Below are 276,126 nucleotides of genomic sequence, written 5' to 3'. Positions count from 1 at the left end.
CTCATCGTGCCCTGTCTCCTGACATGGGTGTATTTACTTTTTTGGGGCTAAGCCAGTAGAGAGAGCTTAAATTGGATGAAATTATCCTGCTTGAGAAGAAATGGGCAAGCAGTAATTGCAACAACTTGACTGCCAAGAGGCTGCAGACTGCAGCCAAAACTAAATTCCTTATAAAGGTGTAGAATCTCTGTTCATCGGGGGGATGGGGAAGGTGGCAGGCTAGGCTGCAGCCTGAGCCCCACTGCTCCAGCGCTGGAGTAGGGTGACAGAGTCCCGTCCTTACAGGCCATCTGCTCCTCCACATCTCTGTGACCTTTCTGGCATGAGAATAGTGGTTTTGACCATATTACCAGCAAAAAGGGACAAATGTGAGACCCACAGGGATGCTAACTCAACACAACCTTGCTCCTACATGATCTTTCCTATGTGTCCAACCAAGAAGCAGTGCTATCAGTGGAGATGAATGTCAGTGCAATGCATCGTTACAGAGCTAACAGCTGCGACTGGTGTGGAGCAGGGTGAGAAGTGGTATTTGCGGCAAAACTAGGGACCAGTTGGGATTTGACTCCTGGCAGCTGTTTTGTACCAGCGAGAGTGGCGGTGGCTGGGGGTGGCCATGCCCTGGCATCTGAGCCGGGCTGGGCTGTCCATCCGCAGAGCAGCCCTGCAGCCCCCCAGCACGGTGATGCTGCTGGGGCCATTGCAAAGCAAATCCCTGCCTGGAGCTGGCGGGTGATGCTCCACGGCTGCCTGCTTGGGGCTGCTGTCGGGGCTCTGGCCATGGGGCTCCGTGCCCCAGCCTGGCTCGTGGCCAGCGGGGTCCTTGCAGCAGCAGCAGCAGGGTGGGTGTCGAGGGGCTTTGCACTCCGGCTGGTCCCCGGGGGCAGCCAAATGGAATCTGAAAGTCGCAGCCCCGTGGCTGGCGCTTCCCTTTTCTGCGGTTTCCTTGCCTTCTCCAGCTCAGCAAATCTGGGCGATCCTGACATAATTTCCCCGGTATGATGCGCTCATTTTCTTTCCTTGAAACCCTGCCCCTGCCCAGCGGCCAGGGATAAAAGGAGGGCATGGCCAGAGGGGCCGAGCATCGTGCAGAGAAGAGCCTCGCAGCCCCCCAGCTCCAGCCCCGCTCGTGGCTCCCTCAGTCCCCGCAGCACCATGAAGGTCCCCGCAGCCGCCCTGGTCGCCCTCCTCCTCGTGGCCACCTGCTCCCCGTCCCAGGCGCATCTCGGTGAGTCCGGCGTGGCCGCGTCTCCCCGGGGCTGGGCCAGCCATTGCTCGGGGACCCCCGTGGGACTCAGGCATGGGGCCAGGGGTCTCCGGGGGTGCCACCGCCAGGGAATATGACACAAGGGGGGAGATGGGAGATGGCAAATCCTTGGGGAGCCCCAAGTGCTGGCAGGGCCAGAGCCTGTACTGCAGCCCAGGGTCTCACCATGGTGTCCGTCTGTCCCTCTGCCCTCACAGATGGTGTCCCCACCGCCTGCTGCTTCAGCTACCAGCATCGCCCGGTCCCGCGGAGCCTCATCGCCTCTGCCTACATCACCAGCAGCAGCTGCACCCAGCCGGGGGTGATGTGAGTACCCACTGCTGCCGAGGGGGGGACGGGACGTGGTTGGAGACACCCAGCTTGCTGCTGGCAGGACCCAGTGCCAGCACCCTGCTGCTCCGGGCAAACACCCCAACACAGGTTTTCTCCTGACAGCCTGGTCACCAAGAAGAAGAAGGAGCTGTGTGTGGACCCCCAGGCACCCTGGGTGCAGGCGCACTTGAGTCACTTCCAGGCGCAGAAGAACTGACACTTCCCGACTGCCACCTGCCGTGCCCCTGATGCTGCCCCTGGCACGCAAAAGTGTGTGAACTGCACCCTTCTTCAACAGGAAAATTTATTCTATTTAACTTATTTAAGTTAAACTAAGTATTTTTTGCTAAGAAAAGGGAAAATACAAAAATAATTTAAATTATATCCATATAATAATTTTAAAAAGTGTATAATTTCAGCTATATCCTTATGTCTGTTAATGAAGAATCAGGAGTTCTGATGCTGAAATAAAGTATTTGTGCTATCAGCCCCTTTGGGTGTCTCTGAAGTCTCTGCTGGAGCCATGACATGGGAGGAGGGACCCATGGGGGCTCCCTTGCCCTCCCCACACCCTGGATTCACTGCTCTCCTCTGGATGGGGTGGCCTCGGCCCCACGGCAGCTCCCATGGCGCTTTGACCCCCCCAGCCCAGGTTAAGCTCCAGTGCCACCCAGCACATCCCCACGGAGTGACACCAGCATCTCACCTGGGGCTGCCAGTGCCAGCTCTTATTTGGGAATAAGTGGGGCTGGAGCTGGGGGGCTGCGAGGCTCTTCTCTGCACGATGCTCGGCCCCTCTGGCCATGCCCTCCTTTTGTCCCTGGCCGCTGGGTGGGTGCAGGGTCTCAAGGAAAGAAAATGAGTGCATCATACCAGGGAAATTATGTCCGGATCGCCCAGATTTGCTGAGCTGGAGAAGGCAAGGAAACCGCAGAAAAGGGAAGCGCCGGCCATGGGGCTGCAACTTTCAGATTCCATTTGGCTGCCCCTGTGGGGACCAGCCGGAGTGCGAAGCCCCTGTGCTCCTGGAAGCCTCCCTGAAAGCATCTGCAGTGTCAACTTCTTGTCTTTAAGGGAATTATTGACACAAGTGACAAGTCTGGTGTGGTCCAGTTTCCTTTGTTTGCCATCTTCGTTGCCACTGCAGTGAGTGGACAGGCTCTAGGGGCTGCGGGAAGATTTTCCCCTTGGGACAAGGTGATTCCTGGAAACCTGGAGCCCCCTGGCACAAGCAGGGTCATCCCCATGGGTGCCCATCTCTGGGGGCCTGGCAGGGGCTGAAGGCCAGTGCTAAACCTCCTGGCACCTCTCCTTCTGCAGCCACCCCTCTTTAACCTATTGATCCATCCGGGGAAAAAACAACCCAAGGCCCCAAACCGCACACCCCCCCCCAACCCAACCCGTCTCCCACTGCTCGCCTGTGCCTGCCTTTATCCCCGCCTCAATCCTCATCCCACCAGGCAGGCAGCTGCCCAGGGCATCCTTAAACCCTACACCCGGGCAGGGGCTGCTTCATCCTGGTGGGGAGCTGGGGGGCATTGGCCTTGGCCCTTTGGGTTCCCCTGCCCTCCCAGGAGCTCCCGCACAATTCCTGGGTCCCCAGGGGGATGCTGAGCCCTGCTGGGACCCCTGTTTTCTCCCGCAGGATTTACATCATCTCACTCCAGCGGCAGGTCAGAACAAGGTGTTTTATTAAACCCGTCGCGTACAGTACGTGCGATAGTGTGGAGGGGGCGATGGCAGGGAAGAGGATGGAGCCAGCTCCATAAATTAATGAGATGTGAATACAGGGATAATTGCAGGATGTGAATAAACACAGCTCGTGGGGAAGGCAGCTTCAGGAGGTACTGCCTGATGACTCCTGCTGCAGGAAGTTCTGGAACCAGGTCTCTTCTGGGTCCACACAGACATTCCTCCGCTCCACCACCTCAACACTGAGGGAGAGAGAGGGGCTGCGTTAGCTGGGGGGTGCAGGATACGGCCATGCCCTGGGGTTCCCCCAGTAGCCTGGGGAAGCCTGCTGCATCCAGCCTCCGGCATTCCCTGAAGGTGCTGATTTTTAGCAATCTCAGAAACCTTGCCTTCCTCCCCATTTTTCTGGCTGGCAGCTGAAACGGGGGACTTTGGAGCTATTTTGGATAAAGCAGTGAGGAGAGAGGTACGTGTGATGAGCCAGAGTAGGGCTCCCCTATCCATGCTGCTTGTTGGGAGTGGCTTGTTTTGGGGGATCCCCAAAGGCAGGACAACTGGGAGGGAAGGTGGGTGAGTGCCAAGGGTGGAAAGAGGGGTGCCAGGGAGGAAGGCTGGGTTGGGGCTGGGGGTACTCACCGCATAGCCCTGCGGGGGCAGTGGGAAGGTGTCTTCTTGTAGTCTTTGATGAAGGCGGCAGGGATTTCCTTTTTGACGAACATGTCCCTGTAGCAGCACTTGCCATAGGAGCTGCGGACTGGGGAGGTGAGAGGGGTTGGTGCTCTCCCTTGGTGGTAGGTGTTCCCCTGGGGAGTCTCCTGCTCCCTTCTGCTACAACCCGCCCCCCCCCTCCCCCCGTCATCCCCTGTGGTGCTGCTTTGCCCCAGGGCAGGAGCCCCCAGTTACCTTGTCTGCGGGGGGTTATTACTGAGCTCCCCAGCTGGGGTGATGAACCATCCCCAAGCCTATTTTGGGTTATTTTAACAAGAACAGGGCAGCCCTGTGCTTGGGCAGCTTGTGCTGCCCCTCAGCCCCCCAAACCCCTGGCAGAAACAGGAGCCGAAGCTCTCACATCCCTCCCCAAACCCCTGCCAGGGAGGGAGCTGGGGACGCCAAGTGGGCAGCTGTAGGGAGAGGCTCGGCACTGGTACTTACAGGAGATGCCCTGGCTCCCAGTCCAGAGCGTCGCCAGCAGCAGGGTGAGCACAGCCAAGGAGAAGACCTTCATGTCCATCCCCTGGTTTGGTCAGCTGCAGCACCGGGCAGCTCTCACTGAGTCAGGGCCACTGAGAACTACCTGCCTCTTATGCCTGCACCTCGGTGTGATATACCCCCCAGCCAAGCTTTCCATGACAGCACTGGACTCTCCCTGGGGAAAGAACCGCCCAGAGATATTGATAAAGGGCAACCAGTGAATGGAAATTCCTTCTCCTGGCTCCTCCAGCCCCTGTGGTACCTGAGGGCTGCTGGAAAGTGTGGTGAGCACCCACCAGCTCTGCACCACTGGTGATGTGTCAGGGCCAGCAGTCTATATTGGGTTTGGTTGTTGCTGCCAGCAAACCACACAGGATGATGCTTGCGCCAGCAGAAGCCCCCGCTGAGTTTATTTTCTCCACCTGTTGTCAGCTGGGCTGCAATGCCTCTCTTGCAATTTTGCACCAAAGCGAGTGGCTCAGCGGCGGCCAGGCTCACCCCAGTCCACCCTGAGACCCATTGCTGCTGCCCATCGCAGTGACTGTGCCCATCACAGTGCCTGTCAGAGTGGCAGTGCCTGTCACATCTCCTTGTGGCATCCCGGGAGCGTGGGCTGACAGTAGGACCTGACCAGGCATCCCTCGGGGGAAGCTCTGCTAGACTTTGCACCAGGGGGTCTTTGCTCATTAGCATGGCTGATGAGGCGGATGGGAAGCCCTCTCCCGGTGTGCTGTGCCCACCTCTTGCCTCTCTCATTCGTAGCTTCCCCACATCCCGCATGGACATGGTTTGGCCCCACACTCCCCTGGACTGCTTCATGGAGACATCCTTGGGGCTTTGGCTCTTCCCAGCCCCTTACTGACCCCAGCCCTTACAGAAGTGGTTTAACACATGGGCAGGAAAGCTGCCAGCAGCATCTGCCCGCTCCCCAGACACTTGCACAGCCGCATATTTGCACATGTGAGACCATGTTTAATTCTGTTCAGTGCGTTATACAAAACATAACCCGTGGTGCTGCTCCCCCTTAACCCCTCTGCTGCCGCTGGGCCGGCGAGCGCAGCCTCCCCGCCAGGCTGCTGCTGCCTGCGAGGGGCACGGGCAGCTGCCGGCACGCTGGGCTGGGAGCGTGGGGGCTGGCAGCGGGTCGGGACCCCAGCACCCCATAGGGTTGGCACATCCCCTCTTGGTGGGATGCCAGGGATGGCAAAGGCCCTTTGCCTTTGGGGAGATGGTGATGGTGACAGCGTGATGGGGAGGAGGTCCTCAATGAGCTGCTGTATCCAAAGGTGGTGTCCCTGCAGCCACCTCTGCAAAGGAGTTGCCTTTGCCGTGTCCTGCCTCCTGTGGAGGGGACTCTCTGTGCTGCCTCTGGCAGCCCTGCTAACTGGGGATGGAGAAGGAGCTGACTTGGAGGCTCTGCTGGTACCTCTTCACCCAAGGCCTGCTCGCCTGGGCACAGATCTCCTTCCCGTTCCTCACCCTGAAGCTGGGGTAGAGAAGAGATGGGGTTATCAGGGTAGTGGCATGGGTACCCGAGCGTTGAGTTTCCGAGGGGCTCGGAGGCACAGAGGATGAGGGTTGGACCCACCAAAGCAAGGCACAGGGTCTAGAGGGGCTGGGTTTAGGGTACTCACATCACAGCCTGGTGTGGGCACTCGGGGCTGGTGGGGTAGCAGGCAACGATGTTGTCCCTCTTGATCCTTCTCATCTGGAAGTTGAAGCAGCATTTCTCTGGCACAGCCGGGGCTCCTGGGGGGACAGCGCAAACTCCGCTTAGCCTGGAGATCCCCACCTCCCATCTCAGCCCTCCCACTGTGGGCACGGGGGCTCTATGAGGGGAGACCCCCTGCACACCATGCATGAAGCAAACCCATCTTGGTGGCCCTGGGGGCCGTCCCCATGCCCCAGCCCACGGGGACAGAGCGGGTGGCAGTGCTCACTCTGAGCCAGGCTCTGGCAACACAGTGCCGCGAGAAGGAGGGCACAGACCACCCTGGCCACCTTCACCATGCTGGAGGGCTGCTCGGTGGCACTGGGGCAGAGCTGCCGTCTGCTGTGGTCAGGGCCCCCAGGCTGCTTTTATGGGGGGGAGCGGAGGGGCTGGCTTCCCCCAGGGCCAGTGGTTGCGTAGATAGGGGAAGAACTTGGTCCTCTGCCATGTCCCAAAGCACAGAGGGTGAGCAATACTCATTGCCTCCCAGCACAGCCCTGGGAAGCGAGAAGGGGCTTGGAATATTTTCTGCATTCCTGCCACCAGCTGGTGGCCAGGTTGCTCCCAAAGTTTGGCTCCACACTCCTGTCCCCCCATGGCAGGAGCCCCAGGGCAGGTAAGAGGGTCTGGGGACCTCCCTTGGATGGGACCAGGGCCAGGCTCAGCACCCTGCAGGGTCCCCAGTGCACACTCCTGACAGTCCGTGTTCTCCCCCTGCACTGCAGTTTTCATCCTATCGCTTTGCATCCCATCCCAAGGGACAAATGGCCAAATACTGCCCCTCGTCCTCAAAAAATCCACAGAAAAACAGCTTCTGTTTGGTTGCATCAGGCACGTGTGAGGCTCTGTGTTATTTTTGGGGGTGTTCGGGGCCCATTAGGGCTGAGAGAGGCCATGTAGATGACACTGCTTCCCTCCCCCCGTGCTGAAACTGCAGCTCACGTTCCTGGCCATGCTGAGCTGGGAAAGGCAGAGGGCACTTTGGGCCTTCCCCAAGTTGATTTTGCCTGGCCACAGCTGTCCAAAACCCCCGCTCCCCCCAGCCCCAGCAAATCCCAGGGCACATCCCAGCTGCCAGCAGCTGGTGGGTGGTGGGAAGCAGCGGGGAGATGCAGATGCGCATCCCCAGCAGCCTGGATGTACAGGCGGTCACGTCCCACCAGTGCGGGACTGGGGACACTGGTGGCACCCTGCCAGCCTTTTGGCCACCTGGGCTGCAGTGTAGCCCTGCCGTGGGGACCTGGGTGGGGAGGCCACAGGGGAGGGCTGGTCCAGGCAGGGACCTGCCCTGATGGGAATGGGGCCCACCTCCACCGTGGGACTAAGCATGTCACCCCATGTGTTCCCCAAAGCCATTTGCAGGGTGCAGCAAGTGGGTCTGGGTGATGCCCCAGGGCTGGTGGCTGTGGACAGGGGGGTTTGTGTTTCCATGCCTGGCTGGTGGAGCAGAGCACCTTTCCGTCATCACCCCAACTCCCGTTTAATCTCTCCTTGGGGAGACCCTGGGGAGCAGGGGAAAGCAGATGGCTCTGGTCCTGGTCCAGCACAGCTGCCTGGCTCGCCTTTCCCTTCCTGGATCCATCCTTTCCCTCTTATCCCCCTTGTTACCCCCATGCACTGAGGAGTTCCTGGCTCAGCTGGGGTAACTGTGGTCCTCTAAGGGTAGAAAATATTCCCTGCAATAAGAAAATGAAACAGAAGCACAAGGAAAACAAAAGAGGATTTGTTGGGCTGGGAAAGGCCCTTTTTAAAGACTTCCAGGCAACGTGATGCTTCAGGCTGTGGAAGTCCAGGGATGACGTTCCCAGCACCTGCAGCATCCCTCTGTCCTGAGCCCCCGCATCTGCCCCACAGGACAAGCAGATCCTGTGGGCAAGGGATTTTGGAACATGGGGGATTTTTAGTCCTGGTTGGGACCCTGGAGCTGGCAGCCCCTGAGCACCCCCAGGTCCTAGGGGCTTGCCTGTGTCTCAGGAGGAATGTCCCCCTCCCCACACCAGCCAGGATGGGGCTTTCCTGGGTTGCACAGACCTGGCACCAGCACCAAGGCTGTCCATGGGGGCTTACAGGGGCCAGGGGCAAAACCAAGTGCTTCAGCAGCTCTTGAATTTAGGAGAAACTGGTCTTCACTCCCCTCCAGCTCATCTGCCCCTCCAGTTTGACACAGAGAAGGGCACTGGACACGGGCAGACCCACTGCTGTGAGATCAGATCCAATTTCTGCTCTGGGGTGGCCTCATGGGCTGGGCTGAAAAACACCTTTTTCCTCCCTTTCTTCCCCTGTTTCTGGCCAGTGCTCACAGCTCCGGCTCTGGGCTTGGCTGCAGGACATGGCAAGGGGGATATGCCACCAGCCTCCATCTCTGCCTGTCCCCTCTCCCAGGCCATGGTGTGAGCTCTCTTGGCACTGGCATTTGTCATTTTCCTCGCTAGGAGATCCCATGGCTGGGGAAATCCCTCGGCTGGGGAAGTCCCTCTCGGAAATATGGGGGTTAAAGGTGGGGGACCCCAGGAAATGCTGCCTCATCCCTCCATCCCTCCCACGCATGGAGGGATGAAGAGATGAGGCAGCATTTCCAGGGGTGGTGGGAGCACTGGGGGGGTGGGGGTGGAGAAAGGCTGAGCCCCACGGTGAGAGTGGGAAGTGTTGGCACCTGCAAAACGTACAGGACAGATCCTGCTCCTGCTGCCAAGAAGTGCAGGGGAAGGTGGCAAATCTTGGGGCTGGCAAAGGCGTTTTGGACCCCATGGGGGGCTGAACTTTCATGGTCCCCTCAAGAGAATTTGCAGGGGCTCCAAATCTCCCACCACTGGGCGGGTGAGGGTGGAGATGCCCCGATCCCACCGGCCCTGGGGGACAGCAGTGGCTGCAGCAGCCCTGGCCACCCCACAGCCACCTCATGGCTGCCCCAGGTGAGCATTGCTCCCCACAGCTTCATCGCAAAGCACAAGCAGCTCCTGGGGAAGCTGTTGCTGCTGCTGGGAGTGTGTCTGCTCCATCACGCTCCGTGCTCAGCCCCAGCCCTGTCTGAGAGCTCCACATCGCTGGTGCTGCCAGAGCCGGCTGCCAGGCACACCGGGATGCCCTGTGCTCAGCCCCCCTGGCAATGCCACTTGTCCCTGGGTAAGGGTTGCTTTGCCAGCCACGTTTGCAGATGCTTTATTGACGCTGCAGTGCTTCTCATTTCAGCTGATCAATAACCCCGGGGGAGGAAGATCTAAGTGCAGCGCCTGCGGGACAGGATGGCTGCTGCAGCTGGGGCAGCCAAAGCCACGAACATGATCAAAGCAGCTTTGCCAGGTCAGGTCTGTTTTCTATAAGGATTTGTTTGATTTATTCTTCTCCCTTTAAAATCTCTCTGTCGGTGGGATCAGCTTTTCCATTACCTTGTCAGGGCTGATGGTGAGACAACCACTAAAGGCACACCCAGCGTGTGCTGTTTCCTTTTTTAAGGTCCTTGCCCAGCGCTGGCTACCCGGGACTTCCCCAGCTGCTTGCGATGATGGGTTATAGTGAGATGGGTCTACCCTCGCCTGTCCCCAGGAAGAGGTGGCTCATAGTCATCCCTCCCACACCACCCACACCCCTGCAGGGCCCAGCTGGCTCCTGCCCAGATGCCATCACCTTCCCCAAAAAGCAGTGGAGGTTGTTGGTTTTTGTTGTTGTTGTTGGGTTTTTTTGGGTTTTTTTTGTCCAAGGCTGGAAACCCCAGCAGTGATCTGCATCTCACCCCCAAAGCTGCTCACTGGGGTGGGAGCAGGTAGTGCAGCCTCTGAGGCTGCCCTGAGGCTGTGGGGATGGGCCCATCTCCTGCTGTTGGAACATGCAAATGTACAGAAATAAGATGGAACGGATGCTGCCATCCTTGTCCAGGGGAGATTTCACCGGGAAAGTCATGGCTAAGCCCCGATATCAGACACATCAACCATGCAATGGTGAGCATGCCGCGGGTATTGCTAGAGGAAGCTACAGACACGCTGCCAGGCTTGGACCAGTCTGTCTTGCCTTCAGCCACCCAACCCGGGCATGGGGAAAGGCTGGCAGCGATGATTACCAGCTTTTGGAACTGGGAACCCAGCAAAACAAATGGCATCATGTGGCTTTGTTGTGGATCTCCGGGGTTTTGGAGCCCTGTCTTGATTTTGGAGTCTGTGCTCTGCTCCCAGCTCCAGCTGTGCCGGCGCATCCCCCCTTTCGCAGCTGCCAGGCTGTGGGATGCGGGTCACCCATGTCCTGCCAGCCCCATAATGGGGAAAGCAGCCCCAAAAGGAAAGGTTTTCAGCCCAAAGCGGTGGGTGGGGGCCTCACGGCACTCGTGGCAGAGCTGATCCCAACGGTGAAAAGCTTTCCCCCGGGATGACGGTCCCTAAGCATGTGACCCGAGGGAAGGGACTTTGCGGTACCCGTGTTGTGCGTTCGGGCGGCTCGTCCCCTGGCATTTGATCGTCCCTCAGCTGTCCTGGGCTGAACTCTCCCCCTGATGCTGCATCCCCCCATGTGCTGCCTGACTCATTTCCGTGCTTTGGCCCCAGCATCCCGGCTGCCTCTGCACAAGGACCAGCCCTGGCCGAAAAGCTGATTTCACATGAGACTTCTCTGCTTGATTATGATCAGTGCTAGGCTGCTCGAGCTGAGTGATCTCTTCCCCCGGCTCCCCAACCCTGGCCTTTGAAAACCCAGAGCTTATAACGAAAATAAACCCAAAGCACTGTCTGCCTCCTTATCTGCACCTTAATTTCTGCATGTTGCACATGCCTCACGATTTCCCAGCAACCCAAAAGGCAAGAAGCAGCATTTAATGGTGAAAAAAAAAAGAGAAGAACCCCCCAAAAGAGCAAGATGCTCATAAAATCCACTGCACCCAGGAGCTGGAGTCAAAAATAATTAAAAACTTCACACTAGGAACGTTCTGGGCTTTCTGGATTTTCTCCAGGCACAAGACCCAAGGCTGGGCACTGTTGGTGGCATGAGGGGAGGTGGCCATGGGCAACAGGGATCAGCATCACTGGGACGTGGGGGGCTCTGCTGCCCCACCCTGAATCCCCCTGCTACCCGGCCCCAGGTCCACACGGTGGTTTTCCCCAGGCTGCAGCTATCAGCAGCTACAATCTGCTTTCGCAGTGTTAGTCACTGTCAGTTTTCACACATATTTTCTGAAACCACCTGCCCAGGGAGGAAAAGACACCCAGCAGATGATTAATTCACTTGCCTTGAGTGTCTACCTTGTGCATCCTTCCCACCCAGCACCACTTCAGGCTGGGGGAGCGGGGACCACCACGGCCACGCAGCAGCCCCAGCACAGCCATCCTTTCCCCTTGACACCAGCCACTTTTTGAAATTTCTGTGAAATACATTTGCAAGTATTTCCTGGGTCGGCTGTGGGAAAGACATTCCTTCCCCCTTCCTGCTGAGTTTGCTGTGGGAAAAATTAAAATTGAGACGCACTGGATGTGGCACCGGTGATGGGATGAGCAGCGGCTGTGCGGTGCTGGGGTGAGGGCTGGGTCCTGCTGGCCCTTGCCATTTTTGGGACCCCGGGGCTCATTTGGGGCTCATGGCAGTGGTAGCCAGGTGAGGTGCTGGCCCGTGGGAGCCCTTTGGTGCTGCTGGAGGGCTGCCCTGGCTCTGCTGGGCTGGGCATCCCGGGGAGGGGGGGGCAGGGTTTGGGGTGCCAGCCTGGGGCGCAGCAGTGGAGGGGGGTCTGCACCCCTCCAAGCTTTGGCTGCTGTTTTCCCTCCGTTTGGCACAAGATGTCAGTGCTGCTCAAGGAACGGCCGCTGGTGCCATCCCACCGCATGGCCTGGCCGGGCCATGGTGCTCCTCCATCACCTTGGGGTCCCCAGCCTGGGGGGGGCTCCCAGGGCCCAGAGGAGGCTCCCCCGTGGCACGCACCCACCGGGGCTTCTCCCGTCCCATGGAGATGCACAGAGAGCAGCAGGTCTCAGCCAGCCCCATGGCCTCAGGTCCTTCCCCTTTGGAGGCACCACGAGGCTCTCAGACACCCCCAGCCCCATGGGAATCATCTGGGGTGAAATCTAGGAGCCTGGAAGAGGAAGGTGGAGGGGGACCAGCCCCAGCCCCACATCTCACGGCACTCCCATCGCTGCTGCTGGCCATCCTCCCCCTCCTCTTTGGTGTGCAGGGGATGGGGAGCAGCTTTCCTGGGGCTGGCATCCCTCGGGGGGAGATGAGATGCTCTGTGCTGGGAAAAAAATATAAGAAAGAAGATACAGAGGGAAAAGAAGCTGGGAATGAAAGAATCAAAAGCCTCTACCAGCCACACGTGGAAAGGGGGGTGGGGGGGAGGAAAAAAACCTCAAAAGAGTGTTTGCAAGTCTGGAGGCTTCTGGGACCTTGGGTGACCAGAAAAATAACACATCAAAGACCTCACGTATGCCTGAAGACAGATAAAAACTCTGAGCCAAAATGTTCTATGAATATTTAACTACCATCAATATTTAATTAGCAGATAGAGAGAGATTAAGAGCAAAGGGATCCATCCTCTGTATTTGCTCCAGCCCCGCTCTGTGGGTGCGTGGGGGCTCGCAGTGGTGGTGGGGGCACAGCGCTGCCTGCAGCCAAACTCCATGCCAAGATCAGGGCACGGGGACCCCAAAGAAAGGGAAGGACCCCCCCCCCCCCAAAGGAAAGGATCTTCTTTCCTAGCCCCCCGCTGTGGGGCTTGGTGGGAAAGGGGAAGGATAACTTGTGCATGACCCAGGCGCTGTGTTTCTGAAACAGCCATCCAACTGAAGCTGAAAAATGGTCCTTTCAGAGATTCAGGATGCTCCAGGAAGAGCATCTTGCCCACCAGCACCATGCACACACACCCCCACCCCCCACCCCCTTCTTGTGAATTGGCTGCCAAGGGCAGCAAGTGGAGCTGGGGGCTCCCTCAGGGAGTGGGTCAGCATCCAAGCTTTCCCAGAGGACACTCAGAGCCAAGCTGGGGGGGCTTTTGGGCAGCGCAGTGCTGCTGGGGGCTGCTCAGCCTGAGGTGGTCTGTGGGGCCTCAGCACAGCAGCTGGCCCTGGCGGGGGGCACCGGAGGTGACCTCCTCCTGTCCTGGATCCATCCAACTTTCAGTCCATGCTCACCCTCCTCTAGGTTTGAAATCCCCCTCCTGCCCCGGTGCCTGTGAAAGCCTCTGGGCTGGAGCCAGTGGGGCAGAAAGGTGCCTGCTTGCCCCCCCAGCCCCCCCCCCCCCCAAAATGCTGCTCAGCTATGTGCTAATGCTTCACCCTCAGTGTCTAAGCCATATGCGCCCAAGTGTCTAATCCACTATTAATCCCTAATGACTAATCCTTTTAAGTGACTGCAATGGCTGGGGGGTGGCAGGCAGGAGGGGCACTCTGTGTGCCATTGTCCCATGGGGGGGGGACGACACCTCAGCAGCCCCCAGCCCCACCACACAGCTCCTACCCCTCGCAGGAGGCTCATCCATGGTCCCTGGCACGGGGGTGGGCGCTGGGAGAGGGTGAGGCTGGGGAGAGCTGACCGTGACTATCCCTGGGGCTAGGGGGGAGAGCTGGGGGGTCCCATCACAACTCAGCCCTGGGCTTTTGGCCCCCCTCTCCCACGCTTTGAGGTTACTTCCCTCTCTGGGAGCTGCCTTAGCTGGAGGGGGACTGGAGAGGGCAGTAAAAGCCAAGCGTGATGGATTTTCCTTGTCTGCTGCGATCCAGGCAGGACCTGGGGAATGTGGGACAGGCACGTTTGCAGCCCCCAAATGTCTCAGAAGTTCTTCCCAGCCTCTTCCTTGTGCCTGGATCTGGGTCTGGGCATTTGGTCTGGCCCAGGCCTTGGAGGTGAGGATTCGGGGCTGGGGGCTGGGAGGGCTCCTCATCGCCTCGTCCCCCCTCCCCATGCCAGCTCTGGTCCCTACAGCCCATGCCGGCTGGCTGGAGAGCCATGGTGCCATGTCCTCTTGCAGCCCTGGTCATCCTGGTGGCTTTACTCTCCTAAGCAGGGTTTTGTGGCCAGCCTGGTCCTCTGGCATCTCCTGAGCTGTGGATGCTGGGAAGCTGTGGAGGCTGCAAAATGGGGTTGGGGGGTATTTCACACCTGCTGGTAGCGTGCAGCCAGCAAACTGCTTTGCTAGATGCTTTCCCACCAACCGGGGAGGGGGCTTAATTTCCCCCCCCTTTTTTTTTTTGGACGTATTTGAAGCAAAAGCCCTTGATGCCTTTTCTCCCCACTGCACCAGCCAGGGCAGAGCTGGAGCCTGGGTGAACAGTGGGAGCCAGCCAGGCTGGGAGTGGGCACAGGGGATCCTCACCCTCCATCTCCCCCAGCAAAGCAGAGCCCAAGGGGTACCCAGAGAAGAAAACCAGCCTTCCAAAACCAAACCCGGTGTCTTTAATCACCAACAAAGCCAAGCCCAACCAGCATGGGACCTGACACCCCCGCACCCCCCGCAGCAGTGCTGTCACCCCACGGTGGTCCCTGGCCCCAGGAGTACAGGGATTATGCTGGATCACTCATGTATAAAATTGCTCCTTGTCTGGCGAGGAGCCCGTCGGCAGGGGAAGCCGTGATGGGCTCCACTGGCCGCCTCGGCGCGGGGACCTGCCGAGCCCTGTGCCGCGCGGCGATGCGGCGGCTGCAGTTTCCATATCTGGGCCATTCACCACTCGAGACTTTTAGCGCCCGGAGCAACGGCATGTACTGCTGATGAGTTCTTTCTGCTCCAGTAATTACAGTGAGGAATTTGTCAGAATGAGCTTTCTAAAACCTTCTTGTCTTGTTCTGATTTTACCTGGAGTGTAAAAAGTCATTAGTACGGTAAAACGGAGGCTGTGCTAAGCCAGCAAGCCATCCAGATAACATAGTTTACATCCACTACACACTCAATATGCAACAAAAAAAAAAAAGAAAAAGAAAAAGAAAAAGAAAAAGAAAAAGAAAAAGAAAAAGAAAAAGAAAAAGAAAAAGAAAAAGAAAAAAAAGAATTGCTGTTTTTCTGTTTTACCCAGATGGAGTTTTCTGTGATTGAAATTAGCAGGATGAGAAGGCAAGCAGAGGAGGTGGCAGGTCTGTGGGCTGGGCATGGCAAGACGTGCTGGGTGCCTGTGCCTCCTCTTTCTCCCAGCCTCTGCATCTCTGGCTGACGAGGCACAGAGCACCCCGGCCACCAGTCCCCTCTGGGATGGGCCAGCCTGGCTGTTTGGGACAATTTGGGTTTCACCTACAAACCTCTTTTTGGGAGCTTTTCTCCCACCTGCAAACGCAAGCCCGTGTTCGTTGGGTACATGCACCATGGTTTGGAGTGACTCCTGACAGCCATGAGCCACAGCCCGTGATGGGGCCGTGCTGCCCCCATATAAAAAAGCCAGTGGAAAACTCACCTGGAGGATGCTGCTGGTCCCCCAGGGCTGCTGCAAACACACTGCTTCGAGGCATCGAGCCCAGGGCAGGGAAAACCCTTCCTGATCCCATCATGACCTGAAAATAGCATCATTTGTGGTTTCGAAGCCTCCAAGCTCCTTTGGGCTCCGGTTTCAGGGATTTTAGCAGATGTCAGGGAGCATCTGGGGATCTCAGGCTTGAAATGAGCCAGGAAAAAAATCATATCAATAGGAAAAAAACAGGAGTTGAGGTCAGGAGAAGTTGCAAAATTGGTGTCAGCACCCTCTGCGCTATTTTCAATGGAGCTGCAGCCCGGGTTTGCCGGCAGTGTGAGCAGGGCTCTGCCCGCAGAGGGTCACCAACCCTGCTTGGGGGGAGATGGATGGGTGTGATAAGACCTGGGTCTTTCTTTAGAAACTTTTCAGCAAAAAAATAATGGAAATTTAGCGAAATGTATAACGTGGCAAATAGGATTTCACTTACAGACCTCGCCTTGATCTGCCTGCAGGGGATGATGGCCAGCTGGGTACCACGTCCATCCCTGATGCTGCTTCATCCCTGTTCTGCCTAGAACCTGGAGGGAACTCCCCCCGCCGTGGCCTTTGGGATTTTTTGTTAATAGGAAGGTTTAAAAAGGAAAAAAAAAAAAAAAAAGACACTTCTGTTTTGGGTTCTAATCAAAGCATTTTGGTTTGGATTTAATTAAATGATAACTTTTTTGGGGCTGAAAGGAAACACTTTGGTGGGGGTTGCTTGGATTTCAGGATATTTCCAGCATCCCTGAAGGCCACTTCAAAGAGAAGTGATTGCAAGGCAGAGCATCTCTCTCTGCCAATGCAAAACCCAACCTTCAGATTTTCTCCCTTCTTATCTACTTTGGATGAGCAACTTGGCAAAGTTCAATCAAGTTTGGAAGAAGTTTTTGGTGTCACCAGATCTATCTTTCAGGCCCAGAAATCCTGGGGATCGTGAGAACATTTCACCCCTGGTGCTACCTCCTGGAGACACGGCAGCTCCGAGGTGCCAGGCAGGTATTTGTTGCTTAGATGGGTATCTGGGGAATGATGTTTATAAACTGGGCAGCAGATTAATCCCCATGCCCAACAAAGTTTGGCTTCTGCTTTTCCCCTTCCTTTTCCTCCCTTGAGCTATTTTGGGGTGGAAAGACCCATTTTCCCCTTTGCTTCACCCCAACCCTGCACATCTGCAGGGTCCTGGTACGCAGTTTGCAGCACCCCTGATTAATAATAATTATTCTCTCTTATTAACAATGTGAGACCCTCATGCCTGTGTGCCTGGAGAGGCTGCCTGCTTCATGCTCTGCAGGGTAAATGACAGGTGAATAAGATTAGGAGCTGTGAGTGTGAGCTGCCTAAGAGCCTGAACTGGCAATTCCCAGAAATGGCGGGGAAATAATTCAATATTATTTATGTGATGCTGTTATGTCAGAGCCAGACTTGGACCATGGCTCCCTGTGGCTCAAGGAGCCACTTGGGACACACCAAAGGGGGTCCTTGATGCTACCCCCACCATGATTAGGCTCCCAGCAGGGTGTCTGAAGCATTAAAGGCATGGATTTGGCAGGGCAGTGGTGATGGGAAGGGTCTGGGTGGTTTGCTTTCCTCCCCAGGCTCCCCTCCCACCTGGGTGTCCCCAGCAAGGCGTGGGTGTCCCCACATGGCACCAGCAAGTCCCCCCTCAAGCTCAGCTGTCAGCCTGAGGTGGTGGCAGGGTGGTGGAGGTGATTCAGGGTGTTTGGAGTGCCACTAAAGCTGCCTTTGGTTCCAGTGCTGGAGAAGAACAGCACTCATCTGGCTACTATTTTTATTTTGCTAAAAAAAAGGAGGTTTTGGGCTGGCAAAGGGAAATGAGACACTGGTTCAAGGTCAAGCTCCAGCAGCTTTGGCCAAAAAACCAGAAAAAGAACCCCATGCGGGTGGTTCAAAGCATCCAACCTCGCGGTCCCAGAGGGGGGGTTTCTTTCGTGTTTCTGCCCAAACCCAGGGCCAGAAGCCGGGCACCGTCATGGAGAGGTGTGTGGCTGGGGGAGCGACCCTGCTGCCCCACGCCCGCTGCTTTCATAGCCCCAGCTTGGCCCTTGCCTGGTTTGTCTGGCCCTTTTTCTAGCCCCACCCCCACTTTCCAGCATTTTGGCTATTGCCCCGCTCTGCAGTGCTGCCCTTGACCCTCCTCTTCCCCCCTCCACCACAAGGGTGAGGAGAGTCTGAGGATGCTTCGGGATGGAGCATCCCTCGGGGATGGCTGGAGGGCTGATCTGAGACATTGATTTAACGCTAACACTGCAGTTTACTCCCTAAAAGAGGTACAAATATCACCTGTCAAGCACATAACCCGAGATTCGGTCAAGAGGAAAGGGAATTCAATTATTTGTCAGAGTGTATTCCCCATGGCTGGCAGGGTCTGCAGGCTGCCCTGGTGGGACACACCTATCCTGTTCCTGTGCCACCCGGGTGCACGCCTGCTCCTTGGGGACATGTGCCTTCATCAGTGCATCCCACTCTGCTGAAGCAGTGTTTTTACTGGGCTGGGCCAGGATTTCTTCACCTCCCCATCCCCTACTCAGACCCTTTGGCATCCCCAGATGAAGTGCTGGTGAAGGGAGGAGGGAGTTAAAGTGGGCAGAAAATGCTTTTAACAAGCCTTAAAGCCACTTTGCATCCTCACATTGTTTCCAGTAATAAAGTTGGGTTGTTACAAGAATCTATTACCATCAAAAGCTGCTGATAAACCTCTAGTCCACCCTGCCATGAGGTTTAATATTCCTCCTGGAGAGCTTTCCCTTTTTTGCGGCACCGGGCCGTTATCTGCCATCGCCCATCTGGGCAGGCTGTGCTGTGATCAGATTGGGTTTGCTGTTTGGGGGGGTGTTTGATTTATAAACTGCAGGATTTTGGTCTTGGTGTGCTGGAGCTGTTGGATCCCACTGGGATGCAAAGGACCCACAGGGGTGGGGCGCAGGCAGGGAGACCTGGGTGATGCTGTGGGGCTCAGAGATGTGAGTTGGGACTCCCCCAGCAAACACCCCCCCGCCCCCATTAAATATGGAGATTTTGTTAATAACGAAGTTATCTGCCAACAGATAAAGTGCAGAGCCCTGGTATGAGCATCAGGGTTCAAGCAGCAGCTTTTGGGGGGCCCACGCTGCCCCTCTGAGATGGGCTGATGGCAGGAGTGATGGGAAATGGGATTTTTTCCCAAGTTTCTGGCAGTTTTAGAAAGGGGACAGGAGAAATCCGCTTTGGGATGGTTGGAAACTACTGCTTCTGCCCCCTCCCCAAATTATGGTCAGACGGAATCATGGAGGAATAAGGAAATGAATAAGGAATGAGGAATGAGGTATAGGGAATAAGGAGTAAAGAAGTAAGAAATAAAGTGTAAGGCATCAGGCACAAGGCATACGGCATAAGGAATAAGGAATGAATAAGGACTAAGACAGGGTCCATTTCTGGCCCCAGGCTCCCAGCCCAGCCTTATGGACCGGGACCACCGGGCTGCTGCAGACCCTGAACGGAAAAGCATCCTCCCTGTAGCAAGGTTTTGGGGCTGCTCATGCAGGGGATGCTGCCAGACCTGCCGCTCACTTCCCGCCTGGGTAAGTGGGAGTCTGGGATGGAGACTTAAGTGACAAATTGCCTGCTTTTTAGTGGGATTAAAAATAGACGGCGGGCTCCTGGGATGGCACTAACACTCTGGCAGATCTGGCTTGCGGCCGGGCTGATAACACCGGCGCCGGCGTGTTTTCCAGAGAGCTCTGGGGAGGCAGATGGGGAGACAGCAAGCCCTGCAGTCCTGGGGGAAGCAGGGCTCACCAGGGCAGGGAGGCAAACCTCGGGCCCAGGGCCAGCATCCATCAGGGTCCACCTTTAATTGTTATTAGAGACACGGGGCCTTAGGGGGTGCTTGCCCACCTTGGGCTGGGCTGGTCCCCGTCTTGGGGGGCTACAGTCTGTAAGGAGGATGGGGGCTGGCAGGGCTATCGGGTCCTTTCTGCCCTCGTTGGGCTCCGCTTTGGGGGTGGGAAGGATTTTCCTCTGGGTTTACTCAGGACCAGCACATCTGCAGGGACCCAGCACTCAAATCCCAGCTGTGCACTGGGTGGGGGGGCTTGTTTGGGTGCCCCTCTGCTCAGCTGCAACCCTTGCTGGGCAGGGGTCTCAGAGGCATATGACTAAGAGCAGGTAGTGCAAGGGGAGAGTAATTAATTAAGATCACTAATGGATGGGGCAGGGTTGGGCAGGTGTTCATACGCCCACCGACATGGCTTTTCCCATGGAAACCCCCCTGCTGGGGAGCATCCCTGCCTCGCCTTGCCCTGGGAGGGCTGCTTGGGGCCAGCACTGGGCGCCTCCGTGGAGCCCGCCTGGTCTTGCCAGCTTCTGGAGGGGGAACATAAATCTTTCAAGGCTGGAAATATCTTCTTTACTTCCCCCCCGCCCATTCTGGGTGAAGAAAATGGATTTACTTTGCAACTCTCTTCAATGTCACTGGTATGGAGAGACGGGAACGGACGCTGTTTGTGCACTGCAGACCCCTCCCTGCACAGCCAAGCAGAAACTCGCTGCCTTCCCTTGCCTGGTCCTTGCATAGTCATTTTTCTTGCTGCCTGCTTCTTTTGGGAGAGATTTGTGTGTGCTAGGACAATGCCTGATGGGAATTTCTGCAGCGTCAGTGCTACGGCATCCCATGGGCCAGCATGGGGTCCCCTTGTGCTGCAGCCTACGGGCACCCTTCAGAGGATGAGCCCAGCTCTCCTCAGGGCTGAGATCTGCATTAAAAGGATGCTGTGGTAGTAAAATTAAATCAGAGCTGGGAGTGGGGCCGAAACCCTGGAGGATGCCAGGGGAAGGGCAGAGAGAAGCCTGCAAATGGGGTTCAGCCCCTTGTACCACCTGTGGCCCACAATGGAGGGGGACTTGGGCATCTGCCCTTCAAGAGACTGGGGAATTGCTTTCCCATGGGATCAAACAGCCTGGTTGCCTGGGGGGGTGTCTTGGAGGGGACATGTTGATCAGGGTGGTTTGTAACAAATCCCAGTGATTTGTGGAGTCCTGGCTCTCAAGAAACCCTAAACCAGTGCTGTTCCTCCAAAATTCACCTTCAGGCAGGGCAGGGAGCAGGGCTGGGGGGAACAAGCAGGGAAGTGGGAGAAGGGAAAGCCCCAGGGGGTAGGGGAACTGGTGGAGAGCTGTGGTGGGACCCCCCAGCCCCGGGACATGGTGGCAGGGCTCAGCCCCCTCTTTGCTGCCCTTTTGTGGTCTTCTGGAAATGACCTGAAATGCAAAACCATTTTGACCTGCGTGCAGAGGCAAGTGGGGGCAAGGTGAAGGGAGGTGATGAAGGACACCCTGCAAGTCGGTGACAGGGACTCAGCCCTTTTGGCCACCTCTTGCAGAGCCCTCAAGGGCTGTTTGACTTTGCAAAGCATAATCCCAGGTTGGGGAAATGCAGCCCTCATGCTGGCAGCCCCCATGTGAACGGGGGACCCTTGCTCTCCATGCCCGGCTCTGGGAGAGGAAGGTGAGGCTGAAAAAGGACACGATCATCCATCAGACAGATTCTCCCCCCCACAAGAAGGACCAAAAAGGGCCGAAGACGTCAGAAAAAACATCCCCACATCCACCCCTGTTAGCAGGGTTGATGTAAAGGATGCATCAGGCACATCACCAAGGACGTCAGGGGCTTTAATTGAGATGTGACCACCTGTAGCCAAATACTGAATCATCTTTGGCCAGATACCATCAAGGTCGAGAGTGTTTTGTTCAAAAAACTGCTGGACTCTGATAGAAATTGTTGCTAGAAGCCTTAAACACTGGCATTTACCACAAAATTGTGATCCTTTCCCTGCCTGCCCCCAAGACAGCCCAGCAGCTATCCTGCTGGAAAATCCTCTGTCTCTCCTGACCATTCCCCATCCTTCCCCTTCCCCATCTGGACTTTCTAGGGTCTTTATTTTATTTTAAACAGCTGCTGCATATTGAACAGAGAAATGACGTTGAAGGAGGCTCTTTTGACCCTGGCACTATAATTATTCCAGACTCCAGCAATACATGTAGTTCAAATGTTGTTTTCCCTGATGCCTCCCAGCCCTGGCTGGTGGCTTCTTCCCATCGGATACAGTATTGCCTGTGGCCCCAGAGGCTCAGTGCAGGTGATGGGGGATGCAGGCAAAGCCTTTTGTGTGGGTTTCCTGCCAGGTTTTTGCATCCTGCAAATGCCCAGGTGCAAAATGAGGGGTTTTCCTGCTGGTTTTAGGTGTGTTTTGAATGAGACCCAATTTCTGCTGCTTCCAGGGATGCTGCTGTCCACTCCCTGCCAGCTCAAGCCCATGCTAGCCACGACGACAGTCCTTCTGGTGCGGGCAGCAGGTTGCTGTCAGCCTCAGAGAACAAAGCAAGGAGATGAACCCAACCCCTGCTCCTACTTCTTGCCTTCCCCCTGCATTCCCCCCCCCCCCAAATCACAGCAGCCCATTCTCACCTGGGATCTGCCACCTCCAGCCCCACTTGGGTGCTGCTGAAGGGGTTAATGCACTTTGCACAAAACCAGATGGGAAAATGTTCCCTGCTTAAGAAGCTCCTGAAAAATTCATAGTCCTAAATGGTCTTCCAGGGGGTTCTTCTCTTCCATGAGGGATGGGAGCAGCCCAAATCCCAGCTGGGAGCTACTAATGGCAGGAAGGAAAGGGCTTCTCTGGGCCCTGCTCCAGATGGGATCCCGTGCCCCCAGCAGACCCCAGCCATTACTGGGGTGGCCGTTAGGCAACACTGGGGCTGACCCAGATGAATTAGCAGCTGTTGCGTCATTATCCCACTGGACATGCCAGCCGGGTAGGCACTGGGGATGGGGCTCCAAGCTCCAGGATAAAAGCCAGGCTCTGGTTTCACCTCCTGAGGGTGGTGGGCAGGGGAGCTTGCTGCTTGCCAGGGTGGGCTGGTGCCCCATCTGCCTGCAGTGGGGCCCTGACAGCTGCTCATGAGCCTCGGGGGCAATTAGGGCTGTGTCTGATGACTCCTTCCTTGCAATTAGCTGCTCCAGCACTCAGTTGCCATCTCTGGAGGGAGATCCCCCCGGGAGGTGTGTGCTGGTGTTGAACCACGTCCTGGGAGAGGAGGCGTGGAGGGGGCATGGGAGAAACCCCCCTCTTGCTGCTGGGGTCTGACATTTTGGAGATGCTTGGTTGCTTTCTGGGGTGCAGTGGGGTGTGATGGGTATCCTGTAGGAGATACTTGTGCTGGTGGGACCCTGGAGTGCCACCACCCCATGCCCAGGAGCAAACCCAGCCCAACACACTGCGGTGCCTCCGAAAACAAGGCAGGCGGCGGGATGCTCAGCTGCTCTCAGCCCTTCTCCCAGCGCCTCCCCCCGCCGCCATCTCTGTCCCCGATGAGTGTTGTTGTGACAGGTCCAGCCAAGGGGAAAGGGCAGCCCTGCTCACTGCCGGGGCTTCTCGCCGCTTGGCTGGCAACGGTCCCTGTCTGTGGCCACGCCATGCCAGGGCAGGTGGCGGAGGGGTCCGGCTGCGGGGGATGCGGAGCTGCCAGTGTGGGGGTCCTCACCCGGAAAGGTCACAGTGGCCATGGGGAGAGAGGGGACCTGAGATGAGGAGCATGTGGGGGAGGAGGCAGAGAGAAGGGGTGTGGGATGGGTGGAGGGAGGGAAGAAGGGGTGGAGGGATGAGGGTTGGAGGGATAGAGGGATACGTGGGGAATGGAGGGATGGGGGTGAATGGGCAGGGAGAGGGTGTAGAGGCATGGGTGAACAGAGAGAGGTCACAGAGGGATGGATGCAGGGATGGATAGATAGGTGGAGGGACAGGGAGAGCATATACACAGAGGGATGGCTGCTGGACAGATAGCCACTGACCATCCCAGCGACCAGATCCAGTTAGATCCACCTTTGCTCTCATCTAACTGGCCATGTTCATGCCCCCCTGGTAAGCACCCCAGCCTCAGAGAACTGGTGGGATCTCACCCTGCTTGGCCACTGCCAGTTCTCAGCCTCGTGCCAGCGGTGAGTCTGGCTCTTACCAAGCCCATGCTCGGGGGACAGCCCCCCACCCCCCGGCAGGCAGGTCCCTCTGCCCTTGGAGGACAGCAGTACCTGCAGGTCAGTATGCACCACTGAACACATCTTGCCTGATTTGGGACCACCTGGGATGTTCTTGTACCTTACCCTTCACCCTGCAAATCAACCTGGCTCCAGCCCAGCCCCCCTATTGCCCCCAAACTGGCCAGGATTGGCTCAAGCCCAGAGCATCCCGGCTGGGGAGATGGAGGTGGGGGGGAGAAAGCGGCTCGGACCCTGCCCCATGCAGCATGCACTGGATGGGGCTTGTCCAGGAGGGATTTGGTGTGATGGAGGAGACACCAGGGCCATGCCGGGGCTGCAGGAACGCTGTGCCCGGCAGTGAGCTCATCCTGCAGCACCATTAAGGGCTGCACAGCCCAGGATCCTCCCCCCCACCCACCGCCCCTTATCTGATTAGGGACTGGGGAGGCCTGAAAGCCTCCGGAAAATCAAACTGCCTGAGCTGAGCCAAGCGAGGGGACGACTGGGAAACCAGAGCAAATGGGCTTTTCTCCTCATCTTAAGTGCTTTTCCCTGTCTGTCTTTCTGTCTTGGCCGGAGAGGCAGGGAAGGGGGCAGAGATGGGGATGGCAAGGTGAGTCGGGGTGGTTGGGTGTCCCTGGGAGAGATGGGGACCCATCCTGGGGACATGGTCACCACGCACTCGCCTGCACCCCTGCAAGGTCCCAAACAGCACAGTACATGGAGCGAGGCTGGAAAAAAAGGGATTCTGTGGTTTTTTATGTTTTTACGTATGTATAGGTGTTGGTGAAGCCTGGATGGAGGGTGGCAATAACTCCTCCAAGAGCGGGGTCCCTTTGCAGGCAGGGGCTTGCAGACACCCACCCTCCTCCTCCCCGCGTCCTCGCTGCCCTCCAGCCCACTCCAGGTCTAGAAGTAAATGGCTGTAGCTTCAGAACTGTTTGGAGATGATGAAGATCTCTCCTTGCCCCCAGGAGAACCCAACCCTCCCTTCGGGCTCAGAGGAGAACCCAGCTGCAAACCCTGATGAGCTTTGTGGGAGGGAGCAGGGCCAGGGCAAGGCTCACCCTCGGCTCAGGGATGTATATCCATAGGGGCTGTAGGGTCTGTGTCCTGGGCATCGAATCCACTGGTGCTCTGAATTTTCCTGTCAGCTCTCCTGGACCCCCAGGCACCGTGGGGGCTTTGGCAACTGGCAGGTCAGGAGCTGGCCGTCACTGAAATCCCAAGGTCAGGATGCAAAACGTGCTTTTGCTTAATGCAGAACCTGTTGCCTTTGGTTTCCCAGCATCTGCAAATGCCTCACTGGCCCCAGGGGTGTTTGGTATTTGATTTAGGTGCTGCAAATCTCCTCGACCCCTCCAAAATAACAACAAGATGATGGGCTGGTCCTCACTGTCCTGCTCTCTGCATCTAACAGCACCCAGCACCAGGTGCTTGTGGCCTCAGTGCTGCTGCCATCAGCCCACTGCCAGTTTCAGAGGAGCTGCTTTTGAACTCATCCAAGTGGCTAAATCCTCCCCCGAATCTCCACGGGTTTTTTTTTATTATTTTTGGGGCAGAAAAAAAAAAAAAAAAGCAAACAGCAAGGCAAGAAAAGAAATGCTATTGCTGGCCTCCGTGGCTGCCAAGATAACCGCCCCCTCCTAACAAGCTGCTGTAATTAGGTGCTTTGAATTCCCAGTGCTGGAGAAACGTGATGTTCATCAATTTTCTGTGAGGATGCTGGGATGCTCTGTTTTGATACGGGGTGTTTCAGTGTGCAACGGATGCTCTCACATGGACACGAAGCACAGCTCGGCACCCAGCCACAAGGATTTACACCGTTGGTCCTGCTCTGTGAGGGAAGACCAAGTTTTGGCGTTTGCCTCTTTTTTTTTTTTTTTTCCTTGGAAATACAGCAAAAAATAAAAATGGAGAAAATTCACCATGGGGTAAAAATTTTTGGAAGGAAAGGGGAAAAAGATCCCCGCTGGTCTATGAGATGTTCCCCTCTGAACTGCTGAGTCCACAAGGTTTCTGGCTCATGGGGCCATTTGATTCCCCCATTGCCCTGTGCTGAGCCCAAACAACTTTTATAATGTTGACTTGTTATATCAGATAAAATATTAAAGGCCTATGATATAGCCTGAAATTAATATTTTAATAGAACGTAAAAGTCGAGGCAAAGACGAATCCAAACAGTAAAATTGAAATGAAACATTTTTATCTCACAAGAAGGAAAGGGCTTGGCACTACTGCTTTGATTCACCCTTCCGTTACTTTTATATGCTATTAAAATATTCATTTTAATATTATAAATATTGCATTCAATACCTAATGTGCCGTTACACTGTTTGGGGCACCCGAAAGTCAAAACAATTTGCTGGCCGCCAGTACCATGGGGTGTGCTTAGGACCCGCAGCATCTCGGTGATGAACCCTCAGCCCATTTCTTGCTTCTCCCACCCATTTTCCTCTGCCAGCATCACCCTGAGAGGCAGGAGACCCATGGGGTGGCCCTGGGGACGGGTGACAGGGACAGTGCCCAAGTGGGCAGAGGCGGGGGAAGAGCAGGACAGAGCCATGGACCCACGTAACAAGCCATGAACCCTGTGAGGAAACCAGCTGGACAATTAATTACAATAAAAGGCTTTTTTTTTCCTTCCCTTGCCTTAGAAATAATAATATAAAATTAATTTATGGCAATTACGGGATTTCTATATTTATGTCATTATCAGAACTATATAAGGAAAGGCGGATGATATAAATGTATTTCGGGCACTGCTTTGAAGGGGAGGGAATTGATATATATTTTTAATCACATTCCAGGATCAGCCATTCAACTCCCACGCAGAATTAGCTGTCGGGCCGGGGTGCAAGCACTCCAGCCGCTAACAAGGCAGCCACTGTTGGAGAAAGCTGCTTGCGGGTGAGGAACTTTCCTGCCTGCATTAATCTTTATTGGAAAATAATAGGAAAAACGGAGGCTTAGGCTGCGGGCTTCACCGTCCTGGGGTGTTTCCAGGGCTTTTTTGTTTTAATTCTTTCTGATTTATTATAGGTGACCTTCTCTGAGGGTCCTTGGGGTCAAGGCATGAAAAATAACAGCCCAGGGTGTGCCCCCAGGTGCACAACCCCAGCCCTGGCTCCTGGCTTTTTGTTTAAAGCCCCCCAAAATGTGGGGTTCGGTGCTGCGTTTCCCCATGCCAATGCACTCAGAGGGGGGGTTGCACCCCACAAGATGTCCCTGAACTTCGCGCCTCCATCTTATCATCCCAGCAAGCTCCTTGCATTACCCTTGGAGACATGCAGCAGAGCTGGAGAAAGCTCCGATGTGCCTTGGTGGGCGTTGTCCCTGTGTGTGCCTCAGCTTCCCCAGGCAAAGGGAAAGGGGGGTCCCCCCTGGACCCCTTCCTATCACCTGGGGGCCCTTTGCAGTGGCCCCTGTGCCCACTGCCTGCCTGCCTCAGTGACTCAGCTCTGCCGTGACACCTCCACAGAGACTCCCACAGGGATTAGGGCTGGATTTGGTGATTAGCAACTCCTGGGCACCGTTATCCCAGTGATTAGTGCTACCCTGGGATTACAGGCAGGTGAAATGCAGGCCAGGGATTACCGGGGAGAGGCCAGGCTGTCCCGGCACTACGGACCCTTTCTGCCCAACCCAGCACAAATGCTCTTGCTCCCATAGCCAGGATTTATCCACAGGGAGCTAGGTAGCTCCAAGGTTTGCACCCCAAAACCCTTCCCTGTGCAGGGGCTCAAGGGGCTGTTGCGATCAGGGCAGATGCAATGCCATTGGGAGTGAAGCTAATGACACTGGAGCTAGGCAGAACACATGGTGGGAGGTCACCGGTGCCAGCCAGTATCCCCAAGCTGCGTGGGAGTGATGTGGGAAGCCAGACCCCGCCCTGGCTGGACATCCCTCAAGGTATTTTGGGGTAACTCCTTGGGTTTATCCAGTGCATCATGTGTCTGAAAGAGAAGGAGGTGCTCAGGTGGTTCCCCATGAAGATGCATGGGAACCTGCACTGGAGTCACATTTGGACCTTCCCTGCCCTGGCCTCTGCTAAAATAACAGGATTTATCTCCGGCATCGCCCCAGTACATGGGGCAACCCTGGCTTCAGTCCTTGCTTGGGAAAGAGAGATCACAGCTGCCTGCTCTTGCCCACCCCAGCCCCTCTGCCTGCCAAAGCCAGAGCCATAAATAAAATCCAACTGGGGTAAAAATACTTATTTCTGTAACAGTTGAAAAATATCCCAGCGGTGGTGCCAAGAACCTGCCAGAGGCGCCGCAGGAAGACGGGAGGGATGGCACCCAAACACACTGCTTTAAAAGCCCTCATCCATCAGCAGGAAAAGGCTCCCACGATGGGGAAGGATGCGGCATGGTCCCATCATCATCCCTAATTTCCTGACCCAGAGGCCCATTTTGGAGTGGGGAAACTGAGGATCTGCCCCATCACTGTCCGGGCGGGCTGGGGAGGGATGAATCATGGCCCGGCCACTGCTTCGCTCTGTCTGCTGCTTCGCCGTCCCTGGGGATTCAGGCCCGTGAGTCAGCCCTCCCCTCCCCAAAGCAATCGGGAGATTGGCTTATAAATCATAGGATTTTTATGAAAACAAGCAGCAGTCGCCTGGGCAGTGGCGTGGGGCCGCTCGCCGCAGCAGCCAGGCCTTTTTCGGTCACCAGAAATGATGCTCTGCCCTTCCTGCAGGGCTCTGGGTGGTGGGTTTTGGGGGCAGACCCCATCTCCCCCCTCTTCTTTGCTCCGGTCCCTCTGCCACCCCCCAGCATCACTTGAGAAGACCTCCAAGCAGCACCTAAAGGTGCCAGGGGTGCAGGAGGGCTCAGCTCGGGGTCTGCCCTCCCCCCTCGGCAGTGCCAGGCTGCCGCTTCTTGGGGACGTCTTCAGCTTCTGTCACTGCTCAAGGTCAATCCCATTAATTGCTGTGAATTATTTTGGCATTAATGGAGATGTCTTATGCACTTCCACTGTAAATGAGGCTGCCAGGATGAACGTGCTGGCCAATATTTCCTGGTGAGGAGAGGTGGGGAAATATACGGCAGCAGAGCAGGGAGGGCAAAGGCATCCGGGGTGTTCACGGCAGGAAAACCCACCCTTGGGCTGGGGTGGGTGGTACAGGCTCGTGGGGGTGACATGCATGAGCCATGGAGGGAACGGCTGCAATGGGGACTTGGTCCCCAGTCACTTGCATCCCCACTGGGCACCGTGTGGTTGAGGGGAGCGTGGCATTCCCAGGGTGTGAAGCAGTGATGCTCCCTGAAAACCCATCTCTCCCGTGCTCCATACTGGTAATGGCAAACTGGGACAAGGGGAATCTCTCCCCAGCCATGCTGCAAGCACCTCCGAGCCCTGTGGGAGGGGGTCCGTGGGTGCGTGGTGTGGAGCAGACCAGGCAACCCACAAGGGACAGCGTGAGGCTGTGAGGCACAGGGGGTCCCCAGCCACCTGCGGCCACGTGTGGGGGCTGCAGCCAGGCCCTGCCTGCATGCACAGGGAGCGAGGTGACAAGGCTGAGCCCCTCTTGGGTGGCACAAGGGGGGGGTGGGCTGGGGAAGCAGGGGACATTGAGGCCACAGCAGGGATGGGGAAAGGACCCAACCCCCCCCACCCTCCCCCGGGTGGTGAGAAGCGACAAAACCCAGCCGGCCCTCTCCATCCCTGGGGTGATGACGTGTGCTCCGCACCTCTTTGCTCCCCGCCCTGAGGGGGGGTCTCAAATCCCATTTTTTAGTACCCCCCGGCATTGCAGAGGTGGCTGTGCATGGCACGCAGGGGAGGGCAAAGCCGGCCGTGCAGCCCCTCCGGCACCGCACCCCAGGGTGCTGGGGTCGGCTGAGAACCTGTCTGGGGGTGCCGGGAAGCGGGGGGTGGGGGCTGCACGGCATCGCATCCCCCGGTACCAAATCGCATCGCTCTGCACCGGCGGGGAGCGGGGCTCCGCTCGGCATCCACCGCCTCGCCCGGGGAGGAGGTGGGGGAGGAGGGGGGGGAGAGGGAGGGGGAGGGGGAGAGGGAGGAGGAGGAGGAGGAGGAGGAGGAAGGCGCCTCCCCCTGCTGCCCTCCCCTCGCTGGCACCCACCGGAGCCCGATGCGGCTCCGGCCGGGCGAGCGGCCACGGGAGCGGCCAGCGGCGGGGCCCCCCCGGCGGCGGGCACGGCGCGGCCGGCCCCGGCTGCAGGCGGGGGGGGGGGGCCTGGAGGGGGGCAAGGGGCAGAAGCCCCCAAACTTGCCTCTTTCCCCAAGGCTCCTGCACCCCCTCTTTAATTTTAGCTGCGGGCGGGAGGGGGTGCATCCCCCCTCTTTAATCCGGGGGAGGGGGACAGAGGAGGCGGGGACCCCCCTCCTTTGCATGCTCATGGCCGGGTCCCCCTGCTTGCAGCCCCCGCAGGGGGGCAGCGGGTGAGCCCCGGGCCCCCCCCGACTGCAGGGACTCACCGGGGTCCCCGCTCCCCGGTCCCGCTCCCCCCCAAACTTTGCCTTTGGATGCGGGGACTCCGCCGCCGAGCCGCTCCTGCCGCTGATTAATTGCATCTGCTTGGGATTAATTATTCACCCGCTTCTTTCGGGTTGTGTTTTTTTGTTACGGTTGAGTTTTTTTTTCCTGGGGGGGGAGGGCTTTAATTCAGCTTTTATTTTTTTTTTTATTTTTGAAGAACCGCGCTTGGAAATGTTATTTTTATTCTTGTGCATGGGGGGGCTGGCGACCTGCTAGCCCTGCAGCATCATCCTTCATCAGCACATCTTTTTTTCTTTTTTTTTTTTTTTTTTTTTGCGGGAGGGGGTTACACGTGCTCCCCCCCCCCCCCCCGCCCCGGCTCCCGAGGAGGAAGAGGAGGGGGACCCGTCCCCGTCGGCTGGGCGCTCCCCCGGTCGCCCTGCAGGCGCTGGGGAGGCGGGGGGGTTGCGGCAGGTTTGGGGTGGGGAGGGGTGGGGGGCCGGAGATGGGGTGCTCTGCTCGCTGAGCTGGGGCGGGCAAAGCCGCCCCCCCCCCCAACCAGAGTCGCCCCCCCCCCCCCCCCAATTCCGCTCTTGGCTGCTGCTCCCGGCTCGCACGTGGTTGGATTTAGGGGATTTCTGCGGTTTTTTTGGTGCTTGGTTTGGATTCCTTTTATTATTATTTTTTTTTGCCACGGGTGTGGCTCGGGCCCCCCCTCCCCCCGCCTTTCTGGCTGCCCCCCACCTTGCAATGGCCTCTCCGGAGAAGATGCTCCCCGGGCCGGCCACCCTGCTCTGCTGCCTCTGCTCCCTGCTGCTCCCCGGTAAGTGCCGCTTGCACGGGCGGGGGCGGCGGCGGTGGGGGGGGCAATATATATATATTATGTGTGTGTCTGCAATATGGGGTGTGTGCGTGTGTATTTGCACCCATCTCCCCCCTCCAGCCCCGTCTGCCCCCTCCCAGAGGCAGCGCCTGCCTCTCTGTGCCCAGCTGGGACATACAAAAATCCAACACCCCCCCCCCGGCAGCTGCCACTTCCCCTGGTCCTGTGTGCCCCCCCCAAATGGGTAAAGATTAAGTTTATTCCTGTCTTAATAAAATGACAGCTTGTGCTTGCAAGCGCTTGCAGCAGGCTGTTTCCCTGGGCAGGGAGCAGGTTGGCAGGGGGGGGACATGGGACGAGGGGGCTTTGGTCCCCTCTAACCCCCCCTGCCCCATGTCTCCTTAATGTAGAGCTGCTTTAGCAGGAGGATCAGGGGCTTTATCTGCTATTATCCACTCGCTTATCCTGCCGCCCCCCCTCCCCCCCTCCCCGCACCCAGGCACTTTCCTGGTCTGCGCTGAGTTACGGGGCAAGTGCTGCCCAGGTGGCATCATTCTGGGGTGTGGGGATGGGGGTGCAGCCTCTGCCATCCCTCTGGTTCTTTCTGACCCCCCCTTCCATGGCTTTTGGGGCTGGCGGTGCTGCTCTTGCCTGCTGCCTGGGCAGGGGGGGCCCCAGCTGTCTGCGCTGACTTGCCCTGAGTCGCATCCGTATCGCTGCTGTGCCGTGTGGTGACATCCTGGCCTGCCCCGGTGGCAGCCCTGGGGATGCTGGCACCTGCTGCTGGGGGCTTTTATTGGTGAAGGCCAAAAAGGGGTCATGCACCCCGGGGACACACAGGGCTGGTTTCCGTGGATGTTTTTTTTGGATGGCTTCTATGTAAACCCAAGCCCCGCAGATGCCCTGGCCAAAGCAGCTTTCCCTGGCAGCCAGCTTGGCTGGGCCGAAAGCAAGGGGCTGCTTGCAGTTTGGGCAGGGGGGAAGGGCGGGCACCTGGAGCCTTCCTGCTAGCCTGCCTCTGAGCTGCAGGCTTGGAATGTCCCAGGGGCTGGGGGCTGTTCTGCCCAGCTCAAATGAGACCCTCCCCCAGGAGCTGGAGGGGATCCCTGGACTGTGCCCAGCTCCATTTTGCACCGGCAGCCAGTGGCCAAGGCACTTCTGGGGCTCAGACAGGGCTTTCTCCCGCATCTGCAGCTCCCGGAGCTTCTCTGAGGAGCTGCTCTCCCACAGTGGTGAAATAAGGAGGAGGGGGGATGCTGGGAGCATTGTGGGGAGCTGGCAGTGTGTTTCCACCCTTTAAAAAAACCCCTCTGACCCCAATGGAGAAGCTGGAACAGAGATACTCCAGGCTGGCAAGCACTGCAACTTTACGTAGCATCCTTTGGGGTGGGAGATGCTGCCCCCCGAGCCTGGGTGTTTCCCGGGGTGCTGCCTGGGCAAGGTTTGCTGGCAGAGCTCTCCTCTTTGGGACCACTAGGTCAGGGGGTTTGCGGGCAGGGGTCTGGCAGCCAGCAGGGAAGCGGGATCTCCTTCCGCTCCTCAGTTTGCCTGGATGAGATTCAGCCGTCTGGGTCGGTGCTTCCCCACGGGTGCGCTGCTGAAGGCGGCTGCTGGCTTTGCTGGCAGACGATGGGAAATATCCCTGGCAAGCAATCCATCAGGAATCGCCTCTAGTGCAGGGTCTGGATGCAGCCCCCCACTCCCCATCCCCTTCCGGGCATTTCTAAGCTCCTCTGTTGCTGCTGGGACACCACAAGCCTGGTGTGTCAGGCCTCAGGTTTACACCGGGACAGAATGTGGCCCCTGGGCTGGGGGATGTGATGGGAGGGGGGTCCCTGCGGTGATGCCGACAGCATGAAGCGGGCGAGGGTGGTTTGTGCTGGCTGTGGGGCTGGGGCTCGCTGCGCTGCCAGGAGGATGCCTGTGCCGGTGGAGAGAGGAGCCTCTGCCAGGAGTTTTTAGGCTCTTTTCAGGATGTGCAGCTGCCCTCGCTGCCGCTTTGGCCTTTCCCGGACAAATAAAGGTCTTGGAGGGAGCCGGAAAAAGAGACTGAGAGCTCCTAATTCTCCCAGCCTTTCTTACAAATTGCTCAGGCTGGCAGCGGGGGTCAGCCGGCTGTGAAGCAGCGCCCTGCTCTCCTGCCTGGGGTATTTTATTCTGTTTTCCCTTGTTTTTCTTTAGGAGCAACCCTCAGTGCCAACCTTGCCCCCGCTGCGCTTCCCTGCCAGCACTGGGAGCTGCAGGAGCCACTTGGCCGCTGGCCCCACATCAGCTGCTTCCAGAAAGGGATTTTTTTGGCCCCTCTGGGGTGGAATGGCCCCAGGGTGGCCTCAGGGCTTGTGGGAGGGACAGAAGGATGGACCCCGAGGCTGTGGCGTGCTGCTGGGTGCCAGTGGGGTGTGCTCGGTGCGGTCGTGCTGCCTGTTGGGATGCGGCACGACGAGGATTTACCCACCGGTTTGCAAAACAACTTCTGCTGTCCGTGGCGTTGAGCCTGGACTCCTGTGTCTTCTCTCTGCTGAGCCTTGTCCCTGCAGTGTGCCTCAGTTTCCCCTTTCCCGGAGGCAGCACTCACCCAGATGCCTTGGTCGAGGGGTGCTAGGGTTGTTCAGCACCTGCCCCAGCACGCAAGGCGGGCTTGGGATCCTACAGCCCCAGCACCTCCATCCTGCTGCCGGTGGGGACGGGGCCACGCTGTTCTCCCCGTAACTCCCACAGCTTGTTCCCTCCACAGGCAAGCCCCAGGTGTGGGGCTGGGGGTGAAGGATGATTCTGTGGCCCATGGCTCCATCCCTGGTGGGGGGCTCCATCCAGCACACCCCAACCCTTGTGGGGGGAGGATATGGACCACCCCCCATCCCTCTTTCAGCTCAGAGCATCTCCCGGCTCAGGGATTTTCAGACCAGCAGGTGGAGATGTGCAATAACTCGCTGCCGAACCGGGAACTACACCAAGCCTGAAGGAGGGATGTACACCGGGTGTTTGCTCATTAACAGCCCCCATCCCGGCCATGCTGATGGGGCCAGAGCAGCTGAGCATCCTGAGCTCCAGCTAGGAGCAGAGTGGAGGCAACAGGATCTTTCCTTGCCGTGGCAGGCAGGTGGGAGGACAGGATCCACCTCTGAGCTGGGTTAAACCTAGCACAAGTTTTACCTTGGGTACTGCAGAAAAGGGGGTCACACAAGGGTACCCTGAGGCCAAAAGGCTTCGGCTCCAGGCTGTCCTTGTGTGACCCCAGGGCCCACTTCATCTCCCCCCAACCCTGATACTGTAAATCCCAGCAGGATGCTTGCACTAGGACCTGGGGGTGTGAAAGTGGACACCCCACTGGGAAATTGCCTTTTCTTCTACCTTTTTTGTCCTCTTGGTGTTGCTAAGGAAAGAGAAAAGGCTGAGGGATGCTATTGGCAGCGTGATGGAAATCCTCTGAGTGATTGTTTTGGTAAGCATCAGTTGCAGGATTTGGCCCTGGGGATTTCAAGATGCATTAGGTGCCTTGGTACCCTTGGCCAGAACTATCCTTTTGTGTGTGCATGTGTATGTAGGATGCTGCATTCCAGGCTCAGCCCTGCTGCATTGCTGGGGAAACCGAGGCAGGGTCTCGGGTGGCAGCAACCCCCTGGTTGGGGATTGCTCAGCAGTTTTTGGAAACCTGGCTTTTCGGGTATTTTAAGTTCTGCTATTTAATTCATCCCACTGTGACCTGCTGCAGAGGTCCCTCCTCGCCCAGCTTATCTGCATCCTAGAAAGAGGAGGAAAGGAAAAACCAACCCAGCTGGGGGTCCCTGCAGAGCATCCCCAACACTGAACTGACACATCCCAGCTCCATCCCCTCCTGTAGACCTCTAGGCTTTAGCAGGGAGGTGGGCAGCAGGATGTGGCCTGTCCCAGAAGATGTGGGGAGATGATGTGTGAGGGAAGGGGTGCTTACATGCCATAACCTGCTTTTTTTTTTGGCTCCTGCAATTATCTGGCCAAAATAGCCCGTGATGAGTGTGTGGAGGAATCGGCAAGCTGCCGGTGTGTTCCCCTCCTGCGCGGCGCCTGTCGCTGCCGCTGTACGAGCATCCCATCCATCTGGAAAAGGTCACTCTTGCTAATCTAATCAGACTCTTTTATTATTACATACATGGCTCTGCTAACGAGCAGCCCCCCGGGGAGGGAGGGAGGTGGCTGCTTCTGGGGTGGGATGTGCTGTGACAGGGGGGCCTGGGAGCCCACTGGTGCCTTTGGGGACAGGGTCCTGCCTGGGGAGTTTGTTTGCATGCGATGCCAGCAGGAGATGTGGTTCAATGGTGCGAAGTAAGGCAGGTCCTGGTGCTCCTTGCCAAGGGGAGAGGCAGCCGGAGTTCCCTGTTTCTCTGAAAATTGGGAGAAACAGGGTCCTCCAGCCACATGTGATGTGGCTCCTCACCTGGGAGGGGGACACAAGCCAGGCTGGGGGATTTATGGGCTATCACCTCTCACATAAACATCCCAAGTTTAGGATGCAGAAGCTTTCCTGGGGACTAGTCCCTTCCTTTTTCTTAAGCTGTTGCCTGACCTGCTGCTGCTCCCAGCTGGGCACCCATCCCTCCTGCCAGCTGGGTGCTGAGCCCTTTGCCCCTCGCTCGCTGGTCTGGCCTCCCAGGAGGGCACCATAATCAAGGCGATTCGCAATCTTCTGATGAAGCTGCCATCTCCTGCCAGCGAGCATTTTCCCATCACTTGGACCATATTTGCTGTCCTTGATTTTTCAATAGCTCTGCTAAAAGCCCAAGTGGGTGATGCTGGGGTGGCTTTTCCCTCGCTTGCAGCTGCTGTCACCTCTCAGCCCCTGCAAGAGTTAACACGGCGGGTTTTGCCTTGATTAAATGGGCTTGGGCAGGCTGGGCTCTTCCCCAGGCCCAGAAAAAGTTGAGAATGAATTAATTTTTAATTTATTTTTCTTTAAGGAAAAGCTATGCTTTCCCTCTTGGAGATAAATAAGACTGAAAATGCAATACCCGCTGCTGCCAGCTTGGTGCAGCTGCTGGATGTGCTCCTCTCCAGGTACCAGCTAAATTAAAAAAAGGAAGGGGATAGATTCAAGCCATGCATGTTTGATGGTGTGGCTGCTTTGCTGGGTGGCAAAGTCCTGAGCTGGTGACATCCCTGGCCTAGGGCTTGTCCCCAACCCTGCTTTTGGGGCTGCTGGGTGGGGGCTGGGGCTGATGCTGGACCCCAGCCCCAGTTGCTGGGGTCTGGGTTGATCTGTGGCTCCTCATGCTCCTTAAGTGCCTCTGGAATTAAATCCTGCTCTGATTCTGAACGCAGCCTGACACACGTCATCAGGGGTGAAAATTAATCGGCGTCTAATCAGTCTGAAACAGCCTGGGCTGGCAGTGGGGGGGGCGGGGGGGGGGGCGGGGAGCGTATTTGGTGTTTGGACGTTTGGATTTGGAGTGTGGTGGGAGGATGTTCCTGCTCCTGGCTGTGGTGGGAGGGGACAAGGGGGATCCAAGCAGGACACATGGCTTTGGGGGGGTCATCGCGTCGCCTCCACCCCAACACCGTGGTGCTGGGGGCCTCTCCCTCAGGAGGTGCTGTCCCTGTCCCTGCTTCCCCAGGCCACCCTTCAGGGCTCTCTCCTGCTGCCTGTCCTCCCACTTCTGGCTCCCCAGAGGGGTTATTTGGGGAAGCCATCTGTGCCTGCCTGCTGCTGAGGGGCTGCTCCCAGCTCCCGGCATGGGGGGAACCTGGTGTGTCTGGGGGCCCAGCCCAGGACCCACCACAACACATGCTGGGAGCTCAGGGGCTGCTGGCTTTATCCCAGGGCAGCTTCCCCCCACCTCCTGCAGCCTTTTGGAGCCCCTGGGCATCCCTGTGGACATTCATAGTCAGGCAATTCCTTGTCTTTTTTTTTTTTTTTCCCCCCCTTTTAATTAATTTTTTCATTTTTCTTCCTTCTCTGTAAAGGCCTTCTCCTCCCCGTCCCCCAGCCTGTCCCTTGCCATGATTTGTGGAAATTGCTCTAAAGTAGCTGCCGCGTAAAAGCCTTGCCGGCTCCAGGAATTTATGGCAGGCTGTGCTTCTGCACAGCACATCCCATTTAGGTCATATTTATTTATTCCTCTAGGTTCCTTGCTTCCCCCCCGTTTAATAATTTCCTGGGGGAAATGCAGACCTCAGCACTTGCAGCCTGTTGCGGCGCTGGGATGGTTCCCTTTTGCTTAGTGCTGCTGGTCCTGAAATACAGGCAGTGTGCTGGCCCGGGGCTGAGTCCCACCAGCATTTCTTATTTTATTGCTTCTGCCTGTGAAGCCAGGCTGGACCTTTTGCCGGGGGAGAAGTCTTAAGGACCTAAATGAAAGGAGAATCTAGCAGTGCCTGTCAGGCAGAAGCACAACCCTGTATTAGACACTAGAGAATCCACTCTTGAGGCAACACGGCAGCTCACAGGAAGACTTGATATGCTTTTCCTCGCCAGCACCCACTCGATTCCTGTCCCAGGCTGGTTTTGGGAAGCCTGGATCAGTTTAACCTCCTGGGCTGAGTGCTGTGGTCCTTGGTACCATGGGGCTTCCCAGCCCTTTTTGCCCCCATCACTGCTGCAGATGTGGGCAGGGCTGGGGGCCAGGACAGTCCCCATGTCCCTCTCCTCCTGGTGGCCACAGCTGGGGCATCTCACCGCTGCGTGCTGGGGGAAGGTAATTTTACATTTGTAACAATTACTCACTTAATTGAGTTCCAATTAGCTGGGACTGGATATGGAGGCTCTTGGCGTGTCGGAGGGAAGGGAGAGCTTGTTGTCTTTTATGTCACTGAAAACAATTTCCAAGGCTCTGGCTGCTGGGAGACATTTCTGAGGTTTCCATGAGGGGCCTGCCTGTATTTTCTAATTTCAGCTTGTGTTTTATTACTGGCTGTTTTTTTTCCCCTGGCTGCGTGGAAGTGCAGAGCAGAGCGGGGCTTGTGTTGGGGCTGGCTGAGTTTTGAGTGGAGGTGGTGGCCTCAGTTTTTGCTTTCTGTTGGTATTTAGGGTGTTTGGAGGTGCTGACCCCACTTGTCTGGGAGGGTAACGAGGTGGGGATCGGTGCTGCGGGGCGGGGAGGGAAAGGGATAGGTGCAATGCCGGTTTCCAGGATGGGTGGAGAGATGGTGTGTGAGCCTGGCCCTTCCCTGGGAGCTGGGGCTGCCTCTAGCTGGAGCCTCCAGCTGTTGCGACATCCAGATGTGGGAGCTTCAGGTGGGGGACATCCCTGGGAGTTCCAGATGTGGCACATCTCTGGCATTTGGAGCCATTGCTGCCCACGTTTCCCCTTTGTGCTTGGCCCTGAGGGCTGTGGGGGCAAAACTGGATCACCAGGTTTTGGGGCTCTGAAGCCTCAGCCAGGGACCTGCAGGATGCTCGGCGGAGCGGGGTGGCTTCAGGCTGCCTTGTAATGGAACAGCAGTTGGGACATTTGTGCTGGGGGCCTGGCGGGGAACAGCTGGGCTGGGCTTCCTCCTTGGGGGCTGCAGGGTTTTGCTGTGGTCCCCTGGCTTTTGGCATTTCAGGCAGATTCGTCACCCCATTTTCTCATCTGGGTGCTCCCATTTTGGAGAAACTGAGGCAGCAGCATGTCCTGCCACCATCTCCCTGATTCAGGGGTAGTATCATCAACTTGCCACTCTGATATGGGGCTGGATCTGGGCAGAATAGGAGCACTAGCAGTACTGCCATTGCTGGCAGCGCTGGCAGCCCTGTGTCCAGGAGAAGCATCATCCCCTTCTTGCAGGTGCAGAGAACCGGAGATGTTCTCTGTGCCTTGGGCTGCTGTGGTTTGCAGGATCCCAGGGCCTGTAGTGGGTGTCTTGGACCACTGATGAAATCCCACTGGCCTTTTCATCCCATGGCCAGGAATCCCGGTGACCACGAAAACCCCTCCAAAGGATTCCTGAGCTGGGTTTGAAGCCAGTGTGAAGCCCTCTGCTAGGGATAGTAACACAGCTCCCTGCCACCCTCCGCCATCCCTCTCCACAGCCCTTCCCGTGTATTTATCATCATGTCAGCTCAAGTCATTGCTTTATGGGCAACTTTCCCAGCTTGCTCCAAAGCGGGACCACCATGGGAGCCCAGCTGCGATGGGCTGGTGTGGGCTACGGCCACGGTGAGTGGTGGTGGCCTGGCAGGAGCTGGGGGAGCTGAGGCCAGTGTCTCACATAGCTGGTGTGGAGCTATGTGCACTCCATTGATGCACCGAGCCCCCAGAGCCGTCTGTTAACGCTGCAAGAGGTTTTAACCCTCCTGGCACGACCTCAAACCTCCCCTCCTTCTCCAGTGCTTTTCCTATATGCTTTCCCCCTGCTAAGTGGGGATATATGTGCTGGGAGCCCCCCACCATGTCCTATGGGATAAGCCAGGATAAAGATCCCCCCTGGAGCGTGGCTAAAGCTCCCCTACAGCAGACAGCTGAAGCTAAGCTGGAGCTCAGCGCTGGCTATCGGTGCCGGATAAGGGGAAGAGGAGGAGGAGGAGGAGTAGTTTCTTCAGCCTCAGGATGGCGGGTAGGAGCAGGGACAGGGCTGGCGGGGCTGCAGTGGAGGCAGGATGGAGGGGCTGAGCTGTGCTCCCCCCGTGCCCCATTTGCTGGGGATTCAGGGCAAGGAAGGAAGGCGAATGAGCCGGTGTCCCCTGCTGGCCATAGCTCCGTCCAGTCTGGCTGTCAGCCTCTTTTCCCGTGTGTCCATCAGTCTGTCTGACCCCAGCATCCCTAAGTGTGGGGCGACGGATGGACGGAGCAGGCTGGTGGTGACCAAAACCCCATCATGGGGTCCTTGCTGAAGTGGGGATGGGCAGGTGCTTTTTGTGCTCCTTTTTGCAACAGCAAGACCCCTTGGCCTGGGGAGGGTCGTCTTGATTTTAAGGCAGGGCTGGAGGGTGCTGGGGCTGTCCCCATGTGTCCTCGCGGGCGGTGGGAGCAGCTCAGTCCATCTGGCCGTGCCACTGCAGCCGGTGTGGGGCACATCTGGCTGGGCAGATGTGGGGGCTTGGTGAGGAGGTTGCTGGCAGTTGTGTGTTTCCATCTCCCTCTCTTCCCCCCTTTCCCCACCATGGGTTGCAGGTCACCCCGGCTCCCCACAGGCTACTGGGGGGTGGGAAGGAGGGGATACTTGGGAATCCCATCCCATCCCACTATGGGGCTGGCGTGGCTCCTCAGCCTGGGGTGGTCCAGACAGCCCCTGGGCTGGTCAGAGCCTGGCCAGACACAGAGATCTGCTTTTTTTGCTTGCGGTGCTGAGCTGGGAGGGTGGAAGGACCATATGGTCCCCTCTGCGCCAGCCTAATAAAGCTGGGAATGCAGGTCAGGGGCTACAAATCCCATTAGCTACAGCGGGCTGCAGAGCAGAGCCAGTGACCAGGGTTTAACCCTTCTGTCCCCCCATGTGGGGGCATGACAGCCATCCTTTCCTCCTGGAGGCTGCGAGAAACCAGGACAGGAGCTGGGGACAGTGGTGTGGGGACTAGAGTCTCCTGAGCTATTTTGCTTGTCTGTCCATCCTTCCATCCATCTTTCATCTCCTGAACTGTTGTGCTGTCTGTCCTGCCTCCCTTCCTCCCATCTCCTGAGCCATTGTGCTGTCCATCCTTCCTTCCATCCGGCACCTCTTTTCCCTCTTCCTGCAGCTATTCTCTTGCTGTCCAGCCACTTCTGACCTGCCTATCTCCTTCCATCCATCCATTCTCTCTGCCGGTTCATCTATCCTTATCCATCCTTTCTTCCTTGCTACTTAGCCAGCAGCCATGCATCCGTACATCCGTGCATCTCCTTCCTCCCTTCTCCTTCCCTCCCCATGCTCCATCCCTCTGCAGCACAGGGGCTCGGGCTGGGCTGTGATCCACCCTCCTGGCACCCACTTCAGGCTGGATGCGGCTGGGTTAGACCCTCTCCTGCCAGGATTAGTTTATGACCAAGGAACAGAGGCGCCGGTCCCGTCCCCCTCCCGGCGACAGATTATAGCATCATTTAAATGCATTTTGTCTGTGGAAGGAAATAGCTTCTCTGGGTGCCGGCAGTCCGCCTGCGCTGAACTAATTGTGACCGTCGCATTCATCTCCCTCCCAGCTTGTCCCCACTCCCTTCCCTCATCTGGCATGGCCGGGGTGCAGGTCTGCGTGTGGGCTCAGTGCTGGGGCCACCGCAAGTGTCCCCACTGTAGCAGGGCTGGGGACCACGGTGCCTTATCGGAGTCAGGCAGCGTCCCCAGCGCACGTCTGAGAGCCCTGTCCGGCTGCAGAGGGGAGAGGGGCTTTTCCCACCGCCCCTCGTGCGCAACCATTATTTGCTCTCAGAGAATCCCCAGGGCAAGGAGGAAGGGGCTGGTTGCTGGTGGTCTCTGCCATGAGCTGGGGCTGGGGACCAAATTACAGACTAAAAACTGTCTGCTTTTGCCTTCCCCGTGTGGTGGGTAGCAGTGGGTGCCCCTCGCTGGTGGGTGTGGGCTGGGTCCTCGCTGGGGCAGCACAGAGGCTCTGCCGTCTCCCCACCCAAGGGACAGGGGGTGACACCAGGCGTTTTGCACCATCCCAAGGGTGGGTTTTGCGCAGGGCCATGCTGGGCATAGAGTTGGGTGGTTTTGGGGTGGGTTTTTTTCATGAAATGACGTGATCCTTCCCCAAACCCCGGAGGTTTTTAAGGGATAAAGGCTGATGCTATTTCAATGAGTCAGCTAACCATAGCCGCTTTCCCTGGCTGCCCATGCCTCCTTTGGTCCTGCCAGTCCCTCGCCCAAGCAGCCAGGCTGGTGTTGCTCCAGCTGGTGGATCCTTATCTGCAAATAATCTCACGCCTTGGAAAAAAATCCCCTTTTCTAATTCCTGGGGATGGCAGGAGCAGCTGTGAGTAGGTTAACCAGGATACAGGGAGGATGCAAACCTTCATGTTTTGCAGCAGAAAGCAATCTCCATGATCTGGAGGAGCAGAAAGCCCCTTACTGGTCATCATTTCTGAGTAGAGAGGCACCTATGGGTGCTTTCTGGGGCTTGGCACCTCTCCTGCAGCTCCTGGCTCTCCAGGAGGTGGGAAAATGGCAAGTGGGACGGGCTCAGCAGCTGGGAATGAGCAGGGTTAGTGTGGCGGGCACTGGAGCTGTGCCCACAGCAGTGCCAGCACGGTGGCCACACCAGTGATGCCGGCAGCGTGTCCCCAGCATCCACCCAGCCCTAGGGAATTCTCTGCCTGGCTTGTGGACAGGTTTCATCCCAGGCAGCGTAGCTGTGGATGCTGCCCGTCCCTGTATCGTCCCTGTATCGAGTACTAATCCTTTTATGAGCCCTCTAAGCTGCTTAACTCCCCCACGCCCTGCAGAAGAGAGTTCCCCGGGTGGGCTGCAGGGTCCCACTTCCCCTTCAGCACCGCCCAAGGTGATGCTCCCAGGTGGGGAAAGCCCTGGGGTCCTGGCATGCTCCAAAGCCCCCGTTGGGGATAAGGCTGAGCCATTCCTGGGAGCCGAGCCATCACATCCACACCTTTCGCCGTCGTTTGACACGGTAATTTGGGCTCTCCTGCTCGGCAGCCCCTTGGGAGCGGTTGCAATCAGTGCCAGGAACAGGGGGTGCAGGGGGCTGGCAGAGAGCTGAAGGGGGCTGGGGGGGGGGGACCCAGGCCTCCTGGGAATTGCTGACAGCCGCTGGCGGATGCAAAGACCTTGAGATGTCTTCCAGGCTCCCGCAGCTGCCGGCACAGCGCGTGCCACCGGCCCGGCTCCGCACCAACCGCCTTTTGCAGCATCTGCTTTAGTAGAAAGATTTTGAGGGGTTTTCTCTCCGCTGGCTGCAGCAGAGGGGTGGCCGGGTCCTTCGAGGGGCTTGAGCAGCGGTGGCCCTCAGGACATATGGCCAGCAGTCACTGCACGCTGCCTGTGCTATGCCTGCCTGGTGTGCATTCATTTTTTGTAAAGCAAAATGGTCAAAATGAAGGACCAAAGGGATTTCCTAAGGGTTAGCAGGTCTGGGTGCTGCTGGGGTTTGCAGAAAATGGCACCAACATCATCTTCATCACTTTTCCACCAGGCCATGTCCATGCCTGGAAATATCAGGGCTGGGCCAGCTTTGGTGCATAGGGACAGCACTGTGTGGGTGGCACCCCTAGGTGGGTGGTGGGTGATGGACCAGCTGTGATACCACCCTCACAGGCAGCCCATGGGGACGAAGCAGGTCTGGGGTGGAGGAGTCAGTTTAGCCACCTTCCCCCTGTGATCTGGGAGCTAAAAGCAGGAGGACAATCTTGATCATAGATACCTGGGGGATCTGGGGGATCAAGCCTCTGGAGAAACTTGGCTTCCCTTTCTCCACGCATTTGGAAGCAGGGATGTGGCCAGTTATTCCCTGTTTCTATGAGTGGGTCTGTGGTGTTTTGGCCCCTGTCGTGGCATGGGTGCTGGCTGGGTGACCAGCGCTTTGGGCTCCCCAGGGGCAATGCTGAGGTTGGACATGGCTTCAACACGCCCTGGCCCAGCCTTGGGCAGCTCCTGAAAGTCCATCCTTGCTGGACACCGCATCCCATGCCGAAGGTGGGTTTGGTGAGACTGGAGCTGGCTGCTGGGATGCATAGTGATGCCTGAGGTCCTGGGAAGGTGGTCTGCATTTTTGGTTTACAGGAGAGAATCCCAGCCATGCTCTTGCTGCCCTTGCAAGGGGCCTGGGGGCTGAAGCACCAGCTCCTCCTTGCTGTGGGGCTGGACTGCTCCCACCTGGGTCTGTTCTCTCTGCTCTGGGGCTCGGGAGATGCTCTGGAGGGGACACCCTGTGCTAACCTGCACTTTCCATCCCCTTCACAGCCCACGCCAAGGGGCCAGCCCCCAGCCCCGAGCCCGCCGAGCCCCCTGGTGCCATCATGCTGCCTGTGAGCTACCGCCTGTCCAACACCCGCTTGGCCTTCTTCCTCAAGGAGGTGGGAGCCAGCCCAGTGGGCAATGGCAGTGCCCCGCTGCAACGTGCCGAGCCTTTTGTCGTCTTCCAGACCAAGGAGCTGCCCATCCTCAACGTCACTCTGGGGCCCTTCAGCACGGGGTTGGTGCTGCCCAAGGAGCAGCTGCAGCCCTCCAGCACCCTGGAGGTCCCCGACCGCCTCACCGTCAACTGGAAGGTGCGCGCCTTCATCATCCAGCCCCGGCTGGTGGCCAACCAGCCCGTGGTCCAAGTGCTCTTCTACGTAGCAGGCCGGGATTGGGATGACTTCGACGTCACCGACCGGCTACCCTGCGTGCGGCTCCATGCCTTCCGCGACGCCCGTGAGATCAAGAGCTCCTGCCGCCTGCGGGGCAGCCTGGCCATGTGCCTGGTGCAGGCAGAGCTGCCCCACGCCTGGTTCGGCCCCCCCGGCCGTGCCGCTGGGCAGGCGGAAAAGCCCTGAGAGCCTGGAGGTGCCAGGCGAGAGCCAGCAAGCCGAGCTGTACTACACCCTGCATGCCCCCGACGGGGCTGGCCAGTGCCTTGGGGAGATGGTCCCCCCGCCGCGGGGCCGGGGGGGGCCAGGACCGAGGGTCCTACACAGCACCCGCTGCTGCGCATCGGCAGCGTCAGCCTCCTGCAGCCCCCCCCCGGGCAGCCCATGCAGGAGCATCGGCTGGACGGCAATGTCTTCATCCGCCTGCCCGACAAGCCCCTCAAGCCGGGTGAGGTGCTGAGCATCCTCCTCTACCTGATGTCCAATTCCACGGTGGAGCACTTCACGCTTAGGTAAGGTCCTGGGGCTGCCCCCCCTCTGGGAGCAGCCACCTTTTGAGGGGGTGGTCGTTTTGCCTGGGCTGTGCAAAGGCAGCCGTGGGCAGGAGGGAGAGGATGAGGAGGGCGTATTGTATTTAAGGGACCTGCCAGGGGCTAGACCGGGTCTGGCAGGGCTTTGGGAAGGTGAGGGAGGGCAGAGGAGCAGCTGGTTGGAGGCTTTGCAGTGGGAGCTTCTCGGAGGGAAGAGAAGGGCTGTCCATCCAGGATTTCCATCTCTGCATTGCCAGTATGGACTGCTGCCTTTGCCCTCCCTGTGCTCTCCCAGTTGCACTGGGATTAGGGCTCCACCAGCAGATGTGGATTTGTTCCCAGCCACTTTGGGGACAAAGTGTGTTATGGCCATGGGGCTTATGCGGAGTGAGCAGGGTCTCCCAGTGTGCCCCCCATCCTGCCTCAGAGCCAGGGTGGGAGCAGAATGAGGCAGTGGGCAGGAGGTGCTGAGCACCCCAGTACAGGGAGGTGTGTGGGGGACCCCCTTGCTGTGTGTCCCTAAGGATGGAGGGACAAGCCCCGGCCACATCTCTTCAAAGGACATTTACAAGTGCCCCTGTGGCTACCGGGCCAGCAGTGAGCCCCTGGCACAGGGGACACCACACTCCAGGCTTTCCTGCCCTTCACCTCAAGGATGCTCAGCCCCACAGGGGTGCTACTGTTCTGGGGGGCAGCACTGGGGCTGGGGGACCAAAATCCTGCTGGAGGGGTGATGGAGGGACAACATTTTATGAAAAAGGGAGGCTGGGGTGGGCCCAGCCCCATGGTTGTTGCTGACAACTTGGGTGATGTTTCTGACAGCCAGGAGGGATCAGGGGCAAAAAATCCCACCCTGCAGGGTGCCCGGGGGGGTCCAGGGGTGCCGAGGTGTGAGGGTCCAGCCCTGACTGTCACTCTCCACAGGGTGAAGGCCAAGAAGGGTGTCAACCTGCTCAGCACCAAGTCGAGGAGCGGGCAGTGGCTGGTGAGCTCGGAGCTGCTGACGGGTGGCAAGCACTCCACCGCCACCGTCGATGTGGCCAGGGTGGACGGTGCTGGGCCCAGGTAAGGGCCCCCCTCTTGCCTGCCCCCCAGCACTGGTGGGGTTGGGCAGGTTGCTGGGTTTGGCCTGGGTTGGTTTCCCGTTGCCCCCACCCTGGGTTGGCTGCGGCGCTGTGTGGGTGCTGGCAGGGGAAACTGAGGCACGGCAGTGCGCAGCCTGGACTGGGAGATATGGAGGCACTGAAGGGAGATGAGCGATTTGGGGGTCAAACCCTCAGCCCAGCTGAGGTTGGGGTAGGTCCTACGCTGATGGGGGAAGGGGCTTGGTTTTGCGTGTGGTTTTTCACCTCTGCCGGCACTGTGCTTGTGAAAAGGGCAGGTGAAGGTGGGTTTCGTGGCCCGAGGTGGGCAGGTTGGTGGGCAGGCAGGCAGCTGCCCCGGGGCTGTGTGATGTGATGCCTTCAGGTGGGATCTGCTCTGTGGCCAGCACAGGCGACCAAGCTGGGGTCAAGCAATGAGCTCGTGAGTTATCGGTACCAGTTAGCAGCTGCATCCCTGAGCTGGGATCGCCTGGCCGTGTCAGATGCTGGTGGGCATCTTTGGTGGATTTTGGGGCTGAATTGTGAAGCCACAGAGGATCCCCCAGTTTGGGGTGGAAGTAGAGAGCAGTCCCCAGGCAAGGTCCTGTCTGGACCATGAGGTGATGGATGAGTGGTGGGTGGGGAGCATGAACCAAGGTAGCACCCAAGACGGGCAGCGATGGTTCTGCCCTGCTCAACATGAGGACAGTGCCAGTTCCTGTGGCTCTGAGAAAGACTCGGGTTGGTTGAGGAGAGTCCAGGGGACAGAAATGAGAATGTTCTGAAGGAGTGAAGACCCACAAAGCCAAGCTGAAAACCCAGAGGCTGCTCAGCCTGGAGAAGGGGAGATGTGGGACTCTGGCTTGTGAGCGCATGGAGGCTGCAAGGATGGGGATACCTGGGCAGGACCTGGCGAGCAAGGGCAGGGGATGGGCACGGGGTCCAGTACAGGAAAAACACTTCAGTACTGGAAAGCAGTTGTTCCCAGGCTGTGATATCTCACTCTGTCTCTGGGAAAAGGGAGACGAGTGTCTTCAGGAGCCAGGTTAAAATGAGTTGATGCACTTGAGCTGTTTCTGCCCTCTGTGTTGGAAATCTCCTCATATCTCTGCCCTTCACCCCAAAACCGAGCAAAGCTGGGGACAAACTCATGGAGTTCCTCAGCTCTGCTTTGAACATGAGCTCAAAAGTTATCTGCAGAAAACCCCTACAAATGGCTTACTTGGAGGGTGGATTTTCCTTTACCCCACACCATTGCTTCCAGATATACAATGCAACTGCAGCACCTAAGCCCACAGCCCTGTGGCTGACATTGGGGTGTCCCCAGGGGCCACGAGTCCACTCATCCTCCTCATGGCCACCCCAGTGCCCCTGCACGTGGCTGCCAGGCCAGCCGGCAGCGAGATCCCCTCCTCTCCCCCTTCCCCCTCTCCTGTCTGCCACCGCCGCTTCAAATCAGCCTGGAAAGGTTAGAGACGGCGGATGAATTTAAAGTGATTACAATCACCTTTTAGACAAACAACTCCATCAAATATTAACGGAATGGAAAGTATGAATGACTCAAAGCCGTGTTGCCCTCCAGGCGGTGCAGCCGGAGAAATTTGCCTTGCCAGGGCTCTGGGGGCTTTTGGCAGTGCCAGCTGGGCGGGGAGGGGGTGAGGGCTCTGAGCTTTGGTGTGAAATAGCTAATTTTGGATGTTTTGCACCCCAGCAGCTGCATCCTAAGTTATTCCCCCAATCTAAGCAGCCCAGCTCTTGTGTCTGCCGTGGCTGAGAGCAGATGATGCTTGGGGAGGGCAGAAGATGGTGGCTGTCCCCTGGTGAGGCTCCTGGGATGCCTGGGGACACCCTGTGACAAGGAGTCCCAGTGCCGAACCACCTCTGGCATGAAGCCGCAGCTCTGGCTCGCCTTTGAACCTGGCTTTTCCCAGCTGTATCTGATAATTCTGCATTGGAAGAGGCAGGGAGCAGCCAAATCCCCTTCTTCAGATTGGGTGGCCTTTGGCGATTTCCCTTGCACCCCTGTAGCCGCCTTGGGGGTGCAAAGTCCCAGCAGGACCCCGCCAGCCCTTGCGCAGCAGCTCCACTGCCAAGCCCGTTGTCCCTGCTGTGGGAGCAGGGCTTGCCATGGCCTGGAGCAGCCCCAGCTTCTTGTTCTCCTCTTTCTCTGCTCCCTTTCACTCATTAGACATGTGTCAGAGAGAAACCCACTGTATCCAGCACCCCCACATCGATGGGACCTTCTCAATAGCTGCTACACTGCGAGATGACAGCAGAGCCGGTCCCGGCTTCCCTTGCTGCAGGGATTTCACCTTTCCTCACCCCCCAGTCTTTTGCTGGTTCTGCTGTTCGTAAGGGCTCTGAGGTGTCCCCTGGGGATGCTCTGATTTTAGGAAGCAATGGAGAAAGTTGGCTTGGGGGGAGGAGGGTTGAACCCTGAGTCCCCCCAAGGGATTTGCAGGTTGGATGCAGAAATAGGAAGGCAGGATGGCACCTGGGGAGGTTTGCTCCTAGGGATGGGGTGTAAGAGTGATATATGCCGTTGCTGTCAGGCTGTGTCCAAGCTGTGATGCAGAGGACAAGGGACACCAGCTGCCAAGTCCCCTCATCCCCTTAGACTAGCACTATGTGCCAGCTTTGGCAGCGCGCAGCCTCTCCATCCCATCCTGCCTTGGGGATGCCCCAGAGTTTGCTCCCTGACCATTAGCTCCTGGTCCCGCTGTCCTCAGCAGCAGCAGCAATAAATGCGTGGGGTTTTGATGAGCTGGTGGTCTCGAGCTGTTATCTCCAGCTGGTCTTGTCTACCTCCCCCATCCCCTGGCCATCCACCCCCTGCACCCCCATGGCTGCCCATGCAGGCTGGGGGGCAGCCCTGCTCTGAGTCACAATTCAGTGTTGTCCCATCTGCTGTCTGTGGTTGAACCTCTTTTCCTGTGCCTCAGTTTCCCTCCGTGTTCCACTTTGGAAGGGGCTGCAAAGTCAGCGGCTTGGGCTGAGCTCTTGTATAGGGACTTACTTGCCATCCCTGAGCATGCTGCCCTCCACACTTGGGGTTTGACCCGCTGGAGATGAGTGGGCAGGTGGGAGCAGCCCAGGGCAGTAAATCCAGCCACACTGCCGGGAAGACAGAGCCAGGGAGCAGAGGGCAGCGCCTGCAGCCACCCACTGTCCCCAGGGACCATGGCCACATGCTCACCCTGTGATATCACCCGGCAGCCTTGGGAGAGTGCCGGCTTGAGTCGCCGAGGTTTTTCTCCTCCTGGGGAGAGGCAGTGAAATACATTTCTCTCTCCCACTGGGAAGATTCCCATGGGAATCTGCAGGCTCCCACTGGAGCAGCCGCTGGTGGCAGAGCAGGGGATCAGCTGCTGTGATTGGCAGCAAGCATGTGGTGGCACCTACAGCGCGGTCCCCTTGGCAGGCATAGGGACACCGAGAAGAAACTCGCTGGGGATGCTCTGCATCCCTAGAGGGGGCCGCCTGGCACTGATCCCAGGGCATCTGTGGGAGCCAGGGCATCCAGCTCACTGCGTCCCCTCCTGTCCCCCTGCCCAGGGACGGAGACTCCTCCTCTGAGATCATGCAGCTAGATTTTGAGATGGAGAACTTCACCAGCCAGTCGGTGACACGCCGCATCATGTGGCACATCGACTACCGGGGCCGCAACCCCCCGCCTGATCTGGAGAAGGTGGTGACAGAGTTGACGGTCATCCAGAGGGACATCAGGGCCATCGTGCCCCTGGCCATGGTAAGCGAGTTCCTCTGCCCTCTGCTTAGCTTATCTGCTTTGATGTTGGTGATGGATTGGGTCTCCCTGAGCCATTTCCCACCAGCCCGTCTGCTTCATAACGCCTATACATCCATACATCCCACCCACCCACCCACCCACAGGTCCTCCTTTACGCCAGGGCTGCAGCAGGAGATGGACCAACCAGGATCTAACCCTGGAGAGACAGGCTGCCCTCTAATGTGACGATCCTCTTTGCACCCCATCCTCAGGACACAGAAATCATCAACACGGCCATCCTGACGGGGCGGACGGTGGCCATTCCGGTGAAGGTCATCGCCATTGAGCTGAGTGGCGTCATTGTGGATGTCTCGGCTATGGTTGAGTGCAAGTCCAACAATGAAGACATCATCAAGGTGGGTGTGGGGAGGGGGCTTTTGTGACCTTTGTGAGTGGCTGAGCTTCTCCCAGGGGTGCTGACCCCAATAGTGGTGCAGGCTGGAGCTCGATGAGCTGGGGCTAGTGGCTGGCTAGCTGACTAGCTGGCTAGTGGCTTGTGCTGCACAAGCCCACCCCATCCCAAGCATCGTCCCCTTAGTGGCTTCAGTCCATGTCTGCCTCTCCTTGGGATCTGCTGGGAGAAGGACAAGAGACTTTGTCACTGTCCCTGGAGATGCCATGGGATGCTTCGGCACTGTGCAGGCTGGCACCAGGCAGCAGCGATAACTATGGATGATTGCAGCACTTGGGACTGATAAGGTGAAATACTGTCACCTTGCGATGTGAGCTGCACGTTTCCATCAGTGGCTTCACTCGTGCCTCTGGGTGACGTTGATCTCCCATTTGGATCGGATGCCAGGGTGAGCTCGGGCTGGGGCTGCGGGCTGGCCCCAGTGAGGGGTGGGGGGGTGACCTGGGCATTTGGGGACCACGGAGGGAAGAGAGGGGCTGAGGGAGAGGGGCAAGATGGGTTGCATGGGAGAGATGCTGATTAGATGAATGCAAAAGGCTCATTGTTGCAGCAGCTGCGATAGCCCTCGCATCTGCCCCAGCCATCGAGGCAGCAGTCGGTCCTCAAATCCAGCCATGATTTTTCCATCACCAGACCCATTCATCCATATGCATTTTTCTATCCCTGTATCACAGAATCAGAATCATTTAGGTTGGAAAAGACTTTTAAGATCATCCAGTCCAACTGTTAACCTAGCGTATGTATCCATCTATCCACCTGCCTGTATTATCCTATCACCATTTCCATCCATCCACCCACCCCTAGACACTGTTACCTTCTCCCAAACACCTCCCACCCCTCTCCCTGCATGCACCCAGCCAGCCCACCCTCTCCACGTCCCTGGTGTGTCGGGCAGAGGCAGGGAGCCATGCTGGGGGGCTCCCCCTTGTCCCTCAGGCTGGGGGATGTATCCCCTTCTCCCCATCTTTGCCAGAAGCCACCAGCTGCTCTCCCAGCCGAGCCAGGGTGATGGGCAGAGCTCCAGCCCCGTTGGGACTTGCTCTCCCCAGTGGTCCATGGGTGGGTGACAGTCAGTGACAGTCACAAACTGTTTACCCAAGTTCTTGACTAAAGCTCCGATCCGTGCGATTTACAGCACTGGGTCTAATTTATGGAGACCGGTCCTCCGCAGCGTGGTAAAACACTGGAGCAATAATACACTTCAGGATGGACTCCAAGACACTTAAACTGTTTAATGTGCTGCCTTTCTACTCATAAATCTATTTACACACTGTCCCCAGACCTGGGGGGGAGCAGACACACGCACACAAGCTGGGATGAATAATGCATGGAGCAGCCCTCCGGCCCCGGCTTGCCTCCTGCTTGCTGCTTGGAGCCCCGTGCAATTTCTTGCTGAGTTATTTTGTGTTTGTGCTGGAGCTTCATTTCTGAGGGAGCTCTCAGTTACCTGCTGAGATTGGGGAGTATGATTACGGTGTCAGGGCTATAAACCTGTTACATAAATCAAAGCTTACATAGTGGGATGTGCTATCTGTTACTGTAAATAATTTAACACGAAGGAGGGCTGGGGAGCTGCTTTTCCCCACGCTGCTTGTGGCTTGGTGGTGGTTGCTCTCGTGTGTAATGTGGAGGGAACGTGCCCTAGACCTGGTGCAGACATGGCTGTGAAGGTGTCAGAGCCACCTGTGAAGGGTGGTGGGAGAGCACAGGCGGGGGTTGTCATCCTCGTCCCCTTCTGTGGTGATACAGGGTGCCTGCCTGTGCTGACCCAGAGGGGGGGGACCTCATCACTCAAGGTGGCATAGAAATAATCCCCCTTGCCTGCTGTGTGGTGGCACTGGGGGCTGCGTATGTGTTGAGGGACATGCAGGGAGTGGAAGGGCCACCTCTGCTGCCAGCGATGCTCAATGGGACATGCTCAACCTCACTTGCCCATGTGAACCTTTCGTAGGAGCTCACCATCCGCACCCACTCGAGGACCCACCAGAAGCGAGTCAGCTCAGTGGGACTGAGCCTCAGGGACCTTGGTCACCCACAGCCACTGCCAGGACCCCTGGCTGGCCAACATGGGGTGGTGCCACGAGCTGTGGAGGTTCTTCCCCACTCCTGAGAGGGCCTTGGAGAAGATGTGTCCTTTTGATCCCATGCTTGAGACCGTGCCAAGAGGGGAGCTCCTGGCCACAGAAGCGGAGCCAGCAGTGCCTTGGCTCGCAGCCCAGGCAGACCTCAGCCTCTTGCTTCCCGATGCCTTGCTGCAAATCCGGGAAGTTTCTCTGAACAAGCGTGCACTTCATTTAAAAGCTAATCTGCAGTCACTCCATCATCAGGACAGGCCTGATGTGCCGGGATTTCTTTGTTGTCATAGTTTCAAACCCCCCGATTGCAAAGCAAGTGGTCCCAAGAAGAAAATTCTGGGGGTGGGGGGTTATTAGCTAAGGTAATGGAATCAGCAGCCCATCATATTTATAGTGATAAATGGCACGATATCCAGAGCGCTCCTTTGCTGGAGGGTTTGCCCAGGAGCTCATCTTTATTCACATGCCGCCCCACCAGAGATGAGATTGTCTTTTCAGATGTGCTGAGCTGGTATCTCTGATAGGAAAACAAGGAACAAACCCTCCTGCATTGCACTTCCATGCCTTGGGGACTTCCCGAGGAGCCCGGGTCCTGGGCTCTGCCTCCTCCACCGGTCCCAGGGACCACGGGCACCTTGTGGCATGCTCCTGCAGTTGAAACGTGGAGCTCTTGTAGAAGTCAGGCCCTGCTCATGGGCTTGGAAATGCAAAGTTCCTGCAGCTGAATGACCACAGGTACCCAAACATAGGGTGGGAAGAGCCCACAGTGATGCCATCACCTCTGCTGTCAGCTACCACGAAGCATGGACTCAACCCCTTATCAGCCATCAGCTAATCCACGTGGCTTGTTGGAGATAAACCCTTCTATGTTGTTGAGATGCTCAGTGCATCTGAGAGCGACTGTACAAATGAGCTGAGCAAATGGGTTTTACTTTTCCCCAGCAGCAAACAACCTAGACGCAATCCCTGATGGTGTGGGCAGGTTGGGCCAGGGGGCCGCACCGGGTGGGGGCTTGGTGTCCCCTCGGCCAGGTTGTCACCTGCCACCCTTCCTGGGAAGGAGCTGCTGACTCTGGTGGCCTCGGCCAAAGCTCAGGCGATGCTGCAGTGGCATCCTCTTAGCTCCTTAATTGGCTCGGCTCGGTCGGTAATAAGTGGCCCCCACAGGATATATTTGTTTTATAGCAAATTTAACTAATAGCATTTGCATAAACGGAAATTAAATGAGAAAGAGAGTGAGAAGATGAACATGAGGATTCAGACGGACTCTAGGAAGCTTTTTCTGGGGTTAGCAGGAGGGACGGGGACAAGGCACCAGTGGGTACGGGCACACAGGCACACGGCTGCTCTGTGCTCGCTGTCTCCTGGGCATGGGTGGAGGAGATTTTGGGGCAGGATGAGTAACTTGCAGCCTCTGTGGAGCACCCATGGGTGCCTCTAGCTCGAGCACAGAGAAGAGGTACAATTCAGTACAGAGGCCAAAGAGAAACTGAGGCACCAAGTGAAGGTACCTGGTGCAGGTGGGAGTGGGCGAGGGCTGGCAAGGGGACCTGGGCTGGGGGGAATTTCGCATTATGGAGGTGGTGTGTGCGGGTCCACGCCTCTGAGCATCATCTCATGGAGGAGAGGGCATCCCTGTTCCCGGGGCCACCTTTAACCGTGTACATGTCGGGTGAAAATCTGCTCCTCCAGCACTTGCCATTCTCCAGGCAGCCTCCTGCCAGCATCTCTGGCGTGTCTGTGGGACCGTTGCAACCCCCCACCCTCACTTCTCCCCCAGGTCTCCAGCAGCTGCGACTACGTTTTCGTCAGCGGGAAGGAGTCACGGGGCTCCATGAGCGCCCGGGTCACCTTCACCTATGAGCACCTCTCTGCCCCGCTGGAGATGACGGTGTGGGTGCCCAAACTGCCACTGCACATCGAGCTCTCAGACGCCCGGTTGAGCCAAGTGAAGGGCTGGAGGGTGCCCATCCTGCCGGACAGGAGGTGGGTGCTGCAGAGCCACCGTGCTTGGGGTCTGTCCAGCCTTGAGAAGGCAAGGTGAAGGTGGGTGGTAGTGGTCTAATTGTTCAGCTTGTTCAGCTACATAATGAGGGGGTTTTAAAGATGATGGAGCCAGAGTCATCTCAGGGGTCCTCAGTGAAAAGCAAACACGGATGCAGGTTGCACGTTTGTATGGAAGGAGGAAAACTTCACAATGAGGTTGGTTAAATGCTGGAGCTGGTGGGGAACATCCATCCTTGGCAATGGTCAGAACTTCCCTGGATGAGGCCAGGAGTGGCCAAAATCCAAAGTTAGCCCTGTTTTGAGGTCTAGAGACCTCCAGCTGTCCATCCCAACCTGAGATATCTTGTCCTCTCAGCTGGTTAGGTGGCAGAGATGCTGGCGACCCTGTTACCACGTGCTGCTAAAGCCCTCAGAGACCTCATGGGCAACGAGGCATCTTGTGGCCAGGAGCTATCATTTTTTTTTGGTGATCTTGCATTTCTCCCTGCCCGGCCACCCCTCTCCTTTCCTGTGGGGGCTGAAGAGCCATGGCAGCGGGGAGCTTGGTAGCACTGCCCACCCACTGCCCCATCCCGCAGGTCGGTGCGGGACAGCGAACACGAGGAGGATGAAGAGGAGCGGAAGCAGAGCCGGGGCTGTGCCCTGCAGTACCAACATGCCACACTGCAGGTCTTCACCCAGTTCCACACCACGGCGGCGGAGGGCATGGGGCAGGTGGTCACCATGCTAGGGCCCGACTGGCTGGTGGAGGTCACCGACCTGGTCAGCGATTTCATGCGTGTGGATGACCCACGGGTGGCCCACATGGTGGACAGCTTCACACTGGCCGGGAGGGAGCCGGGCACCACACTCTTCAAGGTACCCCCCAGCCACCTTTCCCCACCTCTGCCAGCTTGGCTGGGGGGGGCAGGCGGTGATGGGTACCCTCATCCCCTGCAGGTTGTGTCCCCACTCGTGGAGGCGGTGCTGGGCGAGACGCTGGTGACGGTGGCAGAGGAGAAGGTCAGCATCACGGACCTGAAGGCCCAGGTGGTCTCCAGCCTCTCGCTGTCCCTCCACCCCAGCCCTGGCAATAGCCACACCATCATTGCCCGAACGTCCGTGCAGCAGACCCTCAGCTTCTTCAAGCAGGTGAGGCCAGGAGGCTGCATTCAGGCTTGGGGGTCCAGTGGGAAAGTTGGGGTGGGGTGAGGGCTCCATCTGCAACGCCCCCCCCCCCCCCCCCCAGATCCTGCCCACAGTTGTCCCAGGCCCCCACAGCACCCGCTGTCCTCTAGACACCCTGGTGACCCCAAAGCACCCCAGAAACTTTCACGCAGAACTATGAACCAACCCTGCCCAGCCCAGGGTCAGGGGACAACCATGAGGACAAAGGTGTCTGGAGGAAATCCTGTACGGTTCCCAGCCCAGCGCTGGTAGCCACATCTGGCACCTCTGGGGAGGAGATTTGGGGTGAGCCTGGGCAAGCATGGGGAACACTGAGGGGAGAACAGGCAAAAGGGGAAAACTAGGTGATGGTTGGATGGATGATGGAGGGATAAAGGGTGAGTTGGATGGGGAAGAGGATGCAAAGAAGGAGAGATGGATGGATGGAGGGATGGACAAACAGGTGCAGGTGGGACTGGCATCGTGCTGGGCAACCGGTGCCTGTATTGGTCCTGCAGGAAGCGCTGCTGAGCCTGTGGATTTCCTACAGCGACGGCACCACGGCCCCCCTCTCCCTCTATGACCCCAAGGACTACAACCTGGTGGTGAGCAGCCTGGATGAGAAGGTGGTCTCGGTGACCCAGGACCGGGCATTCCCCTTGGTGGTGGCGGAGAGCGAGGGTGCAGGGGAGCTGCTGCGGGCTGAGCTGGTCATCTGCGAGAGCTGCCAGAAGACCAAGCGCAAGAGCGTGCTCTTCACAGCCTTGGCCAGCGTGCGGGTCCACTTTGGGTCTGAGGAGGACCCCACCTATGACTACGACCACGTGCCCAGCAAGCCAGGGCTGGTGGAGACAGGGGCGAGCACCACCCTGCGGGCAGAGGTGGAGAGGAAAGCGGAGCCGAGCGAGGACAGTAGGATGTCCAGTGCATCTCATCCCACCGAGGACTTCCCTACCATCCCCACTGGCTTTGTCCAGGTGACCAGGGGGCTGACGGACCTGGAGATAGGCATGTACGCCCTCCTGGGTGTCTTCTGCCTGGCCATCTTGGTCTTCCTCATTAACTGCATTGTCTTTGTGCTGAAATACCGGCACAAACGCATCCCTCCTGAAGGCCAGACCAACATGGACCATTCCCACCACTGGGTCTTCCTGGGCAACGGGCAGCCCTTGCGGGCTCACAGTGACCTCTCCCCTCAGCCCGAGAGCCCTGGGAACCCGCTGGAAAATGTCCAGACCTGCTGCCACGGGGACCACCACAGCAGTGGGAGCTCGCAGACCAGCGTGCAGAGCCAGGTCCATGGCCGTGGGGATGGTTCCTCAGGGGGCTCCACACGGGACCAGAGCGAGGACCCGCTCAACTCGCCCACCTCCAAACGGAAGCGGGTGAAGTTCACCACCTTTGCCACGCTGCCCTCCGACGAGCTGGCCTACAACTCCATCCCCATCGCTGATGAGGAGGACTTGGAGTGGGTCTGCCAGGACATGGGGCTGCAAGACCCTGAAGAGCTTCACAACTACATCCGCAGAATCAAAGAGATCGCTTAACGCAGGGGCAGAGGGGAGGGGGTGGGAGGGAGGGGGCTGCCACGCTGTGCCACACCTTGCCACGCCGTGCCACGCCACACCATGCCACACCATGCCGGCTGCTTCCCCGGGGCTGGAGACCCGCATCTGGCGCTCTCTTGTGCGTTCCCTCTTCTGCACATCTCACGTCCACCCTGTCGGAAGGCACCCCCGGGGGCCTTTTTCTTTTCTTGCCCTTTACCGTCTGGTTTTCCCAGGGGAGGCATCAGCACACACGTGGTCCCCCTGACCGCCAGCCCGCAGTGAGGGGGCAGCAAGGGGGTCAAGCCAGGGGGAAGAGACGGATGGGGTCAAAACCTCAACGTGTGTGCGCGTGTCCAGTGGCGAACAGGGCAGGATGGTGCTGTGGGTCCTGCTGTGCAGGGGGTGGAAATGGGGAGATGCCCCGTCCCCCCCAGGAGCCCAGCAGGGAGGTGGCAGGCAGGGGCTTCCCAAAGGCAACCCCCCTGTCTTTGCTGCACTCGGTTGCACAATTTTGGAGGTGAGTGCTGGTTCAGGGATTTGCCACTCCAGGGCTGTTGGGGTGTTGGGGGGGCGGGTTCCCCACCCAGAGCCTACTGCCCCACACTGTGGGTGATGCTGGGTGAGGCGGGAGGGGAGGGCAGCAGCTGGGGGGGCTGGAACCTCATGGCCACAGGTCCAGGGCACCGCTGTCCCCATTGCTTGCTACATCCCAGCCCCAAATGCTGGGCTCGCCCTGCTCCCTGTGGCGTGGGCCCTGGGGCACGGTGACAGTAATGTCTGCCACAGGAGCATCCCCTGGGGCCCCCAGGCAGGGGCAGTTTGGGGGTGCCCAGCAAGCTGTGACCTTGCCTGCCCCTGCCTCTGTTCCTAGCTGTGGAGCCAGTGCTGGCCCCCTCTGTCCAACAGCCCTGCTGGGACCTCCAGGGGGTTTCTGCCAACCCCCCCCCAGTGCTGGGATGTGGCTCTGGAACTGGGAGGTGGTGTGGGGGCTTCACACCACCCTGGGGGCCAAGCCTGGGTGGGAACACCCACAACAGTACCTGGCCTGTGTCTCCCAGTGCCAGCCCATCAGGGATGCCCAGAGCCAGGCTCAGCCTCTGTGGTGCCTTCTGATGCCATAACCCAACACCTCCCTGGTCACCCTGCGCTGGCGGCAGCTCCCAGCCCCTCTGGCTCACCCAAGGGACCCCCCCAGCCCAGGGCCCCCCATGTCCCAGCCCAGCACAGAGCATCCTCAGCCAGGTCACCTCTGCGGGGACAACGGGGTGCCAGGGCTGGAGGTCCTGGGCTGTGCATTCATACCTGTGGGCACCAAGCGCGGGGGGGTGGAGAGCCCCCGGCATCACCTGATGGAGGGAGGAGGTTGGCAGCGGATTATTTCTGGATCGGAAGTTACCCACCACTGTGTCTCTTCTTTTTTTTTTTTTTTTTTTTTTTCTTAAATAAAAGACCAGAAAAGAAAAAAAACAATGGAACAAAAAGCCAAAACCAAAAGGCATTGCAGCACTTTGATGGGCCGTATCTGCCGCCGTCGTGCCTGGGGTGGGTGCTCCCAGTGGGCTGGGGGGCAGCCCCAGCAGGTGGGGGACCGCTGGGTGTGGGACAACACGCTTGCAGGGTCCTGGGGCCATGGCTCAGCTTTGACCCCCACCTAAACTCTGAGCACTTCGGGGTCAAAGCTGTGGATTTGGGGCTCCCCCCTCCAAAATCCTCCCCTCTTGTGCAGCCTGGTCAATGGCTGGTGGTCAGGGAGCAGGCAATGCTGCAGCCCCAGCCTCACTGGCCCCTGTGCCTCAGTTTCCCTGGTAGGCGAGCAGCAGTCCATGGTGGTGTGCGGTGTTTTGAAAGCCTCTTTAAAGAGTTTATCAATTTTGGGCTATGAAAATTTCTCCCGAGTGGCCTTAAAACTTACCTGATAGCTCTGTGCTGATTTTATATATACATATACATATATATACGGGGGAATTGAGATGTGCTCAAAGGCCAGGTGGATGATGCAGTTAGTTAGGTTTTACTGTGTCCCGTTATCTAAAGGACCCAGGTCTGGCTGAACGAGCCGCTGAGCTGATAGCGGCTCTGAGCAGTAAAATTAATACAGATGACTTCCCTGCTTGGAACTGCCAAACCTCCTTGTTACATTAACATATATGAATATTTGTTAAAAAAAAAAAAAGAAAAGGAAGAAAAGGAGGGGGGAAAGGTAAGAAAAGTGTCTAATGAAATTTTATAATTGTAGTAAGATACAGCAGCGCCTGACTCCTGGTCCGTGAGCGTGTCCTGGGAGCTGTGGAGGTGGAAGGTGATGGTGGGGACACAGGGGTCAGGGACGAAGTAGCTTGTCAGGGCTCAGCGTGGGGTGTCCCCTGCCAGGTTTAGGCCCCCTTCTTCTGGCTGCCTTCCACCAGCCCCCCTGAGCAGCGCTGGCTGCTTGCCTACCACCTTCTCCTGGCGCTCGGTGGCTGTAGCTGGGCCCAGGGTCTGACACTGAGCATCAGCAGCTGTTTCCCGCCCATCACTTCCCATTTCAGCTGATGGATCCAGTTCAGGTCTCCCGGAGCCCTTGGGAAGGCAGCACCCATAGAGCAGAGGAGCCCAGGCTGTTGGCAGGGGTTGGTGATGCAGCAGCTCTTGGCACCCAGGCAGCTGCATCCAGGTGCTTCGCCCCTGCCAGCATCGCTGCCTCCCCGCAGCTGGTGGGGACGGTGCGGTGCCGGGCGGGGGGCAGCGGGGAGGGAGAGAGACCTGCTTGGGGTGGCTTCACTTTTGAATGAAGAGAGCAAAAAGTTCTATATAGCTAGCTATTTATTGACATAGAAAGATGTATATATTTATACTTCATACATATGTATATATTTATGATTTATACATATGTATATATATGCTGATATATTGTATGTGTGCATATATATATTTATTTTTATATACATATATATAAAAATAAATATATATAGGTAAAGGGTGTATGTGTGCAGTCCCTGTATGGGTTGCTACCCAGGGCTTTGCTCAGGTGCAAGGGTGTTCGTATGCACGCACAGGCACCTAGAAATACACACGCATGTGTGCACACACCTACCCCTGAGCATCCCAGCCCTCAGACAGCCCCCCTGGCTGTTAGGAGCACCAGGGAAGCAGCTCACCAACAATTTATTTGGGCTCCTGATGCCCCCTGAAGCCTGGCAGCAAATACACCAGGAGGCAACAGGCAAAACGCTGGGGACAAGCCCATGAGAAATGGGAACACCGTGAAGGCTCTCGTAGGGTCCGACAGTGCCCGGTCCCTTCCCCAGTGGGTCCTCTTCACTCCTACTACTGCAATTTTTTATTTTTTTATTTTTTGCAATGATCAGCTGGGACAAGGAATTAAAAAAAAAAAAAAAAAAGACCCAAGAGAGCAGTTGGTGCGATTTAGGCTGCAGCCCACCCTCATGCTGGGGGCTGGGGGGCACCCACCGGCACAAGCCACCAGCGCCGCAGCACCCAGCTAGTTCAAAACCAGCACCTTCCCCCCCTTACTGCTTCGGATCCCATTAACTAAACCCCCACCAGACAGCCAAATCTCGCTGAAGGAAAAAGAAAGAGGAAAAATAATTAAAAAGAAGCCTCTATTCCAGCCCCCCTCGCACGCTGCCCTCTGTTTATTCTCCGCTGCTTCTTTCCTGTTTAGCGTTTTACTATCTGCTCCCAGCAGGCAGGGACAAATTTGCATTTTAATGCGGCGATGTGAGGCTGCACAAACCACCTGTGAGGAGGAGGCAGAGCTGGGGACAGACACCCCCATGCCTCCCAGAGGGACACTTGGTCCCCCCGATCCTGCCGGATAAATTCCTTAAAAAAAATACGTTACGCTCTTGGAAAAAATCAACAGTTCATAAAGCATCCAGCCTCCATGCAACAGGGAGCAGGGAGCAAAGGAGGGTGAAAATTTTTCTTCTGCTGAGGGCAGCCCCAGCCATGGCCCCAGCCCCCCCCCACCTCTCCTCCACCCACCCCCATCATCTTCTTCTGCCTTGGGTTTTCTCTCTACCAGCCAGAGCTACCAGGGCCCCTCTTCCCAGTCCCACCCCAGCACATCCATGTCGTGCTCCCCTCGAGATGCCTCTAGTTGTGTCCCCTCCGTGATGGGACATTTCAGACAGGGACAGGGACTTGCAAAACCCAAGAGGCTGTGGAGGACCCGGCTGCTTCTCCATTCGAGCTCTCGCCCCATGATACTGCTTCCACCACCGTGGTCCTGCACGTGGAGCTGCCCCACACCACAGGGGATGGAGGGATATTCGCAACAGCGGCAGGGATTTATTTTCCAGGAATACAAGCGATAACAAGAGCCTCTCCACAGTCATCTCCTTCAACTGGCCGAGGGAAGTTTAATTAAGCCAGGACCTGCGCACCGCCCCCCGCCTTGCTGTTGACATTAACTGGGCAGGATTTGCACAGCAGCCAGGATAATTACTTTGGTAATTGCACTATTATTTCTGGGGGCTCTTGACTGTGTTTTTGCCTGGCTCAGTGAAGATATCTCCCTGGGGAACGAGGAGGGATGGTCTCTTCTCCAGATCAGCCGGAGCTGAGGATGGGCTTCCTGAGCGGTTCCAGGGAGCAGCAATAGGAAAGGCCATCAGGTCCCAAATTTTTGGGGCTCCTCCTCTGCGCTGGGAAGCTGTTCCCTCCTGCCCGCTGTGGGTCTTTCTGTGATGCCAAATAATTCCCGCAGGCAAGGGCTGGCTGTGTGGGGAGAGGAGCTGGAGCTGGGTCTGACCCCCCAGCCAGCAGCCCTTGGTGGGGAGCAGGCTGCAGATCCCTGAAACACTCGGGAGCACCAGCGAGTCTCCACAAGGGCCCTGCTCTGAATTTCCCCCTTTTCCAGGAATTTCCTAGCACTTTCCAAGGACAGTGGGACTGGAGCCCATCTAGGAGGTATTCAGGACTTGCTGGGAACTTCTGCTGCTCTCCAGGGCTCCCCTCAGCTTGCTGGGAACTCCAGAGCCTTTCCAGGGTTTCTCTGCCTTTCCCAGGAATTTCCATGGGCTTCTCATAAATTCCCAGATCCAGAGTCAGTTTCCAAACCCTTGGCTGCACACCTTGGGTAACAGCTTCAGCAAATCAATAGCTAGTTCAGTAAAGCTTTGAAGCACCACAACACCCAGGCCACAGGAAAGAGGGAAAGAGGGTCTGATTTTCCAGGTGTGCCTCAGTTTCCCCAGCTGCCCGTGACCCCAAGGCACCGGCTGCCTCTTGCAGGCTATCGGCGAGCAGCCGTGGGGTGCTCTGCCTCAGCTGGCCCCATGCAATAGCTGCACGCCCAGAAATTCCCCGTGAATAAAAACAAAGCACCCTTGGGTGGTGGGAGGAGGCAGCTCACAGATGGAGCGGCAGGGGCAGCCGTGGGGTGCTCCACCACAGCCGTGTCCTACAGCACCAGGCTGCCAGCTCCTGCTCCCCCAAACCTGCTCTGGGCTTTCATTCAAGTGCTTCGGTAGGGCTGTTATCCGGGTGATGGCATGGAGAGGCAGATCCCCTTTAACCACCATTACATTTTAAATAAGCATCACTGCTTCCTGTAAGGCAAAATGCTCATTTTCATTTCACCGACTCAGCACCCGGGGAATCATTTCCCGCAGTTCACTCCCACTGCACTGATGGGATCATGCCTGGCATGGGGCTGCACCAGTGGGGTGACCCAGGTGTCCTCAGGGGGGGTCCAGCTCTGGATAAAGCCATGGGCACTTGTGCTGGGGTGGATGAGTGCTCACCCACAGCGGAGCCGGATCGCCCCCGCAGAGGGGTGCAGCAAGCACCCAGCTGATGGTTTGCTAAACACAGCTATTCCTGGCTGGCCCCAGCCCACACGGCAGAGCCAGGCAGGGCAGGCTGCAGGTGCTGCTGGTGGTCACGGCAGTGTGGCCAAAGAAAGGCCCCAAATCCGTTAATTCATGGATTTAAAGGTCACGAAAGAGCATCTTGTCTGACCTGCTGTGACACAGCTCGACGAGTGGCACCCAACGACCCGCTCCGCACTACGTCCCTTTACAGGGTTTCCCTGGGCTGTGATGGGACACAAAGCGGTGGGGGTCTGCGGGTGGCTGGGCCCCTTCGTTGTCCCCGTGGGGGGCTGCCTGCTGCGGGAGAAAGCACCAAATTTTTGGCTTTTGAGGGACAGCTGGGCACCTAGGGTCTCCACACTTCTGGCACCCAAACACTGAGTGGGTTTTGGTGCCAGTCCAGGGAAAACGAAGCCTTTTGGACATGCAGGAAAAAACCATGGATCCTCCTTCCTTGCAAATTAGCTGGTTTATGGCTTTTTTTTTTATAGTCACTCTGTTTTTTCATTGGGACTGCAAAGAAGGAACTGCTCTGCAGGGTGGGGAATCTCTGTGGTGGGAGAAACCACCTCAGCCTTGAGGGGAAAATGGCTTAAACTGGGATGCAACTGGGAAGACCAGACTGGGGATGGAAACAGCATCTCCATTATGATCCCACACGACAGGGACAGGACGTACAGCACCGGTTCCACAAAGCTCCCCTGGGCGGCCCTGCAAAACGGCTTCATCCATCCATGCCTCAGTTTACCTTGACACTACTATGTCCTTACCCCGCTGGGAAGCCTGTGGCTATATAAGCTCAGGGCTGCAGTTTCAGATGCAGCCTATTTAATGAAATAATTCACTGTGAAGTAATTAATCACAGCTGATTTTCACACCCTCTCTGTCCCCCTCCCTGGATTTACAGGGTCTAACTCTGTCCTTTGCAAGGTGCCGGTTAGGACAGTTAAAACTACACCCACCTTAAGGCAAATAAAACCCTTCCTGGCCCCAACTCCCAGCTCCAGCTTTGCCAGCGTCGTCGTTTTCCAGGGAGCTGATGCACCAACAGACCAGGACCCTTCTGCCCCACCCCCACCCCGCAGGGGTTCAGGTCTTTTGGCTCCCTGTCCCTGTCCAAAGCAGTGGGTGCCCAGCCAGGGCAGGGCAAAGAGTAATTGGAGGCAGCATAGATCACACTAACGATGGCAAATCCAATTAGCCGAGGGTTAAGCACTCCGCTGATGAAAACCAAGGGTTCAAACTGCTGAGCCAGCAACACCTCTGCACTGATCAATGCCGTGTAAATAATATTGCTTGTTCTTGGGAGCCTATCGCTTTCTGTTTCGACAGCGAGATACATTTTGCCTGGCAGGACCCCGCCGTGCAGGTTAATAAACACCCCCCCAGTTTACGTCTGGGGAGGGGGTATGTGGAGACAACGCCTCTCCTGGCTCTGCCACACGCACGGTTCGACAAAATGAGGAATAATTGCTGCTCACGTCATGCTGCTGGCTGCTATCAAATGGTCCTGGGATTACTTAGCAAATGAGGAGGATACTCTGCATTTTATCTGTAGTGGAAGGGGAAAAAATGCTGTTTCTAGGCTGGTGTAATCCAACCCCTGGTTTATGGAGCTGGGGTCCTCTGGGGAGCTCAGGAGAGGGGACATGAGCTGGGAGGCACGGAGAAGCACCCAGCGAGAAGTTGCCTCAGCTCATCTGCACCCATCATCATCTCTGCAAGGTCCATGAGCGGGTCTGTGTCCCACTATGGATTCTCTAGTGGCTACTAAGGGTTGTGCCTCTTCTCCATGTGCCCACCCATTCCCCTCCAGATTGCTGATGCTAACTCATCCCAGCCACTCTGGGTACTGACCAGGACAAAACCACACAAGGACAACCCCCCTCAAAATGTAAGTGAAGGCAGAGGTGACAGTGGGAGAGATGCCTGTCCCAGCAGGGTCCTTGGTCCCAGCTGCTAGGACAGGGTTCCTCGCCACTCCGGACTGATCGCTGGGTACTGCCCACCTTGGTGACATTCAGACCCCAAAGGGTCCTTCCAAACAGTGATGCACAAAACTGGTCTGGAGGTGTGAGCAGCCAAAAGCTGCCCAAGTGAATGTTCCCCAGAGGGGGAGAGGGGCCAGGGGCCATTGAGGACCATGGTGGTGTCACCCTGGGTGTCCTAGGCTGAATGCAGGGGCTTGAGGCTGAGCCTGTCCCAGCCAAACCACCCTCTCCACTGAGGCTTTTTGTTAGTGCTCCCAGCCTGCTGTGTGATTTCAGCTTCATAGGACACAGCTTGTAGCATTAGATAAATTAGGTAGGACTGCCCAGTGGCAGGGATGATGCTGGGGACGGGCGAAAGCATTGCCTTGGCTGTTTCGGGAGCACTGGGCGTGTTGCATCCCAAGAGTTTGCTCCAAGTCCCTCATATTTGTCCCTGCTTCACCTGATCGCTCATGGCTGAAGCACCAAGACACTCCAGGAGAAAAAAGGACAGAAAAAACACATTCAAAAATAGAAATATTTCCTTTTGACATGTTTTCTTGGCTTGCAATAAGCTGCTTCGATCTTTTGATCTGAAGTTTCTTCCCCTTGACACGTCCTTTGATTGCATTTATTTTTTTTTTTTGTCTTGAAAAGCTGGAAATCAACCCAAGTCCTTTTGAATTTGACTGGAACAGAGCAGGAGCACAGATGATATCTCTGGAAGCTGGTCGTCTTTTTTCTGAACTGCTCCAGAACTAGGAAGAAGAAAAACCCCAAATAAATCTGTTGTTGGCACAGCTGAGAAAGAAATAGTGTGGGGGTCTCCAAGGGGGTTTGGCTTTGGCTTATCTCTCCCAACAGCTAGAGATGCCAAAATGCCTCCCATGAAAGTTGGAGGGAGCTGGGGGGGTGCAGGAGTGTGGCCCCAGGGTGCTTGGCAGAGGGAGGATGGAGGAGCATCCCTGAAGCCAAAATGAGATGCTTCATCATGGAAATGATCCCATCTGGGGGAGATTTCAAGGATTTGGTCTCTCCATCTGGCTCAGAGGGATGGAGAGGCAGCGGGTCCTGCAGCATGGGGAAACCCGTTTGCCCCAGCTCATCATGTAACAACATCTCTGTCGAGTTCTTCCTCTTCCCCCCCGAAAATCTGGGTCCTTGGGGATCCTTCTCTCTTGCAAGCTTATTTTTGCTATTTCCTTCAGGTACTTTGCTGGGGTTTGGTTGGCCCCCAGCCCTCTCGGCTGGCTGGGATCTCATGGGACACTGCCAGGGGTAGCCACACAGACCGGGCGGCGTTTGCCTGGGTAGGTTTGAACCCCCATGAGAAGCGTTGTAGGTCATCTCCATGTCAGCTAGGCGAAGCAGAAGTTGTGGGCTTGGAAAGCATTGGAGGTGTGAGAGAGACAAGCCAGAGCTTTCCCGGAGTGGAGCAACATTTCAGTGTCATTTCACCAAGAAACATAATTTCTGGTCCCACCACAGCTGACGGCATTGCCTTGCTTAGATGAAGGCTCTGCACGCTATAAATGCAACCAGGATCACAAGCACCCTCCTGCACGTCTCTGCCCCCATACAGCAGCTCCCAAACACTCTTGAAAGCAGCTGAATCATTTCATTAGTGTGTTTTTAAAGCCACCTTTATTGTGGCTCTCAGGTAGCTGTTTTATAACTGGTTTATTTTCTCCCTGCACTCAAAACGTTTACAATATGTTTCAAATCACTGCCAGCGCACACATTTGCCAGATCGTCTCTCTCTATTACCTGATTTTGTATTTAAGCTTTGCATTGCGGGTTATGATCAGGAGAGAGCTCTCCATCCCTTAGCGCGGGAGCGGTCTCTCCAGGGCAGCTTCCCTGGGCTTTTATGATTTGATTCCCAGCTAATGGCTGTCGTTGAATAGATACAGGTATCTTAAAGCCTGCCCTCCTCGTGCTTTTGGCTCTGGAGTACCTCTGACTCTGAAGACCTGAGCTCCCTTCTGGGGGGTTATGAAGGTACTGGAAACCTATAAGATATATACATACAAGATATATATAAACAACAGATCCCAGCCTGTGGTGCTGGGATGCTTTATCCTGCTCCTCGCTGGCCCTGCGGATTGTTATTTGCCTAATGTAGTCAGGGAATGTTTTGTTTCACAGCTCACTGATGCAGAGACGGCAAATTTACCCTGTAATCAGGTTGTGATTTCTTTTTCCTTTCCCCCCCCAAAAACCCTCAGTGTTTCCAAAAAAAGGTGTTTTTCCAAAGTGCGTGGCAGAATACACGGGAGGCAAAGCCAGCCAGGAGGGGAGGTGGCATCCCAGGCCACAGACCTTCCTCCCCAGCAGAGAGAGGAGAAACCTTTGAACCCCAGTTGAAAAAGAATTTATACTGCTGGTGCCTGGGGGCTGGGCTACGCTTTCCACGTGTGCCAATGTCCGTATTTGTCCTTGGTGCTGACCAACGGTGGAAAACCCCAGCTCCTTCCCCATTTCTGACCCTCAGGACCCACCCTGCATTCCCCCCATCCCACAGGGATGCCATGCCTGCCCCCCATACAAGCCCTTGGGTCCCAGTCCAGGTTTGTGCTCTTTGCAATGGTAAATCTGGTCTAAATCCTAATAAAGAGAGGAAAGACCCTCTTCTGCCTCCTGGACCATGACACACAGACCACCACTTGACCTCCACAGGGCTGAGTCACGTAATGCAGTGCGGAGCGGATCCACGCTGGCTGCGGGGAGCTCCAGCCATTTCTCTTTCTTAGTTTTCCTCTCCTTCCCCCTTTCCCCCTACTCCCAGTACCATGTGATCTATAGCAAGATAACAGCTTCAATTGCTCCAAATTGCTTATTGAGGACTCTGTGGTAAATCAATGATTTTAAATGGGATCACAGAATAGCAATGCCAACAACAGCGGAACAAAAGAAATAAATGGAGCTGGTCTGCAGCAAGGAGAGGCGGAGGGGCCGGGCTGGTTGCATTCACTTTCTGCTGCTGGTGACGGGCACTGGAGCCCCCAGCATGGGATACAGGAGACAGCATCTGGCTGACCCGCTTGGAAACTTGCCTGGGCAAAGCCAAGTGAGGGGCGAGCTTGCAAAGGTCTCAGCAAGCTCCTCTTGCTCCTTTGTCTTGGGTGTTCCAAGTAAAATTGGGATCAGCTCTTCAGCATCATGCCTGGGTCTGGATCCTGGGATCCAGACATGTCCCTACAGCAAGGTCCTGAGCTTCCTTGCACGGGGCAGGGAAACTGAGGCACAGGTGCGTGGACTCCTCAGACTCTGTCCACCGGGCTCCACGGCCACAAATTGGGCTAGAAGCCCCCAACTTGTGCGTGCAGGTCCCCGTGCACAGTCTATGTCATGGCATGTGTCTGCAGACAAGGTGTAGACAAAGCCAAGTTCCCACTGAAGCCGTTACTCATCCCCTCCAAATTTAATTCTGGGTGAAAATATCCCCAGTCCTCTCAGAAGAAACAGCTTGTGGGTCGCTACCAAAGAACATGAGTTATCATGTCCTTAAATAGCCATTTTCTTGCTTTTAAGTGCTCAGGTTCTCGCAGTGAGTTAGTGAGAGCAGAAATGCTGTCACTTAGCAACCTCCCCAGTTTGGAGGATGTGAAGGGAGGTGGCGATGGGGGATTTTTGTCTTTCTTCTGCTGGAAATTCCAACTCCGCTTGATCCTAAAATTTCTGCGTGTGTGTCTGCGAGACAAGACAAAAATGAAGATGCAGGCAAACAAAAGCACCATTAGACATGTCAGGAAGTAGATGAATGAACCCTCTTCCCTTCAGGTTTTTCTCTCCCCCTTGATTAATGAATTTCATTTACTACGTAAACAGCCATACCTTCATCTGCATGGCCAAGGCAAGAAGTGGCCCGTCCTCGGGGCAGGCCAGACGGACGGAGTGGCAGTGGATGGAGGGATGGCCGGAGGGACGGGCAGGTGGGCTCTTCCTATGTGTGGTGCTGCTCACTATGTCCCACCTGGCAGAAAACACATCAGTTTGGTGGGCATCCCTCCTGCCTTTCAGGGATGGGAGAAAAGGAGACCTACAAAAATCACAGGACAAGTTTTTTGTTGCTCTCTGCGGTCATTTCCATCTGTGCCAGCCGAAGCATTTCAATCCATACAGTGACTGGAAGAGGGAGAGTGGGACGCGACATCTCAAAACCCAAGTACAGGTGTTGGAGAAGGTCGTGGTAGTTCTGGGGCTGTATGAGTAAATTAACTTCAAAAAGTAGGTTATAAAAAGCATTTAGAGAGTCAGTCTTGCATGGGCACGGCGTGGCTTTGGGATGGGTTTCACCCAAGGAAAGAGAAGCGGGATGGAGTTCAAGACCCTTGGCTCTGGCATGAGCTGTTTCACGGGCTTGATGGGTTCAAGTTAAAAGCGAGTGGGGATGAACAGCCCCAAGAGTCAAGGCTGAGGCTGTCATTGCAGCCCCCAGGTGGGACATTTTGGCTCTTCTACATCCTTCCTGCCCCAGCATCCCCAGACAACAAACACTGCCTCAGACACAGGGCACTGACGAGTTATCAACCCGAGTAGCCCAAGAGAGTGTGAGAAGTGATGGAGGTAGAGGGATGATGATGCTTCTGCTGGGGTGTGTGCAGAGCAGGGACAGCAGGGATCCCCCCCGTGCATGAACTGCATGCAGGGAGAAGCAGCAGGGAAGCAGAAAAGGTGCAGAAACCACCTCGTTTGCAAGGTGCAGGATAAACGGGGAGAGCTGCAGGCCAGTGATGCTCATGGCACGGGGTCCCATCACTTCTACCCTCACACTGGTCCCCCCCGGGTTTCTGGCTGCTGTGGGGGTCCCACTCCAACACACCTCAGTGGGAGATGGCTCAGCCCCACTCTGAATGTGTCCGAAACATCCCCCCCCATTCTGCTTTAACAGGCCACCCATTATATATAGCGAGCAAAATGCCACCGACTTTGCAAATACAGCTGGAACAGGCGTCACCACAGAGCACCATCCGTGTCTATTATGTGACTGCTAATGAACATTAATAATTAATTGTTGGTTATTTTGGAGGCAAGAACTTGCCCATTACACACAATGTGCAATTAGCTCTATTTAAAAAGCTCTCTGCAGGGCTGGATTCAGCAAACTTGGCCCACCTCGAAGAGCAGTTAAGCAGATGCTTAACTTTAAGCAGGTTCTTTTGTCTCACTCGCTCCAGACTAAGCATATGCCTAACTGTTGTTTATTCTGCACTCAATTTATTGACTGATTTATTTAAAAATGTAACATAGCATTGCTGACAGTTTAAGCTTCAGAGACCTGTCCAAGAATAATTTTTATGAACAGAGATGGAGGCAAAATCTAACTCAGTTATAAACTGACATTAGAAAGCCGTCAGCTCTGCAGTTTTCACAGGGTGGTGGCATGTGGAGATCTCAGTGTGGGCATGCGTGTGCCTCCTCGTGCAGCATCACAGCCTGATTTGCAGTTTCCTTCATCTCCAGGGTGGTTTTCCCACCCAGAAACCTGATACTGGACCTTAAAGAGGGGACTGGAGGGACAAAAGGGGTAGCGGAGATCAGCGAGATCCTTGTGAGGAGCTGCACCCACAGCAAATCCAATTCCCACCCCAAAGGAAGAACTGGGATGGGAGAATTTAAGGACCAGAAATGCCGCAGTTCCTGCCAAGGCTGTAGGTTTTGCTAGTTTTGAAGCAGGCTCCTTGTTCATGATGGTGAGCAGGAGGGGTCCCACTGCGGGTCCCTCTGAATTGCCAGGGGAAAAGCCCTGCCTGCCCACCCTGGAGCTGCTGCCCATGTTAGGGACAGAGCGACATCTCTTCCCACTTTGCTGCTCTCCCTGTCTGTAAATACTTAGAGGCAGCAGCCATAAAAGCACCTTAGAGAGAAAGCAGTGGTAAAATTACATCAAGCCTAAGGGCTTAAACTGATTGAAGGATACGTTTTCCAAGCTGATACAGCTACAACAGCAGCAGAGCGCTCATGCACTGAGCAACCGGTGGAGTGTGATCATTTTTTGCCCTTCTGACCGGCCAGACAGCTGGAAAAAAAGCCCCACAAACATTCTGGGAATGTTTTCAGAAGGAGAACCGCAGTGATGGGGGGAACAAGTTAGCCAGAAGCAAAAGTCTCGGAGATTTTTCTGTGCAAACAACCATTGCTGAAAAAAAATAGGGGTAGTGTTCACCTTGGTGTGGAGCTGCAGCCTGTGCTGTCTTCTGGCCCTTTTGGAGGCTTCTGCATCACGTTGGTAAAGGTGGTGGTGGTGGTCCTGGAGCTGCTGCTGTTGGGACAGAAAGAGAGAGGGAGACAGCGACTGTTCCAGCCAGGGCACAGCTCAAATACATGCTACCTTTAAAAAATAAATAAAGACTTCTGCACGCCTTCTTCCCATTAATTTCATTAATTTCCAGCCTCACTGCCTTCTCTCTGCCCCTTCCCAGGGGGCTACATCACACACCCCCAGCCTGCGTGGAACAGCCTGACCTGGAGCGCAGAGGGGCTCAGCCCCACAGGATCTCGAGTCGACAGTTGAGATGACATCGGGTATATTTGTTCTGACCCGCCCTGGCACCTCTAATTATGATTAACGGCTGTGACGGTTATCTGGCTGACTTTTACTCCGCACCCTGGCCAGCGCTGGGGGCACGGATGCCTGACCTGCCCCGGCGCGTGGGGCCGGCGCTGACACCGAGAATCGATCACGGCGGCTGAGGCTATTGCTATCGCTGGGAGCAGGGAAGAGAGAGCATGGGGAGGGGAGGGGGGGCTGGCTTTGCTCTGCAGTGGGAATTTCCCAGGGGAACATGAGTAAATGTGCCAAAAAAGACCGTAGAGCCTCTACAATTACCCTTGGTGCACCTTCTCTGCGCCTGTCAGTGGGTAGGATGGAAAGGATGGGGCAGAGGGACTTCTGACCCCAAACCTAAAGGCCAAAATTTTGAGTGATTTGTGTCGTAAAGCCTCCAGACCTTCTCACCTCCCCAGCCACAGAAATCTGGCTGTCAAAGGGATTAAACATCCGCTTGCCTGCTGTGAGACACGGCAGGCAGGAGGGAGTGGGATGCAGCCTCACACCCCTCATCTGATGGACTCGCACACCAAAGCCCTTCCCCAAGGCAAAGCCTGCTGCAATCTGACCCCCTCGACACCCTCCTTCTCCCCACGCCTTCATAAGGACGGGGCAGGAGGGTGTCTGAGCTGCTTTGTGCTCTGATAGATGGGTTTGGGAGTAAAAGCTGCCCAATTGCCTGTCCTGTCCCGTCCCCAGCTCACCCCATTACTCCTGCTGGCATGAACGAAAGGAAGGCAAGAAGAGAGCAGGGGAAAGGGCAGAATTGCCTCTTTTGGCAGCAAGGGGTGATTTCAAACAGCATTAGCCAGTCTCTATTTACCTCATGGTGTCACCTTCCAGGGAGAAGGAAGCAGCTGGGGAAGAGGAGCCTGGCCTTGGCTGGCACCAGGGTGGGATAATGCCATGACCCGCACGCTCCGGGGAACCAGCATGAAGCAGCCCTGGGGAGAGCTGGTGGCATCAACCAGATGCATGAGACTACCCTGACCTCACCGAATTCAGCTCTGACGAAATGCCTGGGGGGTAAATACAGACTATGAATCGGCTGGCTGCAGCTGAATGTGGGCATGGTGCTAGCAAGATGCTACTGTGGTACCCAAAAGGGCTTTAACGATGTGGGAGGAAAATAAAGGCAGAAATCCTGATCACAGCTCACTGCTTTCCAGCACTGCAGCTCATTTCGGAAATAGTTGCTGGGTTCATAACGCAGTGTGAGGTTATGCTGGACTTTAACAAACAACACAGACACGGCAATATGCTAATAAATGCTGATTTAAATTTGATGGAAGCCAGGAAGAACTATCCCAGAATGTATTAATTAGTGTGATTATGAGGTGTTTGAAAAATGAAAATGCAAAGCAGAGGCTATAAAGAGGAAAGGTATTTGAGGAGGGAGAGCCTTTAAAGCTCTTCCCAGGGGGATGTGCCTGGATTCCCACACCGAAGCTGGTCCTCTCCCCAGAACTCGCTGCAGCACCTTCCCAGTGACCACCCTGAGCCGAAGCCCTGGCCACACTCCTGGCTCCCAGCACAAAGCCCCGTGCGACCTGCAGCCCCACACTCCACTTGTCAAGATGCGATGGGGCTGTGGGAGCAGGAATTGCCAGTCCAACTCTTCTCCCCAAGCAATTTGCCACTGCAAAACTCCACTTTGCTGTAAACACACCGGCAGCTCTTGAAATCATTTACTTCCTTGCCCAAATGCCTCCCCCAGAGAGCATGACGCTGCCTCTCGCCAAGCATCGTGCCGGGGCCGGCTGCTGATGGGGCAGGCACGTGTTTCCCCTGAAGGGGAATAGGTTTTCAAAGTGAATCTTAAATCAGCAAGCTGACGGGCAGCCCTGGCTGATTTCCTGCTCGCTCTCTCTTAGTTATTGATGTTATTTTACCCCCAATATTCCCAGCTGCCATTTCCTCTACCACCCTCCCCTCTGCGATTCCCCAAATCGCACAATGTGCATCAAACTCATTCTTCAACCACCAACCCAGGGCTGGTGCTTCCTCAGCTGCAGAAACCTTCCCAGCGCCTTTCCCCAGAGGACAGCAGCTTATGGAGCAGAAGGGCCAGCTGCGGCTTTTCCATGGAGATGGCGAGCATCACCCTGGGATGGAGCAAACCCAGGCTTCCCTCAGCGCCCAGTGCTGCGATCAGGTGTGATACCCCAGACTCTTTTAAAACAGCACCCCTGAGCTGCTTTGATGCAGATCTGAGCAGGGAAATGGTGCTCAGCGGTGCTCACATGCCCAGTAAGGGCTATCTTACCCTTTGCTGAAGATGACATGACCATCCTAAAGCAGATGTCTGTCTCTTTTGCTGTCTTTCAACAGAGTAAGTGCCAAGCATGGTGGGGCAGTTTCCCACTAAGAAGGGCTACGGGACAGTGACAGTCCCAGGATCAGGCTGAGATCCCATCTCTGCTCGGTGTCGGTTTGTGCCCTGTTCACCAGCTCCATTCCCAGAGTGGTTGGATGGGCAGAGGGACAGATGTTTGTCTGGAGGAGGCCAGGAAGCATATATAGGGATGGGTACGTGGTGCTTTTCTTGGGGGCGGGCAGCTAGCTACACAGCCAGCTTGAAAGATTTTCCTCTCCTGTGATGGCACAGATTTCTCCACTCCTACCTTTCATCATCAAAGCAGACATGTGCTCTGCAGCATCTCCCAGCTGACAGCCCTCCCGTGCAGCGGCCCCAGCAGCATGCAGCTGACACAAGGGCAGGATATACCTGAGCTGCTTCTCAGTGCACTCTCACATGCATCTATTGACGGCTTAGCTACGGCCCTGCAGCTCCTCGCTGGAGCATCGGTGCCACAGTCCTCCCAGTTCTCCCCATCAAAGCCCAGCTGAGAACCTAAAGAGCTTCCCAAGTCCAGCTGCCCTGTTTGCGGTAATAAATGCTCAGCCATCGCCCGAGCTGCCATGGCTCCAGCCTGAAGTGCGGGGGACAAAAAGAAAAAAAAGAAGCTACTTGTCTTGCCCTGTCAGGAGGCAGGAGTTCAGCAATGGGTTATCATCATCATGCAGTGGTGGAGGAGGCTCCTGCTGGGAGGGCTCACACCTATTCCTGTCAGGAGCAGGAACCGCCGGTAAAACTCTCTGCATTTCTTGTAGGGAGCAAGTTCAGTGCTGGGGAGAAGGGCTGGAGGGGATAAATACACCGGGACAACCCCGACCCCCAGCCGGGCTCACCGTGGTGATGCTGCCTGGGCACGATGCTGATTTGCTCCCTGCGGAGCGATGCACCAGCCAGCTGGGCTAGGGATGCCGGCAGCAGCGAGCTGGCTGGCTCTGGTGGGAGAGGCAACCAGGTCTGGCTTTTTTTCCCAAAAGCCTCAGGGTTTTAGGCATTCAGATTTATAGACTTTCGCTTAACGCAGTGCCTGTGGAGGAGAAAACGGAAGTGAAAACGCATGGCTAGATAAATGGCTCTACACGAACAGGCAGATGGGGTTTTCTGCTTACAAATCTCTGGCTTTTAAGAGCCCAGTTACCCAGATTTTCACCAACAGGCTCCTCAGGAAGTCCAGAAACACCCACCCATCCAATCTGGCATCCTTCATGCCAGAGCTGCCCCAGCCCCAAGCATCGTCTTCCTGTCCTTCTCCTCCAAAAGGATTTAAAAGAAAAAATAGAATGTTCCCAGCTGCCACCTTCTTGGAAAAAGAGGATGCTGGTTAAAAATATCCTACCGAAAGGAAAAAAAAGAAATCATATCACCAAGAAAAACCAAGCCAAAGCAAACTGAACCCATCTACAAACCTTCAAGTTTCCAATTCCACCTTCAAAGCTGAAGGCATCAAGGACGCCTTTCCACTCCCCCAGTAAATCCTTATACTTTGTGTCTTTCCTGTGAAGTTCTCCGTGTATAATTCATACTTATTCCCCCACCACCATGTGTTTTCTCCCTCATTTTCAGGCAATGCCTACAAAAGCAAAGCTTCCATTGCCCGCCAGCCCACGCTCATCACCAGCTCATGCACATGGTGAAAACTCAACTTGGGGAGTTTTGATGGTCAGTGCAGCCCCTCATCCCTTCTGAAGCTGTGACTACCCTCCTCTCCATGGGCAACGGAGCTGTGGGGCTAACGTGGGGACTGGGCTCACCAGTGTGAACTGGGATCTGGAATAGTTTTCCAAGATTGAAGTGACCGTGATGCTCCAGGTCTGGGTGTCCCCTGTAGTGGCTTCAGCGCTAGTGTCCTGCCTGGGTTTGGACAAGGCAAGGTGATGAATCCACAGATCTCTGCTGGCTAGAGAAGGAAATTGCATTTAAAAAAAAAAGCAACAATTCATGCTCTTTGAATATCAAACAGTAAAACACACCTTCCTCAAAGCCCAGAGCCACCAGCTGCCCTGGGGCCCCACCAGCCACAATGGGAGGGCACCGGGGTGGCCCCACACCCCGTTTCACCCCACTTTGCCCAAGTCCCATCCTCGAGAAGTTCAAAAAGAAACAGGCAACATCTCCCCAAACCATATCAGCCTGTTTGGAAGGGAAACATTTTGATTCAAAGTGACTGCTCCTTTGGAAATTTCCTCCCACTGAAGAAGCAGCACGAAGAAAAACCCTTTTCTTTGGGAAAAAACCAAGGAAGGCAAGCTCAGATCAGAAGGGAAAGCCATAATGGGAGCAGACACGGTCCCCACCACAGCTGAACTGAACGCTGACAAATCAGTCAGGTCAGTGCAGAACAACACAGGCTCTTCTCTGAGCCGGAGAGGCTGTGATGGAAAAGCAAGATACCAGTTAATTTGAGTAACTTTCAATTAGGACAGCCCACCTGGGCTGCATAGCTGGGCTTAGCTCACTGTGGGCTGAGCCTGGGGCTGGTGCCACACCAGCTGCACCCCTGCCCAGAGGTGTGACCCCCCCTGCCCGTCAGGTCCTGGCACACTGTGGCCTTGGCTGCTGCTGCTTTGGGGTTAATTGAGCTGGGGAACAGCATTTGCTACCCATGTCACCCCACCTGCTCAGGCTGGGAGGTTTTGGAGCTCGAGGAGGACCCAGCCAGCGAGGGGGGGGGGGGGCTTGCCTTTATCCTCCAGAGCAGCAGCGACAGCAAACCTCACGTGCGTGCAGGGGTGGATGGACACAACTGCCCCTTTGCCAGCACACACAGGGCTGGTAGGGCAGGGGAAGAGTTGGCAACACCTGGGTCTCTCTGCAAGAAGGGCTCAGCGCAAGGGAGCACGTGAGATGGCTGTGGGCATCCCGCAGGACATGAGTGCCTGTTCCAGGGACTCCCTGCCCAGGTGTGCGCAGAGGAGAGGGATAAAGGGATGAAGCCCCCCAGGACCCCCTCACCACCTCCTTTTGCTGGGCTTCAGGCATCTCAGGGCAGTTCAGCCCTGGATGAAGGTGCAATGGCTGGTACAAGGAGAGAAAAAAAGAGGGTGTTCACTCACGGAGATGCTGGGGTGATGGCCAAGCTTCGGCAGTCCCATCGCCTCCCGCAGCTGAGCACAGTAACTCTGGGTTTGGCAAGCAGAAAGCTTTTCCCCTTCAAAAGCAAACCTGGTGAAACACTGTCCCCACGGCAGGAGGCTGAGCACGGGGGGGAGCAGAGCCTGCAGGGAGCTTAAATACAAATGCCACCAACACTCAGGGGCTGAGCCCTGCAGCCCTGGGGGAGGGGGCCTGGGGTCCAGCACTCCCAGCTGCACCCAAGTCCCATCCTGGTGGGTGATTCCCTTGAACTCAGCTACAAGCTGCTACAGGGCACTTGATAGGGAGCAGGAAAAGAGGCTAAGAAGGTCCAAAGCATCCATCCCAGGTGAGGTGGGGGTACCTGGCAAGGCCACGCTGGGTGGATGCTCAGGGGAGGGGGGACACACAGCTGAGCAGAGGAGAAAGCTGCACCCGGAGGCAGAGAACTCAGTAAGCTATCAGGCATCCCAGCACAGGCTCTGCAGCAAGACTTTAATAGACTTATCTTTACCACAATAATGTATTTTATTTTTCCAGTGCACATTCATTATTCACACACTTATTTCCCCACGGATTATGTATGCTGCCTGAGCTCTGTTCCCCTACCTTATTTTCACGATGTCGGCTCTGGTACCTACTTATTTTTACAGCATTGTCACCTGCAAACAGGTTTCTATTTAATCGCCAAAACTAATAATGTGGCTCAGTGGAGATGTCAGAGGTAGGATGCTCATTCCATTCCCAAGCCCCTCACCTGACAACAACTAGCTGTTGGCACCAAAGCATCCTGTGTGCAATGAATCTGGGGACTCTCAGACCACCCCTCCTGCATGTATCCTCCACCACAGTGCATGAATCTTGTGGCTGCAGCATCCAAAGCCCTGAGGTGGAGATGGCTGGAGGAAAAGTAAGGGAGATACGTGCATCAACCCTGCTGCTCCATCCCAGGTTTAAAAAGAACTTTAAAGGGCTCCCCAAACCCACCTCCTGGTCAATCGCTAGACCGGGGCTTCCCAATGCCACATGGCACAGCAAAACACTTCGGCTGGTGCTGGGCTACACAGTCCATGAATATTTTTTAATTACTCAGACCTGGGATCACCCACAGCACAAGAGGAAAAAGTATGAAGTAGCTTCTCAGTCAGCAGGGGCATCTGTGAAGCAGATGAGCGGTGGTGTAATGGGATGAGCAGCACCTGCTCAGTGGCGCTGAGCTCGGTCCGCAAGGCTTCTGCACAGAGCAACAGCATGAACTGCACCTTGGTAGGCCAATTTCCAGTATTTCTGGATTTCCAACCTCTTGGCATTTAAAGTGAAGAGTGGTCCCTTACCATGGGTTTATGGTAACACTCACCCTCAGTTACCAAGGGTGCACAGGCAAATCCAAATACTCACGCACACAAAGCTACCGTGCTGTGCCTTCCCCTGCGTGCAGCCACACACACGCTGCAATATCAAACCACCTAATGCCCTGATGATCTCTTTTTGAGCTGGATCTGACTGGTTTTGGAATTCTGGTGTTGCGGAGGATGATTTAATGTCATTGTAACCTCCTTCTCCCAGGGAAGGAAAGCTTTACACCAGAGGAAGTGAGGGCTTGTGTCTCCAGTGTTGGGGGCAAGGAGCACAAAGAACTTCTGCAAGCTGTGAAGTGCTCCAAAAAGAAGAGATACTTCTGTTTTTTTTCCCCTGAAATGGCTTCTAGGGTGTAGATTAGCTGCACACCGTGTTCGGGGCTGGATCCTCAGGCAGCAAAGGGGAGCTCAGCACCTTCATCCCAACCGTCTCCCTTCTCCATGCACTGAACTTCAGCCTTGCAACCCAGACAGTGAGGATGGGCTGAGGAAAGTGAAGCCTCCATGTGCTCAAGAGAGTTTTCCTTGTAGTTGCTTTGTCAGTCCCTCTGCAGGGGCTGAGCAGCCCACATGAGGACTCCTCCCAGACAGGTAAGCACGCATCAGTCCTCTTCCTTCACCTTCCCACTGGGTGCCCTGGTACCCTGCAGAATGCTGCAGCTCATGCTCTTGTCCCCAGCCTGACCAAGGTCGTGGTGGCTCAGCTGCCCCCAGGGTCCTGCTCTCAGTCCACACCCAGCTCCCAGCCCTCACCCACCACCAGATTCCCTGGTTTGCTCCCAGCCCTCATCCACCACCAGATCCCTGGTTTACACCCAGCTCCCAGCCCTCATCCACCACCAGATCTCTGGTTTACACCCAGCTGCCAGCCCTCACCCACCACCAGATCCCTGTTTTACACCCAGCTGCCAGCCCTCACCCACCACCAGATCCCTGGTTTACACCCAGCTGCCAGCCCTCACCCACCACCAGATCCCTGGTTTCTCTTCAAGCCTTTTATATTATAACTCTTGAGCCTTTGCCCTGAACCTGGACGCTCGCCCATAGGACAGGTCCCTGTCCCCACGTCGCTCTCCCCAGCGCAGCCCTGGCTTCACTGCAAGAAGCTCCTCTCACCTGTAATTCCTCTCCCCCACCTTCAGCCAGAGCATTATTCTGCCCACGTCCCTGCGCTTGCTCCCTGCCTTCAATGAGAGTCATAAATAAGGCATAAAGCACACTTAAAAAGGGACAGAAAACATCCAATCTATTATTCTAGTTTGTTGCAGAGTTGAAATGGATCCGGCTACTCAGGATCCCTCCTCCAGGCCCGGCCAGCCACTCCCGTCCTCCCTGGCACTCACTCATGGAGACAGGAGGGTGACAAAGGATGGACACCGTTCCTCTGCAGTTAATGCAATATATATATAAATATATATATTATAAAGCAATTTTTCTTCCGTTTTTTCTGCAAATGGCAAGTGCCAAACTGCATATGAGCAGGGACACTGGAGCACCCCAGGGAAGGAATGGAGATGCCCCATTAACTGGTTTGTGAGCCCTCCAAATAGAGATGCTCCCAGTCCCTCAAAACACTGAGCTCTGCACTCCTCCACAGAGATTATTTGGGGAAAAAAGCCAGAAGAAATTACTCTGTAACTAAAACCTATCTAACACCCCAGTGTGAATTCCCGAAGCAGAGGGCATCTCCCACTGTGATGCTCGCCGTGTGGTTCCAGCTCAGTGAAAAACTCCGGGCTGGGTCTGGTCAGCAGCTTTTTCCTGTGACTCAAGGACGGGTCTCATTTGATGGGGCTTCTGCTGGGAGGAGTTTTCAGCAACGCTCCCAGACCAAGGGCCAGCATCCCCCGAGGCAGCAGTCCTGGATACTGCTGCATCAGCTGTGACACTGCCATCTCTCAGCCATGCCAGGATGAACGTGCTGAGCTCCAGAGGAAAAAAAAACCCACCCACCCAAACAAAAATGATATTTTGGTTTCTGTAAGCCTGGTTTCCCACGGAAAAGAAGTTTATGCAATCGCACTCCCTGTGCCAGAGACAGCCAGTGTGTCTTCCCTCATCATTTTATACCTTATGAGGCAATTTGAACTAAATTTGACAGTAATAATAGGAATCTGAAGAGAATTATGTTCTGACAGGCTTAGTAAGGATCTGTAGACTGGCAAAGGAGTGAGAGACATAATTAATGGCCCTGCTGGGGGAAAAAGGCAGTGTTGTGAGAGTTTTCCTTACTAGACATCAGAGACTCTACAGGCACCTGGGGAGCAGTCCCTGGGGAAAAGCCTTGGCCAGCGTTTGCATTAACCAGCAGGGAAGACACCAGTAAGGAAACCGCAGCTGGCAGCGGGTGCTCTGGGTTCTGCTGGGGCAAGCCTGGCATGGAAAGCTTTTCCCCATTTGAGACATCGCACCATTGCTCTCCTGTGTGGATTCTCTGGTGCCTGCTACGTGGTTGTGCCGCTTGGCAGCCTTCTCACCCACCCACCCATCACCTCCTGCCCCATGCTCATGGTGCTGGGAGGAAGAAGGAGCTTCGTATAGACACAAGGAGCCCACGGGCATGCACAGACCTCACTGGCTGGATCCTTCCCTCCATCCTCACCCTCCACCAGGGCATGACGGTATGTGTTCCCCTACGTTCCCCCAGCACGGAGGCTGTCTCTGCGTGCTTGCAGGGCCGACGTGCTCGTCCTGCCATCTCCACTTAGCTCTGCGCAGGCACAGGGATGCGCTGTACATATCTTTAATCTTAAAATGTCACTTGTTACACCCAGAATCCAACTGAACACTGCTATTGCAGCTGAGGAAACACCAATTTGAATCCTCGGGAGGTTTAATAGAAAGACTTGTTTCAAACCTAAACTTTAATCTTCCTGACATTCCCCCCCCCCCCCCCTTACATAAAAATTGTCTTAAACAGCAAATGCAAAAGCTCCTTTTTCTCTTGAGTTTATAGTGAAGTGGGTCCCCCACAAACCATCGATCCAGGGCTTAGTTGTACCAGGGTGGGATTCAGCATCAACCCCCAGAGGGATTCAGCATCAACCCCCAGAGGGATTCAGCATCAACCCCCAGAGGGATTCTTTTTTGGCTTTCTGTATACTTACAAGCTAAAGGATGCTGCCCCAGGGCACAGCAGGCTCGGGAGGAGTTAAAAAGCATTAAAAAAAATCAGTAACAAATTGTGCTATCTGCTGCCTCCCTCCTGCAATCTCACCTGCATCAGCTGGAGGGAAAGGTTTTGTTTGCCTCCAAGATTAAAAGTTCCCATTCCTTTCATGCCCCTTATTTCAATATTTGGAAACAACACTGTTTTGCAGCAACGCATTTTGTCGCCTTTCCATTGCCTTGCCTCCAATAGGAAATAATTTGCTGGAGCTGGCAGCAGTCCCCCGGCAGCAACAAAGGCTCCAGTTTGGGGCCAAATTCCCCCTTTACCGGGGTGAGGGACCAAGGGGTTGTTGGGATGTTCCTCCACTAACTGGTTTCTTCTGGAAACACCAGAGAAGGGTTGAAGCTGTGCCTGGACACTGGATATATGTGACATTTTTTTGGCCAAAAAAAGCTGGAAAAGTAAAAACCCCAACCCTGTATGGCTGCTGCAATGCCACCCCCCCACACTCCCTGGCACATCACCATGCATGGATCAAACCCAGCACCGGCGCTTTCCCTTCTTTGATAAATGCAACAAATCCCCAAACCCAAGAGGTTTGCAAGGAAAATGAAATAAAATAAATAATTCCAAGTCCCAGTGCTGGGAGAGGCAGAGCCTGTAGAGGCTGGCCCAGCAGAGGAATGGGTGGGAATAAAATAATAAAATAAAGGCAGAAAGAGTCAATGTAAGAGGAATTATTTAAGAGGTAGAAGAAAGAAGTTGGGGGGAAGGGGGGGAATCAACCCTCTCTGGGGGAGAAATAAAAATGTTCGAGTGAAAGTAGGCCATTTGCTAAACAATAAAAGGGATGAAGCAGATGATGACTCTAAAATGGCTGAGATGCTGAACGGCTTTTAAAAATCTGCCTTTATCAAGAGAAATGTGGAAAAGTGGTTTGGACAATTAGGAAGTAACAAAGGCCTCATAAAAATAGCTCGGGGGGGAAGAGAAACACTTGGGAAATGGGAGTGCGGCAGCAGCAGCGTTTCAGAGCACATTAAGGAATTAACTGATGCAGGGGCTGACCCTGCACCAGGGACCAAGTGGGATGGATGGGGACCAGGGCATGGGGCTGCATCCGGCTCCCTCCTGGCACAGCACGGAGGAGATTCAGAGCTCCTGAACCTGCCACCAGCACGGACCTGGGGCCTTGGGAAGCACGGAAGAGGGGTGAAACAAGAGAGGCTAATGAAGATCCCATCAGACAAATTGGAGTGTTGCCTCTTCCTCGCCTTTTAATAGTGGAGCCAAATTAAAGACAGCAAAGCAAATTCTCTCTGGATATCAGGATGTGATATCGCTTCCCGGGGGGTGAAATGAAGGAATGATGGAATTAAATTAAGAAAGAGGAAGTTAAAATTGAATATCTGAAAGGAAATGTTGCTTGGAGTAATTCTCTGCTCAGCTGGGGATTGGCATCCCGGAGGGTGATTGCAGATGAAGTCCGATAGCACCTGGATCTCTTGGCATCCAGAAAGCATTTCAATCACAGTTATGGGGTCTGCTCTGGAAAGCAGAAACAGGGGCTGCATGCTGCCCGAGGGTGGCTCAGAGCCCCCCTGTGCCGCAGGGAATGGCCCCAAGGATGGAGGGGAATGAAGGGGGGAGAAGGAACAAATCACCAGGCAGGGTGGGATTGCCTCACAGTTTTTCTCTGCATTACAGCCACCTGGACCCTCTTTTCAGGGTGGGAAGCAACAGGGAGCAGCACGTGGTGATCTGGGAGACTGAGATATCTGATGTGCATGACCAAACAGGGCATCTGTCTGCTGCCTCAGTTCCCCCCAGGGCTGGCATGGAGGAGTAGCCACCACATTCCTACTTCTCCTTCCTATTGCTTCGTATAGGCTAGGGAAACACCCTAACAGGTCAGCCCAAAATCCAGCCTTTCCACAAACTCAGCCTTTGACCATGCTCAGTAGCATCGTGCTGCTCTCCCAGCTCCTCTCCCCACCTCCCAGGATCCACATTTTAGGACGAGAATGGGGGATGCTCCAGTTGCCCAGGACAAACGTCCTCTCCTTAGCAGCTCCAGGCTGGAGAGCAGGATGGCTCCAGTGTCACAGCCAGCGGAGAGGAGGTGGTGAGTGGGAGAAGAGAAGTATTTCTCTGCCAGACCCAGAACAGCCTGGGGCTGGTGTAAATCTGGCTGCTCCCAGGGGTCGCTTCCACAGCTGTGACTCAGCTGGGCTCTGCTCATCGCTGCTCTCCCCACCAGCCCCATCCTCCTCCTCCTCTGGCCGGTCTCTCCATACCTCCCATGGGGAGCAAACAGCAGGTCCCAAACCCTGCTGCTGGAAAACCCCGTTACAGAGCAGGCAAACACCTGGCAGACTCTGCACAGGGAGAAAGCAACTAAGGGGAAGTGGGGGGAAAGCACAGAAAAAGCTTGGAATAAGGCAAATTGGGATGCCAGCACCCCCAGGTTTTCACAAGTATTTTTAGCATCAAGTTCTGAGCTAAAGGAAACAACTGTATGAACTCTGGCAGCAGGAGAGACAGGAGGTGGGAGCCAACACCCTCATATTTTCACTGCACTTTTCCTTAAACCACCCTGAGTCATGGAAATGGCAGCCCCCCCTTCATATGAAATGAGAGCAAAGTATCACCAGCATCCCCCAAACAAGCCTGTCCCCTTCACAGCGCCAGAAGGCTGACAAAAATAGGTTTCTCTTACTGCAGTGCCAAACATACTCACCACCACCCAGAAGTCAAAGCCCAGCTACGAGCTCAGGGACCCCTTTTATAGAGAGCTCCAGGCCAGCCCAGAAGGGTCTGATCCTGCCCCAGCCCCTCACCTGGGAGGCTGCAGGTGGTGCTCAGCCCAGCCTCACACTTAAAGGACCGGTTTTCCTTATGAGTGCCGTGATTTAAACCACTGACTTCTGTTTTTCCTTTTAAATTATGGCATGTCCTGGCTTTGTGCTGGGCTTGGGGAGAGGAGAAGCCCTCCTTGGTTTTGGGAAAATGAAGCCCCGCTCACGGAGGAACCGACGGTCTCTGGCTTCAGCCTCTGCTCTTCTCCCAGAGGAGTGGGGACAAGCAGTGACAGCAGGGCAATAAATCAAGGAAGGGTTTCTGCAGGGCTTTCCAAGCAATCGGGATGAGACAGAAATACCCCCGACTCCAGAGCATCTGTTGCAGTTACCACCCACCCGCTCAGCCCCAGCTGCGGCCCAGAAAAGCCAGAGGAGATCACTGGGATCTTTCATAAATCTTGTGATGGGGTTTAGGGCAAAGAAAAGGGAAGAATTCTGCCAGGTGCATCCTGAGCGCTTCTCCCACCCTCTCCTGCTGTGGTGGGCTCGCTGCCTTGCCCGGGGCTCCTGCAAGTGACGGCTCCGAGCCTGAGGCACCCAGTTCCTGCTGGTCCTGATATGGGTGGGAAAAGCAAAGCACCCCTCAAGGATGCGCACAGGGCAGAAGCAGAGGAGGGCTCTGACTGCAGCCACGGGAGTCCAGGGCCAACCCTCCCCAGCTGAGCTGGTCCCCAACTTCCCAGCTGAGGTCCCAGGCTGCTGGTGGTCAGGGGGGTCTTCTGCTATTGCACCGGCCAGAAAGTCCAGCAGGGAGGTGCGCTGAGGCTCATTCCTGTGAAGTACTATGAGGTAGGTGAGTTTTTTGGCCAGAAAACCATTGATCTTCCACCAGATCTGCCTCCCAGGCATTCAGTCATCTGTACTGACGAAGAGGTCACCTCTGTGTCACATGAGGATGCAGAATTAGGGCCATGGGAAGATACGATGACCCAGGAAAGACAGCTTGGGTTGTATCAGCTCTAGGAAGGCAAAAAAATTGAGGGGGAAACTTTCTGGTGTGTCCAGGAAGGCTGGGTATTTGGCTTATGTTAGCGCTGGTATGGAGCTGTGAGTCCATCACCTGTCAGAGCTGGGCCCATCTGCAGCTACAAGCTCAATGCAAAGACAAAAAGAAGGTCACATCTCCCAGAACAACTGCTGGGGTGACTCTTCTCACTACACCAGTCCCTACATGGCGCCAGACTACCAGAAGCAAAGAGGATCCTGAGCCGTCATCTGGAGGTGCGGTTCCTTGGATGCAGATGCAACCCTCGGTGAGGAAGAGAGCTGCTGGCCATGAGCCATGCACGCACAGATTGGCGTCTGGTACCAAATGCCATTGCTCCATGAGCTAAAAATTACATGCTCAAGTCAAACCGGAGAAACTGGCTAAAAAGCCAAATTTAAGGGACCCAGCAAGTAAAATGTTGGCGTTGTGAGTGACTTGGCAGAGGACATAATATTAAGGTTGGCCTGGAAAAGTCTTCATATGTCAAGGGGAGAGTCCTGCCTCAGCACGTCATGGAGATGCTAGCGCTAGGGTTAACATTCAAAGGAGCCACAGGTGGTTTCTACTTAAGTTTGGGCAGTTGACCATAAAGAGGGCTGGCTCCTGGGAGCGTGGCTACTGCTCGTAGCTTCAGTGGTGCTTTACAGAGAAAACTCAATGAGCTATGGATTCAGAAATCAAAATTTTGCCTGTCCAACCTTCTCGACTGGTCTTGACAGACACAGTGAGAATTCAGCCTGCTCCATGCACTGGGCTGTGGGGAAGGTCTTTGCTGTTTCAGCCACACCACCTGAGCAGGCAAAACAGAGGGTCAGCCAGTTCCTGGCTTGGGTTTTGTCCAAGGAAAGAGGCGCATCACCTCATCCCAGGAAAAGGTCTTGGGCATTCACTTGCTAGAAGTGACTTGGACGATATGACTGTGACAGACCAAGACAACTGGTCTCTGTCAACAGAAGCCATCCAACTGGAACAGGCTTTCAGCTAAGGAAAGCTTCCTCACCACGGAGCCCCGGTGTCTGCACTGTCAGAAGTGACGTTGTAAATGGGCCTTGGATGTACTATCACCTCGTAATACTGTTCAAAGAGCTCGGTGGATCAAGTGGAAAAATGATGACTTTTCAGAAGAAATAATATACTGGAGATGGGGGAAAAAAGCAGTAGGTTAGACTGATGTGAATCTACTCGTTTGTATCTGAGCTGTGCAAAAAGGCTTTTTTTTTTTTTTTTTTTTTGCAAGAAAGGCTGGCTCTGCCAGAGGTTTGGGCGATAAAGTCACATCTCCTGCAATACCATGGCACGCAGTACTTGTTGGAGAGCTTGTGTGAGCAGTCAGACATGGAGAAGTCTTGATCAATCACCTCCCTTAGTTCCCCTTTTTGCTCATATTTATTAACTCGGTTCTTTCACTGCTACTTACTCATCACAGTTAGGAGCTCCAGCCCTTTTCCCTCAAACAACAGTGAGAAGCACAACAGTTCAGATGTACAGTCATGTTTTTTAACACATTTTGCCTTGCAGGGCTGCAAAGAAAGTGCAGAGAAATTGTTCTGATGGCTCAGATCTGGGGAGGGGTGAAAAGGGGAACAGGAAACGTCATGGTGATCAATGGAGAAAGGGTCACTGCAGGGTGGCGAGAGTCCCGTGGAGCACGCTCTCCCTGTGGTGGGGCTGGAGCTGGCCTGGGGTGGGAGAGCAGAGAGCAGCTGAGACCTTTGCTGGTAGCCATGGTTGGGCAAGCTCAAGGGCAACTGGGAGCCGGGACACTGTAGACCCCAGGTGCAGACAGTCTGGAGCATTAGGGCAAGGCACAAGGTCACCCAGAGAATCTGGGATTCAGCTCCATTCCCCACACACTAAGTGACCTCAAGAGTTTGGGCTCTTCGGGAACGTGAACAAAGCCATGTCCCATGTCTATGGAGGGAGCCAGCCAGCCATGGCCTGAGTCTCTTCAGGTTGCCCTAATGACAGAGGCACCTAATTACGCCCTTTGTTTGCACATTTGAGGGATGGGGCTAATGACATATCTCAGAGACTGCATGCCCCTTGGAGCACCAGCTCTTGGGAAGGCATGTCCAGCCCCACCTTGAAGTCTCAGCGGGAGGGCACTGCCACCCCTCAGATGGTCCAAGCTGCTGTGGAGCAACTAAGTGGAGTTGGACATTTGCTTTATTTAGTCTCCTCTCCATCCTCCACACATCTTTTCTTTCCCGTGAGCCTCTCTGTTCCTCGCCTGCGATGTCCTGCTGAGCCCAGGGAAGCCATCCCAGGGCTAAATGACAATAGCTGAGTTCTCTTGTTAGCAGCAATGTGATGTCGCTAGGTAGGATGAGGTTTTCATGGAGACCAGAAGTTTTTTTTAAAGTCAGAAAAATAGGGATGGAAGTGGGAGGCAAATAAAGGTCTCCAGTCACACCTTTTCCACAGAAAGCCTCTTCAAACTCACCAATAAAAGCCAAATTTGTGGCTGCAATTAGAAGGGGGAAAAGATTCTTGTTTTGCATGAAATTGCATTGGGAGTTTGTTTTCCCTGTGAGAAAACGGAGCTCCTGTGTGGCTGAGTGCTTTGGGGCAGATTACAACAGCCGTGTCCCAGCTCAGCAGTAAGGCTCGGGGAGGGGGGTGCCTCCTGCTCTCCGGTGGGGGAGATGGGCACAATGCCGGGAGGAGCCCTGGGAAGGGACAGTGATGCTAAGACATCCCAATGGTGGGTACCTGCTGTTTCTGCAGCAGTCTACATGTAACGGGCACAAAAAGGCGCCTGATGGGTCTCCATCCATTCTTCCCTTTTTCCACGGAATTTGGCCAGCCAGCAGTAGCTCGTGTCCAGTGCTCTGTTCATTTCAGCAGAGGCTGAAGATGAACCAAAGCCACGTGCCACTTCCTTCGCCTGTCAAGGAGAGAGAGAATCTAAACTCAGCCCTTGTACTTTCCCCTGACTGGACTGTTGTGAACAAGGACTTGCAAATTGCTTTTTAATTTGCTTCAGTGCAGTTGAGGAAGGCTGGGCCAGGGGCTGTGGGATTCACTCCTGCCTTTGTGTTTTTTTTTCAAAGTGAGCTCCATTTGCCTTACATGAAAAGGAACATGCTTGAAGAGTTGGCTTTTGCCTTGGGAAGAAAGTGCTATGTAAAAGAAATAAATAATTATTTTTTTAAAAAAAGAGACCTGGACAGCTTCTGAATTTTGTAGCATGGCCCAGGAGCTCTCAAAAATCAATGAGAATAAGATAGTGGCGTTGGTGTTAACAGACTGCAATGTGGGTTGTGAAGGGTCAATGAGGGTCTTTCATACCCAGCCGGAGATTTAGTGTATTTTGATTTTAACTCTCATCCTGGCAGGTACAGAAAAGGAATCGGGAAGAAGCCGATTCCTCACCAAGGGGAAACTTCTTTCAGTCAGAAGTGGGAACTGGAGTCTGCTCAGGAGTGTAAAAGACGAACGTGGTGCAAAAGACCAACCTGAAGATCCCAAATTTCCCACCAGCTCCGTGAGACACCAGAGCACATGCAGGTGGGAGAGACTCACGGCCCCAACCCAATGCATGAAGATTTCCATAGCTACACAATGAAGAGAAGCAAACAGAGATGTCAGCCCTGCTCCTGGCACCATTTATCACATGGCATGTGGCAGAAGATGCCTCCCAGATCGCCCCAGCTTGGCAGATGCTGACAGGCTTCTGACATCGCTCTTCCACCCATCCCTCCTGCACCATATGGCTTTTGCACACTGGGTCCCAGGAGGCCCTTTCCAACAGCTGCTCTGCTAATGACTCCTTATTAATAGCAGGACTCTGGAAGGGCACCGGTGATGCCCTTCTTGAAGGTGAACCTTCCAGGGATGGGTTTAGCTTTGGACTTTCACCCCCACAACCAGCCCAGCCCACCTCCGCCACCAGTGGTGAGGTTTTGGGTGGCATTATTCACGGTGTGCCGAACGGCGAGCAGTTAATGGCCACTGGTTGTGACACTTCCCGGCCTTTCCAGACCTCGTATAACTGGGTGCCAACAACCCACAGAAGCTGGAGCTAGCCTGAAGAAGGCTGACCTCCAAGAGGAGTAACACCTTGATGTCTTTTCCTTCACCACCACCATCCCACATCAATTGCTGTGAGAGAGCATGGGATGCAAACCTGCTGGGCTGTTCGCTTCCCCGAGCTCTTGGTTTATGTCCCAGCTCACACAAAACCTTCCTCTCCCTGGGCAGCTCCTTTGCTTGCAAAGCGGTACAGGCAGGAGCTGGGATGGGGAATCATTTACCTGTCCAGGAGCTGCACGGGTGATGGGTCTCGGTGGAAGCAGCACTGGCAAGTCCAGGACTGGAAAGAGAAACCACCCCGGAGCGGTGAAAAAGACTGTTCACAAAGTTTTGGCTCTCAGCTCATTGCAGCCCCAGGTATTCAGGGAAGGAGTTGTGGGAAGCCACCCCATAGTGACCTGCTCCCATATTGCTGGTTCAGCCCTCAGGCAGCTGAGGAGAGGGACACACAGACAGCAAAGCCCTGACAAAGCCCAACCTTACCCCGAGGGATGATGTGTACAGTATCTCCAGCACTGGCAGTTCTGCAAGCCCGGGATTTTGGGGATTCATGGGTTTTTTTGAAGTACACTTAGGAGGACATTCCCAAGGCTCACAGGACTGCCTGGTGTGGCAGGGGGAGCAGGAAGAGCGGCTGGACCAACACCAGGGACTCAGTCATCCATCCTACAAGCCAGCCCTGGCAGGCAGGGTGAGATACTAGAGCATCCCCAGAGCAGGTACCACCAGCCTGGACCATGTTGGAGCATCCCAGTGGGAACTCCTCTCCTCCTGGCAGCTTCCCCGGGGGTGAGGTCCCCTCTGAAGCCACTGTGTGTCCCCCTCCCCTTGCTCAGCCACACTGAGCTCTCGCTGGCTGCTCCAACCCTCCTCCACGAGCAGCCTTGCTGCAGAGCAGCAGTGAGGAGCAGAGCTGCACGTAGGTGTGTGTGTGAGTGGCGAACACGTGTCTCGCCGAGAAGCGCTAGCATATGGTGACTCTGTTCCTGGAGGCACCAAAAGCCACAGCCATTAATCTCTATAAATAATTTTAGCCATGAAGCCTCCAACGGCTGTTTCCCCCACTCCCTGGGAAAAAAAATAAAATAAAAAAAGCTTTGTAAAACATTAGCATCTCTAGAACAGCAGAACAGCCTGACCGAGACCAGAGGACTGGAGAGCAATTAAGTCAGGCAACTAATTGCTAAGAAGCAGTGTTTCTCAGATGGGTGATGGGGGCTCTGTGTGCAGGAAGAGCTGTTTGGTGGGCAAGTTGCTGGCTGATGGGGCTGGGTGGCTCCTCTGGGGGGGCCTGATTCAGCCCCAGGGTTTTTTTGCCCTGTATGGGGGCAGGTCTGGCCCAACCGGGGCTGGGAGAGCCCCTGGCTCTGCCCCAAGGATCAGCTGAGAATTCAGCAGGGTGGGAACAATCCCCAGGAGACCCGAGCACATCAGTTCTGTGCGGGCACGACGGATGTGCTCTGGCTTTCTGGAGCTCAGACACAAACTTGGGCCCTTGAGCTCCCAGACCAGAGAGGACACAAAGCACCGTAACACGCACCGGCCCAGCCACGCATGCCCCTGTGCACGGAGCTGCAAACTACCTCCTGCGGCGAGGGGATGGGGAGAGGGGATGCATCACCCCATCGCTTCCCTGCTGCCTTTGCCCAGCTCTGTCATTCCTCCTGCCCAGGCTGCGACCAGAAGAGAGGCACCACGTCTGAGTGACTCACGGCTCTTCTCTCCATGCGCAGCTCAGAAAAACTGCATGCTAACAGCTCCTCCGTGCTGTGTCCCAGCCCCTGCCCGGATGGGGCAGGGGAACAACAGGACCTGGATCTGCTCTGGGTCCCCAAGTCACCCCCTGAGACACTGCTGGAGAGACCACACTGGCCCTGGGCATGGACTGGGGCTCGCAGGATGGGCACAGCACCTGGCACTGTTCTGACCAAGTGGCTAATTGGCCACTATAACGAGTCACAGTGGCATTTTCCCACCACTGAAGTGAGCCTCCTGGTGCTGGCAAGGCGGGACAGGGAACCCCTAAGCCCGTGCTCCAAAAAGCTGCATAACTCAGCACAACAAGGGGGATATCAGGATGGTATGGAGCTGATTCACCTTAGCAAAACCTGGCCCTGAATCGCCCCTGAATCTGCTTTCGCTGCAGACGCTGGTACCAGGAGGTGCCTTGGCCCAGCCTGGACCCCGCAGAGCCCTCAGCCCCCTGGGGAGCCACGCTCCCCTCCAAGGGTTAAGGCACGAGCCATGCGGGCTGATGGAGTAAGAAATTTCACTTTGCTCCTATTTGTAGTTAAAAAAAGCACTAATTCATTCTAAATCTGCCTGAAAGAGCCTTAAGTGGTAATACACCGATAAGACGACTTTATTTGGCTTAGCATTTAGAAAGTTTTATGTGTGTAAATGGGTGAGGATATCGCAAAGGCTCATTTTCTCTCTCTCTCTCTTTTAAAGTGGGGAGCTGTCTGGCTTCCCTTCTGCTCTCCTGCTGGCAGTGTTTATATATCCCAGCCTTTTCCCCTTTTTCAGCAGGGGATTATTGCTGAACGCAGGACCAGCACCTTGTTTGGTTGATCCCCCCCTTGCCCGACAGCCCCGCGGTCTCCCCATGGCCTGTGGACTTCACCCCACTGCTCCTGGGTGTTGCAGCCCCTGGCAGACCTGGGGCCACCCCCCAGCCTCTGTGGGCTTTTCAGCTCTCACCGGGATCTCAGCCTGGGTGAAGGAGGGTTGGTCCCCAGGCACGCTCAGAGCTGAGGATGAGGCACAGTCTTGCAGCAATTCAGGATGGATGGGGTGTGCAAACCTCCCCGTGAGCTGCGAGGCACACAACCATCGCTCCCCAAAATGACCCCACACAGTTTCCCAGGTACCACCCTGATAGTCCTGGGGAAAAAACCATCCCTGTCCATCCTCTTGGGCATCGCTGTCCTCACCCCTCACCCAAGCAAAGGAGGAATTCCGTTCCCCGTGGCATAACCAACCTTGGTTCTCTGAGCGCTCCATCACTGGGGCTGGGGATGTGATCGCATCTGGCTTAAGGTTTATTTATCCCCTTTTGTGTGAGTCACCAAAAAGCCACTGGCCAGCAGCGCCTTCCCCGCTCCCCTGCTTCTTCCAGCCGAACTCTTCACATCCGAGCCACCACCACAGAGAGCTCTTGTGCCAAACTCCCTATTTCACAGCAAGGTGTCTCATTCCGATCCCTCCACTTACTCACAGGCCGTGGTACAACTTCCCAGCAGCTCGTGAGGCTCGTGCAGTGAATGCCCTTGTCAAAGGTTAGCACGGCTGTGAAGAGACTGATCATTAGGAGCAGGGAGAATAAACACTGCTGAGTGCTACTCGGGCTGTATGAGATTTGGCAAATTTTGTAAAGGTCAGTTATCAAATAAATGAGAGGAGATGAGAAATTTCAGCAAAATGCCCCTGCTTTCTTGGAAATGTCTGACTGAGCACAAGGCTTGATGGATGCTGTAAGGAGCTCCTTTATGTCTCTCAGCATCTGGAGTTAATTTTTGCTCTGACTATGGACACATTGGCAGGGTTTTGAGCACACACCTTGGATCTTGGCCTTCGCCAACAGCCAGGCATTGTTGTATGGGCTTTGTTTTTATTCCTGCACAGCTCATTCAGGAGGTATCGGCAGCAATGATTTGAAGTTAACCAGTGACAGTTAAATCAGTGCAAGCGCTTGTGTCAATGAGGGAGAGTCACTTATCCCAGTAATAAACAGCATTAACTGGTGGATACCGAGGGAAGGAACAACCAGGGGGGTTCAGCCTGGGCAAGCAGGTCTGGCTGAGGACACCCATACATGTGTCTGGAAGGAGCTGAAATGTTTAATTCTGATGCTTTCACAAGGAGATATTTCACTTCAGGACACTCATCTCCCTTTGGAACATTGTTAAGGGAAATGCTCTGACTTCTTTTTAATGTTGGGTTTTTTTAAAATAAAAGTTGTCTGGTTTTAAAGAAAAAAAAGGTAGATAGGTCCTGAAATCACATCTGCTGGAGGGAGTGTGTAGAAGAACCTGCAGTGATGCATTTTGTGTTGGTTTTTTTTCCCTTTCACATGCTCCCAGACAGCCCACGCTTCAGAATAATTGTTCTTTTGGGCTGACACCAGCCAAATAACACAGAACAGCTGAGCTTGGCTTTACACCTACAGCAACCCAAAGAGAGGAGGGGAGGGCAAGGGGAGAATGAAGCTGGAGGGTCTGCAACAAGAAGTAGCTCTGGGGACAAGGGACCATAACCAGACCTTGCCCTGGTGATCCAGCCTGGGTTGGGGCGGTCACCCAAGCTTGGGCTGCAGCAGCCCCCTGGGCAGTGGTCAGATGTCACCTGGACCTGCAAGATGCCACCAGGGAAGTCATATATGAGAAACTACACTTGGGTGCAACATCCCAAGGAGGAGCATCCCCAGTGGCTGGTTCTGTCCTGCAAAGTTTAGGTAAAGCTCCCACTGGACAGGAGCATGTGAAGCCTTTGCAGTGATCTGGAAGGGAATGCCCTTCCCAGCTTCCTTCAATTGCTTTATTGGGATTGCTGTCATGATGCCGTGGGCCTGTTCACCATCAGGCTCTGAGGGTCTGTCTCGGATGAGCTGACCATGGCACCAGGGACAGCAGGGGCTTAATAAAGAAATGCAATGCAGGGAGGCGATGAGACATGGTGAGAAGAGTTTCATGCCTGCTCAGAACAATCTCTGACAGCCCAAGAGGAATCTGGATGATTTCAGTTTGGTTTTAGCATTATTCCTATTCCATTTAGCTAAATAAATAGAGGCTGGGTTTAAACTAATTTAATCATGTGCACGCAGCCAACTTGCAGAGCCTAAAGCAAATCATGAGTTTTATTGAACTGGTGTGGTTTGAGTTTAGAGGAAGAGTGTGCTACAGGATGAATTTTCAGAGGGTTTCCTACCCTTTGCAAAAGGGCCAGTGACTGCCTGCTTCATGGGGGGAAATATCAAAAAAAAGAAAAAAAAAGAAAAAAAAAGAAAAAAAAAGAAAAAAAGAAAAACGAAAAAAAGAAAAAAGGCAGGTTTTCAAGGAGACACCTGGATTTGCAGCAAAGTTTCATTTGTCCTGGTCTGGCTTTAGAGCCATTTCACTGCGAGACACATTGGATCTGTCTGCATTTGGGATTTAACAGGATCTTTCTAAAAAGGTTCAAAATGCAAGAGCAGATAGTTATTCAAACGGCAATAATGTGAAAATAGGTATTAAACAGGTAACGTTGATTGCCTCTGGCATTATAAGGGTGCAGGAGCAGAGCCCCCAGGCAGCGTACCCCACTGGGGTGGCAGGGGAGGGCAGAGACCCACTGGCAGCGGGTGACACCTTCGTGGCTTTTCCCATCTAGAGGCTGCTGAGATGATCCAGTGGAGAGTTTAATCAGTTTATAACCAAGCCTAATCCATCTGGATTAGGGACAGCAGGGATATCCCCCAGCCCTCTGCATCATTGCCCACCCAGTTTCCTACCCTTGCTCCACGCAGTGGGGACACCAGCTCTGCTCACAGCACCAAGGGGGAGCAGGACCACCACGTGCCTTCACCTTCCACCATTTGCAGGAGCGACCAAACACTTCTATTTGGGGCAATTCCCCTGCTCCCTCCCCTCACGGCTACCTGCAGGCAGGGACTTGGCAGGAAAGCTGTCACCCTCAATGGCAGGGATGCAAGTGGCTGGTGTGTGGCCCAGGGGTGCAAAGCAGCCGTCCCACGGAGCTGCGGTGGAGCTGCTGGCATGGGCTGTGATAATCCGGTGGGAGCTTGCTTCCTTGCCATGCTGTTACTCACATTTGTTTACTGCAGGAAATATTTCATCTTTTCGGCTCATGCTGGGGATTAATTAATGGTTATGGCTTCTGTGACCCTGCGATTAACTCATTTTCACATAATTGCTTGAAGACAAAACGATGTATTAGTTCTTCTCCCTCCCCATCCCCACTTGCCATGGCCTTCAGAGGGACTGAGCAGTCAATACAAACTTGGATTTTCCTTCCCATTTTTCCCCTTTCCCTGCTTTTTTTTTGCAGGGAAAAAGAACAGACTCTTACAGATCCAGAAGAAGACAGCTGGTGAGAACTGGGGTTAAGAGCATGCCCCAGCAGAAGGCCAGCTGGCCTTTGGCTGGACACAGAGACCTTCACGGGGACCTCCATGAGAAATGCCAACTGAATTTTTTGTTTGATATCCGAGGGTCCCAATGGTCAGAGAAAAGGACTTGGCTTTGCCCTACGACTGCTGCAAGCTGGAGCAAGTCTCCTGATGAGAGGGAACATGGCTGCCCACCATGGTTTGGTGGCTTGCCTGCAAGACAGGTCAGCTGGACGGTAGCAAGGATGAACCTTCCTCCTTCCTCAGCAGGCAGCACCTTGGGGCTGTGAAGTCTTGGTGTGCGAGAAGTGATGAGACAGACGGAGTGTGTGGATGGGGTCCATCCCCCTCTGCGTGTTTCAGGGGACCTGCTCTTGCTGGGAGGTTGGAGCTGTAGGCAAGGTTACCATGTCCAAATCCTCCCTCTGGGATCTCCTCAAGCATGTCCTGCCTGGAAACTGCTCAGCAGTGAAATGGGAACAGAAAAACTGGCCCGGTGTCAGGACACGGTCCCTTGCTGTGCATGGGGAAGCAGTATCAGCCCTTCTTGTATATTCGTAAAGAAAAATAACCACCTTCTAGACCACACTGGCATGCTTGTGCCAGAGCCCTTAGCAAGCAGAAAAGCCTCCCCTCTGGGACACAGCTTAAACCACTACTGCCAGGGGGTTTAGTGCAGGACCCAGAGAAACCCCGTTGTCCCTCGTGGGCCCCAGAGGAGAGGGACCACCATGGTCCTCATGCCTACCAGGGGGTACAAAGCCCAGCTTTAGTACCTTCACTGCCTGAGGAGCAGGGATGGCCAAGATGGAGAAGGAGGTGGCGGGGCTGGAGGTCCATCACGGGGTGACCTGCTTCACCCATTCCTCTGCCAAACCCTGGGCTGTGGCCCCATCCCACCTCCAGGTCAGAAATTGCTTTTCACCATCAAGAGAGAGGCTGAAACTTGCTCTTTGCCTAATCCAGACTCCCATGGGAGCAGCTGCCTTGCCTCCCGCTGCTCCCTCCCCTCCTGAAACCCATTTCAATCTGAGATTATCAAGTTAAAACACCCAGCTGACAGAAATAATAAGCACTCAGCAGGCAGCCAGCAGCTCGGCTGGGCTTCCCTCTTCCCACGCCCTTAATCTATTTTTCAGAAAGTCTTCATGCAATTTAAGCCAGACTTTCAAAGCTGAGGAGCTTTAAACTGAGACATCAAGAGTTGTCCCTGCTTGTTGTTGGCTCGTGGCTCTGCTCCATCCCTAGTCACCAGCAGAACAGGGGATGGGGGAGGAGGGAAGAGCTGCTGGGGAGGTGGGGTGGCTGGGGGGAGAGAAGGAGGAGTGAGGCCATGAGGGATGCCAGTGCTGGCAAGGTAGATGTGGAAAAATGTGACTGTGGGGATTACGATGCTAAATCCAGGTTTCTTACACAGAAAGCTGGCAGACCACAGAACAGGACCCTGACAACCTACCTTGGGGTTGCCTCCAAGCTGGAAAATCGGATTACATGAGACAGGCTTACCTCCTGATGGGAAGGAGGAGCACTGGAGAGGTGGTTTCCATCCCCACGCTGCCCATCCTGCACAGGCCCAGCGTGAATGAGAATAAAGTTCAAATCAACCAATTATTTCCTTAATTTCTCTCAAGCTTCAAATGTCTCAAATTGCCAGAGGTTTTTTTGGGTTTTGGTTCTGGTTTGCCTTTATTTTTCTCTTCTTTTTCATCTTATTCTTCCTATCCCTCTTTACTGGTTTTAATCATGTCATTAGTAATTAATGACTTTGGAGGAAGACATTTTCTTTTTAATTAAAGGAAGAAAAGAGGAAAACTGTAGTGACATGCAGGCATCATTCTACCTTTTGGCATGGACAAGATTTTCCTTAAGCAGTTTCTCTCTCTTCCAGCAACTGGAGACGGGGCTGGGACCAGCCCAGGGACATTTTTTGTGCTGGTGTACCTGGTTTGGAGAGCTCCTCCTCATCCATGGCAAGGAGCTCTTCTGTACCTTGGTCAAAGTGAGCTAGGGAGTACGTTTTAACTCCAGGAGAGACACACTCTGAGTGCAAATTCACACAGAGAAGGCAGGCTGGGTGGTGCACAACCCACTCCAGATGTGGCTCTTCTCCCACAGAGACCATGTTGGGAGACAAGGTTCACCTGGTCCCCTCCAAACATCTGGTGAACTTTGTAGAAGCTCATCCCACCACTGCATTGGAAGCTGAAGAGATAGCACAGACACTGTTTGGACCCCAGTGATGCTACATCATCCCCGCAGCTGGCTGGAGAGCATTTCCCCGGCCACGCTGGAGATATGCCAGCCATCAGGAGCATCGCTTGCTGATGCATCTCCACCAGGATCTGCCCTGCGGCTGCAGTGAGGACCCTCTCCCCGCCTCTGTGCTCAACCGCTGCGAGCTGCCCAGCTCCCGGGAAGCCACATGTCCTATCTCATCTGGCAAATGGGTAATTATTCCTTCTGCTGATGCTTGCTGCTCCATCGAAGTCGATGTGGTGCTCCATTTGTCATTGTTTGCAAGACCAGGAAGGGAGGCCACTGCACTGAATGGGAATTGATTGCTTGGATGGCAGTCGGGCTGGGCAGGCAGCCTGGGCTCTAGGTAATTGCAAATTATTCCTTTAGCAGCTTTACGTGGGACAGTCGCACACCGGGATCCGTCCAGTGACTCCCAGCTACTGGGAGAACCAGTCTGCTCCCAGAGAGGAGCATCAATGGGATGCAATGCAGGTCTCGGGAGCGGCCAGCAGCCACGCACCTTCACTGTGGAATTGCTGATGCTCTTTCAGTTACTTCCAGCAGTTGGTAAAAGCGGAGAAGGGGGGTTTGGATGAGGCTGTGGGAAGCAAAGTGACAGGGAAGGAGAAAAAAGGAATGAAGCCCCATGTCTACAGATGTATTTCTATAAAGGATACAGAGAAACACAGCAGGAAAAAAGGGATAATTGGCCCTGAATTAGTGGCTGATGTTCAGGCAACAGCTCTTGAGGCCTCTGTGAACAGCTGGGAGCAGACACCTGTCCAACAGTCAGGGGAATTAAGGGGAAAAAAACATCCCCCCCCAAAAACCCTAGCACAAATGTCAAGGTGATACAAAGGAATGAGCCCAGAATAAGACAGGACATTTTCTAAGGCTGTTATCTGAGATTCACAGCCCCTCTTAGGTGATGGGCTCGGCCCCAGCTGCCTCCTTGGAAAAGCTCCATAGAAAGGAAACGAGAAGAGAAGAAAAATGGCCGCGGTTAATAGGGGAGCAGAGAGTGAGTTACGGCAGGGAGTGAAAGTCAGAGATGATCTTGATGCCCAGGGGGGAGCCCAGAGTCGGCGTGAGCTGCAGGCGCTGCACTGTGCCAGCCCCAGGGGTGTCGAGCTCGGAGGGGAGCAGGTCTGAGCGGTCACCTTTCCTGCTGGATACAGACCAAAAGGAGGGATGTGAGGGAAATAATTCGCCAGGGTTTGTGGGTGGAGGGATGAGGGGCTTGGCTGTCCCCAACAAGGAGGGAGCAAGCTCCGAGGTGCAACAGGGAGGAGGAGAGGAACCCGGGGAGGTGGGAGTGCATGTTGTGGTCCTGCACCCTGGGCTGAACTGCTGATCCTGGCTGGGATGGGAAAGCACGCCTGCTCCTGCAAGGGACTAATACAGAAAACGCACGGAGAGAAGGGAGGTTTTACTATTCAGATGCATTGTCCTCTGCAGTGGGAGCAGGTAAGCCTTGCACTGGGGGTCAGCTTATGTTAGGGAAGAAAATCTGGGATCTTTATGGATCCTGAGTCTTCCTGAGCTCTGGCAGTTTTCTCAACTGACCCATCCTCAGTGCTGGGATGGGGCATCCTGCTGAGGCCTCCCTCCTTCCCTTCAGTCAGAGCTCAAGAGCAACAACATGGAAAAGATAAGAAATCTGAGACCTGATTCGAGGCAAGACAGGCGGAAAAGTATCATTATCCACCCAACACTATGGGAAAAGACGATGGACAGGCTCGCATGAGCCACCAAGTCCAGCCCCGGTCATTCCATGTGCCCCCGTGAAAGGTGACTGCTCCCAGGGGCCAGGGGACCAACCCCTCCAGCCACACCATGCAGGTGACAGCCGCTGCCCCCCTCTCCTGCACCACAGCACCCCACACTCGACGCACATCGACCTTCTACCAGCTCAAGGAGGTAGCATCCTGCCCCTGCTCCTCCCTTTCGCTCCCCTCTTCCCTTTTTGCCCCGTTTTTATTTTTTAAACTCTCAGGGAACCTCACATTAACTGCAGCTTGGAGAAAGTAATCAAGCTATTTCTAGGCAGAGAACTAATTTAATGCATGGATGACTTTAGCTCAAAAGAAGAAATAAGGACACTCAGGCATCCTAAGGGAGCAGAATAATAGGGTAATTTGCACAAGATGAGGAGAAAGGGGGGAAAAAAAGGGCCACTACTACTTTTGCATAATCTTCTTTATAGATCACCTTCTCTCCCCTGTTTGCTGGTCACCACCACCACCGAGGCTCCAAATGCTGAACACCCATGTGCGCTGGCACTTCAAAAGGGGCGAGAGCTGGGCTCAGCTTGGTGTGATTCCTGCTGGGTGCTCACAATGGCAGGAGGAACGGGATAAGGGACAGGGTTTTGTGGCCCTCTGGGGTGCAAGGAAAGTTTAAAATGCCTCTCGGCCTGTGCCAGAAGCAAGGAGGCAATGAGATGTCTAGTGCCCAAGAGAATTCCCACTATTTCCAAATGCCTAAAGGGAGAAAGGAAGACGGGAGAGGCGGGGAGACGCCGCTCAAAATGTTTCCTTCTGGCAGTGAGACTCCTACTATTTAGAGCTGCCTGATTACACGGAATAAAAGAAATGTCAGCATGAAAATAATCTGGAGGTGAAAAATTGAAGCTTTCCCTTCCAAATGTGTGGAAACAAGGGTGTTTTCACTTTACTAAAATGCTCCATGACATATTTTCCCCTCCCCAACCAACATTTGACTGAAAGCACCACTTTCTTGTGGGAAGTTTCCATCTTGAGAAACCTGCCTTTCCTGACAATACAACTGATCCTACTGACAATTTCTAAACAGCACGTGAATCCATGGGGACAGTCAAGTGCTGGGAATAACAGTCAGCATGGCAGAGGCACAAGTGGTCACAAATCTGTGACCCGTGGCTGGACCATGGGCTGGAAAGGACAGGTCTGTCCAGCCCCGCTGGCACTAGAGAGGTGGGTACAGCAACCAGCAGCATCTGGAGCAGCCTCGGGATGCGCGGCTGAAAGGGATGCTCTCCCAGCTGCAGGGAATTATTCACCTCTAGATCAGACATGGCAAGTTCTGCCACAATAGTGGATGATGTTTCTTGCTTTTGCCCTTGGTCAGCTCCCTTCCTGGAGCAGGTTCCCTCCCTGCAGCACTTTGGCAGGGGTGAGGGAATTGAAGAGCAGCTGCTATAACTGTGCAGGCAGCGTGGGATCGGGCGCAGTGAGGGGGGGCCCAGCTTCCCCCTCTTCTTCTGCCCCCAGCCACAAGGAAGAGGGATCCAGGCACAGACTCGCTGTAGCCACCTTCCTGCATCCCTGCCTTGCTCCCTGCCCAAATCCAGCTGTGTTGCACCGTCAGGGAAAAAAATATAAGTAGGTCAGAGCCCCATTTGTCAGTTATTTTGCACTGGGTGGAGTGACTGGAACTGGCAGCTTAATGGATGGATCTCACTTGTGAAATTACCCAGCACAAAAACATGTGTACCTGCAGGGCACAGAGGCTCGGTCACACTGGGAGGAGAGATCTGATCCCCTCACCAGCAAAGAATGGAAGAAAAGTTTGTCCTCTCCTTCTCCCTCCTGTTTCCCCCCCTCTCTGTGGCCATGTGCTGGCCTAGGGAGAGCTCACTGGCTGTATTTTTCCTCCCTGGCTGTGCCATAAGGAAGCAAGAGACCAGTGTGGCTCACCTGGGAACAGACTGAGCCTTTTATTATGCTGGGCTAGATGCTGGATTTACAGCCAACCCAGGGATGCTCTCTCTAGATCCAGTCCACATATGTTTGGGCAGAGAAAATGTTGGAGGTGACAGTTCATTAGGTAATTTCTTACTCCTTTTAACAACTGAAAATGGATAAAGGAATGTGTATAAGGGAGCAGCTTTATTAGCTCTATAAAGTCTTAATAAATAATCTTTCATAATGCACTGGCCTTAGAAACTTCTCCCTGCTCTTGGCAAAGGCTTCCAAGGTAGCATGCAGCACATGGGCTTGTTGCAAGGATAAATAAAGCCAGCCCATTGGCGAGCTGTTCCCACCCCAGCTGCCCCTGGGGAATCCCAGTCACTGCTGGTGGTGGCTGGGACTCCCCATGGGCTGCTGGGGTGTGTGAAAACCTCTCCCATGGCACCGAGAGCGATGCTGCCATGCCTTGACATCACCTAAGCTATTGCGACCGCTGTACGTGGTGCTGCAAACATCAGCTTCCAGTACAGCAGAGCCAATGCAATGGGTGTCCCCAGGACAATGGGGTCTCCTGCATCCCTTACAGAATCAGAGGATGGTTTGGGTTGGAAGGGATCTTTACAGGCCATCCAGTCCAACCCCCCTGTAGCGAGCAGGGACATCTTCAGCTAGATCAGGCTGCTCAGAGCCCCATCCAGCCTGGCCTTGAATGTTTCCAGGGATGGGGCATCGCCCACCTCTCTGGGCAACCTGTGCCAGTGTTTCACCACCCTCATTGTAAAAAATTTCTTTTTATATCTACTATAAATCTACCCTCTTTTAGTTTAAAACCATTACCCCTTGTCCTATCACAACAAGCCCTGCTAAGAAGTTTGTCCCCATCTTTCTCATGAGCCCCCTTTCAGTACTGACAGGCCACCGTAAGGTCTCCCCGGAGCCTTCTCTTCTCCAGGCAGAACAACCCCAACTCTCAGCCTTTCCTCACAGGAGAGGTGTTCCAGCCTCTGATCATTTTTGTGGCCTCCTCTGGAGCCACTCCGACAGGTCCATGTCCCTTCTGTGCTGAGGACCCCAGAGCTGGACGCAGTTCTACAGGTGGGGTCTCACCGGAGCGGAGCAGAGGGGCACAGTCCCCTCCCTTGCCCTGCTGGCCACGCTGCTGGTGATGCAGCCCAGGGCACGGCTGGCTTGCTGGGCTGTGAGCGCACATTGCCAGCTCACGGCCAGCTTTTCATCCACTGGTACCCACAGGTTCTTCTCCACGGGGCTGCTCTCAATCCCTTCATCCCCCAGCCTGTATTGATACCAGGGGTTGCCCTGACCCAAGTGTAGGACTGTGCACTTGGCCTTGTTGAACCTCACGAGGTTCACGTGTGCCTGCTTCTCCAGCTTGTCTGGTCCCTCTGGATAGCATCCTGTCCCTCAGGTGTGTCAACCACAGCACTCAGCTTGGTGTCACCTGCAAACTTGTTGAGGGTGCCCTCAATCCCACAGCATCATTGATGAAGATATTAAACAGTACTGGTCCCAGTATGGACCCATGTGGGACACCAATAGTTACCAATCTCCATCTGGGCACTGAGACACCGACAACTATCCCTTGCACTGAGCGATATCCACTGTCTCATCCCAAGCTCTAGCTCCGTGCTGGATGCCCATGCAGAGGAGCATGTGGGTGCTGAGAAGAGGAATGATACAGAAATGTTATCCTTGGGTGGGCTTGGAAAGACCCCACGGATGGAAAGTAAGAACATCAGTAAAGAATTGTAGCATCTTATTAGTAAAGGCCATCTGAGCCTCTAATTAAAATTTGCCTAATGACCTGGCTGCTTCGTAATTTTTACTATCAGAGACATTAATTTAAAATGATGGGTACTTAGGCAAAGACAAAATTAATTTCTTCTTTATGAAAATTAAAGGCGCAGAGCATGGATTCGGCCATGCCCCACCTACCATCCCACTGCAGGAGGAGCTCAATGCCCATGCTGCAGTGGGGCATGTCTTGGTGAAGATAGGAGGAGGAGGAGGAGGAGGGAAGAGCTACACAGAACAGATGTTTCTTATCCTTAATCCCTGCTGGAAAGGGGCCCAGATGATGGGATTGTACTTCCACTGAGACAGAAGGCAGGTGGCTCTAGTGATGTTTGGTTAGGGCTGTCCCAGCACTGCCAGCGAGTAACATGTCCTTCAAAATGCACACAGACATCAGTAATCAAGTCTGGATTTTCCTCAGGGAGGAGGAAACAAAGCCACGTCTTTTCCCCCAAACCCTATTCCTATTCTCGACCTTTTCACTGCACATAGGACATCTGATGTTCTTTAGCCGCAGACTAAAGCACACACCCTGCCCCATCCCCAGAGCCACCTGCCCTGCCCTCCCCCACCCTGCTCATTTGCAACAAGTCCACTTTAAGCCCTCAAACCTGACTCAGCAAATTTGCTTCCACTTCCCCAGGTCACCCAAAAGCAGGAGGAGGAAGATATCCAGAAAACAACGTAGCAGTCTCCAGTAGTCCCCGTTTCCCATCCACAAGCAGCTCCTGGGTGCTCCCTGGGGACATGGATCTGTCCCCACACGCATCCTCCCACACCGTCGGCCTCTGCCTGTGCTCCCACCCGAACAGCGAAGATCTCTGAAGACCTGACGTGTCGCCGTGTCCCAGCCCGCAGGACAGAGATGCTCAGCCACTCCCCGGCCACCTCCTGCCTCTTGCAGCAGCTACACCAGAGCTGGCGTGTGCAGCCCGGGAAATCACGGCTGCAGTATTCCTCCTCATCCCTCTCTCTTTGCTAAATCAAAGGCTGCGGTAGATTTAGTGTTCAGCATCGCTGGTCCATATCTCATCGTTCATGCCACATTGATTCTCAATTCCAGCCCTGTAGGTTATTTAATTGGGCAGATATCCCTTCAATTTTCTCCTCCAGCGATATTACTGATGGCTGAAGTCTATCCATTTCTTTGCACGGGGCTTCAAAAGAAGCCTGTTAACAATTATAACAATAGTCAAACACTTCGCTTTCGATTGTACTTCCCAGCCCCAAATCTCAAACAATCCATTAAGCTCATCTTGGAAGTATTAATTGTCCCAGGTTCAGTCCAGAGATAGCTTGTGCTGCCCTTCGGGCTGAAATCATTACTCTTCCCTCCGTTTCCCTCCACCAAGTGCTTTTTGAGTTGTGAGCCAGACCGGAGGACTGTGCTCCCACCTAAATCTTCCAGCAGGAGCTCGCAGCACAGTGCCGCCAGGGCCAGCCCGTAGCCCTGGTTCCCGGCTCACCTAAATCACACCCACGCCGCTGTGCCCAAGCCGGGGGCCAGCAGCGCCGGGACGGGGCTGCAGATAAATCAAGCCCTCGCTTTTCAAGGCTCTGTGAGCCTGCACTGACCGTGGGAATCGATATGCCAAACACCCTCAGTAAATCCCCACTACAGCACTGGGCTGTGGCTGGAGGTGGTGAAACACAGCAGTGACGCGTCCCAGTTAAGGCAGCATAGATCCAGGATGGCCTGTCTGCCTCCTGTCCTTCCTCCCAGCTCTCTTCCTCACCAATGTCTATCTGAAGTGTTGCATGGGAATAATTCTTCCTAGGTATCCTGTATCCTCAGATTACAGCGATCCTCTGGGATGAAAGAGACCCGGGATGAAATCTCCCCAACTCTGCGGCATGGGAAAGAGACCAAAACCCTCCTGCCTGGGCAGAGGCTCCTGGAGAAGAGGACCACCAGGAGAAACTTCTGCTGCTGCAACAACCGCTACACCTAGCTTCCTCCAGAAGGACCCCAAAACCCACCCAGGGTCTTTTCTAGCCTAGAGGGTATGAGAGTAGGGAATCTCTCCTTTGTGTTATTTGGAGCTTGTTTTATTTTGTGCCAGATAGATTAGTTCCAGCTTCAGTTGCACATAAGATGGGCATGCTAAAGAAAAAGGAGCTCTCCTTCCCCAGTGAGCTCCCAGAGGTCCTTCCTGGCACTGGGAGCACCCAGGTGCCTTCTAAGGGACACCCCCCTCCTGCAGTGCTGCACAAGGAGCTTCATTGTGCTGGTCCTTTGCCATCTGGTGGAGGGGCTAAAGCTGCTAGGAACAAAATGTGGCAAATTAGTTTGACTCCCTTGTTTCACCTCTCCAACATACTGTCGTACAGGGGAGGCAATGTTTTATTTCCAGCTTTATTCTTTTTTCCTTAATTTTTGATGGATGTAGTCTCAATCTTTATACTATCTGAAAATGAATATTTTACTATAGTATAAAAGTTGAAATTACATGAATTAGTTATATTTAAATATTACACTGAATATTTGATTCGCAGGGCAGAACAGACTTGTGCTGGAAGGGAACATTTCGGCCGTGCCTGTGCTGAGCAGACCCCAGCAAATGTGATCTGTAGGTGCGGTCCCCTGACAGCCCCCATTTCATTCATGCTTCTCCTCCTTCCTTCTGCATTTTCATGCAGAGGGCTGGAGAGCAACAAGCCCATGGCTCCTTGGGGCTCCTGCACTGAGCTTTCACCCCAGTAGCTCTCACACAGCCATCTCACAAGTCCCACAGACCTGTTTTCTCAACACCATGATGTCCCCATGGCCGCATCCAGCCTCAGCACCAGGACAGGGCTGCCACCATGGCAGAGAAACGTGTGCCTCAGCAAGCAGGGCTCCACGGAGAACACTCCTATTGCTGCTGCTAATTACTCTGGGGCTGCTGGCCATGCGCTGTCTCGTTAATTACCCACAGGTCACAGCAGCGATTCTTCCCATATGAAAGCTGCATCAGTAATTTCATGTTTCAAATGAACTCCAGGAGTACCCTGCAAGTCATTCTTTGCAGGAGAACAGAGTGTAATATCTATAATTAAACGCAACAGGGATGGTCTAACAAGAGCGCACTGAAGAGCTAAGCAGAGGTGGCTGCTCCACTTGGACACCTGGAGGGATTCCCTTTGCTGCTGGGGTTTTGGGGAGCAAGCAAGGAGGTTTGCTGGTGCAGCACTGGGACGGGAGCCACCACCACGGTGGTGAAACAAAGGTGATGTTCAGAACAATGCCAGCCTCAGTAGAGCATCCTGGTGTAAACTCATCCAAACCACAGCATGCTGTGAGGGTACTGGGTGCAGGGAGGAGGCAGAACAAGGGGATGGTGGCGGCCAGGGGCCACCAAATCTCTTCTGCACATCAGCCCCATCCTTTACTCCGCCAAATGCATCTGACCCACCTGCACAAGGTGCTGGTTCATGTACCATCACCAGCCTCACGTGGCTGTCCAGGCCCTGCTGCGAGCTGCTCCAGGAGCTGAGGATGGGGGCTGTGAGCCAGGGAAGGTCTGGGCTGCAGAGGAGGAGGATGGGGAGCTCAGGACTGCAGTAACCTCGAGGTGACTTGAGACGGAGGTGTTTTTACAGTCAGCACAGCTTGAGAAGCTTGTACGCCATCTGCTCCCGACTGCCCTGCATCCAGCAAACCAGTGCGCTGCTCTTTCCTACACGCTAAAAATACTCCCTTAAAAAAAAAAAATCACAAAAAAAAACCCCCAAAAAAGAAAAAGACAGACGACAGGGAAATGAGAGTATAAACAAAGACTCCATGGAGACCAGAGGCTTCATTGTGCTCCTCCTGCTGTATCAGGCCCCTTCCCCCATTTGCTCTGTCTTACATTTTAGGGCAGAAGCATGCTATTACTGGTTTTCTATGGCTCTGGAAGCAGGCACATGCATGCACACATGCATGCACAGCCCAACCTCATGTACAGGCCATCTGCGCTGTTAGCGGAGCTCAGAGAGTCAAGCCATCCCTCTCACTCCTCAGCAGTGAAGCTGAGGAAGAGGAGGCAGCAGGCTGGAGGGGAGGGGATGAAGAGTCACGGGCTGGTTTATAGATGGAGCCCCCCAGGAAGGCACAGGTTCAGCTGCCTGTGCCAGCTGCTCTGCCCCGGGAGCCCTCACAGCAGACCCAGCTCCACCGCCAGAGCCGGCCCGTGGCTGCCTCCATCCCTGCCAGTTCCTTGCCTTCCCTGGGGGCTACTCGCCAACCAGCCATGATCTTCCCAGCAACAGGTGCCCAAACTTGGATGATTTTGCCTCAAGTGTGACCAACGTCCCCTGCAAATCATTTTGGGACCACACTGATGGCCAAGGGGTTGAGCAGTAGGTTCAGACTCAGGCACTCGGGTCCTTGCTGGTCTTTTGGCACGAGCCCAGGACAACCTGGGACAAACTGCTTTTTCCCTCCGAGCCTCCGCTTCCCTCCCCATCCAGTACTGACTTACAGCCTGAACTTTTCAAAGCAATACTGGCCTTTTGCAGGGCTGATGGGCAGCACAAAGTCCCAACATACGGACCCACAGCAGCCCACCACCTCGCTCCCAGCAAGTGGGTGCCCGTGGCTGGGCAGGCTGAGAAAATCCCATTTGCAGGAAGCAGACAACAGCTCTAAGTGATGGAAATCCTCCTTCCTTGGGCAGAAAGAGAGAGAGGAAAGGAAAAGAAAGATGAAAAAAGCTCTTTCTGGGGAAATTAAATTGGACTTCAAATTTACAGGGTCTTCATTTTGTTCTGGTGATAATGAATTAAGCTCTTGCTGGCAGTTATATTGCTGCAGAAATAAGTACCGGTTAAAAGCACTTTTGGAAACTATGACTTTCATTTTAAAGCTGCCACAATTTACATTTAATCCATTAATTCATTCATTTATGCTGCTCAGGTACAAACCTTGCATCTCTCCTTTCCCAGGATTCACTGAAACCCTGTTTTTAACCCACAGCCAGTTTCCACGTGGCACGGTGCATTTCCCTGTCAGTGTTTTGCTCAGCATCACACAGGAACCTTTAGGAGCCCTGGCTTGGAAGCACTCACCAAATCTCCCTCCTTGCCAGGACCAAAGACACACACAGATGTAAAAGACACAGTTTGTTCAGCAGTGACCTCCTCCAACAGCTGCGGGGAAGAAGCCACGACATCTACCAGGCTTCCTAGCAGCATTCTGGATCAGATGATCTGGAAGACCAGCTTTTGCCTTTGCACAGCAGGATGAAAACCCTGGTGATGCTGTGTTAATGTTTTGGCTGCCTCTTGCTAAGGACCTCCCAGCTGACATGAAGCAAGCCCATATGTCCGTGGCCACAGAGCACTTTGGGCTGGAGGAACCAGACAGGAGGTTCCAGTAACTATAAAAAAACCAAGCAACCAAAGTCCTAGTTCCCCCAAGGACAGCCTTGCCCCCACAGCCCTGAGAATGGCTGGCACTACCCACCCCACCAGTGAGGGCTGCTCCCCCGACCCTTCCCCTGATGGCATTGCAAGGACAGAGTGTTGAACTGGAGGCAAATGGCCCATTACCCTGATTAACCACAGAGACAGAAAACACTGTGGCTTGCAAAAATTTTACCTCTGCCAGATGCTCCTGACCTCAGCTTGCACCTGAATCCAGCCCTCACCTCTCTTCCCACCCATGGCCCTTGCTTTGCACAGCCCCTCGCATGGCCACACCGCCAATGCTTCACTTCTTCCTGCACCCCAGCTCCTCCAAAGGCATCTCTGATAAATGTTTCTGCTCCACAGCACATGTACACAGCGGGTTTAGCAGGGTCAGGCTTTCAGAAACCAAACCCAACTCTTCCACCACCAAGAAAATCCTACCACCTTCCCTTGGGCAGGCTCGGTAGGGTGACCTGAGCTGCAGTGGTGCGTTGGAAGGATTTGCTCCCAGCCTGAGACTGCACGGACAGGCTGCCACGTGCAGACATCACCCTGGCATCTCACTAGATGGATGCAAAGAGCAGCAGCAAGATCACAGCCTGGCAACAGTGCCCCGCAGAAGAAACATTGCCTCCTGTCAGCACCATGTATCTGCTCGTCGCCTGCGGCATCTCCGGAGCTCTGCAGCATGGCCTCGGGCTGGGATTTTGAACGCAGATCTTTGGGGAGGTTCAAATCCAGCCCATGTGCTGCAAGCTGGAAGCAGGATCTCACATCACACCTGCTGATCCCCATGTGCACAAAGCTCTAATTCCTCCTTGGTCCAAGAGCATCGCAGCCAGCACGCTCCATCACTGCGGACTACATGGCAGGAGGGACCTGGCCAAGCCTGGGAGCAGCAGGGGCTCTGTCTGCCCATGGCAAAAGGTGTAAAGAGGGGGAGGAACAAAAAAAAGAAAAAAAAAAAAAGAAGAGACTAGCTCAACAGAAAGGCCTGCACAGCCCCTCTGTGCCAGGGGCTGCTAACGCTACAGGGCCAGTAAATCCCCCCACCCTTTACAGGACAGGCGAATGGCATTTCTGCAGGAGATGCTTGCTCCGCAGTGAGCATGGCCCCATCTCCCAAGAACACAGCTACTGGTTTGCTTTTGGCAGCCCCGATGCCACTTCCCCCTGCCTCTGCAGCAGCTTTGCGAGGTGTCTGCTCTTCTGTGGGTGTCTTGACACAGACACCAGCTCCATTAGAGGCCATGGAGCTGCTGTGCTCCTGCCAGCAATAGGATCCCAAACGCTCCCGTAATTTATATGGCAGTTTTCATTACTTCCCTTCTCCAAAGACCTGTTCAATAAATTACCAGTTTATGAATTCCAAAGTGTTCTGCGCTGCCCTGAACAAAAGGAAAAGGAAAAAAATACAGCCTAGACCAGCTCTAATCGCAGAGCTTTTCATCCTGGAAAGAAAGCCATTACTAAAATGATATCCCCTCTTCCCCATGTGGATAACACTGCCTTCATGAGCCAGAGGATAGCAACACTCTTACTATTACTGTAGTGCCTAAAGTACCAACTCAGCTCGGGGCACGGGAGCCCCCTGTTACCTGAAGGACCACACAGACATCACAAAGATCTTTCTGCAGAGCTGAGTCACCCAAGAGCATGGGAGGTGTAGGGAAGGTCTTAAGAAAAGGTTAAGCAAGAAGAAAAATCCTATTGCTGAGCACAACAGTGGAGGGCATCCCTCAGATCAGCCCCTGCTTTGGGCAAGGTTTGTGTCTTGCTGTCCCTCCTCAGAGCAGCAGAGACCTGGCACATCCCTTAAATCACATCTGAGTACTGCAAGTGGTAGAGGGAGAGAGGAGGAGAAGAAACGGGGACTGATGGCATTCATCAGTCGAACATGACTGGTCAGAGATGAACAGCACAGGAGTAGGAAAGCTGCTGGCTGGGTGAGATGGATGGTGGCAGGGGGGAGGTGGCTTGCTAGAGATGCTGAGATGGGGCTTTGGCCAGAGCTGTGGTCTGCCCTTTTTTAGCCCCATCCCTACCTCTGCCTCCAGCTCCTTTCCACCCCAAGCTGAAAGGCAGCTCCTGGGATGCCAAGCCAGGAGCGGGGAGGGAAGGTGGGCAAGCTGCCGAGCAGAGAGAGAGCCCCTGCAGTGCTGTCTCCAGAGCCTTTCCACTCTGCCGGGCAGCAAACAGGGGAACAATAAATAAATAAATAAAAAGAAATCAATAACCACCACCCATTGTGTCTCCATCTGCCATTGATTTATGGCCCTGCTGAAAAGCCTTGTTGTCCACAATTATTGGGCAGTCAGCTCCTATTTGCCATGATTTCCTCGCCCCTCCTTTCCACCCGCCTCCCCAGCAGACCCCATCCTGCCACGTGCTGGCATGTAGGGCTCTGGCAGCTCCCGGAGTGCTCAGTGGTTGGGTCCCAGCTGTGTCCAGTCAGTCCCATGTGGGACAGTGATTGCTTGTCAGACTCAGGTCTGATGCTCCAAGGGCCTGGGATGGCAGCTGGAGTGAAGAAGTAGGAGCAGGGATGCATCTTGGACGCAGAGCAGCAAGGGGGAAAAGAGCAGTCAGGTGGACTGCAAGTAAAGCCAACCAGAAAATTACATTTTGCCCTGAGCTGCTGAAAATTCAGCTTTATCTCACAAGAAACCAAAAGCTGCACACAAGAAGATTTCCTTTCTAGCCTTCTTGACAACCTTCCCAGCTTGATTTTGCTCTTTTGGCCATTTCTATCATATGTCACGCTGACCCAGGAGGTCAGATCGATCCAGCCAGCCAAGCCCTGCAAGAGCAAGAGCCTGCTGGATGAGTTCCCCAAGATACGCGGTTCATTAAACCAGCACTTCCTTGGGGGGAGGGGGGAAAAATAAGGTCATGTCAGAAAAATCAAGTGTCCTAAGAGTCAGCAGTCTGGTGCCTCCATCTGTAGAGTCCAGCCCAGCCACCGCCACCACCCTGCACTGACCTGGGGGCACCTCTGATTGAGCTGCCTAATCCCAGTCCCCCGCCTGGGCTGTGCCCACTGGCCCCCTGCCCACCTCCAGCTCCCTCATGTTCTGGCTGAGATAAACAGCCCTGAAAATTGAGGAATTAACATCACCTCCCCAAGGCCAAGCTCAGCTTTGGCAGGGGGACCCTGCGCAAGCAGGCAGGGCTTGGACAGGGAGACGTGGGGTGGCTCAGCTCAGGGCAAGTCCGAAGGACCAACCATTGATCACATGCAACACTGGGCTGCTGTGCAATGCACCCAGTGATGGTCTTCTCCAAAGACCCCTTGAGACCTACGCTATGGAGCGCAGACATAGGGGATCGGTGAATACCCCAAAGGGGTGAGAGGAATGAAACAGTGGTTTGAACAGCCAGGTTGGGGTAATCCTCCCTATAGGAACTGCTGGGAATATGGGAATATGCTGTGAGCACACTTCTTGGTGCAGCAAACCTCCCCTTTAGGAGGTGAAGCAGCAGTTTGTGCTGGGGCACTTCAACCATTTACCCTGTGGAAACCACTTCAGTAGCTCTGGTCTACAGGGCAGTCCGGAATGCAAACACTGCTTGCGGCCACGGAGCAGACAAAGCTGGATGTGTCAGCTGACAAGTTTATGTTCCGAACCTGCAAGGCAACGATTCAGACTCTGTTTTGGTGAGAAAGGGAGGTATTATGGAAGGGCTGATTGCGGAAGTGAGCCCTGAATTAAACACTTTGACCTAAATCAACTTGTGATTAAGTGAATGAACAAATGAAAATAAGCCTGCAACTGAGCATCGTGATTTCAAGCAGAGTGGACATTGAGAAACAAGAGGAATTGGTTAATGAAGTCAGCTGGAAAGAGGTCATGGACACAAATATGCAGGATACTTGGAACTGCTTCAAGTGAAAAGGTGTTAGCGCTGCAAGAAACTCCGAGTAGGAGGAAGAGAAACTAAAAGTAAAAGCTTGCAAAGAGCTTGCGAGGCAATGGGCTGAGCAGTCACTTAAAGAAAGGTGTTAGCCAGAAGCAGGGACCCTGCACAGATTGGAAGAGAGGAGTCCTGGAATGGAGGTCACAGAGGCCACCAAGTTTTCAACAAAGTGGAAATTGCATCAGATCCGAGTTAGACTTTGCAAAAAAGGTATTGAAACAGCTAGTTACAGAGCCCCAGAGCCTTTCTGGCTCAAAGAGAGAAAGAACAAGGGTTGTTATGAGAGTAGAATAGGGAAAAGATTAAAGGATAACTCAGGGCACATCCCAGCACTACTTGACCTCACTTTTCAACAAGGGTGAGGTTGGCCATGGAGGTGAGAGACATATGAGGAAGTGGAACTGGGAAGCAGGAGACAGGAGCGAGCAATTCCCTGGAGTGGTGAAGAATAGGCACAAGGGAAAGTGTTTCTGCTGGCAATTATTTTTATTACATCAAGATAAAGTATTATTGGTTTGGTGTACAGCACATGTGGGGGCTGTATTTAAATACAAGACACAAGCTCATTAATCTGATCTCGTAGAGGATGAGGCTTCACAGCAGATTCAGACGGCAAGGCTAATTGAAAGTAAGCAAACAACGTTACGAGGGCTTAGCAAGGGGAGATCACACCAGACTAAGTGGATTACTGCATCCCCTTTGTCTGCCGGATCAACTGTTCTCATCCACCTGGACAGAACTAAAGCACCTAAAGATGAAGCCTACAGGAATACCCAGAAGCAGCATTGCACGGGCTGGGACAGAGAGGAGACAGCGAGGCATTACCAGTGAGGCAGAAAAGATGAGAAACTTCACCAGCTTGACGTCAGAGTGCATCTCAAAGGCAGCTTCAGAACATCTGCAGATGGGAACCACCATATGACCACAGCAGCACCAGAGGGCCACTGCCTCCATCTAGGAATTCTTCTTTTATTTGATCATTAAAATAAAATTCTCTTAATCTGCCTAAGGCATACAGTGAGACCAAGCCTGCTTAGCACTTTGAATATTTCCCCGGGGAACAAGAGCTCTGTTCAGATGAGACTGGTTGCAAAATAGGAAGATGGGATATTGTACTGCAAGACTTGAGTACCCTACAAGTGGAATGAAATTGTAGCACAACAGCGTGAGGTATGAGGTCAGGTATTTGGATTAAAATGATTCTCTGCATTTTTATCAGTCCCTCAGAAAGAGGGCCAGTTGATCAAAGGAGCATTACAAGACAACTCTGCCACGTGGCTGCGAATGGGACTAACCTAGTCGGGGTACAGAGGGGAGGAGCACATCCCACTTGTAGGGTGAGGGGTAACGCTGCTGTAAGGAGGAGACACAACCTGGGGTCTGGCCACCTATGTCCAGGAGAGAGTGAGAACACAAGGAGGGAGCCTGTGCTAGCAAAACAAAAGCCAAGAGGGAATATCACAGTCAGCTATAAATACATCAGGGGCTAAATATGCAGAAGAGAGAAAAGGTACTGAAGCCAGGAGACAATGCTGGCACGAGGACAAATGGGCAGAAACTGGCTGTGAATAACTGTAGAGGGAAGTGTCCAACTATTCCAGCTATCCAGCTTTGGCATTGCCATCTGAGAGACTTCACCTGAGGAACAAACCCATGAAGGGGGCCGGGACATGTCGTGTCCATGGCAGCACAGAACAAAAAATAGATGTCCCAGGCTCCTCTCTGGTCTCATCGCCCAGAAGCTCTTACCTACAGGAGGTGTCAGTTTTCTGGTGTTTCTTCTGTAACGTGTCCTGGGTCTCCTCTGCGTGGAGGAGGACCTGTTACCAATTGATACTGGAAGTCTTGTCCACAGATGTTCTGCGTGCAAAACCTAACCAAATCATCTGCTTTCTGGGGAGGTTTTTGTGCACTTCTGCCCAGGGGATAAAGGGTGAGAAGATCGGATGGGCGGGGTGGGGGTCAGCAGCCATTGAAGGTTAGGGCAGCAGATGCTCTCTCCAAAGCAGGGGGGCAGCAAGAACAGCCAGCTGTCATGCAAAATCCCCCCGGTCCCCCTCTGGCACACATGCCCCTGGCTCTCAGCCCCAATCCAGCAAAACCACCATGCACGTTTGTCCTTCCATCCCCTGCCATTCCTAATGGGATTAGAAGGGTAAAGCCAGCATTTCCTGGACCAGAAAGAACTGGGACCATTCTTGAACAAGGCTGAATACTCCTGGCACAGGGCACAAGTTCCTCCTTTCTCTCCTGCTCTAATCCTCACCACCCATCCAGGACTTCATCTTTCCTTGTGCCTACTCCAATCTGATCCCCACAGAGCCACATTGCTAACAGCCCTGCACCAAAATGGATTTCATGGTCTGAGAAAAGCTGTCTTCAGAGCAGCCAAAGCACCCCAAAATGCTGAGCAATTTTGGATGGCGCTCCATGCACAGGGCTACCCAGCAGTGGAGGCTGCCAAGGAGCACGTCCACAGCTGACACAGCACTCTAGAAATAGGTGCTGCCATTGAGATTTCAGCCAACTGGAAGGAGAACCAGTCAGAGGGTGTTTCCACCCACACACTGACCAGCACTCACTGTGCTTCCACCAGCCAGAGCAGGGGGACACCGTGTGCCAAGCAGGCCAGTAATTATGAATGAGACCAGGCATCAGGGGACACCGAAGCCCAAGCAGCTACGATCAGCAGAGAGCACAGCAGTCCAACACAGGTCTGCCTCACAGGCTCACACAGTCCCTTCCCTGCCTTAGCCTTCGGTGACTCCCTGCTACACGTGCAAAGGCACCCATTAATGTTTGGTCGAGCACTGAGCTTCCAAGCTAGCTTTTGTGAACCTCCTTTGCGCAGGTCTGATGGTCCATCAAGGTCACCTGCTTCCCACTTCCCCACCTGCACCCTCCCCACACCCACACTTGCACCCTTTGCATCCCCAGGCCCGTGCGAAGCTTTTGGGCAGGGGTGCAGCTCTGTGAGCAGCAGCATCTGCTCAGCTTCTACCCCCGACCCCGCGCTCCTGCTCCATCACCATGGAAACCCAGTGGTGGGAGATGGGTTGCTTGGCAACACGAACGCCCAGCTGGACCACACTGCTGACCCCAGGTACAGAGACCCTGGTGGGGGTTTGGTGCTGGCAGTGATGCTACCCCTGTGAAGGGGCTGAAGTGAGGAAGGGGATGGTGGGAGAGCAGTCCCAGCTGCTGTGAGGTAATGGAGTAAGCAGCTTCCACTGGTGCTGTGGTAGCATCTCCCCAGGGATGCCCCATCCATCCAGGAGCATCACTGATCCCTCCCCAGGCCTGGGAGCAGCTCCCCCACAGGCAGTGGGGAAATGGTTGCATCAATGCAGTCAGGTAGTGACTTCAACAGCCCACTAAGGCAACCCTGCTGATGCCTCAGGTTCTGTTTGCATCCCAGGCAGCTAGAAGCAGGATATACTACAGCCATTCACCACCTCTGCCTCATCCTTCCCTGGCCTCAGAAGTACAGTCCTCATGTCCTCTAGGCACAGCAAAGTTTTCCACAAGAAAATGCAAGGACCTAGAAGAACCGAGCAGTGAGCAACCCCATTAAATCTGATAATGAAGGCAACTGCGAGATGCATATCCTTCAGCACACAGTCTAATCTCAGCCAGATGAAATACAAGAAGGAAGATTACTGAGGTAAGAGAAGTCAGCATTTGCAAAAGCCGTTTGAAGAACCAAGCTATCCGAGATTGCCCAGAGAACAGACAAAAGCAGTCATTACAACCTGCTGATGTGTGCGTGATAAAACCAAAAATGCAGCCAGCAGATCAAGACGCATACACCAAAAGCCACCTGCGGTCTCTTGCAAAAGCTTTGCAATAGGTGTGGGTTGCATCACACAAAGTTAGGGCAATATCCCCGGCTGTCATCTAAGTGGGACACAATGCGATTTTGCATGAACATGCAGAAGGGTACAGGGTGTACAAAGCATGCAGCTGCAACACTTAGCAACACAGGCTCTGAGGCCCTTCTGGCTCTGGTACAAGGCAAAAGAATACAAATAAATAAAAAAGGAGTGTGATAAAGCATGCAAAGCTCTTACTAGGGTCAGCAGAAATGCAAGGAAATGCAGAGCTGAAAGCGAGCTCAAGCAAAACTACATCTCAAACAGAACATGGAGAGAAAAAGAGGAGCTGCCATCACAGGCAGCGTGAGATGAAAGCAGGGTTAAATGCTGGTGACTAGGGTATGGGCGGTTTGATATGGCCATCAACACGCCAGCCCACTGTGTGGGCAAGTTCAGGATCACTCGAGCAGACAAACCCTGACAGCAGCAGGAAAACCATAAAGACAAATCTTGCAGCAGAAGAAAGTAAGACTGATTGGAGGCATAGGGTATCTAAAGAAGCCACCCCAAAAAAAAAAAAGAGTCAGCTGAAGCCACCTCATTTCTGGCCCAGCAACACGAGTACCAAGGAGCAGGCATGGCTGACACACAGGGACCCAGCAGGTGCGTGGGAGCTGGTCAGGACCCCTGGCACTACCCTGCGGCCAAGGCCACCCCCAGGGCACCCTGCACTGCCAAGGCTGAGCTGCCGCGGCTCGCTATGGCCAGAGCCCACAGGTCACTGAAACTGGGGTGTTCCCTCCAGCCACTGGAAGGCTGGCTCTGCCGGGCTAGCCTGGGGGCTGCCAGAGAGAAGCTGCTATTGCAAGCCGTGAACTGCTGAGTATTTCCAAACCTGCTGCAAAGAGGAGGAATTACTGGCCAGACAACTGGCGAGCTTGTCCCAGCTCTGGCCCTTCCCCAAGCTCCTTCTCCCAGGCGAGCAAGAGGCACATCCAGCTGCCCACCCTCACCGGACACCTCTGCAGTCCCGAGCTTCTCTTGGCTGACCTCACGCTGGATGCGCACAGGGATGGGAAATCAGAAATCGCCACCCCCGGGGAAACATCCCTGACACATTTTTGGCTTCTTCCTTGCCCAGTCTGCCACAGCTGATCTTAAAAGCTGCGAGTGGTTTGCAGGCTTGGTGCAGAAACTCTTGGAGTGGAGACCTCTGAGCAGTTGCAGTGTGCATCTGCCTTCTCGCCTCCTCCAAGTCTGCAGTGAGTTATACAGAAAGTTCTTCAGAGAAAGCAATCGGGATGAATTGCACAACCCAAACGACAGGCTCTTCCAGCTGTAAGAGAGGGGGTGGGGTGCGGGGGTGAAAGACTGACCCCAGAGCCTATTGATATTGAACAGAGGAGGAAAGAAAGAGCAAAGCCAAGGACAACACAGCTGAGAGTGCCAGGGTTTATAAAACACCAGCAACGACTTTCAGCATGGTGTGGTATGGCAGAGGGGTTATTGCCCCTTAAAATGAAAGCATAAATAGGATTGAGAAGACCGCATAAGCATGAAGCACCAGAGAGAAGAGCTGAGACTCTCTGCTCATCTGTAACCTGTCCGGGAGGGCCAGCTCACAGCAGACAGATGAACTGCTCCAACACAGAGGAAACCATGACCTGTGCACAGCTGATTATTACCATCATTTTTTCCACAAACGATTTCAACCGGAGCGCAGGCTAGCCAGCGCGGCTATGAGTCACATCATGACATTGCTCTCCAGGCACAACATTACTGATGAACTAATTCCAGGGAGCAGACACCAATGAAGACGACACACGGTGCAGAGCAGCCGTGTTACAAGTCAGTGGACTCGCTCACAGACCAGCTAACAGTCAGGCAGTGACAAACCAAGGCAGGTAAACACACCAGTTCTGCAGATCCATCCAGTGAAGGCCCTGGCCAGGGCATCACTGCTGCCAGCTACAAGCCACCAGCAAAACCAAGCAGCTGCAAGGAAAACCAGGGAGCATGGAGCTTTTCCCAGGAGACTCCCATTCCACAGTGCCTGGGCAGCTACAGGGATGCTAAGTGAACCAGCAGAATGGGCAAGGAAAGGACAGCAGCAACAGTTGCCAATTCATATTGGGTTTTCCCCAAAAAGCCACCCTACTAAGCCCTGGTGGAATCTTGCCCAGTTCTGCCAACACAGCCAAAGGCAGGAGGATTCCCAGCAGGACCTGCATCCACAGCACAGGGCAAGTCTCACCCCAAAGAATAAATTTTAAAAGGCACACGGATACACAACCACTATATAACAGTATTTTAAAAACATGAGAAGCCCCCCCCCCCCCCATGAGAGTATGTCAGCTTAAATAAAGCAGCTCTGGATGCCAGGCTGGAGAGGTTAACCAGATTCCCCAGTGTCCTGTCAACTCCATCCCAGCTGGCTTAGCTCAGCTTTTTAAGGACTGTCTCCAGGGAAGCACTGAGGGACCTCGATCCAATTCAGCCACCATGGGTGAGAAGCAGCACGGGAATACTGCACTCAACGGTCTTCAGGGAATCTTCTATAAAGGGTCACCACTGTGTTAGGATTTGGGGGGGGGTTTTTTTTGTGAAGAGATGCTCATGTTTTATTTATTTGCTTCAGAAAAAGTTGGGTTTTTTTTTTTTTTCTGGAGGTAAGCAGCTAATTTCGTTCAGGTTCTTCAGCTAATGAAGAAATAAGCTGAATAATAAATTATTTCAAGATAAATTATTCATGGCCAGTTGCAATTCCAGTGTGCGAGCAGGGGGCTCAGAGTGTTATTTAGTTATTTTCATCTTAAAAAAGAATAATGCATGTAACCACCCCACCCAGCTCCTCCAAATGGCAGCTGTGCTACGAGATGGGTGGCTCAGGGGGGAGCAGCCCCTTTGCTTCACCAGGGAGTGAGGACGGCTTGTTTCAATGATTAGTCACCTTCCAGTATAAAGTGTTATCCCAGCTGAGCTGGTGCTAGACCCATGTATTGCCTTGGGACCCTACAGCGATGCTGATGGAGCGAAGTTTCTGCAGCCACGTCAGGGCTGTCCCCTGGGCCAGTCTTCCTCCTGAAGCCACCCCAAAAATCCCCTAAATGCCACATTTACACATGGCATAAGGGTAAACCAGCTGATCCGCCCTGTCCCCGTGTTCTCACCTCTCGCTTTTCACGCCTTGCTCCCGGACTGACCTCGGAGCTAGCTGAAACAACTCACTTGCCCGGCTGCGGCGCTGGATAACGAACCATTAGCTATGATTATAGTGATGGCTGTTACAGATAATGCTGATTGCAGCTAACAGCCAGGCTTACCCCAGCCCCCTGCCCCCCCCAGGACCCAGGGCACTGACTGCAAAGGGGTCACGGGGGACCCCGGCAGTCCTGTGCTTGCTGGGTGTTGAGAGGAGCCCCAGGGCAGTTATCTGTGCTGACAGCAGAGTCCTTTGATTACTCACCATTTTAAAAGATGCTATTTTGCCCTTTGAATGTACGTATAAATTGGCTTTGCTTGATTCCCAGCAGCTCATAACAGCAGCTTTGGGTGGCCCTGCCTGATCCAATAGTGGGATTCTTTAATCCCATCACTGCCACTGGGGCCTTTTCTACTCTGTTTTTGCTCTCCCCCACAGCACACCAGCCATTTTACCCTTTCCTCATCAAGTTCAATGACTCTGAACAAAGAAAAGATGCCTCCAGACTGGAGACCCGCCATAAAGACCCCACCTCAGTTCGGCCTACCCTTCTGCAAAGGTATTCCCAGTGCCCACCCCCTCACCAGTAACATTTCTAATGGATTTTCCCATTACTTTGCCTCAGGGTGACCCAATTTCTTCCCCAAGAGTTGCAATAATACTGGGAGCCCTGCAGCCCCAGGGAATCTCCCGGCTTTTGACAGTCTGGGTGGAAGCAGCAGCAATTTGGTGAACTGCCTGGCTGCCTACTGCAGGGCTCCGTACTCCAGTTGACAAACATTAGATGCTCTCCAGGCTGCCACACAGCCTCTTACATTACAAATGGCAGGTTTTATGTGCCAGCCACAGCACTGCGTGGCAAACACATCCTCCTGCCTCCTTTCTTCTGTATTTGGAACATGTATGGAGCATTCCTACCTTTTCCACTCTGCTATTTACAATTTCGCCATCTGTCTCTAACAGAGCCATTTTTGACACAGAAATAAATTCCCCACTCTATTTAAGTGCTTTCTTATCGTCTTTGACCCTTCTGGTCATTCATAGTCCATTAGTTTCTTTGATTTCTTCCAACTGTTACCTGTATTTTTAGGCATGACATTTTTTTTAGCATTTACCAACACATCTATTTGTCTGTTTTCTCCCTCCTCCCTACACCTGGGCACTGTTGAGGATGCAAGAAAAAAAAAAAAAAGCCCGGCTTCACAACACCTGGAGTATAACACATTGCTTACTGCCTTGTCCTGCCATCCTGGCAGACCCACAGAGCGGGCAGGGGCTGTAATCAAATTATGTTAGCTCCTACTCGAGGCAATCATGGGTTTTCTTTTTATTTTTCTCAGCCAGCAATTAATGTTCCTCTGTCAGTGGGGATGAGGTTTGTTCACGGGTTGGGCTGCGGTGCACGCAGGCACTGCACTATGAAATCATCCATTATTGCAGTTCAGTGGGGGCTGGTTTGTTCTTCAAGACAAAGTGTTCCTGAAGTCGCCCCTCTTTCTACCCCCAACTCTTGAATCATCTCCCTGAAGCTTGCAAACAGATGGTTCAGCAATTTATCCTGTTTGCCAGTAAACCTTCGAGCATTTAAGCAGGCTGTCACCCATTCTCCAACTTTGTAGATCCTTGGGCTCCTGCAGGTCAGCATTGTCTGTGCCTCCACACACCTACCAAGGTCTTGCCCCCTCACCACCACCACCAGTTTTGCTGCCACAGGAGGGGTTTTAGTCCTTCCTTTTAACACACTGAAAACCACAGGAGACACTCAGCCAATTCTAACCCATCAGCACCTTTCATAGCCAGACACGAAGAGCTGCAGACACTGCATTACCTTGGTCCTCATTTAAGCAAACTGAAATTCTCCTTATGTGCCTTCTTTCCGAGTCCAGACCTTAAGAGCTCACACCTGCGTGCCCATAGCCCTGCTTAGTATAAACTTCCCTTCGGTTAACTCAGCAGTTAATATTTCTGCAAGACAGAGGCCAAGATACCAGTGCCTCAGCCTTGTCAGAGGCATGGCAGGCTGGAGCTAGGACCTACAGCAGGTACACACATCCAGGGCAAGTCAGGCAGGTTTGCACAAAGCCCTGGGCAGCTGTCACTGATGAGGTCTATGCATGACATCATGTTGCCCATAATGTATTGACACTTTTCAGCTTGATACAAGGCCTTTTCAGGGTCACCCTGTGTCCCTCCTAACCCATTTTCTCTGGGAGCATCCAGTGATATCCCCTAAACACACAACAAGTAAGAGCAGTTACTTACTTAGAAATCACCCAAGGACTCCAAGGGTCTACAGAGGGAGGAGAGCTGAGGTTTTGCACGGCTGCATTGTGCAGGCATCTGCAGATCATCACTAAGAAGCCACCCACACCCCTGACCCAGCTTGGCACAAACCCAGTGCAGATGGGGCACACAAGAGCTGGCCTGCGAGGACCATGACTATGAATTTCCTTGCAAAGGGAGAAATGGGAAGCATCTAATGGTTAATGCTCCCGTCTCTCCTTACAGAGGCCATGAGAGCTGGAAAGCAGCCACACATCCAGAAGACATCCCAGGCAGGGACCCGAGATGGGCAAGCAGGAAAAGGAAAGGCAGGAGGCAGAACCTGAGAGAAAGGAGATGGTGGTGAGCAACAAAGGGCAGCCTCAGCGGCGCAGGGCCAGCAGGGAAGGCAAGTACAAGCAGCAGCATCCCGTAATGGATGCGGGCTCACACTGTAGCAGCACTCCAGCAGCAAGGGCCAGCAATGAATTAACATCACCCGGCTCCCCAGGAAGGGGCTGTCAGCACCAGCCGCTGAACCGTTACTGCACTGAAAGCACTTCACAGGAGGGGAAAGAAAAGAGCACCACTGGAGATGGAGTGTGCAATGCTTGCCCTTGCTCCTGCCAGCGTCTTGGGAGGGGATGAACACACCCCAGGCCAGCTGCCTCACCCCGCAGCAGGAGGGATGGGATGCTCCAGTACTGATCCCTCCATATCGGGAAGGGAGGGAGAGCATGAGCAAGGTATCTATTTCACTTGCTTCCGTGCAGTTATATTTAATACATTAGATAGTTTTTCTAGCAGGAGACAGTTAAACTTCTTAACCCTTCAGATGTAACAGGAGCAGCTTGGCTACCAGTATGTTACCCGAATATCCCATAATTTCCTATACAGCTGTCCTCACAGTCCCATGAAGTACTTCAGGATGAAGGCAGCCCAGAATGTTCCCAAAAGTCTCAAGAAAGCTGGGACAGAGCAGAGCACGCACAGGGCTCCAGTTTCAAGCCGAGGGCTCTGAGCTCCAGCCAGCCCTTCTGGGGCTTCTGGATGTAAAAGCCACCAGTGACCCCACCAGGCCACCTGGGTACTGCAGTGCCTGCACATGCCACCTCCTCTCCCTCCTGGCCCCAGTAAAGCGCTTAACCACGAGAAGAAGAAAGTTAGCAGTTTTGGTGTTTCGGGTTTTTTTTTTTTTTGGTCCTTTAAGTGATTGAAGTACCAGCTGAGAAAGAGGCACTTGAAAGCAACTTGAGTCTGGTTAAAGCTGGTTATCCATCTTGATTTGCATAATCGTTATGCAAATGAAGGTTTGCATAATGTTGCTATGATCTACAATTGCTTTAGGGGTTTATTGCATGAAAAGACCACAGAGAAGATATTGAACAGCTGTCCGTGCCCCTGACTGCAACTCGGACACCACGAGGCACGTGTGCCGGAGATGCTGATGTTTCCCCCGCTTGCCCACGGTGTTTGGTCCCCCGCAGGGGCTGAGCCTGACTTTGCAACTGCCCTTGGGTTAATTCAGACTTCATGCTTCAGAAGGAGACACAGGGCTGCAACTCGCTTCTTGGCATTAATTCTTCAACCAAACGGGAGGCGATTTTGTGGTTGCCTTGTTACACACAGCGTAAGCTAAAGCTGCAAGCACTTCTACTCTCCCTTTTACAAGCCCTCCAGTGAAAGCGATGCCTTGTCAGGCAGAGCCAGCCAAACCCTGGAAGAGAAGACCTCAGGCTCAAGAACAGGTCTCCCCAGTTGCCCATCCATCATCCAGCTGCAGCAGATTTGAATCAGGTGTTTGGGGCAATTAAACTGAGCCTGACAGGACTGCAGGGAAAGTCCTCCAGAACTGCTGCCCTGCACCCCTGCCCCACAGCAGCACCCTTCCAGACACTCTCCTTACCTGGTAGGACACAGCTGGCTCCTGGGGCAACTCCTAAATCCTCCATACACCATCCACAGGCCAACCACCTTGGGCTCCAGCACATCACACCCAGCACCAGACTCTCTGCAAGGAACAGCATCACACAGCTTTTTCAGTGGGGTGTCTCTGGAAGGAGCAAGAACCAAAGCCACCCATGGGGTAAAGGATCCCCCCTGTGGCACTAGATGCAGCTTTTCTCACAGGCAGGAGTATTTCAGCAACAGACAGCCCACAGCAGCCACCCAGAGAAACCCAATTAAACAAAACTGCCCCCAAGCTACCCTAAATCAGCAAAAGAAAAGTCAAAAAACCAACCCATCCACCCCCCCCAGAAAAAGCCCTCTCTGCAAATGTTTCCTAGCCAGAAGGCCAGGGGCAGAGCCACCACCCAGGACCAGGCTTTTATACCTGCCCACCCACCCAGTGGCCATTGAAAGGAAGGTGGATCAACTGCCTGATTGACAGCTGGTAGAGCCAATGGGCTCCCTTCCCTGGCACCAGGCTGTGTTATCCCCACAGCCCTTGTGTCACCCTTGAGGTGGTCCTGGTGGCTGAGGGTGTCTTGGAGCATGTCACTGTGAGCTATGTGCCATCCATTAGTGCCCCAGTCTAATGAAAAACCATTTGAAGGATGAGGTGAGGCCTAGATTTATCCAGAACTTTCTCCTGCCCCTTTTTGCAAGAGATCCCCGCGCTAAGTTTGCCGTTGGATCAGTCTGTGGTGGCTCCATGAGATGTTGGTGACCCTCATGGTCATCATCATGGTGGTGATGATGGTCAACCTTGTCACTGGTTGATGGCACCGGCTCTGCAGCAGCGCCACTGGTCCCACTGCCCTAGCACTGACCGGGCTGAGGTCAGAGCTTGCTTTGGTGAGCTGGGGGGGGGGGGCAAACATGGCCAGGGTGTAAGAGTGACTTCCTTCTCCTCCCTCTGTCTGGCAGCACACAGCCCTTTTGATGCTCAGAAGAAGAAGGGATCACCAAGCGCTGCCGTTTGCATCAAGCAAAAGATTGGGTTTGACCCTGCCGCATCCCTTGTGTTACAGCTGTGCCCATGCAAGCGCTTCTTGCCCACCCCCATTTTTTGGCCAGCAGCTGCCAGTTGCAATGCCACAGCTGCGGGCACAGGCAGCACCTTCCCCACCGTGTCCTCGCTCCAGTGCCAGAGCCAGGAATGGTTTTATCTCCTCATATCTCAAGGTTACAAAAGCTATAGCAAATGCAGGGGGATGGTAGGCAGCATCCTGCAAAGAAACCAAAAAAAGGGGGAAAAAAATCAGAAAGCGCTCTTTAGCAATCAGTCCGAAACCACTGGGATACAAACAAAAGCGCAATGTGAATTGGCTCAGCTCTGCCTCAGCCTGAGCTGGACCTTCCCAGGAAGGCTGAGCTCCGAGTACGTTTAGCAACAACAGCTTCTTGAGAGAAGTTGTGCAGTGGAGGAAGGAGGGAGGCTGGTGGGCTCTTGGGGTCCTCCCTGCCTCAGGCTTTCCTGCGGGACATATATATAGATATAAACAACGCAGATCAAAAAGAGGAGCGGCAAGGAAAAGCTCCCCAGCTCTGGATTATATTTGGGTTTAAATCCCAACTCTAGTGAAAATTTAGTTGTTCAAACTAATTGGAGCAGCTTCAAAGGAGACCATGGGTACCCACCTGTGGCTGCCGGCTGCGAGACCTTCCCCAGATGCCCTCCAGGTGGGTGCCAGAGGTTTCCCCAGCAGCCAGATCTGCACCTACATCTCCCCTTCCCCAACAGGTATCTGAGCAGACAGCATGATGAATGGAGCTGTGGAGGGAACACCACTGCTGCCATGAGGATTAATGCGCGGCAGAAAGCCGTCACTCCCTTCAACCCACACTCAGAAGGCAGCTGAAGCTTTGCTTTTTGTCAAAGACATGATTCAGAACCCAAAACAACTAAAACCAGCTCAGTTCTGGGCTGCAGCTCCCTCCCTGGGCTGGCTCCTAGTCAGCAGTTTATGTGCCGGAGTGATACGTAGGGGTGTCAAATGCTGAGTGACACACTCGGGAACTGGAAAACATGATAAAGAGGTGCTGCCACGTTCAACGATGGGAAGCCGAGCCAAATGGCAGCTGCTGCGGCACGCACCTCCTCGGCTCTCTTCCCTTCTGCATTGTGGCTGCTTACCTCTGTGTAAATGACTTTTTTAGTCTTTTCTAATATATTTTAGCTTTCTCAGGGATGACAGGATCAGCTTGACAGCGCACTCCCATGCAGCCCGACCTCTGCAGTAGCTCATAGCATTGGGGGGGGGCAGTGATGGTTTAGGATGTGCGCAGACCCCCTAAACTCTCCTTGCAAGCAGTCCTCATAACTGCAGATCAGTGTGGGGTGGGTTGGGACCTGACTGGAGGTCCCGCACACCAGCCAGCCCTGAGCTGGCCTGGAAAGAGCTGGCACTCTTGGCAGAATGGAAACCAGATGGTGATTTCTCTCCGTGGTGTGAGAGAGGGGACCCAAAGCCAAGTGGGAGCTCACAAGCCAGGCTGGGACCTGGGAGTGCACTTACCCTTCCCTTCCTTTTTTCTTTCTCTTTCATCTTTTGCTATGGGATCTCTAGCTGTATCCCTAAATGTGAACCACACTCCGACAAGGCCACCCTTCTGCATCCCTGTGCTCCACGTGTGCATGAACGTCACTTCAGCCTTTGTCACTCCTACTCAGGAATGACACCAGGAGACTGGTGTCTGGAAAGCAGCTTGAGTGATCGTAACTCCGTTCTGTGGATGGAGGATACAGGCAGAGGCACCTGTCCATACCCAGAACAATCCCCTCTGCCCCGCCAAGTTTCTGCCACCCTCAAGCGTCTTCTCCCTGTTCTCCCCAGCTCTGGGTGACAACAGGAACAAGACGCAACACTGAGCCCCCCTTCCACCCCGCTCACCCCAGCCCATCAGGCTCCTGTTTGCACACTGAGCTCAGCTCCTCTCTCCTCCTACCAGCAGTGTCTTCTGCCCACCCACCTCGGCAAAAGCCCCACTTCACTTCAAAGCTGTGCAAACAGGGCTGCTAAGCTCCTCAACTTTCCCTGACATCAAAAGCTTTACTTATGTTTTGCACAGCACCAAGAAGCCATTGGGATATGGTAGGCTTGTTTTTCCTAAGAAGAAGCCAGACCATGGCATCCCAAGTATAAATTCCTCAGCAGGAATAGAAACCCAGTAAAAGGAGGAGAAAGCTGGGGTTGGAGACATGTGCTTGCTTTCTCCCTCCTTGCTTTGTTTCCTTCCCTTAATGGTGTCCTTAAGCCTTAATCTGCTCAATGTTTCCAAGTCTGTTCTGGTGGAGTTTGCTGAGCATACGAGAAGGAAACCAGCGACAGCTATTAGGGGTTAGGCTGAGCCAGTGGAAAACTGAGGTTCTCGGGAAGATGTTTTATTCATACGCCTGAGCCTGACACAGGAGAGGTTGCTGCAGGGTGGACGGACCCTGCCGCGGGCTCTCGTTGGGAAAATGCTGGGAGGATGTGTTTTCTTCTACATGACTGGAAGGTGCATCTTGCTTGGCTGATCAAAGCAAGGCGCCCCGTGGCAAGAGATTGTGCTGGAGTGCAGGACAAGTGGCCGGAGAGCTGTCGCTGGAGCATCATGCAACAAAACTGAATTGCAAACTAGCTTGACCCCCATGAGGGACCATAAAGGCGATCGATTACATCCCTGTCTTGGAAAGGATGTCCTGGATCAATCCAGTTGCTTGCTGTTGAAGGCAACCGCGTCATACAATCATCTCTAACACTAGCGTTAGCAGCCTCTGTCTTAAAACTGTGTAGGCTGCCTTCCTCCTTAATTCCTAAACCTTTACATCTACTAATTATGAGCTTAAATATATATATATATATATATATATATGAGTTTTCCTCTGCAAAGATACTCCTTTAACCTGAAGAACATTTCTCTTTCCCTGAAGTATTCTTAACCTCCTTTTTAACAGGCCAAGGAAGCTATTCACTGTGTCTCCTCTCATCAAAAGGGTGCTCCACCACCTACAGCAGCAGCAGAGTCCTTTCCTGACCTTTCCTTGTTTGGATTTACCTTCAGGAGAAGCCCAGAAAAGTACACAGTATTGCAGATAAATCCCAGCAGTGATTCAATCAGAGGCATTCATCCTCCCTTCTCTAGCCTGATGGTGCTTCCCCGCGCTGTCACTCATGCATTTCTAATATTTCTGCTGAGGTCAGGAACCAAATTACTCAATTGTCCTCAGGACCGATCTCCTATAAGCCAGCCACCACTGCACACCGCACACGAAGCTGTCAGCTCTTCTTTAGCAAGTTCCTCATGCACTTTCCACTCTCCCATTAATCCCTGTCCTCATTAATAATTTCCTGCAAGGCACTGTGTCAGGCACCTTACTGGAGCATGGAGAGATCTACAGCATTTCCTCTGTCCAGCACCTAACATGAGATGAGCCTGACATCTCCTGTACTGCATTTCATATAGTTTTCTATTTAGCTCTGTGTTTTCAATGACTCTCCCTCCAAATTTGTTCTAAAGCCTTGTATACTCTGGGGGCTGGACTAATGTGCCTGAGGTTGCTCAGATCACTTTTGTTTCCAGTTGTCAAATGGGGTGAAATCTGGGGAAGAGCTTGAGTCAATGATAATAACATCTAGAGCCAGGTATTCTCTGCTGTGCCCACGCCACGGTTCAGGGAAGCTGGGGAGTCCCCGGACAGGCAGCTGTGTGGGCAGGGAGGAGCAGGGAAAGGGCTGTATTTGGGTCACACCAATCCACTGTCCTTCGCATCACGGCTGTGACAGTGGCCAAGAGCAGATGCCTGGAGACTGATCACAAGGACAGGGAGGCATCCAGTCCTACTTCTCTTGTGTTCAGGGGGAAGAAAATCCTGACTCAGAAGTAATGTCTTCATTCTGGGGCTTACCCACCCGTAATAACCTTGTCCTCAGTTAATTTGCCTAATCACCTTTTGAAACCACTTACATTACAGTCCATGGATGACATCTGTGCTGGGAGGGGAATCTGGTGGAAGTCACAACACGCTTGGGTGCGGCAAGCAGCTCAGCTAAGGAAGGGCTGGTTTTGCCCAGACACAGAGTCTAGTCCGTAGTGTGACTTGAACTGGCAGGATCCCTCTGAGCTAATCTTTAGTCAAGGAGAACAAACTCACTGACAGCAAGGCTGGGCCGGGATACAGAAATGCTCCAGGCAGATTTCCTGGAAAACAGAGGAGGGTTGTGGTGTGAAGGCTGAAAAGGAGCTTTCACACGGTGCTGGTGACGCTTACGAGCAGGACCTGCTTTCTGATACCATCTACAGAGCTCAGCACGGCTGCTGGTGCAGCTGGGGTAGGTGCTGTGCCGAATTTGCAGTAAGAAACTATTGTTGGTTGAGGGCGCTGCAATACAAACACCTTCTGTCTTCAGAAATGCTGCTCAGTCCCACAAGCCCAAGTTATTCAGTTTTTTCTAGCAGGGTCCTCCTGTCACTCAGGGAAATGGCTACCCATGAGTAGGTTGGAGGGCCAGAGGAATTCTCAAAGTCCTTTCATGCTCCTCATCTTAGCTTCCTTTCCTTAATGTTGATGAAAACACCCTCCCTTGACCCTCCTTGCTTGCAGCACAGTGCGATGAACTCCTCAGTCCTTGAGAAATTCTCTGATGGCCAGTATTGATGAGTCTTGGAAAAGAAAAGGGAAAAAGAGGTTGGATGTGTTGGGGGCAGTCAGGTCTCGGCACTGCCTCTCAGCTGCCTCATCCCTGCCAAGATGCCTACAGGGGAGTGGAGAGAGGACCTGGGAGAATGTGGATCACCTCTGCCCTGGTGCGATGCCCAGCCATCCCTCTGACACTCCCCCAGCTCCTCTGAGGCTCCCAGCTCCCCCCGCCCTGCTTCCACCCCCAGGGAGGCAACAGGCCGCTGTTCACACTCAAGTGATGCATCCCAGATTGAGGGTGGCAGCGCTGTCACCCCCATGCTGTCACCCTCCCATCCCTGGCAGCCACACAGCTGTGATGGCAAGACCAAGCACCACTGCCCTCGGTGTGGGGAGGACTCAGAGGGTCTGGCAGCCTTGGATCAGTGGAAATGGAGTTTGACACCCTTTGGAGATAGAGTTTGACACCCTCTGGGGAGGCCAGAGGGAAGCGGACTGGGGATGGAATGGAACCAGCACATGAGGGGGCTCCTGGGGACTCTCTGGGAGACCCACGACCCGACAGCGTGAGCTCCCAGTGGGCTGCTGGCACCAGAAGTGGACTGTGACATGAGCTAATGGGTGACCTTTCCAAGAGGAGACAGGTTGTCAAGCGCTGGATATGCTCTGAGTTTTGTTGAAGGAGACTCCTGCTTGCTTCTCACTCTTCCATGGATGGTAGAGCCCAAGCCAGTTCCCCAGCAAATTTGGCTACAACCCATCCTGGTCTGGAGCGTTTCCACTCTGGAAATGATAGTGATGGTACCCAAACGGTCCCCCCCAGCCTTGTGCCCCACCAGCAGCAGGGTCAGCACAGCCTGAACGTGGTGGGATTTGTCTGGGTGAAAGACCCATGGCTGAACCCCTTGGCACCCTTGGCCAGTCCCTGGCAGGAGGCTTAGGAGAGGACCGGAGCATCCTCCTGGCTCACAGCCCCCTCTCCTGGCCTCCCGGGACCCTCATCTGCCCCAGAAAATGCACTGGGGTGTTGGTTTCTCCTCTTTATTTTTCCCTCTGCATGCTAAGTCTGGCTGGAAAACAAGAAAAAATAACATTCTCTTCATAAAAATATTCCCCCAAATGAACATTTTCTATCTGGTTCCAGTTTATGTAATATATTCCTTTCTTTTCTTTTTTTTTTTTTTTTTCCTTGCTCTCCATAGGAGACTTTCCTCTGGCTTCTCTATTTGGTTTTGTTTTATTTTAAATGGGAATCCCTTTTAATTAAAGGAAGAGGGGAAAACCCTTCAGTCCCATTCAGCTCAAAGCAAATTGGTCCTTCTCTCTTTTGAGAAGACTCAAGATACAGTTTAGGGTTGGATTCATTTCATGAAGCAATCAGAAAATTCAGAGCAGCAGGATAGCTCCACACCACATTTTCTCATTTCCCTTTGGTTCCTGTTCCCCAAACTTTCAATCTCCAATTAATTTTTAAAAAAAGTTCCCATCACATGAAAGAGCCAGCTTTTGCCCAAAAACTGAACAAAAGCAAAACACATTGTTGAAAACCTTCCAGCCTGGCACATAAAACATCTCTTCCTCTCCCCAAATCTGCGCTGTTCATGCTGGGTTTCTAGAAACAATGCAAACTGATTGTGGAGTGGGCAATAATAATAACGTGCAACTGGAGCCGCACAGGAATGGCACCGCACGCTCTGCTCACAAGAGCCATTTCCTTCCCCCGCGGCCGATTCCCGCTGCCCGGCGTGGGAGTGCGGTGCTGGGGTGGGATGCGGTGCTATGTGGCATGGTGCAGCCGTGGTTTGCGGTGTGAGGGCTTTGCTGGAATGCCTGGGTGCTGGTGCGGTGGCAGTGTGGGTGCTGGTGCGGTGGCGGTGCGGGTGCTGGTGCGGTGGTGGTGTGGCTGCTGGTGCGGTGGCGGTGTGGGTGCTGGTGCAGTGGCAGTGCCGATGCTGGTGCGGTGGCGGTGTGGGTGCTGGTGCAGTGGCTATGCGGGTACTGGTGCGGTGGTGGTGCGGGTGCTGGTGTGGTGGCAGTGCCAGTGCTGGTGCGGCGGTGGTGCGGGTGCTGGTGCGGTGGCTGTGCGGGTGCTGGTGCGGTGGCGGTGTGGGTGGTGGTGCGGTGGCAGTGCCGGCGCTGGTGCTGGTGCGGTGGCAGTGCCGATGTGGCTGTACCCTGGCAGCGCCATGCAAAGCCACCCCACACCCAGCAGCCCCTGAAGCGGGGAGCAGGGGGTGGCCGGGTCAAGTGGAGCACCCGGTATTTGCCTCGCCACAGAAGCCAGACTAATGCATGGCGTTCCTAAGTGCTCTCCGAGGACATTAAGTGTCGGTAATTAATCTTCGGTGCTCAGATAACCTATTATTCAAGTGAGAGAAGCGTGCAACGTGCTGGGTTCAGGGAAGTGGCACCGGCGAGTGGCTGTCGGGAAGCTTGTGTGTTGGCACTGGCAGAGGTTGGTCCCCCGACACCCAGCCGGGATGGTGACAGTTCTGCTGCATCCCTTGGTCCTACCTAGGGATGCATCTCCCAAAAGCATTGTGAGCACGTAGGGGACAGGTGGACAAAGAAAAGGCAATTTTGACCTGGGAGCTGAAGTGAGGCAGAGTTCAGGTTAAAATAACCTGAGGCAGAGCCAGAAGCCAAACTGCCATGTTCCCCCCAGTCCCGGCACTTTGCCGGCTGGATCCACTCCCTGGGCCGGGCGCTGCCGCGGGCTGCATCAAGGATGCAGGCACCAGCCCTCATTAAAAGGCTTTTTTCCATTTTTGTTTTCTCTAATACAACTGACTAAGAGTATTGACATGTCAGAATGTTCTTTTATTATGATCCATTCATGCCATTAATGTAATATCCTCCTCTTGGATTGCTTAGTTATGTATTAATACTGTAAGAAACTCAGCATGTCTTTTAGCTCTTCATTGTCTAAAATGAGTCCCAAACTCCATGTGACAGGATTTTGATGGATGGTCATATTTTTAGCTGTGATCATGACTTGATGCTCTGAAATTAGGGGGATGTTTTAAAAATATTTTACCACATGCATTTATCTTATTTTTCTTAATCTCTGTCTTCCCAGTTATCATTCTGTTTTTATTGTAGAATCATTAGTGCTTGTTATAAGTCTGATGTATGTATATGGCATCATTTATTTGCTGTTCTTAGCTTAACAAGGAACGGGAAAATAAAATATGAATATGGGAAAATGATCAGTGGGTGGTTAACTTTTTTAATAGAGAGCATTTCTAATGAATCGCCTTGCTGAGGCTGCTGGGGCATCATTACGTCCAGCCAGTCTTAGTGGTCTGAAGAAAGATACTGAGGATTCAGGAAAGAGTTATGGGAATGAACCTGAAGAAAACACTGTGCACAGACCAAAGGGATTTGACCTGTTTGATTTATCAAAGACATCAAGAGCTGTAAGATGAAAGTGCCAAATACCCTCACCAGGCAGAAATATTAAAAGGTTTATTAAATCTCACAGAAACGGGACTAAACAAAACCACCACCTGGAAGTTTAGTCTGGAGGCTGCAGGTCAGAAGCTGCCAGTACAGGGTTTTAACAGAGCTCAGACTACGGACTGATCTGGTGTGAGAGGATTTTCCCCGCAAGCCCCAGAGCATGGGGCCAAGGGGGTGTCTGAATCCAGCTGCAGGTAACGAGAACTTGCTCATTACCAGCCCCGCCGCACTGAGTTCATCCCCATCTCTGTGCTCGGCTGGGAGCACACGGATGAGTTATTTGCCACTTTATCTAATACGATACTAGTGAAGAGGTGCATTAGCCCAACACAAATTACTGGGCTTGGGAAAAATCTCTGCTTCATGTTGTATGAGTCAACTCTTCATTTAATGGTTTCAGCTGCCCTGAAAAGTGGATGAAATTATGACTGTTCTACTCCCTATTGCAAGGGAGTTTATTGGTGTGAATCCAAGGGGAGTTTCCCTCTGGCTTCGTTGGCAGAAGCGATGGGGAAGCCTTCATCCCCATGCAGGATGAAGAGGGATGAAGAGGAGCTGACTGTGGACGGAGACCTCCCTCAAACCCAAATCACCCATCCCAAAACCAAAATCCCAGTGGTCTCTGCTCCAGGCACAGGCTCCCCAGCTGATGCCTCCCTCTGCCCTCAGCTCCTGCCTTTGCTCATACAAAAGAAAGGCAGAAAGTAGACAAAAATGATAGTGGGGACAGGATCAGTCCAAAACCCGGGGACATGAGGCCACCCCTTCTCCACACTCACTGCTGGGGTTGTGGCAGTGGCCACTCCATTCAGCTGACAACAGGAGCCCTTCTCCTCTAGAAATGTGATGGATGATCCCAATTATATTCTTCCAGCACTGGTTTAATGTAATGTTTTATTAATAGCATTATCAGAGGAAAGCAAACAGCTTATTCTGCAGATGCCATTCCCTTTCTGCTTTTACTTTCCCATGTTCATATACACTCTGATTCCTCGATGCCACGGTATCAGGGGGTCAGGAGGAGCAGGGTGGGGAGAAACAAGCAGATGATTCACTGAGCGGGGCAATAGCTCATTAGTACATTCTCAACAGAATGAACACGATTGCGACTATTTTCTTCACTCATTCTTTATGGATTATTTGGAAGAAACTGCAAATCGCTGGTTTGCTTCCTTGGATATTAAAAGAGCACGTGAAAAGATGGGTGGAAATAATCTACAGTTTTGCATTACTGGTTTTAAAAGTCTTTTGTTACATTAGAGTTGTCCCTGGACAGGTGGGCATGGCACCAGCAGGGCTCGGTGCTGCACGGGGCTGCTTGCTCAGGGCCAAACTCTTTTCCTGATCTGTATCCCCCCCAGCCAAGCCTTGCTGCCCACCCTCAAGTCCTCCTTTCTCCCCCAGAGAATATGTTCCTGCTGGCACTGCGCCCCCCACCTCTGCAAAGGAGGCGGAGAAGCAGGATTTCCCTGGGCGCAGGGGGTGTCGGTGGGACGGGCAGCTCCAAGACGTGCGGGAGGCACCCTGCCCAGCTGGCAGGGAAGGGTGACCCAGCGCCAAGCCTGAGCCAGCAGCACACTTAAAAGAAGCACAATGCAACAGAGACCAAAGCATCCTGGTGTCAAACCTCGCCATGTGCCAATACTAAATCCAGTCTTCGGCTTTTACCGCTCTCTGAATTCTCCCTTCATTAGCGGCTATCCAGCATCCCTCTGTTTGCTTTTGTATTTGGAAGCCTGTTTGCGTATTTACTTATTCGATTGCTTGTTTTAATAGTAATACAAAGCCCCCTGGGCCAGTGGTGATAAACTCAGCGCACATGAGCTTTCTTTAGTTTGTTATTCCAGTTTTTGCTCCTGGCTCAAACATGGAATTTAAAGTTCTTTTCAATCAAAAGTGCTCTATATTGTGGTTAAATGATTTCTCCCCCCCCCCCCCCCCCCCCCCGAGAATCATTAATCAGGCACATGATCTAACATGTCTCCTGCTTTCTCAATATCTTTTGGTGAACTCTTAAAAAAAAGGGGAGGGGCGGGGGTAGAGGAAAGAGAAAGATTAAATGGAGCAGGTGTCACATTTATCTTATTTCCAGTGCAAATACAATCAACAAGTGCCAGGCTAAAATCAGACCCTAAACAAAACCTGCAAAATGTTCTCTAAATAAATGATTCTTGGCTCTCTTCTGTTTGTTTTTAATTTGCAGTCATCCTCCGAGTACTTCTGCCAAGCAGAAACTGCTTCAGGAATGAGCTCATCGGAGCTGACTCTGTGAGGGGATGTTTCTGCTGCCAGGGTACCCTGCAATGCCTTGTCTCCATCCCCTTCCCAAGCCACTGCTCTGCACAGCCCTCATCCCAAAACAGCTCGGCATCTCTTCCTGAAACATAGCTCTGAGGATGCACAAAGCTGAACTTTGCCATTAAAACCTCTACTCAGTGCTGGCTCTCCACCAGTGGAGAGAGGGAGGTATCTCCAGATGCAAATCCTAAAATAGGATTTATTTTAGCATTTATATTTTTTTAATAGGATTTATTTTAGGATTGGGAGCCTCCTCACTCTCCATGCCCACTTTATAAGGTGGCTGTGGCCAGACTGTCCTTTTCAGTGGCTGCTGCCCTGGGTCACACCCTGCTGAAGGGGGTGATATTTGGGCTGGAAGATTAAGAGCAGGCTTAAATACATGGATGCTGTGCCTGGGTGCTGGGACCCGTGGGGGTCTGGTGGTATAGACTGGGGGATGCAGGGAATCCTCTGTGTGTGGGAGGGAGCGTGGTAAATCCCCTCTAGCCTGCTGCTGTAGGAACGTGTGGCTCATCCAGCACGTGGGGCCCAAGGCACGCACCCAGGGCTGGGAGCAGAACGACAGCTCAGGGAATTCTTCTCAGTGCAAGAATCAGTGTGATTGCTTTAGTGCTCATCAGAAACTCCAGATGTACCCCAGAAAAAAGAAAAAAGAAAAAAAGAAAGTTGTTTTCCAATTGAAAATTGGAGATTGTAGCATTTTACAAAATGTTTTTTAGAAAAACCTACAAAAATTTTACAAAAACCTTGTACAAAAATTTTCTACTTTCTATGAAAGGTATAAAGAAAAAGAAATCAAAACCACATTAACAGAAAAGAAAACCATAAAAATTTTTTGACTCAGTGCTACAAATTGAAACACCTTTTTCTCCATCTTGGACCACTGCAGTGCCCCATAGGTGTTGCTGTTTGCACCTGATAACCACGTTTTCTTCTGTGTGTCCAACTCTCAGGCCAGGCTCTCTCTCCTGTGGCCCGGTGCTCTTTTATATAACTCTCTAATCTATCATAATGCATCATTTGATCTGCTAAAAGCCTTGGCTCTCTCTACAAGGCTTGCCATGCCTCAGCCTTGACCCTTCGTGCCTCCAGCCCCATTTAAAGGGCCCTCAGTTCCCCTTGGAGCTTTGGTGCAGTGCAGCCCCGGCGTCCTGCTGGAGGCTCTGCTGTGGGAGCTGCGATGCTGGGGCCTCCAGCCAGCACCCAGGTGTGCTGTAACCCCGAGCCTGGTCTATCAGCTAAGCAGCTGGATGCCTGATTGTATTTTAAGGAGGTAGTGAGTGGTCGCTGGTAAGCCAAGGCTATGAAGCTGCCACAAAAGTCATGGGGAAATGTGTTTATTTTGCTTCCTTTTTCTTTAAGGAATTGCTAGGGCAGTGTGCGACCCCATACAGCAAAGTGCCGTCTCCCATAGCATGGCACCTTGCCCCCTTGACTGTATTTATTTTAAATAACTCAACCACCCACAATGCAGAGATCTCCTGCACTACCCAGCACTGTCCCCTCTTGCCACAGGGAAAGACATTCACAAAGATAAGTTGCTGGGAAACCTGGGGACACACACACATTTCTGCTGGGGCCAGCTGGGGACACCTCCACCACCACAGCCGACCGAGGGATGAGCCCTCCCCAGTTTGCCTTGCTGGTGCCGGGTCTGCTGCAGGATGGAGAGGGAGGCCAAGCCATGGGTGGGCATCGTCCCCAGCCCAGCCCTTTGTGTCCACGGCAGTGCCTGCAGGATGGGCACTGGCCCCTGCAGTGGCTGTCTGGGAGCAAGAGGATTTCATTTCCAATCCTCAGGAATGTTTTTCCCATCCCCATGGCACAGCCCAGCGACACAGCCCAGTGCAGCCAGGGCCAGCCTCTCAAACCCAGACAGAGCACGGTGAGCTACAGCGGCATTAAAATGATTTCATTCTAGCTGCAGGATATGAAGTGAATTTCCAGAAAGCCTCTCAGAGGAGAAAAACAGTGCCCTCAGACAATACATAACTTCAAAACAACATGCTCCCTGACATGGGCAGAAGAAGCAAGCGTGGTGGCCGGGGCAGCACATCGTTGATGAGCCACAGGAGCTACCTACAGCCAGCGGCAGGATGGAGAGGGCAGGAGGCAGGTGGGTATGGGGCAGCCCAGCTCCCCCTCGCCCAATTTGAATGCTTGCACTGGCACTGGGCTCATGGCACACGCCGAGGGGAAGATCACCTCGGCTGTCCCGGTGCCGCTGCATTACCAGGTGTCCATTGTCTGTGCCAAGCAGCACACGTCTTGGGCATGAGGTTCCAGCTCTGGATGGTGTTGCTAAAACATCAGATTCATTACTGGCCCCTGGCTGCTCTGATGGTGCAAAATAGCCTTAAATACACCTGAAAGGATTGCCCTCCTCTGCTTTGCTTTGCATCAGGTGGAGCAGAGCAGGAGACTGGTCCTGAACTTCCCCTCCTTCCCCATGACACACCGCATCCTGACAACTTTGGCCCCAAAAGAAGCAAAGCCAGGGGCAGTTTTGATGTGAAGGCAAGGCTGGATATAGCAACATAGGATGAATTTCAGGCTTTAGAAAAAACCTTTCCCCCAGCCAAAGCTGAAACACTGGGCTTCCATTTATAATTGCAACATACTGTGCGAATCAATGCAAATAGCCGATCTTGTCACAGTCACAAGAGGTGGCTTTTGTTCTGCCCCAAGACTGGAAATTTCTGTTAAACTTATTTAACACTTGAAACAACCAGATGTTGCAGGAGACAGAGAACCCAGCTTGTGTGCGAGCCCCAGCCCCTGTGCCATGAACATCCAGTGCAGCCGCCCTGCAGCAGCTCTGGGTCTCCAGGCTCACCGGGAGCAGCTTGTTCTGTTCAGCGCCAGAGGTCCCGGGGTCAGTCCCATGCTGTTTCCCAGATGGTGGCTGTCGCATGTCACTGAGTTACACGGACAGAATGGGGACCAGCCAGGGCTCTGCAAGACTGAGCAAGGGCTCAGAAAGGTTTTTACGCATTTTGTTTTACCAGGTAGAATTCAATCTGGTCATCTCCCCTTCCTCTTTCTCACCGCCCCACTACCTTAACACGTGGGACTGTAATCATTTGTGACAGGGACAATATAGCCAGGCTGCTGCAGATGCTGTCACCAGTGCTGGCCCCCCAGGTGTTGCATTTAAGGTTTAATACCAGCAGAAGCAGCTGCTGCTGTGTTTTATTCATGCACCTTGTCTGGGGATGTAGGTTTTGGCCAAGAGCAGGGGAAAATTAAATGGAAAAAAGTGCCAAAGCCCCAGCACAGCGTGCTCGGCTGTGGCTTTGCAGGCTTCTGGGCAGTAGCCAGGGGATTTCTGGGCTGCCCTTCCCTGGGCTGTAGGGTGGCAGCAGCATGGTTTCCATAACTCTGCTCGCCCCATGCTGTACTTTGCTCCTGTACCACCTTCATTGATTTTAAAATCGCTGCTCCTCCTGGTGAGCCACAGCTAACCCATGGGGACCTGAGCACATCCACAGCACATGGCCCCAGGCCTCCCGGGACCCCTGTGGTGCCCTGGGCTCCAAACACACAATTGGTATTTTGGGGGGGTTGTTTTCAGTGGTAAGTGTCTGATAAAAGGTTGGTGCTGGGCTGCAGCTGGGCACGGTGGGTTATGAAGCACAGGTATGTGCCTCATGCCCCAGGGACATGGTGTGAGGACACGCTGGAGGGTGCAAATCCTGCCTCAGGGGCTGCAGAAGGTGCTCAACTTGGGTTGGTCTGGACCACTGTGCCTCCCAGGAGGACTGTGTGATGTGGGTGGCCCCCAGGCTGAGCCAGGGCTGAGTGCAGCAGTTCAGCAGGGCTGGGGAGCATGGTGGTGGATGATCACCCATCTCATGCTCAAGCCTGCTCCCCATGGTTTTGGGCTGCTACCTTCCCCTGAGGCACCTGCAGGGTGTGGGGACCTGAATTTAGTAGCAGAGAGGATCAAGCTGACAGCAGCTGAGAACATGCAACTCATTCCACTGATGCATGACACAAGGGGAACAGGCAGGGGAAAAGGGCCATTGATGCCCTAAGTGCCTTATTGATTTAGCTGATGCCAGCAGATCTACACAGCCCATAAACTGTGTGATTGCGTTTATAGTTACGTTCTTACTAAGCGAGAGGCAAGGCGGAGATTAATCACATGAAGGAGGAGGAAGAGAAGGAGGGTAACACAGGGACCCTAAATCCTGGGGAGCTAATAAAGGCAAGCAGGGAAGAAACCCCGCTCCAACACCACTGCCATCACCATCATCACCACATCCATTCCATCAGCTGCTGCAGGTCTGGAGGTGCCTGCAGGACTCCCTCCTGAATCCACATTCCTTCCCTTCTCCCTTCCTTTCCATCCTTCTGTCCTTCGATTTATCAACGCAGGTAAAATTGGGCCATCCCATCCTGCTCCAGGAGGGAGCTGAGACCTGGTTCCTTCTCTCTTTACCTTTCCAGGGCTGCAGGGAGCTGTTTAGGTGCAGTGGGAAAGCCCTCAATTTATTCTGACAGCGCTTCCCTGCCCAGCCCTGCCTTTCCTCGCACACCCTCTGCACCAGCTCAGAGATCAGCAGATTTTAAATGCAATTCCTGGGGGGTGATTTGGGGGTATATTTGCTAGATATGATCAGGATACAACCCCCACAAAAGCAGGACATCCCAGCTTTGCCTCCAGCTAGCTGGGTAGATGGTCAGGAAGGGCTCAGCTCTGCTGCAGCCTCCAGCCCTCATTAAAGCTCTCCTGAAGAGGTTGTGTTTCCAAAGCCAAAATGTTCCTTGCAGGGGGAGGGAGAGGACTTAATAGGAGAGGTGGCAGGAAGAAGTAAAGTGGTTTTATTGCAAAGGATGTTAATTGCTTGATGAACTCCTGTCGTTCAGTGTGGCTGGGAAGCAGCCACGTCCCAGAGGACACATTTGTCCCCACACACAGTCTGGGCTGTGGGGGAGATGTCGGGGGGTACGTACACGAGGCCTCTCACCTCCACATCGAAATCCTGTAGTTACCCATGCCAGTCCCTCATGCAAGAGCCAAGGACCTCAGGTTTACTCCTGGTTTACCCTCACACTTTGAGGACTCAGAGGGTAGTTCCTGCGTGTTGGCTGAGCAGTGGCAACCAGAGCTGAGCTCCCCTTTTCTGTGCTACAGCCCCATACGGGCCATGGGAGCACAAACCAACCCTGATTAGGATAACACAAGCAATTCTATTAAGTTCTGGACAATGTGATGCCCTGTTAGATGCAGGGGAGAAAAGAAACCTTAATACACTGGGGGTAACAGGACAAGGAGGTTGGGACGGAGCACACACCCTCTAAAGCTAAATTTGACAGGACATGCCCCGGCAGCAGGATGTGGGATGGAGAACCACGCTGCAGTGACTGGGGATGCGCTCAGCCCTCCCCAAAGCTGCCGTCACCTTCACAGTGCTCCCTGGCTTCCCATCAGCCCCATGAACAGAGGCAGGGACACCTCAACCCCAGCTGGCTGGAAGGGCGGGGGACAGTGAGCACCCCATATCGCTTCCCCATGTGGCAAAACCCCCGTGAGCTCTTCCTAGATGTTTCTCAAAGACCTCCTGCAGCCATTAACAGCCTGGGGGGTTTGAAGGAGAGTGTGGTGCAGCAGTCCCCTGCACGTGCAAGAAAAACACTCCTGCAAACACTGATAGCTCAACAGCAGAGTTATAGACAGCCACGTGTAGAAACTGTGAAGGGTGTGAATGCAACAGAATGAAAGAATTATGTAGAAAATAAAGGTAGTTACAGTTGCTTCAAAACGTTTTCACAGCTAGAGCTCAGGGCTTTTAATCAACTTTTTTTTTTTATTGCAGGTTCTCCTTTCCACCAAACATTTGCAGAGGGAAAAAGAAGCTAAAGAAAAGAGAGAAAAACAGTTTTAGCTGCCAATCTGTTGCTTGCAAAGCCATGAAAAGCACCCTGAGAGAGAGGAGCATGTATTATAAAAAAGGAAAAGGATTTTGTGCATCCTCTACACCGAAAAGTCTTTTTAGGCTCCTTCCCTCTGGAGATCTCCCATGTCCCTAACATGCTCTGAGCCATGAAAGAAGGCAGTTTCAGCCCACAGCAGAGTCATCCCAGACTCCCCACATGCTCCTGAAAACCTGGCCCACCCCTGCTCTCTCTTGGAAGTTTATTCTGGTTTATTGAGGCCACAGTCCCTTGCTCCCTGTGGGCTCCCTGAGAAGTTCTGCTCAATGCCACACCGTTCCCTGTCCAGCATTGCTCCCAGAGCTACTAAAAATAGAGGGGCTGCTTTGGAAAAGCCTGGTTTTGACTTAAACGCTGCCTGCTTGCTCAGTGCTGGGAGCCTGGGAGTGATGCAGCGGCCTCAAACGTCACCGCTGCAGAAGGACCTTCATCCTCCTCACTAGTAAAATCTACATGGCTCCCCACTTACCTCTTCTTTCTTTCTTGTGATGGTTGGTGATTTCTTCCTTTTGCCCTGCACCACAGGGCTAGAAATCCCTATTTCTCATCCCACCCCAGGCAGGGATGCCCACAGAGCCCTGTGACACCCGAAGTGTACCTGGGACAACCAAGTTACAAAGAGGTTTGTGGCAAAGCTGCCAGAGGACACAACGTCAGGTTATCTTCACTGGGGGAGGACTGAGAAGCCTAAACACGCCCTTTACTCAGTTCTACTACACCAGAAAGCCAGACACAAGCCCAAGTATGTAGGAGTCCCCTCCCTAAGGCCACATGAGCAGAAAAGTAAAGATAAAGATATATATACATGTGCTTGTCAAACTAATCGAGACTAGGAGGAAAGAGAGCTGTGCCAGCCTTCCACTGCTCTGCCATGCAGGGAAGGAGAATTAGAGGGGCAATGAGGAGAGAAATGGAGAGAAAGATCCTCTAAAGCTTGTTTTTAAGACATCCCTTCCACCCTAGGGCTTGTTTTAACGGCCCATGCTGCACACTAGATACGTCCCCTTTTATTTACGATGATTATTACAGGCTGCTGCAGTGTCCCCTGGGTCCCAGAGAGGCAGCGCCGGCTGCTATTAAGGCATTTTGTCTTTCTCTAAAATCACATAAAGACCTTCCCTGTGCTCCTCCCGCTGGGCAATAAAAAGCAAAAGACAATCCACGGCTGAGCTGGCTGCTCTCTAGCTGGATGGGCAAAGCGCCTCGTTAGGCACAATAAAGTGCTCTCCTTAACCCCGGGCCATCCGCAGCGGCCAGGGCAATCAGGCCAAGGTGAAAGGAGGTGGCTGCAGCGAAGGGCTGGCAGCAGCGGCCACTGGCACGCACACGCGGAGCGAGCGCAAGCTGAGCATGCAGCGGGCAGAGCCGGCCGCAGCAGCGGTAATGCATCTCGGGACATATCCCCATCCTGGAGCAAAAAGCGGGCAGCATCCACTTGTCCAGTCCCCGGCACGGGCACCCCACCGCCAGCCCAGGGCTTGGCTTTGCTCACCAGGGACTGGAGTGGGGCGCACGTCCTAGCCAGCCAAAGAAGTATTTTGGAAAATTAATCAGTCCAATTGAAATGTGATTGATTGAGGATTGAAAGCCACAATCCAACAAGCCCTGGAAAATTTAATAGTCTAAAACCCTATTAATTTTTCATGTTCTTTCTCTTTTGATTTTTTTTCCCCCTTTCCGTTGTGGAGGTGGCTTCATGCCAGGATGTTTATGTGTAAACAATTCAGCTCTCTCCCCACTCACTCAGTGCACTGGGTACCTTCCCAGTACTGAGGCTTTGAAGCCGGTGAGACCCTGCCGCACCAGCGCTCTCAGAGAAGTGGGGATTTCCATCCTTCGCCTGCTCCCCCCAGAACTCCGCTTGCCAAAATGCACCAACACGGAAAAAATGGAGGGGAAGAGCCTCATGGCACTGAGCTGGCCAGGTCGGGCTGACTCCAAACCTGGAAGCAGGAGTCTTGCTCCTCCTAAGCCAGTATGTATCGTGACAGATACAGTAACACCCACAAGCACATGCATCCTCTCCGGTCACTGTCACAGCACTGCTGTGGGGCCACCGTGACTTTCAGAGCCAGACAATGGAGTCAAGCAACATGAACATCAGGTTCAGCGCTGGAAGCTCCTTGACTCTGAAGATTGTCCTCTAATGCGGTCAATAAATCACTGCTCTGAAATGAAGGGTAAATTTGGTGTCCGGAAAATCTGGCATATTCCTGAAGGCACCACAGCAACCATTTCATGCAGCAATGAAACAGACCTAGACGCCACACGTGGAAGGAGCAACGTGGTTTAGCTGCTCGTTTGAGGTTTGGTCCAAAGCTACCTGTCAAGCATTTTGCCAGCGGTCTGGCTGTGTAATTAGCAATCGATGTGAGCGTAAGTTGCAAGCGGTGCTGTTGGTATTAAATTATTTCTGTTTTCAACAGATCTATTTTGATTTTTCATTCCAAAGTGAAAATGTCTCTATTTGTTCAACATTTGTTGTTGGCCTGTATTTGGGTTTTTTGGGGTTTTTTTTTGTGTGGTTTTGTTGTTTTTTTTTAACACAGTGTCAACATTTCTCAAGTGGGAAAAAACCAACATAGTTCAGTTTTTAAAAAAAGACCCATTTTCTGCCAGCAACATCTATGGAAATGTTTGAAATGGGCCTCTGATGAAGTAATATGAACATAGGCCATCACACCTAAGATTTGACCTCTTCCAGTGACCCCTGTTGGACTGCTTCCCTGGGGAAATGAGACTGTAAAATCACACCTTCTCTATTTGCCACCTTTCAACCCTCAAACTCTGGCATACCTGGGCAGATTTCAAGCACAGATGGGATGAGATCTTGGACATAATTGGTTTGTGACAAACCTCTCAAAAATCGCAGTCCAGATTCAGTTTTATTTGGTTTTCTAACTGAAGAAAAGGTGATAGGTAGCAGGCGTTTGACTCTTACTCCACACAAAAGAATCTCAAGTGCACAAAAGCCCTTAAAATTTCCCAGCTGACGAGTGACCATCAGTTGGAGTTTGCACCTTTCTGGCCTGCAAGTCAACCAATGCACTTGGGTGTACTCTAAGGAGAAGCACCCCTTTTCTCCTGCCCCATCTAAAGTGCTCTGCCAGCCAGGTCTGTAGGGTCACCCCTGGGACAACTTTTCCCATGGTAGCTTGCCACGTGTGTCCTCTGCCAAGGCAGCTTCAAAAACTGAATGAAATGAGGTTAAATCAAGTGATCTATCTTCATCCCAGGGCCAAAACGCAGCTCTGCGGGACTGGTTTTCACAGTGGTGCTACGTCAGGCTGTGTTTTCCCCAGGAACTCTTGCCGTTCCCAGCATTTTGGTCACAAGATGGATCAAACCTGGCTGTGGCCTTAGGGCCCCTGCGCATTCATCACTGTGCTGGTTCGCTCCAGCTGTTACTGGGACTGTTTATTTATGTCCCTCTCTGCCCCGAGAGTCTTTCTGAAGTGTCTTTGCTATCTGCAGCAGCTCCTGTTAAATCCGGAAGACAAAGTGTTAGTCCTGTCCATGAGGGTTTTTTATTTTTAATAAAACTTGCTTGTGCTCTTCCCCAAGGGACTTGTTGAAGTTGTGGAAGTCAAAGATAAAATGTTCTAGCTGCTGTTTCCTGGAGAGCGATGCTGTGTTTTCTTGTGAAACTCCTTTAATGAACATTTGTAAAGGGCAGAGATGGGACCAAGGCACAATCTGTGGTCCAAGTACTTCTGAACCCTGGACATGCTGGCAGCCAGATCCAAGTCCATTCTTTCCAGCTTTTCTTCTGAAATGGCTCCTAATGGGCTGAAAGAAAACTTGAAAGGGAACAACTTCAACATGGGAGAAAAACCAAATCCCGTTTTCCTTCCCAGTCTATGCTTTGCAGCTGTCTTCCAGTTCCTGCAGATCTCAGGACCTTACAGGGACACATGAAGGGGTTCAGCCCTGCCAGAGGAACAAGATGACGATGCAGAGGCTGTAAAGGTAATTTCTACACCAGGCAAGAGGCAAGTTCCCTGAATCAGGACCTACTATGCAATGAAACAACACTATCTGCAGAAGACCAAGGGTAGGTTAGCTTTTAGTTACTCATCAAGGCTAATGAGCTGATAGACATGCTGTGCTAATGAGGCTGCACTCTTGCTGGTCCTGGAGCGAGCAGTTGCTCAGGGGGCTCTACCCTGTGCTGCACTGTGCTGCACTGTGCAGGAGGGAGGGAGAGGCTTACAGACCAGGGCTCCCTTACAGACCATTTTGACAGGGAGAAAATGTATTTCATCCCCATCAAATCCTTGGCAGGAAATGTCAACTTGATGCCAACAGGAAAAAAAAACCCTAATAAATAAAAGAAAGCACCGTTTTCTTTTGGATGGTTTGAATTGTCAATGTTTTCTGGACTGAAAGTGGACTTTTTATTATTTTTCTAACTCTTTTCTGCTACTGGAACTAAGCAACACCCCAGTTAAACACCCTTCTACTAGCATCTATGAGCGCACCCTATGGGTGTTCTGTTTTGGCAGAAAAATCACATCCCCCAGTGCCCAGGGCAGCATGGGGACATGTCCCTGTGATGGGGGCTGGCCACGATGTCTTGAGGATGTGGTGGCAAGGGGCAGAGGAGCTGCCAGCAACACTAATTTCTGCAAGAGAGCAGGATGTTGTGCACCCAGATCCTCCCCGTGGGTACATCGGTCGGTCCCTGGAGAGCTGGCCACGTGCAGTGCCTCCAGCAGGAATATGGAGCCCTCAGCCAGGCTGTGCCTCCACCACAGTCTCCCAAGCCTTCCCAAGCTCTTGGGTTTGCCTGCAAACCAGGGCTGGAGAATGGAAAAAGGGAAATATCGGTGTTCTGAAATGCCACAATGTCACTACTTCACTAAGGTCTCCCCTTGTCATGCCCTAGATGCTGGCACTTCACAAAGGAGCCTGGTCCAGAGAAGGGGTGCACATGCATGGCATCACTGCCAGGGTACTACCCTGCCCACTGAGGGTAGACCAGCAACTGGCTGACCCCAAGCCACTCATTCTTGGGGAGGAGGACTTATCATGGAAAAAATAAATCACATTTTCAATGAAAAACAGTACTTCACACGCAGACGTAAGCTTAAACCCAGCTCCAGTTTTCTACTGAAGGAGAAGTTTTGATAGAAGCTTTCATCTGCCCCACTCCAAACCTTACACAGGCTCCAGCCCTAAACTCTGACCCTACCAGGACTTCCCATTCAGCTGTGAACAAGTTCCTCCTCATCCTAGGAGCCAGCACAAAGGCTGGGCTGGGCGGAGAAATGGCTTTCTTGGCACCCAGATCTCTTTCCTGATTATTATTCTGGTCATTCACCATCTTTCTCTCTCAATCTTGAGGAAGGAGCAGTGATTTTGTGAGTTGGAATTTGGATGTATTCCCAGCTCCTTCCCCCCCACCCCCCCCACCCCCTCCTGTTAATTAAAACTAATAAATCTGCTCAACAGAGTTTGCAGAGCAGGGGGACAAGGTACAGTTATCTTGACACGGCAAGGCCATCTCACTCATTCCCCCACACCTTTTATTTATTTAATTTATTCACGTATTTATTCAGTTCTTGAGCTTGTTCCAGAGATACTGCTGATCTGAATTTCTCGTCTATGCTACGTGCAGGCTCTTTGCCTTTCTTTCACAAGGAAGCAGTCCCACAGGAGCTGCAAATAATCAACAATTATCATGGCATGCATCCCTAGACGTAATTACAGACAACCCAGAGTAACCTGGAAACAAAGGGAGTCCGTGTTATACAAGACCTATTTGGTCTGTTCCTCCTCATGGGCCCCATACCCGCCACAGCCTAAAGGGAGATGAAGCCCCAGGTTTTGGGGTGCGGGGGGGGTTAGTGCAATGCTCAGTCCTTTGTACTGACTTGCGGGATGCAACAGGAAAAGCCAAAAAAAAAAAAAAAAAAGGGATCAGTCCCCACATTTTGAGTGTTGAATGCCATCTGAGAGGTTGCACAACCCGCACACACCCCCACCCCACCCCACCCCCCCCCCGGCATCCCTGGCCACGCCAGAAAGCCAGATCTTACCTGCCAGCCCCAGGAAGGTACGGGGTCCCGAAGGGCTCTAGGTACCTATGAACTACCCCCCACACCCTTCCCCAGCATGGTAAATATGTTCTCCAGGAGGACAGAAATGGCTTCTGAATTAGGTGCCTGGTCTGAGGTGGGACAAACAGGATTTTTTTGGAGATGCTGCCCATCCCCAGCTTTGCAGCCAGGTTCTCCTGGCCTGTGGGGAGCAGGTGGTGGTTCCTCCTCGCTGGCATCGTGTTGCTGCTGGAGGGGAGGACTGAGGAGAAGGGTGCCCCAAGGGTGATCCAGAGCCCCTGGCTGAGTTTCAAAGGCAGAAGTTTGTGCGAAACAGCTTTGCTCTGAAGGCCTGTGGTCTCCTCCTCCTCGCCAGGAGGAAGGCAGTGCTGGTAGCTATAGCAACCAGACCTTCCCTCCAGCTGCCAAACTTCACCCGGATGGGCTTGGGCGAAGAAATGAAGAGGGACGGGAGAATGCAAATGACCTGCAATCCCTCCAAACCCTTCCGATCAATATTATATTAATTTTAAACCATGGGAGTTAGGCAAGATGTGTAAGGATAAAGGAGTGAATCCCAGGCAGCACGGATGACAGAAAAAAGCGAAGGGAAAGGCGTGAGACAGAAAAACAAGATGATGATCTATCTCTTCCACCCCTCCCTAGCCTCCCAGCAGGCTCAGAAGAGGCCGTACTAGTGTCATCCAGAGGGTAACAGCTTTAATTAGTGATTTAAGTACCCTCCACAACAGACTTTGCTCTCTGGATGCTCTTGGGAAACGGCTGTGCCACAGTTATTGAGGCGAAGCACATCCTTCCCCTGCTTTTCCCCCTCCCTGGCACGACATAACAGTGGGGCACGGGTCACCTTTGAAACGGTGCTGTGCCCTTTCCGCACATAAAGCAGAGCTATTGGGAGAACAGCAGCAGCCACTCGTGAACATCAGCCTTCACCGTTGTGTCTGCCAGTGCAACGCTCCACATTCACCTGCCCCAACAACCACTGCAGTGAAATTGGAGTCCAGCAAAACGGTGGCCAGTTACGGGACTGGACAGCCACGTTCCCTGTTCCATGGTCCCTGCGCCCTCTCCTGCCCCAAACAGCGCTGGGGCTTTTCTGCTCCATCTCTGTCCCTCTCCTCTGCGCAGGATTTCTCGTGGCTGGCATTCCCACCTCTCTGCTTTCTGATGGCTGTTCAAACAACCCCACAATCTCTTTTAGCCCCTTTTCCCTGAACTGGGTGAATTCCCTTTTCCTGCGTTACAGGTGGGGAAACGTAGGCAGGGAGCAAAGGACTTGCTCAAAGTCATCCCTTGCCAACCAGTAGTAGATGCAGGAATTGGCCTCAGGACCCTGAGTCTCAGGTTTCCATCCCAGGTAGGCTGCACAGCCTGGAGATTTCTCCTATGAAACAACTCTTTTTTTCTAGTTCAGGTGGCTTGTCAGCCAAAGCTAAAGGGGAAAAAATGGAAACTTTGACTTTTGAAGAAAAGTTGTCATTTTCTTTGCACTTGAACCCCCCGACTCATTTCTCTAATGAAAAACTAAAAGTGCTTAAGTGTTGATCTTAGAAAGTTGATCACTGCTTTTTGGAAACAATCACTTTTTAGAGAAAGCTGTTTGTACAGATAACCGCCATTCTTCTCTCACTTGAAGCAGCAGCTGTTGTGGGAGACAGCTGAAATGGCAAACACGATCTTGCTCAATCCATCACCCAGACACAAGGAAAGAAGAGCTACTTAAGTTAAAGGACAATGTTTGCATAAGAGGAGCTAGGCCACAAATCAATTCACACTGGAAGTCAGGAGAAGGTTTTAACCAGAGGGATGGGCTCCTGGAATGATATTCTGATGAGATCAGGGGATAAAAAATACCACCCTTTTCCAAGACGGAGCTGAAACAGGTGAGTAAGTTCACACAGCGTCACCCAGGATGGCACTGGCTTCGACTTGAGTGAAGCTGAAAGATCTGATTTCATATTTCTGTTTCATGCCAGAGGTCTCTGGGCAGCTAAAGCTCTGCCTAATGATCCGTGCTGTATGGAAAGAAACTTAAAGAACACTTGCTATCGAATTTCCATAGTCTTCCCCATCCTATTTGCATTTAAAACTAGCTTTCAGATGCTGTGCGTGGGACAAGACGCATTTCTGCTCAATACTCGTCCAATTTTCCCTGTTGTGGATTCAGGCTGGTGGCACCAATTGCTATTGATACAGATGGAGTTGCGTGAGAATCCAGAGTTTTCTGGCCCAGAGGAATCTTACAGGGAAATAGCTGCAGCAATACTGAATGCTCTGGTTGAGCCAACACGTGGCAGGGCGAGCATGGTGTTTCTGATTACTGAAAAACAAAATGATGACAATCTGGGGGTTGAGTCTTTTACCTTTCTTAAATAGGGACAAAAAAAACCAATTTCTGGCCCCACCATCAATAATTATTCCAAAGAGAATTGATCTCTAGTGGCAAGAAACGTTTTGCTTCAGCTATTTCAAAGCATTATTTTTCAACCTTTGCAGCCTTGTTATTAAAATGATTCTATTTTTTTAAAGAAATTGATTTACATTTTAAAACAGCAGAAAAAGTCACTTTGAATTTAAAAAAAAATTAAAATCCTATTTGAAAATGTCAGAGTGGCTGAAAAGGGAAAGCTATCAACAGACAATGCTGAGAAGGCTAAAGCCTCTTTCAGTTCAGTCTTTACTAAACAGATCAACTGTGAGTTGGTGTCTGACACAATTAACACTGAGGAGTAAGATATCAGGCTCGGAAGGGACAGAAAAGTTTTGAGCTTACTTAGCTAAGGCAGGCGTTTTTGAATCGGCTGTGCTGTGCTAGCTCCATCCCTGGGCACATCAAGAACCACTGAATGCAATTTTGGAGCCAACACAGTGATATTTGAGAAGATGATGATGCAAAAATGTAGAAAAGGGCAGCTGCAACACCTGCCTTTTTGAAAGGGGAGGGAGGCAAATGAGTTTACCTCAAATTTTCAGAAGCATACTGAGAGCAAACAAAGTCTGCGCGAGCACCTGGAGGAGCACAGGAAAATGAATAACAGCCAACGTGAATTTGTAAAGACCAAATTGGGTCAAACCAATCTAATTTCCTCCAGTGACAGGGTGGCAGGGCTGGTTCTGGGCAAAGATGCAGGAGATGTCATCTGTCTTTACTTCAGCAAGACTTTTCAAGCTGTCTCCCATGACATTCTCATCAGCACACTGGGAAACTGCTCTGTATTGCAATTTGGCTGTACCTAGAGAGAGATTATCAATGGTTCCCTGTCAGAAAAGAGGGATGCACCTAACAGGGGCCTCTCTTGATCTGGTACAATTCGATATTTCAATTAACCTCCTGGATGATGGAAGAGGGGAGATGTTTATTAGATCTGCAGAGGGCTCACCCCAGGAAAGGCTACCAGCACTTTGGAGGACACAAAACCAAATTCAGACCAGACTTGAGACCCAGTGATGGGAAACTGGAGAAAGGGCCTGAGATATCCTATAAAGCTGATGAAATTCAGGGAGGACCAGCACACAGCTCGATGTTGAGTCGCTCACACAAACACCAGATGGGCTACAATGGGCTGGGCAGCAGCTTGGCAGATAAAGATCCAGGGCTGTATTTGATGAGAAGTGGAACAGACTGTGGCAATAAAAGGCAAAGGGTTGACTGCAGCGTTGTCTTAGAAATGGCTCAGAATGAGCCTTCTCCAGACAGGGGAGTGAAATACAGAAGCCCTCTGGGGCTTTCTGTCCTCGTTTCTGTTCAGTGGTTTGGGTCCAGCAAAGGCAACTTTGGCTGCCACTGGGTTTGGTTTAAATACACGGGTATTTCCGCCAGGAAGTTTCCAATTCTCTTTCTTCTTTCTGCAGAACATGATTTCCATTCCGTGCCTGACACTGCCTCCCTGGCTCTTTTGATCTTTCATGTGGAGCCAGGGATTAATATCCTTTCAACAGCATTTTCAGAAAAATCAGCAAATTGCATTTGTGTCTCAATGGAGGATACGGGCTCCAGAGCAGCCTTCTCCTTCAGGGAGACATGGAGTGATGGGGCCACTCTGACAGGCTGCGCCCAGAAACCTGCCAGGAGAAGGAAGATTCACAGTCTTTCAGATCTCAGTGACGGCTCTATCCTTTAGCAACTCTGCTGTAAACATACGCCAAGCAATAACTGTGCATGCACAAAAAAGGCTGTTGCTAATAGATTGTACTGCTTGTTTCTACTCTACTAAGAATGTCCTGCTAATTTTTTGTTTTCACCAAATTTTCCACTTGAAATATGAGAGCGGAAATGAAGCTGTGAGCTGCATAAATAAAAAGAGGCAGAGCTGCTGCTTTGCCTTTGGTTTTGCAGCACCAGTGGGGATGGGAGCTCAAAGCCTGCTGGCATCGCCTGCATGGGTGCTGCAGGGCCCCGTGCCATAGCTTGGAATTCCACCCAGAGCCTCATCCCAGGTTGCCACAACCATGAAAAAGGAAAGACTGGGCTGAAAATGGTCAGACCAACCTACTCAGCCTTGCGGAAAGTAGGGCTTGTTCCTGGTGGCCTCGCAAATATTACAAAACCAACAAATAAACAATAAAATCAATCAATCAAATCAATACAGTCCAAGCCTTAGAAATAAGGAATGTTGCTGCCAGTCTTGGGAGACCAGAGCTACTTTGGAGAGAGAGAAAGATGATAACTGAGCAAGCACTGCCATTTCTAGTGGTGTGGTGGCTGAGCTTCAAGGTCAAACTGACAAAGGCTATTTGTTTCCCTTAAAAGCCAAACTTCTTGTTTCCCAAACACACCTTCCTCCAGCCGTATTTCACACAAAGCCGCCATCCTCGTGTGGTCAGCTGCAAAGCAATGCGGGGAGTACCCAGACGGCAGAGCTGCATCAAACTGTGCCGCCATTCAGCAGCACCCGGCAAGGAGATTTAAAGGCTATTGTGAAGAAATCCTTTAAATCCATCCGTGTAGTGTAGGAACAAGAAAGGCAAATGGGTAACTGGGAAGCGTTTTGACACTGGGAAGGAATACAAATCAGAAGGGCTGCTGGAGCTTTACTGTAGAACTCTTCGCATGTTGTTGCCAAAATCCCTGAATCCTGCCATTTTCAATTGACTAAATTATCTAGGAAACAGCAGCAGAGGCAGCTCCCAGCTCCTGTGTTCAGGGGATGCTCGTGCCTACCTGCTCGCCCAGCCTCTGCACCTGAAGCGCCTTCCCTTGGCACCCAGCCAGCCCCACAGCCCCCTCCTGCTGCAGACATCGCAACCAGCCCATGGGCACAGCGGGGCCGGAGTTTGGGGTGCGGTGGGGGCCCCGGTGTTGGTTGGTACCTCCAAAAGAAAGGCTGTGCACATGGGAAGGACATGGGGGGCCTGAAATCCAGAGCTGTCAGAGCTAGGTCTGGAGGGTGGGAGACAGCTAATGTTCCCCTTTTGGGGAATCACCGAAAGCTGCCAAGCCCCAAACCTGGGAAGGCAAGGGGGTCAGATGAGTGTGCATGGGGGCCGGATGAGTGTGCAGGGGGGTTAGATGAGTGTGCACGGGGGCATGGGTGAGTGTGCACAGGGATCAGTGCGAGTGTGCACGAGCGGCTGCTGATGGAGAAGGAGTAAGTGAGAGGTAAAGCCTAGAAGTGTTTAAACATGCAAACACACAAACCCTCTTAACAATCAGCATGGATGGAAATATTGATGGTTGCATTAAAAGTAAATATATTTTTAATTAAATAATTCTCCCCTTCTCCATTCAAGGGGCGTGAAAGCACTCATAAAATTAAACTGCTGCTTGAATTTCTCTCTCTCTCCCCTCTGACATGCCAAGACTACGATTTCCCCCCCTGCTTTCCCACCATCGACACCACCCCACAGCACCACTGGCTTTTGGCTCTTTAACCCCTTCTTAGCATCCCAGAAAACACCAAGGTTAGAGCAGAGCAGCTGATTTTCTCCCCCCTTCTCTCTCCTGCTTTCCTTCAGTCCTAGCTCAGGCAAAGCTCTGAAGGGCTCATTAATCAAAAGGCAATTAATTCCCCATCATGGGGGCAAATAACAGATACAGACGTTCAATAGCCTCCTTTTTCCACGCTCGAGTGTTTCTCTGATTCCTGCAAACTAAAATAAAAAGAAGCCAAAGCAAAAGAAACACCAAATGATTAAACGCTTCATTAACATCCTGCAAAGGGGGGGCAGGCCATGGCTTATTCATCTCTGTCGCCAAAGAGACAAATAGTTCAGAGGTGTCAGAATGGTTGCCAAAAGTAGGGTGCAAACTGGGGAGGTCCCCTGGCCCCAGAAGGTCTCATAAGCATGAAACATCTACAAAATGGAGGTGTCTCCCCCTGAAAATGGGGTGGTGGGGTGGTGGAATCTCTTTTTCTTCTTTCCCTCCTTGGCCCTCAGGCTTTGAGGCAGAACACTGCTCAGTCTCTCTCCATCTCGCCCTAATATCAGATCCCCACTCTGCTCCCAGCATGTGGTCCTGGGCTCTGCGCGGACCATTACACATTGCACCAACAACTCACTACCTTTAAAATACAACTAATGAACAAGTTCATGATGTGGAAAAGAAGCTATTGCTCCTTCTAATTTTGTTGGTGAGGAGTCAAGAAGTGACTAAGAGTTTTGATACATAAAATCGTAGGTTCACTCAACCTTTGTGTCCAAATCAATTAGCCAATGATCGCTGCCTATAGAAAAATTAAGAGTAAACTATTGTATTAGTTATTTAATCACTGAACTTACAAAAAACAAGGCACACAATTCAAATGCTCGGTTGGTATCATTAATCATAGTTTGTAGCAGAAAATAATTTTATATTATTAAAGCAATTACCATGCAATCATTTACGTTAGCAAAAATTCATTAATCTTTATTCATTATTCAATCAGATCGCATTATCTTAGCCTATTCCATCTAACTTGCCATTTCACAGTGGTGCAAAAAAAAAAAAGGGGAAAAAAGTGACAAAAGAAACTTTTTATAATACTAAACTATAAGGCTTCGCAGAAATTACTTCTAAATATAATTAATATAAAGGCATTATGTCTGCAGGAGGGACAGCACAAACGTCGTCCTCTCCACAGCATTTATTTGCTATTTCTCTATACTTTGGGCTGTGATTCCCAAGGGCTCAGCGCTCACAACTTGGAGCAGGATTTTTTTTCCCCCTTCCTTTTATTTAGTCACCTGAATAAATTGCCAGATTGTGTGTTCAGAAACCAGCAGCTCTCATTGTGAGCCTGATGGGCAGATTAGCAGAAAAATTCAGCTGCATCAAAAGCAGGAGAGCAAAGTGTGGTGCTCCCCATCGAAAACCTCACCGAAAGTCCTCCACCCTTTCCACCCCACCAGCCCACCAGGACGTGCAATTGACTGGCAGCTCAGCTTGTGGTTTCCAACCTCAGGGTTTGGGGTCTGACAGCCAGAACTAAGCCTCCCCCACGAAAATCAAAGCTGTGGAGGAAGCTGAGCCCTGCCAATCTGGGTCAGGCTCTTATCTGCTGGCAAGCAAAACGAAATTGGCCTGACTTTTTTTTTTTTTTTTATCTTCTGAGATGAGTGAAACTGCAGTGCTCATTATTATCGTTATTTTACTTTAATAGTCGAAGAGGTTACCAAAGATCTTTTGATTTTACATCCGTGAATTAATCTGGATAATTTTTCCTCCATGGGAAAAAAAGGAGGCAAAAACCGCAAGCTTCTCCCAGGGGACAGCAGTTTCAGGCTCCTTAGCATGCCATTTACAAACCAGGTGGCTAAATCCTGTTTTGGTTGGTGAACAGGTTTTACTCTAGTCCCTCTCCCCAGGGAAACACAAATTTGTCTTCAAAACATCACTGCAAAGTAGGACAGTAATGTTAATGCTATTTTGCTGCTAAGGGAGCGTGAGCAGTTTGTCCAAGGTAGTTGAGGAGGTGTGTGACAGATCCAGGAATAAGAGCTGGGTCTCTAGTTTACCCCCTTCCTTGGCATGGTCCCCTAAGATCAGGGGCAATTAAATGTCCCCTCAGCCCTAGGGGACATATTCAGCACCATATGGGTTCGGGCACTGGCCACGAAGCAGCACAAGGTTGGTGCTTGAGCTCCTGTTCTCTGCCTGGGAGCTGCTTTTCCGGTCAGGTGAACTTAATAGAGTGACATCTCTATTAAATGCCTCTTCAAAGTCTTTGTGCCGTAATTCTGGCTCAGATCCTGCCTTTCTGTGGCCATTTTGAGTTATCCTCAATGTCCTGGGAGTTCCAGCTCTCTCCCTGCCCGCTGCTGCATCCCGGGGACTCGCAGGGCTCTTGGCACCCACCTTGATCAACCTGGTGTGCCTGCCCCAGCTGGCGGCTCACACATTTCTGGCCATGGGGCTGGCATGCAGTCCTGCTGGGACCTTGCTGGGCACCGATATCTCAGCTGCTTCTGAGGAAGCAAAGAGGCTGAGCAGTTTATCAAGTGAACAGAGAGCTTAGCAAGACCAGCCTGGGGACATTTTATTTGCCTTTCAGAGGGAAGCAGGACAAAGGAGCCAGGTCCTAAGAAGTGTAGAAGGGATGAGATGGATGAAGGAAAGCATAGCCATGGCAAAACATGATCATTTCCAGGGCTCCCTGGAAGATCTTCTGAGTGTTATCCCTTTCCAGAGATGGGATCTCCACCTTCTTTTACTCTTTTTCCCCATGGTCACCAAACTGCAGCTTCTGCTTCCCTGCCATGTTACTCCAGGTTTGCATCACTGTGATAGGGAATTGGAGCACGAGGAGTGTTATCTGGTCCCAGTGTTTCCATTATCCCCGTTTCCATTTTCCCATTTTCCCCATTCCTGCCCAGCACTGCCAAGGAAACTCAACCGGCTCTCCGCAGCATACACTGGCAGAGCACCACAGGGTCAATAAAAATGATCAGTTCAGCCCTCAGAGGGATTGACTCACATCGCCCCAAAAAGTCATGATTTGGATTTACAAGGCAGAAGCAGCAGCTTTGCCGAATGCGAAAGGCAATTCAGTCTTAATGTAAATAATAATAAAAAGAGCAATTTTGTTTTCCTTTGGAGCATGTAACAGGTTGTCATGGGGAAGGTGTGTGGGCTTTTTTGCAAAGGGAGCATCGCTGATGACCTTTGGATAGCGTTTGCTCAGAGCCAGCTGCTGCATTCAGCACATCCCTGGGCTTTGTGAATCCACAGCCTCGTGGCTGCGTCTGCTTTGAGTGAAATGCTGCTCAGTCCTGCCTTCCCTCTTGCTTCAAAACCTGACTGCATCAGACCTGCATCTCCACGCTTCTTCCAGCGCCGCAAGAAACCTCTAATATACCATCCTGTAATGTAATGTAATATGCCATTACAAGGGGTAATGGTTTTAAACTAAAAGAGGGTAGATTCAGACTAGATTAAGAAAGAATTTTTTTTACAATGAGGGTGGTGAAACACTGGCACAGGTTGCCCAGAGAGGTGGACGATGCCCCATCCCTGGAAACATTCAAGGCCAGGCTGGATGGGGCTCTGAGCAGCCTGATCTAGCTGAAGATGTCCCTGCTCGCTGCAGGGGGGTTGGACTGGATGGCCTGTAAAGATCCCTTCCAACCCAAACCTTTCTGTGATCATCAAGAGCTGGGGTTAGACCTTGGCATTGCACAAGTGTCACCCAGTCCCTGGGAAAATGCCGCCTTTGGAAAAGTTGTCTAACAAGCAGCTGGAATTTGCCCCAAATCAAGTCTATAACAGGGCTCCTAGGTACGTACCTGAGCTGGAGCACTACACCTGCAAGCCTGCATTACAGCACCCGTACCTGTAACTGCGGCAGAGAGCCGTGCTTTGCTTGATGGATAAAGCAGAGGATCAACAGCTCATGTTTCTTTTCCCAGTTTTTGCAATGATCCACCTGATGATTTCAGGGCTTTAACTACTTATTCCTTCAGTTTCTGGGAAAACTGCAGGAGATAAAGGCTTACACCTGGCCTCCACCCAGTGCTTGGAGATACCGCAGTTGGGCATAGGGTTTAGAAAGAGCAGGCAAAGGCTGGTCTGCCTGGGGGCACGTGGGACAAGTCACACAAATTAGCAGTAGGTGGCAACTGAATGCAGACAAACAATGATGTCCAGAAATCCCAGAAACTGAAGCCAGATGGGGCAGGAAGATATGACTCCATTCTCCAGCAGTTCTGCATGTCCATCTGTGAAAAAGCAGAAATTTCCTGTGCATTTTCTTAGAAGTGGAGCCATCTCTAGGACATGCTCCTGGGGCACCTCAGGAGGGAACACAGACTCTTAGAGCCGTCAGGCATGGATGTTGCTTGGCAAGGGTTGAGTTGGGTCTTGGAGGCTGAGGCGGGAGGTCTGACTACAATCACATCTCCCACCCATTTTGCAGGCTTGGTTTAGTGCATCTGTGGTATGCTCTGGAAACAGCTTAAAGAGATTTTGATAGCATTGCTGGGAGAAAATGAACCTGTTAATGCTGCTATTTGCTGCAAAAAGGATTCACGCCCAGAACACTTTCTCACTGCAATGATCATTTTTAGCTGTGAGAATGAATTAGCCTTCCACTGAAAAGCTGTTTGCATGGGGAAAAGGTCAGCTAGGAGCAGCAAAGTGATTATTTGGGGGTAAGGCCCTGTCCCAGCCTTGAGGAGACTGGGGGGGCTTAATTCTCATTTTTAACTCCCAGTTTCCAGCCACCCTCTGCCCCCTTAAAATCCCTTTGTCCCCAGCTCTAATGATTAGGGGCAATGCCCAGTGCAGAAAAGTGCAGGAGCATCACAAGGGCTTTAAACACACCTGCAGATAACCTGCTGCTCCCATCTTGCAAATAAAAGCTCTGGGTTTATTCTGGCAGGACTGGTTCATTTAATTATCTTCAGATTGCCGAGTTTGCTTACAGCAATCTAACGACAAATAGTGTGAGATCAATGCAACTACCACCGGGCACTCACTCATCGGCAGCCCTTCAGCTGATCCCAGGCAATCCCTGCACCCAGTCCTGCTCTGCAGGTCGATCCTCCAGGGGTCTGAACAAGAGCCATGATTTGTCTGGCTCCTCTGGTAGGAGTTAATTGCAGGCAACATTTCAATAGGAAAGAGGCCAAAAAGATAATTAACCCTTTGGCTCTGATTTTGAGCATATCAAGAAGCCCTTGCCTTGGCAGGCCACGGGGGATGGGACTGGTTTCATCTCCAAGGAATAATGCATGGGGATCTGTCTGAAAGGGCTTTATTGCATTTTGGCTCCACTGATGGTCATGCAGATGCTGGTGCATGATCCACTCATCTAACCCTTCCATCCCTGGGCTGCGCCCCCATGCACAGGGCTTTTCATCAGAGGGTGGGTGCACCACCTAAGGCAGGAGTTGGCATCTGGCCCCGATGGGACAAGAGTCCAGGACAGGTATTGTCCTCTCCACTGTCCAACTCCTGACCAAGCACCAGAAGCAGCATCCAAGGCCAGCTCCTCCAGGTCTTTATTGCCTCTTCTGCTGTCTCTGGTAGCCGTCATTGGGTGGTAAGCAAACTTTTCTCAACTGTACCATTTATTTCCTTCTCCAACTTCCTGTGTTACTAATTATCTGAAAGAGATTGATAAACCCGCCAGTTGCCGCTCTGGTTACAGGTCACTTACCACGGTAATAAGAAGTGCAGAAATCAATAGCCATAAATAGTGGTTGGGAATCAAATTCCCTGAACAGTACTTTAAGTGAGGAGAAGGTTTAATTACGCCGTTGTCTGGCTTACTTTGCCCTGGAGGAGCAGGACAGAGCTGAGGGGAGGCGAGAGGCAACATACTCCCAGAGTTCAGCCAGTCCTTTGATTTTGGGCCAAGGCTGGAGAAGCCCATAGCTAAGAAGGGACATTGAGGACTTTGAGAGTCTTCCAAAGGCAGCACAGCTTCACACCACATTTAGCTGCAGGCAGGATTTTAACACTGCCTGTGAAATCCAGAGTGAAAGCTGTGTGTGATTAAAAAACAGGCTGGTGGCAGCCAAATAGAAACAGGTGGAAGGCGTACAAAGAAGTAAATTGACTTTTTTTTAAAGCAAACAAGGGTTTAGACTTGGGACTGACTCAGCCATGCACTGAGCTCTGGGATGGTCTGCCTGAGGACGGTCCACATCTTTTGGATGCAGAAAGAGGGAGGCTGTTTGTTCTCACAGCCGTTTGGGATGACGGAATTGAAGGCATGCACATGAACAGCTCCCGTTGCTCCGACGTTCAGTTCCACCAGGAGTGGGAATGACCGCTGGATAGGTTGAACAGGGAAAATGGCAGTGTTAGTTTTTATTACTGTTCGTGATAAACTACTAATTTGCATGTTTATCAAATCTTACGTGCTTTTGCAAGTTTGCAAGTGCAAGGCTTTGCTACATCCAGATAACTGATGGCTTTTTTGGAAGAGGCACGTTGGTCAAACACTTGTACCTGGTCCTGATGCTAGGGTAAGAGCATAAAATTTTCCACAGGGATCAGACTTTCCTGGGTATAAAAATCTGTGTCTCCAACCACCTCCAAAGTCCTTTCTGTTCCCGGTGGCATGAGGTCTAGAGATGACGGCTGACTTCAGCTCCCATGGGACTTCTTAAGATGTGGGAAATAAAGGAAAATCTCCCCAGTCCCCTAATCCAGCTGCCCTTCTCAGCTGCTGTCCTGTGCTTCCAGAGAAGCCAAGTGCTGCAGGACCATGGCCTGCCAGGTCTCCCTCACCCTCTCTGCTCTGGGAAGGCTGGTGGATCCTCCAAGCAGAGCGCAGCTGCCAGGCTGGAATGGGAAAGCATCCAGCCAGTTCCCCACCACTGTCTCCCAACCAGGGAGACTCCAGCTGGAACGAGGAAGAGTTTCACCCCAGGAACAAATATTGGAGAAAAAGCCAAGGAAGACTGGCAGCCTTCACGTTTCAGAGATCGACTTTCCCTCCAACATCTGCTCCCACACCTGGACCCAGACGGGGGCTTGGGCAGCCCTGTCCTGGTGCCGAAGGGAACTGGCTTCTCTTGCTCACTGTATGGGGTTGATGCTGTGGTAAAGCAATGCCCTGGCACCAGCCTAGCAACAGGAGGTTTCTTCCACATTGTGTCAGCTACACTGCTCACACGCAGGACTTTTAGAATATACCCACTACAGCAAAATGCACAGAAATACTGTAAGCAAAGTGGAGAAAAGCCCCCAAACCACCTGTGTGCCCTTTGTTCTGGGACAGCTCCTGAGTCTCTGCCCTGGGTTAGCAGCACCTTCCCTCAGGTCTGGGTCCTCTACTCTGCTCAAGTCTTCCCTTGCTGCTTCCTCCCCAGGTCCCAAACCCCCTTTTGTTTCCTTTGGAATCACCCTGGCACTGCACCCATCTGTCTGTCTCCCTCACAGCACCCGCTCTGCTTGCGGCTCCTCCCAGAACCGCTCCTGTAGAGCCCCGCTGTACTTCTCCAGCTATCAGGGTATAAATATGGCATGAGATAAATATTGTCACGGCACATTACCCTGGTCCTTCCTCACCAATTCACACTGCAGACAGAGTTATGCATCTATTTATATGTGTATATATATCTAATTATACTATATAAACTGTATATTCAACTCTCTATTGTGTATATTTAATATAAATGCCAGCTAATTGTCCTCAGTAAATATATATGGGGATTAACCGTATTGAAATTAAATTTATTGGTAATCCCCTTGAAAATAAACACACAAAATAAAATAACCACATAAAATAAAAGCAGAGGACATCACAATATTTGTTTGGTTCTTTTCACCGTACAGGAGGCTGGGGCTTTGCCAGGCCAGAGCACTGAGGTCTCTAATACCTTTCCCGAAGCCCCTCCTGGCAGCTGTCAGCTCGTATTGATGGTGTTTGCAGCCGCAAGAGCCCGCGTTGCTCCCGGCGCGCCAGCCCTCGGTTTGAGCCTCGTGTGCGGTGGGAGGAAGGCTTTGGCCAGCCCTGCTCTGCCCATGGCGGCTTGCTAACGTGGCCGACAGCTGGTCCGGCAGATTGGCGATGGGCTCCGGTGCTTTCCAGCCCGAGGTCACCGCCTCGAATACGGCCCTGGTCGGCAGTGACGGAGAGTCATTACGGCCGAGCAGATGTTTGATAGCATGTGTGAAATGGGCTGGGGGTGCTGGGGCCAGCTCCAGCGTGCAGGTGCCATGGTGCATATCAGCATCCATGCAGGCAGACCCCGTTAACCCCATCAACCAAGTGGGCAAGGACAGCTGCCTGGCACCGCACCGAGCCCACACCAGGGACAAGTCACAGGGTCTCTCCCATCATCAATAAAACCCTCTCCATAGGAGGGACAGCTCAGTTCTCCCATCTCTTCTTCCACCCTGGAAAGAGGTGCCACTTGGTGGCTCTGTTACTTGGTGGCATGTCTTGTGCTTGGGGTCCATGGGGATTTGCACAAGTTAGCACAAGAAAACCTGCTCAGAGCAATGCTGGCGCAGGCTGCTGTGCGGACCAGGATGGGTTTTAGCCTCCATTATCAGAGGTTTTGAAGAAGAGGGTAGGCAAGCTTCTGCTGGAATTGGTTTATGCCAAAATGGTTTCATACAGCAGATTATATAGCAGGCGTAGTGTGCAAAAGGAGTTACACGGGGTCTGAATCAGTCACTGACAACTAAGCTATATGGAGAGTTCCCCCATCCGATGCCTCAGATCTTCCCTTGCTCTTTTCAGATTCAGTAGAAAACCCCTGACAATGCTAAAATCTGCTGTTTAACAGTTTTGCAACATTATCTGTCTATGCAGCCCTTCTGGCTGCTGTGCTGCTAATTATTTGGTTGCGATAATTTTTGTCCTGCTCCTTCCTGCTGGCAATAAATGTGCACCCACTCAGGGATGAGGGACCCCATGGAGATTTCAGCCTGGATCCAGAAGGGACTGTGAGCCTTTGACCCCTGCCATAAATCCTTAGATCTTGTGGTTTGTTGTCTTTTTTTTTTACCAGCAAGACAACAATTCCTATCCACCTTCCTCAGATCATTAATTTATTTAATCCCACGCCTCGACAGTTTGCAGGCCTCTGGTTTCCTGGGGGAACTTGGGAGGGAGATACTGCTCCAGGCCCTGGCCAACATGCTCTGCAGAGCTGCCCCACTGCAAGGGGGCAAGTCATCCAGCCTGTGCTCTCCATCCCCTTTTTACCTCTATTTTGTTTTAATATATTTTACCCCTATTACCCTTTTTGCCCTCTCCCCTGCCCTAGACATGAATCAAGGGAAGCTGGGCAGCCTGCAGCCAGTCACGTTTCCTTTCTTTCCTTCCTTCTTCACCACTTCTCCCTGCCAGGTGCCTCCTTTCTCTCTGCAAAGCCCTCGGGGAAAGGCTGTCTTTACTATTTTGAGCCCATATGTTATATTAATGTTCTTGCTACTCTCTTGGATCCTGGGTTAATTGAGAAGAGCAAAAGGCAGAGGGAAGAGGCGCTTCCCCAAAGACACAAGCACATGTGGGTGCACACGTGGTCCCGTACACAGCAGCCTCGCCTGGCAGCAGGACAGATGGCTCCTGGGTCTCTCCACTTGACTTGGGGATCTGTCTTTGGGAGTGAAGGAGAAGTGAGATGGCAGAAATGATGACTCAGAGGTGTCGCCTGGTACAGGTGTCTGGAGGGGCCAGGGGTTGGGTTTGACGCTATGAAAACATCTTGGTTGCCCACTCAGTTCCCACAGCACCATCTCTCCTGGATGCCTGTGGTTGCCCTGTAATGAACCTACACTCATTCTCCTTGGACAACTGCAGCAACTGATTTGGAGATACTTTCCCCCATTTGAGAACCTCTCTCCAAAGCACAGTTGTCCTGCGCTGCTCCCAGCCTCATGCCTTGTCCATATAGCATCTGGTTTCCAGCTGTGGGAATGGGCTGGTGCTGCTGACCTCCTTATCCATAATGTCCTCCTTATCCTTACTCTCCTCGCATTATGGCTTCTGTGGACCAACCACCACAGGAACATTCATACCCAGAAGAAAGCCCATGTGTTACCATGCAGCCCTGTGTGGTGGCAAACTGCTTCCTTCTAGCCTCTGAAGTGAGCTGCAATAAAATGCATCCATCATTCATGGAAGTCTCCTCTCCCTTCGGACCACAGCAACTTGTTTGGCAATGAAAAAAAAACCAAAAACCCCACCCCTTGGATCTCTTAATTTGACAGGGCTGGGAGCTAGCAGATGAATATCTTAAATAACTAATGGTGACTCAGAGGAGCATTAAACAAAGATAACATTGTCACTTCTTCTCTGTTCCTCTTTTGTTTCTCACTCTTCAGCTTTCCTGCTGGTTTATTATCTCTTCAGTTTTCCTTCTGATGATCTTGTTACTATGACAGGATGTATATTATCTTTGGCAGCCTCTTCCAAATGTATGACCTGTTGTATCAATCCACGGCAGGAATAAACAAGACGGATGAATGCAGAGGAATAAAAGCACCTTATGAAATGATGTGGCTGCAAGAGGAGGGCTCCATCAGCTGTGGGGCTTTGGTGGGTTAGATGTGTGGGCTCCCCATGTAAGAGGTAAGCTCCAGGTGGGAGGGTTTCTCTCTCCACTAGCCCACCTCCAGTCTGGAGAGATTTTGCAACTGAATCTCCAGCAGTCCAGCATCTGGGCCGCCCGCTTCATGAATCTGTTGTGCATTGCTAAATACCTCCTCGAGCTCCGTCCCGCGGTAGCTGTGTTTTACAGGGGCTAGTGATTTGTGTGCTGTACCGCACAAGATCAGCAGTTAAAGGCAGCCTTAAGCAACTCTGGGATGAACTGATAAAACCAGCAAATGCCATTGGCCCCACCAGAAGCGCTCACATTCAGAGGGTCATTGGCTCGTTTATTATAAGGATGTGCTGATTGCAAGGTTACAGTTTCATGCTGTTACCTGGGTATTCCGCGGAGCGTCTCTTAGCTACAGCTGGAGGTCTGCAATCACCACCCTCTGAGTGTTGCACAAAGCCAAAACTCAGTGGGACCACCCCAGCTTCTTCTTCAATAAAATACATGCAACAGTGTGGATCACCCACTGCAGGAATGAACCATCTTGCTCAGATCCAGGCTCATGATTCCCAAGGACCAGAACTACTCAGTTCTGACCTGTTAAGAGAAAGACATGTAATTGGCAATGCTTGGTATTGCAGAAACTTCTTCAAAGCTGAGAAATGTCTGGATAAAAGGCTTGGTCTGGTCTGTCTTTTCATATATATCAGTGGAAAGCCTTGGGGAAGTAGGAAATCTCATTAGGAATTAACTTGGGATCAAATATGACCTCCCAGGAGATTCTGAAAGGCCAGGTCAGTCTAAAGGAAAACTGCTTGATGAACAGAGCCACCTCAGACTTCTTTGAAGAAAAGTACCACATGAAATTTTGATATTACTAAGTATTTAATAGATCTAATTTACAAAGCAATGTTACTCCCAATTCCCAGAGTGCCAAAAATCCTGCAACCTATTTCTTTGCAAGATTGACTTCCCATTCATTCATGGGTTTTAATGCAGCAAGCTGTTTAACAGCCACAAAAAATGTTTTAGGACAGGAAGCCCTGAGCCCTACAGAAGTGTACCAGGCTCTGCTATACCTTCAGCAAGCCTGGAGTTATGTAGCTCTGATATGACATGAGGTACCAGATTTTTTTTGCTCAGCCTGGTAGCAGCATTACCACAGCATGTGAAGTCATCATAGAGGTCTTTGCTCACTAGAGAGCTATATCACTAGAGAGCTATACACAGGACAAGCTCAGGAGGACGGACTTAAAAACCGAGAGAGTTCCTGAAAATTCCCCAAATCCCACATTTGCAAGCATGCCACAGCCATGTGTGAGCAGGTGTATCATGTCACCAGAATACAGATGGGCGATGATTGCATGCCTGGCCATGTGATAGAGGGAACTGGGACACATGCTGACAGCGGCTATCACAACTTTGGTGTGAGCAGGGTGACATCAAGCCTGTGACCACAGCATGGGTGTCCTCCAACAGCTGGTGAGACAAGTGGTCTCCAAGGGAGCTGTAACTCCCATGTCTTAGAGGACAGTGACATCTCCAGTCAGGTGGTGGGAGGTCATGCAATATCTATGGTCCTCAGATCCTTCCCATTCTGGTCATGCACAACATCTCAACAGAGATGAAGGCACATCGCATTCACACTGTGCTGCACGAGGTCAGAGCCTGGTCTTTTGTGACCTGGAGCCCAGAATTCTGCTAATTCTGCTAACTGCCGATCACAATGGCAACGCACAACCTCTGCCAGAATCCCCCAGGGCTAGGGTGGATGGCATCCAGTCCCTTGTAGAAGCGTTTTGAAGACGGTAAATCGTCAGACAGGACCAAACAGAAAAGCATCTAAGATTTCAGTGAGTCTTCCAAGAACATAAATTTTTTTTTAATAAACATTTGAGCAGCTTTTCTGCTCCTGCTGAGTCCAGGGAGGCCAATGCCAAGTGCAGAGAAGGCTCCATAAAACCAGATGGCCTCAGGAGTGAGAGCAGTGAGATAGCTGACTAACAGAGTCAGCTATCATCGACCCATCTCAGCTTCCCCGCACACCAATTCCTTGTTGAGAGTTTTATAGTTTGCTACTTGATCAGAACCACTCTCACTGTAGCTTTTCTTACAGCATTTTGGGTTTAGAAGATCTTGGGTTTATGTCCATGCTGGTGAGCACTGGAAGTAATTCATGGGCATGCATGGTGCTGTCCCTGCATGCTCTGCTGCAAAGCCTGCCCAACAGCAACAAAACCCTACGCTCCTCTCCTGCACCAGAGCTGATCAATAGGTCAGCCTGAAGCCTTCCTACAGCCTTCCACCATAGCACAAGCCTCACACCCTGTTTTCTACCTGGAAATGTGCTTAAAAGCCAGATGTTTTCTCAGTGAACTCAACTGGAAATAACTTGCCTCTTAGCCTTATCTGTGAAGGGTGCAGCACCCACAAAGAGTTCACACAAGTGCCTTGATCATTCAAAGACATATGGTTTCAGAAGCTTTCTCAAACCAGAGTCTCTGAATGTATTACGTGATAGAGCCAGTTAAAAGAAGGCAATAAGTATGTTTAACAAAATATAATTAAAAAACCTCAAAAGGAACAAACAAAAAAACCTAACAACACCCCCCAACCAACCAACCAAGGACTTTTCCTTTCATACCAAATGCTTACGAAGAATTTCAAACATTATTTATGTACACATTGGAACACAAATGAAAAGATAAAAGAGAACCCCCCTGCTCTTCCCAGTTGGATTTCATTTTAACCAAAGAACAACCTCTTTTCTCATGATTAATTCTCCCTATTCCCTCTGTTACTGTAAGCTGGGGAAAGGGAAAATATCAAATCACTGCTTGCTTCACTTTGATGGCTGTATTGGTCTTACATTTATTTTGGAGGTGGATGCAAACACCATATGCAGTGCAGTAATGGGATAACAATGGATTTCCCCTATGATTTGCTGCTTCTCTCCTTGCAACGTTGAAGCTGTGGAGGCAAATCCTGAGACAACTTCATTTGTATTTCTTACCCCAAAAGGTGGTGCAGGAGCAGGTATGAAGTATCTCTGTCCTTGAAGCTACTGCTAGGATTTGCCATCTGAACTGGACAGCCTGTTGATCAGCTCCAGGGTGGTGAAAAAAACTTCTAAGAGCAAGTTCTGATCCCCTCTAGGAGGCAAGGCCAAAAGCATGCCAAACTAGGCTGGCTGGAATGGTCCCTGCCTCTGTGATTAAGGGGATTCATAAATATTCAGTGTTTCTTGGCAGCTGGGAGTGCTTCAGTTGTTCCAAGTATCTCAAGGGGGATGGGAAAGGCAGAATGAGCCTCAGTATTTCTGACACCCCGCAGAGACAATGAACCAGGGAAGGAGAGTGCTCATCTTCTTGCAGAGAAGCATTTCACGTAGGGTGATTTTAATAATTCAGCCTTCGACTGGTCTGTTTAAATGTTTAATGCCTGTGAGTTGAGCTTTAAGATCCAGCCTCCTATGAATCCAAGGAGCTGGACTCCAGTTGGGTGCTGTCTGCCTTCCTCGCTGGTGGTTTAAACATGTTCCCACGGTACAGCCCAAGTCTAAGTAAGATCACAGATTTCTTCCTTCAATACATGAAATTCTGGTGCTCTCACACCATAGGAAGAAGATCAACCATCCCATTCTGGTTTGTGTTTGGAAAAGAAGAAAAAAGTAGTAATGATGAATAAGGATAAAAATGATTAATTACATACTGCTTGTATTAGAGATACCAACATAGACTGTAGCAAAAGGGATGGAAACCACACAACAATTGTAAGCACGTTGGCACAGAAAGGCGACTGGGGCCTTGGGTCAGTCTCCACCAGCTGCAAGGAAAGCACGTTGTGGCTGAGGATGCTGGTCTCTCTGAGCAGCTCTGGGGCAGCAGAAGGAACATCAGGGTCTGTGAGCAGGTCCTACCAGCACAACGATTTCACTGAGTGATTGCTGCCTTGTGTGCTGGTCCTGAACCCCACCTAAGGTAATGTCCCAGCTGCTGTTGTAATCTGCAGGGAGAAAGTCCAGTTCCTTTGGCAGTGTCATCTCTCTGCTATAGCTGGGCATTTGGACTGCAAAAGAAGGTGCTTTTTCTGGATTTCTGGACAAACCCAGGATATTAGGCCTCCTGCTTCCACACGGTGGAGTTAGGATGCTCAGATCTCCTTTGGCCGAAGCAATTTCGGCCATTCACAGAGACAGGAAACTGCCAAATGTATTTTGAGTTTGGCCAGGTTGGGAGATACCAACATTCAAGTGACCACACCAGTTTCTGCTCTCCCAGCCATTGGCATGTTGCCACCTTCAGAAACTTTCTGTCCCACAGCTAGAGTTTCCCATTAGCTTTATTCATGAGAGACCCTTCACTTCCATGTGAGATCCTGATCTTGTAAGCCCTTATCCTAAATTATCCATGAAATGTGTGGGCATGAGTTATGCATGAGATGAATTATCCATGAACTGGGTTGGCCGTCTTCTCTCTTTGTCAACTTTGTAGGTTTCTGCCAGGCACCAAAGCACAGAGTAGGCCTCACTGGTTGGGTTCCCCTCCCTCCTCCCAAAGAATCTACATTTTACACAGCGATGTACAAAACCTGGGAGAGAGCTTAAGTATTCAGTGGGTCAGGACAGAAGAACAGAGGCTGCTTGAGAGTGCACAGGGTCAGCCTTTCCTGGAAGATGCAGTTTACCCATTCAGTACTTATTTATTCCTGTAAAGAGGAATAGTTCTAAGAATGACAGAGACAACTTGTCTGTCTCTGACAACACACTCCCACACCCAGGCTGGTGGTAACTGTAGTCATCTATGAAATGGAGCTTGAGATTCTCTACAACAAACACAGCAAAGTGTTAATTTTGGTGGATATCTACTACTCATTTTGACATGAAAGTCTATGACGGAGTTGTGCTACTGTTCTTGACTAAGTTTTGTCAAAGTTGTCCTGTTTGGATAAGGGAGGGGGAGACAGGATTCAGGAAACTGAGATTTCTCTAGGGGGGGGGAAATGGGGATTTTTTGAGAATTCCTGACCAGCCCCATCACCTTTTTCACCACTGTGAAACACAACCCTAGCACAGCTGCAGACTGCTGCTGCCCCTCTCCCAAGCACCTCCCCACCTTTTTCACCTTCCCCATGCACCTGGAGAAGCAAGCCAAGGGTTTGGGACACTTCCTTGCCTCCAAGAAAAGACTGCCAGTGTTTTGGCAGCTGTGTGGGGAGGCTGTGCCAGGCATGGCCCTTGGAGATGTGGATCTTCAAAACTCAAGCCAAGAGCTGCAGGAGATGCCCGATGCCAAAGCACCGAGGGAGGACACAAAAGGCTGCAGAATGAGGCAGGTAGCAGGGTGTTCCCCTTGTGACAAGGCATGAACTGACTCTGAGATAGCTTTGGAATAAAATATAAGATTATCAGTGTCCTGACATTACCAGGAGGTCGGTGGAGACATGGGGTGAGCTCAGATTCACTGACAGTCGAGGGCTGGTAAAATGGGAGGAAGGAAAGGTGTGATACTGTCAACCCAGGATATCCCTTCCACTCTTCTGGGTGCCATGGCACACTGCCAGACAAATAGACTGGCAGTTTGTACAAGGATGGCTATCCAACTCCATCCCTTTCACTCAATCCCCCCAGCATGCTAGAAATAGAGTAAAACTTCTTTCTCCGCAACCTGAAACCCAGAAATATCTCCTTTCATAAAGCATCCTCTCTAGCTGCTGTTCTGTAGAAAAACACATTGAATAAAGCATCAAGTACAGGCTGTGGCAGAGCAAGTACCAAACACTAAGTGAGAAAACAAAAAACCATGAAAGGGACAAGAAACCGAACAAGAGATCTCATGCGAGAGCACCTAGGAAGGAATTTGGGAGAGATTTTCACTGCTTAAGTCTAGAGACTGGAAAAATGGTGACAATTAGAAGAAATGCCCCACAAACAATAGGGTAATAAACGCAACAGGTATCAGGGGGTTTGGAATCTGCGTCACTCTTAGAGGTGTTCTTGAAAGAAATTGTTTGCACCTGGAAGCTCCCAGCCCCAGACTGACAGGGATCTTCTGAATGGGAAGTGAAACCAGTCTCAGCAGAAAAGAGGATGCTCCAGCGAAGACTGCAACGGTTTGAAGCCTAAGGAGGGACAGGACTACTCACAGGACTTCAAGGAAAACAGGACAATTAGAAAACAGGAGGAAGACCAGACAGGGGGGAAGCACAGGAAAACAGACCAGCACAACCTTGGAAAAAGGCAGGTATCTGTGAGTGAGGACTTGTGAAGAAGAAATGATGAGCCTGCTATTGCTTTGGGACCAAAGAACAGAAGGCTGTGGTGTCTGTCAGGGTGTTAAAAAATGGAGAAAAAAAAGACAAAAGAAAAAAGATAAGTTTAAGTTAAAAGCTATTGATTATCCTTTGCCTTGGGACAGTAACAGTGGCAAAATCCCACAGGAATTGATTGCAGGTACCAGCACCAAGCTGTAAGGTGTTCAAAGAGAAGAGACTCGAGTGATTGTCAGAGGCTGCTCTTGCAGTTAGCCAAGCACACCAAAAGGATGCAATCCAACAGGCTCACCATGTGCCAATGCCATGTGAAAGGTTTGAGGGCGCTAAGCTATTCAAGGTACAAGAATTATTTCCAGAGAGTAAATTCCTCCTGGTTAGGTTTGGGTGTTGCATGCTGAGATTAAAGACAACAAATCTCAGAAAAGTGCTGTAAGAAAAAGAGGGACGCATAGAGAGATGAGGAGAATCACATCATCACCGTACCCACCTCCACAACATAGGGAGTGGAATCAGACTAGCAAGGATAGACCAGAAGACTAGGATGGGTTGGGCTGATGAGAATAAAAGTTGTTTGGGGAAGGACTCTGCAATGAGTTGGTAGGTTGTGCTGGAGACTGGGTTTAGAACTCCGCAGTCAGAATGGGACCGAGTCATCACGGAGGCTTTAATTTTTGAGGCACAGATTGCAGAGCAAATGTTGCTTATTGCAGGCACCACTTATTCCTGCGCATGATAATAAACAGACTTTGTCTCCAAATGGTTACTGATCCAGGAAGACACAAGGCTATTTCAGTAGTATTTCAGTGAATGTGAAGTCATTACAGAAAAGGTTGACCTAGAAAACAAACATGGGTCCAGTGATCAGAAGTTGATGCCATTTAAATTAAATGGAAGGAGATATTAAAACAGGTCAGTAGCTGAAGCTATATGCAATGAATTAGCATACAAAATTACCAACATGGCAACAAGGAATTTTACTGCATGTAACAAAACTGGGAGTGGAAACATATGCCTGGAGTTTACCAAATAGAGCACCCACGCTTAAGGAAATGGGGCAAGAGTAATTGTGACTGCTAAAGAGCCTTTATTCTGACCTCAAGAGTACACTTCGATTTCTAGCCAATTTTTAAGGTGAGCAGAGAACAGAGTCCAATATAATATGCTTTTATGGAGAATAGGTCATGCCATGTTGGCTGTGCAAACACATCACCCAGTGGCCACAACCGTACCCAAGGCTACACTCTACAAACAGGATCCCAACAACAAGCCAAAAATCAGACAGGGCTTGAATCAACAGCCAATATTTCCTCACTGAGAAGCCCAGGAGCAAAAATCACCTTCAAAGAGTTGGTACCCTTCGGAGACAGGCACTCAGGATTGCTACTCCTGTGATGAAAATGAGATTTCTCTGAAAGACCTTGAACTGACCCGTAAGGACATCAGTCCAAATCTAGTGACACTAACTGGCATCCTTCTTAGAAAAGGGGACCAATTCTTTTAGGCATGAAAAGCCTGGTCTATCTAATCCATGTGGGCATCAGCACCAACTCTGCAGTGCAGGAGGTGAATTCGATGAGTACATATGGAGTTCCTCAAACAATGACCAAGGGACTCATATCTTTGGCATATCCCTTGATGAAATTGGCACAGAGAGACATATGGGATTTAGGAAGATTGCTGACTCCCCAATGCTGAAAGGAATCTATTTCTCCTGTGGGAGAAATTAGGTGACCTTGAGAAACAGCAGTTGCACAAAATCTCCTGTAAAAGGAGCTTCTGCTCTAAGGGGAGCTCACCCATTGGAAACAAGCAAGGGGGAGAAAGGCAGGGATGAACTTGTCCATCATGGGCTGATGATAAATCTCTGATGTAATGTGGCTCTGAAAAAAGGGCAAATACCATAGCAGAAGGTGTCAAAGGAGATATTCCCTTTAGAGAAAGGAGACTGCTTCTGTCATCACACAAAGCTCTGAGGAGGCCTTGTTTGGAGTACCATTATGACTGCAATCAACCATGTTCAACAGAGATTAATTGAAAACAGAAGAAGTGGGAGAATGGATGGGATGAAGATTCTTCCTTGTGGATCTGCAAGAGTTTGGCAAAAAGTAGACTCCAAAGGGAGGGGACAGAACTGCTGCCTGAATAGCTGAGAGAGGAACATTTTGGGGAGCAGGCAGAAGAGTGATTTGAGGTTGGCATTAGCAGAGATGGAGATAAAAAGCCCAAGGACATCATTCAGCTGGAATTAGAGGATCCTTCACCATGAAAAGAGCAAAGCTGTGGCACACCTTCCAATTCAGGTTAGCAAGGGATAAGAAACTGAGCAAGAAACTAGATCTGTTTAGGAAGGGGAGGATGTTGCTGTTATCTCTCATTGAGGGGAATTTCAGGTTGATGGCTAGGAGATCCTGATCAGCACGCAGTCCCTCTACCCCTGAAACAGCCAGTTGCAAGATGCCTCTTTTTTAACAGTAATGCTGTCATGTTGGCATATATATTTGGGGGTGTGCCTCCTTCTGTGCTCTACTAACTGGCTTTAAATTTGCTCAGTATTCTAGATTTTCTCATCCTGAAAGGCAGGCTTGTTTCTGAGATCTTGAAAACTGGAGCAAAGACATCTCCTTCTTTCCCAAGATCAAAACCAGAGACCTGTTACCATACCAGCTGGCCTCTTGCGTGAAGTGTTAGCCTTGCCCAAAGAAATGAATGACTTGCTTGCACTTTATAGGTTCATTTAGGGGACAAGAGTTGCCCCCTGGATCTGCCAATCTTTCCTCATTGGGTGTAGAAGGAACACAGAAAGATGATCACCCCTGCCCCAAGTTTAGGTGGTACAAATATGCACTGTACAGCTTTACGTGGTGTAGTACCAACTGACTGCACTGTCCTTGTGTTTCCAGTTATAATCTGGTCCATGAAAGAGGAAGAGACAGAGTGCCTGGCTGCTCCTGTTCTCTGCTGGGTACGTTTGTGTGCATTTGGCCATGCAAACCCACCCTCCCTGCAAACCTCTTGACATGCTGTGAGTTTACTCCTCTGTTCTCTGTGAAGGAATGGAAATCCTAGCTTTCCTTATCTGCAAAGAAATCACCTTTTTTAATTGTTTGCTGCCAAAATCCTTTAGAACCTAGCCCAGAGACAGTCTCGTCCTCCCAGCCACATTTTTTTATCCTCTGCTGTCCTCATGTAGGTCTTCCTCTTTCCCCTGCCTTTCCTCCCTTCCCAGTCATCAGCATGCAAAACCCACTACTGCCTGCTATTCCCCAAGCACCTCCCACCCCCAAGGTCTCCACAGGTGCCTTATGCATGTGTGTGAAGAGCAATCAGTGCCTCACCTCCAATAATTGGAGTTGAGCCTCCAGAGTTGAGAGATGAATTTGATCTCTGCTGTTCTGCATGTGAGGGATGAACCAGAGGGCTGAATTCTGCTTAATGCAATGTGCTTAGGTGTTTAGGAGTCTTTACAGCATGCCACAAAGATCAGGACATCCTAGCAGGGACCAGCATAGGACACAGGCACACACCTCTCCCTGCCTTGGTGTCTGCACCTTGTGCTCTGCTCCTGCCCTCCAAGGGGAAATGTCTGCCTAGCTCCTTGTAAATGAAAACCACTGATTGCTCTAAAGACATTTGATTCCTTTAGCCTTTGTCACTGACGTGAATGCCAGCAAGGTACTGGTGAGAAGCACAGGACTGCTCTTTGCAGCGCAGTTTAACCATTCCATCGATGCAGCAGTACAGACACACAGCTACGAACAGAGAAGGCCCCTGTGCCTTTGCACAAAGTCACAAAATTTCAAGAACAATAATAGCAAAAAGGCACTTGTGCAAATCTCTGCTGGCTTTTATATACCTGTAGGACTGTGGGTTTGTCTCTAAATGCTCCTTGAAAGGTGGTCTCACCTGCAAACATGTGAGATACACATCTGAAGGTGTTCTATCAGATACCTGCTCTCACAAGTGCCCGAGAGGCCAGTGCTCTCAGGGAAAAGCAAATCACCTTCTTCCCATTCGACAGCAACCACTTGCACACAGGCTGGATGGCTGGGATCCATATGGGGAGGGGAGACCTATTCCCCACAGGTGCCATCACATTTAGACAGGCGATGGTGTGTGCAAAAACAAGTTCATCTGTGAATACCAGAGCAAATTACTGTCTTGTGATTATTTATATGAAGATGTGTTTGTGGATGAATTACCAACCAGCCTGGAGCAGAGAAATGGAGCAGTGACTCCACCTAACATGTCAGCAGGCAAACCAACAACCCACTTGGGATACTCATTAACAAATTAACTGATCACCCAGGTCTCTCTCTCCCCATAGGGGCCCTGTGTGCCTTGAAACCCAATCTGCAGCAGATTTGCATTTGCAACAGAGGTTCATGGGTACAACAACATCATTGCATTGACAGCAGGCTAGGGCTGGCTAGCCAGAAGTCAGCATTGGGCAGGGCCAGGCCAAATCAGACTTGTCAAGTACAGTCTGTAGATGAGAACAGACCAGAAGAAAGACCCAAGAACCAAAGAAAGGCAGGGGGAAGGCTCCTGGAGAGGCAGAGGGAGAGAGTGTGAGATGAAATGAAAGTGGGAAAAAAAAATTAACAGCTTGCTTTATTCCTTTTCATTTATAGACAATATTATGCTTCTGCACAGAAGGACTAATTTAGCCCTCCACACAGCCCCAGTGACCCTTCCTAATAGAAACCATTTAAATCTTTAAACAATTTACATGAAAATGTAACTTTGCTGCAAATATATTTCTTCCCCCTCCTGCTCCCATCACGAGTGCAATCCTTCAAATCTCTGACAGCTTCCATTATCTCTTAATGAAGTGAGAGCATCTTTCTTAGGAGACGCGCTGGCCCTGAGGTTAATCACCGAAACGAGGTTCACAAATAAAAATCAGAGGAGGGAAAAGAAAAGGAAAAGCAAATACTTAAAAGAGCTCAAGGGGGTGGCTCCACCCTGAAAGAGTTAGGATCCAGGAGGGCAGTGATCAAACCCTCCTTTGAGAGCCCATGTGGGCTGATGGGTGACTCCATCCCTTCACCCCAGGTGACTTCGTCATGCCTGCTGTTGGCTGAGCCACCCTCATGGGACCTGGGGTGGGTGGACCCTCCCTTGTGCCCCATCTCATGCCCGTGCCAAGACAAGGGTGGGGGTAATGCCAGGCAGCACCTCACCCAGAGGTCCAACGTGCTGCTGAGAGCTGCAGGAGCCACCACCACTGCTGCTGTGTGTGTGAGTGGACTCAGAGGCAATGGGAGCCCTGGGGGGTGTGAGGGCCACCAAGGCCAGTCCAGAGAAAGCAGAGCACAGAGGCTGTGGGGAGAGGGGCAGGAGAGAGAAGAGCACAGAGCCACCTATTTAAAATATCATCCCAGAACAAACAAGGCTGCAAGCATGTTCCCACGCAATGGGGAGAGCTCCACTTGTGGCAACGACCCAATTGTCCCAACACAGGCACCGTAAGACCTCCAGCTCCCCAGCACAGCTCTCACTCCCCAGGCACCCCAGGGTTATCTCTGAAAGGTCCATGGAGAATGGCATCAGGGTCATCTTTAGAATCAGGCTCCACAGCTATAGAGAGCGAGCCTGAAAACGGGCTCAAAAGCATCTTCCACAGCATATGTGGTTCTGCATACCCTTGTAACACCTTGCCACACGGATCAGGAGAAACCATCTGCAGCACACTGACAGGGACAGGCTGGGATGCACTGACACAGAAACACCCTGGATGCTCTTTAGATTTTGCAGGAGCCACACACACATTTCCAACCCGAGCATCAACGACAAACGTTTCTGTGTGTTTGCTTGTTGGAAAACACACGGGCCTTTGGGGCTGGTGCAGGGCTGTGGTATGTTGTGGGACTTTGCTACAGGGGTATCCGCAGAAAGTTGTAAAGGCAGAGCACAGGCTGTTGCTTCAGGCTCTGCCCCCCAGGCTGGAAGGCTGCTTTGCAAAAGGCTTTGTGGTGATGCAGGGGAGGTTTAAGAGAGAGGACATAATGAAAAATAAATGTAAAGGGCTCAAAATGAGGAGAAAGGCTGAAAAACTATTCAGCTGACAGGAGACAGTATGGAAAAGGGGATAAAAAATCAGGAAAGTCTCAGGGGAAAAAAGATTCACAAGAAGGGGGACTACTGACTTGAACAGAAGAGAGATGAAAGCAGAAAGCAACAGCAGAGGAAAAAAATAGCTTTTTCCAGAAAAACAATAAAGTTTGAAATATTCTGGGCCAGAAGGAAGAAAAGAAAAAAAAAACCCCACCACTAAGAGTTAACAATTCTGGTTGTTGAAGCTGCTTAAGTAAAGAAAACAAAGAGGGAAAAGGAAAGTATAAAGCACAAAAATAAGGAGATGAGCGATGCAGGGAGCTGTTCTTCCAGCAACAGTTTGCTCCCTGCGGTGTACTCCACAAGGGCTGGTGTGGATGAGGCGTCGTCAAACCACGACTCTGTAGTTCTCTGAACAAAGCATCATTCCCAAGCTCAGTACAAGAACTGATATCGCGTGGCCTCAGCACCCTCCTCATCAAATAGCCTTCAGCCCACAGGGTCAACGAGCCCTTGGCCATAACTGGAGAGCATTTAAGTCCTGTCTAATCTTAACACAACTTCACTGCTGCCAAATAAACCCAAATTTGAAAATACTTGTACAGAAGTCTGTCATCTAAAAGAAAGATAAAGTCTCTGAAGAGAAAGGGCAGGTTTTCTTTGTCCTGGGATACTGTGCTCCTGCTGGTTTCTCCTCTCCCACTTTCCTCCTCTCCACTCTAACCTGGCAGGCAGAAAGGCAAGGTAGAGACATACGCAGGGGTGAATGCTCCCGGTAGCCCCATTGTATTTGCCAGGCTAAAAGCAATCCCTGGTCTGCCTGGAGAAAGAGCATCAGGAAAATGCACTGCTGATCTCCAGAAGAGGTGGGACAGGGGCAGGAAGGTGTGAAGATGGCCTTGGCTGTCAGCAGCAAGCCAGGAGCTGGCTGACCCTGCAGCCCCCAGCACCAAAATGCATCGGAGCTCCCGTGAGCATCCTCATCTTAAAACAAATCCCCCAGCTGCAAAACCTATGGCCCTTGGGCAGAGGATGACAGATCTCCTTGCTGATAACTGGGTAAGACAGCTATCAATCAAGTCTAAGTGAAGGCAAATCAGTCCTTATCTGTGCAGGGTAAGCCTTGTTTGCTGCCTGATGTCAAATAAAATAGGAGGCTCTGCTTTGCATCTCTGGGATTAGCAGTGCCTGACAGAGCACCCAGGTGCTTATGATGTCCCAGGGGCTGGAGCTGAGCCTGAGCCACTGGCCCAGGCTTCGTTACTGCATGCAAGCAAAAAGAGGGAGGACACAGATGGGACTGAAGCTTGGGCCACTCGTTGTATGCCCAGGGCTCAGCATCACCTAGAGCAGCCCTGGGGCTGCTCTGACTTATTCTCTACCTGTCCCATGCTGGGTGACATCAGCAGTGTCCCCTCCCGAACTGGACACATCTGCCTTTCCTCCATCCCACTCTGGGACTCAGGGGAGCAACTCATCTCCCAGGGGCAGGTAATCCAGCACGGAGCGGCTGGCATGGACCCTGTGCAAGAGGGATGAGCTGATGGGATCCAACCCTGCTGTGCAAGGGGAGAGGAGGAGCAGGGAGAGGGAGCTGCAAGGGGGAAGTCAGCCTCTTCCTCTGCTGCTACCCCGGCTTCTCACAAAGCTCCTTTCCTCCCAGCCTGGAGAGGCACCAACAGCTCTTGTTAGGTGAAGAGGGTTTTGGAAGATGAGTGGGATGGCGGATAACAGCTGCATGTCAGGCCTGAGTGCCTACAGCCCAGCAGTCATCTCAAAACAAGGCTTTTAGCCGGTTCCCTTCCTCCCACCTTCCTCTCTCCCTGCCTCCACACGGTGAGCCAAAGCAAGTTAACCCCGTAACCTTTAATCAAGGGCTTGTGTACACGGAAAAGGATTGATGGAGCTTGTCTCCCTCATGGCCTCACACCACGGCTCCGATTACACCATTAACTCCCCAAGCTGAGTGCCTGGGCCAGTATCGGCAGCCAAGAAATAATGGCCCTGGAAACTGCATTACAGAGCGATCGCTGGGAATCAGCGGGCCAGAGAAATGGGCATTTTCACCCCCAGGTGCCCTGGAGAAACCAGGGACCTGCCGATAGGAGGAGGAGTGGGGGGTCCTTACTCTCCCATGAGCACAGGCAGAGGGCTGGGTAGGAACACCACTTCCCCACATGACTTTGGGCAAGTTGCAGCCTGTTTGGGTTTGATGAAGAAAATGCATTCCAGGTAGCGAACAGTCTGGGAGAAATCCCACTGCCCATGACCAAGTGAGCCAATAAACCCAATGGGCTGCAGAACCTGTGTCCAGCCAGCTGGCCAGCAGCAGGCAGGTGTCCCACAGCAGCATAATTTCTAAGACCTTGAACATTTTCCCCTCTGGTTTGAGAACTGAGAGGTCTTCAAGTATTTTGTGCACCCAGAAGAAAGATCTCTCATCCCTGGAAGCCTGATGGATGCAGCAGGACACGAGACTCACAAGGCTATGTGGGGATAGAGGGAAAGCATGAGCAAGTGTATCTTATCTTGCCGATGGAAGTCAGAGCAGCAGGCTGTGGAGACTGCCTCACTTCAGCCTAAGGAAGGCTGAGTTATTAACAGCAGATTAAACATCTCCACCAGGACAAAGCGAGAGGACTTCACCTGCACCAGGGGGAAGCTCTTTAGTCAGGTCTTCACAGATTACGTGGACAACAGTGGGTCAGATTCTGACTGTGAGTGAGGATGGACGTGCAGCTACAGCTCCACTCAAGTGGGTGCCAGGATTGCGGATTAACTGGCTGTCCTGTCACACAGGACTTTTCGTTCCTTCTGGTTTGAGCCAGAAATGTCACCCCACAGGTGATTTGCCCCTGCAAAAAGCTTCCTTTTAATAAATTGTTGCCAGCACCATCACACAGGGCCATAAACTTCCTTCAAGCTGGGGCAATGGGTGAGAAGGGGTATGGGGGGTGGTAGAGGTGACACAGACAGTGGAGGGACAGGTTCAGAGCAGGGGGAAGAGAGCTCCCCCCTGGAGCTGCAGGGGGAAGAGAGGTGGCAGGGAGAAAATCCTGCGTTCTGGGCCTGGTTGTGAAAAACCAGGCACCTTGACCAGAACAGACAGTACTTGACCAGGAGCCAAGTCTGCGCAGGGTATCCCACTGCTCAGAGTCTATTGCTGCGGCTCCTGGAGCAGTAGCATCCCTCCTTCTACCTCCACGGGGTGGGAAAACCCAGCCAACCACCAGCAATTCTAGTGATGGGGCTGGTACCACCCTCCCCTGAACACAGGAGCGAGCTGTCTCCCCCGAGTGGGTGTGCAGCCTGACCTGCTCTCCGGAGCGGGTGTTTGGGGAGAGCTCTGCTCTCCATGGAGGAGAGCTCATCCTCCGGCCTCCACATCCACAAGCAGCTGGGAAGTGGGATGCTACTGACACCCAGTGGCTCAGTGATTCCTGCAGCACTGGCTCCTTTGCTGGTGTAGACGTGTCCATGCTCTCCCCTCGGCTGGGACACGGCCTTTTGGGGGAACCTGCCTCTCTGGGGACTCGGCTGTGGAGGGAGAGGTTGGAGCCCCTGGGTCACCGCGTGCTTGTGGCACGGCCGGCTGAGAGAACCCCGCACTGGTTTTGCAGGGTAGCAGATGGGACGCAGGGGGGAAGCAGGTGCGCCCCGGGGGGTTGTGGCTCCACGCTTAGCTCAGCAGTGCCTGCCTTGTATCATGTGCCCGGGGAGAGCCACTGTGCAGCCTCCTTACCCACATCACTGCCACTTCCACCTCTGCAAATGCCTACATTATTTTATTCTAAAAGCTTATCTACGCCAGATAAATAAATGTCCTAAATTGCCACATAAATGCTGGAGGATGGGAAGACGAGGGAGTTTGGGGTTAGCTTCTTCTGAGTTGTTCTGGTTGCCGGTCCCCAGATCCCCCTGCCAGCTCTGGGAATCAGCTCCAGCCTCTGCAGACCACAAATACTGCAGGGGCGGAGGCTGGGATTTTAGGCTGGAGCTCCACAGGCCAGCTGTCCGCATGTGCTGCCCTAGGATAGCTCCCCTCACAAACACTATGACTCCAGGCAAGGAAGCAGGTTAGAAATGGAAGTAGATTAAGCTAAATCAGGAAACCACATTCACATTCCAGAAGAAGGCTGTCTACACAGAGAGTTAAAAGCCGCAACAGAGCTTTCCAATACATTCCTCATGTCATTTCAGCTCCAAAATCAATCAAGCAAGCAAACAGCATGGAAAAATAACAACAAACTGCCTGCATTTGGCACCCCACGGTGCAGAACCAGAGAAGATATGGCCTCTGACCTGAAGAACTGCAACAGATAAGATGGACACAGAATGGAATAAAAAGGGTTCAGGAGCAACACTTCACAGCTGAGAAAAACACATTTTCCTATGGCCCTTCACACTGACAAGCTCTTGTTTTAGCTAGGGAGAGCACCCAGAGGCTGCTGAAACAGAAATGCATTTTTAATTATTTGTTATTATCAATTGCTTTGCAGATAGAACCTGCTGATAATAGAAGCCCATTGCACTGAGCAGAGCAGAGAGACAGCTCTTTCAGCCAGGGACTGTGTGAGCAGACACTGACTGCATAAAGACAGTGACTTACCTAAGGAAGATTATCTCAGAGTCTCATACTGGACCAGCCATCGTCCCTGTGGGATCAGAGGAAGAAGGGATGCTTCCTCTGCAAGTGTATAAATCAAATTGTGGGTGGAGAAAAAGAAACAGAAGCAATAAATGAAAATCATTGTGGCCACAGCACATGGTGCACAGATTTGGTGCACAGTGTACAGATTTTGTTTGTGTTCCTCCAGAGAGGGCTGGTGGCTCTCTGCTTACAGGATCAGGAAACACTGGCAGAAGATAAGGCACCAAATCTGGGCTACCAATAGGGACAGAAGGCAAGGTCTGGAAGTTCATATCTGCACCCGATTTCCAGGCCTCCATTGCCTCCTCTTATAATGCAAACTGGGGAGATGGGAAGGCTTGGTGTGCCACAATCTGGAGGGTGATTCTGGGGTGTCCAAGGAGTGCAAGGGAATGTACTGGCTGAATTAATCATCATTTCCATCTGTAATTTCCCAGCCCAAATCAGCCTTGTTGGCATACACTCACACGCACCCACATCCAGCTCTGGAAACAAACGGACTGATTAGCATCGACTCTATTACCATTATTATGGGCAGAGACAGCTGATCGATGCCGACTCAATAATGCAAAATCAGGTGTCAGTCACTCCAGCAATACCTCCTTGCCCTTTGCAGGGACCCACGTCTGCGGGGTGCCTTGCTCTTGGACTGCAGCCCACATGGAATAAAGGAAGGGAAGTGTGGCTCCACTTTCATCCCCAAAAATGTGATGACTGCTTGTGTGTCAGCAGAGCAGTCTTCTTCATGGCAGGACTTTTGCTGTCCCTTGGCAGAAGGTGGACTTCTTCAGGGCCCAAGAAAGATGCATCTCCCACCTTCAGCAACACCTGAGCACACTGACTGTACGCTGTGATGATCCTCTCTGCTGCCCAGCTGTCACCACATCCCATGAATGCTTCCCTAAACTCGCACAGTAAACATCTTGCACCTAAAGGATTAAAACATAAAGATCCAGAACTGACCTTCCAGCTGGCCCTGTCTACCTTCCAGAGTCTCCAGCTCTGTGCATTAATAAATAGCTCTGCCCCATCTTCCCACTCTTCCCGACTTGACACTTTTTCAATAGCCTTATTTTCTCAGTTTGTTTTGTTCCCTGCAAGTGTGCTGAATCTCCTTGCTCCTGTTTTTTCTGCACAAATTGGTTTTCTCTTATACATTGTCTGGAGAGCGGTGAAGGAGGAGAGGAAGAATCACAGCCCCTTTCTCATCTCAGATCGTCCACTTTCCCTCCCTCCAAGCGCACATTCAGAGCTGGGAACAAAACAACCAGTGGTACCTGCCTCACAGCGTGGCTGAGGAACCTGTTGAGGTTGTAGTGTGGAATTACTCTCCTGCTTCAGGGGTGAAATGTCCTGTGGAGCCAAGGGAGAAGCAGCAATTAATAAGCAAGTGATGCTGAGGAGAAGGAGTGCTCAGTCCCCTGCTCTCTGCTCCACTTCTCTGCCTGCCTGCAGTGACAAATGTCCAAATGCAAAGCAAGGAGGCTCACAAAAGAGCTGTGGCAGCAAGATGGGAGATGAAGAAGGTCCTGGAGATACGTGGCTGCCTGCAGTGGCTCTCTCTATGAGACCTACAGACAGAGGTAAAAGGTCTTACCCATCCACACATAGGTCCTGGACTCTTGTTATGGGAAAACTCAAGATCAGTTTCAGAGCCCAGTGTGGACACAACCAAAACCTCTACACTGCTCTGAGCAGTTATCGAGTCCTTATTTTCTTCCTTCAGCCTGGGTCCCATCCAGCACAGGGACCATCCCTTCCTTGGTGCACACAGCACATGGAACTGGGGGGACAGGGGTGTCCTGTGTGGATTTGGACATCTGAAGGGCAGGAGCAGCTGTTGGGCCTAGCACTGACAGATAGTGCAGGGCTGGCTCGGGGCGCTGCGCCCAGGAGATCGCATTGCTGTAGTCCGGCCAAAGGGTGATGAAGTCATGAATAACTTAAGCCAGGTCGTTATCTGCCAGGATGAGGTAGAATCTCCTTGCCAGTTACGGATGACAGAAAACATCATTCACAGCCATTCCCATGTGAGAGGAATCCAGAAGTACAGCAAAAACCAGGCCACCATTTGCAGATGTGAACTTCTGAACAGGAAGAGGCTTTCTCAGGGGAAGCTGCAAACTCTCCAAAATGCCTTTTTGCCTGTGTTGTGCAGATCCAGCCCCCACCGCCCACCCGCTCCACGCCCCCCCCAATCCCCCACCCCCACCCACCCCCCCACCCCCCCCGCTGCCCCGCTGGGCTCCAGCAAGCTGTCATCCATCCAGGAGTGGGTGTCTCCAGTTAGCAGGGAGCTGTGCTGTCTTAGCATCCCATTAACCCCTGAGGTTGTGCTGCTGGAGTGGCTTGTGCCATGTCCACAGGTGGGCATGAAAGGCTGAGCCTGGGGGCTGCAGCAGAAGCCCCTGGCCACGGAGGTGGACTCCTGAACATGTCTCACCACTGAGAGCTGGTCCTGTCCAGCACGTTGCCCTGGCTTGGTGCCACCGCTCCCAGGTGAGGCACTACAGAATGATGCGCGAGGATGCATGCGAGTGCCTGCCACCTCCTGACAGCAGGAGAGGATCTGTCAGTGGCACTCGGGCTGCTTCAGCTCATGCTCTGGCCCAGATCCAGCTGTGGAGAAGGCTGGGATACTGGGTCCAGTCAGATGAGTTTGTAGCTGCCCTTTGAATAACATTTGAGATACCAGTCTTCAGGTATCTGTGCAATTCATTACTCTCCAAATAAACACAATATGCATCACACCCCAGGGCAATCTGTACACCAGTAAATCCCAGTCCCTCACCTCCAGAAAGCTGTAAAGAACAGTAAGATGTCAGTATCTACTGCTGAGCTTGGATTGCCATGAGATCACAGCGAGCGCCGGGTGGGCAGTGCAATGGCACGTGGACCCGGACAGGGACGTGGGACCTGCCTGCGCTGGGAGCGGGGCTGCGGGAGGGATGTGTGGTAGCTGGCAGGACTGCCAAGCACCACATATTTCAGGCTGGGAGAGGTGTGCTCTGAAGCTCAGTGCATAATTTACAGTGCTGAAAGCGCACTGAAGCATGGTGTTTGCTGCTGATGTCAGACGGGCCGTGCTGTTGCGCGGTGCCTGGCCTGTGCTCCTGAACGGGGTGCACAGGGACGTGGCCTGTTTGGAGCCAGGGTAGCTGGCAGGGCTCCTCACACTGACTTCATTGCTTTGCACCTTTGTTGTTCAAAAGGCCCTGGTAAAGCTGTTCTGTGTCAGCACAACTAGAAGAGCCTCCCTTGAAGAGGGAATAACCACCGGGCGTGAGCAGTCAGCACATGGTACAGTCTCCATCGGAGACTGAAAACAGGAAGGGAAAAGGTGGAAGCTCCTACAGACATCACAGGAGCTGAAAATCTGAGATACCATGTGCTGTTGTGTAGCAAAGGCACAAAACCCCCTGAGTAAACTTGTCTTTGATTTAGACAAAATTCCCCCTTGGGGTTCCTTGGCTGGGAGCATCTCCCAGCTGAACTTCCCCCATGCTTTCATCCCAAGGCAAGGCTGGGCTGTCCCCACTGGCAAGGGCCAGCTCTGCTTCCCACCGTGCCGTCAGCCTCCCCCGGTGAAGCAGCAGCCACCCGTAATCTGGCACCACCACTTCGTCTGACACAGCAAGTGGATTTAATGAATGAATTAATTTTGTTCTCAACTGGGTGCGACACACATTCAAAAGCTAGAAAATAAATGTTTCCCTTTCCTAATTTATCGTGTCCCTTTTGATTTGTCATACACACAACCACATGCGTATGGTTTCTCTGTATCTCCCCCACCAACCAGGTTCTGGATTTTCCATCACTGCAGAAATAAACAACCTCCCCAGCAGAAGCTGATACTGCTGTACTGTGTGTTTCCTTCCATCCACATCCACTGTCTCTGGCACTGTATGGTACCACGTGTTGCTCAGGAGCCCAGAACTTATATTGCATCTCTCTTGTGGGTCATCACAGCCAAAGACAATCACCTCCCTCCTCTGTCAGTAGAATCTTCTTAAAATTTCCATCTGAAATGTATTTATGCCCATTTTCTCCCATGCCAATTTTATATTTAAGTGTCTGTATCCTTCTCCCTCCATGGTGCTATTCAGCGTGATATACACAGAGGGAGTGATCCTCTTCCCACTCAACTTCTGTTTTGCTAAGCTTAATAAGCCAAGAGTCTCCACTGCAAAACATGCTTCTCATTCCTCTGGCCAGCCTTTTTTTCTGCTGTTACAGTTATTGGATGGATGCCACAAAAATAGTCATCATGTTGTGAAAACCTTTAACAAACTACTCTTATGTGACTGCACCACAACCAAGCCTTTTCTCTTTTATAGGAGTGTATATGAGATCGTAACTATACCCAAAACTTGGATATAATTGAGGAGGGTGGTGTTTTCTTCTGGTATTCTCTTGAGGCTCAGGGATCACTTGTGCCAAAACTAAGATCTCACCTGCACACCTCCTTGTTTCTCCATCTCCCAGTTTGCTCCCTCCACATGAGAGGGTCTTCATTACCTTTCCCAGTGACTTGGCAATGGTGACTCCATTGCCCTGAATCCTTCAGGAGACAGTAAATGTCTTCTGTCCTGCTCAGTGGGTGTATGTGCATGGCTGGGCTGGCGACTATGCACATCTCACAACTCTCCCATGCTCCATGAACCCAGGTCACTGTGTCCTTCCAGGCCCCTCTTCTAACAGGCATGAGAGCCAAGTTCTAAATCCTGCACATTTTCAGGCAAACCACTTCTTTGCCTGTTTCAGCCACAGTCTTGCTATGCATGTGGATAGAACCCCGGTGCTGTGAAGCCAATTAGCGCTATTAAGAGTGCTGCCACTGTTTCAAAAATCATTTGCAATTACAGGTATTTTCTGTCATTATATCTTTAGAGAGTCGAGCAGCAGTTAAGCGGTTAAGTGTAAGAAATCATCTCCCCACACAGCTGACAGAGCTTCCCAGGACTGAGCTCAGAGTTTCAGCCTGAAAATTGGCATTTGCAATCCCTCTCATAATGAGAGGCCATGGGCAGTCTGCCGGAACAATCTCTCACTAAACTGTCCCAAACACAAAGCTGCTCTGGAAAGCAAGAAGCTCTTTAGGAAGGAGTAATTGTTAAGATTTGCAAAATCCATTTTTTTCCATTGGCGCTGCAAATCCATTTTAGAATGTGTAAGTTTGTTCTAGGATTAGATTAATAGGTTTCATGATATATAAACCTTTTCTTCTCTCTCACTCTTCCCTTGACTTTAAGAAACGATCACAGACTTCAGCTCAGACCAGGTTTTAGAAATAATTTCTCAACCACAGCTGTTCAGATATCCCAGCAGGGTTTGGTACATTAGAGGGGAAGATTTCCCACCCGAACATCAAGACACCCCAGCGCCAATCTCTCCTTACAAGCAGGATGCTTGATGGTGAGATATATTAGGCCCAAGCTGGTGCCACCTAGAAAGCACCGTCTAAACTGAAAGCATGTGCCACCTCCAGCAAAAACCCAGCAAAGGAAGTCAAGGACTTGCTTCCAAGCATTTGAAAACAAAGTAACACTGCCACTGGCCCAGACCAGCTGTCTCCAAAGCTGGCTGCCTAGGAAGAATAGCAGAAAAGCACAAACCTGTTATGGTATCATCCAGAATATTTTACAAACTCCAACTGTTTGCAGCTCAGGCACTTCCCGTGCCAGTGATGGCGAGCTTGTGTTCATCGGCCCTTGAGGGATTTGTTCTCTGTGCCCCTGTCTCAGCTGTGCCCTGAGAAAAGCCCTCTCCCCTTAGCTACAGAGGGCCCCAGCATGACTGCCCTCCTCATGCGCATGTCTATGCTTAGTGCCAACAGCCCAGCTGCCCGAGCATCCCTCCTTGCCCAAGCATGCCTCACTACCCTCAGATATCCCAGTGGGATCAAACAAGATGTTAAGACACAAGAGCCACAGCAAATCTTAGTTCACTCTGGGACCTGTACCCAGCAGATCGGTGGAAGCAAATAATTTATCAGACTCCAATAACGGTCCCACTGAGTAGCCCCAAAGACGCTGTCTCAGCTCCACTTTGCTCAGTGTCCGCATCATTCCCAGCTTGGGCTGATGTATTCTTAATTAGCATCTTAATGTGAGGAGCATATGCAATGAAGCATGAAAAGAAAATCCCCATCATTTAAATTCATTAACAGTCATCGAAAGTCTTCAATGCAGAGGTGGAATTATCTCTGAACTCCTTCTGAGAGACCAGCTGTGCTCACTAAACTGTGGTGGATGTCGCTGCACTGGCTTATTTATTTAGCTGCCTCCAGGAGGTTTGCCTCCCTAGATTATTACAGATTGCACCCACCAAATCGCCTGGGTGTCCATGCCACGGTGCACATACAAGTGTAACCAGAGCCACCACCCCAAGCCCAGATACAGAAGCACCAGATACAGAAGGCTGGTAATGGAAACCTTGCCAGTGCAACTCTGCTGAGGATGTTTACTGGTCATGTTTACCACACGGATTACTCTGTCTCCAGTATTTGCTCTTCTCCTTATCCTTGCAACTGGGAATACCTCCAGCAGCTACTGTGTTTAATCTCTCCCCCCAGCAGCTGTCATGGTTGTAAGGCAGTAGATGCAGATGGCACGAGAAAGCCCAGCCTGGCCCATGCCCTGGCAGCAGGGCTGGCAGGAGGGTGTGAGAGCAAGAGTGGGATGTGGCTGCCCAGATGTGCCTGCACCCAGATGTGTCTGAGTGCTCAGAGCTGGGTCCACTCCCTGTGCTCCAGCACAGTGGGATGCATTTGGCTACACAGAGCAAGGGCTGGAGCACGCCCATGAGGTACCATGGGGTTGCCTTCCTGTGGGGAAAAAGCCATGCGAACCCATTCCCAGTATACAAGGTGAGACTGCGTTTGTCCAGCTGTGCAAAATCCACCATGTTAATAAGGCAAGGCTTTTGCACCTACCGGGATCAAAAAGCACTCATTTTTCAACCCCACTATCCCAGCCTTCTGTCCGTTACCTGTTTGCCATCACCACAACGAGGGTATAGTGGTTGCAGACACTTGATTCACCAGACACCCCGCACAGAGTCCCCAAATTCCTGCTCAGAGAACCAACCCCTGAAACTGAGGTCACAGGTCTTGTCACCCATCGGAGGAGATACTGACCTGGGCTCAGTCTTCCCATGTAGGGTCCTCCTGACACAGGTGAGGAGCTGGTCAGATGTAAGATGGGAGTAGAAGACAGGAGAAGCTTGTGCCAGCAAAACTTGCACTACTGAGCATCCCCTGCGTTCCTCTGTGGTTTGCCTGCCCTGAGTGTTTTGCTGGAGGAAAATTACCAGAACCAGAGAGGCAAAGAAATCAGAATAAGCTGCTCCAGAGCAATTACAGTGAAGGTCTCATTTACAGAGAAAACCTGATTTAATGCAAAATGGGCTTATAACCTGGTGTGAACTACTTTGTTTTAGGGCATTTGAAACTTGAATTTCTTTTGCTCAATTAGGCACTGGTTTTATAAGCCAAACCCAAATTTACCATTAAAAAAGAATAAAACATCCTCACAGAAGTTTGAGCAAGTGCAAATAAACTGGATCCAGATCCTATTTGCATTGAGTCCATGCCACTTTCTGAGTTCCCGAGGTGGAACTATCTGTGGAAGGAGGCAGCAACCAACCCAATAAATCCAGAAAGCCTGTGGGAATGTCAAATTGTCCACAGGCATATATTCTTGGAGGTCAGTTTTCATATGTGGGTTACAATCTCTATTTGGTTTGTGTGGCAAGGATTTGGTAGTGGGGGCCTACAGGGGTGGCTTATGTGGGAAGATGCCAGAAGCTGCCCCTATGTCCAGTGGAGCCCATGCCAGCCGGCTCCTGGATGGACACACCGCTGGCTGAGGCTGAGCCCAGCAGGGATGGTGGCAGCGCCTCTGGGGTAATGTATTTAAGACAGGGGAAAAAACCCTGTGCGACTGCAGCTGGAGAGGAGTGAGACTATGTGAGAGCACAGCCCTGCAGCCCCCAGGCCAGGGCAGTGGGGCCAGGGGGCTCCAGACCCCGGAGCAGACATTCCCCCCAGCCCGTGGGCAGCCCCCGGCCAGGCAGGCTGTGCCCCTGGGCCATGGAGCCCACGGGGGAGCAGATCCCCACCCCCCCTGCAGCCCAGGCAGGACCCCACGCCGGGGCAGGGGGTGCCCGAAGGAGCCGTGACCCACGGGGAGCCCGCACAGGGGCAGCTCCTGGCAGGGCCCACGGCCCGTGGGGAGAGGAGCCCGGGCTGGGGCAGGGCTGGGGACCCTGCGGAGACCCACGCTGTGGCTGGCTGTGCCTGGGGGGCTGCACCCTGCGGGAGGGCCCCACGCTGGAGCAGGCGCAGAGTGTAAGTTGTCCTGCCTTCTGAGGAGGAAGGAGCAGCAGAGACAGCGCGTAATGAACTGACCGCAGCCCCCACTCCCCATCCCCTGCGCTGCTGGGGTGGAGGAGGTAGAGGAAATTAGGAGTGAAGCTAAGGGAGCAGTGGGGGGAAGATGTTTTAAGATTTAGTTTTTATTTCTCATTACCCTACTCTGATTTGATTGGTAATAATTTGAACTAATTTCCCCGAGTTGAGTCTGTTTTGCCCATGACGATAACTGGTGAGTGATCTCTCCCTGCCCTTGTCTTGACCCACGAGCCTTCTGTTATACTTTCTGCCCCCTTGCCCAGCTGAGGAGGCGTGTGAAAGAGCAGCTTTGGTGGGCTTGGTGGGCACGTGGCATCCAGCCAGGGCCAATCCACCACACAATCATATCATCCTTCTAGTGACAGAGCTGCAGGAGGAATGACAGGAGTGTTTGAAGAACGCAATGATCTGAGATTCTTTCAGCCATCTTTAATAAAGGATAGAAAGGGCTTTTTCTTCTCTATGCCAGAAGATCTTTTATTCCCAGAACAGGAAAAAAAAATAATTTCCATTCAAAACACTACTTTAAGATTACATTTGCCTCAACTTTTAAAATATCTTAAAAAGTGAGGAAAATAAGTGTAAAACAAAAGAAACAGAAATCTGTTTTATTTTGGATTACACAGACTCTTCTATTTCATCTCAAAGGCTTTGTGAAGGTGGAGAGGGCTCGCGTGCATGAGCTCCTTTATGGCAAGAGAAAAGCTGAAAATCTTTCTATTTTGGGCCACTCCGAAAAAGAAATCTCATTTTGCATTTTTTCTGGTTAGGCAGTAAAATAAAAAAGCAATTATTCATGCAGTTCTCATTAACCATCCATTTACAAGTTGTTTATAAGTGATTAGTCAATCTTAGACGCATGTCCTAGACAGGAGCAGCATGTGTTTATTAAAGCCCTCAGTGGAAGGTGTTGAAGACAGTTATAAGCTGTGGCTGAAAAGAATCAGCTAAACCCTTTAGCTATTGATTAGTGATTTAGCCAGCCCGTATTCATTACAATATCTCTTTGTGGTGTACTAATGAGCAGTTATGAATAGACCTGTAATCTAAAGCTGAGCTCTTAAATGGCAAACTTGGGTCCAGCTCTGAACTACTGATGAATTTTAGCTTGACCTTGCCTGAATCCCACGCCTGGGGTTGCTCCTGTAGATCAGGCAATTTTTCTCTAGGCCTCCTTGGAGAAAGCTTTAAGAGTATTTTTCATCCAGGACCATATCCAATTGACTTCCCGGGGATGGAGCCATCATGCTATTTCCCATTGAGGTGGCTTTAGTAAAATTATCTGGCAGCCCTCAGTACTGATTGCACAGCCCTGACCTGAGAGCAAGCGTATGAAAGGACCAGATTCTGCTCAATAAAAATGGGAGGATTTACTCCAGAAACTAATTCAGTCCAGTAATTGTATTCTTCTCTCTCCTACTCTCTTGCCCTCCTTTTTTTTTCCTTTCCTAATAAAATAACTAAATGACAAGGACTGAATTCTGCAGTAGGAAATTTTTCAACCTATGCCTCCTCCCAGGATAATCTATTATCTTCACAAATTACTGCAGACAGTTCTTTATTGTTTAAAACCTTTTATCCAAATAAATGCATAAACCTTTAGGAAGGGAAAGAGGGTGGAGGAGATGAAGGGAACAAGAATTTTAAATGAAAACCTCCTTCCTTCATTGACTATTGTATGCCAAAAAGATGAAAATAAGATTAAAAAAAAAAAAAAAAGACTGAAAGAAGAGGGAAGGAATGAGCCCAGGAGAACAGAAACTGGTGATCTGCAATGGATTCCATTAAAGTCTTTCCCCTTTAAATATTACAAGTGTTTGTTCTCTGCAGCCTGATAAATATCTCGCTGTGTTGAGATTGAAAATTGATAAGCCATGCAACATCAATCTCTTTCAGATTCACAGCCTCCCTGCAAACTCATCACTTTGGGATGGGCACCAGTTTAATTAGCTGTTGGGGTAATGCCATGTTGGGCAGCTACCTAACAGCCTGAAAGCATTTCCAGTGTTCTGCTACATTAGGCCCCTTTGGGCAGATATTTCACATACACCCAAACACAAACAGGAATGCGAGAGGCCAAACAAGCGAGCAGCCTCCTCTCCCTTCCCTGCCTGACACACTTTATTATCCTCGTTTCAGTATTAACTCGCTGCTGGCGGGTAAGACATGGCTGGGAGACGGCAAGGGCAGAAGGATGCTCAGACAGGATGCTTAGGAAAGGAAGGGCAGAGGGCCAGGGAAATTGTCCCAGTCTGAGGGCAGGCACCTGCCTTCTGGTGGCACAAGCAGAATCGTGCCGTGGGGCGATATTTTTGCAACACTCACCCACCGCTTTCTGCCTCTGAGGGCAGAGCGAGGAGCACGGCAGCTGCCATCCTATCCCACTGCCCCGTCTCCCCAGCTCAGACAAGCACGTATGCATTCATAGCTATGTGCAGCAGAGTGAGACCGAGACACAAGCTTCAAGATTTTGCTGTCCCACCAGTGAGCCAAATCTTAATGCCCTGCTATCCCTGTGGGTCCCCTGTTGTACCCAGCTCAGTGTCAGCACACCGAGTGGGTGAGGGTTTGTCAGTGTGAGGACATATCTTGGCTCAGCACGGACCTGACTGCCCCTTTCTGGGGACCTGGCTAAAGGAACCTCTTCAAAGCCATCCAGCGGGAACTGAACCCCACACGCCCCCTTGGAGACTGTCCTGGGGATGTTCATTGAAAAGCAGCCTGAGGGCTGGTGGCAAACCACTGTCAAGTCCTTGGCTTGAATGATGGAGTTTCTCGCATCACCTCTTCCCACACAGTGAGGACCAACTCAGCCCGATTTGGTCACCCCAGCTATTGCTATAGCAACTCAGGGCTCCCTTGGGCTTGCTGGGAATCACACCCGATTTCTCCTCCTCTTCTTCCTCCTCCACCTCCTCCTCCTCTGCCCCCAGACCCAGATAGGGCCACTGCCACAGAATCAGTCTGTTCCTCCCCTGCCACAGCAAGCAGGTGAACTGGGGCTGTCACTATTCTACCTAGCTTTTGGGAGGCGAGCACGGCTCTTGAGTGGGAGGAAATGACTCGGAGCCATACACAATGAAGATGTTGCCCGGGAGAGCAACTCCTCTTGTCGAGCTCCGGCGACTATCAGAGAAACCTCGTTCACTCTAACAAAGCACAGCTAATGTTCTGTTTATTACTGTCACTGCTGCATTTGGACTGTCAGGAGATGAAGAAATATCCCCAGAATTAACAGCAACATAACAGAGGGAGAAGAGCCAGGGGAGAGGTTAAGGCAAGTGCTGTTATCTAAGAAACAGGCTCATAAACCCTCTTCACTGCAAACGGCTTGTACTTAGATAGCAGCACCCCTCCTGGTACCCGAGAGGGGAACTGTGGCTTCTCCTCTCTGCTGCAGCACCTGAACACACAGCAGGTTGGGCGCAAGGCACCAGGGGAGAATCAGGCTTCTTCCTCCCCCCACCTTTGCCTTCATGCCTTCATGAGCTAATGCTCAGACCATGAAAATATGTCTAGTCCTATGAAGAGCATTAACATTAAGTCCCTGAAGTCTTGAGTAGTCTTTGTATACGTACAGTGCTTACCATGAGAAGCCACACTTCAAGTTATTGCTTTCAGGTGGCCTGGTCACAGGGAGAGGATGAAATTCATTAGCACCCAACGCCAGATTGTAAACTCTCAGCAAAAGAAATTAAAGACTGGACAGAAGGAAGCCCATCACACTAAAGGCTGAATCTCTGAGCTGAGGAATCCAGAAGGCACTTAAATGCAGGGGACACTGGGGGAAAGCAGAAAGGGTCAAAATGGATGAAGAACTGAAAAGCTCAGGAAGATGATACTGGGAAAACCTTCATTTTTGCTGGCTGAGGCATGATGTGCCCTCCAGAGAGGGGCTTGTCTGGTTACAAGCAGTGGGAGCATATAGAGCAGGGAGGATAAGCTCAGTCAAGCATACAAGATCTTAAATAAAATAAACCCAGTGTTGCTCACAGATCTGGAGCTCTCAAGTCTCCAAGCTTTGGATGAAGACCTTTCCAGTGGCCAGCAAGGCACCTCCACTTATTTTGGAGAGGGCTTGAAGAAGCACAGGTTGAGTGTGCTGCTTGACCACCGCACATCCTTGCTAGGTGGAAAAAACTCCATGTCCCTTAGTGGGTCTCACAGTCATCCAGCCTCTGTTTGCCAGAATCCTGCAGAGCTGGTGCTGCCTTGGCCTTTCACATCTGGGAGAAAAGCCATGAAGCTTTCACAGCCTCTCCTCGCAGTTCATGACCCTGCGATGCTGTGAGAGGGCTATGAGACATGCTGTGTGATCAGTCCTGTTAGTGTGACGTACTGTGCTCAGTCCTTTGTGGGGTCCCTGCAGCAGCAGGAATGCAAGTCCAAGCTATAGGAAGCACCAGGGCTTGGTGTATTATTGCTTCCAAAGGGACCTGAATATGAACAGGAATGAAACAGACTGGAAGGGAGCTGCAGGGTGTCTGTCCGTATCTTTACATACAACAAACAGTGGAAAGTAGTTTGCAGCGCTGAGTTCATTGAGCTGTCATTTGCATTTGGCACCAAAATGAATTTCCTTTTCAACATCTCCCAACCAAGAGCTTCTCACCTGCACAGGTTATTTTCTTGTTCATGCTTTTGTTTTATCTAGAAAACCAAGCAACACCACCATGGACATGGAGTTGCTCCATGCAAACTCTGCTGAGCAGACTGGCAGGGGAGGAAGGCAACACACTCTCTGCCGAAACACATGCTGCTCTTTGATCAACCAAAGACCACAGTGAATCCCAGTCCACCCTGCATCCCCTCAGGTCTCCTGGCAATGTGTCCCAGCACAGGCCAGAAGTGACACACGAACAAGTAGCTCCTGTCCATCCCCAAAGGGTACACCACTTCCAAACTGCCTCTCACTTAACACATTTCACAAAAACCTGTGCAAAGCAAAGCACTCGCCACACCCCCGACACAGCTCCCACAGTGGAATCAGCTTGGGGCCACGCTTCACTAATCCTCTGCAAATATGTTTCAATTTGTTTTTAAAGCGCCTCCAAGGAAGGAGCTGTCAGATGAGAGTACCTCAGTGCAGGGCAAGTCACACCTTTCTCCTAGCCAGGGCATTCACACAAGCCCTGCAGCAAACAAAGTGGCCCTGGCACTGTGCCTGCACCCACACAGCACCCCCTGACAAGAGCCATGGATTACATTGTTTACTGGCCTCCTTCCACCAAGGGGGATCTGGCCCCATGGTGGAGGTAGCACAGGAAAACCATTTCCAGATCTCACAGTATCAATCCATAGTGTCACAGACCAATCTGGAGATGGGAGGACAGCTTCAGGCGTGTCCCACTTGGAAGAGAGACCATTCCCAGCACATGCTGCCTCACAGCCAATCTCAGCAGCTGCCCTTCTCGCCCTCCCCAAGAACTCTAGATGATAATCCCAACCATGGTCCCTGACCATGCCCACCTCAGGACTCCCTGACGAGCAAGCAATTTTCCTTCTGCACCTCCATCACGGAGCCTGTGACAGGGTGGGAACAAGGCAGCACAAGCAATGTTTGGTGGTAGCCGCACCAGGACGGCCTTTCCAACATTTTCATGCCCACACATAAGCAATTTCAATCTCACTTGCTGCCTGTCGTGTTGGAGAGCTGCAGCCTGCTCCCCAGGCCCCTCTGCACCAGCTGCAGTCTGGTGGAATAGAAATGACCGATTAAGCTCGTGGCATTTGGCTTGGCAAAGCCAGAAGGAAAAGCACATCCTGTTACCCAGAGTGAAACACAATAGCACGGAAAGGTAAAATCTCCTGCTTGCCCAGCTATCCAGCAGACTTCCAGGAGTGCTAAAACACCCTTGCAGATACAGTGCTCCTTTGGCCAGGGCAGTATGAAGAAGAGACGTCTCCAGAGTAAAACACCTCTGACAGCTAGCCCCCCCAGCCCCTACTCCATAGGTTGCCCTTCAGGCAGAGGTGGGTTGGATGTGATGGTTACACAGGTCCTTGCACATGGCCAGCCTGTGTGTGCACTCTTGCTCAGCACATGCAAGGGGGACACGCCAGAAGAAGCAGGTTTATGCACGGGTGGTGCGTTGAAAATGCCCTCCATACAGCAGAAACCTACAAGAATGGGTAGTGTCTGCCTCTGCAATGCCGAGTCAGGTTCTCCACCGGGCCACCCATGTCCCAGACACATGACTTTGCTCCCTCAAACACTGGTCTTGCTCTCCCTTCCACAGATGCCACATCTTTTGCACACTGGCTCACTGCCCCATGGACCAGCCAGCCACATGCAGGAGGCCAGTGCTTGGAGCTGTCATCGCGCAAAGGGGCTCACTCGCCCCTTCTCCTAAGGCCATGCAGATGCCTTCTGAAACTCAAAGGCTGCTTCTAGCTCTAAGCCCCCACCCCAGCTCGCATTAGTGTAGCAGTGATAGCCACATCTGTGTAATGCTCCCAACCCTGGGAACTTAACTGGGATCCTCCTAATTGCAGTTCTCATTGTCCTGAAGATGGGGAGACTGAAGCACTGCTCCCATGTTAAAAGCAGGCAGCTGAATCCTTTAATTCTCTGGCATTCCTGACCCCTCTGGCTAATTGAATTCACCTAGAAGTGGTGAAGGCTTACATGGAAATTTGGAATCTCCAGAAATGCAAGGGTTATTGTGTGAGGAGGTGACTGGTGTGTCCTCTACCCTTTACTTTAACCGCTATTGCTTTGCATTAATATTACTGCTGGCTAAGAAGCAGCCACAGCATCTGCTCTGCCTTGTCCCCTGTGGAGGTGGAGGACCCCAGCATGGGGCCAAGAGCTGGAACTGACCCACCAAAATCCAGCAGAATCTCATTTGCAAGATGGTCCTTTGGATCATCGCTGGCACTGCAATGCTGCCAGCATCTCCTGACATGGCACATCAATGTGGGTTGAGCCCATGTGGAAGGACACGGCCAGGAATGGCCCCCAGGTCAGCGCCATGAGGAAACGTTCTCTGAATGCCACCTCGCTGGGAGGGTGAGCTGCGCTGTCAGAACAATGCAATTAGCCACTTAATTCTTAATGTTAATTAACTTTTGCTTGCTCTAGCACCTTTGTCAAGGTATTGCCCTGCTCTCTGGGGTGCTCTTGGGAAAGCAATTATATGCTAGTTACTTTGCAATTAATTACAGCTTTAAGAAGGCTGTGGGAGGGCACCTCTTCCTGTTTGATCTTGTAAATGCTTCATTAAAGGCCCAACAAGGAATAGAGTATTTTTGTAGTTTTGCTCACCTGGCACCCCCATCCTTCTCCCCTTTGAAGAGGCAGTGGTGGTAGATATTTATACTTTGTTTTAGAAAAGAAGAAAGAAGGATCAAGACTAATGGAGTTCATTTGGTATGGACACCACACAACACCTCTGTTGCTTTCCCCTGACTACACAGGCTGCTAAAATTAACCCTGAGAGTCTCTAATATTAATAGGGAAGGACGGATGACACTTTCCTAATGAAACAGCTTTTCAGTAGAAAGGCTTCAAAGGAAACCAAACTTTTCACAGTGTCTGCAAACCTGGGAAATTACTTGTGGTCCAAAACCTGAAGAGTATTTTGACTGAGACATCTGAGTTCAAACACTGACCACATTCAGTCACCCGGTAAAAGCTTTTAAGCCAAGAAATTGAAACTTTAGGGTTTACCACCGATAAGTATTTAATGAAGATGCTGAGGTTTTGATTTTTTTTTTTAATTAAGCCATTGGAAAAAATAATCCTGTTAGAATTTTCTCAGAGAAAGTGCCATTTTTAAAGCCTGTTCTACTGAAGAGATGCAGTTGAATTATACAATAGCTCCTTTGTTTTCTGCATTCTCACCCAGTTTCACAGTGAATTGAGCAACTGCCGCCAAAGAATGTGTTAAATGAATAATCGACACGGCTGTGTTTTCTGCAGCAAGGAGCAGAATCTGACCTCTTGTACACGACATACCCTCTGAGTGAAGCACCACAATGAAAGATAGCCATGGTGGGTGGGAAGAGGAGCTGCCAGGTGCAGATATCCCTAGTTCAAAGCCATATCTCCATGGGCCAGTGACCCTTGTCTAAAGCAATCCGCTGGCAGGGTGTCCTGGTGTTAATCATGTCCTTGACTCCAGCTGTGCTGCGTCAGTCAAAGAACGGGCCAATCTGGCCAACAGCCGGGGACCCCTTGCCAAGAGGGCCTTCATCCTGTCCTCGCTAGCCCTTGCACAGCTGCCTTCTTCCCTTCCTTCGGCCGAGCACCGATGCAGGGAGCATGTCAGCCATACAGTGGGCTTCTCCTCTCCAGCTGGCACTCCTGCTCAGAGGAGCTCTGCCTTTCTCTATGAGCATCCTCTCAGGGAGGGGGGAACACAGCAGCTCAGATAAACTTCTTGCTTGGATTATTTTGGATACTGCTGGCAGCTGGAGTGTGTCGGAGGTGCTATGAAGCCTAGCAATGAAGTGAGGGAGGCAAAGAGGAAAGAACAGATGAGAAGAGGAAGAAAAGAGTCTATTTACGCAGGGCTGTCTTTGCTGTTTCTGCATCTCTTAGTTTATCTACCGATGCTGAAAAATTTAGCCTTTGTTATGCTAATATTGCTCTTGTCAGCACAAATGGCACGGCTGATCCCACCCTTCCCACCGCCAGCTCCCAACGGCGTCTTCTCACTTGAGCGGAAGCACCAAGTCAGCAGAACAGACGGCGGGGCCATCGCTACCCACACAGCCTGCAACTGCAGGGACTTTTTGTCTGGTATTACAGCTTCCTGCTTTCTTCTTCTCCCTTTGAATCAATACAGGGAAAAAAGAAAGGAGTTGAAAGGAAGGTGTACACATGCTGGGCAAGGCTTGGAGTTAGCTTGGTGCTGAAGCATTGCCCAGTCCTTATGGGCAGTGTTGGCTGACCTGCCCTGATGGGTTGGAAGGGGAGGATGCTCACCCCAGGCATCATCCAACAGGGTGCAGGGTCTGTTTGGGCTGTCAGCTCCACAGGACTGTGTGAGGCTGTACAGAAATGACCCCACACACTTGCACAGAAATGCTCCACACAAACACAGCAAACCCTCCACACCAAACCACAGCAGAGCACCTGGCTGGAAAGGGATGTGTCTGCGCAGCTCTGCCCACCACCCTCTTGCCCCGACGGTGAAACATTTCTAGCTACTCTCCCAAAGGTCTGAGGTGGAGCCCGCTTTCAACCTTCATTAGCAATCTTGTTAATTTACCCAGCTTCTCCCCTCTGTCATGGTGGCACAGGTCCATTCAGAGCTAGCTGCTGACTGCAAGAGACAGATCTAATGCTGCGTTGGATAATTCAGCCCAATAGGAAGCAGACACCATGAACTAGCCCAGCAGTCTGATAATGCAGACAGTGCCTGGACTGACTGAGAGGGCCATGACTGCCTCCTCCTGCTGCCCCCTCCCAGTGCTCCTTCCCCACCAGGGCTGTGTGTGCCAGGGAAGCCTGTATGCCCAGTGCCTGCATGGTGAGGATAAATGGGAGCCGTCATTCACCAGGGCTATCAATCTGCCAAGCTGCATCAAATCTGCTATAAAAGACATTTGAAAAGAAAATTGACATTTTGGTTTATAGCGCTGCAATTTAACAAAGGGGGAATGAGGGCTGGAGGACCCATGCTTCTTCACACGGCTGCTCTGATGAGCAGTGTGGGACTTGTCTTGCTCCCAGCCCCAAATGAAGTCCTCCTACTTTGGAGACCAGTGTCCACCAGGACTCCAGGGATGAAGGTCACGCTTTGGACATAAAGGTTATCCCCAGCATGGGCTCAGCAGAAGCTCAAGGCACTGCAGCAGCATTAAGCAGAGCTGAACCCACCGCTCTGCTGATGGCCAGCAGCTCTGGGTCTGTCCCACGAACCAAAACCTGTGTCTTGCCCCAGGGCCAGGCACGTCTCATCCTACAGCAACTCATTTGGTGAGCAGTAACGTGGTGGAGATGATTTTCCCACTGCCTGGACCCAGCAGAGGTGGAGATGCTGAGTGAGCCTTTTCCATCACTTAGGACAATCAAACACCTTGCTCGCAAGTGGGTTCTCCAGTGTCTAATAAAGGTTGAGCACACCTGCAGCCTGTCCCTCAGCAGCAATACTAACACAGCCACTTACCTCCTCCTCCACCTGCTTCCATGAACTGTGCAGAACCTGAAAATGTTGGTGACCTGCCGAGGTGCACAGCACTGTGTGGGAGGGGACTGCAGGCAAACAGATGCTCCTTATTAAAACAGAGAGCTCCTCCCTTCTACCCCTCCTGCCTCCATCCTCCTCACCCTGACCAAGGACAGCCCATGTACTTGGACTGACCCTGATGCATTACACCATTTTTATAGAGGGGGAGTCCCTAAGTGGCATGTCCCTATAAATACTGATAAGCCATAAAGTCTGGGATTTATGGAGTGCCTTTCAATGAGACACTGCCATGTACTTTATAGGCACGGATGAACGAAGCCGTGCAGTGCCCCACAAAATACAGCAGTCTTTGCCTGATACAGAGGAAACTGAGGGACACAGGAAGGCAGCAGTTCCATCCACAGCTAGCCAGGAATGGGCCTGCCAGGAGCACCCACATCCTCCTCTGAGCTCCTGTATTGAGCTGCAACCTCAACTGCCATCAGCGACATGGGGGATGACACGTTACAGGCCAAACCTGCACTGCTTTTCTCTGCCTTACCACCCAGTGGTGTATGGTGCCCCAGAGCAGTCCCCCTCCATGCTGCTGCCCCACTGCAGACAGTTACTTCAAGAGATCCTTCCACATCTCATTTCATGAGCTTTTATTCCTACTCTTCAGCTCTTAATTTCTCTCTCCTTTGTCTATTAATTAATTCTACAAAGCACTTTGGGATACATTTATTATGAATGACACAGTAGCAAATAATCTCTCCAGTTTTATTACTGTGTGACTACAGCAGATCGCCGGCTGATTGATGGCTACTTATCTGAGCAGGAGAGTGACCAGCAGCCAACGTGCATTAACCCCTCACTTATGAGGATGTAGGTCATGTCAAGGAGTCACGGCAGTTTAATGGAAATCTGGGCACCATCCAAGAGGACTGGAACGGAGTGTTCTCAGCAATTTGCTTCTTTTCAGTTCCTAATGTATCCTGGGAATGGGGCTCACAGACTTGTTGCAGAGAGGATCATTGGGCACGTAGGGCACTGCCTCCTTAACCCATTGGGCACTGGGCTTCCTGCCTCTGGCGCTGGGCTCTCCATGTGCAACTTTTAGAACTGAAAAAGCTGAAAACACTGCACAGCTGAAACAGAGGGATTTCTCCTGGCTTGGCATAGTAGATGCTGTCAGGCAGGGAGAAGGCAATGTTTGCAGAAACCAAATCAAATATGGGATGAGCAGGAGCAGAAGAACAAGGGTGGGTGAGACAGCTCTGTCTAGGATTAAAATAGCAGAACTGAGAAAGATGCACACACTTCTGCAGTTCCAGTTCCCTCCCAGTTACCATGCCCTCATCCTCCACATATGCCCACCGTCCAACAGCACTGAGACTGGCAGCAGACACCTTGCCAAAAACTGCTAGATATGCAGGGGTTCAGGTGATGCTTTGAGCTGCAAAGTCCTGCTGGGGCTGAAACCATCTCTGGTGTGCTCAGAAGCAGGAATGTTGACACCTGAGAAACTCCAATGCTGAAAACTAGGTTCCAGGTAGCTCCAGGGTTGAAAAAATAATTGAGAGTGATTTATAGGCTCTAAATTTTTAACTTTGTCATCTGAAATGGAAACCAAGTGCCTCTGTCCTCCAGCAGATCTAATTCATGGTCTCCTGTACCTCAGCTCTCCATCTATTCAATGAATAATGATACTTCACGGATGTGCAAAGAGGGAAGATGTGCTGAAGAAGCTGAGGGGCTCAGATGCAAATTTTGTAAGTCCAGTAATTACCTCATGGGAATGAAGACACCACATTCTTGCCTTAACCACGAGAGATTGAGATGGGAAGCAAGGAAGGCCCCAACGCTGAAAGAAAAAGTTCCATCAGCACAGAAAAAAATGAAGCCAAATGATCATCATCTTGATGGCAAATCTAATTAGACTTGTTGCTGATAGTTTCCTTTTATTTCCTCCAGCACTTTTTCAGGCAGAGGGACAGATGTCAAGACCAGCCTCTTAAATATCATTACCAAAGCAAGCATGGATATCGGGGAGCAAAAACTGTTTATGTTCTTGCTATTTAATGGCATAAAACAATACTCTTTACAGCAACTATTAGCTGGCTAATGGCATCCCATCATTCCTCATATCAGTTAAGTGACAGATGGAGCTGACGGCATAATTAAGCCACTAAGAGTCTCATAAATTACAAAACTACCACTGAAGCACCAACCACACCGAAGGAACCATTGCAAATATGATGTATGAGGAGTGCGAACAAACAGTCTTCATTAAGTGACTGAAAGAAAACCATTATGGGGTTTGGTCGCGCTGTGAAGAAACCTTAAAGTCAGTCATGCTGCATCACTAATGAGACGTGTTTTGCTGCTGTTCGGCCATGCTCCTGCTCACAGCTGAGTAAGGGAGGGGGAAACTGGCCTTGTCTCACCGAGGAATGCAGCATCCGCAGTGCCTGGAATGGCTGCAAGTTCAATTTCTCGATACTGGAGGTAAGGGTACTTCAGCAGGAAAAAATGCACCACTGGAGCAGTACCTGCAAATGGGGCTTGGGTGTAGGAGAGGGTAGCAAAAATGAGTCTTTCTCCATAATCTCCCCATCAAAAGGAGGTGACACTTCTGTGTCTCTCACTCAAGTTTAGTAAATTGCCCAGTGCTAAGGACGGGGGACTCCAGAAACACTTTGCAGAAGCTGGAGAAGATTTTACACCTGCTGCTTTTGTGTTTCTAGACGTGCAGTAACCAAAGACTCCTTTGTATTGCTAGCTGAACAGATTTTGTGGGAGTGGAGCTGGTTTTGACAGCGATAACATTTCTAGCTCATTACAAACCTAAGTGAAGTTGTTCTCAATCTTTTCTTTTCATTTCATTCTGATATATAACAGGAAAATGAAATATTGAAGAAAGTTATCTTGGATAATTCTGACAGAAGTTTTTTGCTGTTTCCAAGATGTGAGGAAATTTGAAGTAGCAACTTTTCATCTCCCCTTCAGAAAAAATCAAGTTTTGTACTCCTGAAATTTAGTATATTGAAGAGCAGATCCCCGACAAGAAAATGGGATGTGTTTTTTTGGTCTTTCTCCTGGCTTTGCTTCTGCTCGATACCACAGTGTTAAGTGAAGGAAACTGGGAGCATGGGAACAGTGAGATTGCCAGTGTTGGATCTCCTTGAACTCCCCAAAGCACCAGACTAAAGAGCAAAGTTAAGACCTTGGGGAAGGGGGATGTTCGAACAGCGGTGAGTTGGATTTTAAAAGTCCACTTAGATAATATTTTGGATGCCACAGGCCCAGGATATGTGAATATCTCCCTCTGGTTATACAGAAAATCGACATCTTTCCAACTCCTCAGACTGCTCTACCCATTGCACTGCTGGCTTCTGGGAGAAGAAAGACTTGTAAATGATATAAACAGGCTGTTATTTTACAGTCCAACACCATGACCTGCAATGATATAGCAGATCATTTTAGCAGAATATTATCCCTTTGAATTTTAAATTAATTTAATTTACAAGACTAAAGATAGAGGAAGAGAACTATCCATGAAGATATTATTTCATCAGAAAAAAAAAAATCACACAGAGAAATCTGTAACTCAGACAAATAGAAGCACATTAAGGTCGACAGTGAATGATGTGAATATACCAGGGAATTATAGAGAGAGGGTAAGGGAAGTGGCAGAATTTACATTTGGTGCCTGTGTTTATTGCTTACAGCTGAGCATTATAAATAATAAACTGGGTTCTTACTGCCTGTGCTATAAAGTTGTACTTTTCCCCTTCCTCCCCCTCTTCAGATCTTGTGGATTTTGTGACATGCACAAAGTACCTTGGAGAAGGAGCCAAAGGAAATTATTTGCTGGACAGCAGGAGAAAGGTAGGGGTTAGGGAAAGGAGAGAGGCATATAACAGGCAGGAGAGGAAGAAACCCCTAATTTTTCCAAAGCAGAAATTGCCATGAGGGTTGTCCTATCAAGTGGTGCCCCTCATGGACCTGGTTTTCAGGAAACATGTTTGAAAAGCATGTCCTTTCAAAGCTGCCTAGATCAGGCCTACAAAATGGCCAGTTCTTCAAGCATGTGGTGTTGGAGACTGTGCTGGCTAGCTGCCAGATGGGACATTCCTGTCCCCTTGCTGCCCTCAAGCTCAGCTTTACAGACCCCAGCACCTCATCTGAAGAGGTGCTGAGCCAGAGGAAAACAAGTGTTAGAAACCCTCCAGCAATCTCCTGCCTTGGGCTGTAGGCAAGACCGACTGCTGTGGCATTTCTGAGAAGTGGCAGCCCACCCTGAGACGATGTACTTGGGACGATTCTGACTTGCCTGGAACCAGCCTTGCCTTGGGCGGTGCTTTCCAGCATCCCCTAAAAAGCATCTTGTAAATGAGATCGGTGAATTTGTCATCAAGATAGGAATGCCAAGGCTGAGGCATGGAGGGACAGAGTAGCATGACAACTGCCCAGACATACAACCAAGCCCGTTGCAGGCCCCAGACCAAAGCATGCCCTGGGGACACAGCTGGGAGGAGGGCATTTATGAAACACCAGGGTCTCTCACTGTTGCACTCGTACCTGCCAAGCAAAAACTCCCTCATTCACAGCTGCTCAGCAAAAAATACATTTGCAGATCTGGGCTGGTGGCGACCATAAAGAACTCCCTGAGAGCAGTGACAACAGGACCCTCCTGTTGACTTTTCCAGCCTGAATATCTGCCTTAGGTGCCTCTGTCAATGGGGACTCCACGTGCAGGCAGCTTTCACCCAAGCATCAGCCTTCTGGGCCAGGATGCACACAACAGGCAAGGCAGGAGCCATGCTCCTCCAGGTGCTCATCTGAGCCCAAACCTCGTCAGAGCCACCCATGCAGCAGGCAGGCACCTGGCTCTTCCATGCCTCTGTTTCCCTATGCGTAAAGAAAGCAAAGGGCAGCAGCCTCCTCTGTGAGAGAACTGAGGTCTAACCAGGAAGGGACATGCAAGATTTCAGGGTAACAAAGCAGCAATGCTGCTGCATTTCATTACCATCCTCTGGTCTCTCTTCTTTTTCAACCTTGACCTCTTCCTTGGCTCTGCTGTGGCCCTAATTCTGCTCTTTCACCTCTCCCCCTCGTCCCCATGGCCTCTGCTTCATGCCTCTGCCCATCACAGCTCACTGCAACACTGAACCCTCCCCAGAGCTCCTGCAGCTGCTAATGGCAAGTTATTTTCCTTCTTCCCTGTGGCAAGAAAGAAAAAGGAAATTTGATACCAATTTATTTCCAGTTATTGTCTGCTCCTCCAACAGTGGCTCATTTGGAAAGTTTAATCACTAGGTAGCTTGTTCTGCTTGCTCACAGAGCATCTTTTGTGCTGCAAGACACGTTGCACATTGTGTTCTTTCCCTAACACAGTCTTCATGGAGTGAGCTTTAAAAATCATTTTCCTTAGCCACTTTTCTTCTTGAATGTTTTAAAACACCTTTTCCTCATGAATCCCTGGCTCTCTTCTCTCGCAGCTCTGGTTTTTTGGGGGATCTGCCTTGACCCTGCATGGTCCAGTCTAAAATTCAATTAAATCAGGTGACAGATCTTTCAATGGCAGCATGTTTTGTGTCAATCCACCAGAGAAGCCAGAAGCTGAGATCAGCCCAAACCATGGCACACAGATGTAGGCAGGCTGAGACGGCTTAGTCCATCAGACTGCTGACTACACTGTCCTGCCTACACTAGATTCCTTCCAACACAGAACGGGTTACCAAAATATAAAGAAATAAGGCAAAATAAAAAAATCACTGTGCTTCGGCATGTAATAACTATCGTCACAGAGAGAAACTACTCTGAAACTAGCCAAAACAACTCTTGCTGGCACAGGTGATTCATGCAGGTACAGTAAAGCCTGGCATATCCAAAATGTGTCCCAGCAAGCCTGTGTTCATGTGCAGCAGATGTGCAGCAGATCCTGTGATTCCTGGAAGTACCAGGTTCGTTGCAGAAGTACCAGGTTCGTTGCATGAGTGGTATGTTTTGTCAGGACACGTTTCTCTTGGGAAAGTCCCAGAGAAGGCAACCCTGCCTTGGGCTCTCACTAATGCTGGCTGGAGTAGGTCTACAGGACTGTCCATCTGTAATCCTTCTGGATTTCAGCGGCTGGACTTGGCACACAGTCTACACGTGTATGTGTGTGTAATGATCTATTCAGACAGTGTGTATCCAATTAGGTCTTCTGTACATTGGCGATACTCCTAGGGTCTTGGAGATCATTTAATTAATTACATTGTACCATTTTCATCTACATTCATTTCAACAGCCCTGACTATGAAAATACCGTTCTCTTTTTCAGGAAAAAAGGTGCCTGTGTAAGAAGTCTTTTTTAAAAGGCTTCCTTTTAATATATCTTTTTTTCGCTTCAGCAACATTGAGAGGATGCAGTGGGATTCATTTCAGCTAAGAAACAGGAGGAGCTGTTGAGGATGAAGCTGTGCAAAGACCAGGCGTGAAGCAAACCGGTACAGCTCAGTAGAGTGCCTTACCTCCCAGCTGAAGATGCCTAAAGCAGAGCAGGAGGCTGTGCTGTCGGAGGAGCACACACCAACGGGAACAGTGTGTGCGAACTCCCTGTCTGGGTAATTACACTGGGGGTCAGGGGCCTGTGGGTCAGTCCTTTGACGCCACAAGAGCTGGGTGACATTAGCACGTAGGCTGGGCTAAAAAAACCCCAGCTTATCTGTGTTGGCAATATCCAGTTGAAAAAGCCAAAGCAGAAAGCAATATACCCCTCCAACCTATGTCTGAAATACTTTTGTGTGACATTTTTCATAGGGACCACTCTAATTTCTCAGCTCACAAGGCTTTCTCTTTTCACACAGACTCCCATTATATATGACCATACTCGAAAGGGTAAAATCCTCCCACTTCTTACTTGAGATTGAACAAAGCATTTCCTTTAGTCCCAAATGAAATCATTGCTGATTTCTCCATCCACTAAAAATTCAAAACTACAAAAGAAAACTACCCACTCTGGCTTGGTCTGAAATGAATTCATTTCCCAGCTTGTTTGGGAATGGCAGGTGTTAGAACCAGATTGCAATGCAGGTAGTAAATGAGCTCATCAGACTTTAGTTAGCAAAAATTCCACTCTGGACTAAATTAATCCAGCCTTGACTCTTTCTATAGTCAGCCAAGAGCAGCAATAACCCTGAGAACAACAGCTCTATGCTGGGAGCCTTGGCTGCTGGCTGGAAGACTTGAACCTTGGATTTCTTGTGTGCCAGAGATCTCCAACAGCAGGAGATACTCCCCTCCAAGATTTTTGGAGGAGGAGACAAAGGCCAACACGCAGGACTGACAAACCTCCCCAATAAGGAATGTGTATGCCAGGCTTCAGCTCAAATCCTGGGCTCATTAATGAGAAACACAAGTGGCGCCTCTTAACAAATCTGTGTCCTAAATGGCTCCACTCCTCTTTATTAGCACCTCCAGCTTTCCGCAAGAAGAGGGGAGGAATAAACAAATGTGCAGTTTACAGATACGCCTGACTGACCTTGGTAAGTCAACATGACCTCCCCTTGTCTGTCTAATGAGTCAACTCCATAATTACGGCTGTCTCAGGGAGAGGCTAATAAGTCCCAGGTATGTGAAGTCTCACCAGCCAGTGGAAGCCCTCTGCCACAGGATGGGAGAGGTTGTGCTTGCAGGGGAGGCTGAGGGATGCAAGCAGAAGGGAAGGAGGAGGAAGGCTGAGTTTTGGCTGCCTCGTCCTCAGGAACTGCTCTGTGCCATGCATCCATTTCCTTTGTGCCCAGGGACTGTCATTTAAGGATGGATCTACCCCTCCACCCAAAATCCAGCATCTGGGCTCCCTCTGCAGCTAAGCAGAGACACTTGCAGTGGACATTTGCAGTAGATGGAGCAGGTGACAAAACCTCTGGAGAAGGTACTGCTGCCTCTCCGTTGCCTGTAGAGCAAAGTCCAGGCGGCTGCCTTTGATTTGAAAACTGGAAAGGCACATCCAGTGAAGCCCTTCCATACAGCATCCTCAAATGGGAAAATCTAAGAACAGGTCTCTGTGTCCCACACCCCTGCTCTCCCCCTCTCCCCACCGTATTGTGTGGCACTGGAACACACAGAAATCCTGCTGCAGGAAAAGGCTAAATAACTGAAATACAGACTGAAGCAGTATGAAGGTTTTGCTGTGCCATGGGACATCTCTAAATAATCCTGTCCTATGTGGGATCACTTTCCTCCCATCACAGCCAGACCAGACACAGGCCCTGGAATCGGGAAGTTCAGGCTCTGCCCTCCTAAGCAGAAGCTGCCATCCCATCACACATAAATGTGTTTGTGGCTGTGTTGCTGTGAGCGTGGTAATGCTGAAAACCCTGCGACTTCTGCATATTGCCACAATACCACCAGCAATATCCGCTGTTTGTGTCTTTGTTCTTTCTGATGAAAGGACTCCAGAATTTGCACATGATGCAATTTATTTGCATTTTTTACAAATACACACCACTTTCCTTCTCCCTCACTCTCCTTCTGTGAGATAATATTGACACCAATATCCATAAAGGAGAATATTAAAATAACCTTTTCCATTACATCCTAATTTAACTACTTCCCTGCGTTGCATGACACACCTGGCTGTCTTTGTCTGTTTGTAATGCGCTCCTTCATTCCTTTTTTGAGAGTCCCTCCATTCCATCAAATTCCTCCTCCTTGCACACTAAGCTGCAGATTACTTTTTCATAAGATGCAATTTTACCCAGATCTCATTACTTACTCTCTTAATGTATTTTCTGTATTTGTTTCATCTACAATTTCTCTTGTGCTCTGTTCTGCTGATAAAATAGTCAGTTGAGGTGCTGAGGAAAGCAACTTTCTGGAGTGTATTAACTAAAACTCTTCTTATTCTTCATTCGATATGCATTCTCTGTGCCTTCGGCCTGCCAGGCAGAATTAGACCCAATATGTGTATGGTGCAAAAAGGACCCTGGAACATAGCCCTCTTAATTTACTAACATCTGACAGTGGTATTTCAGTTGGCCAGGAACCAACAGCAACAGGATGGTGGGGAAAGAATTGTCAAGCCAACCTCAGTATGCTGAAGTCTCATGAGGATGCTGTAACGCTCCACGAGAGGTAGAGTTCACTGTGGACACCCTCTTTCAGGATATACTACAATTGCCTCCCACCTTCAGTAGCCAGGAGTGGCATAGAAATGGCAATTGCAATGCGTCACTGGAGACGGAAGTTTCCTTGAGAGCTCCTGGCCCAAAGAGGACATGAAGAATCAACTGCCTCCAAATTACAGGTCTTGCTCAGCATCATGTCAGTCCACCTAGATAGAAATTATTCCATTTTGCTGGAATTCCAGCAGTTGTGGACTGGACATCTTCCAATTTTCAGGTGTTCTGGGAGAAAAGCAAAAGCAACTTTTCTGGGGAGAGATGATAATGTTCAGAAAATGATACATTTTCTATAAAAAAAACCACCAGAAACTTCTATATGAACCATCCTCAGAAATTAGGAACCCCAGAGGAACACTCTGCACTGGCCAGAGTTACAGCTATGGACCACATCTGCCATCCCATCATCATACTGACATAAACCTCTGCCCAGGCAGTCCCATGGGGCTGAGAAGAAGTGAACCAGAGAGAACAAGTCAAAGAAAAGAGGTATCTGTGGCACCAGGGAGACCGGCAAGATGAGGAGGTCCTTTTGAAGTCAAAGTGGGAGCCAGTGGCAGGATAAGGAAACAAACTGACCTCTACAACCTGGGTGAATCCCTCAAACAGCATCCTGATGGACTTGGATTATTCAGACCTTATTGGGTTTGCATGTGAGTTGTTGCCGAGCTCCTGTGCCCAGAGTATATTTAAACCCAGCACCAGTTTCCCCCTTCCCTTCATATTCAGTGCTGGATCCACAGCTGCAAGCAGGCAGCAGCACTGCTGGTGACGATGGACAGGACATGGTTGCCGCTATGCTGCGATCTCCAGCTGACAGGGGAACGTAACAGCACAGACTGTTCTCAGAAAAGAGGTATTTGCCATAAGAGGCTTAAAGTGAAAGTTTGGGGTCTGGCCTGAACTCAAGCCAAAAAAAGAAAAAAAAAAAAGAAAACCCTGTAATTACAGGCAATATTTTTACTCCACAAGAAGATTAACGGGTCAGGAAAGAATTTAAGTCTCCTTTCCTGAATTCCAATTTAATAGCAAATAATCCTGCCCCTGAATGCAAAAGAAATATATTACCCTGGAGAATTCTGGTGAAGTTCAAAGGAGGTCAGACAACAAAAAGGTCAAAAATTAAACAGATGGTATTCTCTGATGGTGTATACCAAAAAAAAGTGATCTGCCTTTCTTTCCATACCTACACTCCTCCCCTACCATCAAATACCACACGTGTACCCCTTCTTGTTTGTTCTGCCGCAAAAATAAGAGTCTAACACTCCCTATCCTTCACTGATGTTCAGGCAAGCACACCATTTTTAATGTGTCTGGAGGGAGGAATTTATTAAAGAGGCACTGCATTAAAAATATGCAAACGTTCCCAGTAACTACACAGGCCCATGAGGAAGCCAGATGAAATGTCATCCCTCCCTTCTCCCTTCCCCATTTTTATGCACTGAGATAGTTTATGGTTCCTCCTGTTTTATACTGTAACTGGGAGCATGGCAGATATTTAATCTGTTTGGAAATAATTGCAGCAATAATGATTATTTTATTGGGTTTAACTACAGTCTAAAAAAAAGGAGACACTGCAGCAATGACATGCCAAGAAAGGGAGAACGAGGAAAGATGCTCTGAGCGTGTGTGTTTTATACCCTCTTATTTGCACACATGTGGGCAGGAATGGGGGACACCTGCATGATGCACATGGACAGGAGGGAGCACCTGAAAGTATGTCTGGTTGAGCATGTGATGGACTTAAGAGGAAGCATGTGCCCCAACACTCCAACAGCAGCCAAGCAGCCTGTGACCTCCAAACAGGACCATATCTCTAAAATTAATTGCTCATCCTGAGTTTTTAGTGTTCTCCCTTTCGGAGTGCAGCAGGACAGGCGGGGCACAGGGAGAGGAAGCACCATTAATTTTCTGTTTCTCTAGATTTCCTCTTTGAAGCTGCTGTGTTACACAGCCTCAAGGCAGCTAAAAGCCACAGTGAGATGGACTCTGTGGTCTTAATCCCAGAGAAAATGCATCTCAAGTTCTTTTTATATCTTCCCAACCTCCTGCCTAATACCAAGCTTCAGAGAGTTTTCTTTTTCATGTTTCCCCCGATTTCTCCACCCTCCTTGTTACCCTCCTCCCTTTTGGCTACTGCAGCTGAGCTGGGCTGTCAGAGAAGTGAACACCGGCACAGCCCTGCAGCCGTGCAAGGACCCAGCAATGACAGCTTGAAGGAAGGGCAAATATTTCTACAGACTGCATCATGGCAGCATGTTCGTATCCGGCAGTGTTTGATGGTACCGGTTCCAGATTAGGAGCAGCTGCAGCATGCATCTTTGAGGGTTGCTCATGCCATACTGAAAGGAAAGGTTTTTGCCAGGGTCATGCAAAGAAACTGTAGGACTCGAATCCAGGCCACCTCCAGTCACATCTGAGTCACACTCCTGAGACCTCACAGAAGGCAGCAAGTCGTTCTTCTTCCTCTCCTTGCTTGCAACCTATTTTCTGTAGTATATAAGGATTAACGTATCTTAATTAGAGGAGTATTTAGCAAGAACCTGTGCCCTTTACTGTCCTCTTCCCTCTCCAGGAGCACAGCTCAGTCAGGGAGCACTGGGATTAGGCCAAACAGGCACTGAAACTCAGCCACCTTCTGAAATCTCCTCCTGCATGTAAATCAGCCATTCTGAAACGCAAGCTCCTTCCTCTCCCCATTAGCGGGAGTCCTTGCCATGGCATGCTGACACTGGGTATCAGGGGGAGCAATGAATGCACAGGGTTGGAGCAGATTTTGGATGGGCAGGAGGAGTACGTTCCCATGGGGATGGTGGAAGCAGAGGATGACACCTTTATCTGCAGTGGTCTGCTCCAGGTGATCCTGAGCTTCATGTTCAGTGTGACTCTTGGAAGAAGAGGTGAAGCTTTCCGTTATGTAGTCTAGCTGCCAGCACCACCCAGGCCCTCAAGGCTTTCAGCAGGAGCAGGGGGATGAAGGGGACACCTGACTCTCAGTGTGATCCCTCATGAACAAGGCTCCCTCGGCTTTGGAAAGCGCCTTTTCTCAACAGAGCAGCTGTAGTTCCCTTTCCAGGAAAAACTTCCCATTTTTAACAGCTCTCATCCAGCTGTTGGTCATGAAAGTGTCCTAAGCACCAGGTTCTGCCTCTCTCTGAGGTTTAATGGATAGCTGCAAATGTGTGAAACCCCAGTCACTTCCACAGCATCTATTTCTCTCTCACAAGCTGCATTGTTAAACCCCCATAAATACGTTTTCTGTCAGCAACTGGTGCTTAATTACTATATAATAACTGTCTTAATAAATAGAAATGCCTTATCTGAGGCACTTCATTTAACAGATGAGACATCATCATCCTGCTCATAAATCCTAGAGCAGATTGAAATGCCAGAGGGTCTTAAAGCTGTGATGGGATGTGCAGCTAACATCCTTGTTTACAGGGAAAGGCAACTCCACAAGGTCTTCTCAGACCAGCACAGCACCCAGATGCTTGAGTTTATGTTAGTGTTCGGAGCCCATCAAGCGAGAACAATTTGTCCAATTAGAATTCACAGTGTAGGTGTAAACTGTATAATTTTCGAATATGGTGAAAAGAAAATTTTGGAAAGAAAAATGACAAAAATTCAATCCCAACAGTCCTTTTCAGAGAGGAGAATCCCTCCCCATCCCAAAATCCAGCGCACAGTATGACACAGGGTCTATGAGTAAGATGTCAGAGGTTTTCCATGACCAGTGCAAGCACTGCAACACTTGCCTGGGCTTCACCAGCACACATTAACCAGAGCTTGTGGCTTGATGTCATCTCCTTTCATCTCAATTAACTTCCCTTCTGTTTTCTCCCTCCTGACTATTCAATTAAAAGTGTGACCAAAAGTTAATTACTCTAATTCAATTTAGCTACAATTCCTGTGGGGGAATAGAGAAGAGAGCGTGGGTGACATGCTGGAGAAGGGAGCAGAGGCAGAAAAGCTGTGGTAGAGACTCCTGAGGAATCTGCAGGTCTTCTGAGCTTAGCTCTGCTTACAAGAAGATGCCCAGCACAGCTTGCTCATGCCTGGTGCACAGAGCCTGGGGAGCAGGACTCAGCTAGCAGGTAAAAGTGTGATCCCAAATGGTGCTCCCATTGGGAGAAGCAGTAAGATCTATCTAAGAGCAAGAGATGAAGAACAGGACAACGATGACGGATGGCTGGATGGACAGGTAGATACAGGCAGACAGCTCTGCATAGGGGCTGATAAAGGGTTGTGCATGGGAATGGGTGGACAGAGGAACAGACAGAGAAACTGGGAGTGAAAGGTGAAGCACAAGTCTGACTTTCCTGGCAAGCTGTCCAGATGTATTCTGCTAATTAACTTCCTTCTCACAACATCCTGGCAGGGTTGCAGACTAATTAGGAACCCCTCTCCTATACTGGGAAGCTATCCTGACTTGGGCACTCACGGCCGCAGCCCTCAGATTACAGACATATGGCAGCTGAATGTGCCAGACGAAGCAGCATGGCTTGTCAGAAAATGTCGGCAGCTGGGAATGAGCAGTCCGGCTCAGTCGCAAGCGCTCTCCAGCCTGCTTCCCTTACCGCCTGCAAACAAAAGGGCCTTGAGCGCAAATCAGAGGCACTTCTTGGCAGCAGAGCTGGGCCAGCTTAAGTCAGAGGTGGAAATCAGGACAGCAGACTCCCAGCTCTGTTAAAGTTACTCTCTACTCCCTTGTAGTCTTGAAAACAACAATGTGTCATCAGCAAACTTACCTACCTCTCTAGTCAGCCCTGGCCACAACCATTACTAAATAGACTGAGCAATATTCCCATCTAACACTGACCTGCAAGAACCCCTTGACAATCACAATTTCCCCTGCTGAGAATTGCCCATTTCTTCCTATTCTCTCCAACAGCATTAATCTATCATAGGGGTTTTAACTTGCACCCCCTGGTCACCATCATGCCTCGATAGATCTCTGTCAGGGTCTTTATCAGAAAAGGCTTTTGAAATTCAAAAGAAGGAGTGTGTGTATATATACTCTCTCATTCCCTTTTATCCACTGGTCTCTTAACTCATCCAAAGGATTTAAGCGGGTCAGAGAAACACAATTTTCTTCAGCAGAAACCATGCTGTCTGTCCCTTATCCTATAGAAAAGCCTAAATATAGACTCTGAAAGTCCCCGCAGCTGGGAATGTGAATGTAGCCATCCTGCTTTGAAGCTGTCTGAGACTCGTGCAGTTCCCAGATGAAGGGGTAGCTGGCTCTGTCAAAGGAAGAGAAAAGTCTTTCAAAGATGCTTGGAGGTACTAGGAAAGATGTCAGTGGCCCACAGATTCTCCTTTTCCTCCCCCTTCTCTTAGATTTTCTTTAGCTTCTTCAGCCTCTTGTCTCTGTCAGCTTGCGCTGAGGAGGAACGGGGCAGTTCTGCAGACTACTTTCCCACCTGGGAAAGAAATAGGGAAAGGGCCTGATGTCAAATAGGAACAACCAAAATATCGTAGAAGTGAGGGTCCTTAGCCAGGCACTGCTGGGCCTGGGGACACAGCCCAAGAGCATGAGGCTGTGCCTGGACATCCAAAGATGGGGATTTTTCCCAGTTGAGGCCATGTTTCAACCTGCAGAGAGAACAAAGCAGCAACCCAGTGCTGCTCAGTGCTGCTCCTCGGGATGCTTTGGGGAGCATCAGCCACCCTCTCTGGACTGACCAATGGCTTTGCATCACCCACTTGTCTTGCAGCTCCCTGACACACACCACACCACCCCTCTCCCCGAAGGAGTCTGGATGTTTTGCTAATTCAGTTGTCCACAGACTGACTGTGCTCCGTCCCAAGGATCATTCAGCAGTCTCTCCTCAGCAGTCCAGTGGGTTAGCACGTGGGCTCCTTTCTTGCTACTGACTTACTGTTCCAGCTGCCCTGCGCTTTGCTTTTGCTTCTGATAAAGGCAGGTTGTCAGGATCTGCCTTGCCACCAGGGAATAGCTAAGAATGATATTTATTATTGGATCCTCTGACCAGTCAGTGACACATTTGCCAGAACAGCATACCTGGATTAAACCTCCTTCTCTACCCAGAGCTCAGATGTCTCCAGGATCTGCTATCCGTTTTCTTAATGCAACTGCCTGACAGTTAAATCCATGCCGATGTCTATTAGGGAAATGCATGTGTTATGAGCACCATGAATTCAGGCAGCCCTGTTAAATCTATTTGATGTATTCACTTCAACCCTAACCCCCCCTTCTCCCAAAAGTTACCTATCGGCCAGGCACTAGAGCTGTCAGGTCATGAAGGATAACAACATTATGGGACTAACGGAGAGCAAAACATCAGGGAAAGCAAGCTTACTTCATGCTGCCTGCATTAGGCACAGGGCAGCTCTGGGAAAACATCACTTCTGCATCAAGTGCGGGGGAAGCTTTTGAGACATCAGGCTCCACACACTGATCTGGAAGCACTTTGGAGACATTTGCTAATGGATATTATTGCCCTGCGGGGAAATGGGGAGGCAAGGAAGGTAACAGTTTACATTTGCAGCTGATTTTAAGGCACTGGAGAGAATCCCACATTGGCTCTGACCGAGCCAGACCCAAAGCGGAGTTGCTGCCTTGGCAGAGCTGAGGAGCCTGCTCAGAGCACAAGGGACACTCAGCTCATCACTGGAGATGTCTTCTCTGCACTACAGACCTGCCCCAGGGAATTTCAGGTCTTTCAATTCAGTCTCTGGGTCCTGGTTTCTCACTTGATCTCAGGCTGCAGATGGACCCTGGGAGGGCTCTAACACATGCGTGGAGCAGGCCAGTCTCAGCTTTGAATGCTCTCCAGAGAAGCCTCTCATGCTTTCTGCTGGCTGTAAGGAGGCAGACTTCAGCTTTTTGCAATTTATTGTTGAAGAGCAAGGTGAGATGGTGTGAATAGCCCTTCCCAGAGCACCCATGCATGCCCAGAGAAGTGGGTGGAGGAGATGGGGAGGTCTATACAGAGGGGAATGTCCTTGACTGGACAGCACCCAGATAATGCCTTCATGAGCATGCACTTCTAGGAACCATCTACAGACTCTCTGGGGTCTGTTGACAACTGTTTATCCTGTTTTAGGGCCTAAATGAATGTTCCAGATCCTCACCAAATAATATCACGGTTAAGAGATGGGTGAAATTCCTTTGCGCCTTGGCCAAAATGGGCCAAGATGTAGTGACTTCCACACAAGTCACGCAGCCTTGTCTTGAGCATGTGGGCTTCCCTCCCACTCCAAGCTGCTACCAAAGCTGGGATTTTTGTTGTTTCTTTCCCCCCCCTCCTTCTTCTTTTAACCTTTCTTTGAGCTCTCGCTTGCTTCCTCAGCACCTAGTGTAATTGCCTGCAGTCTTCGAGGATCCTGGTGAGGATTTATGTAACACACCAGGCAGCAATTTGAAAGGCTGCTTTTGGATATAAGAACTTAATGCTACACCAGCCTTGGGGAAAATGAGCTGAAATCCTTGGGAGGGCTGTGCGGTGTTAGCTGCATGCTGCTTAAGCGAAAGGCTCTGGGGCAGCGCAGGCGCCTCTGAGCCCCCCCTCCTTGCAAGGCAAGAAGGGGAGGAAAGAAGAGGTGTCTTGAGGCGAGTGGCTCGCTCCTTCTATGTCTCATTATGCTGTGGCTTTATCTAAAGGGGGAGTTAGAGGCAGCCAGCAAATGCTCAGCATTGCTAAGCAGTTTGGAGAGGGGAGCAGAGACGGAGCATGGTTATTTTTCCAGCAGACTGTCGGAGCAGTTAATTTTCTGGTTGTAGCAGGGCCAAACAGTCTCTTGGGGTAGCTCTATTGCTTTCAGGACTGCCACCTGAGGAGGGCATCAGGACTTTGGTGCTACTGATTACTTAGGGGAGGTATTTGGGATGGGAGAGAGGGTACATCTAGGAGGAAAAGATAAGAAAAAATGTTCTTGCAAGGCTCTTAAGCACAATGGCCCTGCAGCAGCACCTGAGTGCCCTGGTTTGAGGGATGTATTCCCCTGCTTTGACAGCACAGGCTGTGGCTGGCAGGCAATGAAAGCACAGCTCTGTGCACCAGACACCCAGAAGAAACCACCCCCAGCCAGCCCAGTCAGACTTGCCATGCACCTGCTCTTTCTGCGCTTCCTTCACTCCCTGCCTACGTGAGAGTCCAGCAGAGACAGGTTCTGGCACCTGAAAGAACAATGCGTTTTCAGGAGGGCTGAAATTTTCCATTTCAATTTTCCTTAAACTACAGTTTATAGGGTTTTTTTCCCCCTTCAAAACCATATAATTTATTTTCCAATCGGATTGCTGATGGAAATAACACTGGAGCAATCTAACTGTTTCAGTGTGTGAGTCTATCCATCTGTCAGTCCGTCTGCCCGCCTGCCTTCGCTCAAAGCTTTTGAGCTGATTTCAGGTGCATTCAACACAGAATTAGGGACCTTAAAACCTGGAATGAGTTTAAGTGCCAATGAGTGGGGTGAAGAGATGCAGCTGAGCAGAGGGGAGCCATCCCCTGTGTGCCTTCTCTGATTGAGTAATTAAGGAATCGGCATGGGATACAGACACAGGAAACTGGATACACCATTCAAGGGAACAACTTCTGCACTTTAAACCTGATGGCTTTCTAAGCGTTTTTCATATTGAAAAGGAAGAGAAAAGCCTTTAAAAAGTTATGCAATCTGCAAACTAAATGAAGCCTTGCATCCCTGAACAAACAGCCCACCTATGGTCAGCTGGGGAAGCCCTCACCATCCTCACCATCCATGTACTACTGGACCTGCAGGGTCTGGCTGCAGGCAGGAGCTGCCCTGCCTTCAGCAAGAGGGCTCAGGCTACTCCTGACTAACCAACATGAAGACATAAAACTGCTGGCAGTGGTAAAGGAACCCAGGCTCTCCTGGATTTAATATTAAGACTAGAACAAGATCTGCCACCCTACTCCTTGCCTGGCTCTGCTGTCCTGGTCCCACAAGGGCAATGTGTTGCCCCCCAGACTTACAGTGCTGCTTCCCACATCCTACACATTTATTTGGGTGTTACAGTAACACCAAACCCTCCTAAGCTGTGCTGTTCTTGCTCCCCACAAGCACTGTTACACCTCGCTATTGTAATAGCTCAAGGCCTCACTTTTTCTTCTAAGCCACAGTGTAGTCTTTAAATTCCCACCTCCCCACCAGCAGCACCAACAGCCACAGCCTCCCTGGGAATTACTAGTGCTAATATATCATTTGAAGCATCAAATAAGCACGTTGCCACTTTCCTTTCTCGTCCTTCTTGTATCTATAAAGAAACAGGGCAAGGAATGACTAACAACAACAACAGCAACCAAAAAAACCCTGTGTAATTAACATTACAGCTGAGGTTTTACACGCACAAAAGTCAGGAAGTTCAAAGTTATGGTTCCCCCTCCAGCTGTAATTCTGGCACACTGCACATATATATTAAGACATTAAAGTTAGCCTCATAAACAGTAATACAAAATACTACACACACACAAGGGGGCCAATCAACGATGGCCAAGGGAGCCGTAATTCTAGCTACCCTGACTCCTGTGCGTGCATTTCTCCCTCAAAAAAGGAATAAGTCAGCTCTCATTCACTTGTAATTCAAAGCTCAGGATGCTGATAGGGAAGAGAAAAGAGAGATTGTTCTGTCTGCTTCAGAATTCTTTCTCCTTTTTTTTTTTTTTTTTTTTTTTATTGCACAGGCTGTTGTCTAGCTGCTTGCGATCAATGCTCTCCCTCTGTCTGACTTTGATATATCGGGAGAGATCTCAGATTTCTATTTCCGTCCTCTCTCGCTTTGTAACCGATCCAGCTCCCCAGCAAGGCACACGCATGCAATAGATAAGGGATAGCCTTTGATTGAATTTACTTAATTTATACGGATGACGGGACACAAGAGGAATATTAAAATACAAATTAGCAGCTTCATATTTCACATGCATTGAAATCTCCCCAGCAGATAATGAGCTGCTGAAAACTTATCTGCCAAAGGTCTCTCCCCAGCCACACCTATGCTTCTCCCCCACCCCCCACCCCCTGCCCCAGATCCTCCAGTAAATGCTAGGAAAGTTGATAAATGGAGAGTTACAGTTTAAGTTCTTAAAGGGACAATAACTCAGGCCAACATTTTTAAACACCTCTGCCACTGCCGGGGAGCTGTACTGAGAAGGCACCAAAGGTTTTTCAGCCCTTGTGACGTTCATGCCCTGCAGAGCAGCATGGAGAGATGCCTCCATCTCCACTTCCACGGGAAACAGGCAAACCTGTATCACCGTGCAGGATCTCTGCTGCCATGATCTGGGAGCTGAGCCACAGCAATATGTTCCTTTCATAAGCTGTGTGAGACTCTGGCCACCACAGCGCACAGCAGCAAAACCACCCAGGGTATCAGCACAGGCCCTGGTGTGGCATTCCTGCTTCCAGGTTTAACGTCAGGGGAGGGGAATCCACTTGAAAGTTTGGGGACTGGGATTCTGCCTGGATGACCCCACCGGGGCACCCTGGCATGCTGTTACCTGTTTATGATGCAGCTTGCAATTAGCATCTGTGGGAGCTGGGCTGCCTTTCAGCAATTTGGCAATACAAAGGTGACCCATCCCTTCTCATTCTCACAAAGCCACTTTGGAAGAAGGATGTTTGCTCTTAGCTGCAAGAACCTACCCCCCTGCCTGAAGATGGTGTCTCTCTCCATTCAGCTGGCCCAGACTCCCACCCCACACAGCCAAGTGGCTATGAAGTGTGACTGTCCACAGAGCATCTTCCAGCAGTCCCAAGCAACCCAGTGGCCTTCCTTTTACTGGATTAGATAAAATCCCCAGTTAAGATGAAGTATTTCATTCTGCTGCACCTGCTCATATCACAGACTAGATAAATCAGAGGTTTCTGTAATCCTGTGGTCACCCTTGGAAATTGCAGGTGAAGGGGTAAAGAAGCGGCAGAGCAAAAGGGCTAGTCAAGGTGCACTGCAGGAGGGATCAGAAGGGTCTCCATGTACATGTTTTCTTCCTGGTTGCCCCGTGGAGCATGGATAGAGATGCATGGGCACAAGCAGAGGAACCCTGAAGAAGTTCCTGCAGTGTTAAATTGTTCTTCCAATGGAGATAATTAGCTGGATTTGAACAAGAAATCTGCCAGTAGATTTGACTTCGAAGCGGTCAGTGCAAAATGCCTACAGGTAAATTAAACCAACAAACAGAGTTAATCTGGAGGTCAAACTAACACTGTATGCTTAAACTAAGTTAAAAAGGGCCCTGTTGCTTTCCAGTCCAGGGTCTTTAACTCTGGTAGTAGCCAAAGTCAAACAGAAGTGAAGAAATAATTCCCCAATGGCATTCTCAGGAAGAAAGGTGTATTTTGAAGTTAGGCCAATGAGTACTTGAAGAAATTCTGTACACCAGGCCTGAGCAGCAGTTCCTCCTTGAGAGGCCCTGAGATGATTATCTTCACCCAGCTGAAGGCATCAGTAACATGAGAACCTGATCTGTTTCACAAGAGATCAGATACAGCTTAAGCCTTGCTAGGGGCAATGACATGAAAGGTAGGTGATATTCCCCATAAACAACAGCTGCCAGAGGGCAGAGAATGTCCCCCACTCCCCAGCTCCTCGCCAGGCTGGGCCCTGATGCCAGAACAGTGAAAAGGAGCAGGAGCGGGGACACGTTCACGTATCAATGGATATTTATGAGCGAGGGGAGCGGCGCTGCACATTCCCTTCCTACACACTCTGGTAAAGCTGGCTGAAATGTATGAAGCAGCAGAGAGGTCAGGCCGACTGAGAGGGAAGAGATGCAGACATTAAGTGATGCTGACTTGCCCTGTTCTCTCTGCTGGCCCAGGTGAGATTCCTCCCAGCACACAAATGGGTCAGACTCTTTCCTTGATGACAAGAACTAAGGGACAGTTTTGCACAAGTATTCTGCTCTCCTTCATTTCCCACTGGAGAGCTGAAAAGCTAGGACAGGGTGGAGAAAAAGATTTCCCTTGCCTTCCAGGCAGGCACTTACCTACCTCCCACTGCCATCAAGAACATTTTGGAAGTTTCAATGGAGAGTCTATGTAGTTTCAGAGGGCACTGACATTTTTTAATACTGTTTTGGAGCAGAAGGATCTGGCTTTACCCAAGCCTGCTTGGCACAAGTGGGGAACAAATAGCGCATGACTTTCAACCAACCTCCCAAATTTCACGAGTATGCCCCTTTTCCAGTGTCACAAAACAGCCGGATAAACAGGATGCTCTTTCTCCATTAAAGAACAGTCTGATCCTCTGACTTTTCTTCCCATTAGAAAGTAAAATGGCCCACAGAGTGACAAAATTATGCTGTCAAAAACAAGACAGTCACTCTGAAAATCAATAATACCCCAAGGTGTTATTGTGAGTTAACAGCTCTCTTAGGCCCGAACCACAGAGCTGGTATTAATGCTGTTCTTGACGCCTTTCCCACCAACATCCCCGCTGCTGCCGTTACTCGAGAAAATCTTTGACATGGAATTCTACTTAAAGCAATGCAAAGGATGGATTTTTCAGCTTGGTGACCAAACGAAAAACAATCGAGAGGGATGAGAAAAAGAGAGAAAAGAAATGTGCTACGGGGCCACCCTACATGCTTTATGTAAGGCAAAACCAAAATATCTTTTTCATTTGGGGTGATTTGACAGTTACTGACTCGCACTCTTTATTTTTATTATCTTGTTAAAAGCAGCATTGGAGAAAAGTGTGACTTCAGAATGAAACATCAGATTTGTGTAATACTGACACAAGCTGTTCAGCTCACTGCTTCACCTTCCTGTCCCTTTCTGCTCCTCAGCCAAAACTATTACACTTGCTGAACTGAACCCACACCGGGTCAGTTCATCCCACAGCTATCAAAATGCACTTTCCAGCAAATTCAAAAACGAAATCCAAAAGTGATCAAATCCCAGCATGGGGGTGGTTTAAAGAGACATGAAACACCTGGTGAACATCCAGAGGTTTTGAGGTCCCCTCCAGACTTGTTTCTGTATTTTTCAGCAGTTATGGAAATGCATGACCCTCAGAGGGCAGGTTGAGAATTAAACAGATATGATCTGCCTTGAATACCCCTTGCATTTCTAGACTGCTCAGGGGGAGCTCAAAAACCAATATATACAGCTGGTGCCATTGCACTGAGGGGCTACAGGTGATTCAGGTGGTGACGTTCGGCACTGGGAACCTATTAACTCCTGCTCCTGGGAATGGACGTTTAGCTGCTGGGGAAAGCAATGGCGTTTCTTTTTGTGAGCACTGGCCATGGATAGACAGGGCAGAACTGGCATGGGGATCCTGGGTGGCTGTATTTCATGTGCAACATAAAAACAAGGTCCCAAGCAGCTGCTGTCAGTAAAGCTCCTGCTGCATTTTTACAGGACTCAAAATGTTAGACCTGCCATCCTGTCCAGATTCTGAGTAGGGGTAATTAGTTGCTGCCTAAATCTTGTTTCAGAGCCTTACACATCATTTACATACTACTCCTGCCATCTCTTAAGGAGGAGAGCAGGGGAGGCTGACTACATGTAACAAGCTGGCCCACACCATCCCTCATCTTGCTGCACAGGCATTTCTGGCACAGAAAGAACAGAGGGAAAATGGCCAAGATAGAAGATGGTGAAAATGCAGAGGATGATATTTGCTCAATCACAGCAGGTCAGCTGGGCAGGCATGCCCTTGAAATCATATTCCCTGCCCTTTCCCACACCCTAGCCTGGCCTCACTGTGGGAGTTACCTAGTGATGAGAGATGGGGAGCCCCATCACCCCCAAGTTGCTGCACTAGCTGCACTGCTGCAAGGATCTATGTATAACTCAGCATCCAAGGGCTCCCAGACTGCAGGAAGGTCCACGTGAAATTACACACTAGTCTCATTTTCATCCCTGCCTTGAAAAAAAAAATGTCCAAAAGGGCCTTTCCTCCTCCTCCTGTGACCAAGGCAAAACTGGAGAACATCTCCCGCCTTGGACTCCTTATTAGTTTAATTAGATGATTTTCTGCATGATTTATCCTGAACGCTGCAATTGCACAATCAAATCACAGATCAGTTGACAACTTCATTTAAAAAATTAGTGTTTAGTAGCTTTGCGGGCTCTAAAAGCTCTGAGGACATCTGTCAGCAGTGACCCCTTCTGATAATGACAAACAGTCCCAGCCTGTGTCCCCACCTCCTGTCCTGCCTTCAAGCTGGCATGCTGAAGAATCCCTTGAGAACAAAAAAACCCACCAAGCCTCAGGGCATTCCCTGTTTGCATCTGCCTAAACTGCCTGCTGCTTGGCCTTCCTTCTCATATGTCAGTCCACAAATGTTAGTGACTGTTACAGGCTTGTCAGAAAGAGAATAGATCCTACTGCTCAGAGGGGGCTTGGTGTTTCAGATGCACTTGCATCAGGCCCCATGCTTCTGCTAAATTATGTGGGACCTCACGGCTGCTGTGAAGCTGCAACAAGGTGATGTTTTCCAGCATCATCAGCCCCTGCACTCCTCTTTTGAGCTCTGCTCACCCTGGGGTACATGGGGGGTGATGGAGGGATGGATGCTCTTCTGGCTTGACCAGCAAGCTGAGGAACCCGAAGCTGAGCACAGAAGCCGTCAGCAGTGGATGTCCCATTGCACATGCTTCCTACAGGAAGGTGGTGATCCTGCAGGCTGGGTTTGGATCAGCACAGCAAGTCTTCAGTTTTCCTGTGCTTAGCAGGCTGTCAGGAATCACTTCGAGCAAGGAGGAGGGCAGCAGTACCCACTGACAGAGGCAGTCATGCCATAAAGATGTTCCTTGCAGGCTTGGTTTTCTGAAGCAACAGAGAGCTGTTTGCGCAGATCCCGTAGGAGCAGCGGGAGGAGAGGAATGTTACCGATCCTTTGCAGCAGGTTCAGCGGGGGGGGAGAAGACATCATGTATCTTCTGAGCAGGGAATGCACAAACTGTGTCTTTCCTCTAAAGAAAGAGAAGCCAAAACCAGCTTCCCCTCCTGGTTTTATCTTGTGGTTAGTCCAAAGAGCCCTGCTTGCTAGGGTGGAGGATCTGTGATGGGTGGACAATTGATCCTTAAGCTGTCTCAAAGCCTATAGGCTTCGTCTGAATCCTCTATGTTCACAGTGAGGCTGAGTGAATGGCATCCCTCCTGAGGGAGCCTGCCTTTCCACAGGACACTGTCAACCCAGCCAGGGTGACTGACACCGTGATGACAGCAAAGCATGCTGCATCCTCAGAGATCTCCAGAAACCCCGCTAACACCATCTGAATTCAGACCTTGCTGAGACACTCAGGAATCAGCTTCCATTCCAGATCTTCAGCAGCCTGAGACACTGATTATAATGAGCTCCACTAATTAGATTGTTTAATTCAAAGGCCAGCAGGCTAAAAGAGATGTGAATCAGGGGAACCTTTGTGAGGCAACTGCTGGGATTTCCAGCCAGCGTAATTCCTCCAAGCTGCCCACTGATGAGTCCTTTAGCAAATGTCTCCTCTCCCACCTCTCTCCCCAGAATGAGACCTTGGTCAGGAAGGGCCAGGAAGGTCTCCAACTTGCCAGACAGACCCCCATTCCCTCCATTCTCCAGCAGACCCCTCTGCGGATGAAATAACAGCTGTTTCTAATCAAATGAACCCTCTCTTGTTCTCTCTTCATATGTTTGCTTTGACTGTTACTCAACTGCAGAGATGAAAAAACCAATTCAGGAAAGGAGCTAATGAGAGGAAGACAATGGAATCGCATTAAGTGGAACTGGGAAAGGAGGTGGTGGATGGTATAGAAAGGAATGGAAATCAGTCTTGAAAGGAACAGCAAGTACATGGAGACAGTCCACAAGGGACCATGTGGTGGATGATGAAGAGAACAGAGTGAGTGGCTGGTGGCTGATTCAAGCTGGTCAGGAGTGACCAGGACCCAGGGCCATGTACTCTGTGTGCTGCCAGTGGTGAGATGCCTAGACTGCGTGCTGGTTCAAATCCTGCCATGTGGCCTGCACCACCCAGCTTCATCACTTCACCCACACTGCAACAGAGCCAGTGGTGCCTTGGAGAAGCCACGACCAGGGTGATGGGCTTTATTTTGCAGAGATGTTTTTACAGGTTTCCCAGAAGACCAAGGCTTGACCTGCTCTGAGAAGAGTGGTACAGCTGTGCTGCACCAGCTCCTGCTCTATAGATAAATGGAGATCTCCCAAGCCTTCGATCCATCGTGTTGCAGATGAGATCTGCAGGTAACTCAGATATCTCTGACTGCAGTTTGTGCTGACAGAGGCTATGGCTGGCTGGATGAATGCTGTCCTGTTCCGGCTGGCTAAACTGGCCTGGAGCCACATCTTTTCAATCACAAATACAACATAATCCTTAAATGAAGATAAAGAGATCTAAGTCCCAAGTGCAGGTGCACCTACCAGCATTGCTAGAAAGTTAAAGAACAGCTAATCTCAATTTCAATGCGAAACCTAAGTTCCTCCGGTGCTTGTGTGTCTATGGGAGGTTCCCATGGTACACGGGAGAACTGATTTTAAAAGAATACCAAACAAAGAAGCAGCAATGTATTTTAAAAAGAAAGATAAGAAAGGGAAAAGCTGCTTTGAATAATTTTCTGCTAATGCCCCAGATGCTTGGATTTCTGCAGCACAGGACAGGACAATGAGAGAAAGTTAGCGTATAGCATCAAGGTTTTAAAAAGTGATCACATTGAGCAATGTCTTGGAGTACAGGTTAGTGACATGTGGCACCAGCAGAGCCCCCCCCAGTCAGGAGAGGAAAAGCAAAGATGTACCTGAGCTAACAGTTTGTGAGCCGTCTCTTAACCCTTACAGTAAAGCAAGACTTGCCACCCATCTCTTGGTTGTGCCAGCCTTTCTAGCCAGGTACCCTGGGGACTCCAGAACAAGCTGCTGATCTCCTTTGGGACTGAGTTTCCCTTTCTGTAAAAATCAAATTCCTTTTCTGCTTGTGTTCAGGAATGATCGGACTTAGAAACATCTCAAGATGTGCAGATAAAAGGGACTCCAAAAGAACAAGTCTTCCTGTAAAGCTATTTGGGACCTTGGGAAGGTGTGCCAGGGAACAGATAGCTGGAAGAAGGACAAGGAGTCTGAGAGATCCTTCAGGTGAGTTTATGGCCAAACCATAGTCCCCACAGTCCATGGGAACTACAGGGATTGAATCCAGCCGTAACTTGGCTCTCTATCTGGCACATCACCTCCCAGCTCAGGTGGCTGGGGAAAGGCAGGTACTGGCCTGTCGTGCCAGCTCCCTCCTTTTAGTGGCAATATCTTCTTCTCCCACGCTTCTCTTCATTACCAAAATCCCCTGAAGACACCATTGATGATGGAGAGCCATTGGAGAGGCAATTAGAAAGAAGTTAGAGTGAATTACAAATGCAGGGTTTATTTTCTGTTTTCTGCTATAGCTGCTTCCAATTATTGTGCAATTAGGCTGCCTTCATTAGCAAATGAGATTAAAATTAACATCGTTAATTACTCGTTCTGTTAAACAGAGGAAAGCAGGCATTTAAGGGGAAGATACAGGGAAGGGTGTTCTTGGAGCAGATATAGTAATGTTCTCCGTTTGCAGCCACTGCTTCTTCAAGGGTTGCATTGGGTTATCCAATTTCAGCTAATGCAGCAGGCAAAGCAAGTGTTTAAATTCAAGCCACTAATGCAAGGCCTTGCAGGAGCACATTACACATTGCTCGAGAAAATCATTACCGTGTGTTGCAGAACACAAGCTGATGGCCACAGTGAGTAGCCACTGGATTGCTGCCATCAGGGACCAGAGGAAAACCTTTCTCCCCAGCTGCTGGTGCACTAGACTGACTGTCAACAGAAATTTCTAACAGGGTCTAAAAGCTGGCAAGCTGGGAGCACAGCTGACACTACCAATGGTGGTGCAATAACACCAAAATAGTTATTGCTACTTACGGCAATATTTTCTTGGCACTGGATGTTTTGTGGCCACTGAAGAAGACTGCTTTCCTGCGCTGACACACTAGCGAAGGAGGTCAAGGGAAGAGCAGCAGTGCTCCAAACTGATGGTGTTGTCTTTGCAAGCCAACTCAATGGTATTGCTTGCTGCAAAACTCAGATGTTGAGTAAGTACAAAGTGATGCACTAATCTATGAGGTGACACTTTGAGGGTCACAGAGCTGGCAAGGATCTCAAGAAGTCACCTAGCCCAGACTGCTGTCTCCATACAGAACTGATATGTCTGCATCGTTTTTATCTGTTGCCTCTCTAGGCCCTTCTTGATGGTTTGCACCAATGCAAGCTCTGCCTCTCCTGAGACATTATATCTAACACTTTGCTTTCTTTATGCTCGGGAAGGCTTCTATAAGTGTTAAACTAGAACTGCAGTTGCCCAGTACTAGCTGTGCTACTCCCTGTGGACATGGAAAAGTGATTATTCCCATTCTGTTCCCATCAGCCTTTTTCATATTTAAGAACTATTCCTGTCTTGTTTTGAGTTCCTCTTCTTTGGACTAAACTACCCCAATTTATTCAATTTTTCGTTCCTGTCCAGTCAGTCCTTGCTCTGGACTCTCTTCTATTGCTTTGCAACTTCCTGGGTGTTGTGCCCAAAACTGGACCCAGGGCACCCGGCTGAGATCTCTGTAACACTGGGCAGAGCAGGAACACTATTTTGTGTGTCTTGCTGGTGATACTTACATCTAGACTCTCCTGTTTGTCATTTTTCACAGCAACTTGACATCTCTCATTCACGTAGTGATCAAAAATGAGCCCTAGTCTTTTCTGCAGGATTGCTGCCTAGTCAACTCTGTATTTCTGCATCCTGCACGTGAACAGTTCATTATTCCTGCCTAGATGTAGAATCTGGTACTTATGTGTATTAAATTGCATCCTATTTCTTCCAAAGCATTTCTTCAATTTGTCAAAATCATTTTGAGAGAAATAGAGAGATTGCTAAGGTCCCTTGGAAAACATGGAGTGTAGTAAGACAGCCCTGAGTTTCACCTTGAACCTTGCCAGACTGAATGTTTCCCTTGGATCTAATACCTGTCTCACCTTGCTTGGCAACGCCTAAAAGCAAAACATGGCCCCTGTGAGGGACATCATCATAAGCTGAGACACGGGCTGCCTCTTCAAAGCATGCAGATGTAAAAGCAATGTACTGAACATCAGAAAACATACTGCTGTGGTTGCAGAACCACTGCTCAGGCTGTTCTCTCTGCATGCAAACCTCAGTCCATACACATCCTTGCACAGTATTGCAACATACCTCTCCAGCTTGGCCAAACTACCAAAACTTACATGAGTGCTGCAAGCAAAAGGAAAGACCCCAAAACTGGAACAAAGACTTAGAAAACAGCTGCTTAAATGGACTCCTGAACTGACAGTCACGATTTGCTGCATGGGTTACCTGCCAGCCTGCCTGTGTGCTGAAACTTCTTCTAATGGGCTCACTGTTATGTACTTACAACAGATAGTAGCAGTACAGCTGCAGCTCAGAGCCTCTATAGAGATGGGTAAGACAAACAAGTGGGAGTCTGTTATTAGATCTACTTTGGAGAACACCAACCTTTGCATTAGGAACATCAGACTCCAAGTGAATGAAACCTGAGGTCACTTTTTGTCTGTCCCCTTGCTTCCACATTCCTCTGCTCTAAAAATGTGAAATGCCCCTCTGCCACACTGTCCAGTTGATAGCATACATTGAAAAAGGAGCAGCCGGGCTGAAACAACTCCGCTAACTCCAAGCTCTGAAGAGGCACGTAGTGCTCAAATGCCTATCTGTTGTGTTTGGACCTGCCAGCTGATCTAATAGAAGCCATTTCCTCTCTCTGTGAGTTTTCTCACGTGCACAGAAGATGCACCAGTTGTGAGTGGTACCACCAGCAGCAGCGACCACATAGCCCAAGCTGGGCATATACAGGCTGTGCCCCTAGCTGGAAGCATCTGAACGCATCACATTTTTTTATTTTCCTGACACCTCTGTGAAGGTGGGAGGAGAAATCTTCCCAACTCTCAAGCTGGAAAACCTGAGCAGAAAGAGATTTAACAATCTACCCATGGTTAGTAATGAGCAGGAGGCCACCTGGGGAACTAATACTATTTCTTGGTCAGGGGAGATTTTCAGTGTCGATGATCTGTGAAATGTTTGCCTTAAATTTCCTTTGGACCCAGCACAGTGCAGTATCTTATTCAAAAGCTGTATTTAAGAATGGCAATGAACTTTATTAGGTGTGTGCCAACAGCTTCACAGACACCTTCAGTAAGAAAAGCAATCGGATTCTGAGCAATACGATACCTTATGCATAGCAACAAGCCAGCTGGCTCTGAAAACCATTTTCTCATGCAGACCTCATCAAAAAATGAAATGAGAAAATAAGTAGACAGAACTAGGCAGGGAATTCTTCTGCCCTTGTGCCCCAGGGGGAGTATATCCAAATTAATAGGCCTTTTCCACTGCTAATGACTCAGTGAAGATGTGGGAGACACAGGCCACATCATCAGCTGGCGTAAATCAGTGTGTACCTGAACGTATGCAGGAATAACATCGTATTACATTTATCTTAGCATACAGCCCATCTTACCAGGGAGCTCACCTTCCTGTAGACTGGGTTAAGCCAAAACCATCTCAGGAGTTTCCAGAGCCTACCTGGCTCTCTGCTGGGAGGTATGCATAAGGACAAAGCTGCTATTCAAAGCCTTCAGTTCAAAAGCCACACAGTGTTGTATTGCTACTGGTAAAATCCTTACCAATGCCAAAACGTCCAGCACTGGGACTTCATGCTCCTCCCTTGGGTTCAGCAATTCCTCAGAGAACAGCTGAATTGAGACTGGCAGAGAAGAGATACATCAGGCAAAACCAAGTGGTGTGATGGGATCAGTGGGTGGAGGGGACTGAGAAAAGGTGCAAAGGGACCCTGGGGTGTGCACAGGGGGGGGGGGAAAGATAGATGTATGGGTGTGGGAGAGAAAAATGAGAGATAAACAAGTGATACAAAACTTTCATGTCAGACTCCTCCGTGAGGGCAGATTTATCTGCCTTCTTTCTCTAGAAAATTCATTAGGCATTTGTGCCTCCCTCTTCTCCCTGGCAACGTGCTCTAGCTTTGTCCAGGAACGAAACAGTAATTCATGCCCATGTGCTCTCCCCTCCCAACCACCGTGAAACAATATAGCATCCTCTCACCCCAGCTCTGCTCTTTGTCTCAGGCTTCTGCAAGGGATTGACGGGGACCAGCATCCTCGGAGTCTGCAGATATTCCCTGAGGAATTTGCAGACAAATATCAGAAACTCTCTGGTCACACCACAGGTTGGTGTGAGATCTGATCCATGGGTGAGCAGCATAAGTGCTTCCCTGGGAACAAGAGGGAAGAGGCTCCAGGAGCAGGGCATGCTTGCTAGTTAGCTTGCATAATTTATCTATAACTCAAGGTAAAGGAAATTGAAGTGGTCTGTTCCAACATTGCTTAATTTGCCAATGAACTGGCTATGGAAAGAGATAAGAAATAAGGTCTGAAATCTTAAAAGATGCCATTAGGAAAATACAGAAGTGAAGACCAGCCGAAATCAAGCCAAATGCATGTTTGTGAGCTGATAAGATTCTGAACACTTTTCAGCAGTTGATAGCCAGAGGTATCAACAAGGTAGACAGATCAAATTCCTACAGGCATTAATTAAAACAAGTCTGATGAGGAGAGAAATTAAGGCCCAAACACTGAGCAGAAATAACTGTTATTTTTCTTCTTCAGAGAATGTTTAGCTCTAAACAACTGCTGTGGGGGAAAAAAAAAAGCTTGTGGAGGTAAGGTGTGAGATACAGATGGGAAATGTGGAAACACATCACAAAGCTAGCTGAAGTAAAAATAATATAGGGATGAATCTGGTGGTGGTGAAGCAGTAATGAAGAAGGATGAGAAGCTGACCACTGTGGGGAGCACACAAAAACGTGAATATAGAAAGCAGTGGCCAGGGTATAAGATTCCCAAGACAAAACAGAGTTCAGTAAAGCATCTCCTGGTTTTCAGCTCCTCTGTGGAAAGAGGTAGAGGAAGGGCATAAGCAGAGTGTGATTGTAACTGAAACAGAAGAACAGGAACCTGCTGAGATTGGTCATGCATCTCTGTGTGTACAGAGCTCAAGAGAAAGGAGAAAAATCTCTTGCTTATGAATTCTCACCTGCTTATGAAATTGGCTGCAGGGAGCCAGTGGGTGCTTTGTGTGCAGCTGGCCAAGCAGTGATGCATGGAGCACATGTCCCATGGACCTGAAGACATCTCCAGGCAGTGCTACTCCATGACTACACAGCCAGAGAGACCTGAGAGGAGGAATAACCTCGCGATTAAGGCATGGCCTGAGGGACTGGCACATGCTGAGCAGAATCCCAGTTCTACCACAGATGCCAGGAAGAAGGGAGCAGTTTGGGTAAGTCATTTACCCTAGCTTAATGAAATAAAGTGCCCTTCTACCCTTCGTCCTAATTATTTTCTTTTGTACCAAATATTACTTTATTCTTAGTTGGTATGTGCATGGTGCCAGGAGGTCTCTGGACTCTACGTTGAAGCAAACAGAGCTTACTACACCTGAAAGATTTGTGGCTGCCAAATTTATTGTTCCAGCTGCTGCAGTGGCACAGGAGGGGAGTGATTTTGTCTCTGCTTCACTATAACATTCATGTGGGTGAGTGCTTTTCCAACAGAAAACCCAGCTTGTGTGGAAGTGTGTTGATTCACATTTAGCTGCAACCCTGTTTCCTCTGGAAGACACATCGAGCTGAAGCCAGACCAATTCCACCCACCACAACGCAGCACAGCTGACGTCTTACAGCAGTCCCTTGAGGACACATCTCCAGAAAAAGAATCACACAGCTGCTCATCTCAGCTCCCAAAGTCACCACTTCTTTCCCTTTTTTCAGTTTTGCTTTGCTTTATTTACATATTTTTTCCCCCAATAGGTTGACAGAACAGCGAATGCTTCGTGGCAGGGAGGAATGGTACAGCAAAAGACTCACAAAATACTCGAGTGTCTCAGAGAAACACCCGCGCTTTGCAGCTACAGCGCTGAACCCGTGATCGCATTATAATGCAGCTGCAATGTGCTACAGATTAAACACCAACTTCGAAGTTCACATGAGTGAAATGTCAGCTCAGGGGTTGATTTCATTCACCTGACATTCCTGTTAATAACAATGCCTAATTAGAAAGGCTTTTAAGCATCCGTTACATTAATTTAACGTGAAAATCTCATGGAGCTTTATTGGAATTTTTTTCCCCTGTAAAATTAACCCTGCAGGCTTGTTACACATGTTTTCATTAGGGACTGTGAGCAGTGGGGATATTTGATGAATTAGAATCAGCCCCTAGTCTTTGAGTTTAACTTTGCATTCCAAGTTCTTTTATGCTGATAAAGCCCTGATTTGATATTTTTTTTTCCCTTCTATTAGTTTTAATATGTGCTACAGACTCCTCACACTGTGGTTGAAGGCTAGAAGCCCAAATTCACTGCTGCCAATTTCCATGCAATGCAGAACAAAAGCCTGTAGTTCACAGCCTTTCATAGCAGCTGGTGCTAAATTCTGGTCTGCAGACCTGCTCTGCTCCATGGAACACTTGCCGCTCACATGGCTTTTCTTCCACACTTCCAGCTGCCAAGCCTTCTTTAAGGGAGCTGAAAAGCCATGATAGGGTTGCCCCGGTATTATTTTCCTTTCTAAGTCTGATAGATACCATCTTAGCCAGGACTGAGGCTTCCAGTGCTAAGGGCACAAAGTGCTCCAGCAGGAGCTAAAATATCAACCTCCTTTGCAGGGAGGGGAAGAACAGAGGCTATTAGAGATCATACACTCCACGGGTCAGCAGAGAAAGGGACTAGCAGTCCTAATGGCCTCCACATTACACAGACCGCTAATGCTCTTGCCACAGTCTCCAACTGACTGCAATTACACATGGCTTGGCCAAGTGCCCACAGGAGAAGTCTGATGCAAGTCCCCTTTGAAAGCTCTTCTATACCTTGAGAGCCTGGACCTTTGAAGAACATCCTAGGCTATTTCTAGCATTAGGATTCATTAAACTGTGTTATTATGTTAAAGTTTGGGCCTCTACTGAACCTCCCAGCTTGCTAGAACACGGAATATGCTAGAATGATTTTAATGATGGATCCACTCAGGGATTTGAGGGAGAAAAGTTGGAGGAACAGGAACAAATACTTGACTGACATAAATCTATGGAATTGTTTGACATCCAGTAGAAATCTGACATGAAGCCAACTCCCCTGTCACACAGACTATGTTACCGAAATTGAACCTAAATGGCAAAAGAATCACACTGTCACAGTAATGGAGGAGAACATACACATCTCCTTGTTCCCTACAAGACCACCACAGGATGGTTTCCCTCGTTATATTTTATACTGCTGCAGCTTCTCCAGCTTTACAATTCCCAGCTGATTTCACCTCTCCCCATAGTAAACTATCCAATTGCCTGATGCAACAGATGTAAGAATATTTTCCTGATAACTCCAGAGATTTCTCCACTTATTAAGACTTTCCCTTGAGTCACTGAACATTAATATTACCCATCTGTGGTATTTATTCTATTTGAACATGCAGATGCTTATCATGTCCCTCCCAGTTGTCACTTTGCCAAGCTGCACATAATAATTTTTTTTAATCTTTCCTTGTTAATCAGACCCTTTAAACTTCCACTGCCCCAAACAATTTTGTTGCTCTTTCTTGAACTTCCTAAGTTTGTCAATACCCATCTCATAATGAGGTGTGCAGAACTGAATGCAATATTACAGCTGTCTCACGGAGAAAGGGAGTACGACCACAACCTCTATGCATATAGTGCCAGCAGTCTTTCTCTGCAGCCATAGCACATCTAATCTTTTCTCCTCTACAATCTCCAGATCCCTCCTGATCATCTTCTGGCTCAGAAGTCCTCCAAGGCTCTGTTGAAGATGATGGAGATCTTTTCTGCCAGCTCAGTGCCCTGCTACCTCCCTCCTACCACTCATCATACAGATCAAATTATTAACTTAGAACCCAATTGGCAGAAAAGGGGATAGACAAGGATAGGAAATGAAAGGCACGCAGAGATTTTGTATGCAAGTTTAGCTCCTCTGTAAGCTATTACATTGGCATTGCCTAAGAAACTAGTTCAGTTTGCTCCCTGCTGAGAATTTGTTTCTGGAAACCTGTCCTGCCTAATTTCCTATAGTTTTCAAAGCTATATCCGTTGAAAAACAGGCTCCTTAACTCCCCTCTCTCTCAAACTACCCTCTACTAAATAGCTTTTCCTTGATCCTTCCCAGCTGCTCAGTAACTGCTGCCCAGGGTAACCTCTTCCTTGCTGTCATGGGGCAAAATCCACCCACTGCTCTACACAGGAGCAGACTTGGGCCAAGAACCATCAGACCTGATGTGAAACCTCTGTTTGGATTGAGACAGTGAGTGAGATTTCAGCTGAATAAGATCTGGCTGTGAATTCCTATTGGGAGGCTGCTGGCAACTGCTGAGAAAATTCTGGCACACAGACACCCCCTCTGCCTCTCCCCTAATCCGTCTGACAAAGGCAACCAAGACTGGAGCTCCCTCTTGCTAAGAGCAGACACAGGCTGCAAAAAGACTGGGAGTGGTCTGGAAATTCTGCTATTAGAATAGCTTTGGAGTCTAGAATCAGATAAAAAGCACTGAAACTCAGGCTGGCTGGCTTTCCCTGTCATTTACATCCTTGTGATGATGCTGTCTCTCATCTCTACTATGGATGCCCTATGTTGAGATTTCTCACAGGCTGAATCTCACCACCTGAGCTGACAACGCTTTATCTCAGCAGCTCAGCCAAGCAAGAGGACTCAGAACAGGTGACAAAGGCTGAGATGTGCCTGCTAATTGCATGCACGCTGCTTTTCCATAGGACAGCAGGACCTGAAAAGTGTCCAGACTAAAAAAAGCTTAAACCTAAAAAAACCCACACACCTGCCCCACAAATTACCTAACAAGTCTTGAGTTATTTGGAAGGGGAAAAGAAGCCTATTTCTGAGGATTTCCTCCAAATCAGGGAAGAAAAGGGGTGTAAGGGCATGTCACAAGCAAAGGATGCTGTGATGAGAGAGCAGAAATAATCCTGAGGCTGAGCTTCTCATACAGGACATAAACCTGAGTTCACCTCCTGCTACCACCCATTCCCTGTCTGTAGAATAGGGATGCTGATACTACCATAGGACAAATCCACCTAAGACGGAAGGAGATGGCTTAGCAGAACCTCCTGATCACTAACACCAGGAGGTGGGAGGACATCCCTCCCACCGGGACTCCCAAAGCTTGCATGGCCAAGCAAGGCTGGCTTTGAGGGAGAAAAAAAGGCAATTCACTGCCTGCTTGTCAAGGGGCTGGAGGCCCACAAGGGTGAAGGATTAGTGCTGTGGGAAGCTCAATGATCTGAGAGCAGTGAGGGGCTGCATAAGGCTTTCTGCTTTTGCTGCACTGGAGAATGGGGTAATGATAGTGCAGCTCCTCATGTTTGTCAGCTAGCACAGCGGCAGCCCTGGCCTGGGTTTTCTTAGGCCTGTCTTCTCCCAGCAGGCTGTGAAGGGATTTACATACTAACGTGCCTTTTTTAACTTTGCTTCATTGACTCCTGACAAGATACAATATTTTTGATTAAACAGCTTCCTAGGAAGGAGCTGCTGCCTTAAACTGCTGGCACTCTCTCTGACCCCATGCGATCTCGTTAGCGGTCCCCTCAGACACCATCTGATGGCATCTTAAATTCCTCTTTTCCTTCTTCCTCTAAATGAGCTCTTCAGGGCAGGGCAGGGCCCTCCTTATTGCCACACGGTGTCCAGCTCTGTGGGACCTAACCCTGACCAGCACATTTTGTCACTGCGTGGCATCAGCCCTTCTGCCTCTCCAGCCCCATTAGTCCTGAAACCAGCTTTCCCTCCAACTGCTTCCTTTGCTCAGTCCTTCCTCTCCTTTCTTCCCCTATCAATCTTTGATCTGCCTTTTCAGTTTCTTTTTATCTCACACCATCTGTCTCTTTCCCTTCTGCCTTCTTTTTTTTCCTTCCTCTACTGACCAGCCCAACAGAGACAGATAAATCTCTCAAGCCAAGGAGACCACGTCCTCCATATATATATTTGTGCGACAGTCAGATGCTACAGTGACAAAGATCAAAATCACCAGCTAGCTCGACAGAGAGATTCAATAAAAGCAGAGAGTTATATTGATAGGAACAAGGCAAATGGATAGTTTTGATTTTAGTAGATTATTGACTGCTCAAGAGGCAAAAAAAGGCTTTCCAACAGCATGGCTTAGAGAGCAACTCTTCCTGATGCAACACGGCCAAACAAGAGGAGTGAAATATGAGACAGAGAGCACTCTGTGGCATGTCTGACAGTCCCATCATCTGCGTGAGGAATGGTCCTGCCTGCCAGATGAACCACTCATAATACATATGAAAACAGATGAGATCTGCTTTTAGCCAAGCCTGAAGCAAGCTGTGCTGTGCAGAGAATTGGGGTGCACTCCCACTTATCTCCCCTGTTACATTTGGGCATCAGACAAAGACTCCCCATCTCTCAGAAGAATTCTGTCAGCGTGGAGACGACTGGCCTAAGCCAGTACAGAACTGTGTAGGATGCAGGCTGGTGTTTCTCTTCAATCTGACTCTAAATTCAGTGTGTGTCAGATACTTCCATGGCACTCCTGAGTCACCATGGTCTCTGAATGGCTGATACCCTGCAGTGAGCATACCCTCACTGCTCTTTTGCCTGTTTAATGTTGGGAACTGAAAAACTATGGGATGTGCACATGGTTCCCAGAGGAATCTGGGTCAGGGCAAGAAATCATCTTTGGTTATGGCTCTTTACTGTCCAAATCACTCAGTGCAGCTAACTCCACGTTCCCCCATGATTACATTTTGCACACAGATTATTTGCTTACAGTCCTTCTGTAAGAGAGCAAGAAATTCAGACACGAAGCTCAGACAGCAAGAGTTTACCTGCAAACACATCCCCGGAGGAGGCTCCGTGCACACTGTGAAAGTTGGGGAGGTAAAGTCTGCATAAAATCAGGTGTGAGGCTATGGGGTAGCAACAAACCCCATAGTCCACATCAGACTTGGAGAATTAAGAGCCAGGAAGATCTCTCTCACCCTGATGTTCCCTCCAAAACATTCACGGGAAAATTGGTGCGTTTCTTCACCCCTTCCACATTAGCCACTGTCAATTGCAATAACATACTGGTAGCAGATCCAGTGTCCAGCAGGCTTTCAGACCCTCCAGCCTCTCCAGCTCTCTTCCAGCTTACCTACCCATCAGCCTGGCAGCCCAGCTGACCACAGACCCACACTGCTTGCTGTGGGACAGGACAGAAGGGAGCAGATGAAGGAAAGTAGTCAATTGACCCTCAGCTGACCCATAGGCCTGGGTTAGCTGGGACCTAATGGGACATGGGTGCTCCGTTTCCGTCTTACAGGGCTGCTGGCCAGCAGATACCGATGGACATTCGGCTGTGTCTCCTCTCACCAAGTGCTGCCACATGGGCTGTGCTCAGTCCTGGGAGACAACGTCACAGCAGGACAGTGAGTATGGTCACCAAACAAATGGACACCTTGAGCTTTTCCAGCCACCAAAACCAGATTAGCAACTCAGCACCACCCAAGTCCCTGGATGTCCCCCAAGCACCTGCGGGACCTGCAGAAAACAGCCAGGAAATTGCAGGAGAGGCTTCAAATTTGTATTGTGCCTCAGACCAGGTTTCATGACAGGGAATGTCCTGCAAACAGCAACCTGGCAGAAGGATGCATGCTGACCTCCAAATGCAGCAGCTCACCCAGCCCTGAAGAGGAGCAACCAGAACAGAAGAGCAAGGATCAAATCACTTCACCCTAAGACCAGCAAGGAGCAGCAGCATTTAGCAAATATTAAATAAGCAAAAATGACAGGGGGTTGCTAAAGCATCTCTCTGAGAGCCTGGAACACTGCAGACAGGGTCAGGAGTGATGTGGAGCCATCTAGCATGTTGAACACCATTAGTTGAAGCACCAGCAGACTGAAAAGCTGAGACAGAAGCATGAGTATGAGGTGTGAAGCGTATTTCAGCTCTCTCTGCTTAATTTTAGCCAATTAGCACTCATCCAAGGGAGGGGGGGTGGTGCGGCAGGGGACTGTTAAGCACTAAATAACAACAGTGTGAGCTCAAGTGCGAACAGGTATGAGCAGGAACTGAGCACACCACTTTCAGCAGCACCTATGTCAATACTCAGAAATGGAAAAACACCATGAAATTATTTCTTCTGCATTATGGGAAAGGAAGGAAATCTTACAGTACAAACACACTAATGGGCTACGCAGGGATCAGAAGAAGGATTCTTGAGGTATTAGAGCAGGCTGCATTAGGGAAAAAAAGAGCAAGAAAAGAAACAGGATTTTCAGGGAGATTTCATCCAAATCGATTAAGTGAGAAATGTAAAGGGGCAGCATTCCATGGGGATGGAGCTGGTAATTGGCCCACGCAAGTCAGGACAGAGAAAAGCACTCAAAATGCACGCTGGAAGGTAAGCACATGGCTGACATGTTTCCTTCAGTCAGAGGCCAGAAGAGACCACGGAGAGAAAAGTTTCTCCTATGATAATCCTCTGCATAAATCTATGAAGCCTCTCTTATCTTCCTCCACATCCCTCCTTAAAAATCACTGCTACTGCAATGCCTGTAGAACACCCGACAGTGCCTAAGCAGCTAGTCCAGCAAGACCAGAGCTTATCACAGTAACCAGATATTGGGTATCACTGTTCCCATGTGCAGGTCCATGCATTCCTTGTGTGGACTTGCCCGTCATCTCAAACTAAGCTCTTTGGGATGGAAACTGTCTTTATGTTCAAAATGTGGTACAGGTGGAGGGTTCAAGTCCCCAGGGTGAGGCAAGGAAACACAGCACACAAGCTTTTGCAGACAAGCGAGGGACACTGCCAGAAACAGAACGCAGAATGCAAAATTGTGGCCAGGATGAAAGTAGGTCCAGAGGGAAACAGCACACAAGGCCTCTGAAAGTAGAGACTGTCACTCAAATTCTGCGTGTTTGTCTTGCACCAAGATATTCCTGATTTCTTCCTGCAGGAAAAGCAAAGAAAACACTTGTTCCTGCTTTTGTATTTCAATGTTTTTAGAAAAATGAAAACTCAGACCAGGAGAGGAAAAAAGTATCTGAAACGGCCAAATCCATTTTTTAAAAAATGCATTATTAAAAAAAAAAAAAAAAAAGTTGGGAGGAAGGTTCATTAAAAGCAGCTCCTGACTGCTCCCAACTAACCTCAGTGGACAAACTTTAGAGTAAGATGGGACAGGGATGAGGAAGCTGCGCTCTGGCAGATCTCTTATCTGTCTCCACAGGTTCACAGGTAACACTGGCTCGGTTTACAGCTGAAGATCTGGACAAGAAGATAATCATGGGCCTGAGGGGAAAAAAATATCCTTCTTTCACACTTATTTTCAACATAAAAATGCTCTGAAAAGTGCAAAACAGGCTGGGAGTCAGCTCCCACTGTCCTCTATCCCATGCAGATGGGCAGAACCAGCATCTCTCACATGAATAAAATGGCAGCTCTGCAGGGATGCTGATTCTGCCAACGCATAACTTACTGCCTTTGTGCAGAATGGCGAGGTCTCTCCAGAGGTCTTGTCAGGATTAGGGTTGTATTTTGGCACCTCTGGCTCTGAAATCTCTCAGGACTGACTATTGAAGAAGGCAGTGTTTTTACATGTACTATTTCTGGTTGTGTTTTCTGTCATATTCACAAAATAGGTGATGGAAGGTTTGTAAATGATTAATAGGTGTTTTAATGAATGACTAATCAATCCTTACAGATTACTATAAAGCCCAAACAGTCAATAGGTTGCTTATGATATTCTGTAATACTTTCTCCTGACATGCTTATCACCTGCTAAATTATGCTACTCATGTCTATAATGCCTATTAATCATTTATTAATCTTTTATAAGCCACTTGCAAATGAAAGCATAATATAAACCATGAGATCCTTTTCCTTCTGCCATCCGTGAGCATCACACTTTCTGGGCTTTAGGGAAGTATCAGTCAAGAAGAGACATGATTTGAGCCGAAACCTAAGTCTTTGCAGCACTCCTGGGCTACGGGTAATTCGCTGTCTTCTGCAGGATTTGAGAGAAGAGTGGGAATAGCGAGGCCAGCTGATAGTTGTGTGGTTCAGATGATGTCAAAGTGGTGTTCAGAAAAGATGAAATAGTCACGCACACAAAAGCTTCAGGAAGAAAATCCTTACAGAGAGAGAAGGAGGAATTAACTTCAAGGCTTAAAGCAAGGAAAGTAAAAAAATGTCATATCTGTAAGGACAGAGGATTGAAGCAAATGGACCACAGGTAGGTGAAAATAACTGAAAATCGTTCCAAGTAATCACAGTAAAATCAAAAGACTCTCTGACACAAAGCAAGTATGAGAAGAAGAATTGATAACACAACAGCCACGTATTTCTCCCCTCAGATAGGACCAATTTCTATAAATATATATATATATATTCGCAAGATCATACCACGCTAGTTGAAGCCATGAGAAGCTGCTTCTGCTTCGTCACAAGATCCCCGAGCTGACAGCTAGAGGCTACCATTAAATTCTCTTTCCAATTACTTACAATTGCAATTACTTACAACAACCCACTTTTAACCACTTCCATTGTAAAGCCCTACACAACATGTTACAATAGGATTAATCTCAACTATCTTACCACCTACTCAGGACCATGCTGTGCAAATTCCTCTCCTGTCCCAGCCTGTGGAGGCAGTCCAGAGGACACAGATCCAGAGGCTGCAGGCTGAATCAGGCAATTTATCCAAATAGCCCAAGTGACCAGGCTTTAAGTAGTGCCTGGGCTGTAAAACTGCCCAGCCTGGCCTCTTTTTCCCTGTCTGCCTATAGACAGGAATGGCCTTTTGGCTGCTTCTTGTTGTGTCTTCATATAGCACCTAGCACTGCTCAACCCCACCAAGCTGGGACTACGCAGTGCAACTGGAAAGTCTGAAGAAGCCTCAGGAAAGGCAGCAACACAGAAAAATCAGGTGAGGGGTAGGAGAAAGCATTGAACCTGGTTTCACATGGCTCCTTGTGTGCAGATTTTCCAGGTTCTATTAACGTGGCTTAGCTCCAAAGACTGCCTCCTCTTTAACAGAACAGTAATTTAGATCTTGCTCTTCTGCCTATTCTCACCAAAGGTAAGAATTTCACATCTCTGATCTCTTCAGCCCTCTTTCAAATTTGCTTGAACACCAAGTTCTAAAAATGTGTATACACGGGGTATGCCAAGCAGACACACATGCACACAAAGTTGATTTAAAACCCTCCCTTCCTCTGGGCAAAACCTACAGCTTGACCCCAGCCTTGGGGAGCTGTCTTACGCTTAGACCAATGCTCTCAAAACTGTGCAAGAAGCCACCAAATCCTCTTATTTCTTGCTGGGCAGCAGAGAAGGGTCATTAAGCAGGTGTTATCATGTGTCGCTCCTTCTTGATCCAGGAGATTCTTGTGGTTTTAAATGCCCTAAATAACTTGCATTGATTTCATTCCCGTTTCATGCCCTGCTCCCTTCTATCCCCCGGGTTGGTTTTGGGTGCTCTGCTGTGTCACCTACTGGAGGCATATGCTTGCAGCAGCGAGTACTGCGAGGAGGAAAAGAAATCTGAGTCTAAATTAAAAAAAAAACCAAAACTAAAATAAAATACAATCCCCTTGATCAGTATGCCTGTCATTTTAGTGGCATTAAATACATTAAAATGGGATCTGCACACCAACTTAATTAAATGAGCCAATTGAAAGTTGCTGCCAAGTATTAGTTTAAGGTAGAAAATACACTTATTTTGGAGCTTATGCAGATTGAATTTGTAGGGCCTTGTGGGAAATGCTAAGCATTTTTTTTTTTGGAAGACTCACAGTTTGGAAATTTATTGCAGTGATCTGAATTTTGTTTCATTATGAGTGTCAAGCACAATCACAGTTAGAAGAAGTCTCTTGGCTGCTTCCCAGGTTACAATATCCCTTTTAAACTGATCTTTTCTTCAAAAGTACTGCTGAAACGTCTCCGGCTATCAGTGCCCAGGGGCAGATGATGCATATTTGCCCACCAAACAGGCATTTCAGGCTCTGAAAACAGAGCAATTATGGCATTAAATGTGAGATGATATTTCGTGTCCAGTATCATTGTTTGATCTTCACTCTTAGGTGACGTGCAGCTAGCTGCAATGTGATTACTGAAATGGAGAGCCTGGAACATATAGCAAAGCTCATAATTTATTCTGGGCCTTTCTTATCCATGTAACGTTGCAATCAAGAATTAGTTGAATAGCAGAACAATTGATTTGAAACTATTTCCGTAAATCAAACCACCAATTTCAGCTCGCTCTCGGTCTTACCCGGAGATGTGTCACCTCATTGTCAGCTGTCTGGAGGCACAGCAGGAACCGAAGCTGCCTCAGTTGGGTTTAAAAGTTGGGGGAAAAAGATGATTTTAGAGGCAAAGCTGTGCAGACAAGGTTTCAAGCAAGCCATTGGAAGAAATCCTTTTTCAGCTGGACTGACTTTTCCTCTAACAAAATTAAACCACTTTGTCTCTGCAAGACTTCAAGTACAAATGTTGTTCCAAAATGATGAGTGGAAATGTTTCACTTCACAAATATCAGATGCTTTGATTTTTTTTTAATGTTTTATTTTCACCCTGCTCTGAAGAGAATAAATTGGAGTATTTAGCATGGATTCAAACATCTTACTGAAGTTCTCATCTGATGTAATTTTTCTCAGCTTTCTTCATTTTGATAAAATTTCAAAACTGGGAGGCTGGCAGGTCAAAATCAAGGAAAAAATCTATATGGTGCTTTTTCCCCTCATGTTCTTCATTATGCAGCAGCTTGCAGTTTTCACTTTAAGAAAGTTTTGAACGAAAACTCCACTGTTAGCTACCTTGCCTGAGATGAGCAAGCACAGCGATCTGCACTTCAGACACCCAGAGAAATACCCACAGAAATTTGGCTCAGCTCCTCAGAGCAACGCCCAGCCCCAAGGGGAGCACAAAGTTGGGGGGTGGTTTCCGACGCTGATTTTGGCAGATCTGTGCAATCTGCAGTCTCCCAACAGCGTGAAGAGAAGGGAGGCACCCCAGAGACAGCCTTCCCCAGAGGTCACAAGCACCTTGTCAAACAGAGAAAATTACAGCCGATGATTGTGAGGAATAACTCACACACTTTGGTCCTGCCCTCCCTACTCTTCTAGCATCCCTTCTCCAGCCTCTGCTGAGCTTTGTCTCATTCAAATCAGACACCCAGAGGTTAGAGAGTTCTGCTGCTCCTAATTAATCACCTCCTGAGCTGACTCATCTCTGCTGCCTTGGAGATCATTTAACGAGCAAGGCTCACTTTAGCCGATGCACAGCACAGCGCCAGTAGAGCAGTCATCCAAACACCAGGTAGCCAAACCAGGCAGTGTTTAGAGGATGGCTGGTCTGACGATGTTGCAGTCCGCCAGCCTGGTTAGCACTGGTCACACACTGGCAGAGATCAGCTGCTCGGATCACTGCTGGGGAGCTCAGGGGTCACCCCTGCTGCCGAGGGCCACGAGGGTGCTGCAGACTGAGGTTTCCACCAGGGTCCAGATTTGTTTCAACAGGACACTTGAAAGGTCAACATGAGTTCCAGACACCCTCAAGCCAGCCTCATGGCTGTGCAGATCATGGCACGGGCTGGGCTTTAGCTGACCTCACTCCATCTTCTTTCCATTAGGCAACTGTGCAAATTGTGGCAAAACCAGCTCAGAGACCTCTGCTGCCTTCGAGCAAACCTCTGCTCAGGCTGAGTTTGCTTCTCATCTCATTCACAGGAGCTAGGCTCAGATTACCCCATATTCCCCCAACTGCCTGCTAAAAAAAAATCTACACAGCAATGAAAACTCACCTCAAAGGGATGACATGAAGGCCAGCAGTGCACCCAGCTGCCCTGTTCACGGGAGCCAGGGGAAAGTAGATGTCAGCCAAGAAGGGCTGCTGTTGGGCTGGATGGGCATTGCTCACACAGAGCTGGCTCTGCCAGGGACAAGCCATCCACTGCAAAGGACATGCTGTCCCGCTGGCTTCCTGCTGCTCACCAAAGCTTACACAGCATGGTTGGCAAAATGGCTCTCTAGCTCTCACTTTTTGTCTTAACAGTGCTCCGTCAGATGCACAGACACACCATCTATTCATGCCACAGGACACGGTTTATAAAGAAATATAAAGAATTTCCATCTGTGACACCTCCCTGTCCCTACCTCTTCAACCATCCGTCTCTTCTCCCCAGCTGGATGGGAGTTATCAGGCTAAACACAGATTTCTACAGGGTAAATGTTTGCCCTTCTCGAGTCACCTTGGGAGTCACAAAAGCGCCTGTCATTGCTAGCAGAGATGGGAAAGCAATTGCTCTCTAAAGTGGGCACCTGCTGCTGGGCACATGAATCAGATCCTCACAGCACCCATTTTTCACTCCAGAGTACCCAGGGAGTATGAGCAGATGGACTGGAGGAAGATGCTGACACTGCAAGGGTCTGAGGTTTTGCTTGATGTATCCCACCCTCCACTGTTACCTACCCCCACTACTACTGCCCTGTCACCACCTGCCTGTCAAAAAGTAACTGGACATGGTCTTGGAAGGCAAAATCCACTATGGGCTACCAAGGACCAGGGGAGCATCTCCAGCTCAGCACATCCTGCAAATCTCTGGAGCCTGGGAGAGCCTCCTGGGCAGACTGCTCCCTCCTGTGCTCTCCCCAGAGCAGCTGCTGCTGGCCACCAGCAGGAAGAGCTTACAGTGGGACTCAGTAGGTCCCTTCTCAGGCTCAGCCGTGCAGATCCTCTGGCTCACTCAGTGACCCATGCCTGCACCCTCACAATGACACCAATCTCTCTCCACTCTCCACACCCAATCCCTTTTCTTTTTTTTACATAAAGCAGAAGTTACCCAAGAGTCTTAGAACTGTTTTCTTGCACACGCATACGCTGTGTTCAAACACCATGAGGGCAGGGTTCAGGCACATCAATGGTGTAAAACAAGCATCGTTCAGTGCAGCCTTCAAACCCTGTGCAGTTCTGGGAAGAGTTCAGGATGCCTCTATGAAATACAGGGGCCAGGATCTGGCATCAGGACCAGTGCAGTGGCAATACAGAGAATCTCTTCTGGACAAAAACTCCTCACACCTTGGGATAAGGAAGGCACATGTAACCTGCTCAGTGCTGGCTTTAGAAAATGAGCAACTGGACAGTTGCACAAAGCCTCTAGACATGAGGATCCTCCCTGCCAAGGTTAGATAAAGTATTACAAGGGCTGATCCAGCTCCAGCCATGTCAAAGGAGTCCCATGTATCCTAGAAGTCTAACAAGCTTGCTCTTACATTACTAGGACAGCTAACAAGGAAATGATGGATAAGAGTAAAAAATAGAGAGTGAGGAAGGTTACGCACAAGAAACCCAAAGCAAGACACAGTAAAATCCCATATCTGTGTCCTTTCTTATAAGAGGCTTATAAGAAAGGGGTCTTGTAAGAAAGATGGGGACAGACTTTTTACTAGGGCCTTCAGCGACAGGACAAGGGGCAATGGTTTTAAACTGAAAGAGGGCAGATTTAGATTAGATATATAGGAAGATATTTTTTACTGTGAGGATAGTGAGATGCTGGAACAGGTTGCCCAGAGAGGTTGTGGATGATCTATCCCTGGAGGTGTTCAAGGCCAGATTGGATGGGCTGTGAGCAACCTGGTCTAGTGGAAGGTGTCCCTAACCATGGCAGGGTGTTGGGACTAGATGACCTTTAAGGTCCCTTCCAACCCAAACCATTCTATGATTCTCCCTGTTCTTCACCTCTTTCAGATCTCTGCCAATCCTTTCTTCCCTTCTTTTCTCCTTCTTCCCTGACTAAGCCTCGCAAGAGACATACCCTCCCAGTGCTGAGACGTAGGTTATCTTTACTCCATTGTCTGCTGACCCTTCACAGGAAAAGCCAACTTCAAGCCAGGTACAAAACCAGAAGCAGCTCCTTTGATCCTACCTCTGCTGTCTGGGATTAGTCCTCCAATCAGCTCAGCATATTTGTTTTAACTACTTACTGCTGATAAATGGTTTCTCTGCTTGCCACGGGTGAGTGAGCACAACTGCTCATTCCAGGCCCAAAGAAAACGTGCAGAGAAACCGTAAGATTGTGTACTGACCTTTCAGACAATATGCATGCTAGTAAATACCAGCCAGCCTCTCGAATATTAAACAAGCCACAGACAGCCGTGCATTTCCTATTACCCCAAAGTCCTTCAGACCGCATCTTGAGTCCACCCTTGCATCTACAACGACCTGCCATTTCTTATACTTCTCTTCTGCATTGGACTTAGGGGGTCATCCAGCCCTGACGCAATGGCTTTCTGAACTGACTCCTGTCACAACTGCCACCAGCTCCACCACAGTGGTGAAAAGTGCAGAACAGCCACCAGCAGCATAAAACCCCGGGAGACCCCATCCATATTGCCCAATGTTGCCCAAGACCTGCCATAAGGCCCAGGTCTCTACCCTCTTTCCTGGAAAACACTTCAATGGCTGCCCAAAATTTTCAGTATATTTTCCCATCATTACCTCAGAGAATTAGGTTAATATGGACCAACACAGACATCCAGAGCATGAGCGGGGAACTTTGCAGAATACGTTTTCCCAACCCTTGTACTTTGAGAGCTTTAGACAATCCTCCATGTGTGAATCATTGTAACAGGATGTGTCTTCACTACAGAGTCACAGTCCACCCCAGCACACATGTTATGCCATGTGTCCTGTTATACCCATGGCATGCTATACACCACGTGTCATTTCCATCCATGCCTGCTCCCTCTGCAGTGGGCTTATTGTAGCCAAGAAATGGCTTGACATCCACAAATGAAAGAAGACCACTCAGAGTACAGTTGGCACCAAATTTTGTTGCAGCTTTTTAAAATTCTAGTTAAGTCTTTTTTCCTAGTTGTGCACTCTGATTTCTACTCTTTGTGCAACCGGGTAGGCTGGAAGGACCAAAGCTGAGGATTAGCCTTGGGGAGCTGGCTCCCCCATTTGACCTCTTTGTGGTTTCCCAGACACCTGTTGCTGTTCCCTCTAATTTGTCGTAGATAATGTCTTATTGATGCATGTCAGTATCTCCTCCTTGCTGGCGTTGGTGGATGCTACACCATCTCATCAGTATGCCAGGCAGCCCTTAGCCCATGAGCGATCTTACACGCAGTCTCCATCTCACGGTTGGTCCTGACCTTCTCCATGTGGGACTGAATAACAATTACACAGGCTCTCCTGAGAGCAAGCTAATTTCTACAAAGGATGGATATGAACTTGGAGAGAGCCCTGCACTGCCTCCCTCTCTCCGCTCTGTCCGTCAGTGCGTGGGTCCCATGCCGTTCACAGCAAGGAATGTGCATGCAGTGGCAGGGTCAGTTCTGACTTGTGATACAACCTGCAGAAAAAGCCCTGGATCTGGGACAGGCAACATGCTGCTGGGGAAAACAAAAGCAAACAGCAGATCCCAGTGGCCAGTCCAGCTCTCAGCCAGAGATCTCCACTTGCCAATTAGATTTCCTTCACCAATTTGCACAGGGAAAGGCAGAGAGGAAATGCCAGATGCTGCTGGGCACGCAGAACAGATTCGATGTGTGTGTTTAAAGCACTAATAACTCCCTTCCTGCTGAAAGAGGGAAAAGACTTTCTCTTAATCCCTCCTTGCATCAGTAATCAGAGAGAGGAGCAGATGGTGACAGAAATACAGTAATATGCCCATTAAAATAACCTCAGTAGCTGATGACTTAGCACCAGACCCCATGCAGCAAACACCTTTACGAGAGCCCTGCTCCAGCAGAAAACAGTGGTTAATGAATGAGGCTGAGGAAGTAAGAACACACTAGGAACAACCCAGCTACAACAGTTAGGCCAGAGCTCCTGCCCATAAACTCTTTGCTGGCAGATGCACTCAGCAAGATTTGCCCTCCAGGCACACCTGCACAAGGTGCATGTCCCATTCTCCCCCTCGCTGACACTTGTCTGTGCCCAGATGGACTCTGTCTCCCAGCTGAGCAGTGAGCATCTCCAGCACCGCTGCTGGGCTTTCCAGAATCCATTTGTCCCTCAAGAGGAATAAGCAGATGGACAAGAGACTTCCCAATGATGGATTTCTCTTCTACAATTCCCAGTGCATACATAAGCAACACTCTTTCAAACAGGTACGAGTCATACCATTAATTTCTCGGTGGATTTGCAAGTTTTTGTCCTACTGCATCTGTCCAGAAATGATATTCTTCTACATGGGCCATCTGAACAGTTTCCCCCAAGCTTACTATGGCATTCATAAAAACAGAAGTGTCAGCAGTCACCATATTGCTGACCTTGCAACCCTGCATGGCCAACCCATCTGTTCCTGGACACAAAGTAATGATGTTTAAATTACACTACCTATCTTGACTGTGAAGGACATAGGAACCAGCAACTACTAGGGGTGAAAACACTTCTACTATTCAAGGTCTTCATTTACAGTGGGAGTGCTGCCATCTGCTAAACTGGTATTTGAAAAGCAGCATCCTACAGTCCAGGTAACAGCCTGCATTCTTCTTTCTCTTTCTCTGACCTCAATAAATCTTCCCAGCAAAATGTCCATTCAAATAGATGTGCTCCCACAAACATTTATGCCAAGTCACACTTATGCCAAGCAGTGTTTCTCAACAGAAAAGCACTGCATTCAAAATATTGCATCAGATCCAGCTCTGTGCCTCTAGAAGGGTGAACATTCCTTTATCATTAATTAACTCTTTATATGACATGACATTTATTTCATTACCTCACTGAATGTCACTGTCCAATTAGCTCATCCCCAAGGAATGGGACCTAATTAACCAAGACAAGTAAACTGAACTTTAGCAACCTTCCTCTCCTGTAAATAAGTATGCTAGTATGTAATTACTCAGCAATAACTACCTCATTAAAGTTTGAATAAAGATTCCTTCTCCTTTCCTTGGCTTTATTTTTAAAGAAATTTCTAACTCATCTATTTCCATTTTGCTTGTCACAATGTCTCAGAAATCTGTCAAAGCATGTTGCCTTCCAGCATCAACCATGTGGATGTGGCCATACATAACAATACTTCTCCCTCCATGGCTGACAGACACCAATTTGCTCATGGGGCAATGGAAGCTTTCCAGTGGTTGAAGAAAAGGAGTGCCAGCCCAAATCTGTATCTATAACATCTGCAGGATAGACTCACAACTGCCTCACCTCCTGCGTCAGCTGCAAGAGGTAGTAACTGCACAGAAAGCAGGAAGGTTTTTTTCAGTTCACTTCATGCCCCCTGAGGGTCTGATTTGGTTGAGCATGTTAGAAATTTGAAAATAACCCTCCTTTCTTTCATTATATTTTTCCCAATTGCATGTTTTAGCTTTTTCTGTAGCAAAGGACCCCCTTTGCCCCTACTGAACCACAGCAGGTGAGAAGCACAGCTGAATCTCTACCAGCTCAGGCATCCCTTGTCTGAAGTGCACTGCTCTGGGATGTAACTCTAGACCACACTGGCACAACCACCCATGCAGCTACAAAGGACAGAGGGAAATTAATAACTCTCCCCAAGCTGATGCAATGTGCAGCCCTTCACTTGCAAACAGGTTATTTTCTTTGATATTTGTTTCCACAGGTAGCATGCTAGGGGCTATATTTTACACGGTACTTGGTTTGAAACACAGAGATGAAGCACTGTGAGATGAAAGGGAAGCATTAATCTCGCATGTTGACTCAGCATCACAATAGATTTCATTCCTTGATTGCTTTTGCTCTTGGCTGGAGGTCAGCATTTTCAGGGAGGAATTCTCAAAAAACCCCAGACATTGTACTGGTACAGGAGCACAAACATACCCCTGCCCAAGCCTGCATCCTGACTGGTAGTAGAAGGGTTTTCCCATGCCGGTGAGAGGCACCTGGGAGACATCCCACAGGTTCTGGAGCAAGCCTTCCACAAGCCCAGGCTGCAAATCCCAGATTTCTCATTATTACGTTTGGCTTTAGAGGGAGCTATTCTTTTAAGCAGCTTTTCCGTGAGCTGTCTGAAACTGGCTGCTGCAATAGGCAGAGGCTCACACATGGCATTGCTGAGCAGGCACAACTCAGGCCCAGGCTCCGCAGGTCTCTCCTGGCTCTGAGCGATCTCTGAACACCACAGCTTCCCCTCTTAGTGCAACCCAAGGCAGCCTGGAGCCATCACTGACACAGAGCAGTCTCATAAACATCCCAGCCTTCCTCACCCATGTCACACTGAGCTCCTGGTTAATGGGATTCAGCATAGTTCTTCAAAGACCATTTAATATTTGCCTTACAAACCACCTCTCTATATGTATAGACCTTAAGGAGACCAAAGACACAAGATCATTCTTAGGAGGCATCAAGCAGCAACAAGAGGAAGATCTGCTTAAACCCCCTCTCAGGTCATCTTACACCTCAGGGATATGCTGCTGACACGCAGGAAGCCCAGAGGAGCCACCGGGAGTGAGCACTGCAGGCAGCAGGGTCAGTCCCCCCTTGACACCGCCTGTGATAGAGACCACTGGTTGCCTGGAGCAGGAAAGTGTAATCTCAGAGCAGGACCCACAGAAGACAGAAAGCATTTAGATACTGCTGCTATCTAGCAATGACTAATGACTGAGCAGCACTGGATGCGAACTTGGGCAGGGGTGCAAAGGGAGGAGGTTCCAGTTCCTCTCTCAGTACTATTTATTTATTATTATTTTATTATATATTTTCTCCTGGTGGGAAGCAGAGTCATCCATGGTGATGTAAAGCACGTGCATGACGGCTGCTAGCATCACTGGGATGGCAGGGTCAGGGTGATCAGATCTCTACATATGTTATTTCCTTGTTCTTCAGCTTAATGGGGCGTTCCACTTTATTATTGTATTTTTTTTTTAATTTTATAAGACATGTTTCATTAAATCTGAATTATGGCAATTCAGGGAAAGAAATTAGCCCATTAAAATTACAATGAAAACATCTTATAAAAAAGGCTGTCAACTGCCATTTCTGCTCTGCTGGGTGAGGAAGTAAGGAGAGAGAAATGTGTTGTCTCTGAGCAGGGACCGCACCTGGGAAAGCAGGACTTGTCTGGTAGGTGCTCTGGAACTGTCAGGGGAAGCTAAAGGGCTCCCTGGGGCTGACTGATTATTTTTCCATCAAAAGGCCTATTTCAGGTCTTTCAAAAGAGCTAAAAGAAGAGTGTTGTCCTACATCCACATTTGGTCTCACTTCCTTCTGACCAGCCGGACAGCAGAAACGAGTGGGCAATTTCCGTTCGGATTTCCCTCCTGCAAAGCCCCAGCGAGGCTTGAAGCAATGGCGATGTGCGCTGGAACTACAGCACCCTGGGGCTTTCTGGAAGGGAGAAAATTTTGTGCTGGAGAACAAGCACTGGCCCTGGCAGACAGGGAACTGGAAGCATGAAGTATCCCCAAAGCCTCATTTAGGAAGGTTTTGCACTTTTCCTTGAAACAGATTGCTTTTCCTGTTGTCAGAGACAGCTTGTACCACCGGGCCCAGGCTCAGGTGCTCCCATACATGGCTTTGCTTGTTCTGGGGCAATCACATTGTCAGAGGAGGAAAGAGATTTTGTTAGAAGTAAAAATGAAAAGAAAAATAAAACCCCTTAAGCTCACTCATTTATGGTTATATGGGGTGGAAACCTCAGATATATTCTCCACTCCAGTTGCATTGTGATTCTTGCTGCTGTCCTAAATTCCCTGCACCCTCTGAGCAAAACAGTGCTGCACCTCTCTCTGTTTTTCAACAATGTAGCAAAGGTGTTAGCTGGAGAAAAAAACAGTTTGTCTGCAAGGGAATAAAGGTCAGTTCTGCTGAAATGAAATATATTTTGAAACTGCATGTCAATTAGACACATACAAAAGAAACTAATAAAATTAATCCACTAAACTGGAAAACTGTGATAAAGCAGCCCTGTAAGATGCATAGAAGAGAAGGTGGAGAGAGGATGGTAAACAGAAAGAGAAGTGAGGAATGGAATAAAAGAAAGTACAGAAGAAGAAATAATGAGTAAAAGAGGAGATGGAGATGAATGCGATATTCATTCCTGAAAAGGTAAAAGCAAATGAAATGAGATCAGGATGAAAGGCAGAACCCAAATAATCCAAAATACACAATTCTGCTGTGTTGAACATAAGAAGTGAGAAGGTCTCTTCTTCGCAGACAAGATAATTGTCTGAAATGCCCAGAGAGCAGATCTGTGTTCGTAAAAAAGCACAGTGCCAGGAGCAAGAGGAGGAGAGGATGCCTGGGTAGGGAGAGGACAGCCTGACCTCCTACATCCTGGGTACATCTGCACCTGCCTGGGCAAAGAGCAGCAGCCGTCAGGTGAGATCCACCTGCTGAGGCAGGGCTCTGTCTTCTAGCAGTGCAGCCTTGTCTGACAGGCTGCCTAGGTTGGAAATGGGCAGACCAGTAATTCAGGTGCTCTTTTTCAGTGCGCTGTCATACAGACACCGGTAACAACCTCCAGTCTCATGGATGGTCTCCGTACAACCCACAGATCCATGCACTGGACCCATATGACCCATTCAACAGGGATCACTGCAGTGGCTGATGTTCAGCCATCCCACAAGGGGCTGCTGAGGACACCAGAAAATCTAGCTCTGATTGAAATGTTTATGTGGGAAGCTGAAAATCTGGCTCTGGTGCTTCTGAAGCCTGGCAAACACTTGTTTGAAAGTCTGCCCTCTCTGTCACCTTGTCTTCCAATTCTTTGATTTTTTTAAAGTGAAGATGACACACTTAAGACTCTAAGAGCACTTAGTCCTTGAAAGTCGGTTTCACAGTGGTAACTGCCTTTGTCCATTTGATCACCAATATGCAATAAAATTGAGCAGCAGTTTACGTGCATTGGGGAAATATGCTTGTAAAAGTCTTGTTACAATTTATTGGATGCTTTTTCCTTCCTTTTGTAGTTGAGGAAAACTGGAAATTGTTCTGTTTAATGTATACACAGTGGACATGGGGTATGACAAAAGAGTCCGGCCACAACTGGAAGTGCCTTGCACACCACTCATGCAAGCAGATCTTCTACCAGCTGATAGGGCACGAACTGAAGGAAACAGCATGGTCTGATTGCCAATCAGGAGAAACTGGCCTTGCTCCACTGAAGCATTGATTTAGACCCGAGGGCAACTTGGATGGATCTTAGCTCAATATGGTCATGGATCCAGCATGGATATTAATGCAGCGCAGAGAGAACGTGAGGGAATGACTGAAGAATGTAGGACAAGGCTTCAGGTGTCACAGAAAAGCTGCTCTTACATGATGACAACAGCCCTCAGTCTACATCATACTTGAGTGAAACCATGGAGCTGGCTCCAAGCAGGAGTTGACCTAAGATGGACCTAAGACAGCAACTTAAGTCGATCCTTAGATCAACTTTAATTTCTTCTGTTTTATCTTTCCCCAAAAACTGACTGGCCCTGAAAAAACTCTCCAACATTTCCTTTAGAGAAGTCTAGTCCAGGATTTGAAGAGGCAAACAGTTCACCCATGTTTTCTCCACCCTTTAAAAGCTTTCTCCAGCCCAGATCCTACCCTTGATTTGACAATGCTTCTGGACACAGGCAAACGTGCCGGCTGGAGGTACGGTTTGCCAGTGAATGGATACCCCACCTTGTCTTTCCACTTTTATTTTACTGTTGCAGTTGTTACTGTGCTGCAGGGCATTTCCTAGGTTTAATGAACATCAGGCGAGCCTTCCGCCTGACGGTTCATTAGTGCCTTCCAACAGAGAAAGAACCACACTGAAGTCATTATTGATTTGTTACATGCACCACTGAAGGATTTCCATATGGAGAGGTAGTCAGTTGAGGTGACCCTGAAAACATGGAGTCTTAGATCAAACGCCAAACAGAAGACCTATTAAAGAGCATCAGGGAATCTGGTACCATTAGCCTGGTCTCTGATCCGGCTTCAAGGATGGAGTGGAGGCCACATAGCCGATGCTGTCCTGAGATTTCAGGACCCTCACAGAGGCCGTTGCGTGATTGCATTTCTCAAAGGGTTCTTACCTCTGGCACAGCCAAGGCTTTTCCAGCTGTGGTCAGCAAAGAGCTTCCTGGGTATGTCAGCCCAGATGCGAGAACTGAGGGGATAAGGTATTCTCTCAGTGAGATCCTAAATGTGGATTTCCAGTGGAAGAACAAAGAGAGTATAATACTTCGCTGCAAGAGGCAAACATCTCTCTGAGTGGCTCATTAGGAGAAAAGAAGGTCGATTAAAGCTGGAATCAAAGAACTGCAATACTAATGTTATAAATATATGTGCAAAGTGGTTCTCTAGCCTCACTCTCACACTCTCACTCACTGGGTTTCTGTTCTCCCTTGCCTCTTTTAAAAGCAGAGACAGAAACAGGCTGATTAATAAGGCTACAGAAAAACAGACAGCCATCTCCAGAGAAAGAAAAACATTTTGTTTAAACTCATTTCCATATTTTTCTTCCCTCCCCCAATGAATTTCGACACTGACCTTTCCCCCCTTTCCTGTTTATGGTTTTAAATAGAAAGTTTCTGCTTTCAAAACAACTTCTTTCCTTTTCCCCCTTTCCTTTTTATAAATCTCAAAACAAGGGAGCAAGCAAGTTCTCAGATCCTCCAGTGAGGGAAATGTTCAATTTGAATTTTCTCATCAAAACCTGGTAGGTGTTTATCTGATTTTTGTCACCCTTGCTGCTTAGGCCAAAGCATGTCTGAGGAGGCATATTCATGATGTTTATCAATGTATGTTTATTGCAATGGCTTCCTCACCCTTATTACTTTGCTTTTCTTTCTGGAAGAACTTTATTCATTTTTACCCATCATTGCAAGCATTGTATCAACCCCAGGTTCAAATCAGAGCAGTGCAGATGTGTAATATGAACTGGCTACAAGGGAGTTGAAAAGGGAGCTCTTGGGTACCAAACACCTGAGGGCCTTGTACCTCACTGACAGCATCCTAGTTTGGCACAGTGAAGGAGTGGTGCCAGCAAAACGAGCCTGGTGCTTCCAGTCAGGCCCAAAGCAGGAGAAGAGGATGTGCCAGGCAGTGCTTTAAAATCAACACAGAGCCATGTATGCTGTGGGGCAAAGGAAAAACAGAGGGGAATTAGTTTCTATTTTTTTCCTGGAGAGGCATACTGCAAATCTATAAATGCCGTTGCTTTGCTCTGCATCTGTATCTCACAGACAGAAACACACATACTCTGATTGGAAATTGGTGCGGCACTTACTATTTCTCATCTGCAAATGGTACCATGTGTATTAGCAGGTAGTGATGTGCATCTAGCATGCAGCATCCAAACATCCCTCTAGCCTGAGACATCAAGGCATGATCAGATCCAGTTGCATGGGGAAGATGCCCCAGAAAGAACTGGGAGAGGGGGTGGGGTGGGGGATGGAAGGGAAACTACATCATATGCCCTGGCATCTGTACCCCAGCCAGGGTGGGGTGTGGGGAAGGCCTGACACCCCTTTCCCAGTAAACCTGCACCTGTAATGAATGCTCTGCCTAGGCTGGCAAGGCAGCAGCTCACAGCAAATCAGACAGCACTGAAATCTGGAATTTAGCCTGATTCTAAAATATATATATTTAACACCCCAAATGAAAAAGCATGACCCATTATTTAGTAACTTGGGCCATGTTAATAAAGATAATACATAATTATTCCTGAAATAGTTCAATGCAAAGGTTCCCTCAGCTATAAACATATCAAGTTTCTCCTCTGTTTGATGTCCTAATTACAAGTATCACCGTCGATCTGAGTTAGAACTAGATTAAGGCTCTGCTTGCATTTAAAGTAGCTGTTAGCATTGCTTAATAGTGAGAGATGACTAATTGGCCATCATGTTGGTGATGAATGAAGCTGAGACACAAGGCAGTGCATGAAAATTACATACGATTGTTGCGAAAAATTAGACTGAAGAAAAAAAACCCATGTACACACACACACACACGTCCTGTTGGAACATGAGGACTGGTCTGAAACCCACCAACAGCGCTGAATACAAGCAGAGATGGGTTCATGCTGTAGCAGGCGTGTCCATCCCTTGCTTGGACTCAAACACCTCCATCCTCTTCGCACATAGCAGTGTGTGCTTGTCATTGAGGGCGTGAAAGAAGCTGTTTGTCACGCTGCAGCTGGTTCCTTCCCCACCATCGCCACAGAGTAATAATGTTGTCACATCTCACAAGTTAAACGTGGTTTATCCGACTCTCCGTGCAGCACTGGCAGCACAGCGGGCATCCCTCTTCCATTCCAGGCCATGGCGAAGTAGCTCCCCTGTGTGCTGTTAGGGCATGCATGTTGTTGCAGGTGCTACTTCTTGGTGAAAACAGAAAAAACAGGGCCCTGACTGTATCTGCTCATTAAAGGCTCAGTGCTGTCGGGGCTAAGGGTATCAGCAAGGCAAGGACTGGTGAAAGAAGTAGTATTTTTCATTAACCCAGTGAGAAAGCTAACAAGCTTACTGGCACGTGAAGCAGACACAGAGAAATCAGCCTGCTGCTTCTCACAGCTGTACGTGCTCCTCTGATGAAATTCATAAGCACTCTTCACGAGGCTGGTGGAAGGGGCTTTTAAGGCTATTGTGCACATAAGATACTTAGACTTGCTTCTTCCCAACATGTTATTTCTGAGGCTACATTAACCTCTTCAGTCACCAGTGGTCAGTGCTCAGCTGTTAAAGCAACTTTGTGTTCGACCCTGGAGGTGGCTGCACTTCCGCTCAGGCTGGACTCACTCCTGTACAGTTTTGAAGGTTTTTTACTGTGAAATGTTCACAAGTGCAAGTAGTACTCAGAAAAACAAAGCCTTGCTTTTTTACCAGAGCACATGCTATGCAATGAATTGGTAATAATAATACACTTTTCTGCCTGACCTACTTTCTCACCCCATCCAAAATGAGCAGCAGCACTTCCTCCTCTGTCTCTCTCAGTTTCCTGATACAAATCTTTAATCAGATTAAACTTAAAGAACTTGCTACTGAAGCTAAGAAAAGACTTTGCTCTGCCTTGGCCTCGTTGTTGGGACACTGATGACTGCAGAAGCCCTGATTAATGTGGGAGGCTGGGACTGGACCACTCCATATAAAATGTAAGATAAAGTTTGCTATCTGTTCAGAACACGAAAACAACAAAATCTGCTTGGGAAATTTCTAAGATGACTCCTAGCTTGGACATTCATCCAGGTCAATCTGGGATGTGTGATAAGAACCCGTAGCCTGATTTTTACCTACTCCAGCAGCTCATGAAGAGAAGTTAGCAAAATGCTTCACAGGAGCTAAAGTTTGCATAGCAGGAGTCTTAATTCTCTCTGGTCAACCTCAAGTTAATTCTCAACTGATCAACCAGTGGATACTGATTGGTCTCAAACAAGATTATGGAAACTGGGACAAATTTTTTTCAGTTGATTTTGAGGAAAAAAGATGTGAACTTTTGCTGAGGGACATCCTCAGCGTTGATCTTTTGTTGACATCTTTTCACAGCAAATCCCAGGTTCAGAAAGGAATGAGAAAAGATGTCATTGCTTTTGTTCCTGTAAATAACTTTCCGCAGGAGAAAGGGCTTTGGGTTGAAAAATCAACAGGCAAGTCCATGAAACATCCCACATAATCCAACTGTTAATATAATGGGGCCCAAGATGCTAGAGACTGTCCTGGACCAAGATGCTAGAGACTGTCCTGACACTCCTCCTCATCCGTGCCTCATGTTGTTCCTGGTTGAAGTCTCACACACCAGCACAGAGGACAGTGCTGGATGTGTGCTGTTCTCGCGCACAGCGTGCTCTCTCAAATTGAGCCCGTGCTGGGCAAGGTTGCAGGAACGCTGTCAGCACTGCAGGGATGCCCATGTTTCAGTCTGAGGCAACTAGCTTACTGTGACCACCCAGAGATGATTTAAAGAGGTTGCAGAGGTACAGTGACACCTCCTGTGCTACATACAAGTCCTTATAGCTATGTGGGTGCTTTTTACTGGTGTGTGCAAGTGGGAAAGAAAAATGGTCATCATACTAGTATCCCTCAGGGCTGCTACAGTCCATGCTAGATGCCAGCCCACGTGAAATGCACTTAACAGTCCCCAATTGTCTGAAAAGTAATAAATCTCCAAAATTATCCTAATGGTAAATATAAATCTTAAAAAAGCCCTCGCTTCTCACAGTCCTTTCATGCATTGCTTGGCAGTCAGCTTGTCCCCAGGATATGAGGAAGCATCTGTGTTTGTAGGGTGGGTGTGGGAGGAAACTGGCTTACCCATGAAAATACTGCCAACTGCACCTTTTATTTCACACATTTAGCCACTGAGATGAAACAAAACTGTGTAGAAAAACTAATTTCATCTGCTGCACAATACCATTATTACCATAATCTAGTATAAAAGGGTGAACTTCACAGCACTGGTAAATACATTATGAGACTCATTTAAGATCCTGGCTCAACAGCTGAGCATACAGAGGCTCACATTTTTGCGAACAAGAGCTTACAAAACTAACGCCTTCTTCCTACTATGATCTAGACACTTTAGCTCTGAGTTACCTGAGGAATAATGAAAGATCTGAGTGCAGCATTCCTTTTTTTCCAGTCTTGACTTTAAATATTTCTGTCTCTCCAACCCACCTGTAGCTTGGAACTGCATCTTCTTCAGTATAGTGGCAAGGAAACTGCAGGAGGGTAACAGAGAAGACCTTGTCTATTCTTGCCTCTGCCACCAGTTGCCTTGCCAGACTTGAGAAAAACACTTTACCGTGTCTGCCTAGCTGTGCAGCACCCCAGAGCTCTTGCTCTCTGTTTGTACAACATGTAGTGCTGGGGGAAAGCACTGTCAAAAGGTGCCTGCAGCTGAAAGCATACTAGTAATTAGTAATGTCCCATGGCCCCCCAGCTCCAGGCTCAGCACATCATCTGTCAGCTCAGCAGCCAGGGTGCGCTTCTCTGGCCAGACAGTCTCTCTTCCAGGACAAGACCCAGAACTGCAAAATACAGGGCAAGTTGTGACAACCGCATGGAGATGCATTAGCACACGCATTTATCCAGGAGCTACATTTTTCCACATTCCTTCAAATGAAATAGCAAGTTTCTAGCAAAAGCCTTTATACAGAAACATTATTCATTGCCCTTCCACAAGCCAGTATCACACCATATTTTCTTATTCTCTGCACTGTATTCAGGGTGTATTTTCCACACGTCCTGCACTCAGCCAGCAGCTACGCCTCTGTGCACCACAGACTGGTGAACTGTGCCTGTCTGATACCTTGTACCTTGCACTGAGCTTATGGTTTTCCTACAGTTTCCCTGCATCTTTTCTCCAACTCAGCAGGGAATCCTTATCAATCATACTTTCTGCAAGGGTCAGTTCCTGACCCATCTGACCTCAGCCACCCACCATGTGATAATGCATTAACACTGCTGCTCAGGGGTGGTGCCCCAAAGGGCTCCTGAGACCAAAGCAGGCTTGTGTACTCACCAGAGTAACTCTTAGATTGAAAGCAGAATTCAAAATTGCCAGATTTGGGCCTGTTTACAGATGCTGGTCACTGCTGCAGAATGTATTAAAACCATGATTGCTTGGTGGAGTTAAAACTTTTTGGCCCCAGCTCAAAATCTTCAAGGAGGGGTGTGCACCCCTCTGAAAATCTCACGTCTGGAAGTTGCAGTACAGCATAAGCAAACTCGCTTTTCTTCAGCACCTTTTATGTACGCTGCAGATGTACACAGCCCTCTGGGAGACTGCAGCACACAGCAAAAGCCACTGGGTCTTAGTCATCTGACTTCACTGTATATTGTCCCTAGTTAATCTTGCGCTGAAGATGATCTCTGAAGTACCAATCATGCAAAAATCGACTTTATGTTTGAAGGACAAATGCAAAGTCTCTCTTACTGTCTTTTTATAACGCACACTCCATCACACCCGACACAACCACTCCTGTCAAATATTGTCGTTTAAATAGTTCTGTTGGTAAATGATAAATACAAGAGCATACATTTGGATAACCTTACACCCTGGAGAGAAGAGGGTGCCCTGGATTTATTGTTACAATGTTTAATATTGCTTCATTTTGTCCAAAGAGAAATACTGGAGTTGTTCATAAAGGTGAACCCTGTAAATCAATAAAAGACATTCTTGGTAAATCTGATTTTTAGCTGGGAAAGATTTTAGCTGCATTGCTAAGAGGTGCAGAGAGGAGGAAGCTGTGTTTTTCCAAAAATGAAAAAAGAGCATGTCACGGACAGAAGTGCTTTCTGCTTCAGGTGCCAAGAGATGGAAAGTCAGGTGCCCTGGAGTATCTTCCCACAGGTTGTCAAACCCCCATTGTCTTCAGAGGCAGCAGCATGCAGTGAAAAGCACCAGAAGCAGGGGAATCCTTCCAGAGCATACCTCTGAGCTTGCCTGAATTTCTCCAACAGCGGCACAGAGTTCCATCACTCCATGCTCAGGAGTCTGAGCTGCTCGTGGCTGTAGCTCAAGCGAGGGCACTTTAATACTGGTGCAGTGCCCAGGTCCTGCTTTCCAAGCGTCTCTCAGTGAATGCAACAGAGGCCCCTGCATGTAAGCCCTGCCAGTACACACGCTCCAGGGGATGTGCTGGTCTTTAGAGAACTTCTTGTACCCTGGTTTCCTCACCTCAAGAGGAAGGCAGCTGGTCGACAGGAGGAGCCAGGATCTTACCCACAGGCACCAGTGGGAAGCATCTCACAAGCTGAGCATTCCCACCCAGATCCTACCTTGCAGGACAGGATGCCCTTTGCTATTCAGTTCAGAGGGAGAAAACAAAACCGAAAACCCAGACTTCAGCATTTGATGGCCTAGGGAGCAGAGGCTGTTGATAAGTCTATCCCAGGAACTACTGGGAGAGTTTCTAATTGTATTCCTACAGCTTCATGCTGGGTTTTGCTGCTTGCTTCTTTGAACTGCCTTGATTTTGAAGGTTTGTTTGGGAGTTTTTTGTTGCTGTTCTAATAAGCTATGTACTGCAATTTATTCTGTATCACAGAAACCGAAGAAATGTCTCCGAGAGAAAGACAACTCATGCAAAGAATTACTCAGACGTACATCCCATCCTGCAGAGAAGAACAATGGTCGTGCCAGCACAGCAGAGCCTGCTAAAATCTGTAACAAGGCTGCTGGAAACAAGAAGAAGGTTGGACGAGTTATAGAAACAAAAGCCAAACCCTCTGATCAAAGAATTGAATTAGAGACAAGAAAGGAAGAGAGAACTGGCTGACAGTCAACCAGACGCCCTGCGGGACTTAGAGAACATAATTTAATCTCTCTTTGCTTCAGTTCCCCATCCGTAAAATGGCTGTTGGCTACTCTATCCGTTTAGTCTATGGGAGGCTGGGGTCAGACGGTCTCTCATTATATGTCTGCACGCTTTCTAGTCAAGTGGGTCCCGTATGCTATGAAGGTAAATAAAGAAGAAATTCTTGAACACCAGCACAATTAAATCAGATTTCTAAATGATTTTGTGGTTCACTGTTCACTGCTTGTGAGCTCTTGCTGAAGCTTTTCCAAATGGGGGGACATTCTGGACCTCTTTCTCCCATGGGACACACTGATGAAGTTGGAACTGGGGCATTTTAGCCTTACAAAGTCCCATTCTTCTTCCTCACCCCTACTTCTGTGAAACTTGTATGGGCATCATCCCTTTTAAGACCACTATCCCCCCATTAAACAGAGATGAAATTGGTTGAGATGTACAGAAGTTGGTGAATCAAAGGACATGCATCTGCACAATCCATTTCCAGAGAAAATAAACTCAAAATAAAGCTGGCTGGAGCAAAGACAAACCAACTCTCCCATCTCAATCTGTAGGTCAGTTTATGTCCTCTGAACAGTCCTGTCTCCTTTCCCATACAATTCAAGTCCAAGGGGAATTATATCACCAGGCGAATGAGAAGACAATCTGGTTTTGATTTTCATTCAGTCTCCATCACCTTAGCTGCCTTAATACACCAAGGACCTAGTGGCTGTAAGCTGAGAATGAAATATTTAAATAGCATCTGAAACACAAATATTAACAGGTAGAGGAACTACTCCTTGGAAGAGCTGACCAGAGAGTACTGCTATTCTCCATCGCTTAGATCCAAACCAGAAGAGCATAGGAGGAACCACAACTTACTAGACTCAGTGCAGAGGTCAGTCATCGAGCTTTTCTGAGCTCAGCAGGCGCAAGAGGCCAGAGCAGAGCCACACACAGGTTCTTTCTCAGTGGATAAACTACAGGCCTGACTCTTACTCAAACAGTCTCTGTTGCACTGGTATCAGCCCTGGGAGAGGAACCTGCACCACTCTTGGAGGCTACTGAAGAAATACACAGTAGAAAAGCACCAGACCCATGACTACAATTTCAAGCCAAAACTGCATAATTTACAGCAACACATCCAGCCTGACCACAGGGTTTTCTAGGTAACAAAACAAAACTCTTTATCATCCCATGCTCTTAAATAGTTCATCTGCAACTGCATCCCTCCTGGTCTGCCAAGCTTTTCCAAGATGCCACCTCAGATGGACTGCCCATTTCCAGGGACACAGAAGCCCTGCTGCTCTGGCCATGGTCTCAGAGTGATGGGCTTCGTCTGTGACATGGGGATGTTTGGTCTGACACAGCTGCTGTACACCCAAGACAGCGTAGCACTCAACGTGTTAATGCAGATCCCTGCTGGAGACCGTTCATCGATGTTGATAGCAGTCCACAAGATTCTTAACCTCTGTCTAATACTGTCACACTGAATAGATGGTTTGCCCTCCTGTTTGCAGCTTTCACTGCCTTGTCACGTAATATCTTCAGGGGCCAGAGGCCACACCACTGCTTCTATCAATCCAGCTGCGTGCCCTGCCTTATTGCATTAGTCCTTTACATCTCTGTCAGACTCTGGTAGGCAGTCAAGGATGTTTACTGATATCCACTGCACAGTCAATCTCAGACTGATCTCGCTATCTATGACCCCTCTCTTTACAAATCACACTGGTTGAAGGCTATAATTATGGGATATAATTAGAAGTGGAGTTTCATTTAATGGAGGCAGCAACATGTCAAGTGCCCCAAGAGACCACCAAGCTGCAAGCTATGATTCCTCCTCACTCGTCTCTGTTGCTGCTGCTGTTTGGAGCCCATAAAATGACTGTTGCATTGAAGATGACCTAAATGTTGCTGATGATCTTGCTCGACACGCTGATGATCTTAGCTCCAGCTAAGTAAAACTCCAAACATTAATTTAGCCCATCATTACACCTATCAGATCTTATAAGACACTAATAGATCTTACACACCAATGGACTGAATCCACTGGCTTTCAACTATTCCCATAGCAGGATCCCTCCTCCCTTTTCCAGGCAAGCCTGTCCAACTCCAATGCCGACTCAGTGCACGCACTTTTAGTCCCTTCCCAGATCATGAATTCAAGCAGAAACAAATATGCCAGTAAAGTATCCTGTATGTGAAGGCATGGAAGATGATTCAGTCTTTGTTACAGTCATTGTCCTGAGAGAGGTTTGTTCTACCTCTCAACAATCCTCCAGTAGCAAGAGGATCTATGAATTTAGCTGTCAAATGTCTTTGGAGAGATGGATTGCCATCTTCATCTCTTGATCAACCTAAACTTTTTATGTCCTGATAGATTCTAAAGGCAACCATTTCTGGACAATCAGCATTACAAAAGGAAGTCATTACCTTGGTGCAGGAGTAAAATCCAAGGCAGAAAAGCACAAAATGTACCTGTGAGAAAGATGACAACAAACAAACCTAGTCAGCATGTATTCCTCCTGCACTGCACCAGCCAATTGTCCAGTCCTGCATCACCAGAGCATAGTGAAAGGCCTTGAAAGCCTTTTGGGTGCAGTCAATCTTTAGCCTTTCTGCTGCAACGGGCAGTAACAAGCCTTACGATGACTGAGGTGTGAGCCCCTGTCAGCCATTGGGATGAGAGGAGCAATGATTCCTGCACCATCTAAGAAACAACAGCGAGTCCTTTAGACAGCATCACCAGTAACTGCTAGGATGAGTTACTTGAACACGCTCACCAGGCCATCGTGCCACCCAAGTCCTAGGACCCAGTTCCTTTCTGAGCACAAGAGCCAACGCAACTCGGCCATCCACAGCTGCCTGGAAACCAACATGTGCCAGCACAAGGCTCAAAACTGCTGAGGCAGCACTGACGGGAAATGGCAGCAGCCAGGCTACAGAAAAAGCCAGCAGGGTCTTTGTTCTGAGATGATTGCAGGACACAAGGAGCCAAGATCATTTCTCATCAAGTAAAAGAATTGAAGAGCACATTCCTAATTCAACTGATGTCAACAGGAATTCAGCTCCTATTCAGACATTTGAAATGGTGAAACTGCATCAGGAATTTGCTTTGCAGCCTGGGCAAAGAGCAGACGGACGTGACAGATTTAAGCCCCACGTGCAGCAATGAAGGGCATGTGAATACCATTACCTATTTGGGAAGCTTTAGCATGTCTTTGGAGAAAGCACTTTCAAAAGACAGCACTGACTGCATCTTTGAGTGGCATTTGCTTACTTTTGTGCCTCTGAATAAAACCACCAAGGGAAGAAATGCAACCACCACTGCCAGAGCCAGATTCCCAAGGGCTGTCTCATAAGGAGTTTGAGAGTTACAACCTGAAAATGAGAAGAGCAAGCTGGAAAGAACAAACCCCAGCAAAGGTGTTTCTTGAGAGACCTGTCTTGCTCTGATGAAATCATTCCAGCCAACACTGGACTCCAATCAAAGGGAAATTTTGGAAGCAGCTTTCCAACCATCTTGTGTCATAATCTGGCTCTCTTTCCTTCACCCTGACAGAGCAGAGGCTGAAGAAAATGATGAGGATTTTATAGCTCTCTGCGGTAAGCAGTTAATAACTCTCTGAGGCTATAGATCTGGGCTCCACTGCAGGGCTGGAATAATTCACAATAAAATATGAATTTTCATTTATCACTCTGACACTTAATAAATACTTCCTGGTGAAGCCCAGGAAAAAGGAAGAGGAGGAGGGAGGGGGAAATCCCATGCTTGTGGTCACCAGGTGCTTTCAGTGAACATGGCACATGGTGAAGGATGGTGAGACACCAACCAAGAAACACAGGCCTGGGACCTGTTAGAGGAATGGAGTGATGAGACCTCAGCTTAAAAGGATTTTATTTTTGCTCATAGCCATCATAAAAGGCCCCTTCTGAGCTCAGGTAAGCCTCTGTGGACAACAGTGTTTTACAATACTGATAATGCTGGATGAAGGGTGAAAATACAAAAGCAAAATGGAGCATGGCCCTTTCTTCTCTCTTGTACTGCCATCACCCCACTACCACCACATGAGGAGGGCTGGTGCATCCCACAGTCTGCATGCTGATGGCCCTGTGTGCCAGCATGTTTCTGCAGCCACCGTTGCTTGCTTGGGTATGGAAAGTGCCTCATGGACATACTTTGTCGTGTCGCTGCAGAGAAGTAGGAAAACACTATCTCTGTTCTTTGGGAAGGAAATAAACCTGAGGCAGAAACTTGTCCTGAGAGAACCAACAGCAATTTGCCTGCAGCATCTCTCAAAGTCCTCCAGCAGATGGGCTAGCCTTGCCAAGAACACATCTCCTGCTCCCCTGCAAGCATGAGCGACTCCCACTGATGTGCAACCCCAGATCTGGGCAGGGATCAGATCCTGGTGCCTCCAAGTCACACTGAGCCCCATAAAGAAGTGGAAGCTCACCCCCAGGGAATGGAAAATAAGCCAGCAAGTACCTTTGGCAGGAGCTGCCGTTTACTCGCAGCCCCAGCTTCCTTGGAAATCACAGCTACCTCCAAGGTGAGCGGCCATGCTCCCACACCGCCCACGTGCCACGGGGCTGCCAGCAGGTTTGCTCCCAGGGCACATGCTTGCTACACAGCAGAAACATGCATCCACTTGTAGTTTCTCTATGCTGGATTCCCTTTGCCTTGAGCTGCCAGTGGAAAGAGCACAGACACCAGTTCTTTGTAAATCAGACAGCAAGGCTCAGTTTACGATGACATGTAAGCGAGGGAGATCAGTAGGAACCAGATTTGCCTGTGGCTCCTTTATGTGGTTGCTTTGCAGATGGTCTGTCCATGGCCTCGCATCTTCTTGAAGGCCTTTTTATCTGCATAGATACAATTTCTTTTTCAGTTTCAATGGAACAGCCTCTTGTCTTCCCACACCCTGAAAAGGCCTGTAGCAGCTGTTGCCATATTCACACAAAGCCTTGAAGGACCCCAAAGCCATGGAGGTCCCCGGTTTCCTTCCTTCCTCCTTAGCTGTTCTCAGAGCTATGGCATCCTGGTTTAGCTGAAGAGCTCATCCCTGCATGGGGGAGGTAAGGATATTGCTATATTGCTCTAAACACTCTGGAAGTGTTTTAGCAACACAGGCAAACAACAAACATTATCCTGTGCACAATATCGACTCAGTTAATTGGCAAGTGAGGTGCTGGACTGGCCTCCTGCTTGGCTTAAATTGTATATGCACTGAACGTTGTCTCCACTCATCATGCTGTCAGTGGGAAAGGCTCCATACAGGGTAATCACATGCTGCTGCAAACTCAGTGCTCGGTAAAGCTGCAAATCAAAAGAAAATAGCAGACAAACAATGAGGGGAGATGGAAGGAGGGGTGGAAGGGACCAAACCAGAGAACACAAGCAAAATCGCAGCCTGCAGCTGTCACTACCCCTTCTGGGAGCTCAAGGACTCCTGAGAAACTTCTTTGAGTCGGTCTGAGGTTCAAGTATGGCAGCTACAGGCAGACCCAGCAAAAATGAACAGGAAGGAGAGAGCTGGGGAGCTGTGTGAGTGTGTGTCTTACCTTTCAGCCCTGGTGCTAAGGGGAGAGGAGAGAGCTGGTGCTGGGGCAGAGCACAGTGGAAGAGGATGTTCTGCCACTGCCTTCTCACATGACCTTGGGAAAGTCACAGGTACTTCCTTCGCCACAGTTCCTACATGGCAAATGGGCACTGCAGTCCTTCCTGTGTCTCTCCCTGCTGCTTACTGCTCAAGGACCAGGTTTTCTAAGACAATATAGGCCCCTGAGGATGCATGTGTGTGCCCAGTATTTAAAATTGTTCTAAGCAATTATGTGCCTAACTCATTTGGGTCTTGTCCCATTTCAGTGCAGCCTTAGGCATCCAAATGCCTCTCCAATTCTGGCCTTTAGACTCTGTGAGGCAGCAAATTGTCTCTTACTATAACTGTCTGTATAAATGTGTCTGTGTATGCATGCACATGCACATTGCTATCTTATGCTATGGCACAAGTAGCTGAAGAGCTGCAGAGGTCTAAAACTAACAGCTGTCTCCCAGAAGGTCTCAGGCCTGTAACCACCTTGCAGATTCTTACTGCAGGTGCAATATTGCACCTTGGCTACCAAACTGTGGCTCTGATTCTCTTCCCACTTTGCACCCAGGCCATGAGAGCTTCCCTGTTCCTGCCTCCAGCGGTCAGGTGCTGGGCAGAGCCTTGCTGATGACCCTGGCAGTGGCTGACTCTTGAGAAGGGTTGCCAAGTGCTCTCAGCCAGCAGACACTTTGCAGAAGCTAGAGTCACACAGAAGCACAAGCAGACCAAGGGGAGGCCATTCAGGTTGTAACCTCTTCTGCCATGAACTGGGAGAAACAAAACCAAACCCACACACAATCCACATGCACTAGCAGTAAAGACGGTGACTGTCAGAGGGGGTTAATGAACCAGCTGCTCAATTCCCTTCCAGACAGGCATTTAATTTATAGCTGCCAGAAAATCCCACACATTTGGGGATCACATCCTTAGTGGAAGTGGTGTCACATCAGAGAAGCACAGGGCAATCCGGCCAGCGAGGACAAGGCTGCTCTCCACAATATCAACTCCATTAAACTTCTCTCACACAGCTCCATACATGCCAGAAAGTGTAGCGAGTTCAGGGCAGCGAAAATTTACACTCTCGGCTCTGACAGCTGCCTTGGCTAGGGGTTTAGGCATGTTTACTAGGGAGGCATTTGGACAGGGGTGCTGGCCTTTCTGTTAAGCTCATGTTCAGAAAGGATGACAAAGAGGGGGGAAAAGCATGCCGGCAAGAGCAATCCTTAATGCTGGAACCAGGCCACATGGCCAGCAGGCATATTTAATGTACAGATTAGTTTTTCCCTTGAAAGCTGCAGACTTAATCTGTTAGTACAGGACTTACTCTCTGCCTTTGTGTATACTGTGTCTAACCCCACTTCCCAAGTTCATCTGGAAAGCAGACATTTCCATTAGCAGCGCTTAAAACTCGGCTCTGTCAGCACTTCCACTACAAGTTTGGAGGAGTTAACTCCCCATAAAGCATCCGCTCCCAGCTGGAACACAGCATACAAGAGCAGGAGACAGATCTGCATAAGTCCCATTAGCCTTAATGTTCATTATCTCTTGGGCCCTGTAGCTGGAAAACACCTCCTGAGCTCAGTGCAGGAGCAACATCCTCACCAGATTTACTCTGCAGTCATTTGGCTGGGGATTTTACTTAAGATTTAACTCAGTTGGCAGACATTGTTTTTCCTGGTGGCTTCTGTTTCAGCTCTAGGTTTCTGTAAAGCAAGTACGAGATGCATTGGCAGAGTGTGCTGGGTGTTAATTACCAGCTACAAGCACACCCTCAAATGCAATAAGATTTTTCATTCACAGTCTGGAATGGAATAACGATGCAAGCAGAGCACCAGGTTGTGGAGAAGTGTGTTTTCTTCATACCTGCCATCAAATTGGGTGAAAGTTTGGGAGCCAGGTGGGGAGAGCAGAGTGGAGTCTATTCATAGTGTCAGGACAGCAGGGAGGAGTAGATTTAAGAGCACACCATAAGTCAAACTAAACACAGCTTCATGTGTGTGATCATCTACTGCAGAATGAGGTGCACACTGGTACACTATGAAAACCTATCCAGGAAAGCAGGGGATACTACAAATCCATGCAGATTCACCACAGATGTTCTAAGATCCTGGCTCCCCAACAGTCCTGCTGTTACTCACAGCCTTTTGTTTTGTTTTGTGCTTTTCAGTTTGATGAGGAACAAGGACATGAACCATAGCCCACAGTGCATGCATTCCTTAGATCCTGATGGATCCAGATGACTGCAGGTCAGGCTAGCTTGGGAAGGCAGTACCTTCGATGAACTTCCGCATGAAGAAACAGGGGATCCATCCATTCAGGAGCAATGTGAAAGCTCAGTTTGTTTCACTGCAGAGAGGGAGCTGCTTCAGTTCCAGGCAGAGAGAGGAAAGTGAGGAACCACTACAGCACTTTATCTACCAAACATTTCTCTGTCTCTCATTAAATTGGATTTTTTCAGAGTCTGCATCTCCCTCCACAGAAGTCAAGGTTGGAAACATCCTTCTGAGAAATGCTGACAGAGGCAAAGAGAAAGCCAGAGATATTTCAGCATCACTGGTGGGCTTTCAAGGCTGCAGCAGAATTTCTCTCTTCTCTCCCTCCTGCCCTGATCTCTAAAGCTCTTCATGTGGTGTAGAGCCCAAGACCTTGTGAATCTTAGAGCAGAAACTAAATAGGGAGCATCGCCAGCAACAAGACTGTTATTAAAGATCCCTCATGTCCACATCTTGAAGCAGGCAGAGACACAACTCTGGGAGCTTGCCAGCACATGGGGCAGGCTTTCCTTGAGATTCCTGGCTGGATGTTGAACACCTCCTCCCTCTGCCAGTGTGATTACTGCTTGAGAGCTGAGGACAGACTTCTCTCTGCCTTGCTTTTGGGAGGTCTCTTCCCAAGGGCAGCAGGGGAGAGAGGAGAGAGGGAGAACTGGCTATTTATGTGGGCTCACACAACCTTTGTTCAGGCTGGAGGGAATGAGCCTTCCAGAGTCTTGTTAAGCACTCAGAGCTAAGTTTGAAGACTTGGTGCTTAGAGGACATTAAGTTGGATAAAGCAAAGGACAAAGAACAGAAGCTCCAGAAGCAGTCGTGATGTGTGTCTTACAGCAGTGCTTTAGAAATAACCAGGCTGAAGTGAAGGCACTTACACTGTGCTAGGAGCTGTACAAAAGACAAGCTCTGCTCCAAAGAGCTTGCAATCGAAACAGATGAAACAGGTCAGGGGGACAGGCAACAGAAAACCACAGAAATTCGAAAGGTCATTTAGGTGCTGCAAAGTGTATCACAAGCCTCTGAATGGCCCACCCCCGCCATGCACAAAGAATGACTCAAACCCAAGCAGGATTTAAGCCAGACCATTACCAGGTGGAAGAGAAACCTTAAGTTTAGGCATGTTTACATACATTAACTTAAGTAAACTTAAGTTAGTAACTTAGTTAAGAAGAAACTTATCAATTGCTGTTGACTCATTAGATGACCCTGAAACACAGGTGATAGAAGATGCATGGTATCATTTTTTAAGAAGAAATAAACTCAGTCCCTGCCCTCAGCATCTGTTTCTGTGCTAGATTTTTCTCCCTGCAGGTCCAGGTCTCCTGAACTTTGCTGGAGATGCTGCCTATTTTTAACCTGCCTTGGCACTTATGTTATCATTCATGTCAGAATGAGGCCAGGCATTAAATATATCTTTCCACCAAAACTTCCCAGATTTTGTTAATTTAGGCATTCTAGTGTTATGCCTACCACACTTAGGGGAGCACTTGAGAACGAATGTCTCATTCCTGCACTGAGACCAGGCTCCTGCCTCCAAAGCAAGGGTAAGTTTCTTGCATGCACATGTACCCAGCATGTGCTGTTAGGAGGGAGGCTCCTTATCCTGAGAAGTACTGTTTCTGTCACCTGCACAAGCCTCACTCCAGAACTGTGTTTCACAGGCCTCAATATTTATATGTCATCAATTTGTCAGATGTCCCATAACATCTGCTACAGGTAGTAAATCAATACACGGCATTAGCACAGCCTAGTACCACATCTTTTCCTATTAAAACCTCTCTAGGTTTCAAGGCTAAGAAGTACTGAAAGCTTCCAAGGAAATTCCAGGGGTCTTGTATAATACTTACCAGCCTGACAGACTGATTGCCCTATAATTCAAACACAATTGCAATCTATACTGGAAGTGATTATATGCAGATGACTGGGGTGACTCTCATTTCCTCTATGACTTCTTCTGAGCCTTTTTTTCCAGTATCAATTCCACTGAAAAAAAAGTCTTGGCAATTATTAACACACAAAACCACGTTTTATCAAAGCTTATTTTAGGAACCGCATGTTAAATCCACATACAGATACAAAGGCTCATGAGGAATCGCTCCTCCTGTTTAAGGTCTCAATACAAAAGCCTTCCTGCATTGCCTTCTGGGAATCATGCCAGCCAAGAGTCTGAGAAATGGTGTAGTAATAAAAATGTAACACGATGTATCGTAAATTATACACAGGACAGGACTGATGAGGGAGGTGGTGAGTGTATTTGTCTTTCACCCCTTGCAATGAGCTCAAATGCTGCCTAAGGTCTCCTGCCTCCAAGAGCTTGGGAGGAGACTTCTTAGCCTGCTTTGTACCTGTGAGATTTCTCTAAAGAGGTGTAGGCTGACTCTTCCCCACACCAGAGAAGCAACACTAACAGGGAGCAGCTCTTTGCTCACTGTGGCTGGAAACTCACACCATAGTGAACAAAGCGCGCCAAGCACCAGCCAGCCTGAAGCTGCACATGACACAGAGCCCTGCTCACCTCCTCCTGTGCCATCTCCTGGCTGGCGACCTGCAACAGCTCAGGAGGGGACACACGTCTCGTCCCATCAGCTCTGCGACAGGAGAGATATACCCTGCAGCAGATGGACTGGATGAACACCCCAATGTACTGCACGCATGAGGCAGCCCTCTGTGCCTGCCTTCTACACGAGTGTGACCCTGGGAGGAGGATGCCAGGACCCCCACCATGCATGCACACACACACACACATACACATCCACCCCTGCCTATCTGTGAATTGCTCAGCAGCGAGATAACACAGCTGTACACAGAAAGGAAGCAATTAGAAATGCCTAGCAAAAAGGATTTGTCTCTAAATTATTATTTACAAAATATGTCAATTGCTTGCAGCTTAATTTCATTCCTTCATTTGTTTTGCAGGAAAGATAAGGCTCTAGCATAGTCAGCAATCCTGTAATGGGGACATTTGCCTACTCCCTCGCAGGTAGGAGAAAAACTAAGGAGGGATTTAAGACTCTCCTCCACGCCACAACTTCTCTTCCCCAGACTCTCCTCCACGCCACAACTTCTCTTCCCCAGACTCTCACAGGCTATCTGTCTCTCATTTTTACAAAAACTGATACAATAGCATAGTTACAGCCATAGGGATATCAGGAATCCTAAAAATCTCAGCTGTTTTGTGGGAGAGAAAAGAGAATTTCCCTCCTCCAGCCTTCAAGACTGCCCCACAGCCCAACTCTGTGTATGAAACATCCCTTCTCCCTTGCCTGCTGACTCCAGGGGCAGCTGAGGAGACCTGTCCCATATGTGAGACTATGGCCTCCTGTGTTGTACATCTTCCCTAGAATAATATTGCCACAATTCTTGGCATTCCACTGCTGTGGGGATACTGGGAAGCAGTTTATTGCAAGTACTATCCACATGTGCCTTGGGGCCACAGTTGGCAGATACTAGCCAGGAGAAACCCAAATGAACTCGGCAGGAAGGAGCCTAAAGATCCTGGTGCCTGGGGATTTGCAATGGGACATAAGCAGCATATTGCATCTTGACTGCTGAGGCTGGAAATAGTTCATTTTAGTGACTTGAGGACAGGAAGACATTATAATTTTGCAAAGTTCTGCCTAGTGCTGAGGGAGTACTAGGTCTCACTGCATGGTCTGACAGAGGGATATGAAGGGCTTATCATAACTGAGCAAGTAGAAAGTAAAAACACAGCATATTATTTGGAAAAAGAGCAAGCACATTGAAAGACAGGTCTTTGTGGCTACTATTTCTATCCCAAATGTGGGAAAATTCTTTTTCTTTCAGAAATGCCAAACCATTTTATTACACCAGTTCCTAAGAGCAGTTCAGCACTTGGCTTCAAGGCTGACAGTTTTACTGAATGGCCTAAGGAAAGTTACACAGAGCAAAATGTTCTTTCAATTTTAAATTTTAACTCAAATGAAAGGTTTTTGGTTTGCACCCCAAACAAAAAGCTTTACTCTGCTTAGCTCCAACAAGAGCATGCTCCTTGTTTTCTTGTCTGACTTCTAAAGTACCTCCTAACCCCACCGCAAAAACAAAAGCAAAGTTGGAGAACAGGCTTTGGTGGAAACTTGGCTTATTGGCCTCTACTGCAAGTCATGCATGCAACAAGGAAAATGAGCTGAGCTCTCAAGCCAGATGGATAACAAACAGCATCACTGATCTCAGCGATGACTGAAATTTCGCTGCCTCCCTGTTTGTAATTCCTTCTCCTGGAGCCATCCCCTCTGTTTCATGGTCCTCCACCCGCTGCACTTGTTGAGCCAGCCACCAGCCTAACACTGGAGGTCCTGCACCCTTAGGGAACAGTGACACTGACCTCACGCTGGAGTGTGCTAATTGAACCAACACACACAAGCAGCTTTCAGGATATTGGGATTTAATTTATTTGCTCTTTTTATAATCATGACCTCGGTTTATTCACTTGAGAAGCACAGAAAGACAAAGCTGTAACACAAGCTATTTGAGGAACTGGTCACATCCTGACTTGTTACTTTGCCCTTCTTTGGCTTTAATGCACTGCAGCACTGCTCTTTTGTGTCCCTCTTAAAATGGTTGTACTGAATCTCTATTAAAAAGCAGCAGCTTTAAATGGAGCTGTTAGGAGAAAAGCTGACTCCCTGCAGCAGGCAGGGACTGCAGACTGGCTCGCCTGTGCCTGCAAAACCAGAGCCTGCTCTTCCATGTGGACAAAAATCCCCACAGCCCCGCTCTGGCATGCAGAAAGAGCTTCCTGAATGCAACAGCTAATAGGTTGCGCCTGTGGGACTGAGTAGAAGACAGTCTTGGATGAACCATCACCCAGAAGTCAAAGGAGATGGAGGTGGGAAGCAGATCAGATCATCATGGGTCAAATGCAGCATATAACAAGAAGTGAAGGAAGGAAGACAACTCAAGCACGTCTCACCTCCCACCACAGAACTTGGGAAAGGCTGTTCCTCTGGCCCTCCATTTCTCTTCTTGTTAAAGGAAAGGGAATAGTAATCCTCCTGCCTTACAAGGATGTTATGGGAAATCTATCCTGCACCATGTTAGTGGAACTGGTTTCAGTCCATGTTTTTAGATTCCCCCTGTACAGAGGGTGTTCTGCCCTGCAAAAGTCGGTGTATAGTGGTATTAATGTTGCATAACTTCCCATGAAAAGGGTGGGGGTTTGCTCTAGGCTCCATTTAATTCATTAGATGGATCAACAGGAGCTGAATTTAGAGCTCTGCATCATTCTCTGAGGAAATCTTTCTCCTTCTAGCCTGGGATCTCATACACCTATGGTAAGTGGTACAAACACCCCTTCCCTCTATGTGCCACGCATCTGCAGCCCTGTTTCAGATGGAAGGAGAATGCCATGTAGAAATGCAGAGCTATTTTGCAGACCCACGCTGCATGGCAGATTGGATGGGTTTCACCAGCTCCCACTCAGGAGCACAAAAGCATGATTTTTTTCTAAGACAAAAGCTATGAAAGCAGACACACCATCCAGCAGCAAACAAGAATCAGCCTTGCCAGTTTGGATTGAGATTTTTCTTTACAAGCCCCACAGGGGTCTGGCAATTACAATTAAAGGCAAGTCCCCTTAAAATGGGTAAAGCTTTGGCCACTGTCCAGCTATGCCAGCGCCGCAGGCAGCACAGAGGCCCTGCATGCTCACAGGGCCAGGGCCACCCTCGAGCCCACCCCAGTCCTGCCCCCCTCGCTGCAGGCAGGAATCTGCTCGCTGCTGCAGTCTCCGAGGGGGACAACTGCAGCTGCTCAACAAGGCAGAGCCACACCACATCCGAGCTCAGGACAGACGTGAGGAAAGAAACTGTCTCCTGCTGCAGCGGCAGTAAAAGTCCTTCACAATTGTTAAAGCCAGACGGAAACTAATTTTTCTCTTTTTTTACAGCCTCTCATCCTCTCCCCTCCTTCCTTGGCTGGTACAAGACTGTACAAGACTGAGAAAAGCCAAATGCAATTAAATGTTTCAATCCTAAATGAATGGCTCGGTTTGTAAACAACAATAGCGACAAAAAAATTGCAGCTCTCAGCAAAAGCAGCCCAGCTTTCTTTGCAAAATACCACAGGTCTCCAGCAAGAAATTGCTCCTGCCGACATCATTCTGAGCTCTCCTGGGGCGCTCCCTTGCCCCTCCAACCCCTCTTTGCCCCAGATTTAGAGCCTGTCAAAGCTAATATGAAGAAGTGGATGCAGGCACTGAGACATTCTGGCCTGGAAGCCGTTCTTCTGAAAAAGCACTGCAAACCTGCTCCTTTAGATAAATAAATAGCACATCCCCTGTGAGACATCATCTGCAAAGCACTATCGTACCATGCCTCCACTGTCATAATTCCCCATGTCCTTATTGCCCGACAGCCTCCATAAAGAGCCGGCAGGTTTATGTGCCACTTAAAACCAACCTATTACTAGCAGCAAACTTCCTTCAACAAGTTTCTGTGTGCTCTGACTCAAAAGCAAAAGAATTGTGTCCCAGTGTGACTAGCTAGAACTACCCACACACCCTGCCAGTAGTCCCACAGACAGGGGGATTACTGGTCCCAGAATAGGGTCTAATCCTCCACTGCTGTCTCTTGGGCAGCCACACTGAACCAAGTACAATTACACCAGAAGAAGATCGAACCCAGCATGCACAATTTATAAACTGCAAGACATGAATGATGCTTCCCTATAGGCTATGCATGAAGGAAAGCAGGTTTTCTGTAGACAGAAAGAGACATTGATATCAATGCAGTAAACGGGTGTTGCATCACTCCACAATCTGATTCAGGGGGCACGCTGAGAGGCTGCTGTGCCTGAGGGACACGAAGAGTGCCAGTGCGGTTGGCAGCCCTATAGATAAAGGTTTTGACCTTCATTTGGGATTAAAATGGAGGAGCTGCATTGATTTGCATGTTGCTTTATGCTAGCTTGCAAACACAAGCAGGCCCTGCAATGTGCAGTGATCTCTGAACAGTAAGGGGAAAAGGTACATAAAATCTTCCGAGCCCTTCCAGCTCCCCATACATAGGTCTGTGGTTAAACACAGTAATTCTTGGTTTAAGATATGGAGAAGTGTTTTTTTCCTGTCAAACAAGATTAAAACACAGAACACAGGGGCAAGTCAATTGCCCCAAACTGTCCCATCTGCTTCATGATCATATTTTATGTGACAAAGTCTAGAGTATTTGTTTTATTTTCAAAGAGCATATGGTTTGATTTTTATAAGCTCAGCCACTCACCACCAAGGCCAGCCTTCCAGAAAAGCTTGATGCACAGCAGTTCCTCCAGTGACACATGGGACTTTTTGAAAGAGCTCATCACCCAAGCTGGGCATTTGAAGTCCCTGGAAAAGCTGCCCTTGTTTGGAAGAGCTGAACAGCAGAAAACCAAGCTGCCTGGTGCAGAACTGTAATCCATCTACCCAAAAAGCAAGGAAGACTTTAAACCAGAGGAAAAAAAATAAAAGAAAGCAGAAATATAGCAAAACCGAAAGGGGAAAAAAAGAAAGACAGGAAAGGGTTGAATGAATTTCCCCTTTGGTTTTAGACTAGTAGCGCCATAAATGCTACTGAATAAATCACGAACAGACCACAGAGCTGAAATAATACAGGGGAAAACCTGACTTCCCATTCATCACACTTCCCCTGACACATAATAAATGCTTCTCATTCAGCCAAAATTAATTAGCATAGTCAACACAGCATGCTTACATACTGATGCCCACAGATTACCCCATCCTTTGCTCTCCGAAGCCTCCTTTCCTGCCATCTCCTGCCCTGTGCCCCCTGCTTCCAGGGAAACCAAAACAGCCCCAGCTAGGCTGAGAGGTCCTTGTTGCCACCAATCCCCAGGACACCAGGGTCTCTCTGCTGTCATCTGGGGCACCTATAAGCCCCAGTGAGTATGAATTATAAAGCCTGGTATGAAAATATAGGCCATGAGAGATGCTAACCACCATTTCCTTCCTGAGGAAGGGAGCTGGCAAGTGAGCAGCAGAATTGGAAATGGCATTTCTGAGTCCCACTACACTGTTTCAGAGCCCAGACAGTGATGGCTCACTGGCATCCTACTTTGCAAGATTCAAGATACAAGGAGGAGACACCCGCTTGGTACCACAATACACAGGTCCAAGGGAGACCAGAGAGCGAATGCACAGTCACCCTCACACAACTCATAGGGAGTCCTTCACGCTGACCACAGACAAACTGCAGTCCTGATGCCAGCCTGGAAGGACATTCAAGACCTTGGGCCATCACACGAGAGTTATGGGAAGTCAGGTTTATGCTAGCAAACCCAAGCCAGCACCTGCCACAAATGTTATCATAGAAACACTGCTTTTCTGTGACAGAGTACTCCAGCCAACATGGACCCAACTGTGGCAACAGGACAGATACTTGTGGCCAACACTGAGGCCAAAACGTGACATCCCAAG

The 276,126-nt window shown here is 50.8% G+C and overlaps 4 protein-coding genes and 2 long non-coding RNA genes across 8 annotated transcripts; 2 read left to right on the top strand and 4 right to left on the bottom strand.

The window, feature by feature from the left end:
* Positions 1-1,060: 1,060 nt before the first annotated feature.
* LOC114012983 (C-C motif chemokine 3-like) lies at positions 1,061-2,066 on the top strand. Its single transcript, XM_027791121.2, has 3 exons — positions 1,061-1,228; positions 1,465-1,573; positions 1,703-2,066. Exons 1-3 carry the CDS (start codon positions 1,156-1,158, stop codon positions 1,794-1,796), a joined length of 276 nt encoding a protein of 91 aa, XP_027646922.2. The 5' UTR covers positions 1,061-1,155; the 3' UTR covers positions 1,797-2,066.
* Positions 2,067-3,331: 1,265 nt separating this feature from the next.
* Positions 3,332-4,551, bottom strand: LOC101921809 (C-C motif chemokine 7-like). The gene is made up of 3 exons (XM_005240553.2): positions 4,424-4,551; positions 3,908-4,025; positions 3,332-3,513 (listed from the first exon to the last, which is right to left on the bottom strand). Exons 1-3 carry the CDS (start codon positions 4,500-4,502, stop codon positions 3,417-3,419), a joined length of 294 nt encoding a protein of 97 aa, XP_005240610.2. The 5' UTR covers positions 4,503-4,551; the 3' UTR covers positions 3,332-3,416.
* A 938-nt stretch (positions 4,552-5,489) lies between these two features.
* On the bottom strand, positions 5,490-6,499 carry LOC101921976 (C-C motif chemokine 3-like). The gene is made up of 3 exons (XM_005240554.3): positions 6,403-6,499; positions 6,097-6,211; positions 5,490-5,948 (listed from the first exon to the last, which is right to left on the bottom strand). Exons 1-3 carry the CDS (start codon positions 6,470-6,472, stop codon positions 5,843-5,845), a joined length of 291 nt encoding a protein of 96 aa, XP_005240611.1. The 5' UTR covers positions 6,473-6,499; the 3' UTR covers positions 5,490-5,842.
* Positions 6,500-30,438: 23,939 nt separating this feature from the next.
* TMEM132E (transmembrane protein 132E) lies at positions 30,439-58,023 on the top strand. Its single transcript, XM_055795577.1, is given in 11 exon segments — positions 30,439-30,862; positions 43,643-44,183; positions 44,185-44,299; positions 44,302-44,543; positions 45,486-45,626; positions 49,199-49,391; positions 49,643-49,786; positions 53,698-53,903; positions 54,503-54,782; positions 54,864-55,055; positions 55,589-58,023. Coding segments are annotated over 11 exon segments (3,156 nt in total). The 5' UTR covers positions 30,439-30,789; the 3' UTR covers positions 56,618-58,023.
* Positions 58,024-64,787: 6,764 nt separating this feature from the next.
* LOC114012990 (uncharacterized) lies at positions 64,788-73,728 on the bottom strand. Its single transcript, XR_003555810.2, has 3 exons — positions 70,579-73,728; positions 68,247-68,451; positions 64,788-68,102 (listed from the first exon to the last, which is right to left on the bottom strand). It is a non-coding gene; the product is annotated as an uncharacterized LOC114012990 (long non-coding RNA).
* A 69,191-nt stretch (positions 73,729-142,919) lies between these two features.
* Positions 142,920-275,069, bottom strand: LOC114012984 (uncharacterized). 3 transcript variants are annotated; one of them, XR_008745746.1, is made up of 6 exons: positions 187,018-187,159; positions 181,157-181,232; positions 179,838-179,915; positions 165,912-166,539; positions 154,749-163,495; positions 142,920-144,341 (listed from the first exon to the last, which is right to left on the bottom strand). It is a non-coding gene; the product is annotated as an uncharacterized LOC114012984 (long non-coding RNA). The 3 variants fall into 3 exon arrangements; XR_008745745.1 differs by lacking the exon at positions 142,920-144,341 and adding an exon at positions 180,403-180,808 and having other exon boundaries at positions 157,629-163,495; positions 187,018-187,158; XR_008745744.1 differs by lacking the exons at positions 142,920-144,341; positions 187,018-187,159 and adding an exon at positions 274,934-275,069 and having other exon boundaries at positions 157,629-163,495.
* Positions 275,070-276,126: the final 1,057 nt, after the last annotated feature.

The sequence above is a fragment of the Falco peregrinus genome, chromosome 2 (genome assembly GCF_023634155.1).
Source record: "Falco peregrinus isolate bFalPer1 chromosome 2, bFalPer1.pri, whole genome shotgun sequence".
In the NCBI taxonomy this organism is placed as follows: Eukaryota; Metazoa; Chordata; class Aves; order Falconiformes; family Falconidae; genus Falco; species Falco peregrinus.
This window is presented reverse-complemented; position numbering and strand designations above follow the sequence as displayed.

Excerpts from the sequence above, each read along its gene's own strand:
- LOC101921976 (XM_005240554.3), bottom strand. The coding sequence starts at position 6,472 with ATGGTGAAGGTGGCCAGGGTGGTCTGTGCCCTCCTTCTCGCGGCACTG. Across the intron at positions 6,212-6,402 it reads TTGCCAGAGCCTGGCTCAGA|GAGCCCCGGCTGTGCCAGAG; the intron begins GTGAGCACTGCC and ends CTGTCCCCCCAG. Across the intron at positions 5,949-6,096 it reads TGCCCACACCAGGCTGTGAT|CTTCAGGGTGAGGAACGGGA; the intron begins GTGAGTACCCTA and ends TCTCTACCCCAG.
- LOC114012983 (XM_027791121.2), top strand. The coding sequence starts at position 1,156 with ATGAAGGTCCCCGCAGCCGCCCTGGTCGCCCTCCTCCTCGTGGCCACC. Across the intron at positions 1,229-1,464 it reads CCCGTCCCAGGCGCATCTCG|ATGGTGTCCCCACCGCCTGC; the intron begins GTGAGTCCGGCG and ends CTGCCCTCACAG. Across the intron at positions 1,574-1,702 it reads TGCACCCAGCCGGGGGTGAT|CCTGGTCACCAAGAAGAAGA; the intron begins GTGAGTACCCAC and ends TTCTCCTGACAG.
- LOC101921809 (XM_005240553.2), bottom strand. The coding sequence starts at position 4,502 with ATGGACATGAAGGTCTTCTCCTTGGCTGTGCTCACCCTGCTGCTGGCG. Across the intron at positions 4,026-4,423 it reads TGGGAGCCAGGGCATCTCCT|TCCGCAGCTCCTATGGCAAG; the intron begins GTAAGTACCAGT and ends TCACCTCCCCAG. Across the intron at positions 3,514-3,907 it reads TGCCCCCGCAGGGCTATGCG|TGTTGAGGTGGTGGAGCGGA; the intron begins GTGAGTACCCCC and ends TCTCTCCCTCAG.